Source organism: Cricetulus griseus (assembly GCF_003668045.3).
Source record: "Cricetulus griseus strain 17A/GY chromosome 1 unlocalized genomic scaffold, alternate assembly CriGri-PICRH-1.0 chr1_0, whole genome shotgun sequence".
Lineage (NCBI taxonomy): Eukaryota > Metazoa > Chordata > Mammalia > Rodentia > Cricetidae > Cricetulus > Cricetulus griseus.
In genome coordinates this window covers 43,846,299-44,134,656 of record NW_023276806.1, presented here as the reverse complement: position 1 = coordinate 44,134,656, position 288,358 = coordinate 43,846,299, and the positions used below count along the sequence as shown (strand labels likewise).

The 288,358-nt window shown below is 35.7% G+C and overlaps 1 protein-coding gene and 1 long non-coding RNA gene across 5 annotated transcripts; one reads left to right on the top strand and one right to left on the bottom strand.

The window, feature by feature from the left end:
* Positions 1-87,257: 87,257 nt before the first annotated feature.
* On the bottom strand, positions 87,258-92,151 carry LOC103164243. 2 transcript variants are annotated; one of them, XR_003481201.2, is made up of 2 exons: positions 91,683-92,151; positions 87,258-90,696 (listed from the first exon to the last, which is right to left on the bottom strand). It is a non-coding gene; the product is annotated as an uncharacterized LOC103164243 (long non-coding RNA). The 2 variants fall into 2 exon arrangements; XR_003481202.2 differs by having other exon boundaries at positions 87,258-89,499.
* A 16,643-nt stretch (positions 92,152-108,794) lies between these two features.
* On the top strand, positions 108,795-283,976 carry Col11a1 (collagen type XI alpha 1 chain). 3 transcript variants are annotated; one of them, XM_035451016.1, is made up of 67 exons: positions 108,795-108,897; positions 129,018-129,185; positions 133,976-134,189; positions 140,022-140,184; positions 159,063-159,188; positions 164,100-164,252; positions 164,439-164,531; positions 166,223-166,477; positions 167,068-167,130; positions 168,873-168,914; positions 169,595-169,657; positions 171,067-171,141; positions 172,150-172,233; positions 174,860-174,916; positions 178,035-178,088; positions 181,078-181,131; positions 181,239-181,292; positions 181,455-181,508; positions 182,564-182,617; positions 182,738-182,782; positions 183,944-183,997; positions 184,569-184,613; positions 185,004-185,057; positions 185,537-185,581; positions 191,057-191,110; positions 192,574-192,618; positions 192,971-193,024; positions 193,112-193,156; positions 200,032-200,085; positions 202,085-202,192; positions 204,759-204,812; positions 210,676-210,729; positions 210,858-210,902; positions 211,008-211,061; positions 211,204-211,248; positions 215,069-215,122; positions 220,083-220,136; positions 226,078-226,131; positions 227,187-227,294; positions 227,659-227,748; positions 227,969-228,022; positions 231,964-232,071; positions 237,503-237,610; positions 238,434-238,487; positions 240,152-240,205; positions 240,887-240,994; positions 242,446-242,499; positions 244,317-244,370; positions 245,668-245,721; positions 249,366-249,419; positions 250,013-250,120; positions 250,305-250,358; positions 250,950-251,003; positions 252,107-252,160; positions 260,833-260,886; positions 261,006-261,113; positions 261,587-261,640; positions 269,614-269,667; positions 270,772-270,879; positions 271,372-271,425; positions 271,526-271,561; positions 271,655-271,708; positions 273,193-273,442; positions 277,484-277,596; positions 278,596-278,664; positions 280,381-280,614; positions 282,517-283,976. In XM_035451016.1, exons 1-67 carry the CDS (start codon positions 108,795-108,797, stop codon positions 282,661-282,663), a joined length of 5,451 nt encoding a protein of 1,816 aa, XP_035306907.1. In that variant the 3' UTR covers positions 282,664-283,976. The 3 variants fall into 3 exon arrangements, with proteins under 3 accessions (XP_035306907.1, XP_027251357.1, XP_035306908.1); XM_027395556.2 differs by lacking the exon at positions 164,100-164,252 and adding an exon at positions 163,757-163,873; XM_035451017.1 differs by lacking the exon at positions 164,100-164,252.
* Positions 283,977-288,358: the final 4,382 nt, after the last annotated feature.

Below are 288,358 nucleotides of genomic sequence, written 5' to 3'. Positions count from 1 at the left end.
AAAGAAATTCTGCTTATGTTTCCACAGAAAATGTAAATCTATGGATTCCTTCCAGACTAATATGGATCGATCAAGCAAGAACCCCTGAAGCAGTGGCCCAACTGATCCTGCATCAAAACAGCTGAGATGATGCAGTCATAGATAACTGCAGCCAGGATTTCTGTGTTTTATCATGATCCCCATGGTATGGACGTCACTACCAACCAGCATGAAGCAGTTTGTAATGAACGACGCCCAAATTCCCAAATATTGTTTATAAATGTCTGTTTTCATTTAAATGGGGTTGGGTATAAATGTTAACAATCACAGTCAATCTATTTTTAAAGAAAAAAGGGAAATAGAATATAGAAATGAATACTTTGCATTGGTATGGATTTTCATTAATTGATATAAATTGAAGTTGAGTTAGGTGTAGATTAGAAGAAAGGACATATGATAGATAGGATTTTAGTTGGGGGTGGTTGGGAAAGAAGGGAAGGAGAAGGGAACTGGGATTGTTATGTAATTCAATCTTGTTTGTAATTCAAATATATAAAAACTAAAAAAATTCAAGGGTACAATTGGTAATAAACATGGATTTTCTTGTTTTTGTCCCACTCCCATCACAGGTAATATGAAGTTTGGTTTTAATAACAACTTGCCACAAATTAGAACCACTTGCATAGTAAACCCCAACTGAAGCTCTTTCATGATCACCTTAATTTATGTGAGAAGACACATCACAAGTGTGGGTGGCAACTTCTGGTAGTAGCCCAGAAAACAAAGAGCCTAGCAGAAGCAAACTTATTTGTCTTTTTCTTTTGTGGCATTAACTCTTGCCTGTATATGATTTAGCCTTTGCTGGCATAAGGCCCCATGCTTCATGGCTTCTGTCTTTGACTGAGGAGCATCAGCTCTTTAGAGGACCCTCCAGGTCCAGTGCACCAGATTGAGACAAATGAGTCTTCTACTAGGTTTTTAGCCATTCTCAGGTGTGAGACAGCTGTTGTTACTATTGTACATTAGCTGACTTAATAAAAATTTTAATATATGTGAAAAAATTAAGTTTAATTTTGTTATATGTATATTTCTTTTATTGTTTAGGTATTGTGTTTATACAGATCTTTTAAAATGTAATGCATAATTAAAGACAGATTGTATATAGTCAGGTATAATAGTCAAAACTTACAGTTAGGTTAGTTAGGTTTTCTAAATATACAGAGACATATTTGAGATGGATAGATATTCTTCAAACCTTTCAAAGACCAACAGAATATATGCCATTTTAAACGATTTAGGGTTTTTCATGACAGTGAGACAAAACTGCTCCTGGCACACCAATTACATCAGAAAGGAGGATGGGCATCCAAGAAACTCAATATGGAGTTTGCCTTCAACATGGCAAGATTAGCCATTTGGGCAAGAAACTGCTCTTGCCTGGACTGCTTGATAAACTGGACATGCAGGACCCACAGGAAAGTGACTGCTGAACTTGCAAAACAAGACATTCCTGAAGGGTTCATGCTTCATGGAGAAGTCTGCCACACTGTTGCCTAGAGGCTGAAGATGGATGCCTCAATGTTACAGAGGAACTTTGGGTGACTGTCTAGGTAGCAAGATGTCTCTGTCATATCCAGTGTTTATATATTTTCCTTCTGTGGTCTTTGATGGAGTTGAAGACAGATAGTTATGGCTATAGTTTTCTTTAGTTATTATAAAAGATAAGTTACATATAAGACCTTAGACTCAGAAAGATAGGATAGATAATAGAATATTTTCTTTAAATCTTGCTAAATGTTAATGGTAAAACCCTTCTTTTTATTTAGACAGAAAAGAGGAGATGATGGGGGAGGTACTTCTGTATATGTTTATGTTATTGGTTGTTGAATAAATTACTGTTGGCCAATACGGGAGCAAGTTAGGTGGGACTAGGAGTTGAGGAGGATTCTGGGAAATGTAGTAGAGACAGGAGTTGCCATGTGATGGCCAGGAAGACAGGACACATTCCATGGGCATCCTCAATAAGATAAGTTTATAAAATATATAGTTTAATAGTTATGGTTGATAATTAAGGCAGAGCTAGCAGATAAGAAATCCTAGTCATTGGCCATCAGCATTGTATCTAATATTATTCTCTCTGTGTTATTTGGGGGGTCCTAATGTTGCAGTGGACCAATATGAAAATTCACTAATGCCATTAGTTACTGTTCTTACTGCTGTTTTAAAAACATCTGATGAAACTATGGGAAGATGATTTCTTTCTACTTATAGTTCGAAAAGATACAGTTCATTATGACAAACAAGGCTTGATTGCAGATCTAGGGGCTACTGGTCATATGATTTCTGCAGTCAGGAAGCAGAAAGTCATGAATGCTTAATTTACATTCTTCCATTTATTGAATCTGGGACTCCAGTCTGTGGCATGATATTTCCACCTCAATTAATCTAATATAGGCAAACTTTTGCAAGTGTGCCCAGTGACTTGTTGGATAGATGTTTCTACATCCCATCAAGGTTATATTCTAGATTAATTATCACAACTAGTATCTGTACTATGAATATTGAAGGAAATACACCAACCAGCAATGGTCATTATCAGCTGGTGGGCAATGTTGTCTGTGTTGTTACCTTTGTTGTGTACCCATTAAAACAAGTAACAAACATCTATAGCAACTGAATGAAATTCCAGTCTAAATAAAGAAAACATTGACATTTGGGCAATTGTGTATGTAGCAAAATAACCTAATTGCAAAAATCTATAATTTTTTACCCACCTATTCTTCTATGTCATGTGGCTTTGTATGGATGTGGCCCACTGAATAGTAAAAGCATCTGGGAATTACTTATAGAGACTTGTGGGTCATATTTCTAATCCACTGATCTAAATTTATGTTTTAATTTTATCTTCTGGCATTCTATTGACCCATCAAAGTATCTGATAGTAACTGGTCAGATAATTCCTTGCATTTGTCTGGCTCAGATTGCAATGACTTTAAAGTAACTCATGAACCATCTTTTCTTATTTATTTCCTTTTATATTTAGATATTAATTACTACCCACAAATAAGCAAATTGTAAGTGCTCAGTAAATGTTTACTGATATATATTCATATATGTATATATATGATAAAAATGTAACAATAACATTAGACTGTAGAATACTATGAAAAATAAATTTTATTGCTATGTATTGAGATCAGTCATCAGAAAACAAAAAATATGATTTCAATTTCAGCAAACAATAATATAAATACACTGGAAATATACATAATAAATATATATATACAATAAATATGCAGAAAAAACCAAAGTATATTTTGTATAATAAGTTTAGCATTATTGAGGAAAACTGAAATTTAACATTCTAGTGTTAACTAAAGATACCCATTCTAACAGTTTTTTATCTAAGATGATCCTCCACACTCTAGCATAATCAGAGATTGGGGTGATTCTGCTGTGCAAGTTTAAATTCAAAGGCAATCTTGTTGAACAAAAGTGGTGGCCTGGCAATTGAAAGATTTATTAAGATTCTGTACAATGAGGATATCATAGTGTTGAAGAAACATTTCAATTTAGCAAAATATATAATCCATATAAATCATCTGACTAATGGTAGGGGTGACACTTCAAAGTAATAGCATATTTTTGTTTTAACTAAAAAAGGTACTAGGACAACTGGATATGGAATAAAAGGCATCTATCTACATCTCCTTTATAGCATCAGCTGCTGATGAACTGAGAAATATTATCTTCAAGATACTAGGATCATTTTTTTAAAAAAAATAAGATAATCATACCTAAGATATTAAGAAGGATTTTTTAAAATAATAGGAAATTGCACTCATCTAAGTAATGTTTATAATACAATCCCATGATATATTTCAATATGAAACTTATTTATGTCCAGCACAAAAAGTTTTTTCCTATTTGGCATTTTCAAATAGGCATATGAATGAATGTGTACATTCCAAGCGTGGTTTTCTAAATGGCTAATAAACATATTTAGTAAGCTTAGCTTCATAAGTATTTAAAGGTATGAATATTAAAATTACAGTGTGATAATTCTATACTCTCACCAGAAAGCTTAAAATACCAAAGACTGAGGTATTAAAAACTGGTAAAGATACAGCACTTTCTTTGTCAATACTCAAAATGTAAGTGAATACTATCACAGTGTAAAGACTTTACAATAAGACACAATATGGCACAACATCCTTTCACAAAACCTTACCAAAAAGCAAGAACAAAAATTTTGTCTTTAAGAGGATAAAGTATGACTTTGTGGTTACTAAAGCATAATCAATGTGAGAATACTGTCAATTAAAATTTACAATTGATTCAATTTGGAACATCTTCCTTCAGGAAAAAGGTATTCTATTTTTATAAATATTATTTTAAAAAGTCTAACTACACAACTAATACCAGTGAAAATCACAAAGTGAGTATTTATGACTATATTTTCCTGTTGTCTGGTATGTATTATTCTCTCCACTGAATATTATTAAGCAAGCATAATCATAGTTCTGTAATAAGAATCACTGGCCAGCAGAGAAAATGTCAGAAAAACATGCTAGTGAGTCTTTAAATCAAGCCTATTGAAGCCACTATATTTAAGAGATTAGTTAAACTGGTTTTTGGCAGTTCCCACATTATTGTGACCAAAGTTGAGCTTCTTTCCACGTCTGTCTGAACGTTTCAGAGGATCCGAGCCTTTACCCAGGCCTCAAAGAATTCCCACAAAGATCCAAGGAATGTGAGCTTCCAACTGAAAAACAAATCACAAAACCTTCTGCATGGGCGGGGGTTTGTCTTTCAGAAATTGCTACAGCATTCACTAGACAGAAAGACAGGCAGATCCATGATCCAATGTTAAGACCTGACTGAGCATCTGTGCTTGTGGAGCCTCTGTCAAATGGTCACTAGCTTGGGGAACCAGAATTCTCAGCATCTCTGAAACTAGGTGAACTTGTAGTATTGTTGGACAGTCTTTGGGGCCTCTGGTAGTGGATCAGTATTTATCCCTAGTGTACTAATGGACTTTGGGAGCCCATTCCACAAAGATGGATACTCTCTCAGCCTAGACACACGGGTTAGGGCCTAGGCCCTGCTCCAAATAAAGTGACACAGTTTGAAGATCCCTCGTGGGAGGCCTCACCCTCCCTGGGGACCAGAAAGGGGCTGGAATAGGGGTTGGTGTGGGGCAGGTGAAGAGGGGAGGGAGAGGGAACTGGGATTAACATGTAAAACAAGATTGTTTCCAATTTAAATTTTAAAAAGCAGAGAGTAATGCAAAAAAAAAATAATAAATGTAGAATTGCCAAACATGATAGGGCCCTCAATTTGTGGGTTACCAAAATATTGCAAAAGTTGAATAAAATCATGATGTACCAACCCCCAGTTCATGTCTTTACTCTATACATCTATACATGAAGGCTGGCAGATCATTGAATCTTTCAATACATAGAATCTTTTGACTTTTTTTTTTTTGGTTTTTCGAGACAGGGTTTCTCTGTGTGGCTTTGGAGCCTATCCTGGAACTCGCTCTGGAAACCAGGCTGGCCTCGAACTCACAGAGATCCATCTGCCTCTGCCTCCCAAGTGCTGGGATTAAAGGCGTGCACCACCAATGCCCAGCCTTGACTATTTTTCAAAAAGAATTTATAATGCTCTGATGTTGTCTTTCTTTCCTTCTTGTTTCCTCACCCTTTTTCTCCCTCCCTTTCCTAGAATATTTTATCTAATCCATTCTTACCTATTAATTATGAGATGAGTCATTACCATAACATTATTTAGCTTTCAAAGACTCAGTCTGATATTACTTATTGATACTTTGCTTTATAATTGGTGATAATAAACTAAATGGAAATAAGGTAGTATATTTATCATATACAAAAATAAAACAAACCATGAGAATTAAGTTTTGCTGATAGAATATTGTCATTAGTCATGAAAATAGAAAATTATTAAAATCTTTCAAAGATTCAAGATGCGTCTATATAGCTATGTTGTAGCTAATACTTTATATTTGCATAAAAAATTTAAAACTTCAAAAGATGAAGGTTGTGAGCTAAAACTACAGCTTTGTTTCTTTACCAAAGTTATGTCTGAGAACTATGTTAAATTTTAGCTAGTAATGTTTTGGCCCTGTTTGCATTCAAACCAATATAAAATATTACCTTATTTTGTCTTAGTAAATAGCTTGAGCTCTGTGAAATTTGATCCATGATTTAAGTAGTGGGAAAAGATAATACTGTAAAGGTAAAGTTGGAGCAGTGTTTTCTTTTTCTGTTTTTGTTACATTTATTCATTTGCTGGGAGGTTAAAGGACAATTTATAGCATTATCTGATTCTTTCCTGAAAGACCCCCGAAGAGGTACTTTCGTAGAAGGAAACCTGCACCCAGGAATCAGCGAGACCACGGACTTGGATGCAAAACCGCAAGAGTTTTATTAGAGACGCGGGTACCCGGGGCGACTTAGCTTCTGTGTGGCTAAGCGCCCCGAGCCAAGGGAAAGGGGTCCTTATATAGGGAAAAAGGCGCAAGCTAGAAGCAGGGATTCTATTGGATAATTCTAATGAGGCATTGTACAGAGCTATTCCCATTGGTCAATGTAAATGAGGTGCTATACAGGGTTATTCAAATGAGGCGAAGTACAGAGTCATTCAAATAAGGTGAAATACAGAGTCTTTCAAATGAGGCGAAATACAGAATCATTTCTATTGGATGGTTCAAATGAGACACAGAGCCATTCCAGATCAGCATATTCTCAAGGTCTGGTGTCTGGTACAACAGATTCAATTCCCTCCACGTCCGGATAGCTGACCTTGGGACGGAGGGTAGGGGTGTGGGGGCGGGGCCCCGGGCCGGCCTAACTGGTGCTCTCGCCCTCAGGCCAACGCATCTGGTGCTCGCCCTCGGGCCGGCCCACCTGGTGCTCGTTGCTCGGCCCCAGCCCCGAGGCGTGGTGCCAGGCGGGGCGGGCCGGGGGCGCGAGCCCTGCCGGGGTGAAGGCTTGGGAGGCCCCGGCAGCTCCGCGGCCCCCGTGTCCTTGGCCTTGGAGGCGGCTCCCCGCTCGCAGCTCCTGGACAAGCAGCACCGCTGCTCTCCCAGCTCAAGTTCCCCTTCCAGGCGCCGCCCGCGCTGCATTCTCCAGCCCCTGGCCGAACCCTGGCCCTGCCCTGCTCAGTCCCTGCCGCGCTGCCCTCAGTCAACTGCTCCTCCCACCTGCTCCAGAGAGAACACCCAGCACCGGCACAGGCGGGGAAGACAGAGGGGCAGGGGCCATGCAGAAGCATTCTGAGCGGGTCTTTCATTTCCTACCATTAAGTGGGTCCTGGGGATCAAACTCAAGTTATCATACTTAGTAAAAAATACCTTTACCTGCTGAGTCATCTCACCAGTCATATTTATGTGAGACAATATATTTGCCTATATTTAAATATATAATTATATGTATATTATACACACGAAGATAATTTATTAGATTAGCTTACAGGCTGTGCTCTGTTTAGTTCAACGATGGCAGTCTCACACTGGAGAGCCAAAAAAACAAAACAAAACGAAGCAAAAACAAACAAAAAACCCTAGTAGCTGCAGTAGAAAGCAAACCCTTCTTGCAGGTCCTTTCATCTGGGCTGCCAGCAGAAGGTGAAACCCGTGTTTACTGTTTAGATTGGATCTTCCCACTTCAAATAACCTGATCAAGAGAATCCCTCATAGCAGTGCTTAGAAGCTTGCCTTTTTGCTGATTCCATAGCCAGTCAAATCTATTACCAAGATTTACCATCACTCACTTTGATATTTAGTCCAGGCTATCCTAGAACTCATGGCAATCTGCCTTCTTCAACTTGTCAGCGCTTCGATAATAGGCCTGAGCCACTTCAACCCCCCCAAACCGTGAAAACACTCCCTAATAACTTGCTTCTTTGTTGTTACAAAACACCACAAATACCATTGCTACATAATTTTGGCCTGAAAATGAAAAAAAAAATGAATAAAAAGTCCTTGAAAATTCCAGAAGTCATGCACTGTAGTGCTCTCCAAGACAACATTCCATGTCCAAATCAATGTCCAGTTGTCATTTGTTATGTCTGACTTCCTTTCTCAGAACAATTGCTTACATTGAACACCTAATAATGGATAAATACAAACACATGAGTTGATTGTGCGGTTTCCCTTCTTCTAATGTCATTAACAACATGGAAGTAGTCATTCAGTTATTATGAACAAAACCAAAACAAATGTCTTATTTTTTTTCTAAAATGAAAGCTAAGGTTATCTGCTTTTATTAAATTTTCATGAGATATTTAGTCAGATGACATTTTCAGCCCATTTTTGGAATGTTAATTCCATATTTGCTTGTGTGGAATGCAAGATCAATAACATCCGTGAAAGCATAGGAAAACACTTTTCACTCACATGTTATTGTTAAAAGAGCAGCACATGTTACATTTAAGAAATTATAATCCAGCAAGCTGAGCCACTCCCACTTCTCCCTTCAATAATTTATTTATCAGTGGTCTTAATATTGGAGACCAATAAACGTTGATTTATTATGAAATGATAGTTAGTGATGTTTCCCGTAAAACTCTGGGTGTATTTCCTCACCATGCTGCCTTATCATCATCATCATCATCATCATCATCATCATCATCATCATCACCAACATCATCATTTTCCTTGTTATTATAGTGTGGGGATCTACTGTATTTTCCCCTCTGGAAGTGGAGTTGGTATTTTCAAACTGATAGATTAATGTTTGTGTTTTTTCAAAGTTCATCATTTAATAAGTTTTCAAAATATCTTTTATTTGGAACAGAAATCAAGTAGCAGCTAAAGGAAAAAGCATTGCATCAAGATGAACGGACCATGGTGTTCTGCTGCTTATTCGGCTACAGCTTATTTTTTGTGATCCAGTTGGAGGCTGTGGAGAGTGAGCTGTGGTAGACTCATTAAGGATTATAGCAATCCAACTTGGAAAATGGGATATAACTTCCTTGCCAGCTGGAGATGAAAGATACTTCTAGTTCTTATGACAATCAAATTTCAGAAACAGTAAACCAAACCAGAAATGGAGTTCTGGTAGACTACTTTGCCCCTGGAAACTAGTAGACAAAGTTTCCTTTTACTGGAGAGCCTACATTTTCTTGATAGTTTAGCAAATGATTTTCCCTTAACAAATGTTAATACATCACTTACTTTGCCCAGGTGAAGCTCAGTCCAGCTGATGTCCGTCCACATTTCTACACCCGCTTGGCCTGTTTGTTAGTAAGATCTTCCAATCAAATGAGGCTACATATTCTACAAAAATGCTTCCCGTCTAATTCTTACACAATGTATCCCAGGCTTTTACACTGCTTGCAGAATTTGCTTTTTATGGGATACCACATATTTTCTACCAGTAGTTACTCTTTTTCCTTTTTAGTATTGTTGAATTTTGTTTCATTTTCTATCACTTTATAGTTGAGTTCATGATTTCTGCTTTTAAAAATCTGTTCATTCATTTTCATTTTATGTGTATGTGTGACCATCTTCTTGTATGTATGTGCTCTCTGTGCATGTCTGGTGTCTGTGACGGTCAGAAGAGGACATCAGATATCCTAGAGGTTAGGGGCAGGCAGTTGTGAGCCACCATATGGGTGCTGGGACACAAACCAGGCTCTTCTACAAGAGCATTAAGTGTTCTTAAGCATTCACTGATCTCTCCATCCCCTTCCTCCTTTTTTTTATTTGAATTCCTTGCTCCAACATATTTTTCAACACTATGCATTCCTTGAATAACACTTGCATTCCTTCAAATTATGGAATGTATTATTTTCATATAACAATAGTATAAAACTATATATATGTATATATATCTTAACAAATTAGACTATAAATCACTTCATGTGTGTTGTTTGTGAGGAGAGGTTCATAGATAAATTCCCCTGTTTCCACTACTGTATTGATCACTTCTTATAACTATTTATTATTGTGTTTTGATAAAGTTAACTTTTCATGGGAAATTTCTAGATTGTTACTATTTAGGATGCACATATAAAATTCAAAAGATAACGAATAAATTTATCATGTTAACATTGCCAAAGCAGAGGTTGGCACAAAGCAAGTACGAGACATGAGTATGAGAAATAAAATAGATCAATGATTGTTTTCTGTGATTTCAATATATAATCAAATCAATCTTTTGATTTTGATTTATAAATTGTTTTAATTATAATCATGAATAATAGAAAAAGCATAGTATTTAACACATAGTAGGTATTCCATTATAAAAATGGTGAGTAATTTTAATGTATTTTTCTTTTTTTTTCTTTCTTTTTTTTTTTTGGTTTTTTTGAGACAGGTTTTCTCTGTGTAGCTTTGGAGCCTATCCTGGCACTCACTCTGGAGACCAGGTTGGCCTCGAACTCACAGAGATCTGCCTGCCTCTGCCTCCCTAGTGCTGGGATTAAAAGCATGTGCCATCAACGCCTGGCTTTAATGTATTTTTAATAACTACAACTGAAATTTTTTTCTGTTGAATGTACATTAACAGCTTCCTCATTAAATAGAAATTTCAGCTCATTATAGATAACAATGTTGTTTAATAAATATTTACAAGAAGTCACCTTATTTTTATTGCAGATAATTTATAATATCTTTTGATATCTCCTAACTATCCAATAATATCCATGCTCCTCTTTGCACTTTTACTTTCAAGGCATTTTACTTCATCAAAGTAATTCAGTGGCTACCATTATTAAGCCACACTCATTTTTAAGTTTTTGTTTATAGTGTTCATCAAGCAGAAGTTATGAACAAGCAAGTTGTGTTACCAAGGTTCAATCTTCTAGGATGTTTGGGATTATATGTGGTAGGGAAGGAGGCAACAGGATGCCCAAGAAGAACAGAATTGTGTGGCCAAAGGAATGGAACAACAGGTAAAAATGCTTCCACAAGTAAGAGGAACTGAGTACTGGAGGGGAAAAAACCCAACTCCCCAAAGTTGTCCTCTGAACTCCACTTTCACATCTTGGCAGGCACACAATCTCATACATTCCCCTGCTCTCTCTCCTTCTCCTCCTCTAGTTCTCTTCAAATGCACATATGTATACATGCCACGTATGTGCACGCACGTGCGTGCACACACACACACACACACACACACACACACACACACACACACTCACAAATTTATAGTCAGGAAAGAGAGAATAATATCTAACCACTAATCAGTATGTGAAGAATTTATGGTGTAAGGCCCTTTAATAATTTTATTTTACTGAAATTTCAAATGAAGAATTTCATTAGATATTCTTACAAGCAAATTTGTTTTATTTAGTGTGGGTAAAGATAAACAGCACAAAGTTATTTATTATAAATGTTTATTTCTGTTTGTGTGTGTTATACATTCACAGATGTACTAGGCATTGAACAAGAGACAACTACTGAAACCTTCCACTGACAGTTTTCTGCCTGAACTAGGTGGGCATAATTCCAACAACATGATACCACTAGATAGTTTTACTTCCTAAAATAAAAGCAGTAATCTTAAAAGACCTAAAATAGCTTTAATTTAATAAGGTATGTGTGTACTGGAAATAAATGAGTAGTTTGAATGTGGCCAAATACTTCCCTTAAAGTGCCAAACTTGAATGAGGAAAAATTCAACTTCAAAGCCAAATTAGTAGATCCTAGATTAAAGAAGGAATGTGGGCTCAGATTTATATCTTTGAAAAGGAATGACAATTCTCTGGAAGGAGAATTATAAGACTGACAGCTATGTGTTGTGTGGTTTGTAAGTTTAATGAGGAGGGGAGAGATCAGAGTGTTGCCATACAGCTGGAGGACAATTGAACTGAAACATCAGAGAAACACCCCAGAAGTTTCTGTCTTGAAAGACACTTACTCTGAACTAAGAAAACACACCATGAACTTCGAAGTCTGGATCAAATAAGAGATTTTTCCTGGCTTAAATGCAGCACCTTTATATGTTTTTGAACGTATGATGATTTTTTTAATGATTTTTTTTGTTTCCATTGTTTTCATTTTCGATTATCTTATTGTGTCAGCAAATTGCTCTCTTCTGAAAGGGTGTTCTCAATGTTCTCTGATTTGTGCTCATTGCTATGTGTATGAAGGATGAGGTGCCACTGGGAATATTATTAGTCTTTCAATAAAGGCAATGCAAAAACCATGGAAGTTTCTATAAGATGTCCACTTTCAGGCAAGACAAATTGTAGGTCAAGTTTTGTTGTTGGGTTTCTATAGCAATCCCTCCACTGGAAGTCTTGCCTGGTTATAGGATAGGACCAGTTCTGGGCTCTGTATCCTTCATTACTAGGAGTCTTAGCTAGGGCCACCCTCATAGATTCCCGAGAGCTTCCATTGTACTAGTTTTCTAGCTCTTCCCAGAGATGCTACCCTGATTCCTGTTGTCTCTTCCAGTACTTTCTCCTTTCATCCTCCCCCAAAGTGATCCCTCTTGTTCCCATCTCCAGCCCCTATCCAGAGACTCCCCATCTACCAGCAATGTCTATTCTATTTCCCCTTCACAGTGAGATTCATGTGTTCCCTTTCTTGGGCCTTCCTTGTTACTTAGCTTCTCTAGGTCTATAGATTGTAGTATGGTTATCCTTTACAGCTAATATCCACTTATGAGTGAGGACATACCATGTTTATCTTTCTGGGTCTAGGTTACCTCACTCGGAATGATCTTTCCTAGTTCCACCGATTTGCAAGCAAATTTCCTGATGTCATTATTTTTAACAGCTGAGTAATACTCTATTGTGTAAATGTACATTTTATTTATCCATTATTCAGTTGAGGGAAATCTAGGTTGTTTCCAGGATCTGGCTATTTCAAATCATGCTGCCATGAACATAGTTGAACAAGTGTCCTTATGATAGAATGTAGCATACTTTGGGTATATGCCTAAGAGTTGTATAGCTAGTTATTGAGGCAGATTGATTCCAAATTTTCTGAGAAACCACCATATTGATTTCCAAAGTGGCTGTATAAGTTTAAATTCCCACCAGCAATGGAGGAGTTTTCTCCTTGCTCAACATCCTTGACATCATGGGCTGTCACTTGTGTGTTTTTTTTTGGAATCTCATTCATTTTGATTTGCATCTCCCTGATGGCTAAGAATGTTGAGCGTTTCTTTAAGTTATTTTTAGCCACTTAGATTTCTCTGTTAAGAATTCTCTGTTTAGATCTGTACCCCATTTTTAAATTGGACTATTTGGGTTTTTGATATCTAGTTTATTGAGTACTTTATATACTTTAGATATTAGCTATCTGTCAGATCTGGGGTTGCTGAAGATCTTTTCCATTCTGTGAGCTGCCATTTTGTCCTTTTGATGGTATCGTTTGCCTTACAGAAATGTTTCAGTTTCATGAGGCACCATTCATTAATTGCAGATTTTAGTATCTGCTCAATTGGTGTTCTGCTCAAGAATCTGTCTCCTGGGTCAATTTGTTCAAGGCTATTCCCCATTTTCTTTTCTGTCAGATTCAGCATATCTGGTTTTATGTTAAGGTCTTTGATGCAGTTGGACTTGAGTTTTGTGCAGGATGATAGATATGGATATATTTGCATTCTTCTGCATGCTGACATCCAACTAGACAAGCACAATTTGGTGAAGGTGCTTTCTTTTCCATTGTGTATTTTTGGCTTCTTTGTCAAAAATCAAGTGTCCAAGTGTCTGATTCAATTCTATTGATCAGCCTATCTATTTTTATGCCAAAACCAGGTGGTTTGAATTACTATTGCTCTGTGGTACAGCTTGAAATCAGGGATGAAGAAAATGGAAGGTTTTTATTGTAAAGGATTTTTTCATCTATCCTGGGTTTTTTGTTTTTCCATATTAAGTGTTATTCTTTAAAGGTCTGTAAAGAATTGTGTTGGAACTTTAATGGGAATTGCATTGAATTTGTAGATTGATTTTGGAAAGTGGACATTTTTACTATGTTATTCCTAACAATTTATGAGCATAGAAGATCTTTTCACCTTCTGACCTATTCTCCAGTTTCTTTCTTCAAAGACTTGAAGTTCTTGTCATACATGTTTTTCACTTCTTGGTTAGATTTACCCCAAGATATTTTACATTATTTGTGGCTATTGTGAAGGTGTTGTTTCCCTGATTTCCTTCTCAGCGCATTTATCATTTGTATATAGAAGGGCTACTGATTTTTTTGAGTTAACTTTGAATCCATTAAATTTGCTGAAGGTGTTTAACAATGTGTGGGGGTAAAGCTATAGCGGAAATTGTGCAAGTATCCAACAAATGACTGGTGCAGCTTGAAACCAATATAATGAGAGAGAAGCCTCAGATTTCCCACCCTGTCTTTACACCTGTTGTAATAACTAAGGTACTTTCTTAAAGATTTAATTGATTAAATATCTCTGCTCTCTCTCTCTCTCTCTCTCTCTGTCTCTCTCTCTCTCTCTCTCTCTCTCTGTGTGTGTGTGTGTGTGTGTGTGTGTGTGTGTGTGTAAAGGTCATAAAAGGGCACTAGATATCCTGGACTAAGACCTTCTTGACATGAGTGCCTGGGACTGATCACTAATTTGGAGCAAGAGTAGCACATGCTCTTGACTGCTTAGTCACAACTCAAGCACCTAAAATATTTTCAATCATTATTGTCAACAAAATATGTCAACAAACATTAAGTACATTGCAGTAGACTTCCAAGAGTGAGAGGTATCATATATATATATATATATATATATATATATATATATAATATATATCTTTATAACATTGGTTTGAATTTCTGAGTAAATATTTGTTTCGTAAAATTTCTTAGAGAGAATTTAACAAATGCCTTTTACCCAGCGAGGTTACTAATGACAGAATGAAGAAATGATCCATTCAATTCAGATGTAATGAGCCACTACATTTAGTATCACTTCTATTGGAGTATGAGTAGGGATTATTACTGAAACACAGAAAGGAAAGTATGTTTTTGAAAAGCCTACTCGAGCTTGGGGAATGTGTCCCCAAAACTGAATATTTCAAGTTACCTATGTGTTGTGGAGGAAGCTTAAACAGTCAGAGTCTCCTCTTCTCAGGAGATTGTGACTTACACATTTTGTAGCTTTGGTAATTTAGATGAGGATTTTATTTACTTCATGAATGAAAACCCATTATATGAATGTCTGGAATTTTTAATAAAAACAAAACTCAAAAAACAGCAGTGATAGGCAACACACAGAGTTTTCAAGAGTAGGTCATTGGAGGGCTTAGGAATTGCATTTGAGAAGCAGGAAGAAATACTGTACTATCACTCTTCATTTAGTGTTTTAATAATGCCTTTTCAGAAACCCCAGAACAATGAACACTATACTGGGTAAAACCAGTTAAGGAAAATTATCCTTGCTTTAAAAAACAGAAAAGAAAAAAGGAAAAATCATCTATCTAAATATCTATAGTCTATGATTTTCTTCTGTTAGATATAAACAATGTAAAATATATAAACTTCATGTGGGTTTTATTATTATAAAACATGAATTATACTTTTGTATCAACCCATTTTATTACTGTGACAAAATTCTTTAAAAGCAACTGAGGTAATGCAGGGTTATTCTGGTTCATTTCTTATGGAGAGGAAAGTATGGCAGCAAGGCAAGAGGCAGCTGGACACATGCCAGCCACAATCAAGAAGCAGAGAGAGCTAAGGGCTGGTACTCAGCTTGCTTTCTCATTCTTTATTTCCTCCAAGACCCACGCCCATGGAATAATGTGGTTCACTTCTGTGGTGAGTATTCCATCCTCAGGTAAACCACTCTAGCAGCAACCTGCAGACAAGTCAAGAGGTGTGTTTTCAATGATTCCTGTCCAGTCAAGTGGACAGTAAAGATTACCCATCCTGTGTGTATTTGTGTATATGCATAATATATTGCATATTAACATTAAGTATTATAAATTTATAACAATTGCAGAATGAAAAGGAGACATGGTGATGCAAACATAAACAGCTGCATATCAGACACAATATCTCCTTGGTCTGAGAGAGTCACACACAAAACACTTTAGTTAGTGAAAACAAGAAGTGAAGATAAAGATCATGACATGTGACACTGGCATTTCAGTGTTAGAGTTCAATTCTGATTACGTTCAATCTGTCTGGGCGAAGAATACAGTCTGAATTAAATGTCTTGTACAAAATGTTTGTTCCTTCCTACAACTTCTCAATAGTCCATTCAGTGTTCTCTCAAACATAACCTTAAATTAAGACTGATAAGTAAAAGGATATTATACATTTGTTTTTATGTGGGGAATAGCTCTGAGTAAACTTTGGCCTTCTTTTTCACAAATCCAAACCAGTGATTCCATTCTGATTATCTGTTTAGTCTATAGCATATCTTTGGGGTAAGCATTTCAAGAACATGTACCAATTATTAGCAAGAAAACTGCTGCATTCATGAAATGTGGAGGCTTTAAGGAAATACTGGACCCCATCTGTTGTTAATGTAGCTAACGACAAAATGTTAGGGAAAATTTTTTCATTCATTTTACATCCCAGCTGCAGTTTCCTCTCTCTCCACCCCTCCAACTCTCTCCCACCCCTTCCTCTTTGCCCCACCATCCACGCCTCTGTTCAGAAAGGGGCAGGTTTCTCAGAACTTGAACAAAGCATGGCACGTTAAGTTGAGGCAGGACCAAACTCCTCCCCATGCATCAAGTCTGGCAACCCAGCATAAAAAATTCCAGCTCAAGAGCCAAGGACAGGCCCATATCCCATTGCCAGGAGCCCCACAAAAAGACCATGCCATATAATTGTCACACACTTGCTGAGGGCCTAGGTTAGTCCTATGCAGACTCCCTAGCTGACACTCCAGAGTCTGTGAGCTCCCATGAGCCCAAGACAGATGTCTCTGTGGGCTCCCCTATCATGACCTTGACAACCCCTTTCCACCTCCTCCACAGCTCATACAATCCCTCCTCCTCTTCAGCATGACTCTAGGAGCTCAGCCCAGTGCTTGGCTGTAGATCTCTTCATCTGCTTCCATCAGTTATTGGAGGAAGGCTCTCTGATGACAATTAGGGTAGTCACCAGTCTGATTACAAGAGATGGCCAGTTTAGGCACCCTCTCCAGTATTGCTAGGAATCTTAGCTGGGGTCTTCCTTGTGGATTCTTGGGAGTTTCCCTGGCACAAGGTTTCTCTTTAACCTCAAAATGCGCTCCCAACCCCGCCCTATCAAAACATCTCTTTCATTACCCCCCCTCCATCTGTCCTCAAGCCATGCCTCACCTGGTCCCTCATGTTTTTGTCTTGGACCCTAACCCCCAATTTATTCAAGAGATCTCTTTTACTTCCCCTTCCCAGGGAAATTCATGGCCCCCTCTTTTAGCCCTCTTGTTACCTAGCCTCACTCAGGTTATAAATTTTAGCCTGGTTATCTTTTACTTCACAGCTAACATCCACTTATAAATGAATACATACCATGTTTGTCTTTCTGAGTCTGGGTTACCTCACTCAGAATGATTTTTTTCTAGTCCCATTCCTTTGCCTGCAAATATCACAATGTCTGTGTTTTAACAGCTGAGTGATACTCCATTGTGTAAATGTACCACATTTTCTTTATCTATTTTTCAGATATTAGCCCACTGTCAGATGTGAGATTGTTGAAGATCTTTTCCCATTTTGTAGGCTGCCATTATGTCTTATTGACAGTGTCTTTTGCCTTACAGAGGCTTCTGAGTTTCGGGATGGTATTAATTATCGATATCAGTGTCTGTGCTCCTGGTTTCTATTCAGGAAGTTGTCACCTGTACCAGTGTGTTCAAGGCTATTTGCTAATAACAAATTTTTAAAAAGGATATTTTATTGTAATATTGGCAATAAATATTTTGAACAGATATGTCATCAAGTTTTCTATGCCTTTGCACTGGACACTTTCAAAAGATGCCCAAAAAATCCATCAACATTCTGACTCATGTAGCCTCCAGTACAAATGCCACAATGAATTTGTTGGTAAGACTGCAAATTTCTCTGACACAATGGATAGATTTTAGTGATATTGGGTAATCAGAACACAGGGTGGTTGCTCATAGTAGTGGAATTTTTCAGCACCCTCATATTTAGTAGTGTAAAATTAATTTTAATATTAAAAATTCAAGGAGATCTAGATTAAATCCATAGTGTCACTAATATCTTTGTCATTTTCCCATCTTTGTGTAACAGAAAAATCAAAAGACCTCAAAAATCTTGTTGATCTCTATAATCATTTTAGAACATATCATATTGTTTCTTGAAAAAATGGAAATATTTGAAACAGAAATAAAATGTTAAAGATTGATGGGGCAAGTACTTCTGTGTATGTTTATTTTATTGGTTGTTGAATAAAGCACTGTTCGGCCAATGAGTCAGCAAGTTAGATGAGACTAGGAATCAAAAAGGATTCTGGGAAATGTAGTAAAATCTTGTGATCCAGGCAGGAAGTGACATTTCAGGCAGACTCAGAATATAAGCAGGGACAAGTAGGAAGTCATTCTCTTCCTCTTCCTCCTGCTCTTTGCTCTGGAGCCATGTGATCCCGGAAAGACAAGACACATTCCGCCAGCGTCCTCCATAAGATAAGTCTTATGATATGGTTAATAATTAAGACTGAACTAGCAGATAAAAAATCCTAGTCATTGGCCAGCATCATTGTAAATAATATAAGACTCTATGTGTTATTATGGGTGCCCACATGGCAGCAGGGCTCAGGCCTATGGCTAAAAGATGTATCTTAACAAAAGATGGTTTCAAATTGATAATTAAAATGAGAGTCTCATTTAATTTGTAAAGAACTTCCCAAAGATTTGTGAAGAGCATAGAATTGTGGTTGACAGTATAAAGTTCAATCATGCAAGGCAGCTTAAATGGTTAGAATATATAGTGTATTCTAACATCAATACACATTCCCTATGAAGAAAATCCTAAAGACAATCACTAAAGAGTGTTCCCTGGCTTTAATTTTTGCTTATGAATGTCTTGGTCCTATCAGCTGACTTTGTGTCCTGGAGGCATCCTGTCAAGTGCTTCACTTTAATAAAAGACTCATGAGAGCAGAAAGCTTTCTTTACATTTTCATATCGTATTTGGGAGGCTCCCAGGGCCTCCCCTTGGTCCCCACATCTATAGTCTTCCTTATTCTTCACTGAAGCTGCATAACTACTCCAAAATAATGCTAGGAGTCCATTAACTCTTAACTGAACTATTTACAATCGGTTTAGTTTTTTTCCTTAGCAGGAAATTAGTTTTTAAAACTTCCTTAAAAAGCTAACATTGCAGGAAGAAATATTTCCTGGACTCTCCCTCAGCTTGCAGAGAAACCATTGATAAGGAGCTTACAGTGTTGCATGACCATGGCAGAGGGAAAAGCAAACAAGTTAAGATGTGCTAAGATATACATTCATTTCATGAGATCTGTTTATGTGTGTGCCTATGAGCATGTGAATGGATAAAAATAGACACACATACACACACACACACACACTCACACAAACACAAGTGCACGAAAGAGAGAGAGAGAGAGAGAGAGAGAGAGAGAGAGAGAGAGAGAGAGAGAGAGAAGGAGCCAGGGCCAAAAGAAAGCACAGGCTGATTAGAGAAACTACACAGTATTTCTTACATCAGGTGAGTTCAATGCAAGTACTATATACACTGGAGAAAGAGACAGAGACAGAAAGACAAAGATACAAAGATACACACACACACACACACACACACACACACATATATATATATATATGTATATATATATACATATATATATATATAACCTTGTGTGTCATTCACATTCCCAGACATCCAGCAAATCTCTTACCCATTCTAGCATACCCATATCAGCAAAGTCTTTAGTAGAAAAATCTCAAGTTGTCCTGAATGACTATCTGATGCCCATTTTCTTTAAACCGAGCATAGCAATCTATCCTTCAATAATTAATGGATGGTCATCTGACACTCAGACTTTGAAACCTCCTTCCAGAGCTCCTAAACTTGCCAAATAGTGGTTGGTAAAAATATGTGACAGTTTAATTGCTATATAATTATTTAATTCATTAAATTAGATATTTTGAGGGAGGGGGGATTTACCTTGATGCAGGTATATGAAAGATCCTGAGTTCAATTCCCAGCACCACATAATCCAAATATACAATAGTTATTATATATGAATATTAATATTGTCAATGTCACTAGTTAGTGTTGTTATATTATTATCTGTCTATATCTGTATCATCTGTATCTGTATTGAAGGACTGTTTTAAATTCATTAACATTATTTATATATATTTAAAAATTTAGGAATCATCTATAAATATGAATAAACCAGAAGACATGACATGTAACTATATAAAGTATTTGCATGACTTTAGAATAAAATTCAGTAAAATGATAATAATGTGTATTATGTAATTTTTCCCCATAATTCCTAGATAGTTTCCACTATGGGCATATATTAATACTAATTTTGAAACACTAAGGCTATTTATTATTAGTTATTAATTAATAATCACCTAAAATTATTTAATAAAGTTCATTTTAAAATTATTTGTTTTATCAAGTAAACATAGTTGTAAATGAGGAACCAGTCTGTAATTATACCTAAATTTTGACATAAATATCTATTAATGGCAAAACACTATCATTCACCTAACAGGAGTTTGTTAAATATCTACAAAATGCCAGAAACCATTTTAAGTGTTAAAAATTCACGAGTGAGAAATCAGACACTAGGGAAATGTCTGGAGATCTACAAAGATGACACCAGCTAACTATCTAAGCAACAGAGGAGAGGCTACCTTAAATGCCCTCCCCTGATAATGAGATTGATGACTGACTTATATGCCCATCTTATAGCCTTCATCCAGCAGCTGGTGGAAGTAGAAGCAGACATCTACAACTAATCACTTAACTGAACTGGAATCCAGTTGCAGACAAGGAGGAGTGATGAGCAAAGGGGTCCAGACCAGGCTGGTGAAACCCACAGAAACAGATGACCTGAACAAGGAGGGGGACTCTTGGTCCCCAGACTGATAGCTGGGAAACCAGCATGGGACTGATCCAGACCCCAGGAATGTGGGGAAATCTATGGGTCCTTCTGTAGTAGATTAGTACTTATCCCTAGCATAGGTGTGGACTTTGGGAGGCCATTCCACATAGAGGGATACTCCCTGAACCAAGACTCATGGGGGTGGGCATAGCCCCTATCCCAAAGGATATGATAGACTCTGATGACCCCCTATGGAAGGCCTCACCCTCCCTGGGGAGCAAAAAGGATATGTGATAGGTAGGGTTTTAGTTGGGGGGGGTAGTGGTAGGGGAGGATGGGAGGGAGAGGGAACTGGGATTGTCATGTAAAACAATCTTGTTTCTAATTCAAATAAAAAAAGCTGCAAAAAATTAAAAACATAGATTAAAAAATTCACCAGTGAATGAAATAATTTAAAACATCTGTCTTCCTAGGACCTAAATTTTGAAAGGTGGGACACTATAACAAGAATGTTATCGTATTTCATTTAAGAAAGGGTTTCTTCTATGCTAGGCTGGCCTTGGGGACTCTATGTAATGAATCAGCAAAGTTGGCCTTGAACTTCTGATTCTCCTGTCTCTATTTCAGTAGTGCTGAGATTACGGCATTAGCCATCTGGTTTTCTGAAAGGCTGGGGATCAAATCTAGCATTTCCTAAATGCTAGGCAAACATTCTACCTACTGTGCTGCATCCCCAATCCAACACCATATTTAGAGAATAAGGAACTGATACGCAGGTCTCTTTAGCAGTAGACAATGCCTGGATGGGAAAACAGAAACTAAAGTGAAAATCATATCACAGTTGAAACAAGGAAAAATAAGCTGGGGAACCAAATGTATAATGTGCCCTTTAAAACTATGGTGGTGTGGTAGCCATACTACATGCAGGAGATGTTTTCTAAAAAACAAATTAACCTTCTATGTCTGTTTTTATTTAATATGTTTATGGATAGAACATACATGAGTATAAATATGCCCATACTTAACAATTGCTTTTGTTGATTGGCTGCCATTGAGCTCCCTCAGCTCACAACACCACAGCTCAGACTTAAAGGAGGCCCCTCTGGCGCATGTGTTTTCTCAATAAGCTACATTATCACTTTGCTTGTGCTTAGGGTCACTGGAGGGCACCTTGGCACTGCACTTGGGTATCATTTTGCTGTATTTGTTGGCTTGCTTGCTCATTTCTCTGTGTGTATGCACATGCTACAGCACATGTGTGGAGACTAGAGAACGATTTACAGAATTTCATTCTCTCCTTTCTCTATATGGTCCCAGGGATAGAGTCCAGGTTGTCAGTCTTGACCGAAAGCACCTTTACCCATGTAACCTTCTCACTGGGCTTTCAGAAAATTTAATGAGGTGGTCAGGGGCTGTTCCAAATAAAAGTAACACTTGCCCTAAGGTGAAGATTAGAAATGCACACTTTCTGGAGGGAGATATTCCAGGGTAGAAAGAACTAAAATCCTGTGAATTAGTCATCTGATGTATGTTCCAGTACATCTGGAGTAATATAAGAAAGGTCCACATCAGGAGATAAACTAATAGAAATAAGATGAATCTGGTAAATTAGGATAAACAGGAATCTGGTAAAGTAATGTGTCTAGCTACTTTATGAAATTTGAGTTTTGCTATTGATTAGATGTTGAGGTCATGAGTAGAAAGATGTTGTGTTTTGAGCTGTTTAACAAAAGATCAATCTACTCACACATTGAGACTAGAGAGAAAAATTTTGGTGAACTTCACAAGAATAGCTAATGAAATACAGGGAAGTATGAATGGTGTGGAGGTCCATAGAAGTGGCTCCTTTCCTTCTTAACGTAAGTTCAGAGAATTTGAGCATATTATTGCCCCTTCAAAGTTACACTGCAAGATGTTTGGCCTAAGGTGTGGCTATTGTATGTCTTGCCTAGACAACAGGCTATCTGGCCTAGAGTGTAGCTAATAGATGTCTTATCTAAACAACAAGACATTTGTTTTAGGGTGTTTTACTTGATGATTTTTGTTTAAGGAGGTAATAACATCTGTTTGTTCCTTGTATCATGGTAAGGAAGTCTTTTGCCTTCTCCCCCTTTTGATTGATGTATAAACTTTGACCAATAAACTAGGGGATCATCATAGTGATTGCTGGACACACTCCCAACACTGTCTTCTGTTTCTTGTCTATTTCTTTCCTCATTACACACTCCTCCTTTCAAGCACAGACTGTATTAGTTGGCTGGACCAGATGGAATGGTGTGTTCCTGTCTACCTAATATCTCAGTATTTCATGTGCAGAAATAATTTCATAATCGTTATGATAAGATGTTGATATAAAGTATGCTGAGTTTAATATTGCTTACCAAACCTTCCTTACAAAAGCCATATGAAAGTTCTCTGTATCAATTATACTATGTGTGTTTTTATAATTTAATTTATTATATTTTTAAATTAATACCTTCTCGTGCATATCTGTGATTTCTGTTGGCATGTTTCTGGATATTATTGTGATTATTAATTGGAGAGAATTAAATTCTTGGTAATGTCTCCCCTCATTAGCTAAATGCTTTTCAATATGCTTTGTAGTTGACATTATAGTATTTAAAGATTCAGTGATTTTTTTCCTCTTTTAGGGTCTCTATCAAGCGGATACCCACAGCTAAACACTGAACTGAACAGGAATCCAGTTGCAGAGAAGGAGGAGTGATGAGCAAAGGGGTAAAGACCACACTAGTGAAACCCACAGAAACAGCTGACCTGAACAAGAGGGAGCCTGATAGCTGGGAAACCAGCATGGAACTGATACAGATCCCATAAATGTGGGTGTCAGTGAGGAGTACTCGGAAATATACAGGGCCTCTTATAGTAGATCAGCACTTATTCCTAGCATAGGAATGGACTTTGGGATTCACATAGAGGGATACTCCGTCAGCCTAGATGCACGGGGGAAGGCCTAGGCCCTATCCCAAAGGATATGACAGACTCTGAAAACACCCATGGAAGGCCTCACTCTCCCTGAGGAGCAGAAATGGTATTGGATAGGTAGGGTGTTTATGGGGGACAGGGGAGGAGGGGAGGGAGAGGGAATGGGGACTGACATGTAAAACAATCTTGTTTCTAATTTAAGTAAACAAATATAAAAAGATTCACTAATTTTATTGGTTAGCATATTTTTATTTTGTCTCTTTGTGTGATGTTTTTATACATATAGAATACTCAGTAGAACACCAGAAAACAGATGTTTTCAATGTCAGGATCTTCACTTCCAGTTGTTGGGGTATTATTAAATGTTGTTTCTTTTTCAGTTTGAGGGAAATATTTTTGCTATCCATACTCACTATCCTTTTAAATCTATGAGAGATTAATTGGCCTCATCTCCTCGTGGCTTTTGTTAAAGCATGCTCTGCTTTTCAATTTCTCTTCATAAATCTAGCAGACTCCAGTCTTTATCACCCTCACTACTTTTCTCTGAACTCGATCCAGTGTTTCTACATATTTCTAAGATGGTGACCTTCTAAATGAGTTCTGTAATCCAGGTGTGAGCTCACAGAGTCCTGAAGACAGAACCTGTCATTTCCATACTTTATGACTCAAGATTTAGCCAAGGAAGGGAACCTCTTTTTCTTCCAGCTAATGTTTAATGTTTACGTTGACCATGACTTTCACAGGTTCCCTCTTTTCTTTTCTCAGTAAATCCCCTGTGTCATGCTTGCCTTCTGTGCTCTCCAACACTGTTTGTAGGATGTCCACTAGCATGTTTTATCTCTATCACCAGTCCATTCTCTATTCTTTTCATAAACTAAGAAAAATATAGAAGGGAAAATAAAATGATAACAATATTCCAAAATTCCTAAGTGCTTACCATATTGTAGACATTTTTCTTGACAATTTATATTTTAATATCAATTTAGAGTGATGAAAGTATGATTATTATTTTATCTTATTCATGGAGATATTAACAGACTAACATTATTCACCTTATTTCCTCATAAATATTTTATGGGCTTTGAAAAATAAGCTTAACTGAAGAACGAGCTGTCTCACAAAGAATACAGCGTCGTTTGCTTGCTACTCATGGTGCAATGGTTTCCTTTTGCGATTAGGTCAAACTCTAAAATTCTTAACATCTTGTACATAATTCTGGAAGTACCCTGAGACAAGGACTCTGTGTTACAGTTATCCTCCTGAAATATAAAAGGAAGTAACGTCTGCTCTGATTTCCCACTCTTCTCTCTTGAATTTCTCTTTTCCTTACCTTTAAGCTCCAGCTAAATCCTGCTTCCTATGGTTTATCCACTAATGAAGTTTGTCTCCATTTAGGAACATTGTTATTTTGGCTGCCTACATATAAAGAATTTTATTCCTGCACTCTCTAAATCAGGTATCTGTCGATCTTGCTCCAGTTGTCAGGCTTTCAGAAAAACCTAGCAGTATACAGGAGCCTTTGTGTCACATTGAAATGTTGACTATGTTCATTTCTTTTTGACTCTGCTTTCAATGGCATCACCATATCTTAAAATTGATCATTGTGGGGTTATTTAAGTTACAGAAATAAGAAAATCCTTCTAATTGATATTAAATCATTCTTTTCTGCTAAGACCCTTTGGAAACACAGATGACAGAACTTTTCCAAAATCTGCTGGCCAAGATTAACTAATCATTACTATTTATCTAATATCATTCTAACACTGTAATTACTAATCGATGATTCTAACGTCCATTAATATATGTTCATTAGAACATGCAAATTTTATTTTTTGTGCTTCTTTCTGCACCCTTATTAGCCAGAACAAAGTGTCTGGCAATAAAAAGAGTATTGATTATAAAAGCAAATTGTCACCTTATCAAGAGAAATGAACATTCTCATGTAGGGTTTACAAAAGTTTAGTTGGTCCATCATTTGCCTGCTGTTGTTTATCAAGTGGATAATGTTAAAAAAACATTTATTCTTTCAAAAGCTGGCTCCACTGGTTTTCTATTTAGAATTACACAATATCGTAAACTAGAAAAATTTACTTCAAAACTCTCATTGCTTGCAGAAATTCTTTCCATGTGGTGATGAAGCTGGTATCCCCACTTATTTCTTGTTGTGTGTCAGAATTCCTTCCCTACAAATCTAAGGCCTCCTGCAATTTCTTGAAGTCACATTTCCAACATTCTCCCATATTTTATTAAGAAAGCACGCAGAGTACCTGGAGTGAGTTTACTGTCAACATAGCGCTTGCAGGTTCTGAGATGATTCCAGCAGTGGCATCCCTCTGGTTTTCAGGTTCAACTCGTTAGAAGCAGTCACAGGTCCTGTCCATTCCAATCGGGAGGGAATGACAACAGAAGACAATGATCAGGAAGGTGGAGGAAGGAGACATTCAGAACTGGAACTGTTATTGACGATTGATAAATTGATAAGAATGATGTTAATTTGGGAGGTAAATTTTTTTGAAGTTCATTATTGACTGTAACAGATTATGTAGCATGTGGATATATGCAACAGTCCTGCCTTAGCCTGGCTACAGGTCCTGAGCTGAGGCAGAGGCATCAGTGCAAAGAAATGAACTATCTGACTACCAGATGAGTTTCACACAAGTGGCCAGCTGGGAATAGCTCCAGCCATCTTTGTTTATTCATCAAAAACAAGCATGTTTTTCAATTCCTCTAATGTTAACCTCCAGCAAAAAAAAAAAAAGTCAAACATGTTTCCCCCCTCAACTTTTACATCCAAACATCTTTAAACTGAAAACATTATCATTTTGCTGATTTGGTCAAATATCGAGCCAAAGGCATTCTGTCTTTACAAAACTAAAAGATGATTGACATAGGGACACATTTTCAAGAACAACAACCTCTAAAACATATTACAGATATAGGGGTGATCTGCCTCTGATCCTGTAAGAACTGAATCAGAACAGCACCTGGGGGATGAAGTGACAGCTGGCATCCTCAGACAAGAAACCTGAGAACTATCAGCTCCAAAAGAATTTTAGGGAGAAATATTTGCAAAAAATGGGGTTTCCAGGAATGACTGAGCTGTCTATGCATGATTGATAAAATGACACTAAAACTACCAAGATAATCTTCAATATTACAAGAGAAATTAGAACATGCAGGCCTCTAGGTCCCTACAATATTCTGTGCTGTCCTGAAGTCCATGGGTCCTTGACAAGTGAGACTGTCCCTGTGGGTTATTGCCTCGTCTGGAGACCCATTGGACAAGAACTCATATATTGGTCTAAGACTAAGCTGCACAGCTCCCCAACAGCTATAGATTCAGAAAGAATTGTAAAAGCAACCCAACCCCTGAGTATGTTACAACAGCCTTTGGTGTGCTTAGTCATCATTCTACTGAAGAAAGACACAGACACACTTCACTTTTGCCTTGTGATTTTCATTGAATGGATAGAAGTATACACATTTAGTAGTTTTACACAAATCTTGGAGTTTTCAGTTTTATTTTTCAGTAAAAGGTGGACTTTCTGTTTTTATCATTTCACCTTTTTTGTAGCATTATCATTAGATTCAAGAATCTATTATAACATCCTTGCTTTCATGTAAGAGCTATAGAACTATGATCTCGAGACCAAAGGCACACTGTCTTGTTGGTCTTGCTTATGCTGGTTTTAAGGTAAAATTAAGAAATCCAAAGGTATGACCTTTGACAAGAGATGCCTATCCTGTTCATTCTAAATGTAAGTGATTTTTCTCAGAGTTCTGGTCCCCATGCTTATCCATATTAGATGATGAGAAGCATTTATTGCATGATTGATAAGATGTAGTATAAATGTGGATGCTTTGTACCATCCTTTATCTGTCAACTTTTCTTCTCACAAATACTGTTCACAAACCTAAGAACTGGAGGAAAAAATCAAAATAATGTAAAAAGCATGAAAGTAGTACTTCTTGAGTCTTTTAGAATTGACTGAGCAAGTCTCCTCTCTCTCTCTTTTTCCTTCTCTCTTGCTGTCACTCACTCTCACTCTCTCCTAATTTCTTTCTATCTCTATTTCCCTCTCTCCATCAAGGTATCATCACTTATTTAGGTCCAGGTAGCCTAGAAATCTCTATGTAGTCCACACTGCCTTCAAACAATCTTATACCTCAGCTTTGGCTAACAAGTATTTTATGCTTATTGAAATTACATATTCATATCTACTTTATTGCCCTAGAGAAATTGCAGAACATAGGTATTTATTAATGTTCTCTGTAGAACATACAGTAACATTATTCTAGGCACTGGGAATGTTGTTCAGCTTGTAGAGCGCCTAGCATGCATGGATTCTGGGGTTCAATACCCAGTACCTTGTAAATCAGGCATGGTAGTACATGGCTGTTATCTCAGCGCTTGAGGAAGAAAGGAAGGATCAAATGTTTAGTATCCTTCTCAGCTATATAGCAAGTTCAAATCCAGCCTTGCAAACAAGAGACCTTGTCTCAAAAATACACTTTAAAAGGCACCCCTTAGCCTTTATATTTCTCAAAAATAAATGTGCTATAAAAATCTTCATTCTGTGTCCCTGCCCCTAAGCCAAGTAAATATTTGCACCTTATCAGAACTGGCAAGGTCTGAAAGCAAGGAACTATTTTGCAGTGAATCCAACCGACAAAGAGAAAACAACCGTGATAATTCCTGCCACATATCAATAGAGTGAAAACAGTTTGTAATAAGAAATTTGAACTTGAATATAATAAGTTTTACATCAGCCTGCCAAACGCTGTTAACATTCGCCATGACTGCTAGGCATTTGTGAAATTTTCATTTGCTTGAGTAAGTTGATAACCATGTGGTAATGAGTCTGTCTGGTGATAAAACTGTGCTGGTCAGCAGCTTCAAGAGACCCTGCTTTCCATAGTTCAGTTGCCATGTGTGCTTCCCATGGTTGAATTAGAGAGCAATGCTTTGTTTGCTGTTCTTGTGTTTCTTTTTCTTCTCAAGCTGTACTTCATCAATTTTCATATCACTGTGAAGAAAGATGTTTTTCAGCAAGAACCTGGTTTAGGTTGGCATTCCATGTTTCTGACATGGTGCTGAGGCTTGTATTTAAATGTGGCTGACAGACTGTTCCATACTAACTTCTGTTTCACCATCAGTGTTCCTATTTGGCTGAATTTATGAGTTTCTAGCATGGACTGGATATCATGGAAAATGCCAGAACATGGATCATGGTCAAGGTTTTGTCTAAAGTTCTTTGCCTTACAGTGGATGATTTGCATAGCTTTTTTCCATAAATGAAGAACTGACTGTGGTGAGGATTACTGTTGCACTTCAAATAATTTCTTAAAGGAAATTACTTGAATGCAGATCTCTCTGAGTACAGGATTCAGTTATTATAAAATTTGCATCACAAGATGATTTTCTGCTCTGGGAAAAGAAGGCAATACTGAATTATAAGTAACAGTGCAGCTCTTCTGGGCACTGAGATTGTGCTAGTGCAATCTTCCCATGTTCTAGCTTGTTAAATTCAACTGCTTCTCCTAGTGAATTCTTATTCTAATCTCACAATAAAAATTGAGTATTTTGATTAAAGAAGGCTTTGTTGCTTTTCTTCCTTAGAAAGTTCATTAAATAACGTGATGCTATGAGGTGTTTTTCCCCCCAACAAATTAAACTATCTAGCCAGGTACTTGATTAAATCACTTGTCATCAATGCCCCTCTATTCTGAGCCTTTTTTTCCTCCATTCTCGTTCTCTCTTTTTTTTAATTCACCCCAGATACTTAACCAAATTCATTTTCCTTCATGTTAACAGCAATCTGTCCACCTCTGAATCCCACTCTGTTAGTACTGAAACCTCCTTTCAAAAAGTCAAATAGAAGAGTTCTGTTTAGGAAATCATTTGAAAAATGTCAGGAGCAGGGTTTTGCCTGTCTCCCTGGCTTTCTGAACGATGCCAGGTACCCTGAGTGTGGTTCCCTAAGTGGACCACAGATTCAAGTACTGAACTGTAGACCCTTGTTCAGCATCCCCCACTGAAAGTCAGAGTAAACAGTGGAGATCAAAATGGGCTTTCTGCACTCACATTTCAGCATGTTGAGCCACCACTATGGAATGTTTGGGATTCTATTAATACAGAGACTTTATAGCTTTGAAAGAAAGTATGCTTTCAGTACCAAAAGGGTAGCTGCTTTATTTTCAAGTGGTGAAAATGGCAGAGGAATTTGTTTTAAATTATAGTGAGTGAAAGAAGCATAAGTTTTGTCGTCAATAAGTAAAAGAGCATTTTATAAGCTTTAGTAGGAGAAAATATGCTTATATCTAACATTATAAGTGAGGAGGAAAGAAACACTAAAGTGCACAGAAAAAGATATTTGTGAATCCATATGAAATCTCTATGCTCTAAGCAAACCCAGCACTCATCATTCAGTGTGTCCTAAAGGCTTGAGGAGCAAATGTGACCCTTTCAATTTCATAAAATCATTCACTAAAAAAGAACAGTTGTGCTTTCTATAGTCCAACTTAAATCTGCAACTGTTCAAAAAACTTTTTTTCCATTTTTTATTTGAATTAGAAACAAGATCATTTTACATGTCAATCCCAGCCTCTCCCTCGCCTCCTCCCCTACCTATCACATACCCTTTCTGCTCCCCAGGGAGGGTGAGGCCTTCCATAGGGTGTCTTCAGAGTTTGTCATATCCTTTGAGATAGTGCCTAGGCCAACCCCCCCCCCCATGTGTCTTGGCTCAGGGAGTATCCCTCTATGTGGAATGGGCTCCCAAAGTCCACACCTATGCTAGGGATAAGTACTGATCTACTACAGAAGGCCCCATGATTTCTGAGGCCTCCCCACTGACACCCAGGTTTATGGGGTCTGGATCAGTCCCATGCTGATTTCCCATCTATCAGTCTGGGGACCAAGAGTCCCCCTCCTTCTTCAGGTCATCTGTTTCTGTGGGTTTCACCAGCCTGGTCTGGACCCCTTTGCTCATCACTTCTCCTTGTCTGCAACTGGATTCCAGTTCAGTTCAGTGATTAGCTGTGGGTGTCTACTTCTACTTCCACCAGCTGCTAGATGAAGGCTATAGGATGGCATATAAGTCAGTCATCAATCTCATTATCAGGGGAGGACATTAAAGGTAGCTTCTCCTCTGTTGCTTAGATTGTTATTTGGTGTCATCTTTGTAGATCTCTAGACATTCCCTAAGTGCCTGATTTCTCTTAACACATTCATCAACAAAGAGTGGTGGCCCTAGCTTGTATTTTTTCTTTTTAACTTTTCTTTATTTTTTTTTATTTTTAAGACAAGGACTTGTGTGACCCAGTGAGGCTTTGTATTTATTGTGTAGCTAAGGATGACTCAAAACTCCTGAACATCCTAGCTATACTCTATACCATTCCTGGCCTATTTCATATTGCAATATTCCATTTCAGGTATCCAGTTCTGGAATTTACAATCCCAAGATTACATTTTAGCTGTATAGCATTTACCATACTTAATATAGATTGTACCATATTATTCTGTTACTCTTGTTTTCCTCACCAGTCTCTCTGGCATCTAAATGGATGATCATTCCCTCCTCCCTTTGGTTTATAGGCTCATACAGAGCTATGTTTTGAATCTCATCTACTGAATCTCATCTACATTGGGCCCAAAGCAAGGATAACCCAGAATTACACACAAAAAGAATAGAGTCCAAGTCTTCACCTTATCCCTCTTTCACTGCACACAAACTAGCCACCCTTAAGTAGATGTGCGTTCTTAAACTTATAAATAGCAGATGATAAATTCAAGAATCATGATAGTGTAATCACCACTGTATTATGTGCAGTGTTCATAGACAAATGCTAGGCAAGAGAATTCAGAGAGACATGCCAAATTATTTGAAATTTCCCTTCAGAATTCATTGATTATGGTCAATTTAAGATAAATAATACAAGTTTAGAGGGTAAAGTACTTGATAGCAAAGGGCAAAGACCTGAATTTAGATGACTAGCACCTATGTAAAAGTCAGGTACTGTGTGTCAGTAACCCAGTACTGGCTAGACACTCTAGCCAAAACAGCAAGCCCCGGGTACAGAGAGAGACTGTATCAAATAATAGATGGATGGATATGGATAGATAGATAGAGATAGATAGATAGATAGATAGATAGATAGATAGATGATACATAAGGTAAAGAGCAATATAAAAGGTTAAAATCCACCTCTGATCTCCAAACATATATGCATAGCTGGTTTCACCTCTGTAAATACATAAATACAACACACACATGCAATTTAAAAACAATAATGTATTGGCAGATTAGAATAATGTTTAATTAAAATGGAATGAATGTATAAGTATTTTTTCAAACCCACTATTTAAGTTTTATAGTTCATTTGGACAATATTTTATAAAGTAGCATACTAAGAAATCTAGTTTAGAATACATTTTAAGGATGTAGCTTTATCATAATACACTGATGGTGTACTTATATTTATCCTACTTAGAGATGAAATGAGAGAAACACATAAGAGAATAGTTGGACCTTAATGCTGCACTTTTTCTAGATAATTCCCTTACAGTGACTCTCAATAGTTAACAGTTTTGTGACAGACTTTAGGTTTAGGTTCATTTATAATTTTTAACTTCACTTTTGCTATAGAAATAGTTACTTTATTAAGGTAAATAATTTAATTTTATTCCTTTTCTCTATAATAGCTTATGCACTCTATGAGAGTATAGAATAACTGCCCCTTTTTAGTTTAGAGCCCATCACAGACAAATGGGCTAATAGAGTAGAAATGAACTTATAAGCAGACTTCAGACTGGCACTGTGGTTTTGACAGAAAGCACAAAGAGCATCAGTAATGGAGCTGGCATTGATCTGGCAAGAGCTGAGAGGTAAAAGGACAGAGCTGCAAGCCATGGAAACTGACTTCAGTGGAGAAGTCTTGGAGTGCATGCCTTAACTTCTCAGGCTAAAACTTAATCCTTCTGCACCTGAGGCACAGAGAAGAGCTAAAACAAGTGAACCTGTCTATACCATTTCACTCCAGAAACCTAAATAGAGTAAAAAGAGTTTATGTGGCTGGAGAAATGAGTCAATACATAGTTGGAAATGTAGATGGAATCATTACACCAGACACTGAACTTTAAGCCCTCTTTCTTCTCTCAGGTGATGTCACAAACTATCAGTGCCCCAGATGTCACCTCATCTTATAGTACCTTTGCTATACCTTTTAGAGTCTTTGCTACTCTAGTATATGCTCAATTTTAGGAAAAAAAGTATTTGTAGAACAGGTAGTTATGATCCCACCATTCATTTATTTATTCTTTCTAAAAGCTCACTGTTCTTTCCACAGTAGAAGTGGCTTTAGACCTTCCTTTGCATGCTGTGCCCTGTTCGTTCATCTTAGCAATTAATTTTTGCTCACCATGCAGTTCAGCGTTTCTCTGTATTTAATGTGCTTCACTGACTCACTGTTACCACAACTTTTTAGCTTCATTTGACCTTTTCCTTTTCTCTTACAAGATTGATATTCTTTGTGATACTCCACCCAGATGAGGGTGGCCAACTGATCAGTGTCACCTGAATCCTCTGCCATATTAGAAGCAGATGGAAGGCATTAATTTGTCTTTGTCCATCACTTCTGCCTGCAGGGTTCATGGTATCTATCAGACATTCCAACGAGGCTGCCCAGATAGAAATGCAAGTTAATCTGGGCTGGAATGGCAAAGCTAGGAATCCTGTCTTAATATTAACCACAGAGTGAACATCCTGTTTCAGAGTCTTCTTTTTGAACAAGTGTGTGTGCTCACTCACATTAATTTCCTATTTCCTTTCCAACTGAAATAAAGTCGCTGATGTCAGAGACATCAGGGGCTCCCAGCTGGAGGAGTACAGAAGAAACTGAGCCACATTTCTTTCTCCATCATTTCTTTTTGGTGTGTCAAATCTTACATAATACGAGGAAGGTATTTGTGCATAAGTTCCATCTATCAGTCTCTGAACTCCACTCTTCATCAAATATAAGCTTTCATACAAATTAAAAGATGAGTGTGTAAACTTAGTATCCTTAACCATTGGTCATTACTTTAAAAATACCTAAGGGTCATAAATCCTTCCTAGGTTTACATTCTTGGTTGCAGAGACCCAGTTGGAATGTCTAGCCTCAGAAAGCCACATTTTGTTCAGTTATTTCTATCTCATATATTTAACCCACAAACCCAATACAGTTGAAAACAGCAGTGAGTCTGTTTCAAATTAAATGACACACTTGGGATCTTAAAAAGATTGTAGAAAATTTCAGAATCAGAATATACTCCCTAAAAGTGCAAAACGGGAAACAAGTATCACCTTGAACTTCCAGATATCATTAATATATACTTTTACAGAAGTTTATGAATATTGAAAAGTCTTTATTAAAAACATACTCAAAATGAATTTAAAATGAAATGGCATGTTTAATTTATAAAAACATTTGTGAATAGTAAAATACAGGAATTTCTTCTTATTTTTCTGAGAAGCAAATTCATTTTATACGTGATGGAACATGCAGTATGCATATATATATATATATATATATATGCATATATATATATATATATATATATATGCCCTTCTGCAAAATACAGTGGGAATTTAATTTATCCCATGGTATATGTTTGAGCTTACAGCAAAATATTCTGAAGAAAAAAAAAGAAGTAGGAAGTTAAAGAATCTGGTAATATAATTTCCTGTGATGTGCCAGTCAGTTCATTTTAAGAGAATTAAAATAGTGAAAGTTTAATTGGGCTTGATCCTCCCCAAGGAAAAACATCAGAGAGTTCTCCATGATTCAGAATAAAAGAATCAAAACCGAAGGTCATAGACTATACCAATCTTGATAATAGAGGGACAAGACTAGAACTGGAGATTTAGAGTCTCAGCGACCCAAAGAAAGTTAATAAAAGAACATCAGAAAAAACTGCTTTTTAACCTGTTAGCCATCTCCACGTGGTTCCTTGCATCACTTTAAAGAAAACGGTTGAGGATAGGGGCTGGCAGATCTCTGCAAGTTTCCTTCAGTTTGCACCCACATTGCTCTAGGAACTGAGCCAAGGGAACATGCATTTGTGTAATGGAATGTGGATTTTTCCTTTCCCACTCTGTGGCTTCTTTGTGTAGATGTTGGCCACCATTGCTCATAAGTGAAATATCACAAATGCAATACTATTAAAGATTTATAAATAAATCACATTTGTTTTGTCTCAACCAATGTATTACATGTCTAATGGGAAGACTCCCATTGGCTATTTGGAAATAATCCAAAGTCTTTGTTGCTCATGGAGGATCCTCTAAGTTTAGTTTCTAAATCTTTATTATTTTAAAAATGTATTCCAACCATTCAAGTATTTCCCCTTACAATGTATTTTCCACATCAGAAACTGGGATAGTTATTTTTGTTGGATCCTGTGTATTTAATATAGATGAATTATTTGAGTATATAAAAGAGGTTGAAGGGTAACTAAATCCATTGAATTGTACTTTTTTCTACATAAAACCCTCCTCTGATATGATTTCTGCATATTATAAACAGATACTACTGCATTATTCTCAAAGGCAGATATTTTAGGGATTTAGCAAAATGTCTAAAACCAACAATATTTTGGGAGCTAATTCTTGAATAACCACAAGAATAATTGTCCTTTCAGTGATTGAAATTGCTTGTCAGTGACAGCCTTTTCATCAGACATCAAAGTTTCAGGTATTTCTAAAATACATTCTAAGTGTCCTGCAATACATTTTTCTATATCATACTTTAGTACTCACAGAATGCCAGTAGCTGAGTTTAAAGAAATCCATAGATCTTTGCATTTACAGAGCCTAATAATAGTATTGCACATTGCCACCAAATTAATGTGAATTAATGTTTTATAATATTGCTTAAAATCATTTGGGAATTAATAAAAAACAACATGGTGAAACTAAATATATTGTCATAGGATTTTTCTTTTATCTCTGAAGAGAACTGAAATTGAACTTATACATTACACTGTCCAAAAGCCCTTTTGAAATATGCAGGCCCCATATTTTTCTTCTTTGCATGGTTCTAATAGAGCAACTGCTCCATGAGTGAGGCCTCCGTGAATGAGCCTCATTATTGCTGGTTGTGCTGTCTTGGGTTCTTTGCCTTTATTACAGGGTCAATTTTGGAAGCACAGCTTTATTCAAAGCTACTGACTAATTTGGTCTTTGGCCAACATACCAAGCATTCTTCCTGGGAGCTCACAGTGCTGAAAACAAGAGTCTTAAGAAGCCTGTTAGGTCATATAGGTACTCTGTACTCTGAATTCCTATTGTCCACATCTGGACCACACAGCTGAACAGTTATTTACTTACTTATCAACTATTCCATAAATGTATAGTTACTCATCATCTGTGGGTAGTGTTTTATTTTCTGTCCTGTGTCTGTCACATTTCCCAAATGCAATGTACACAGTGTGCTGGTGAGGACAGCTACCATTTTCTTTGTTATTGAGTCAATGCTTAATGTTCTCTTCTGCAATGTTCAGATAAAGAGTGCGTTTTTACCTTTCACTATTGTTTCTTCTTAGTAGTGTGGAGTGAGCCCAGGAACTTGTGCATGCTAGGGCAGTGACATACTACTGAACTCTATCCCAGCCCTCTTTTATTAATATACTACTTCTGAGAAACATGTCTAGAAGAATTGTTCAGGCTGGCCTTGGGTTTGTTCTGAAGCACAAGAAGAACTTGAATATGGGGTTTGCCAGCCTTAGCCTCCCCAGTAGCTGGAACTGTAGGCCTTCACCACCAGGCCTGGCTCACCATGACTTTTTGGCTCACCATGACTTTTGGCTCCAAAAATTGTAAAGAGATGTTGAGTCAGGTAAACTTCATACAAGCAAGCTGACAATTTCTGAAGAGCCATCAATTCTCAAGCAGAACTCACTTCTATATCTCTTTACAAGATTAGACTTGGTTTAAAAAGAGAAATTTTATGAGAACCATAAAAGTATATAATGTGCTAATATTCATGTGTTTTAAGGGTAGGATGAGGGAGGGAAGGAGGAGCTTGTTGAAGATCCTGTTTTGATCAATGACCACCACTTGCCAAACTTCTTGACATCCATAGGTGGCATTTGCCTTGCACTGTAATCAAACACCTACTTACCTTTAAATGTGTGAAATAAGCTGGGCATGGTGACATATGCCATTAATTGATGGGGGTTGTCCTTATGTATATATGTTTCTACTTTTGGTTAATGGATAAAACACTATATGACCAATGAGGCAGGAAGATAGGTGGGACTTGGAGACAAGGAGAATTCTGCAAAAGGTAGGCAGAGAGTTACCATGTGAGCCACCAAAGGAGTTAAAGGTCCAGGCCCTTCTCTGGTAAGATAAGATCACATAGACATACTTAGATCAATAGAAATGGGTTAATAATTAAGGCAGAACTAGCCAATAAGAAGTCCAAACCACCAGCCAACAGTTTTCTAACTAATATATCATCCATGTGTTCATTTGGGGTTGAAGTGGTTGTGGCACCAGGCTGGCAAGTTGGAAACTTTCATCCACACTTAATCCCAGCACTTGGGAGGCAGAGGCAGAGAAATCTTTTAGTTCAAGTCCAGCCTAGACTACAGAGCAAGTTCTAAGGCAGTCAGGGCTACACAGAGAACCCCTGGATGGTGTATTCATGGTATGGGAAGGTACTCTGCATACTGTCAAAGGAGAAATGTAAACAGCAACCCAACTACAGACCCTTAGAAATACAATGGTGCCTTGCTGGCAAAATACGCTAGTGCAATGGTGTCACAAAGCTTGTGGAAGTAACCAACCAATATCTGACTTGACTTAAGGCCCACTTCACAAGATGAAACCCATGCCCAAAGCCTGTTGGTTGTCTAAGAACCTGAGAATAGGTAGTCCAGAGATCCAGCAAAAAAAAACAAATACTGCTGTTCCACTAAAGGAATATAGTAAAACTATGACTCCTAATGACATTCTGCTATTTTCATGTTCAAACACCACCAGAGACCCTTCCTCCTGCAGTAGATAGGGACAAATACATAGACCCGCAACTGGACAATAAGCAGAGTGTGAGAGACCTTGGGACACTTAGCTCTAAATGGGATGTCTCCATAAGCTCTCTCCTTTCAGGACTTAGGGATCCCTGTGAAAGCAGAAACTGAAAGAATGTTAAGAGTTGGGTGGGGGGTGCGAGTAGAAGACACTAAGCAAATGAAACAGGAAAGATGCAAGGAGACTTGGGCAGCATGCACAAGGCCTCCATGGGTCTGCACCAGATGGGACTCTAGAGCTGAAAGGAGAACTGGACATATTCCCTCATCAGTAACCCATATGCTATCTCCACTTGATAACCACTTGCAATTGAATATTTAGTTTTATGGAAGGAAGTCCTCACTGTGCAAACAAACAACACTTAAGGGTAGGTAGGATGCCGAGTAGTAGATGGCCAACAAGAAATGAAGTCAAAAACATTTTTGGAGGATCCTTGTCGAATAGTGTTAAGTTAGGGACTTTTCCTTTCTTTTTCTAATTTTATCTTTTTTAGTTTTCAATCTTTTATGCCCTACAAGTTCTTTGTGTATATGTCGTGGCTTCCAGTTTTTTTGTTTTTATAGGATTACTGTGTATGTGAACAAGTAGGTCTCTGTGTCTACATATACCCTTTCTTGAGATCTTTCCTTTCTGTTTGTTTGGTCCTATTACAATGTTTCTGTTTTACCTTTTTATATTTTATTTTATCCCTTAGAAACCTGTTTGTTTTATAAGGGGATGGATCCACATGGTAAGCTAGGTGTGGAGGAACTGAGAGGATTAGAAGGACAGGACATATTATATTTAAAATCTATTTTTAATAAACGAAAAAAGAAGAGAATTACAATTACATGAGTCCTCATTTCTCTCACATAACCTGAAAAATAAGACACAGGTTCAAATTTAATATGGAAATTCTAGTAGCCATCACTATTTGTCTAATGGAAGCAATATTTATTTACCTGACAGTATAGTTAAGTGAAAATGTAAAGAAATAAGAAGAAATCATGAAAAGTGTGGACCCTAAGAAAAATGATTTTTAAAAATCTCTTTAGTTTTTCATGATAGAGTTTTTCTGCCTGGCTGCCCTGAAACTTCTTGTGTAGAAGTTTGGTCTTAAACTCACAGAGATCCTCCTGCCTCTGCCTACTAAGTGGTGGGATTAAAGGTGAGCACCATCACTACTTGGCTAAATGAGTGATATTCTTTAAAAGCTTCAAAAACTTTTAAATACTTTCTTATGCTGTCTTTATTTTAACCAACCAAGGAATTTTCACCAAAGAAATTTTTTAAAATTTTAAAACATTCTTTTAAGAAAGAATGTTTTCTGTATGGAGAGATACTATTTCAGCCCAGATACACAGAGGAGGGCCTAGGCCCTCTCCCAAATGTTGTGACAGACTTGGATGATCCCCCATGAAAGGCCTCACCATCCTTGGGGAGCAGGTGGAGGGTGGGTTGGGGGGTTGGTAGGAGGCATGGGAGGATGAGAAGGAGAGGGAAGGGGAGGGGAGATTGATATGTAAAATGATTGTTTCTAAATTTTTAAAAAAGGAAATGATAAAAAGAAAAATATCTGTGTGAAACAAGGATTTATATATTTTCACAATTAGAAAACATAATCTCAGGGTTCAATAAATACCATCTACTTTAATTCCAAAAAACAGAGCAGAGGCAGAGAAGATCATGAATCTGTATGAATCTCGCTGTTGGGCATTGCCTAGTACAGACTGTACCTCAAACTCCTTTCCACCCTTCTTCCCAGAACAAATAAGTCCTCAGCATCATGTATTACAGTACTTTTTTTTTAAAAAAATCACATTGAACTATATTAACAGCATGCAGATAAAGCAAAGAACTGAAACTGGGGTGTTCTGATTGCAGTATTTTTTTTCTTCTCTTCTTCATTCTTATACAGTTCAGGACACAACCTAGGAAATGGTGCCACCCACAGTGGACTAAATCTTTTTTTGTGTGTGACATTTTAAATTTAAATTAGAAACAAGCTTGTTTTACATGTCAACTCCAGTTTCTTCTCCCTCCATCCTCCCCTGCACCCCTCCCCACCAACCCCCTATCCCATACCTTTTCTGCTCCCCTGGCAGGGTGAGGCCTGCCATGGGGAATCTCCAAAGTCTGTCATATCATTTGGAACAGGACCTAGGCCCTTGCCCTTCTGTCTAGGCTGAGAGAGTATCCCTCTGTGTGGAATGGGCTCCCAAAGTCCATTCATGTACTAGGGATAAATATTGTTCCACTACCAGAGGCCCCATAGATTGCCCGGGCCTCCTAAATAACACCCACGTTCATGGGGTCTGGATCAGTCTTATGCTGGTTTTCCAGCTATCAGTCTGGGATCCAGGAGCTCCCTCTTGTTCAGTTAGGCTGTTTCTGTGGGTTTCTCCAGCTTGGTCTTAACCACTTTGCTCATCACTCCTCCCTCTCTGCAACTGGATTCTAGGAGTTTGGCTCAGTGTCTGCTTGTGCTTCCATCAGTTACTGGATGAAGTCTCTAGGATGACATAAAAGGTAGTCATCAATTTCCTTATCAGAGAAGGGCATTTAAGGTAGCCTCTCGACTATTGCTTAGATTGTTAGTTAGAGTCACCCTTGTAGATCTCTGGACATTTCCCTAGTGCCAGATCTCTCTTTAAACCTATAATGGCTCCCTCTATTATGGTATCTCTTTTCTTGCTCTCCTCTGCTCTTCCCCTGACTCAATCTTCCTGCTTCCTCATGTCCTCCACTCCAATATTCTTCCCTCTTTTTTTTCTCCTAATTCACTCTCCCCTCCCCCAAGCTCCCAATTAGATCAGGGGATCTGATTGCATCATTTTGAAGAACATCTCCCAAAAGAGTTGAAGAAGAAAGAAAGCATCTTGTTTTTATTTTGTTTAATCACATTTTACAATGGAGGAAACAGTAGGGAGACAGTTGAGAGTAATAACCACTTTTTGAGAAAATCAACCCTGTTTATAAAATTAAAACATCTCCCTCAATAACTGGTTCCAAATGAAGAATTTAGTATAAGGCAGACATTCAGGAGTCAGGACAGCACGGCAAGAACCTCTATATTACGATGCTCTTTCCAGGAAAATGCACTTCAAATTATTTAAGAAATACATTATAAGAATGTATGGCTTAAGATTTTAATGAATCTTATTTACTTATTTTAACATAAAATCTGAATAAACCTTGTACAAGTCACCCTATTTTTGTTTTTCATTTGTTTGGTTTTTGTTTTTCTTTTTAAACAATTTCTTACCAAACAGTAGAGATTGGATCAATCTCTTTTTGATTTTTGTCATTGTTTATTTTGATGTAGAACATGCTCTCACCAGCAGTGGATGACCTTGACTTATAGCTCCTCACCAATGCAGTCTTCCAAGTGCCAGGACTGGAGTCACGGAACTTTCTTACCTTCTTCTGACTGCTTTTTCTCAGTTTACTTCTAGTCTCTGGCTTTTCTTTTGACTTTTGTCTTTTTTTCCCCTTGGAGTGTTTGCCCTAATTCTGTTCTGCAGATTTTGTTTTAAAAGTTTCCTTGTTGAAGTAGAAAGTAGGGAAGCGATGTAAAGTTTATAATATAGCAAATTACAGTCAAAACTAAAAATCGGATTCCGCCGCCGCAGACTGACCTGGAACTAGGTGAGTGAGCTCCTGCCCGCTCCCGACCCCAGGCCAGAACACCCCACCACCCCCATCCCACCACCCCCGCCTGAGCCTGCCGGCTTGGGCCAGACACGCCCAGACAGGGAGGAGCCCCCTGCCCCACCAATCTGCTAGCACCCCATTCTTACATTCCGCCGCCGCAGACTGACCTGGAACTAGGTGAGTGAGCTCCTGCCCGCTCCCGACCCCAGACCAGAACACCCCACCACCCCCATCCCACCACCCCCGCCTGTGCCTGCCGGCTTGGGCCAGACAAGCCCAGGCAGGGAGGAGCTCCCTGTGCCCCAAATCTGGTAGCACCCCACTCTTCCATTCCGCCGAACGACCAAGAAACTAGGAACTAGCGAGGAGACCACCAGGAGCGTCGAGATCATCTAGAGTTGTGGACATCGAATTCCTAGCCCCCACACACCACTGGGCCACAAGAGGAGATAGAGAGAACCCACCCGCACCCACTAAAAGGATATGGGGAGAAGACAGAATAAGATTTCACTCAACAACACAAAGACCAACATGACACCACCAGAACCTAGGGACTCCACTCCGGCAAGAGCTGAAAAGCCCAACACAGAGCATGAAGATGAGATGGACCTCAAAAATTATCTCAGCAAGTTGATAGAGACCTTTAAAGAGGAAACAAGAAAATCCCTTAAAGAAATAGAAGAGAAAGCAAACAAAAAATTAAATGAATTGGAGGAAAAGACAAACCAAAAAATTCAAGAAATAAATAAATCTCTTAAAGAATCTAAAGAAAGCCAAGAAAAAACATCCAAGCAAGTGAAGGAAGCTCTTGAAATAGTTCAAAACATGAAAGCTGAAATACACACAATAAAGAAAACACAGAATGAGACCATGTTGGAAATGGAAAGGTTGGATAAACGATCAGGAACTAAAGATGTAAGTGTATCCAACAGGATTCAAGAGATGGAAGAGAGAATCTCAGCCACTGAAGACTCGCTAGAGGATATACATTCATCCACCAAAGAGAACCTCAAGTCCAACAAAACCCTAACACAAAATATCCAGGAAATATGGGACACCGTAAAAAGGCCAAACCTAAGAATAATAGGTGTAGAAGAAGGTGAAGAAATACTGCTCAAAGGTACAGAAAACATATTCAACAAAATCATAGAAGAAAACTTCCCCAACCTACAGAAGGATATGCCTATGAAAGTACAAGAAGCTTACAGGACACCAAACAGACTGGACCACAAAAAGAAGTCGCCCCGACACATAATAATCAAAACACCAAATCTACAGAATAAAGAGAAAATATTAAGAGCAGCAAAGGAAAAAGGCCAAGTAACATATAAAGGCAAACCAATCAGAATCACACCCGACTTCTCAATGGAAACTCTGAAAGCCAGAAGGTCTTGGATAGATACCCTACAAGCACTAAGGGAGCATGGATGTCAACCCAGACTACTGTACCCAGCAAAACTTTCAATCACTATAGATGGAGAAAACAAGATATTCCACGACAAAAACAGATTTAAACAATACATATCAACAAATCCAGCACTACAGAAGGCTCTGGAAGGAAAACTCCAACCCAACGAACATAACTACACTCACAAAAACACTGGCAGTAGTTAATCGAATTTCACCAAACACAAAAAGAAACAGAAGGGCAAAATCCACACGCAATGATACCACCAACAATAAATCCAAAACTAAGAAGAACCAATGAACAATGGACGTTAATATCCCTGAATGTCAATGGTCTTAACTTACCCATAAAAAGATATAGGCTAACAGAATGGATACGAAGACAGAATCCATCCTTCTGCTGTTTACAAGAAACACACCTCAAATTCAAAGACAGGCGATACCTCAGAGTAAAAGGATGGGAAAAGATTTTCCAATCAAATGGGCTCAAGAAACAAGCTGGGGTAGCAATACTAATATCTAACAAATTAGACTTTAAACTGAAAGCAATCAAAAGAGATAAAGAAGGGCATTTCATACTCATCACAGGAAAAGTCCATCAAGATGAAGTCTCAATCCTGAACATCTATGCCCCTAATACAAAAGCATCCACTTTTGTAAAAGAAACATTACTAAAGCTCAAACCACACATAAAACCACACACACTTATAGTAGGAGACTTCAACACCCCCCTTATACCACTGGACAGAACTACTAGACAGAAACTTAACAAAGAAACAAAGGATCTGAAAGAAGTTATGACACAACTGGGTTTAACAGATATCTATAGAACATTCCATCCAAACACAAAAGAATATACCTTCTTCTCAGCGCCACATGGAACCTTCTCAAAAATTGACCACATAGTTGGCAGCAAAGCAAACCTCCACAGGTACAAAAGTATTGAAATAACCCCCTGTATCTTATCAGACCACCATGCATTAAAGCTAGAATTCAACAGCAATACGAATTGCAGAAAACCTACATTTACGTGGAAAATGAATAACTCCCAATTGCACCATTCCTGGGTTGAGGAAGAAATAAAAAAAGAAATCAAAGACTTTCTAGAATTTAATGAGAATGTAGACACAACATACCCGAACTTATGGGACACCCTGAAAGCAGTGCTAAGAGGGAAGTTCATAGCACTAAGTGCTCACATGAAGAAACTGGAGGAAAGTCACATTAGAGAATTGACAGAACAACTGAAAGCTTTAGAGCAAGAGGAAGCAAACACACCAAGGAGGAGTAGACGCCAGGAAATAATCAACCTGAGAGCCGAAATCAACAAAGTAGAAACTAGGAAAACAGTACAAAGAATCAATGAAACAAAGAGTTGGTTCTTTGAGAAGATCAACAAGATAGACAAGCCTCTAGCCAAACTAACCAAAAGGCAGAGAGAGAGCATGCTAATTAACAAAATCAGAAATGAAAAGGGAGACATAACAACGGACACTGAGGAAATCCAGAGAATCTTTAGGTCATACTTTGAAAACCTGTATTCCACAAAATTGGAAAACCTAAAGGAAATGGACAACTTTCTGGATAAATATCACTTACCAAAATTAAATCAAGATCAGATAGACAGTTTAAATCGAACTATAACCCCTAATGAGATAGAAGCAGTAATCAAAAGCCTCCCAACCAAAAAAAGCCCAGGGCCAGATGGCTTCACTGCAGAATTCTACCAGAAATTCAAACAAGAGCTAATTCCAGTACTCCTCAAACTGTTCCACACAATAGAAGCAGATGGGATATTGCCAAACTCTTTCTATGAGGCTACAATCACTTTGATACCCAAGCCTCACAAAGATATGACTAAGAAAGAGAACTACAGACCGATATCCCTCATGAACATCGATGCTAAAATACTCAATAAAATATTGGCCAACCGAATACAAGAACATATCAGAAAAATCATCCACCATGATCAAGTAGGCTTTATCCCAGGGATGCAAGGATGGTTCAACATACGAAAATCCATCAATGTAATCCACTATATAAACAAACTGAAAAAGAAAAACCACATGATCATCTCACTAGATGCTGAAAAAGCCTTTGACAAAATCCAACATCCCTTCATGATAAAGATCTTGGAGAGAACAGGAATAACAGGAACATATCTAAACATGATCAAGGCAATATATACCAAACCAATAGCCAACATCAAAGTAAATGGAGAGAAACTCAAAGCGTTTCCTCTAAAATCAGGAACAAGACAAGGCTGTCCACTCTCTCCATATCTCTTCAATATTGTACTTGAAGTTCTGGCTATAGCAATAAGACAAGAAAAGGGGATCAAAGGGATACAAATTGGAAAGGATGAAGTAAAACTTTCACTATTTGCAGACGACATGATAGTCTACATTAGTGACCCGAAAAACTCTACCAGGGAACTCCTACGGCTGATAAACACCTTCAGCAAGGTAGCAGGATACAAAATTAACTCAAAAAAATCAGTAGCCCTACTATATACAGATGATAAATCCAATGAGAAAGAAATCAGGGAAACATCACCTTTCACAATATCCACAAGCAACATAAAATATCTTGGGGTAACACTAACCAAAAAAGTAAAAGATCTGTACAATAAGAACTTTGAGACTTTAAAAAAAGAAATTAAAGAAGATACCAGAAAATGGAAAGATCTCCCATGCTCATGGATAGGTAGAATTAACATAGTAAAAATGGCAATCCTGCCAAAAGCAATCTACAGATTCAATGCAATCCCCATCAAAATCCCAACACAGTTTTTCACAGACATTGAAAGAACAATACTCAACTTTATATGGAAAAATAAAAAGCCCAGGATAGCCAAAACAACTCTTTACAATAAAGGATCTTCTGGAGGCATCACCATCCCCGACTTCAAGCTCTACTATAGAGCCATAGTTCTGAAAACAGCTTGGTATTGGCACAAAAATAGACTGATAGACCAATGGAATCGAATTGAAAACCCTGATATCGACCCACGCACCTATGGATACCTTATTTTTGACAAAGGTGCTAAATCTATACAATGGAAAAAAGACAGCATCTTCAACAAATGGTGCTGGTACAATTGGATTCGGACATGCAGAAAATTACAGATAGATCCATACCTGTCACCATGCACAAAACTTAAGTGCAAATGGATCAAAGATCTCAGCATAAATCCAGTCACACTGAATCTTCTAGAAGAGAAAGTGGGAACTACCCTTGAACAAATTGGCACAGGAGACCACTTCCTGAACATTACGCCAGAAGCACAGACATTGAGGTCTGCAATTAATAAATGGGACCTCCTGAAACTGAGAAGCTTCTGCAAGGCAAAGGAAACAGTCAGTAGGATAAAACGACCACCCACAGAATGGGAAAAGATCTTCACCGATCCCACATCTGACAGAGGACTGATTTCCAAAATATATAAGGAGCTCAAGAAGCTAGCCACCAAAACACCAAACAACGAAATTAAAAAGTGGGGTGCAGAACTAAATAGGGAATTCTCAACAGAGGAATCTGAAATGGCTGAAAGACACTTAAAAAAGTGCTCAAAATCATTGGCCATCAGAGAAATGCAACTCAAAACAACTCTGAGATACCATCTCACGCCTGTCAGAATGGCTAAAATAAAAAACACCAATGACAATCTATGCTGGAGAGGATGTGGAGAAAAAGGAACACTCCTCCATTGCTGGTGGGAGTGCGATCTTGTAAGACCACTCTGGAAATCAGTATGGCGGTTGCTCAGAAAAATGGGAATCAGTGTACCTCAAGATCCAGCCATTCCTCTCTTGGGTATATACCCAAATAGGGCATGTACTTACAACAAGGACATATGTTCAACCATGTTCATAGCAGCATTGTTTGTAATAGCCAGAACCTGGAAACAACCTAGATGCCCCTCTATTGAAGAATGGATTGAGAAAATGTGGTACATTTATACAATGGAGTACTACTCAGCAGAAAAAAGCAATGGAATCTTGAAATTCGCAGGCAAATGGATGGAACTAGAGGAAACCATCCTGAGTGAGGTAACCCAGTCACAAAAAGACAAGCAAGGTATGTACTCACTGATATATGAATTTTAGACATAGAACAAAAGACTACCAGTATATAATGCTCTTCACCAAAGAAACTAGGAAACATGAAGGACTCTAAGGGTTAAATGGTCCCCAGGAATGGAAGTGGCATGAACTCCCGAACTAATTGGGGGCATGAGGGTGGGGGGGGAAGGAGCTGCTACAATAAGAGCAAGAGAAGAGGAGAAGAGGAGAGGAAATGGAGGGGCAGAAACATTGAGTTGGGGGAAGAATAGAGGAAAGAGAGCAAGATGAGAGATACGATATCAGAGGGAGCCACTGTAGGCCCGAGAAGGGATCAGGAACCAGGGAGATCTCCAGAGACCTACAAGGATGACACGATCTGACAATCCAGGCAATGGTGGAGAGGATAACCTAAAAACCCTCCCCCTAAAATGAGATTGATGACTTCTCTTTATGCCATCCTAGAGCCCTCACCCAGTGGCTGATGGAAACAGAGACAGACATCCACAGATATACAATGAGCCGAAATCGGGAATTTAGTTGAAGAGAGGGAGGAATGAAGAACGAAGGGGTCTGTACTAGGATGGAGAAACCCACAGGAACTGTTGGCCTGAACAAGGGAGAGCACATCGACCCCAGATGCTGTCCAGGAGGCCTGTACAAGACTGATCCAGACCCCAGAACATGGATGTCAATAAGGAGGCCTCTGCACTCCAGGGAGCCTCTGGTAGTGGATTAGTATTTTTCCCTGGTGCAAGAAGGGACTTTGAGAGCCCATCCCATATGAAGGGTTACACTCTGGCCCTGGACACATGGGGAAGGGCCCAGGATCAGCATAGGAAGACTTGGTGGACTTTGCTGAGCTCCCGTTGAGGGCCCTACCCTGCCTGGGGAGTAGTGGGTGGATGGGGTTGGGGGGATGGGCTGGGGGTGGGGGAGAAAGTTTGGGGGTGAGGAGAGGGAGAGGGAGAAGGGACTTGAAATAAGCTTGTTCCCTAACTAGAACTAATAAAATAAAATAAAATTAAAAAAAAAATACTAAAAATCGGGGAAAAATAAACATTTCAGCAGACTTGGTTCTTCTTGTTATTGGCTCACTAAATATTGATAGTAAATCATGCTTCTGTAATACATCCCTGCTCATCAAGTGTTTTGAGGTTCTTTATTATTATCACTATCAGATAAGAATATCACAACTAAAAGAATAACACAACTGAGTCCTTGGGGTTCCTTTATTATTATCACTATCAGATAAGAATACTACAACTGAAAGAGGTTTTGCAATTTATTAGACATTTTAAAATTCCTTTTATTAATTGTTCACCTATAAAGATAAGATTGTGTTATAAAGCTAATGATGTTAGGAAAGTTTCTTAAAAAAAACTATATCAAGTTGATGACAGCAGTCCATAAGTTCTTGGAATAATTGATTTCACTCTCTTGTCTAATTTTTATTTAAAAAAGCATTAATTATTCTTGTCTTTTTATGAAGCTGTTTCTAAAAAAAAAAATCAGTCTTATATTAGACTTATTCTGGCTCTTACAATCTTCCCATCCCTTCTTCGACAATTTCCTCTGTGCCATGGGTGGAGGAGCTATGCAGATGTAGCATTTGGGGCTGGCTGGGCTCCACATGATCCCTTGTTCTCTGCATTGTGTTCTGTTGTGGTTCTTTGTGATGATCTCTATTTGCTGTAAAGAGATGCTCTTTTGATGAGGGATAGATGTTACTTAGTGGGGTGTGAGTATAAGATTTAGAATATGGTAAGGAATTGAGCAGTTTTAGCAAGGTTTCGGCAACTGATTATTTTCTAAGGTCTATGACTTCATTAGCCTTAGGAAGATGAATAGGTTTCCAGTACAAAACAGGATGTACCTCATGCTGAGTAAATCCTTAAATCTAATTTAATAGCTGCTGTCACTGACATGTGAGTGCCACTTAGTAATTGTTGTGGTTAATAGGTGTTGAAACTGGTAGGGCAATATCAGTGGCCATATTAAGGTGGAAAGGGTACATTTTGCAAGGTCCAATATCTTCATCAAGAACTACAAGAGAAAAAAATTTAATTTCTCCAAGGCATAAACCTCCTTACTGGCTGTCTGATATAGTGGTCAGCCTTGAAACTGTATACACACAAACAAGAAAAATGGACTCAGCAGGTTGTGTGTGTGTGTGTGTGTGTGAGAGAGAGAGAGAGAGAGAGAGAGAGAGAGAGAGAGAGACAGAGACAGAGACAGAGAGACAGAGACAGAGAGACACATATAGGAATGTATATAATAATAATAATCAAAGAAAAAAGAGGCTAGCAACTTGAGGGAGATGGAGGGACATGGGGCAGATATGAGGGAGGGTAGCTTAGAAGGGCTGGTAGAGAGAAAGTGAGGTAATTCTATTTCACTTAAAATATTATAAAATATTTTGACATGATATATATCATGAAGCTATGATTGCTTCTTGGGTGATATACATGAGATATCAATTTCCAGAACTTAAAATATCAATTCATGTTTATGTGAAAGTATCTATTTATAATATATGCAAATAAATGTCTATCATGCATATGAACATCTCTCTAGCCTCCCTGTTTCAGACATCATCTTTCTACGTAATACACACAGGTCTAGAATTTGAAGCTTTGCTCAATGTATTGAATACAAGATTCTCCTGTCTCAGCCTTTCCAGTGTGGGCACTGTGTGCACCATCTTCTGCTACAAGATAAATTGTTATTAATCAGTTCATTCTTTCCTCAGGTTCTTTTTTCCAAAGATCCATGTGTCAATAGAAGTGAACTAATAAAGATATTCCTTCTCATTAAAGAATCAAACATTTTCCTCTGAGACTATTTACTTAGAATAACCAAAATTTATTAGTTTTGTATTAGTCATGGTTCTCAAGAGGAACGGAACCCACAAAATGAATATAAGCACACACACATACACATACACACACACACACACACACACACACACACACACACATATATATATATATTGGATTTATTTATTAGAATGACATATAGACTGTGGTATAGCGAGTCCAAAAATGATAGTCTATCAAGGGAAGTTTCAAGAATCCAGCAGTTATTCAGTCCACAAGGGCTAGATTTCTCAGCTGGTCCTCAATATTTGGCAGAATCCCAAAGAAATAGGCTCTAATGCTATGATCAGTGAGGCTGTATCTAGTAAAGTAAAACCTTTATTTTGCTGGGACAGTGGATGCTGGTCAGCTGGAGATGAAGAACAGCTGTGATTAAGACAAGGCAAGAGCCGGGTGTTGGTGGCGCCCTCCTTTAATCCCAGCACTAGGGAGGCAGAGGCAGATCTCTGTGAGTTCAAGGCCACCCTGGTCTCTTGAGCGAGTGCCAGGATAGGCTCCAAAGCTACACAGAGAAACCCTGTCTCGAAAAACAAAAACAAAAACAAAAAACAAAAAAAAAAAAAAAAAAGACAAGGCAAGAACACTGAAGTGAAATCTTCTGGGAAGTGTTTCCTCAGAGTTACCACATGCTGTGTTCAGAGGTGGTCAAGGTTGTACACTGTGCTGGAAGCTTGGAGATGCCTTTACCAAAGGATGACTGTTAGGAGCAGTGGAGTGGAGCTGGTTTGTGTTCAGAAAACAAGCTGTGAGTGCTGCAGAGGATGGGGTTGGAAAAGCCGGATATCCCTAGGCTTAGTATTGCTGAAGAGATTTTAAGACTGAAGGACATCACAATGCTGGAAAGGGCACACTGTGTGAAACCTTATCCTCTACAATAGGAAGATCAAGAAGACATTCCCTTCACTAATCCTATAAGATACAAAATGGTGAGAGGGCACCAGCACATCTGAGGAGATTTGTTGTTACCCTTTTCCTTGTGCTAGGCCTTAGGGTTGGATGGATGTGCCAGGCTCGGTTGGATGAATTAAATTCAGTGGATTTAATTGGGACCCAAAGTTTCAGGAGTCAGGTGGCAGCACAGAATTGCCAAAGGCAAGGTAGTTGTCATTAGCATAATGGGAAGTGTAGACAAAGCAAAGTCTCTACTGGCCTGACTTCTAATTGGTAGCACAGGAAAAATTATTTTTATGATGTCATGAGTTGCATGGCTTTTTGGTACCAGCTAAGCAAACTTGGTATTTCCAGGCATGGAATAGGTAAGAAGCCTATTGTATTTTTGTTTGATCTGTATAAGCAGAAAAAAATCTCAAACGAATAAAAGAAAAGCTACACTGATCATGGCAAAAGGAATCTGGGCCTGTGGACCAATTTCTAGAATTGAACCTTGAATTGAGGGACAACCAGTTTCCTTGGAGGAAGGGCCTTGATAAACTTCCATAGAGGTTTACCGTGAGCCTTTCTCCAGTCCTTAGCCAGAGGGACCTAGGGTCTTTTGCAAAGGTACTGTATACAACCAGAGGAAACAAGCAGACTCTGGAGAATACTGAATAGTGACTCTGAATTGACTTTGATTCCTGGAGACCTCAGAAACATTGTGACCCTAAGTTAAAGTAGAGGCTTATGGATGTCAGGTGATTAGTGCAATTTTGTTGAGTTCCAGCGGGTCCCTGAACTCATCCTGTGCTTATATCCCCAGTCCCAGAATTTATAACTGGAGTAGATATACTTAGAAGTTGGCAGAATTCTCACACTGGTTCCTTGAACTGTGGAGTGAAGGCTATTATATTTAGAAAGATTAAACAGAAACTTTAGATTGCCCTTGCCAAGGAAAATAGTGACTCAAAAGCAGTATCACATCCTGGAGGAAATGCAGAAATTCGTGTCATCATCAAGAACTTGAAAGATGCAGGGGTGGTTGTTCCCACCTCATGTTCCTTTAAATCTCCTATCTGGCCAGTGAAGAAGATGGATCATGCAGAAAAATAATTGACTAACTAAATCTCAATGAAAAAGTGACTCTGAATGTAGCTGCTTTGTCGGATGTGATCCTTACTTGAGCCTATCAGCACATGTCCTGATACATGGTATGTAGCTATTGATCTAGCAAATGCCTTTTTATGGTTCATGGCCATGAAGACCACCAGAAGCAATTTGCTTTCATTGGGCGAAGACTGTAGTATACCTGAAAATAGTTTCACCTTGAGAATATATTTACTCTCCAGGCCTATGTCATAACTTTTGTTAGATGGAATCTTGATTGCCTGTCTCTTCCACAAAATATTACACTGCTTCACTATGTTGAGCCTATGCTGATTGACCCAAGTTGAAAAGGAGGTAGCAAAACTTTGGAATTGCTGATAACACATATCTTTATCAAAAGATGGGAAAACATATCCAACTGGAATTCAGAGTCCTAACTCAGGAAAATTCTTAGGAGTTCAGTGGTGTGGGACATGCATAGATATTCCTTCAACAGCAAAGGATAAGTTATTGCACCTGGCCCCTCTCACCACTGAGAAAGAAGCCATCCAGTAATCAACACCCCTTCATGGTCTCTATACCAGCTCCTACCTCCAATACTGCCTTCCTTCGGTGATGAACGGTGACGTGAAATTGTAAAGCAAATGAGCCCTTTTCTTTACAAGTTGCTTGGTCATGGTGTTTTTATCACAGCAATAGTAACCCTGAATAGGACATTTATATTGTATTAGGTATTTTATAAAATAACATGCATGAATTTATACACTTAAATTTGTCAAGAGGACTGTGAGAAAAGCTTTTGTATGCAGACACTTTACAGCTAAGGAAGTTGACAACTACAGATATGGATTGGATTATCTGTGCCGAAGGCAAATAAATACCAGAAATGCAACTCAAATCTATATTTTTCTTTCTTTAAAATCTACATTCTCAAGATCTTCTGCACAAATTCAAGAATGTGCAACCTTAACTACCCTGTGGAGAAGCCTCTTGACAAGTGACCCTAATTTATTAGCTCTATTTGCCAACCTCCTTCATTGTTTGTTTTAAACCTTAAAATCATCCTGAGTTCTTGGTTTAGTTGTAATGAGAAAAAAAATAGAAAAAAAAACTATTTTGGTAACTTTTATGAACTATTCACTTGAAAACAAAATAAAGGCCCTGGGAGAAATCACACAGAAATAAAATCAACTACTGATGGTTTTACAATTGTCTAGACTTAAGGAATCTTTGTTTTCAGAGTCATTCACTGTATTTTTACATCTTAATTAAATTCATACTGTGAGATTTTTGAATATTAACTTTTCCAGACAAAGAGCATTCCTTTCCCCATCAAATACTGCAGACAGTCATCCTTTTGATTTAGAAGTGTAGCTTTTTGAATACATTCTGCCTTTTGAGGGAGATTGTGCATCAGGCACCTAGACTTTCCAGCCTTTCTGGAAAAATCTTAATTATCTTCTTATCTTTGTGTCAATGACCTCTGACATTACTAAAGCTTCTGAAAGGATACCAGCTTGAGTCTATAATATATTAACTTTTATGTCAAATATTATAATGGTTCAAAACACAAGAATGAACAGAAAATAACCAGGGGATAGCATTTTGCTGGCCAATACATTTTCTCCCCTGTTGTTTCTGGAAACAAATGTCATCTTAGAGAAATATTTATAAAAAACAAAGAAAAAAGAAATATTTATAATTATCTTTAATGGCCTCTGAATTTCATTATCTGTCTCCCATAATAACCATACTTTAGAACTAAAGACATTTCTGAGTAGCTCCCACTTTTTCTATGCCTGCAGGATGATGGCTGTATCACAGTCGTGGCTTCCCACTCATGTTTGTGAAAATAGAACATGAGTTATCCACTTTCATGTTTCATGGGAACTGATAGGTCTACTGTGTAAAATAAGACATTATTCTATACTGCGATTGTGGATTCAAACTGCAAATGTAGGTGGACAGATATGGAAAGGTTTTCACAGGTGAGCATTCCTTAATTACAAAGGAACTCACTTTTGGCTCTATTAAAGCTCATAATTTTTAATGTACTCAATAGTTCTGAAAATTAAATCTTATGGATCAAATAAAAAAATGCCAACATATAATTATCCTCTGTAAAACCATTGTAAACAATTCAAAATCTTCATGGTAAGTGATTTTATTTATTATTACAGTGCAAGTGTTCATGCAGACATCTGTGCAAGAACAAAGCACTGGGGTTCCTGTCAGTCTGTTCAATGCTTTCTCCAAAACTTGAACTTCAACTCATATTTCATGAATACTAAAGATATATGCAAACCTGGATAGGGTAGGGAATGCTTATTTTATGCATAGACTTGTGTGAACTATAAAACAACTAACACATAGTACATGCACATTTTCATATGGTGCCACTATTAAAGTCAATATTCCTCAAATGACATAATTATCTGAAATCCATCATTTGTTTCACAGTTAATATTCAACTGATTTCCAAATATATAGTGCAGATCTGATTTCTTTACAAGGGACTAAACCTCTGTTGATTATGAAACACATTATTTTAACCACTTGCTCACTATACTGCAAACATAATGGACATTGCCATTGCCATTTTTGCTAAGCTCTTCTAACCCTGGCCAGATTGTGCTCTCAGCCTCAGCTTCTGCATGTGTGCCTAGTTTTTTCACAGCTTGCTAAGCTGTGTTTGACTAATGTCCTTGGGAAGCTTGCTCTTTTCTGAAGGAAAACAGAAGAGGAGTGGACTTTTGAGAGAGGGGAGGTGGGGGACACTGGGAGGAGGATACCAGGAGTGGAGGAAGGGGAAACTGAGGTTGGGATGTATTGAAAACAAAAATTTTCAAAAAGGGAAAAATCTTAATCAAAAACTTACTGGAATATACTTGAACAGTAGAGAGGTAGCATGTATTTTTCACTCACTTCCTTGAATGGTAATACCTAATTTGTTAAAGTTATACTATTAACACTAGAAGATTATCATTACTACAATTCCAAGGGTTTATTCTAATTTCAGTACTTTTGTTCATTTGTTGTTATTTATTTATTTTGCATGTGTTGTGTATTGTATGTGTTCTGTAGGCACACATGTTAGAATATTGAGGCCAGCAGACAAGGTCCGGTGTCTTGCTCTGTCTCTCTGTCTCATTCTTTTGAAAAGGGTCTCTCAATGACTCAGGATCAGGATATCCATCATGGCCCAGCATCCTGGGTTCTGCCTCTACTCCCTAGTGCTCAGATTACAGACATATGTAGACATAACTGACTTCTTACCCAGATGTCAGGGATTTACACTTGGCTTCTCATGCTTGGATAACAAGCAGTCTTACCTACTGAACCATCTCTCCAGCCCCAGATTTCACTTCTTTTCTTTTAATATTTTTACTCTATTAAATTAAAATGCAATTACATCATTTCCTCTCTTTACTTGTTCCCCTCTAAACCATCCCACACTTCCACCCCTTGCTCTCTTAAATTCATGCTCTCTATTTCTTTAATTACTGTTACATATATGTGTGTACACTATTAAATATATAACCTGCCAACTCTATATAATGTTCCTTGTATGTATATGTTATCAGTGCTTATCACTTGATATTTGATAAATGACTTGTGTCTACTTTTCTATTCATTTATTTTAATGAGTAATAGTGTATGTGTAGTTCATTCTAAATTTATTAAATGTGTAGATTTGTGAAATCAACACAAAAATAAAAAAGAATGAATTACCACAAAAATTACTTCAAGCTGGCAAGTTGAAATTGCAGTCATCTTTCTGACAAACTTTTCTATTTCTCATCCTTACCAACAATCAATCATCTCTACAGTGTTATCAGTTCAAGAATACTGTGATAAATCATGTGGTATTAAGCTGTTGATACAGATATTTTTACTCAGGATAATTTCTTTAGTATCCTTCAGATTTTTATATTCATTATTTATTTGTTTGTAACATTGTGTAGAATTTCATGACGTGGATATACCACAATTTTAAATATATTTTGATTATTTGTCATATAAAGTTATTACAAATAAAACTGACAAGATTCTTTGTGTATATCTTGTGTGGCTACTTCCTGATTCTTTGTTTTCTCTGTAACGAGGTGGCTAGATTGAAGTTTTCATTAAAGATTTTGTGTGCCTGTGTTGACCTCACCACTCATCTTACTTCACCACTTATCCTGCCCAACTTTTCTTCTCCAGGTAACTAGATAAGTTCCAGCTTGATTTGTCCTGGTTCTCACAGTATCAGAAAGTGGATGGGAACTGCCAATAGAGAAGAACAATCATTAGTCCTATCCTGTTGTAAAGCCTGCAAATTACAACAGTGACTAGACTTGCAAGATATCCACAGTGGTGAAACAGTAGCCCTTGGGGGTAACCATCAACTTTCTCACCTGACATAACGCCACTCAACAGAAGGGACTTCATGCCTCGCACTGTGAAACTAGCCAACTATTGATGGCTGGAGAGGTTGTAGAATATGAGAGTAAAAAGAGATAAGACTGGGTAGTTTCTAGCTCTACAAGTAAATAATCATAGGTCCTTGGACAATAAAATTGATTTGAGACTAGGTCTAGTCCTCAAAACATCTTTTATTTGAACAACTAAAATGTATTCTTCAAAATTCTTCATTTGAATTATTAGTGAATACTTTGTTATATGAAGATGTTTTCTATCATATATCTTAAATCTGGAAAATATTCGTAGTATTTCAGATTTGTAGTGTCTTTGAATAGCAGTGACAGGAGGGCCTATTCCATTTCCCTAAACCAATGAAATTTCTGAATTTATTCTCCATATTTCTACTCACAGATCTGTGTAGATTACTCCTCACAAAGAGGGTTTTTTGAAGCAAATAGAGACTGTTATGGAGATTCACAACTGGTCAAAATGCAGGGAATAAGTGGTTTGGGGGTCACCAACCCCAACTTGTACATCTGCAATGTAACCCTTACACTCAAGGCTTAGGGGAAATTATCCAAGAGAGAGCAGAATGATTGTAAAGGCCAAATGTCCAGGGTGCCTGCTTTCAGATAGGGTACCTTTTACAAGAATCTTATTTTCTGATACACACTACAATGTTTTGTTCTTGGAAAGTATGAAAACATACAAATGGAATGAAACATGGCAATAAATATTTTCCCTTTATAAGAACTGTAGTGACTGCTGTACTTAGTGGTCTTTACCTATATTCTCAGCACTCAGGAGCCTGAGGCAGTAGGACGGCAAACTTGAGGTCAGCCTGAGTACATAGAAAGAACCCATATAAAACAAACAAAACTATTAATAATAGGGAATTTATTCTGTAAGAAATAATCTAGGAATTAGACAACAGGATATGCTGGAAATTATTTGTGTTTCCTCTGAAAATAAAAAGAGATGAGACTGGGTAGTCCCTAGCAATAAGATTGATTTTCTAGGTCTAGTCTTCAAAACATCTTTTTGATTGAAGTATAAAATTGTATTTCTCAAAATTATTCATTTGAATTATTAATGAATGCTTTGTTATATGAAAATGTTTTCCATCTTATTTCCTAAATCTGGAAAAATATGCAGAGTATTTCAAAGTTGTAGCTTCTTTGATTTTCTGATTACTGGGTCTCATTTTGATTTGTTGTGATGAGTCATGGCGATGGCACTTAAAAATGACATTTTATGATCTTTTAAATTGTGTACCCTGAAGCAATGTAGTAAGGCAGACCATAAGTAGCTGTAAACTTTCCAGCTCCTATGTGTTCCTATCCTTACCTGCTAATGTAGTGTTTGTATGCCCAAGTGAACTCAAGGAAAATGTTTTCCATATGCCATGAACACTATGCTGGAGACTTCCTGTATACTAGGAGAAAATCCTTAAGAGCACTGCAGTCGTCTTCATGCCACACTAGTTTTGCAGAACTTTTCTTCCCAGCCCTGTGTAGGAATGCTTTTTAACACTCCCCCAGTTTGGGTGGAGCTGTATGATGAGTGTCAACTAATGTTTTGCAAATGGAAGTGACACAGGGAGTCTGGTCTTAAGTGTTTATTTATGGAAACTCCCTTGGTTTCAGTTAATCACACCTTTTAATATAGTCATTTCCCTCTCCACCTGTGTCACAGTCAACAGATGTGATGGAAAGTCCAGACAACCCATGACAAACATATAACCTAAATAAAAAAGAACCCTTCTGTTTAAAAGCTATGAGGCTTGTCACAGCAGTGTAACCAAGACTAGTATTATCTATCTAACTTTAAAGATGAAAATAACTTCTATAGGTGGTAAGGGGAACAAGTGAGACATAGACTTGTGTCTGCTGCCAAATATGAGTCTCTCCTTTCAATGTGTGCTTGATATCATTTTCATCAACTCTTGGACATTCATGGATAAATTTTAGAGACTATGAAAATAAATAAGAAATATATGAAGAAAAAAATAACAAATAGCATTCTGTTGTACTTAAAGATCATGTTCAGTTGTCATCAGAGAAGCTTCCTCCTGAAGTAGATGGGAAAAATAGAGACTCACAGCCAGAAAATGTGCAGAGAGTGAGAGACACTGGGACATGTGACTCTATAAAGGATGTAAAGGATGTTTTCATCAAATCCCTCCTTTCATGGCTCAGGGAAGTATGAAGAAGAGGAGTTGGAAATAATGCAAGGTCTTCTAGAAACAACGGGAATGACAAACATATGAAGTACAGAGACTGTGGCAGCATGGACAGGGTCTGCACATGCCTAAGCTAGATGGGATCATAGTACTGAAAGGGGAAGTGGACACAAGCTTCCATCCCTAACCTAGAAGCTATCTCTATTTGATAACACCTGGAGAAGGAAATATTAACTTTTCTTCAATGGAGTCTCACTGGCTTTAAAGACAACATTCAAAGGCAGAACCTACGCTGAGCAGTAGATGGCAAATACTAAAAGAACTCTGGTATTTGGGGATTTTTTTTTGTTGTTTTACATTATGGGTTCTGATTTTGTGTATTTATGGGATTTCTGTGTGTGTGTGTGTGTGTGTGTGTGTGTGTGTCTGTGTCTATATGTATTTCTCTTGCTTTCACTTAGTCTTTTTTTCTGTTTGTTTGCTTGTTTTGTCCTACTCATATTTGTTTGTTTCATTTATTCATTTATTCATTAGATGACTGTGTGTTTTCTGAGATAGGGAATGGATTTGGATGGTAAGGAGGTGAGGAAGGGGAGGAGGGAGAAGAGAAGGTTGAGAAGGTGAGAAGGAAGGTGGGTTGAGGGGGGACCTGGGAAGACTTTGAGGAAGGAAACCACAATGAGAATATATTGCATGAAAATCTATTTTCAGTTAATAAAGGAAAATAATCAGATGTTTGATATTCCTAAAAAAACAAAGGTTATTTCTCAAAAACTACATTAAAATATATAATTTATTTGAGGCTTATGCTCTGTGAGGTTCTGCATAAGAAGTGCATCAGGAATTATGCAGAATAGCATTTCATGGTTTTGATGTTGCATAACTCCCAGCTGCAGCCCATATGAAGGAGTCACACAGACAATAGCAAACACACAGAGAGAACTCTGCAGAAATATTTGAAGTTTGCCACTTGAACAAACACAAACATTTTCTATGACTTAAAATATATAATAAGCCTTACTATCAAGAGTTTAGTTACAATGCACAATTCCAACTTTTTGCTTAAACTAATATTTTCTTTAAGGAGAGATATTTTATTATTCTTTTGATTCATTTTCTACTAAAATCAGAAGTTAGAGGGAAAGTGGACATTCTTTGTAGGGCATTAGTCAACTTAGTTACCACACAGATTTTATTCATTTCACATTAGTGATGCTGCTTTGAATAAATTAAGGTCCAGTTCTCACTTTATCTTGCAAAATATGAAAATGGAAACTTGAACATATTTTCACAGATCTCGAAGAGACCCATTGATGACTCAAATTTATGTACTTGCTTAGTGTTTTACTATACATGAGTCTTTGTGTTTCACTAGGTTTTAGTTGTAAAGATAGATTGATTTTACATTCTCTAGTGCCAAAATCCACTAACAACATCTCAAAACACAGAGTCAAAGGCCCACAATAATGTAATGGGGAAAATGGGTTAATGACAAAATACCTTCTTCACAAGCCTGAAGACCTGAGTTGGAATCCACAGACTCAATGTGAACATATTGCACACATCTGTAATTCTGGTGCTCCTACAACAAGATGGGTATTGAAGACAGGAGAATCACTAGGAAATCAGAACCAGTTAGTCAGGTGTATGAGTGTTAATGAAATCCTGTCTCAGAGAAGGACCAACATTTGAGGTATCCACCAACATCCATGTGTGCTCTGGAATGGATGGACACACCTCTCCTACACTTTAATTATACATTATATTTCTGTAAACTTTAAGACAAAGGGGCTACCATGCCCTAAAAGAAGATATGTAATTATAGTTTCTGTTCTGCCAGGTCCCAAAGCCATTTAGCCCCAAATAAACACATAGAAACTTATATTAAATATTAATCTGTTGGCCGATGGCTTAGGCTTCTTATTGGCTAGGTCTGTCTTAATTACTAACCAATTTCTATTAATCTATGTACTGCCACAAGATTGTGGCTTACCCACAATCTGGCATGTTACTCCTTCGGCAGCATGGAGTCTCTCCAGAAGCCTCTCTCTGACTTCCTCTCCCAGCCTTCTGATCTAGTAGCCCCACCTCTCCTACCTGCCTAGCTATTGACCAATCAGCGTTTTATTCATCAGGCAATAAGAGAGACATATATACAGACTGACATCCCCCATCAGAGATATGTACGAAACATACACACAAAAGGAATTGGTAATCAGAACACTTAGAATATTTATAAATAAATATTGTCAAACATCAAGAACTGTTAAGATGGATGAGGAAAATATAAACAGTGTTTACAGGAGGGGAGAAAGATGCTGTTGCACATAAACGAGACTTTGAAAAAAGCCACAATGGGCTTTATTTAATATTTAGAAACACACAAAAAATGAAACATTAACTAATATTTACTATTCACAAAGATGTAGATAATAATTGATGGGCATAGTTACCTGGTTTGTGGCATTTCCTTAGCAATCCCATTTGAAAAAATGATAATCCATTATAGTGTGGATTTGAGCATATAAATATCTTCTATCCAAACACATTCAGTTCCAAATATGTACTAGCAATATATTAAAGGGTACATATAAAATATTGATAGAATTGTTTGTAACACCACAAAACTAGTAATAAAAATATCCAAATATCTGTTGTCATGAGAATGGATAAGTACAATATACTGTTTTATACATTGTGATACAGAATAGTAGTGAAATAAACCTCACCTGAGTTTGTCAACACAGCCAGACCCCATAAATATAAAATACTGTAGAATATTGCAGAGTACTGTAGAAAATCACAGTAGAATACATTTGTACATTATATAAATGAAATTAAATTCTAAGTACACTGAGTGAGGTATTATTGTGGAGCAACCATATGTTAACCAGAGACCAACTGAGGAAAGAGTCGATGTACTTCAGAACACTTTTCTAGTAAGGGACCAGATCTGGGAAACTTCTGAGCCAGCTCATGGTGTAGATTTCAACTCAACTATTTCTATATGAAATAACAAATGATACATAGCACAGAAGGAAATGTCATCCTTTATTTCCTTTCATTTATTTTATTTTATTTTTACTCATTTATTAAGCAAATATCACATACTGTGAGTTCACTTGCTAGTTAAAACTATACTATTTCTGCTTGTATCCCTTTTCTAGTGCTGTTGTTACTGAGCACAAACTGAATAGCTCCTGAAATTATTGTAATTTAGGTGGTAGAGCTAAAAGCCAAACGCAGAAGCTAATCCTCTCACAGTTGAGATAAAACGTCTAAAAGTATATTATCTTGGCCAGTTTAGAGCAGAGAGAAAGTAAGTTTGTATCTTCATCAAGGATCACAGAATTCAACAATGTAACACTGATAATTTGTTTTATAATTTACCTTAAAAATCTTGGTAATCTACAATTTCAATTACATCTGTAGTTGTTCCAGAGTGAGAAACTAAATTTTCAAGTATGTTGTTAAATTTTAGCATTTAATCAATATGAATTATCAATTGAAATCAATCAAAGTATGTTTTATATGGTAAACAGTGACTTTTCTTACATGTCTGCCATTGGCATTGAACTGTCTGTCTGTCTGTCTCTCACTGTGTCTCTCTCAAGTGTGTATGTGTGTGTAAATGTACATACATGTTTAACTTACTTGATTTGTTAGTCCTTTCCAATGATTACTAGAATGTAAGCAATATATATTTTAAAAATGGCCTTCCTTGGTCTCTCCTAATGTCACCAAGCTTGTGTGGCTGACAACATGTGTTCACATTCCTTTTGAATAAACTATTCCAAAAGGTCTTTAGTTAGGATACAGTCTCCTTCATACAACCATTGCAATTATCCATAATACACAATGAAGAAAGAACTACATGGCTTACATTCTTTTGATTCTTGTGATTCCAATAGGGGAAATATCTTTTAGGTACAATGATAGCACATCACAGTCTTCTAATATGCATGAATTTAATGAAGGGATTTTAGCATGAAAGAAAAGGGAGTTATATAGTAAGGTTTAAATAAGTCTATATTTTAGGAAGCACACAATAGGGAAATAAAATACAGTTTTGTTTATGATAGATCTATTTCTAATTTTGATACAGCTATACCTCTTCTGGACATATACCCAAAGGAGTATATGTTACTACAGACACACATGTTCAACTATGTTCATGGCTGCATTTTTCATAATAGCTAACACTTAGAAATAGCCTAGATATCATCAACTTCTGAGTGACTAATGAAAATGTGATACTTGCACACAACGTAGTTTTATTTCATTTGACTCTAAAAAGTGAAATTATAAAATTTGCAGGTAAATGATTGAAACTGGAAAACATTATACTGAGTGTTATAACCTGATCCACAAGACAAACCTTACATATTCTCACTGATATATATGATTCTGGTGTGGATATTTACATTTGTGCATTTAGTTTGGAAATCAGGAACAGAAAGAAAGTCATTTGGGGGATAAGACAAGACAAATCTTAAGTTAAGGGAGTAGCAGAACATAGGAAATATGATGTGGAAAGAAGAAATAATGAGGAGGTAGATTTAAGTGGAAGAAGAATGGGAGAAAAAGGAAAAGAAAGGGCTGGGAAGAGGGATTTTACAATAATGATGTTTGAGGAAACCATGTTAAATTTCCTACACAAGTATCACAGTCAAACATACATTTATTCATTCAAACATATGGTCCTCCCAGCAGTGGAAGGTGGCCAAATAAAAATTATAGGGTCATGTTTGAACAACTCTCTTTGAGTTATTTGTCTGAGTATCCCAGAAGCACCCCAAACAATATAGGTTATTGACATTGTTCTTAAAGATAGGATGATGTTGCTGAAGACACCACATATTTTGGTCACAGGACATGGATAAATCAAGTTAGTTATGACCAAGAAGTGTCATTTCTGCTGGATAGTTTTCATAGCATAGAAGGTGCTATGTAGGCATCTAGGGAAGAAAAGTCATCAACCATCATACTCTGCTGTGAAGAGATCCAGTAATGACCATCCTGGAAAGATGTGCCCCATCAATGCAATAGCGGCACAAAAGTTATAGATGTAATCAGCTACTTTGCTTGGATTTAAGGCAACCTCCACAAGAGAAAATGGGCAATACATGTCTGATGCTACAAATTAGGCCAAGAACTGAGGCTGGAGATCTTGTAGGCCTCAGGAGTAAACATACTGCTATTATTTTGCTAAAGATGCATACTATCAAACTGCCCTCTGAATTTGAATTTCTCTACCCATAGATTAGTGCAGCTCTCAGACCACATAAGAGAATTTCCATTGTGCCTGGGATCATGGTTAATGCAGAAACTCAAAAACTGACCAAAATACATAAACTAAGAGATTGAGTAGAGCTCTGCAATAAGTAGGACATCTGAATCTCACTCTCTCTACAAATTCTGTGACTATTGTGGAATAGAAAGATTATAAAAGACAGAGGTCTGAGAATACTGGGGAAACATGTTTCCTGGAGATGACAGAACCACTGCATGCATGAATTCACAACATCTATGGTTGCCTGCATTAAGATCATGACAGTTGGCATTTATGCATGGACTGGGGGGAGGGATTCCCAATCATTAACACCCAGTTGAGGAGCTGTGGACACCTGACTGCTGCAAAATGAGGAAAAGCCAGCTTTCTTTAGGGGTGTGGTCCCTGGTAAGCCAGCAATGCTCCATTGTGTGTCTCCACACCCATGGGCATATGGGCAGCACAAATTGAACTAAGTATGTTATTAGATGGAATAAAAGACACAAAATTGGGCGTTGGGTAGGGGAGGACCTAAGAGGAATTGGGAAGAAGAATGTGGGGTGGGTGTGAGCAAAACACATTATAGGCATTTATCAAATCCTCAAAGAATAAAACTATTATGTTTAAAAACAAAGCATAGAAGCAAAGAGATCTTTCACTTAATTTTTGCAATTTTCATAATTTAAGTATATGTAAGAGTTCCATTGACTTCAAGCATTTGTTTTCTACAGATAGATTATGTTCTTCTCATGAAAGTGAAATAATTACTTCATTAAAAGAAACTTATTTGCTACTGTCTCAAGCAGGCCAGTACAAAGTGTTTGGAAGTAAAATATTTGATGGTTTTAATCACATACCACTTTTTTCTGCAACAAAAAGATTTTCCTATGTAAAATCAAGCTAAAAAGAATAAGAATGGACTTTTTATGTGTCGTTGCTGATTACGCACATACTAGTCAAGTACTATTATTTCTTAGACACACAGTTGAGTCTTCTTTATCTTTAAGACTTGGAAACTGTTTGGGATTTTTTTATATTTGTGTATGTGAAATATGGACTTTTGGGAATTGACCCCAAGACTGGACACATGACTTAAGTTTCATTTATATTTACTTGCTTCTGCAGGTAATTTTGTCCAATTATTTTAGTGTACTGACTTGAATTTTTATTGCTTCCCACCACTGGAGATCAGAAGCACAATGTTACATTGGACAGTAATTACTCCTCAAAAGAGTGTTGGGTTTTAGAGAATTTCTAATTTGGTATTTTCAGATTAGAGATGCTGGGCCCACACTTATGAATTAGTGAATGTCATGCAGCCTTTATCCCCTGGCACATGTATTTAATTTTTGTCTATATTATATGAGGATTGTTTTATTCTTAGGCAATGCTTATTTTTGCTTGCTAGATTCTGATGGGCTGTACCTCCTTGGTCCATTTTTGGTCCAATGCAGAGCATAGGAATGCCTATTCATTAAAGCTTTCAATGGATCTATCTCATTGAAGAACATATTAAGATCATTCCCTATTTTTTTGTCAAATTAAGTCATGTGGACAAGTCAGACAACCTAGTGAAGAATCATATCTCCCTAAAGCTGCATGGTCCATCTGAGCAGGAACAATTCTTTCTTACAGTGAGAATGGATGAACGGGATATAGTAGCATCTATCACACCAACTCAACCCAAGCATTTAAAATGACATTTGTCCAATAAATGTATACTGAATGAATGTTGCTAAAAATGATCAAAACAAGGAAATGAATGAGCTAAATTTAGGAAACAACTCAAAAACTGTTGATCTAGCAAAATTATATCAAAAATAGGATGTTCATTCATCTTAGAATACTTGAAAGCTTTGTGGTGAACTCTGAGGACAGCAGTAACATTTAGGGAACCCCACATCCAAATCTTCCATGCATGGGCAGTTTTTCCTGATAGTGTTCCTACTGGAGAAATATTTCTAGTATAGCTTTTCGAAACTCTCTTTCTAGAGTTGCCCTTCCTCCATGTTATCAAGGAAGACATACTTCCTACTCATTAAGAATCTTCCCAGTTACTATGTTCAGCTTCTCCAGGACACCCAACAAAGATGTAGTTGCCAGTCAGAGCAAAGCAAGGATTGTTTCATGAGGACAAGAATATCATTCTCTTCGACTTTGATGAAGTTCCATTTCTGTCTCACTTTCTCTCTTACCTACTAATTTTAGGATTAGAGGGGGTTTAGCATATGCATGCATATATTGGTTTATGCATTTTCACTGAAATAATATATACATGAGAGAATTAGAATAAATAACTTCTGATATTTCTAACAGAAAATAAAACTGATTTTGTTCAATGATTTGACAATGAGGACTGACAGACTGTGAATTGGATGATATTGTAGAAGTGTGCTATGTATTGAATGAGGTAAATATATTACTCCAGGATTATAGGAATATACAATATGTGTGTTCTTTGTTGCTATTTAAAAGGATTTTATATTAAAACTCAACAGACAGGGCATATTTTTTTGTATTTTCTTAACAAGGTATGCAAGCAAAGCTATTTCACCTTAAAGGTGGAATGGAGGATAATGAGCTATCACTGTGAAACTGGAAAACACTGATGATGTCTTCTCTGTAATGATGGTACAAAAGACTGACCCTCGATACTACTAACAAAAGGCTACGTCTTCCTAACAAACCTCTAAGGTCTCCACACACAAAGACAAACTTCTTGCTTTTGCAATTGATACCTTTCAAAGGTTTATTTTGATGAGCTGTTATAAGAGCTGGTGATCCAGTTACTGCAAAATAATCACAGGAAATGCAGTGTAATGATAAGGGTCTCAACAGACATAATAGCTATTGTTTTTTCACCTAAATTATGTAGTCACAAGTCCTTCATAAAGTTTTCATTCACACATGCCAAACCACAATTACCAAGCTGGAGGGGCTTGTGTTGAGGGTGTAATGTCAATTATTTCAGGCCTATAGTGAGTGTACAGTTGGGCTCAGCATCAGTTGCTTTTTTTTTTTTTTAATCAGGAAATGAGGCTGTGTGATTTTACACAACTAACTTTGAAAGTAGCCAGGCTACTCATACAATGCCTGCAGTGCATAGAAACAGAAAGCACTCATTTATCTCCATCAGACTAACTATGCCAAGCATTTTAATTTATATTCTTCTATGAAGCATCGACCAGTAGGATTACTTTATTTTGATTTTGAGCCTATATAAATTGAAATTGCTTGGTGACTTCTATAAGATCATTCTTGTGGATTCCTGAGAACTTCCCTAGCACCAGGTTTCTCCCTAACCCCATCATGGCTTTCTCTATCAAGATATCTCTTTCATTGCTCTCCCTCTCCATCCCTCCCCAAACTCAAACACCCTGACTCCTTGTGTTCTTATCCCCCAGCTAAGACCCCTAGCAATAGCGGAGAGGGTGCCTGAAGTGGCCTTCTCCTGTAATCAGATTGGTGACTACCTTAGTTGTCATCATTGAACCTTCATCTAGTAACTTATGGAAGCAGATACAGAGATCCACAGCAAAGTTCTAGAAGTCCAGATGAAAAGAGGGAGGAGGGATTGTATGAGCAAGGGTCAAGATCATGATGGGAGGTCTTGGGTGCTCAAGGACTCTAGACCAGCACCTGGGGAGCCTGCATGGAACCAAACTAGAACCTCTGCATGTGAGTGACAGTTGTGTGGCTTGGTCTGTTTGAGGGGGATGAGCTAGCTTTGTGAAGCTCATTCCCTATGGTGGGATGCCTTACTCAACCTTGATGCAAGGACAGAGGGGCTCATCCCTGCCTCAACTTGATGTGCTAGGCTTTGTTGACTTCCCATGGGAGGCCTTATCCTTTCTGAGTAGTGGATGGGGGGATGGGGTGAGGGTGAGGTGGGAGGGGAAGATGAGGAAACTGTGGTTAATATGTAAAATGAATGAGAAATTTAAAATAATATAATTGTTCTTGTATACATACAATTTAAGAAAAAATGGTATATTAAACTGTGGTTGCTAGGCTAAATTGTATTTATAATAGTTTTCATTAAGTGTGAAATTACAAATACTAATTTCATACTTCTCATAGTTACTCTTTTTGTATTGTGTCATATTTTATACAGAAAATTTCTAAACAAATCAATATTTTATAGTCCAACAGCATTTGATTAATATTATTACAGTCCCTTGCACTGTGATCAATGTGTGAATTAAATAAAGCAAAATTCATGGCTTTTGAAAACTGTGCAGTCCAGAAAAACTTTGTGAGATTTTTTTTTTCTAGGAGAGTGAGGCAGCCAGTATCTCTAGCAAGACAGCAAACTATTCAGGTTTGGAACACAGTAACCAAATCTAGTCTCCATGAAAAAAAAAAGAAAAAGAAAAATGGTGTTGGAATGAAAGCCAAAACAATATGTAGTAAAAAATGGATCATTTATCCTAGCAAATACCTATCTGTGCAATGGAGGGTCAAGGGAATTGTGGTGGCACAAGTAAGCTAAACAATGCATCATGCTAACATCAAGAAGTTGGACAAAATCAGAAGATAAATTTAGATTCTTCCTGTCAGTAAAGATGGTGTGTCTAATATTGCCTCATGTGTGGCCTGGCTTGGTCTATTAACTGTAGTGTGAGCCAATAGGATTAACTGAAGTTGTGCTTAAAGATAAAACAAAGCAATGTAACTAGCATTGTATATATTGAACTTCATATGTACTAATAATTTGCTAGGTAATTAACCCTTTTTCAGATGTTGAGACTATATCTGTAAATAAAATAGTTTAACTGAATTATGTATACATATTAATAAACACAACTCTTAAATTTATCTTCACAGGTCCTTTCTTTTGGGGTGGGGGAAGGGGGAGTGGAGAAATTTCAGCTGGAAATTCATACTAAAGTTTTTGTTTGAATATAAATTGTTCTTAAATAAATAGTTCTGTCCATACTTTATTTTTATTTATTGTGAACTTTGGAAAATAAGTGTGATTGCCCTTGAAAAGACCCAAAGTATGTAAAACTTGGGGTTTGGTGTTTTTATTATTACTTGAAGGGGTTTTTTAAACTTCAATTTTCATAAGGTATTTTTCACTGGATAGACATTGGTATGCTCTCATATCACACTACTTCAATTAAAATTTCATATAATTGATCTAAGAATCATTTTTTAATGTAGGAGTTTTTGTAAAGAGATGGTCTGGGACCTCAACCCAGAAATGTGAGAAGTGATATTTATAAACTAAATACTAGCAAAGTAGAGACATCACTGGATTGGCTGTAGCTAGGGATTTGTCCTACTTGGGCATGCCTTTATGAGTTGGCTGCTTCTGATTGGCTGATGCTCAGCTACCTTTTTTATTTGATTGAAACATAGCTCTGTGTTGAATAAATCCTTATGAGTCTTCTCTCTACCCATGCTTTATCTTCCATCATCTATTACATACCATATATATCAGCCCCCTATTTTTAAGTGTATTTTTCTGCTAGATAATGTTTGAAACTCGGAGACAATTCATTGTGTAGATGCTCAAAAAGCAGAGATAATCCCTTTTACTTATTTAATAAGACAACAGGACAGGACAAATCAGAGTGTGGGAGCATAGGCTTCTCTTTTGATGGAAAATCTGTCACTGAACAACTGCATCTTACCATGATACTAAAGATCTAGAAAATGAAATTGAAAACTGAAAGTTTCCGAGGAAAAGACATGATCATAGTATTTATAAGAGCCTGAAAGAAAAACATGAGAAAAAGACAATGCTGGATAGACTTTCTTTACTTTACTTCAAGGTGATAAGCGTATGTTCTCTGCTGCCTGCTACACAACTTCATGGAGTTCTGGGGACTGGGTGTCTCAGGAAAAATTCAGAACATATTAAAGAAGAGTGAAAGTCTCCTGGAGGTGAGTTTTTTCAGAACATCCCATTAGTTTTGTGGCAAAGATTACCATCACCCCACATCCAGGGCTCTGTTTGCCTGCAGTCAATTCCTGTGGTTCCCATAGCTGGCAGGCAATCACTAGAAGGAAGAAAGATAGATGTTGGGTGACACTAACCCATATTCAGCAACAGTAGCTTCACATGCTTGAAATCATGTTGTTGTTGTTTTCAGTTTGATTTTTATTGTCTGTTTGGGATACACACTTGCCACTCTCATTGTGAAGCGTGTTCCTTAATATATCACACTGCTTACATACTTCACCATTCTGGTGATTGCCATCCAGCTGGTTTTCACAGTAAACACATTAGGAAAGTCACAGATTCAGAGAGTTCTCTTCTTTTCTCTCTTCTCCTGTCATTTTTCTCTTCTCCTATCTTTTCTTCTTGCCTCCTCATTATGCAGCCCAGGCTAGCCTCAACCTCACAGTGATCCCTCTCTCCCTTTCTCCTCCTGTGGTCTAAACATTGTAGGTATATTCCACTGGGGTTTTGTTCATCTTAAGGGTTTCATTTGCTTGATGGGAGATACATATTATCTAGGGCTTAATATTTCACCTTGACTTTGAGCTAATGTATTGACTATTCTAATTGCCATAGTTGCTGACCAAAGATATGAAGCTAATGTGTCACAAAGAAAAGGAAATTGGTTTGTCACAGTACTAACAATAGCTGGAAATCATCATTGTCTTGTGTTAGTTCTCAAGTCTGAGTTCCCACAGAGCAACATGGTCCATGAATTTTGAGAAACCAGGCTAGAAGAAACATTTATGTTGAAACTGACTTAATCAATGATTTTTTTGTGCTTAATTTTTTTCAAACAATATATTCAAACAATATATTCAAACAAAAACAATATATATATATTCCGATTATGGTTTCCCCTCCCCACATCCTTCTCACTTCTTCCCCCACTCTCTAGAAAATAAACAAACGGGCAAAGAACAAAAACCACAAGAAACACAAAAGAACAAAAGCCACAAAAAAAACCACAAAGAAAAAAAACCACAAGAAACATACAAATAACAACAAATCAAAAACAATAGTATATAAGCAAAAAAGAAATAGTAAAATTTTTCCTTTGCAAGAGGATTCAATTGGAGATAACTCTTTGCTGTAGATGGGAGCTCATGTCTACTCCCCCCTGTCAGCACAGGGACACTGTCTTGAACCTGTGTAGGCCCTGTGGATGATGCCACTATCTCTATGAGTTCACACTTGTGTCAGTTCTGTTGTGTATGGAAGACATTGCTTCTTTGGTGGCCTCCATTCCCTTTGGTTTTTACAACCTTTCTGCCTCCTCCTCTTCAGCAGCTCCCTGAGCCCAGAGGTGGGGAAGTTTGATGAAGACATCTCAGTTAAGACTGAGTATTCCAAAAATCTCTCCATGTCTACACGTTGTTAAAAGAATAGTCTCATGTTTTCTTTTTTAAACAAACAAAAAAAAAAAAAAACATTGCCAAATGCAGTCTCTTGGATTTGCTTCTGTCCTTGGGTGAAAAGTTGGCCTTATTCAGGCTTTGCACATTCTTCTGCCAGAAAAACTTTTGTAGAGAAGCTTGACAATATTTGCAAATAGGAGAAAGGCTCATAGAGTCTAAATATGTCTTACAGGATTGATATTTGTTAACAGTTCTTCCCAGAGATAACCTATGCCTTGGGATTCTAAGACCTATTGCATTATTTGGTATAAAAGTCTTATTTTCTGGCTTCCTCTCTGTAGAACTGGGTTTTATTTTCTTCCAATCTTCTAAGTCAAGTAACACTTTCCATCTATTTTATGATATCTAGATCTTATTGACATGACCAGTGCATGGTTCTTTCTTGATCCTCTCTTTTAGTCTTTCTTGGCTTCTGTCACTATACTTCCCTGGCTCTCACTGAAATCAATACCCAAGGTAACACACAGCTTACTGACAAGGATTCTGATAAGCATTGTGTTTCTGGATGTTGCAAGCGTTTTATGGGGTCTTTTTTTGTTTGTTTTGCTAATTGTTTTACATTAGTAGTTTGAAAATACAAACTGAAAATAAGTGGTTCTATAACATTTGATCACCTTATGTAATCTTTTCTCCTCAAGCAATTGCAATGAAGACCTCAAGACACAAACACATATTCACTAATTCCTTAAAATAAAGTCCATTATTAAATCTTTGGGATACATTTAATGTCATATGATGTCACATTACTTCTTTGTCTAATTTGTTCTGCCATTGGGCCTGTTTTCGTCATAAGTGAGACCAATGTTTTGTAAACATTGAATAAAGCATTATATGCACTCAGATTATCTGAATATATCCCAAACTCAAAGAAGTGATTATTAAAAAGAAAATGGTGAATGTACTTACAAATTTCTTAAAATCGTGACATTTCTATAAGAGTTACCAAATTGTGGTTTTTAAATTCTATAACATCTAATTACTTTTTAAAGAGTGCTGTCTAATTTTCTCTTAGACACCTTTAAAAGCAAATAACCAGGACTAAGCCCAGGGCTCTCTCTTCTAGTGCATTACACTAATGGCAAGCTTTTGAAACATATTAGGAATTCCATTTTAACAAATGTCACTGTGATATCCAGTTCTTGAAAAATAACCATACCCATCTTCCAAAATACATGAGGAAGTGGTCTGACTATCAAATTTTATTTTCACTATCTGGATACAGCAGTATGTATTCACTGAATATTTCTGTCTCTCCAACACATTCAGAAATCCCTGATTATGCAGTGACACTTTCAGTGTTGACCACTACTTTTATGGAAAACATGAGCTCTAAACATAACTGGAGAAGAGCAATTGTTACTAACATCATATCCTTTGAATCACTAGTTTGCTGGGTATCTTTAAGACCAGGGATTCACTACAAGTAGTGAGAGTGGCTCACAGGAACTGGCTGTTCAGTCCTAAATCTGGATCTTAGCATGGGAAAACTGACAATTTCTGTAAATCAAAACCTGAAAGTTGAAGTGATCTGATATCTATCACCTTAGCTTAGATTATGATAAACTGTGTTTACTTTAGCTTATTTCTCTTTCCCCCGCTTTTACTGAAAGTACTTTTTTTCTCATATTTTTCTTTATTACAGTTCACCCTCCTTTTGCTCCTCCCATATCCTTCTGCTTCCCACCTACCCTCTCTTCATCATCCTCCCCCTTTCTCTCTCATTAGAAAATAGACTTGTATGGGATGATAATGAAACAAGAGTATTAAAATAAACCACACTGCCAGGTGGTGATGAGGTACACACCCTTAATCCCAGCACTCAGGAGGCTGAATCTGGCAGATCTGAGTTTGAGGTCAGTCAGGTCTGCAGTGTGAGTTCCAGGATAGCCAGGACTACACAGAGAAATTCTGTCTTGAAAACAAAACAAAACACAGGTTAAACAAAAATAGCATATCAGAATTGGGCAACACAAACAGGGAAAAGAGGCCAAGAGAAGGAGCAAGAAACAAACAACTGCTTCTTTTTTTCTAAAATGTTAAAAATATTTTTATTTAGAAACAATCTTATTTTATATATCAATTCCCCCATTCTCTCTCCATCCCGTCCTCCCATGCCCCCACCAACACCCTCAACCCACCCCAACCACTCTCTAAGGATAGTGGAGACCTCCATGGAGGAACATCAAAGTCTGCCACATCATTTATGGGAGGGCTAGGCCCTCCTTTGTGTATCTGAGCAGAAATCGTATCCCTCCAAAGGGAATGGGTAACTAAAGTCCTTTTGTACACTAAGGATAAATAAATACTGGTTCCACTGTTAGAGGTCCCATAGACTGCCCAGGACTCCTAACTGGCACCTACATGCAGAGGGCTTGGTTTGGTCCAATGCTGGTCCCCCAGATTTACAACTGGGGTCCCTGTGCTCTCACTAGGTAGGTCAGCTGTTTCTGTAGGTTTTTCCAGCATGGTCTCGACTCCTTTGCTTATCCCTTCCCTTCTCTACAACTGGATTCCAGGAGTATGGCTCGGTGCTTAGCTGTGGGTGCCTGCTTCTGCTTCCATTAGCTACTGGATGAAAGTTCTAGGATGACAATTAAAGTAGTCATCAATCTCATTATAGGGGAAGGATATCAAAGGCAGCTTCTCAACAACTGCCTAGTTTCTTAGTTGGGGTCATCTTTGTGGATCTCTGATCATTTCCCTAGTGGCAGATTTCTCTTTAAACCTATACTGGCTCCCTCTATTAAGGTATATCTTTTCTTGCTCTCCTCTATGCTCCCCTGACTCAGTATTCCTGATCCCTCTTGTTCTCCTTCCCCCTCCTCTTCTTCCCTTCTCTTTTTCCTACCTCCCTCCCCACCATGCTCCTGATTTGCTAAGGAGTTCTTGGCCCTTACCCTTACTTCTGGGACTATGTGTTTCTCTTTTAGGGTCCTCCTTGTTTCCTAGTTTCTCTGGTGGTGTGAATTGTAGACTGGTAATCCTCTGCTCTATATATCATATCTGTACATACCATTCTCGTCATTCTGTGACTGGGTTACTACACTCAGCATGGTTTCTTCGGGTCCCATCCATTTGATTGCGAATTTCAGATTTCATTGTTTAATTTTCATTGTTGTTGTTGTTTTTGTTTTCCTGTTGAGTAATATCCCATTGTCTAAATGTACCACATTTTCTCCATCGTTTCTTCAGTTGAGGGGCATTAGGTTACTTCCATGTTCTGTCTATTACAAACAACACTGCTATGAATATACTTGAACAGATGTCCTTGTTGTATGAATGTGTGTCTTTTGGGTATATGCCCAAGAATGGAATTGCTGGATCTTGAGGAATACTGATTCCCATTTTCCTGAGAAACTGCCATACTGATTTCCAAAGAGGCCGCACAAGTTTGCACTCCCACCAGCAATGGAGGAGTGTATCCCTTTCTCCACATCCTCTCCAGCATACATTGTCATTGGTGTTTTTTATTTTAGCCATTCTGTAAGGTGCAAGATTGTATCTCAGAGTTGTTTTGATTTGCATTTCCCTAATGGCTAAGGATGTTGACCACTTTCTTATGTGTTTTTCAGCCATTTTAGATTCCTCTATTGAGAATTCTCTATTTAGATAATATACCCCAATTTTTAATTGGATTGTTTGGTGTTTTGGTGACTAGCTTCTTGAGTTCATTGCATATTTTAGAAACCAGTCCTCTGTCAGATGTGTGATTGGTGAAGATCTTTTCTCATTCTGTGGGCTGTTATTTTGTTTTGTTGACTTGTCCTTTGCCTTACAGAAGCTTCTCAGTTTCAGGAGGTCCCATTTATTAATTTTCTATCTCAGTGTCTGTGCTACTAGTGTTATGTTCAGGAAGGGGTCTCCTGTACCAATTTGTTTGAGGGTACCACCTACTTTCTCTTCTAAGAGGTTCAGTGTGGGTGGATTTATGTTAAGGTCTTTGATTCAATTTGACTTAAGTTTTGAACATGGTGATAGATAAGAATCTATTTTCAGTAATCTACTTGTCAGCATCCAGTTAGGCCAACACCATTTGTTGAAGACACTTTCTTTTTTCCATTTTGTAATGTTAGCTTCTTTGTCAAAAATCAGGTGTATGGGTTAATATCTGGATCTTCAATTCAATTCCATTGGTCTACATGTCTATTTTTGTGCCAATACCAAGCTGTTTTCAGGACTATAGCTCTATTACAAAGCTTGAAGTCAGGGATGTTGAAGCCTCCAGAAGTTCCTTTCTTGTACAGGATTGTTTTGGCTATCCTGGGTCTTTTGTTTTTCTATATAAAGTTTAGTATTGTTCTTTCAAGGTCTGTGAAGAATTGTGCTGGTATTTTGATGAGGATTGCATTAAATCTGTAGATTGCCTTTGGCAAGATTGTCACTTTTACTATGTTGATCCTACCTGAAAGGTTTAGGCATTATGCTGGCCTGCCTCTATTACCTGTCAGAATCTGCTCAGGCAGTTCCCGGGTCAGCCCAGGGTTCCGTGGGAACTAAGTCTGCACAAAGGTGCAAAGGACCCCTTTAAAAGACAGATCCCCATCCATTTACTCTCTCTCTCTCTCTCTCTCTCTCTCTCTCTCTCTCTCTCTCTCTCTCTCTCTCACACACACACACACACACACACACACACACACACACACACACAACCAAATGCAAAAGAAGAAGGAAAACATGATACTATTACTAGCAAGACTAGAGAGTAGCAAAAACTCTCATTTGTCACAAGTAGAAATACAAAGTGATATAGGCAGACATTTTGGCATTTTTCAAAGATAAAGTTAGTCTTTAAATAGCTTGCAAAAATTATGTTCTCCTAGAATTATTTGAACTTCTAAATACACAAAGAATTTGCCCCCAAATATTTAATCAGGCTTTATCTACACTTTCAAGTCATGAAAGCAACAAAGTATGATATGTTCATCCCAATTTCAAACAAAGGAAATGATATCAATGATAAATATCAATGTAGCTTAAAAATAAAGAACAGTATAACTAGGAAGCATATTTGTAATGAGGCAAAACACCAATTAATATGCATTATATTCCTACAAAGATTTATGTAGTTGAAGCTAATTTATACTGTTAGATTTCAGGAATGCCAATTGCCTAAATACCATGAAAGGATCTCAGAAAGAGAAAATAGTGTTTTTTCTAATTTTTTTAATTTTAGTGAAATACAAATGTATACTTTCCAAAAATTCTTTGAGGTTTAAACCTATATATATATATATATATATATATATATATATATATATTCTCCACTTTACAAATTATAGATCAAAATGCTTTTTAAACACATCCATATTATTTAGCAAATACAAAATGTGCAATTTTATAAATATGCTTTTGGTACCATGCCAGTAAAAGAATTAAAAGATGATTGCTGTTCATTTTTTTTTCTGAAAAAAAAATGACTGAAGCCCTATAACAAGGTTACAAAACTCTGCCACTCACTCTCTATTTTCCTGCCATATCACTAAAAGTCTATTCAGAAAAACTCTTCTTACTCAATACGACATCTGGATTTCAACAAAATATAACCAGACATATTAACTAAAGATTTTATAGAAATGGAAATGCTGAGTTTCTCTATAAGCTCTGAAATGCAGATTAAACGAGAGAAAAGACAGTCCAGGTTTCCAGTAGCCCCATTCAAGGGCACCCACCCATGGCACAGTAACCTTAATTCTGCCAAGGCTCATTTCTATTTCCCATCAGTTCTCACTCATGCCATTAGTAATGACTGAGTAGTGTTGAAGGTGGTGGAGAGAAAGTACTTTAGTGAAAGGTCTATGTTTTATTGTACAATCATTTGATCCTATCACTTTGGGTCTTTGTTAAAATGAAATACCATTTTGGGGGGTATATTATGGCAAATCTTTTGTGACATGGTGGCTCTGAAATGTAGATTAAAGGAGAAAGAAGGTAGTCCAGGGTCCCAGTAACTCCATTCAAGGGTATGCCACATAGGAACCTAAATTCTGCCAAGAATCACTTCTATTTGACACCAGCTCCCACTTGTGCTAACATGCTGTGGACTAGCACTTTAATATAGAATTCTTGAGAGACACTTAAGTTTGAAAGATTTTGAAGAAAGAAATTAAACTAATATAAATAAAATACCCGTGGAGACAAAATATCCAGAATGGCAAGGCTCTTGTAAAGCTGAACAAACTGCAATATCATAACAAGTAGATTTGTGAAAGAAATGAAAAATAAGAGGCCATTACAACCCAAAGTGTACTTAAATATAATTCCTATCACTTTTTCATACACTCCTCTATTGTTGGAGGGAGTGCAAACTTGTATATCCACTTTGGAAATGAGTATGGTGGCTTCTCAGGAAAATGGAAATCAGTCTAAATCAAGATCTAGCAATTCCACTCTTAGGTATATACCCAAATGATACACATTCATACCACAAGGACATCTGTTCAACTATGTTCATAGAAGCATTATTTGTAATAGCCAGAACCTGGAAGCAACCTAGATGCCCCTCAACCAAAGAATGGATAGAGAAAATGTGGTACACAATGGAGCACTAGTCAGTGGGAAAACAACAACAACAACATTGGAATCTTGAAATTATCAGGCAAATGGATGGCATTAGAAGAAACCATCTTCAGTGAGGTATTCCAGACACAGAAAGACAAATATGGTATGTACTCACTCATATATGTGTATTAGACATAGAGTAAAGTGTTACCAGCCTACAATTCACACCTCTAGAGAAGCTGGGAAACAAGGAGGACCCTGAGAGAGACATACATGTTCCCCGGGAGAAGGGGAAAGGACAAAATCTCCTGACCAAATTGGGAGCACAGGGGATTGGGGATGGAGATAAGAGAAAGAGCAGGGGAGAAAGGCAAAGGATAGCATGAGGGATCAGGAAGATTGATTTGGGGGAAGAATAGAGAAGGAGAACAAGAGGGAGTCAGTATAGGTTTAAAGAGAAATCCCGCACTAGGGAAATGTCTGGGGAGCCACAAGGATGACCCCATGTGAGAATTTAAACAATAGTGGAGAGGTTAATTTAAATGCCCTTCCCCTATAATGAGATTGAATAACATTGTTGTTGAGTATACCCTTTCCTCCATGAAAGATGAGTGGGGAGAGTAAAATCCTAAATTAGCTTAGAAACATTTAATAGTTATAGTATGTACCATCAAAATATTAAGCTAATGGAGACCTAAAGAACTGAAAAGCCAAAAGCCTCAATGTTAGTGAATTTTTCATTCAAATATGGGAAAATAGTGATCCCCAACATTGGTTGAAAGACAAAATTAACTCTCTTTTTGCCTTTATTGTGTGAACAGGCCTGAGATCCAGTGTCAGCAAGACAAAGAGGAGAGCACATTTTGTGAAATGAATGATGATGAAGGATGATTCCAATGAATGAAAGCAGGACTCTGTTGTGGCATCAAGGAGAATGTTTCTCAGACAATCACACACTTGTGCACTCGGTCTCTCATTGGAGGTTTCTATTTGGAGGCTGTAAAATATTTGATATGGGGGACCTAGCTTAAAGAGGTGGGTCCCCTCACGGGAGCTTTGGAGCTTAAAAAGATTACTATAGATCTAGGCTAGATTATTCCTGGTTTGAGGTCATGATATAACCAGGTGGTTCACACTTCTACAGATATGGTTTAAACTCTCCACGGTGATGCATTGAAATCCCCAGAAAATGTGATCCAAAATAAATACTTTATCTTAAGGTATTTCTGTCAAGTATTTCTTTTTACAGTAAAAGAAATCATAATACAGGTTCAGAAGAGCATAATGTGAAGGCTATAAAGAAGAGAAGGCATTAGCATCATGCAAGAAAATGCCTGATGCTGGTGCTTCAGGGATGCAGACATGGAAAAAGAACAGCTAGCACAGAAATAGGAAGCACAGGTTGTCAAATTGCTGGAAGATTTTGGATGGAACATTGTCAGTGTTCCTTTGACATAAGCTACAGTGGCAGGACATCCAATAATCTAAGGAAGGATGTTTTTAAAGCTTTCTTTATGCAGTGTTTGATCATGTGACTGTAAAACAACAGATGTATATATGTCTGAGATATTAATGAAACTTTTATTGACAAAAATGTCACACTTGGTTGACTTCTATACTTCGTTCCTTCAGTCATAATGTTTTTCAAAGTGAGATTATGACCACAATCTCCGTATGTTGCAGAAGTCTTACATTACTTTTAAAACCTATTTTATTTAAGTGTAGTCTGTTTGTTGTTTGTGTTGATATTTGTAACTTGAAGTTACCAATTCTAACATAAAACCTTAATGATTTTTCTCAGAATTATTTTTCATCCTCTATATACTTTTCTTTTTTCATGTTGATGTAATTATTTTTAAGGTTTTTATTCATTTCACAAACTAACCGCAGTTCTGCCTTCCTCCCCTCCTCTTGCTCCCTTCCTCCTCCTCCCAATGCACTTCCATCCACTCCTCAGAAAGGGTGAGGCCTCCCATAGTGAGTCAACAAAGTCTGACACATTCAGTTAAGGCTGGACCAGGCCCTCCCTCCTGCAGCAAGGCTGAGCAAGGCATCCCACCATAGAGAATGGGTTCCAAAAACTCAGTTAATGTACCGGGGATTGATCCTGGCCCCATTTCCAGGGGCATCTTAAACAAAACAGTTTACACAACTGTTGCCCACATACAGAGATCCTCGTTTGGTCCCATGCAGGAGGCCCACCTATTGGCCTAGAGTCCTTCAGCTCCCAAGACCTCAGATCAGCTGTCTCTGTGGGTTTCCCCACCATGGTCTTGACCTTCCTTGTTCATATAATTCTGTTTCCCCCTCCCTCTTTGAATGGATTCCTGGAATTCTACTTAGTCTGTGGATCTCTGCATCTGTTTCCATCAGTTACTGGATGAAGGTTCTATGATGACAATTACAGTAGTCACCAAATTGAATACGGGGAAGGCCAGTTCAGGAATCCTCTCCACTGTTTCGAGGAGTCTTAACTGGGGTCATCCTTGTGGATTTCTGGCAATTTTCCTAGTACCAGGTTTCTCTCTAACCCCCTCTACAAAGATATTTCTTTCATTGCTCTCCCTCTCAGTCCCTCATCCAACTTTACATTACATCCCCTCATGTTCCTATTCCCCATGCCCTACTCTTTACAACCCTTCCAGTTTACCCAGGAGATCTCATCCATTTCCCCTTCCCAGGGCATTCCATGAATCCCTCTTAGGGTCTCCTTAGTTGCCTCGCTTCTCTGGAGCTGTGGGTTTTAGTCTGGTTATCCTTTGCTTTACATCTAGTATCTACTTATGAGTGAAGACATAGTGTATTTGTCTTTCTGGGTCTGAGTACCTCACCATGGATGATTTTTTCCTAGTTCTAGTTCTTTTCTTAACTGTCTTCAAGTAGATGTAAAATGCATTGTACTTAGTTATCTTACTTCCAAAATAAGCCCATGCGTTCTTTTGTTGTAAGGAGACCATTATATTCCATTTGTATACTATGCCTTTGCCATGATATTTTGTGTTAGAATAAGGCCCAGGTATGGAGTCATGTGAGGAGAATTATGAATGCTTGCCAGAACACTCCAAGGAAACAAGAGTCTTGTGACCCCAGTTTCTTCAAAACCAGATTGTTCTTGGGATTTATTTTTGTGTTCCTCCCAGGTGTAGTGAATAGGAGCTTATTTCAAATCACTCAATATTGCTTGCTATTGTTATTCAATTAAGTGTTGGGACTCTCCTTTATTTGCTTCTACATAAAAACTTGTCTTGGTCATGTACACCTTGTCCTTGAACTAATGAGAACTTTACTCATGTGACCTTTCTTAATCCCAAGAGTATAAATTGTGTGAATCCATGAATAAAGTACACTCTTGCATGAGACATTGTTCTACTTCATTTATCAGCTTTTAATTTTCTCTCCCAGGTCCCACTGCTTCTAGAGTGGTGACTTTTGAATAAATGATAAATGATAAGTAGAGAATGAGAGTTCTGTATGCAAGACTCACTTCTGGAAATTGACTGTTTTACATGCATAATACTGTGATGGTCATTCGGCTAAATAACGAGGTTTGAGACAAATACAATCTCAGGACTCAAAGAACTGATGTGGATATGGAAACAATACCTATTACTGCATTGTTTCACTGAAAGTTCAGAATTCATTACTTAGAGAAAGGACATATGGAATCCTCAAAGCCAACTCACTCTGAGTACACCAGTGGAATAATTTCAGACATTTTGTAGCGAAGGACCAAAATTCACTTCAATTCTGTACCTCAAGATCCAGCCATTCCTCTCTTGGGTATATACCCAAATAGGGCATGTACTTACAACAAGGACATATGTTCAACCATGTTCATAGCAGCATTGTTTGTAATAGCCAGAACCTGGAAACAACCTAGATGCCCCTCTATTGAAGAATGGATTGAGAAAATGTGGTACATTTATACAATGGAGTACTACTCAGCAGAAAAAAGCAATGGAATCTTGAAATTCGCAGGCAAATGGATGGAACTAGAGGAAACCATCCTGAGTGAGGTAACCCAGTCACAAAAAGACAAGCAAGGTATGTACTCACTGATATATGAATTTTAGACATAGAACAAAAGACTACCAGTATATAATGCTCTTCACCAAAGAAACTAGGAAACATGAAGGACTCTAAGGGTTAAATGGTCCCCAGGAATGGAAGTGGCATGAACTCCCGAACTAATTGGGGGCATGAGGGTGGGGGGGGAGGAGCTGCTACAATAAGAGCAAGAGAAGAGGAGAAGAGGAGAGGAAATGGAGGGGCAGAAACATTGAGTTGGGGGAAGAATAGAGGAAAGAGAGCAAGATGAGAGATACGATATCAGAGGGAGCCACTGTAGGCCCGAGAAGGGATCAGGAACCAGGGAGATCTCCAGAGACCTACAAGGATGACACGATCTGACAATCCAGGCAATGGTGGAGAGGATAACCTAAAAACCCTCCCCCTAAAATGAGATTGATGACTTCTCTTTATGCCATCCTAGAGCCCTCACCCAGTGACTGATGGAAACAGAGACAGACATCCACAGATATAAATTGAGCCGAAATCGGGAATTTAGTTGAAGAGAGGGAGGAATGAAGAACGAAGGGGTCTGTACTAGGATGGAGAAACCCACAGGAACTGTTGGCCTGAACAAGGGAGAGCACATCGACCCCAGATGCTGTCCAGGAGGCCTGAACAAGACTGATCCAGACCCCAGAACATGGATGTCAATAAGGAGGCCTCTGCACTCCAGGGAGCCTCTGGTAGTGGATTAGTATTTTTCCCTGGTGCAAGAAGGGACTTTGAGAGCCCATCCCATATGAAGGGTTACACTCTGGCCCTGGACACATGGGGAAGGGCCCAGGATCAGCATAGGAAGACTTGGTGGACTTTGCTGAGCTCCCGTTGAGGGCCCTACCCTGCCTGGGGAGTAGTGGGTGGATGGGGTTGGGGGGGTGGGCTGGGGGTGGGGGAGAAAGTTTGGGGGTGAGGGGAGGGAGAGGGAGAAGGGACTTGAAATAAGCTTGTTCCCTAACTAGAACTAATAAAATAAAATAAAATTTAAAGAAAAAATTCACTTCAATTCTCATGTTCCTGCTGTGTGTTTAAACAGTTTATTTTAGGATTATGAAAGGAACTGATAAACTATTACAAATACATTCCTTTTTGGCTCAAGGTTGCCACAAGAGTTTCAGTTATTTATACCAAAGTAAACTTTAGAATGCAAGGAGATATGGACTGGATATGGAATGATGGGCATAATTGCAATGACTTTTGATATTGCACATGGTAGTTGTATGTGAACAAAGTGAGAAAAATTAGGGAAATAAGACACTGTAATGATTGTATCATCAAAGGCTGGATGGGGGGGTACATTTGTAAGAAAACGTTAGTTTCAGTTGTACAGGTGATAAAATCCATAGTACTTTTGCAAAATGCAGAAGTCACTCACTACAGCCAGATTTCAGGTAGACAAATAAGTCTACAAATGTCCAAGTAGCTGTTCTGAACTGCAGGCTTGCCCGAGGTTAAGCCAGAAATAGAATTCAAGAAATTAAGATAAATCCCCTTCTCTAACCACTAGCACCACTCCCTTCCTACAGTGAATTTAGTGTGAAATAGTTTCTAGGTTTCTGTTCATGCTTGTAGGCAACTGAAGTAGGATGGAAAAATTAAAAACAGACTCTTCACTACAAATGCATTCTTTCTTCCATTTAAGGACCTTGAACCTAAAAAAGAAATAATTTCAATGATTTCACGGAAATTAGAATCCCAGCGTATAGTTTTATTCTAAAAGATCTCTTTAAAAACACATTGCAGCTCCTAAAAATAAGCTGAGAGACTTTACCTGAAGGGGACCATACAGCTTTCCATTCTCAGAAACAGCATCCCTTCAAAAGAGACTTTAATAGTTTATTTCTTCAAACAAACCTTGACAGCCGAAGATCATTAAAAAGATGAAACTACCCTTTCTCCCTAAACTACATTAGACTATTAATTTGCTGCATGTCTTAATTTTTCCAGGGTAAAAGTAAATTAGTACTTTTTCCATGCAGAGAATTCAGAGGGGAAAGGATCTTGGAGTCTAGAGACTCAGTAATTCATGAAAGAGCCTCTTTTTCCCTCTTCCATTTCCTGTTTTCCAGCTCCTTCCACTAGCACCATGCAAGTGCAGAGTAGCACAGAACTTCAACACAAATAGCTGAAAGTGACATTAATTATTGTATTTATTTACTTTGTGTTTTTTTTTTTTTTTTTTGTATCCTTGGGCGGCTGGCCTGGAGACAGAAGAGTTTGGCTGGCTGTCCTGCCTTGCAGATGTGTTACGTTTAATTTTTTTCTCTGACACAGATGATAACTTAATGACACGAATTTACATTGGACAGGAGAGTTGACTCCTGGAGCATTAATTGGAAATATTGTCTGACTCAGTGCCGCACATTCAAGGCAAACTTTTTGTGGCCATGTATTTATCACATTGTAAAATGTAGATGGAGACAAGTGATTAAATGAACATTTTTAAATGTCAGTACTGTGCCATTTACTATACCACTGGAATTCATTTTGTTGTTCAGAAAGTCTGAAACTGCAAAGTGTTTTCCATGTGATGTGATAACTATCTTCTTCAAACTTGTATCATAGTATCTTAAATATGTATATACTAAGTAGGATCACTAATTAGTAGTACATTGTAATGAAATGTCTTTTCCAAACAATGAAGTCTTTTCCAACTAAATGCTTTTATTAAAATGATTTTGCATGGAGTGAAGCTGTGGTTGAAATAAGGCATATGAAACTGAGGAGTCATGAATAGAAGTATTCAGAACATCATGAGCCTGGTGAAGGGTGGTTTTAGGGTACCTCTGGCCTTCCCAGAGTTCACGCCTAGACTAATTTACTTTGGTATTTCAAACCTCACATTCTTTTCCTCACCTCAGACTCCTAGCCCTCAAGACTTTGAATTCTTCTTTAATAAATTTCAGTTTTTCATGTCTCTTTGAAATACAAAGTTTCCAGAAATAGAATATTAGTACCAAGTAGGAAGTTAGTTTGGTTTCATCATCAGAATTCCCCCTTATATTTCAGTTTGTCCCATAATAACTGATCTTTAAAGCAAGGAGATCAAATTTTCAGACTGGAATGGAATTTTCCATATTCCTTACCTGTTTAGGCTTTAGTTTTTGGTAAACATTATACTTTGTTAGTTGTAAGAATTATGTAAATGTAAATAAACATTTAATTCTGAGATTAAATACCTTTCAATTGTAATTTTTAAACTAATTTTGATATTATCTTTATGACATTTTGACAAATATTTTCTCAATGTGGTCAAAGATATTTGAAAAATGGGATGTCAAGAAAATATGAACATGTTAGTGGTCGGGCTTTTCTTCCCCTTTAAAAAATGTTCTAGGAGGCAAAACAAGATATTTCAAACTATCAGTTTTCTGTGAACAGTTGTTTAATGTTTGAGTGAATAATAAATCAGCAAACATTTTTTCCAACTTTTAGAAGCAGACACTTTGAGAATATACCTCTGGCTGCTGTTGGAGACAGAAGTTTCACACAGAATTGTGGAGTTGAAAGGACTATTGCAAATTTTGAAAATTTAATTAACTTAGTTTTTGAATGAATATTAGATTAGTTACTGATCTTGGACAAATTCACTTCTATAGAAGCATATATTGGTGAACTTGAATTGGATTTCCTACTTCTTTAATGTCATGTTCACATAATTTCTACCATGAGAAAATGTTTCCTTTTCATATTTTATATTCTTGGAAAAATTATAGATTTAAACCCCCATACACACACTTTTGTACACAATTTAGGATGTGAGAAGCTAAAGAAATTACTTCCTTTTTAAAAACTATATTTCCAGTGACTACATATGAATAAAAATATAGTTTCAATTGCTTCATATTTTTCCATGACTGTAAACCACTATTTCCCCAATGCTTTCAGTCCAAAATTTATGTTTAAAGTTGCCAAGGCAAATGTGAAAGAGAGAACAATTTTCTTATTTCTATTAATTAAATTTGGTTTTAGACAATTTATCACAGATGTACAAGCATTCTTACCCCAATCTGTCTATTAACCTTTTGACAATTCTCCAGTTCTTTTCTGAAGCTATCGAAATTAAACCACACCCACATTGATTTTTCTTTAAGAAAGGGAATTTACCTACATCAATGAAATTATGAAGTTGCTTGCCTGAATATTTCTGATTAGACTATGGATATAGCCTGTTAAGTGAAGATGGGTAGAGAGTCATGGAACATTTATAACAGCAGCTACTAATTTGAGTTAATGCCACTCCCCATTTTAAGCATTGAAAGTAGCTAAACTCATAACACTATGTTGAAAGTACTTGCAGTTCATTAGCTTGAATTTTCCCATACTTTATCAAATTACTTTCAGATATATACTTACTAAACTAATGTTTACTGATATCTAGTAAATAAATCCTTTTGATCTGTCACTTTACTACTTTTATATAAAACTATTTTTATATCTCCTTGTTTGTTTGTTTGTTTTGAGACAGGGTTTATTTGTGTAGCCCTGGCTGTCCTTGAACTCAGTCTGTAGACCAACCTAGCCTCAAACTCATTGACTCTGCCTCCAGCGTGCTTGGATTCAAGGTGTATACCACCACTGCCCATTAAAACTTTTTGTAATAGAATTTTCTAGGTTTGTAGCCTACTAAAAGGGGACAGTTCATTATTAACATTGATACAAATCATTCCTTGGGTGGCTTGAACAGTCTATGGGGCCTCTGGCAGTGGAACAGTATTATTCCTAATGCAAAAATGGGCTTTGGGAGCCCATTCCCTATGAAGGGACACTCTCTCAGCCTAGATACAAGGGGGAGGGCCTAGGCCCTGCTGCAAATGATGTAACAGACTTTGATGATCCCCCATGAGAGGCCTCAGCCTCTCTAAGAAATGGATGGGGGTAAGATGGAGGAGATGGTGGTGGGAATAGAAGGACAGGAGGGAGGGGGAACTGGGATTGATATTAAAATAAGATTCTTTTTAATTTAAATAAAATTAATTAAAAATCATTCTATAAGCCACTTAATCCTTAAAAGATTTTTTTTTGTATAAAATAGTATTGAATCTGCTTGAAATCACAGCTTTTGTTATTGTTTATAGGTAGAAATTAGAGGGGATACAGTGTAGCCCATCAGTATAATAAGGGATTCAATACCAATGGATACACATTACAAAGTTAGAGAAAAATAATGGATAGTAAGACTGACTAATCATCCTAATAATAGTCTAGCAGGAATATCATAGAGAATATTAGTAAAAATGACAGTTCAGACAGAAACTCTCTATAAAAATTTAGGACAAAGGAGGTACTTACTAACTTTTATTCACAAACACTTAGAAGCCAGAAATGGTAATGAATACTTACAACCCCCCTGGTCAGGTCTTAGGATTAGGTGTTCAAAGACACCCTTTGCTACTCAGTGAATTCTATACCAGTTTTGGGTTCATGTATAATCAACTCATCCCTAAAGAACATTGTGAATCAATAGGATAAATACTTTAGAAAAACAAAACAACTGGACAGTGGTTGTAAAGAAGCAATTTTACAAGTGAAAATTCACAAAATAAGTATATAAAGTTTTAATGTTTGTCAATTTATTACCAATTAACATTCATAAATTAAAACAATAAAGAATTACTCTCTCAACAGTAATAAACAGCATCCTCTTACATTATTAATGTAGAACCTACTTTTTTCACATCTTGGAAGTCTTAGCAAAATAAAAGTGTTTAATGATCTTACTCTTAGATCTATGAGTTTAAGTTTTACAAGTATGTTTCAGTTACATTACATTTGAAAGGAAAAGTAAAAAACAACACATTGTGAAATCCATTCTTATACATGGAAATAGAATAATATATAATTATTGAAATATTGAAGAAAAATTATAGAATGAAAAAAGCTATGTTAAAAAAACTAGTACAAAGTAGATATGAGTAAATTGCACAGCATCTTTCAACATTTATTTCAAAGTATCTTAGAGTTCAGTGTATAACAGCATAGAAACAGGATTCTAACAACCACATTAAAAAGTTAACAGGTAATATGGAATTACAGATCGTTTTTATCTAATAGCTTTCTCTTGTGTATTTTCTATGATAAGTAAATATGCTTTAATCACTTGAAATGTTATTTCAGAAAAAGCAACAGGATAAAAGCAAAGGCAGTGAAGGAATAAAAGCATCAGGAGTTGACTGGATTCTGATAAGCCTGTGGAGGAGGCTGTTGGGAAGGAATTTATTTTCTTGGTCACAGAGCAATGAAGGCTCTGAGTGTTTCCCACTGGAGGAAAAGTTACTTCATTGTGTGACTTGATCACAGGAAGAACAATTATCATTGCTTAAGAAAGAAACGGTTAGTTAGAAAAGGCTCCATAGCCTTCCTGTTATTGAAGTAAACCATTAAAGCTTATGGGAATTAGAAATGTTTCAACTTTAAACACACATTCAGAAGTTTTACCTTTACTTAAGTAAATTATGGCATAAAATGAGTCTCATATTCAGACGCCTATGTTGAAAAAAAAATGAGCACCTTTCTCAACATAGATGTTCAGTTACCACCTTCTGACTAAACTGTATTTTTTGTTTCTTTGTAATCCTTGAAATACCTTCCAGGGGAAAACTAGCAATCCAAACCCTCTTTCCACTGTGCACTTTTCTAAGCACACCAACACTTGGCATAGCTATTTCTTGAATAATATTAGTCCCAAGTCCAGCTATGTGTCTGCATTATAGTTCTAAAATGTAACATCTATAGAAAGTCAGTCATCACTTCTGCAGACAATGGTGTTTATTAACCCTATGATTTTGGATTGTGTGTTGGTCCTGTAATTGGTGAAGACATAATTGGGGGAAGAAAGAAACAAAGAAATAAATCCTAGTTGCATGTATTATATATTAAATATTACATATTAAATAAATTAATATAGTTATAAGCCAAGCTACTATGTGCTTGGATGCTAACAAAAACTTGTAGATAGCAAGAATTGATCTCTCCATCCCATAAGAGAGGGACCACTAACTGCTTCAGTTTGTCTTTTAAACTTCCACAGTAGCTACAAAAACCTTGGGCTGGTAGCATCTGACTAGGTTAGAGTGTAAGTCATTCTTATTTATTTCTAAAAAAAAGTGGGTGTTTATTTTAATCTCCTACAAAATGCTATAATTAAAAAATTCATAAAACACACACATATGTTTAAAATTATAAAAGTTGTCTTTTTGAAGGCTGAAAGAGATGTATAATATGTAAATATTAATGGGCTAAGAAACTTTCTGTTTTTTTCAGTTTGGACTTTGCAGGTTCAATGCTGTGTGTTTAGATATGTAATATCTGTATATAAAGAGAAGATAGAAGAGAGAAAGCTATTTTCTTCTGATCTAGACATTGAAGTGGTTTGTTTATTCTAAACATGTAAAATAATTATAGTCTGTCTAATTCACAGTTGTCACCTTAAAACATTTAATTTTTGTACTAAAGAGAATTTCATCTTGACATACATGACTCATGAAATATTGAAATACTCTGAAAAATTAAATTCATAGGTATAAAATAACAATGAAATATTAAAAATTTGTTTGTGAAGATTTTGAGCTTGTTCACTAGTTCCAGAAATAGTTCTTCACTTATTATAAGTTCTTTCTTCATAGACTGGCTATCCAATCTTAAAAACACATAAACCCATACTTAGTGGTTCTTCTTGCAAAATTCAATCCAGGTAATCATTCTGACAACTGAAGAGCCTTTGCTCTTTGGAAAGGAAAACTGGAAGGAAACTGAGTTGGGGTTGAATTCTCAACACTGAAAAAACAGCACACATGCACATCCAATTTTGACAAAATATCAAGAAATGATGACATTTTGATCAGAGTATCAACTGCAACACATATTGGCATTATTTTCCATCAGGGACTAGTCTGCTGAATCATTTAAAAGTTGTCTTCATTTATTTCTTTATCAAAATATCTCACATTTTTTTTGTTTTACCAATTTGATGCTAATTGAAAATATAGAAAGATTCATGGAGAGAGATATTCTATATGGATTCATCTTTATAATATATGTCTCATGCATTTCCTACCTAAATCTCAAGGTAGTTTGCATTTATGACTGCTGATTAACTTTCTGAGTGGTTTGGAAGCTTTGCTGTCTTCCAATGAGTAATAATAATCTGTATTCCACCACCAAACTCTCCATTTTCTGCTTGGAGAAGAATTTTAGTTGTTGGTATAATTTGAATGAAAACCTTTAAATTTAATTTTTAAAAATATACATTTATATTTTTTAAATTTTATGATATCTGTGATTAAACACCTTCATTTTTTGCAACATTCATTGTATTTTATTAGTGGCTTGACAGGCATTGTTTACAAAGAAGTGTTTTGCTTAATATCCTGGCTGTTTCACTGAAGGACTTGAGTCCTCAGTGCAATACTAAATATTCATATTTTTCACTTAAAAATTTTGTAGATTTAATAAGCATAGTCCTTCATTTGTATTTGGATACTTAAGTTTGTACAATTTTAAAATACTTTAAGAGTATGGCTACAACATTGGATCCCTCAACTCTGAATGAGACAACATTAATAGTAGAATGATTTTAAGCATTTAAAAGAGAGAAATTTTAATTCATAAAAACCAATGAATACACTTTTGGTCTTTGAAGCACAGAAGGCCCTGCAGAAATTAGCAGCTACTCCTGGTGTCATCTCTAATGCCAGGGATAGCCAGGCCCTGGAGAAAAATACCTGGCTTTTCCCTATAATCTATCCTCTAAGTGCAGCCAAGGCCTGCCATTCATGATCTATGCAGGCCAGAATCAAGTTGACTGCAGAGTCTGGGAAAGGGTTGCTTGCAGAGGTCATTTAGCTTGTGTAACCAAGACTAGACAAGGAAACAGATCCTAGCTAGGATAAGCAGGACAGAGCCAGCACAAACATAAAGCACCAACTTTGAAAAGAACAAAACAATCTTTTTCTTCCAAAGAACCAAAAGTACCTAAAAAAGAAAAGAGAAGCACTAGTAATAATAAATGAGTCCTAGATGGACCAAGTGTGGTGATTTCTTTGGTTAACAAAATATTAAGAAGAAATTAGGAAGAGGAAGGAATTCCTCTTGCCTAGGGAATGTCTTCTGCTGTTTTATACTACTTTAGCTGGTAGACACCCACTCTGTTCTATTTTTCTTACTATCTCTGTGGATGTTACCACTAACAACTCTTTTTATGTTTTTTGATCACAATATCAGTAAACACCAAGAAATTCCCTGTCCACAGGTGAGAAAAACTAGGTGAGTTTTTAAAAACCAAGGAAAACTTTGACATTTCAGAAATATGTATTAAAAAGTTAATGAAATCAATTATGTTTCAGGATGAACATATGCTAATAAAAACTTACATAAAAATCTAACATGTCACCGGGCATTGGTGGTGCACGCCTTTAATCCCAGCACTCGGGAGGCAGAGGCAGGCAGATCTCTGTGAGTTTGAGGCCAGCCTGGTCTCCAGAAGGAGTGCCAGGATAGGCTCCAAAGCTACACAGAGAAACCCTGTCTCAAAAAAAAAAAAATAAAACAAACAAACAAAAATCTAACTTGTCTGCTTGGATTTTTAAAGAGTTCATTTTCCAAAAAAAAGCCTGTTCATACATAATCACTTTATAAATTTACTGTAGTCTCCATCAAACATAAGTAATATAATCTGATGATGTTGAAGAATTAAAAATAACAAAATAAGAGACACTTGTTTTATTCAGGAATTATGAGAAATGCTCATTTCACATGATATGGCACAGTAATTTTTGCTCATTCATTCACAAGGAGCACTTCACCATGCAATACTATGTCATATCTCATCAAAAAACTGGAGTTTTTTTTTTAAATGTAGTTCCCAATATAATGAAGAGAATAGAAAATAAATGAGAAAATAACCGAGCAATATCATTACAGTTTATTATATATTCTGAAAGCAAGTTGTAGAACCTTACCATAGCAAAATTGATCGGAAAATTTCTTTTTGAGTAATGTTGAACAAGATGAGAATTGGAAATTAGTTTTGTGCATACACTCAAGAATTCTAGCTGTATGACCGAAGACTTTCATTTTGTAATTTGTCATGTTCTTCATCTGGAAAATATGAATGCTATAGAATTTATTTCACAGAATTGTCAGAAAAAATTAGTATCGATGTGGAGATACTGAAAATATCACCACAAACACATTACATGTTCAACAAATATTGACCCATCTTCCAAAAACAAATTTTCTGAACTACACAAAAATCAGTTATAACCAGAAGTTTTGGTAAAAGAAATAATGACTACTGTTAAAATGAATCTTTCCACCAAAAGCCACCCGAGCCCTACCACCATGTGGGCGCTTTCTGCCAGCCACCTGAGTTCTGCCTGCCAAGTTAGGGCCCCAAATAATATACAGAGACTTATATTAGGTACAAATGCTGCTTGGCCAAAGACTAGGATTTCTCATCTGTTAGCTCAGTCTTAATTATCATAAATCTATATGTTTTATAAGACTTATCTTATAGAGGATGCCTTCCGCTGGCGCCCTCTCTTGCCCAAGGATCACATGGCAACTCCAGAGCAGAGACCAGGAGGAAGAGAAAAGGGGCCCACTTCCTTCTTACCCTTGTTTATGAATCTCCTTGCTGTGTCACTTCCTGCGTGGATCACCACTTCTTTACTACATTTCCCAGAATCCTCCTTGACTCCTAGTCCTGCCTAACTTGCTGCCTCATTGGCCAACAGTACTTTATTTATCAACCAGTAAGACAAACACATACACAGAAGTACTTTCCCCCATCAGACTACTAATAACATTTACATGCAATTTCTTCTTATTATCCATTCAAAAATGTAGTATATACAGAAGATCAGATTTGCAGAATTATAGTTGTGGGTGAGAAATGAAAAGTATCTTTTATTTTAGGGACATGGCCTATGGGAGGTTGCCTGTGCTCTATAGAAATGAGAGTAATTGAACTTAGTGGGTTATAGAAATAATAAAAGAGGGCATGTCAAAATAATTAACATTTTAATTGCAAAAGCATCAGAATAATGAATGACTACGTCTTGAATCTTAAGGAACTTATATTTCAATTGTTATTAATCCATAATGATCTGATGGTCTTTGATGACCCCCTCCCCCATGGAGGGCCTCACTATCCTTGGGTAATGGGTGGGGGGGGTTAGTTGTGGGGCTTGGTAGGAAGCATTCAAGGATGGGAAGGCAAGGAAATGGGAGGATTGATATGTAAAATAAGATTATTTTTAAAATAAAAAATTATAAAACAAAACCCCTTAAAAACAAAAAATCAAAACAAGCAACCAAAAAATAAATCTATAATTAAAACAAAACCCAGAAATGAATGGGTGGATGCTATAAAAACTAGCAACATTTTTCTCAGTGGTTTATTGGCCAATTTACAGAATTGAGCAATTCCCTTATTTTTATATGAATTGATTGAGGACAAGGCCATGTAACCAGGAATAAGGACTATATATCACTACATAGGGAAAAGGGATATCTAGTAATAATGGTAAGATAGGGATATCCTGGCTACAAAGGTCATGGCTTCCTTTGTTATCTTTAAGAGAAGGATATAAAGAACTGAGAGAGTGTGTATACATCCCTAGCCTTGGTCTACTTTCCCATGGACATTAGCCATAGTCATTCATTTTGTCGCTGAGTGTTTAACTGTAATGAATATACCATATCCTTATCACAACCCTTATATATGTTTTCTACACTGAAGTATATCAGGTACTGTAATAGGATCAACTAAGCTGCATAGTTCAAGACTGCAGACATAAGATAATTTAAAACAAAACATTATTTCAGTATGAAGTGAGGGTGAATACTGTGCTATTATTAAAGACAAAAACTTGCAATTGGGTTTAAGAGAAGTAAGCACATTCACTCACTGTTCTAGCTGCTACTCCAGATAAAATGTTTTTGTTACTTTGGCATTGGTATATGGGTTGTAGCTATTGATCTCATGAACCATTTCTGTCCATCCTATTGGGAAGACAGTTAAGAACACTACACATTCATTCATAAAGGAGTATGATTTCAGGATTAAGTTTCTATCTTAATAAAAGGAGGATTCTATGTTATCTGGACATTATATATAAAATTATACTGGCTAACAATATTGATGTCATATTAAATTGAATAACTGTAGAGATAACTATAGTGAAGGTATAGACAAAGCATATATGTATATGATGTGCAAGATAAAAAATAGAAATGTAAAAATTGAGAGACTGCTTATCAGTATCTTACAGGATGCCAGCTATCTTAAATCTTTAAAAGATGTCTTAAAATCTTTTATTGTAAAAAACATTTTTCATTACATTACGGATGATATTTAACATGATGTATATTCCATACTAAGACTACTGACCTAGGTTCTATAATAAATTGAGGATCTGCTATCTGGAAGTTCTGACAATAGTAAGGTATCATTAGGGCCACAAATCTCTTGTGAGAATTTTTATGAAATATACACCTCAAAGAATCTGGACCTATTGGAATAGGAATGCGGTTTAAATCTATCTTGAGGCTAAAGCTGGCATCTGTAATTAGCTGCCCTGGACGAACACAATGAGCTTAACAACAGCACTCAGGAGACTGTGAGTGGGCCCCCAACTGAAGTTTACAAGGACTAATGCAGATAAAATTACTGCCACTCATGATGTCCAACCAATGCTGACTGGTAGTATAATATCTTTCTGAAACATCCAACACCCTTCTTGTGACAAACTAACGACATTCTATATCTCCTTACCCTTCACACTGCCAGCAATTCATCTTGCTCCTCCATAGGTATGACTTTGTCTTGATACTTAGATGGCTTCCACCTATGCTTGCTCTACCAGATCAGTTGGATCACAATAAATCTGAAAAAAATAAACTATAGTAGGAATAAAATATTTAGCAATAAGAGTATGGTATAGAATCTTTTGCTCTATCACATAACGTATGAAAAACTTTTGGTTGAACATAGTGATAGAATAATTTTCTTAAAGGTAACAATTTGGAATTGATGTGTGACGAATAATGAATATATAATATAGAACTACATACATTAATATATTATATTAACATATTATATGATATAATATTAGTATATATGTAATATAGTAATTATTACATGTTTAACTGCATACATACAATATGTTATTACACAAAATGCTACATAATTGTTTAATATTGGTAACATTAAAGTTTACACAAAGATTAACAAGTGACAAAAATCAAATTTGTATATTCAAATTTTTTCAAAATTTTAATATGTAAATTATTCATAATAACCTTACTGTATTCTTCTATTTTAACAAAGCTATACAACTGTCCCATTTATGCAGAGTGCATAGGTCAGTCCCATGCAGGCTCACGGGTTGTCAGTTCAGTCTCTGTGGGCCCCTATTAGCCCAGGTTAGTTGCTTCTGTGAGGTTTATTGTGGTGTCCTTGGCCCCTCTGGCTCCTACAATTCTTTCCCCGCCTCTTCCGCAGGATTCCTCGAACTCTGCACAGCCTAGCGTTTGGCTATGAGTCTGCATGTTTTTCCAACAGTTGCTGGATGATTCCTCTGTGGTGGCAATTGGGTTAGACATTGATCTGGTTACAAGAGATGGCTGGTTCAGGTTATGTATCCACTATTGCTAGAGTTTTAGCTGTGGTAATCCTTATAGATCTCTGGGAGAGTCTGTTGTGCCAGATTTTTACCTGACCCGGAAACACACCCCCCTTTCCAGTAGTCTCTTTCAGTACTCTCCTCTGTCCTCCCAGCAACCTGATTGATTGCTCATGCTCCCATCCCCCCCCCCTGCCCTCAGTCCACTCAGGAATCTCTTCTATTTCCCCTTCCTGGAGAGATCTCTTTCCCTGCACTCCACCATGGACCCTCCTTGTTACCTAGTATCTTTCTGGGTCAGTGGATTGTAGCATAGTTATCCTTTATTTTAAAGTTAATATCTCCTTATGAGTGAGTACATACTGTTAGTATTTAAGCATCTGTACTGACCTGCCCTTGGAGTTCTGGCAGGATATGTCCTCAGCTGCAGCCACTAAGAGTACCACCTGTGCACATTCACTGCATTCCCTTTTAAAAGGGCTCTGCCCACCTCTCATTTTTCCCTCTCTCCCTCTCCCTCTCCCTCTCCCTCTCCCTCTCCCTCTCCCTCTCCCTCTCCCTCCCTCTCCCTCTCCCTCTCCCTCTCCCTCTCCCTCTCCCTCCCCCTCCCCCTCCCCCTGTTCCTGTCCCTGTCCCTGTCTCTGTCTCTGTCTCTGTCTCTCCTCTGCCCATCTCTCTGTTCCCCTTCCCCCACCTCTCTTTTCTCTTCTATTGCTCCTGTCCCCAGAGGCAGGTCTCCCCGCTCCCCTCCTCCTCCCCCTCCCCCCTTTTCCCATTCCCTTTCCTCCAATGAAAAACCTCTAGTGAGCTCTGTTGCATGATGTCTTTCTCTCTCATTCTGCTTTTTAAATTACAACACATACCATGTTTATCTTTCTGCGTCTGGGTACCTCACTCAGGATGATATTATCTTCCTACATTTTGTCTTGCTTAGATGGGAGTTCTGTTCCTTGGTTTCTCTTTCCTCTCTGGTTTTCTTGCTCAAATGGCCAAGGGTTCTGGTGACTAGCATATCTACAGGTTCATTAGGATGTCTCCTCCCTGGTTTTGGGAGCTATGGGGAATGACCTGGCCTCTGGAAAAGCTGGGTCTTATTCTGAAGATGTTGACCAGGATGTGGAGCCCAGGGGTGGGGGTGAAGTCTGCAGTTGTTGGACAGGCTTAAGGGTTTTAGTGGTTGGTGGGTGATGTCTCCTCTGGGTCAATAGGATGACTCTGACCTCCATTAAAGCTTTCAGGGCTGTGGACCCTAGTGTGGAGCCAAGGGGAGGGGATCAACAAGTCCATTCTCAATTTGTATTGTTTTATGTGTGTCTGTGGTGTAGGCACATGTATACAAATCCATTTGTCAAATTATTAATTTAAAAATTATTATTATTAATAAATGTGAGGCACACATATGTCACAATACATGACAGAGTCAGCAGACAATTTTGTAAAGCAGAGTTTTCTCCTTCTGTCTTTATATGGATTCTGGGGATTGAACTGGAGTCATTAGGCTTGTTCTTCAGGCACCTATACCTATTAAGTCTTCTTGCTGGTCCTACTAATTTATTATTAATACTTTTGATTATGTTTTAAAGTTTGGTTCTACTGAAAGGCTTTCAAATTGATTTCATAGGGTTCTTTCTTCATATGACCAATTTTTATTGTTTTTGTTTTTCAAAATGACTGTTTAATATGTCTAATATTTGTGTAAATAGTGCAAATATGAGTTATGTGTGGGTATATTTGGTTAATGTCAATGGTGGATCTATTTTTTTAGAAAAACACATGATGGAGCACAATAATAAAGTCAGATTTATTCTTTCCTACCTCTGAAAGCGAAGAATCTGCTGTCAGTCCACAGGTCGCAGAAGTGTTAATAACTTTGTCATGTTTTTCAGTTATAATTATGTCATCCAAGTGAAATATTAAAACTGTATACTTTCATTCACTTTAAAAGTAAGAGGAGACTTCATCTGAGGCCTAATGGAAAACCTACAAGCAGGAGAATGGCGTCTGGCTTGTGTCACGTTTCTATCTATTCTACCTCTACCCTACCTACTAGTTGTTGCTTAGCTCTCTGGCTTTAAGGATAGAAATGAGGAAGAGAAAAGAGGCAGAAAATGTTTTACATAATTTAAAGCCTTCAATTTTGCCTGAGTGCTTAGGAGTTGGATGATTATAATTGGCATTTGAAAGTGGGATATTGTGTAACATACCTAGATGACCTGACATTGACTTTAGTACTCAAGCTGAGACAGAAGGACAGCTAGACCATTATGAAACTTGGAACAATAGTAAGGAAACTGCTGTGGGAAGCTAGAGAAAGGACTCCTCATGCTGTGATGTGGAAAACAGAAAGCATCATGCACAAGGAGACACAATATAGGTAAATCCACATTGTCCTTTACTCTCATATTTCAGTAACACATATGACATTAGAAGTGTGAATGCCAGGCTGCCGCCCCCACTCACAACAACCAAACTGTCAGTAAACATTAAGTAGGTGTCCTACAATTAAACTCAGTTCTGGCACAAACTTAATATCAGACTCTATGGGCTGAGAGCATGGTTCCTCAGAACTCAGCTTTTCCATTTCGTATATCAATTACAAACTGCATTTTATGAGCAATCCTTTTTACTAATTGACTATTCATCATGGGTTCCCTCAACTTCTTTGAGTTCAATAAATTTTCCTGAGTGGCTCCTATAATGTAATTTATGTCTACTCATGTATGATAAATGATATTATAATAGATAACTATGAACAAGAGAGTACTAGTAGTTGGTTTTCCTTCCTTCTTTCTTTATTTTTGTGCTGTCTTGACAAAAGCTGCAGTGTTTTGGAAGACAGAACCTCAGCTGAAGAATTGCCTCCATGAGATGGGCCTTCGGACAAATCATTCGGACATTTTCTAGACTAATGATTGAAGGAGGATAGCCGGGCCCACCGTGAATCGTAGCATATCTGGGCAGGTAGTCTTTGAATGTATAAAAACTCACACTGAGCAAATCATGAGAACAAGTCATCAAGCAATATTCCACCATAGCCTCTGCTTCAGTTCTTGCCTCCAGTTTCCTGCTTTGAGTTCCTGCTCCGACTTCCGTCAATGACAGATTTTGATGAGGCAAATGTAAGAAAAATAAACATTTTCATCTTTAGTTGCTTTTTATCAATGATTTAACCCAGTAACAGAAAGCAAACTAAGACAAATGTCTATGACAATATATATGGGAATGGCTGTGGAGCTGCTGTCTTCTGACTCAGTTTGCATTCCTGAAAAGATAATAAATGACATTAGAAACATAAAAGAATGTGGCCAATTATTATGTACACATCAATTTGTGTCAAGAAGCAATTATCTCTGTACCTAAAACATCATACTGGAAACCAATGAAATTCTAAGACATGTTTTATTTCATAGAACCTCTTGTTCTGCTTAGTGGGTTTTTTGCTGTTATTATTAATTTGAGATAAACTGGGTCACCTGAGACAGGAAACCTCAATTGAGAGCATGCCTCTATCAGTTTCCCTTGTAGGTAAGTCTGCATTTTCTTGATTGATGACTTTTGTAAGAGGGCCATGCCCATTGTGGGCGGTGCCATCCCCGAGCAAGTATAAGAATGGTAGATAATTGGAAAAAGCAAACCAATAAATATATTCCTCCAAAATTTCTCCTTTAGTTCCTGCCTCCAGGTTCCTGCCCTGACTTCCTTTATTTCTGATTGTGTCCCACAAGCCAAATAAAGACTTTACTCCTCTAAATCAGTTTTGGTCTGTGTTTTAGCACAACTGAGAAACCTAAGGACACTTTTCAACTAAACAACAAGATTTATAGGCACATCATCTTAAAAAGTAGAACTGTTCATTTAGTTAAACGTCTGCCTGAGAAAACCTGTCCATATGGCTACTGAACTTTGTATAAAATTCATGAAAATATGTTTTTTCACTTTTGAGACAGTGAGTTGTTAGGGAGGCATGGGTGGCCTCAAACTTATGAAGATCTAGCTTTAGTCCCCAAATTCTGAGATCATAGGTATGTTCCATAACATCCTGCTTTCCACAATATTTTGGAACATATTCTCAGAAAATATGCCATTAGTGGATCTAACAAACACAAATACAGGTCAAAATGAAAAGAGGCCATTAAAATGGTAGCAACTGAGCTGTAAATAAACACAATTCTTATGGAAGAAGCGCATTCAGAGGGATTGTACCCATAATCCTAGAAGCTGTACCCAGAGCTACAGATAGAAAAAATATCATCTAAATTCCACTGGATAGCATCATTGGATGAAAAGGAAAATTATTTCTTGCTTCTAGGGGAAAACAGTGTGGCTCAACTTTCTTTACTCCTATGAAGTAATGATTTTCTATTTGAATGGAAGTGTCTTGTAGAGAACAGATAGCTTGTCTTTTGAGTCCATACTTTTCTGAATGAACAGGAGGAGGTCATGCATTTCAAGCCCTAAAGCCCCATACACACACACACACACACACACACACACACACACACACACACACACACACACACACTTTTCTCCAATAGATGGCACAATTGAATGAGGTTTGAAAGGAAGGACTCAATGGAAAAGTTTGCACAGGAAATCAGGAGGATTGTTGTACTAATTAACTTCCAAAGAGGGCTATTGCTGATTCCTCCCACAATAGCATACATGCTTTACTCTTTTCCTCCCAGTGATCCAGGACTTGTCTTATTATTGATTTTGAGTTGAAGAATGCAACAAGTGAAATTGCACCACATGTAAGGCTGCCTCTAAGATACCTAAAGCTTTCAAATATATCTTCTTGTAGCCCTAAACTAACACTCAGGATGCCTGACTAGCTGACTATAGAAGGGTTCCAGTCAGAGTTCAGGATTTCTAACCACTTCAGCTCAGGCACTAGATAGGAATAAATCCATCTTTTTATTTCAGCTCTAGCCTAGTCCCTTTTCCTGGTGCTGTGTGAGTGGCCCAAGCTAATTTTTCAGTCCCCTCATGGCAGTCCAACAGAACCCAATAGACTTTTAGAATCGTGAGAATTTGTTTACATTGGTGAAGCCCTTAATTATAAGTTGGTTGGTTTTGCTTCTTAGATGATTGAGATAGGATGCTAACAGTGGTTCAGTTATACTTGGGGGACACTGGAATTCTCTCATCTGTAATTGCTTTACACAAGGAGTCATACTTATCCAGTAGACTGCTAATGCACACCCTACTTAGCTTTTATATTTTTAAATGCATTCTCAGACAACTTTGTCAGATACATCCTTCCAACAGAAATCCCCAAAGTTCATTTGTAGACAAAGTATTTAACAAACTAAGTATTTTTCCTTAAAGTGGGGGGTGAGATTCTTAGAAAAAAATGCCATGAAGCAGTGTAGGGAGAGCGTTATTTCCTAAGTGCCTTCTGGGCTTCTCTTTCAGCCCTTTTGCCAATGTCTCTTTCCTGATCCCACATGCTCTCTTCTCATCTATTTCTTCCACCATGCCTAGCATTTTCCCTGGAGAGGTGCAATTTTCTCTCATGCTGATTGCTTTTCTTGAAAAATACCCTTTTATCTTTGTCTTAACCACTGAGATTTTGAGAAATACAATCCACTCCCAATTCAAGACACATGAGAATGTCTTAGTAATACATCTGGAATTTGTATCAAAGATACCCATATGTTAATACTATATAGAGTAAGGACTAAGAGGTATTCCTTGTGAATGTCCCTTAGAATACTAAGCTCAAGTATGGTAGAAAATGAATCAGGTTAAAAAAATCTTTTCTATTTTGCAGTTCCAGACTAAACAAAACACACATCTATATATTCATTCCAACTCCCATGTATCCAGTGCCAAAATTTTGAATTAATTTTCTTTATATTTGAACTTTCTAAAAAACTGTCTTTAAATAGGTATATGAATGTGTGCTTATATAATTAAAATATTTCTGACTACCAGATCATTAAATTTCACCTCTTATATTTCAAATAAAATTCTATTTAGGACCACACTAGTAAATAACCATAGATCTTGTAAATTTGCTTCCAATGGTGAATTCATATAGAAAATAATTGTTTCCTGTAGTTAATTAACTCATTATTGAAATTTTCCTCCCTTGAATATAAGTAAAGTTGTAGGATTTAAGCCAATTCAAACATTTATGGGGCTGCTCTCTGTGTATACAGCATACTGCTTATATATCTCATGTCACTGTTTGATGTGTTTCTTTAAACATATTGTGTGAAAACAGATAAACATACTTTTTGTAACTTAGATGCTTAGAATCCTTTGATACTTTCTTCTTTCCATTCTTATCCATGTATTAAAAATTTCACAGAAATCCAGTTTCAATGTGTTGAGTGCAAATAACAATGAGGAATATGGATAATGTAAGTGGCAGTGAATGTTGGTTATGTTCATGTAATCATATACACAGATTACACAGAATCCTTATGTCTATGAGGAGTTTATTGGCATTTGAAGGGATCTCTATGGGTAGAACTGATATCTATGATTTTATTTATTATTTATTTTGACTCTGAAATATTAAGTATTCCAGTAAGCTTTTACCAATGCAATGTCAAAATGTCTTCATTGTTTTCATTTGAAAAATTACTGTTTTATAGGTGGATAGCTAAGCTGTGCTCTTCCTTCTAGGTTGGTAAGATCCCCATAGCACATAGCTAGCTGTAATACTCTTGTCCTAATCCAAGCCTCTGTTAAAGCAAGGCAGTGATTTTTATAAAAAGATGCAATTCTCTTGAATGACAGTGAAAAAAATCAAACCAGTTCCTTTGTGTGCTTTGAAGTACCTTCAAAAAAAACAATTATTTAAATGTCAGTAAAACCTTAGGACAAAATATGAGAAATAGAAACCAAGATACTGAATATAAAATGAGGGCTTCTGCTCTCAGAATTTGCAATATGTAAGAAAATCATTTTCCCTGGCAATGTCCATTCTATTGCCTCTTCACAGTGAGATTCATGTACCCCATGGCGAGCCCTCCTTGAACCTTGCCAGTTGCCTGGGGAAGGGAGCTAGAAGGGGTAATGGAAATGGGAAAAGTAGGATCAGGTGTGGGGAGCACGGAGGGAGAGAGTACTGGGAAAGACAATTGGAATCTGGGGGCATCTCTGTAATGACTAGAAACCTAGAGAAATGGAAACTGAAGAATTTAGAGGGTGACTCTAGCTAAGACTCTTACCAGTGCGGGGAATAAGGAACCTGAACCAGCCATCTCCGAACCAGGCAAGACTTCCAGTGGAGGGAATTTGACACCACCCCAGCCATATAGATCTAAAGTTTGTCTGACCTAAAAGATGTGGTAGGGTAAAGATGGAGCAGAAATTGTGGCTGTGACCAACTAACAACTGGTCCAGCTGAAGACTCATACCCTGAGAGGTTGCTTACTCTCCCCTGAGAGCTAGGCCCCAGAGGCCAGAAACTCCAGAGATCTAGGAGCTCAGAGAATCCAATGGAAGAGGGGAAGGAAGAATAGTAGGAGCCAGAGGGGTAAAGAAAACCACAAGAAAACCCACTGAACCAGGTAACCTGGGCTCATAGGAGCTCACAGAGACTGAACTGACAACCAGGGAGCCTGCATGGGACTGACCTAGACCTTCTGCATATATGTTACAGTTGTGTAGCTTGTTCCTCTTGTGGGACTCCTAATAGTGACAACAGGGGCTTTCTCTGTTTCAGTTGCTTGATTTGGGTACCCATTCCTCCTAGATTGCCTCATCCAGCCTTATTAGAATAGGGGGAGCCTAGTTATACTATAACTTGATATAACTTGGCTGGGTGAAACCCATGGGAGGTCTGCCTATATCTAAAGATAAACAGGGGAGGAAGAGTTTTGTGAAATATTAGCACATCAAATCTTCCTTAGAATATATTACATCAGAGCTAACATCAGTGCTTCTTTTAATTTTATACACTCATATGAAATAAGTTTATAACCGTGTGAGTGAAAACACAAGATAGGTTCTCAGAAAAAAAGCCCTCCCTTCTCATTGATTTTCTTTAAAACATGGTGGGATTTTTATTTAGTGAAATGTACACAAGATATAATGGTTGACTGATTGATGTGTTGGTTTATTGGTTGATTGTGTTTAGATGCCTGTCTGAATGTGGGCATGTACCTGCTGGGGTGCATGTGGGGAGAACAGAGGGCAACTTACAGAAGTCAATTCTATGCTTCTACTAAGTGGGTACTGAGCATCAAACTCAGGTTGTCAGACTTGATAGCAGTCACCTACTGTTGTACCTCACTGGTCTCAAGATGTAAATGTTCAGTTGGACTCACACACAACACTGAATCTTTAAATTGTTGTGACATTATTTCTCCCTTATCATAAGATTCATAGTACAGAAATCTCACTTATGTTTAATATCTAACCTGTAAGATATAATATATTCTAAAATATAATATAGTCTCTGAATGCATCTTTTAAAAAGAAAGAGTTAATAATGAGAACAGAATTGTGCAAATTCTAATGGATTTCACATAGCCCATCTATTTCTGTATTCCTAATTTGAACTTTGATTGTCCCAGATCTTAACCTTAAAAATGAAACCACATAAGTTGCCACATTCTTACCTCATGAAGATGTTATGAAGCCTAAGTAAAATATTAAGGATTTTAAATAAAAGTAACATTCTTATAATAATATATGCATTCTACTTTTGATAAAGGAAATCTTTCAGAGTAAATGTAACTTTGCCAACATTTATGTCCATATGAGGTTCCCAGTCTTTGCAGATTAGATTGTAAAAACTTTTGAAATAGTATCAATTGTTTGTCCAACATTTGAATGTGCAATAATTTGACAATACTGGAACTGGTGGAGAATACAATATTGTGAGGACTATTAAGCACTGAGGAGCTGTAAAACAAATTAACTTGAAGTTATTCGATACAGATGTTTTAAGAATGAGACTGATTTCCATTTTTAACCATATTTACCTGTCCTAAATTCCTATGTGGCTTCTGTTGGGAAACATATAAGAAGGACACATATACATATTCATATTCATGGAATATGATTCACAAACATTCAGATCTCCTGAAGCTGGAGTTACAGATGGTTGTGACCACCTCATAATGCTGTTGGGAACTGAACTTGGGTCCTCTGGAATAGCAGCAAGAGCTCTTAACTGTTGAACTATCTCTTTGCCTCACTAAATGGTTTTAAGTAATAAAACTATTAAGGAGCAGCATAAATGTACACAACCACACCATTCTCATTCTTGGAGTTCACTTATCTTTGTTTTTAATGTTAGGCCCTTTCAGAGAGGGTGGGCCTGTGTTTTCTCTCAATTGGTTCATTCAGTGTTCCAAAAGTAGAAAATGTTTATCTGAAAATACTGGTGGGAATTGACCTAAATTTGAATTCTTCTAAAAGTTTTGTGAATTATTTCATAGTAAAATTACAAACACAACACTCAGTTGTCAATGTGAGCTCTTGTGGATGTGGTTATGTTATGGAAGTAAACATGTCTGGCCCCTCTCGGTTCCCAATTTCTACAAGACAACGGCCCATCTGTGAGGTAAGAAGAACTAACTGCACTTTTAAAGAGACTAATTTCTCCCACTCATGTAATAGGAAAACTATAAAGTGAATGTCAAACTGTTTTTTTCAGTCTTTCCTCCAAATAATTGACCTGAAGTTCAGAAAAGAACACGAAAGGCAAACCATGAGATTTTTGTAAAAGAAAGACTTCATTAAAAACACTTTTATTAAATATTTCTGGCCACTTCATGTCTTCTCTTAGTCATTAGTATGTCAAAACATGGTAAAACCAAGGAATTGTTTTGGTTTGGTTATGTATATATGCATGTACGCATCTATCTATTCATCTGTTGAAGCTAGAAGGTTGAGATGTAGTTCTGGAATATGGTCTTTAGTAGCACATGCAATGTTATGGTTCTGTCCCCACCACTGCAGGAAGGAAAAGATTAAAGCATGAACATGGAAAAGAGAAGAATGAATGCCAAATATTTTAGAACATATGATTTTTGTAACATGTACTTCTTTACCTTAATTCTGCTTATAGTAATTTAAGAGATCATTGACCAGCTCTTTCTATCTCTGATCCTGTGACAGTGTTTGTATTCAGGACACTGAGCTTGGATAATGTGTCTTTAGTGTCTATGTTGTTACTGAGGTCTCAGTACATGAAATATTGGCTCTGAAACCTGGGCCCCCTGAACCCTAGAGATTTATGATGATATTAAGGAGTAGCTTTAGGCTTTCCCCTATAGCTGTTAAAGTTTCACGAACTCTAAAGTTTGTCTAGAACATTCCATCTCTTTATCTGACATCCCAATCCATAATTTAAAAAATGCTGTTTTAGTTCTTTTGTATGGCAATATGGACAAATGGTTAATTTAAAATATTGTTACAAAGAAAAGGATTGTTCTTTATCTGGCTTTACATGGTTGTTATGAGACTAGAAATCAAAGTTGAAAACATGCCTTCAACGTTGGTTTTCATGTGACAAAATGGAAATGTATTACAAACTATGCTTCAAACCTAATAACTTGCATCAATGAAACTGTCACATTTTATTACATTCTGAATCTATGTATAAACAATTAGTAATGGCAGGCTGAAAGGTCACCCAGGAAATAACTACTGGAACTTCCCCAGCATGAAGCTGCAGGCAACTTGGACCAATGGCTCTCTTTGGTTTTTCCCCTTTTCCTGCTTTTATCCATTCTTTCATTGAGTTCTTCTGAAAGTCCATGGACAGGTTTCTGGGAGACTCAACATCTGGCAGTCAGCTACAGGCTAGAGAGGTTAGACATAATTATACCTCACTGTGACTCCAGTATGTTCCTTCCAGAGGCATAAATTCAGACCTAGGTTATGCCTAGTTGGGCAAGGGCCAGAGGAATTCAGACCACAGAGCACAGATGCATAAGACAGCAATAACTCTATTCACTCGAGATATTTTGCCTGAAAGAACCCTTTTTACAAGCTGTGAGGTCTGACTGAGATGTGAGCAGAAGGCTGTGGTTGAATCATTCTCACCTAGAACAGTACCACACCATGGAGCTCTCAGTACACTAGAGAATGAGGGGAAACAAGTTAGAACACTAGACAAGCTCTGTAACTGGCCAGCTCACAGGTAAGTATTCCTAAACAAATATGTATTCATTTCACTGTTTTATGTTTAAGTGAAAACCTAGAAAATAATTTTTATACACAAAGAGAATTGGGCAGAAAAGGCAAGTTTAAAAAGGCTTGGAAACTATAAATACAGAGACAATTTTCCAACTGAGATGAGGCTGAATTATATTTCCAATGCAAGGTTCTTAATTTGTAGCTAGGCATTCCAGGATCAAATACAATATGTTAGTAAATTGTTTTAGTAAAATAAACAAACAAACTGCAGTTCTAATATGAAGAGCTAGTTGGCACTTTTCTTATAAGTGGTATCCCAAACATTCTCTGACCTCATTAGAAGAATTCTCTCTCTCTCTCTCTCTCTCTCTCTCTCTCTCTCTCTCTCTCTCCCTCCCTCCCCCCTCTCTCTCCCAAACTGTGTCCATGATTAGGAAATTATTCTCTGGTGCATATATATATATACATATTATATGTATATATTATGTATATATATATATATAATTTGTAGTTGCATTTAATATATTCTACTCCCTATTTTTATCAATTCTAGCTAGTTTACCAATATGAAACCATATGAAAATTTTTATCTCATCCAATTAGTCATATTTTAAGGGATCATTTATAAAAGACCCCGTGGTTTTGAAGATCGGTGGCAAATAAAGAAATGAAAGTGCATGCCTGGTAAGCTTAATTGAAGACCCTTGAGCATTGATAGGACTTAAATACTGACAGTAGGCCCGAGCTTCTAGTATCTGTATCAATAGAAAAAAACAAAACAAACAAAAAACAGAAATAATGATGGCATTCGTTCATTCATTCAAAACATCTCTATTGAGTGACTAGTACATGCTGGTGTCTTTCCTCTTTCTACTTCAGTCCACTGTTGGACTTGTCGCTCATTGCTGAGAGAAATATTTCAGAAACTGCTAAAAGCAGACAGGAATGGTCAAGAGGATGGAATAACTGAGCAGGAAATCTAATATTTAGGGTTAAGAGGACGGTACTAAGAAGAAGAGACTTCCTCAGAAACAAGTCCCTCCTCTTAGGCTTTCCCTGTGAGGTGATCGTGTTTTTGGCCCTAAGGCCAGGCCCAGTATAGAAAGAAACTGAGGGGTCTGCCAGTTGGAGAATTCTGCCCATAGCTTTCCCTCCTCTGCCTCTTTCATTCAAGTTCAGGGCTGAATTTGCTGGAAAAGCCAATGACTGATATCTTAGCTTCAGCTGCCATGCTCTCTCCCTCTCCCATTCCCTCACAGTGCAACTCTACTCTGGAAGAGGCTAGCCACTCTGTGAGTCTTTAGCAGACTATGCACTTCTGAGAAGCCTTCCACTTTTCAGCTCCTCAATCAGAATTTACCTACAAGATGAGGATTGTGATCTTTAGGGTCCATCCACAACACTTTCTTGCCTTCCTTAGTCTCTTGTTTAATATAATAATAAAAAATACCTTTGGGACCAGGCAGCATAGAGCCCACTGATTCCACGCCTGCCTTAGGAAGCAAGGTTTTTGCAGAGGGATAAGGTTACGGCTGCCAGCCCAGGACTCAAGCAGTGAAGCCAGTGAAACGTGGGATTTCTCCCCTCCTCCCCCTCCCGCCTTCTAGGGACCAGGGGCTCCCAGACCGGTGCAAGTAGAGTATCTTTATTGAATACAGAAGCTCCTCGAACACTCCGTGTGCTCCGTGGCTTCTCAGCAATTCTTTTCATTCCCAAAGTGCAGTAGCCAAGCACCGGTCTCGCCTAACTCCCTCCCATTTCTTTTCGGGGATTTGGGGAGGGAGGGAGGGGGTGGAGGAGAGGCAAGATGGGGTAGGGGGTGGCCGGTGGGCTGGGCCTGCATAAGTCTGGATCCTACTGCAAGAGACTGGGGCGGGCTTGGGGCTGCGGGGAGGCTTGTGATTGGGTGTGACCTTCAGTCGGCTTGTCAGTTTCGCGGGCACACGGGGGGCGGGGGAGTGGGCGGAGGAGGGGGGCTGCCTGCGCCTCTTGTCCGGCCCACCGACAGCATGAATTCTTTAGGGGTGCTCAGTGCTTTGAGTTCCTTTCTTGAAGCCTCTCATCTGCCCTCAGTCTGAAGGTAGGGCTAGGTGTAGGACGGATCTCAGGGTCCCAGTCTGCGGGGCCAGAGAGAGAGGAGGGGGCGAGAGACAGGAAGGAAGCAAACCATCAAATTAAAAAAAAAAAAAAAATAGAGCCCTTTGACTTTTTTTTGTTTCACCCCCTCTCCCTTCCGGATGGCTGTGTAGCAAACGTAGGCGACACCTTGGAAGGGACGAAGTTGGTCTGCAGTGGCAATTCTTGGGTTCACAGTTCTGAGCTTGGAGCTTGGAGATGGAGCCCTGGTCCAGGTGGAAAATGAAACGATGGGTCTGGAATCTCACCATCTCAACCATCGCCTTGACTTTCCTCTTCCAAGCCAGAGAGGTCAGAGGAGGTAAGGAGGAAAAAAAAAAAAAAAAAATGTTTGGTGAGGTGGGACATTGCCACCGACTTTCTTCTTCTTGTGCCCTTCCCCCTTGTCTTCGCCCTACTTCTTTTAAATAAAATCCAGATTGTAGCTGCTACCAGGTTAGGAGTGGAAACTGGAGAGACAGCGAGATGGATGTAGGCGGGACAGTAATGCGAGAGGAGGTAGGTGGCAGGATTAAAAGATCTGTCAGGCACACAGCAGTCTGAAAAAGCCCTGCAACCCTTTCCACTTACTTTGCAAAAAGGGAAAAAAAATATAACTTTGAACGCGAAGGCAGTCGTACAAAGCTTTTGTTTCAAGAACAGTCTTTGCTCAGAGTACTCTGCCCTTTGAGCAACTCTTTGGGTTTCCCCAGGTTCTAATGGGGATATCTTTTGAAGGGTGAACTGAGGAGAAAATATAGAGAAAGGGTATAAAGTGAACTGTGATAAACTTCTTTGTCTGCAAGGAAGTGAGAAACGGGCTGTTTTTACTTTGGGGGATATAAGAGAAACCAGGGGGATAAATTTAGAAGATTGAGAGCACTTTGTGTGTGGCATTTTGAAATGCTTCTCAGTGGAATAATCTTCACAGATGATAAGTGAAGTTCAGGGCAGCGCGCGTGTCTGTGCGTGGGGGGGGGCACTTTCCCCTGATGTTTAGCCCCCTCCTCCTCTCCATGACCCCCCTCACCTTCACTAGTCCCTGGTGCCCACAAATAGCTTCTTGCAGGTTGGGCATGCAAATGTCTTGGAGGGTGATGAAAGTCTTCAAGCAAATAGGGTGGGGGGCAGACGAAAAGGGATTGGGAGGAAGAGGAGGGGGCCTGGGATGGGAGGAGGGAGGTAAGGAAAAGTTCCTACGTGGCACCACCAAATATTGAATGGCCAGACCTGTGTAGCTCACTGTAGCCCTGTCAGTACCGGAGGAGGGAGAGCGACTTCACTCCTCCCACCACTTCCTCCCTCCCTTGCCCCCGCCCTTTCCCTAAAAGGCATCTGGCTGCAGCGGTCCCTTAGGTGCTGTAGACTCGGCTGGCAGGAGAAAGCCTTTGGAGTTGGGGAGCCAGAGCAATTCACAGTAGAAAGCAAGCTTTGTCAGGACTGAGGGAGAAGCTGGGGAATAGGGAGGAGAGGAGAGGAGAACAGGAAAAAAAAAAAAAAAAAAAGAAGCCAACTCTGAATTTAGAAGAAACCTGAGCCTGGCCATCGGTCTTGTTCCCCAGATTCGAGAGCTCTCTAAAGAGAGTTAGCTCTTCAGGAGGCCCAGCCCTAACCTTGGCTCAGATGCTTGGGAACTTTATGCTGCCCGGGAATAGGCAGCTTCTCATTCAGCCTGTGACGAGCACTGGTGGCCCTACGGTCACAGTGGAACGCCGTTCTAATTTTTCAGTAATTTAGGTTACTTAGGTTGATTCATTTCAAGTTCTTCAAGGACAAACATAAGCATCCTTGAAAGTAGACTACCTCAAAAAGTTTGCTTGGTACTTTGTTGCCTGTTGGGTTGACAACAGTTCTGCCCTCTGCTGGTTTTCTTTAGTATTCAAAAATCAAGCATCAGCCCTAGCAAGGAAGAATAGATTGCTACTTTATCTCAGCTTGTCATATACAAGTGTAGATACGAATATACTAGTGACAGTTATGTAAAAGTACAGAATCTGAGGCACTCTGCAATAATTACCAGTATTATGGGTTACCTGAATGCATTATCCTCCTGAAGATATTTATTTTTCTTTTCTTGTTGGGATTTCCAGTCAGTCAAATTTCTATGCTTTTAGGTCACAATTATATATTTTCACTATTGATTATAGATCATAAAAACACCTTTAGAAAGTATCTCAGGACCACACTACATACGCTTCAGGAAGTGATGTGTCCGTGTTGTATAAAAAATGAGAGAAACAGTGAAGCATAGAGCAGATGTTATTCCTGATGAAATATTTTGAAAATATTATATGCCGTTAGATAGTTACATGGAAAGATTTTAGTATTTATCTCTATGAAGTTGCTAGGTCCTTGTTACTTAGTGGAAAGCTACTTACTTACTAATCCAGTCTTGTTGACATTCATTCTTTAAACCTATTAAAATTCAAAATAAATAATAGGAAATAAATGCTTAAAAGAGAAACATCATTAGAGCCCCAATCACTGCAGAAGGGGAAAGTGAACTCTTTCTCCAGCCCTAAAGCCAGCATTTAGAATTGTAGCTGGAAGACTGAGTGAAATTTATCATCATATTCTAGGTGGAGGTGTTATTCTAGTATCATCCTTACTTAACAGATTTCCCAAAGGTATGTGTGTATGCTTCAGTTGCTAAATCAGAAGATAATTTAAAATGAGCTGATAGTCATATAAAATCAGAACACTAAAATAATATTCACAAGGAAGTTTTGGTGCTTTTTGGAAGTGGATTGATTAATGAAATTGATTTCACATAGCAGTTTACTTTGAAAATCTAAAGTAATTTTCAAGTCTTCAACATAGTGTCTCTACTATGACACTACATGCACACATACACACTTTTATTTAGTGGGTATCCATTGGTATTAGCTTTTTCAATGTTTGATATATTTGCTGTTTCATCTCAGGACATCATGGATTTTATATGTGTATAAATTGTATGTCCATAACTTACTGTAAAAAGGACCTGAGATTTATTTGAAATTTATAGTGACTGTGCTATGCCTATGTTGAAATACACTCCATATTGTGTGAGTTTTAAATCACAGTCAAAAAGAGCTGGCTATAACTGAATTATATGACTGTAAAATGTCTAGATGAACTTAAAAAAAAAAAACTAATTGTAATGGCCTTTTGCCTTGGGCTTTTCAGCCAAATGTGTCCTGTAGACTGTTGGTGTTTTCTAAGAGGGATTTTAATGGCTGGCCAGAACTGGGTAGTGAATACTGCAGAACAGCTGGTTTGAGTGCCCGGGATCAGCAGGTGAAATGGTGCTGGCTCCCAGAGTGTGTGCTAGTTCAACCTGTGAGGAGCTCACACTTGTTTCTCTAGTTGTTTACTTAGAATAAGTTAAACTATCAGTTATTCTATTGCTAATAAGTGCAGTATTTGGTATGATAATTAATATTGTGTATTTTCATAAAATAAAAGAGCTCATGAATAAAACCTCTTTTGCACAGATTATACATCAAGGATTCGTTGGGGGTGGTGCATATTTATTTAGTCAACAAGGACTCTTTCATCTTATGCTTATTTGTTTTGTTATCATAATGTGGAATTTATATCAGTTAGAAACAATTTTATTAAATAGACAAATGAAAATTGTATGTCCAAAGACAGCATCATTGCTTACTCTTTAATTTTTTGAACTGTGACTAAAATAAAAGGTCAACATTTTAAAAATTATCCTTAAAACACAGCAAAGTAAACAATGCTTTTTGTATTGGGTAGGTTGAATTTATTTTCTAATTATTTTTGGAGATTGATTTTACTCCTGTTAATTTCTTGAGGCTTTAGTAGTATAAAAATAATTTAAGAATATTTATAACAGGTCAACTCATTTAAAAGAGTTAAAAGTGCTCATAAATTTCTCTCTTGAGAATTCTAAAATTAGAATCTACAGTAATTGCTAATTCATCCAACTTTTTCATTTTAGTAAAGTTGAAACAGGCACAAAATGGTGTTATTTAAATAATCCCTATAAAACTTTAAGTATAGTAAAAGGTTTTCTCAGTGTATAAGATGAAGTTCTAGAATATTGTTATGAACCATCTTTAATGTAAATCTCAGATTGATGGAATGACCAAGTTTATGTGATACGTTGGAGTTTTAATTAGCATGAGGACACTTTATATGATATTTTAAAGAAAAGTTAAAGGGTATGCATTTTAAAGTTTTAATTTTTTAAGTTTGGAGAAAGGCCATGTCTCATCATTTGATCCTGAATGTATTGCTAATACACTCTGTGAAGTTGATTTCAGATCACTTAGATTGGAGTAGAAAGAGTAACTCTAAAATAAATATTGTGTACAATAATTGCTGGTTGAGGACAAAGTATTTATTAATAGTATTGGAAGTAATATCAACAGAAGTCGCAATTTAAAAATTTAAATAACCCAAAGAAATTACATGTATACATATGTATATGTGTTAGATATATTATGAATATAAATGTATATCAAATGAGGAAATGCCATATTTGTTCTTTCTATACCAATTCTGATCATATATGTATCAAATGCATTCATAGGTCAGAATCATTATGTTTTACTTCATATTCTTTTTCTAAATAGACAGTTTATTTTTAAAAAATAAGGAGCTATAGTAGTTCAAATTCAAATTCAAATTTTTATTTTCCATTGATAAAATTGAAATGACGTTTAAATTGGGAATAAGTTTGCAGTTAATTAAGGAAAGGTTCAGTCTGAATGGGTGGCCATGATGTCTGTTTCTAGTGTCACATGAATAATTGTTGGGAAGTAGGGAAGAAACTTTCAATTTTGTATTGAAATATTAATTTCTAGAAATACTACCTTCAAGAGCTAGTATGTCTTTTGAAGTAAGAGCCATTCATTTTTTTTCAGGAATCAGTGTTCTTAGGGGCCTGAGGCTGCTTGTATGGATTCACCATGAGTTCTCTTAATAATGTTTAACAGTGCATAAGTATATGGGGGCTATAAATAATCAGTCATATCCATCACTATAAATAATTTTGAATGATTTATTTTTAGGTACTTCAAAGGCAGATTTTTATCATATCCAAAGTATGCTCTTCTACCACTCACCCATGGAGAAGTAATTAAGGGCAGTTGGTGTAAGCATTAAGAAATCAGGCTGAGGGTTGGTCTGCAGTTTTATTCCTTTACGCCCCTCATTTAATAATGGGGATATGTGACCTAGGCTGAAGTGGTGAGAGGAAACATCTTCCTTCCTTCCTTCCCTCCCTCCTTACTTCCTCCCTGCCTCCTCCCTTTCTCTCTCTCTCTTCTCTCTCTCTCTCTCTCTCTCTCTCTCTCTCTCTCTCTCTCTCTCTCTCCTCTCTCTCTCTCTCTCTCTCTCTCTCTCTCTCTCTCTCTCTCTCTCTCTCTCTCTCTCTCTCTCAACCATAGCAATTTTATTCCCAGTGAAGAAGAGGACTACAGGACATTATAAATGTCACAACCTCCCACCTTCCTTAAATTCTGTTACTTCTGTTCTTTTAAGTGCAGCTTTCAGGTTGCTCTCAGTATACTGTCTAAATGAGACTCTTATCATTTTTCTTGCAATTTAATTAAAATTTATGGCTTTTCATTTAATTTTAAACTATGTCTAGAATATGTAAATGTGTCTAGTACATTCATTTCTCCTTTCAAAACTATAATATGATTAATTTGTACAGGTAAGAGATTTCTTGTTAAAATTCTCCTCTAATTTTCAGTTGTGTCAGGACAGCATGAATAATGCTAGCTTGCGGAGAAGATGAAAAAACAATTTTAAAGTGATTTAGAGAGTAATATCTATCGATCAGTTGCAGTCTCTGGCCTACTACTGACTTGGCTAATGGTTCTTTAGACGTTGGCTGATCACCAGGCCTACTGTTATCTGGTAAAACAAACTCTTTGCTTGCTGCGTGTGGAATTAGAGACAGTGCTATTAGTTTAGCAGAAAGAACTCAGAGAAAAGAAAGGTTATCGTATTTCAGAGTAAGAGACCAGCTTAAATACAACTTGACAAATGAGAACTAAAACAAACCTGTGTAAAAGTGCTCTAGCACAATCAACTTTTGCAATCCCTTCAAAACTCTCTCTCTCTCCCTCTCTCTTTTTTTCTTAAAAAGCATTTCTTTCTTATTTTAACCAAATTTAATTGCTCTTGAATGGCCTGGGACTGTTCAGCAAATGAAGGTCCCTATTCACAGAACCTGAGCTCATAGAATATCAGTAGATGCTTCCTTCCTCTTTCTCCCTGGTAAACTGACATCCGGGCTTAAGGGAACGAATCCTGGACAGCATGCACTGGTTGGCTTAGCTTCCTCACTGTGATTTCACATTCAAATCCCTGAAAGGATGACTTCCAGAAAGAGTGGCAGTTGGAGTCTTTGACAAGGCTAATAGGGACTCTACTGCATTTTCATACTTGATGGTCTTACCTATGCAGGAAACAACTAAAGTGGTGTTGGCCATTTCTCCTTAGACTGGAGTCTAACAGATGGACACAACCTACTGCTTGTTGTCATAAATCCTTTGAAATGTGGATGGTTCTTTATTTTCATTGAGAACTAAAGTTACTGTCTAAAATGACTTAGTGCTATGGAGTAGCCGTGTATGTTGTCCAGCCTATGATAAATCTCTTCTCATCCTTCCAGTCCGCCCCCATTGAGCCTGCATTTGTATCATGGTAAGGCTCTTGTCTTTATTCTCCTTATTTGGGATCTGTTTCTCTAAATTATTTGTTTTCTTCTTGCCCATCTCAGATACACTCATACTTTATATCTCAAGTAACTCAAAATCATAGTCCCATAAAACTTTATGTCACATTTTTCTGGCCTATATAATAGTGAGTATAAATACCAAGTACTTTCTTGTTATATACCAGGCTCTGTTGTATATACTTTGTTCAGAATATATCTTCATTGTTATCTATTTTCCAGGAATAAACTGACATAAAAGACCTAGTTTACCTGTGAGAGAACTGAAAAAAAGAAAACAATTGCCTTGTCTGATATCTCATAGGAAATTGTAGATCTAAGCATCAAACAGTCTTGTGTCAGAGTACTAGCCTTGGTTCTGCCTACTTCATCAGATATTTTAATATTATGGATATATTAATCTTAGAATTATAGTGCACTGAAGCCTAATATTAATATGTATATCCTGTAGTTTCACTCAGCACATAAATTGTCAACTGTGTGAATGCCCTGAGTGTCTATAAAGGGTTTTTGCAAAGCACACTCTTACAATTGAAGTTGCTCCTCAGGATACATTTAAGTTTAATGATAAAAGCTGTACTCTTATTTTTTGGACAAGCAAAGCCACAAAAGTGTTGGGAAACTTGAAAAGGTGTTACTCGAAGCTAGCTGTTACTAATTTAATGAATGGTACCTGTAAGATTAACGATCTGATTATTTGCTTAACTAACAACGACAGCAATTGTTACTTATCCTAATAAGAAGCAACAAACATCACATCAGTTTCTGGGAATTGATAGTTGTGTACTAGCTTATTATCTCCAGTGTACAAATATCTGCCAAGATTATTCAAAAGACTCTTTGAATGTAATCAATGTGAAGAGTGTAGCAAAAGACAGAGAGCTAACAAAAACAAAACACTATCATGATTTTGAAGTTCCTCATGTGTCACTTTTCTTCCAGAAGTTGGGTGGATAATAACTGATATAGTTTATTTGTGTTCCTGTTGTCTTACCATGTTGTAGATAAAATGTGTAGGATAGTATTCACAATCTAGTTTGTAGTTATCTTCTTCCATCATACAGAAGAGTGGAACAAGATAAAAAAATTTAACTTAGTCATGCAAAGTGAAAATTTGAGGACCTTCTCCCTTAATGATGTCAGCAGCATCCTCCTCCTCTTCCTCTTTCTTATCTCTCTCCCCTCTCTCTTCTCTCTCTTTTCCCTCCCTCCCTTCCTCCCTTCCTTCCTCCCTCCCTTCTTTCTTTCTTTTTTTCGAGACAGGGTTTTTCGAGACAGGGTTTCTCTGTGTAGCTTTAGAGCCTATCCTGGCACTCACTCTGTAGACCATGCTGGCCTCAAACTCACAGAGATCCACCTGCCTCTGCCTCCTGAGTGCTGGGATTAAAGGCACATGCCATCAATGCCCAGCTTTGAATATATTTCTAATGGAGTTTACCATTAGTGGTTTACAGTGTTCTGCAGATTGTTTTATGTACAACCCAACCTAAAATTGCTTTGTGCTAGAAAACAAACATATTATCAAACATGAAAGTAACCAGTTTGTATAACAAGAAAGTAAAAGTCCAAAGGAATGTAATTATTGCTAGCTGCAAACTATTTCTATAATATTCCATTGACAAAGTGCAGTGGATCATCAAATTTGAATTGATCTGATTAACTGATAATAAGAAAACACCTTCTAATCCTGTTTTCTAGAGCATAGAATGCATTCAATGTCAATGAATGTTGCTTTCTCAACATTGGGTTCAAGTGGTAAGGTAGATAATAATGCTTTAGTTTTTAAAATCAGCATCTATTAAAAATGTCCATAACAGTTATCCATTCTCAAATTGATTCTTCATGTTTTTTACCATACTGCTTTCATTTCAGTTCATGTAAGCATTTATGGTATGAGAACACTGAGCATTCAGTCTACTGAGCAACTTCAAGTATTAAAAGCTTTTTTCATTTCTTTGTATCACCACTATGTGCAGATGCTAGATGGACAGTGGAGGGCAGTTTGCCAGTATGTGCTACCAAGGTGTATGTGTGTAACTACAAGAGTGAGAGTGAAGTCCTAAATATACTTCATCAATTTATTTGCTTAACAAGTACATGTTAAATCACTGCTTATGCTAGGCTGGGCTCTAAGCTGACTCATTTGATCACAAATATAACAAGTGTGGCTTCCTTACTTGGAATATGCTCAGGCCAGTAGCAGACAAAACAACAGAATCTGGTCTTAAAGAATTAATGGTCTACTTAAGAAGGTAGTAATTAACCAATAGACACATGAGCAAATATGTAGCAACAGTAATGATAAATGGTACGAACAACATGCACATAGATGTAGTAAAACAGAACATAGAAACAGAAAAACTAAGGAGAGTCACCCATGAAATAATAGTTGAGCACTGAATAGCCAAGTGTATTCATTCTGAGAAATGACAAGAAAGCCCGAGACACAAAAAGCAACTGACACTAGGGAGTACTTAAAAGAAAACACTCAAAAAAGGCAGTGTGGACAGAAGATGAAATGCGGGTATAATGTGAGAGTGTGGAGGCCACATGATCTTATGGATATATTTTCCTGTGCAGTATGGAATCATGTGACTGAAAAGAAGCCTTGTACTTCAGCTAATTTTTCAGGACCAGTGTATCAGTACATGGGAGAAGAGCCCAGGTGGTTGCCACCATGGGTCCTCAGACATTCACATTATGGGGCCTCATTGTTTTCTGTAGAATAGCCAGACTGCTAAAACGCCACCTTGGGTTTCTCAACAGTAATAGTCTACTTTGAAATAGTCTACAACATATAACTGACTGTGTTCATGGTGGATCTGGTTGTGAACCTAGCTTTTAACTGCTGAGCCATCTCTCCAGCCCTTCATGATAGGTCTGTAAACATATGAATTAATAATCCTATTTTATAAGAGAATGCTTGAAATAAATGTGCCTTCACATCTAAAATATCCCTTTGTGAGATAAATAAGCATCTTAAATTCCTAAATCTTGTGTGATTTTTCTGCAATCACTCAAATTATAGTGCATTTTGGAGCACAGAATTGCAATGTGATTTTTTTTTTCAAAATGTCTGAAACTTTGCACCTCTAAAACAACTTTGGCTTAAAGAACAAAATATTTATTACAAACCTTTGTTAGATTTTCTTCTAGCTTATCTCTTTTCTTAATTACAAGTTTGTAAATGTGAATGCCTATTCATCTGTAGTGCCTTTAAGTTAGTTCACTGTTCATATTCTCTAAAGTGAATTTACTTTCTTCCTAAACTTGTTTTTTTCAGTTTTCTCAGTCTCAGGTTGTGGCAATAAAGTTAGTTGTAATGTTCAAACACAAAACAAACTCTCAGAATCTGCTTTGAGTTTTGATTCCTTTCTCCCATACACCACAGGCAGCCCTTCACCTACTATGGTTTGTACTGTCCTCACAGGATGTTCAGAATCTGACCCAGTAATTCATCTTTCAGCCCCAGATTGCACCATCTCACACCTGCAGGAATGCAAATGCTTCTTTAAGACCATGTGGCTAGGCTTCAGCGCCCCCAAAGATTTTATCAATGCAGAAGTCTCAGTAGTAAACAAAACAAAACAAAACAAAACAAAAAAAACCAGTTGAATGTGAAATCTTTATTTCACATTAGTTTTCTATGAAATTTAAACTTCGGGGTAGGGATAGTCACAACAATTTTTGATCCTTTCAGTTGTCTCCAGTTAACCTACAAATGGTGTTCGTCATCATTTGCAATAAAATTCAGTTTCCATGGAGATCTGCATAGACTTTCACAGCATTCTTACATCTTTGACCTCGCCTCTTACAGATTTCCTATTCTCTTAGCAGGAGGCTTTGTTTCCTCTCATTTCTCCACAATTCTGAGTTGCTTCTTGCATTAGGTTCTTTGTACTCACTCCCTTTGCTTCTAATCCAATTAAGCAAAAACAATCAGGACTGGGTGCTTTCTCTGACTTTTCAGAATTTTCTCAAATATCATTTACCCAACTCTTTCTTAATTGATGTCAAAATTCATGCCACAGAAAACTTTCATGAAACCTTTTCCTATGAATTTATTTTTCTACTATGAGTCTGAAACCTGTCACATATAACAAATGAAGTACTAATATTTAAAGACAGAGAAGTTATTTTCTGTTACATAAAAGTATTTTCTGTTACATAAAAGTATTCTTGATAGGATTAAATCCGAGATTTTCTGTTTTATGCAATTATCTTCATCCTTAGAGCCCATAATTAGAATAATAAATAATGACTAATGGAATATAGATATATTTTATTTTGTTGAGATTTATTTTGTTTTTTTCTTTCTTTTTTTTTTCAGTAGGTTTACTTCAGTATATGTCACGGTGTAGTTTTTCTTGACATTTCAATAGCAAGGTTTGTTGTGAAATAAATTAAAAACACATTTTCAAAAAATTGTAAGATGCCATATTCATATTTGATCATTTGTTTTCCATTTTCTGAAAACTTGTCAAAATAAGATTGTATTTTTAATAATGGAATTAATTACAAAATTCAGAAAACTCCAGGTAACTGACTTAATTATTTTTTCCATGTCATTCTCAACTTGGTGTGCTTCACTGTTTGAGTATTATATACTCATATTTTCTGAGAATGGCTATTAAAATCTGTAGCCTTGAGATCTGACATTTATTTTATTTGTATTAATTGTGAGTGTAAGTAAATATACAAGCATAGTGTGTTAATTGTGATATATTAAACTTGATTATAGAACTGTTTGTGGGAGACTGCATTTGAAATGATATTATTGTCCTATTCCCATGCCCAAGAATAATTAATACAAACTGAGCAATTGTAATGTTTCTAAATGTATGTTACAATATACTATTGTTTATAAGTATATTGTCTTGACAAGCTCTTCAAGATGATGTTGAAAGTCAGAACAACAGAAATTGGAGTAATAAATTATTGGGAGCATTGATATGGGTGCTGGGAACCAAACTTAATTCTCTTCAAGAGCAGCAGGTGCTCTTAACCTCTGAGCATCTCTCAGCCCTCTTGTCCTCTTTTTGTGACAAGATCTCATTCTGTAACCCAGCTTGGCTGGAATTAATTACATAATTTAGACTCTCCTCAAATGTGAGGCAGTCTCTGTCTTACCTTATTTGGTGCTAGGATTATAGGCATGAACAGTCATGCTTACACCAATTTATGTGCAATAAAAAGTAAACATACTAATATTATCAGTATTTTACCTTCATGTTGTGCTGTAGGGTTGTTGAATAGGAAAGTATAGGTCCAAGAGGGGTCAGAGACACCATGAGAATACAGCCAACAGAATCAACTCACCAGTACTCATGGGTCTTGCAGAAATCAGGGAACCAGTGCCAGTCTGACTTAGGTCCCCTTCATATATATTATGGCTGAGTGGCTTGGTGATCTTATAGGATTTCTAACAGTGGGATCGGGGACTATGTATGACTCTTTTGCCTGATTGTGGGACCCTTTTCTTCTTACTGGGTTATCTCTTCCAGCTTTGATGTGATGGTATGTGCCTGGTCTTCTAGCTTGCTATGCCCTGTTTGGCTGATGTCTCTGGGAGGCCTGTTCTTTTTTGAGTGGAGGCAGAAGAGGGTAGGTGTAGAGGAAAGGTGAAAGGGGAGAGACTGGGGAGAGAGGAGGAAGGGGAAACTGGTTTGGATAATAGTATAGAAGAAAAGTATTAGAAAAATAAAAGTATAGGTCCTGTACTCATAGGTGCGTTAGCTATTTATAGCAAAACCAAGGAAAAAAAAACAAACCAGATAAAAAACCCAAATGTTATATATTTGGGAATAGCACGACATACTTTTGTGTTTCTTTTTTTATAGTTTAAATTTAATTTTCTTTTGAGAATTTTATACCTGAGTACTATACTTGTACATTTCTACCCCTTCCTCCTCCATCTCACCTCTAACTCCTCCTATATCTCTTAAACTTCCCCACATACTCATGATCTCATTATGTTTAAATATATACATATATATAGTACATAAATATTTTATTAACATATAAAACTATTGCACATGCACACGTGTTAGGAATGGATTTTCTCCTTCTTTCAGCAGCCATTAATTGCCTGTAGCTCTTCATCTAAGGGTAAGGACTTGTGTAGTTTTTCCCCTCCATGTTGGCATATCAACTGGTTTTGTTCTGCAGGTCCTATTTAGGTGATTGTATTTTCAAGATTTCTTGTGAGAAGCTACCCTGTCTGTACAGAAACACTCCATCAGCCCACAGCCTTCTCCTCTAGCTCTAGCAATCTTTCTTCCCTCTCTTATGAAGTGTTCTCTGAGCCTTAGGTGTAAGGGCTTTGATGTAGACTCATCAGCTTGAGATGGGATGCTCAGCTGTTTTCAGCATTTTGATCAATTGTGGATTTCTCTTATTTTTTACTTTTGTTATTTTTTTCAAACAATGTATTTCAGTCATATACTTTTTCTTTCCCTAGTTCCTCCTACATCTTGCCCATCTCCTTACTCATTTAACTTCATGTTTTCTCTCCCTCTCTCTTTCTCAAGAATTCTAGGAAACCAACAATAACAACAAAAATCAAAGCAAAAACATTAAAAGTATAGAATTATTAGTAAGACCAAAAAATACCACACACACACACACACACACACACACACACACACACACACACACACACACACACACACAAAGGAAGTTTTGTGTTGGCTAATTACTTTTGAATGTGATTGATATACTCAGTGACATGCCATTGGAGAAAACGGATTTTCTCTATCCCAGCAGGTATCAGTTATCAGTTGCAAATATATTCTTGGTTAAGGGTAAGACTTTGTGTCTATTTCCCCTTCTTGGCAGTGGGATATTGTTTGGTTTGAAACTTATAGACACTGTTGCAACCTCTATGAGTTCATATATGTATTAGTCCTGTTATGTCTGGAAGACACTGTTTCTTTGAAGTCATTCATCACCTATGACTCTTTAATCTTTCTACCTCCTCGTCTGCAAAGATACCCAAGCCTTGAGGGAAGTCATTTCATTTGGGGCTGAGAGCTCCAAACTCTCTTGCTCTCTGAACATTGTCCATTTGTGGGAGCCTGTGTTTTCCCCTAGACTCAGGACCTATCCAGTCTCAGGTTCTTGTCCACTTTAGCAACCTTGGATATGGGTTGAACCCATGGAGGGAGTCTTACATTCTATCAAAACATGGTTAGTTATTCCAATAACATTTGTGCTGCCAGTGTACCAGTATATCCTTTGTGCAGGTTGCTGATATAAATTACAGAGTTTGTAGCTGGGTGATAGTAATCATATTGGCCTTCTCTGGAAAATATTCTTACAAAGAACCTTCCATCACCATGAACTCTACTCAGTAGGAGTGGAGGTTTTAGGCAGGCACCAGCATGACTTTTCCGTGTTCTATGATATAAGTAAGTGTTTTCTTCAGCAGTAGGGCTATACTATCAGGTTTTGGAGAATAACCAGTAGCCTTGGTAATATCCTGTGATTTGGGAGGAAATGTTTATGGGAAACTTTGACTAATTATTTAACAAGATGTAATCCATTCCTGGCACTGGAGGTTTTACTTGGTGCCATAAGATGTATAATTGTGACTTTATAGCCTCCATTTTATAGTGACTCCATTTAAATTCATGTATGCATATATAATTTTGAAAGCTTCTATAGTAGTAGATTTTCATATGATTGTTCAAATGAGGTTTAGTGTTAGTTGTCCCTCCTCATATTCTCTCCATTACTCTGTCTTCTCATCCCCCTCCCAATGTTGTCCTCCTATACTCTATTTCTTTTTCCTTGGAAGAACTCCTCCTCCGCCCTCATCCCTTTTTAGCTACCTAAGCTCTGTGGTTATTTGGATATAAACACACATGTGAGAAAATTAAAAGCTAACATTTACATGTAAATAAAACATGCAGTATTTGTCTAATTGAGTCTCGGCTACCTCACTCAGGATGACTGTTCCTAGTTTTGAAGTAGTGGATTTGTATATGGGCTTCATTTGTTGCAAAAGAAGCTTCTTTGATGAGGTGTGTAATCTACATTTATCTGTGTGTCTATGACCTCATCAGGCATGGGTAGTTAATCAGTTTCTAAGCACCAGGCATGGGTTCCCATTTATGGAGCAGGCATTAAGTCTAATTACTCAGCTATTGGCTACCCCCAAGATTAAATAAGTGCCACTGTTGTACTAAAGGGAATTTTGATGGGCTGGTCATTGTTGTGGGCATAGGCTTTATAGCTGGGTGGTGCTGCTGACTGATTTTTTTCCCATAGCAGCTTGCATACCACCTAGTCTTCAAGGCTTTCAGGTCAGTTACATGGTAACTCCTCCAGTCCTGTATACGAAGTGTGTGTTGTCTTCTGCAGTAGAGTTCTATCTTCAAGTTCTGGGAGGCAACCAGGGGCATAATTTTTATAGAGGATATGTGGTCCATATCTAGAGATATAAAGCCATTTATTATTCTATTCTACTGCAGAAAGTATTTCCTAATGTAGGCAGTAAATGCAGGTAACAGGAATCAGCTTAATTATGACTTAGAGAAGCATGGATTGTACTTAATGGAGTTGGTAGACATGTTCAGCAAATTGGGAATTTTTTAGAAAGTTATCATTACAGAAGTGATTTTTGCTGAGTATTTATATGTTTCGGCCACTTTTCTCAGGGATTAAAATTCGTTATCATGTTAAATTCTCAAAAATGAAGTTAAGTTGGATAAAGTAATTTGGGAGGATTTAAGTGGCTTACACAAAGTCATTAACTGCTGGGATTGTAGAAATCACTTCATGAAGAGAGCACTTGCTATACAGCATGCAGGACCTGAGTTCAGATCCTCAGAACTCATGTACATGCTGGGTGTGGTGGGGTGAATTTTTAACTCCAGCACTAGGTAAGGGTGTATAGAGATGGATGGATCCTAGGAGCTCAACTGCCAGGCAGCTCAGCTCTGAATCAGCGAGTTCTGGGTTTAGGGAGAGTCCTTGTCTGCAAAAAGAAAGAGAGTGTTAGAGAAAGTCATGTCATGTTAACCTATGTCACACAAGCACAGGCATGCACATTAACATACACATGTGTGCATCTAGAAAGATAATAGTTTCTGAGCTTGAGTTAGAACTTCAACAGTTTTAGCTAGAGAAATATAGTTGGCAGATTACTTTTGTTAAGGAATCTTATGAGTTTTGAAAAACTGTCAGAATATTGGTAGTCAGTAAATTATAACATATTTATATGTTATGGTTCCCATCATGGATCAATACTATATCTCATAGTATTAGAATTATAGTTTTTTAAATTGTTTTTTATTACACTTTGCCTACTTGGTGTGTGGGGGTCAAGAAAGGAGAGGAATGGCAGAAAATTTAAGTGGTGTGCATGGGGAAATAATTCTGTGACTTAATCCATGTCTAAATGCATGCAATACAAAGTCACAAAGAGATAATTAAACAAACACAAACTATGTGTTACCTAGGGGAGCATGAGGCACTACAATAGTGTCATATAGACTACTAAAAGGAGTAAGGTTTCCTGAATGATTCTGTGTTCTAGGATTAGATGAAGATGTGTAGTAAATCTAAATTTACCAGATCTCATTACTGGCTGTGCATTGGATTAAAAAAAAATTAGTTTTGGTATGTCTAAGGTGTAGAAGAAAGATATTAGTAAGATTTTGTTCAGAAAATATAGGTCAATTGAGTGTTTGGAATGTCTGAGGCCCTAAATCCAATCCTAAGTTGGGGGGGGGAGGGAGAGACTGAGACACAGAGACAGAGAGAGCACAAAAAGTACAGATACTTTGATTTTATGATCTGTATAGACCTTGCTGAAGCCATGGAGAACTGACAGTAGTGTGTAAAAAGAGCTGTGGGTAACAGATAAATGAATGAGTGTAGATGTTTCTAAGACTTCCCAGGTAGACACTGAGTATAAGTTGCATACAGTAATTCTCAAGTCTAACAAGGTCTTTAGCCATTTAAAATGTAAAACCATATTATGTCAGGTACCATATAAAAATCCATGTAGGAAGGCAGTGTTGGTCATTAGAATTGTGTTCTAAGACAGTTCTTCAAGGCTTCAACAAATCCAGCTGGCAAACAGGTCTTTGAGATCAAGATTTTTAATTATTGTCATTTTCTTTTGTTTTTGAAACTGTGGCACACAGAGTGTGATAGTTTTCTGTGTTCATAACACATACACTAAATGGCAGAGGTAGAACTCAGAAGTAGTCATAATTTCCAACACTATATCACATAGGCTTCAGCAGCATATAGAGAAGTTTGGGGAAGAAATACCAAAGGAACAGCACAATCAAAGTATTGAGAGACGTTAGATAGATGATCAATATGGATGCTGCAGGTAACAGAAATACAGGATCAAAAACATGGGAACAAACTGCTGAAATGATGGGGATGTCCAAGAGGCCAACGAAACACACAGAAAGTCCATTGAGATCTTTACAAGTCTTGTTTCTTGATGAGAAAGTACATGGAACTTAGATAACGACATTTCAATACACTGTCTCTTGTAATTTGCTCATTTGGTCAGCATTTTATATACTCCCCTCTATGTGTGTGTTTATATGTTGGGTACAGACTCATTTATGCGTGAGTGTGTGAGTGTGGTACACATCTCTGTGTATAAATCTATTATCTTCTAATTTGGGAATACAAACCAAAGAGTAGGCAAATAACTGTGAATGGTGCAATGCCAGGATAAGCACACAAGACTAAGATTCAGGAGAGAAATAATGCTTTTTAAATTTACCATCTTGGTTATCTCCTCCCTCCCACTCAGACAAAGTGGTGTTAATTGTTTCAGATAGTGGATAAGGATATGTAAAGCCCCAAAGTAGACAAAAGTATGTACTATTTTTTTCTTTAGTCTCAACTAGTATTTCTACAGCACTGACAGGTGGTATTTCTGGGTGGAATTTCTGGGTATTTCTGGGTATTCCAACATCAGAATGGACATGCACTGGGTTTGGTGGGGTGGGGGCTGGAACTAAGAGGAAAATTCGGTATGACTAGATCATCAAGATTTTCTCTGCAAGGAATGTGGAATGTGGATGCCATCTGGAAGTCAGTGGGGTTCACTGAAGGAATTCAAGCAGCAGAGTAGCTTGAACCATGGAATTTAGGAAGCTCAATCAAGCAGTGGAATGCAAATGGATGGGGAAAACATGGAAGCCCTTTAAATGGCGTTCACAGTAATAATCAGGCTCTTGTGTCCTGTATCCCTGTTTGATAAGCCTATAGTATACATGAGAAGAAGGGGCAAAATTTACTGAACTGAATTACTGAATTATATGTGCCAGAAAATGCTTAATGATGGAGGCATGAAAGAAATAAAATACTAAGAACATCTAAGAGTAACTTCGAATATTAGAGATTGAATGTTTAAGATATACGTAATTATACATAATAAGTGATTTTTTTTGAGACAGGGCTTCTCTGTAGCTACGGAGCCTGTTCTGGAACTAGCTCTTGTAGACCAGGCTGGTCTCAAACTCTATTGATGCCTGTTATCATGGAATTGCAGCCTTCTAGGCTCTGTTCACGTCTGTTCTGAAGTCTTGCTCAACTTTGAGCAAGAAGAAAAATAAAATAAGCAGATAATGTGCCCTGGTTTTCAGTCACATTCTCTTTCAGAGTAATTTCTATCCTACAAAGTAAATTGCATTTAATCTAAAGTAAATATCAACATCAGGAATCAATTAGCTGTCTTACAATAATTTCAGACTATTTTAAGTATGTTTTAAGTTTTCTTTTGTAGTTTTCATCTGTGGGTTATTACAGCAAGAATGGGGGTGGAAAAAAACAGGCTTGAGATTTACACAGACCCTGAGAGTATCTGTAGCTTAATATTTGATGCTCAGTTCTCTCCTCTGCATATCAGGAAAAGACACAAAATTTGTGAAGGTTTGTGCCTTTAAGGAAATAGTCTGGTTACAAACCACATATAGGGTCTTTGTACATGACACTTAGTATAAATATTATTTTCCTAGTTTTATCACTTGAAAAAATAGGACAGCAAGAATTGATTAAAAACAACCTTTTGTAGCAGGACTAGTGAAAACAAAGTTTTTCAAATACTAGTCAAATTTTGAAATAAATATTCAAAGACTGAACTAAAAAAGGCCTCTGTATTTGATCACTTCATCCTCTCTTATTTCTACAAAGATATTTTTCTTTCCAATAATCACACTGTATGCTACATTAAATAGTGTATGGATTTTCATTTGTCAGCTACATGACATAGGTGCACATGGATTTGTTATTAGAGCAAATTATATTCATGACACCATGTAAGGCCGGGTCGATAAAACTCTACCTATGTCTGTTGGCAGATGTCCAAGTCAGTCCTTCTTGAGTTAATAAACTCAGGGAATGTTCTTGTACATCTAGTTCACAACTCTCATTCAGTTGTTCCTTCATACATTCTGTGACAAATTGACTGATAATTGTAAGTAAATATTTATTGAAATGGTAATTCTTGAATAGCCAGATGCTGGTTAGTCTGTCCTTGGAGAAAAGATGTAATGATGCTATCTCCCTGTTTCTAGAATCAATCCCAATTTCTTTCTGACTAAGTCCTGACATAAACAACATTCTAAGAGGTGCAGTATAGTGGTAGTGGCTGTTAAGAGCTCACTATTGCAGTCCTTTGTATTAGCTAGAGCTTTTAGTCATAAGTGAACAAGGTAACATTTTTTTGTACACTCCTACAAGTTAGACATGACTTCTTACCTAGTTATTGAAACATTTTATTGCTGGCTCCATTAGAATCTCAGTATTTTAAGGACTATGTCTCAGGCATGCTGAAATACAAATTGGCCAGCACATGAACTACTTGGAACATTTTTGTTTATTTTTGAATACAGAAAGGAGTTAATATATCATAAGCATATTGGCATTATGGGTTTCAATATTCATTTGCAAACAAGTACTATTCCACTTGATTCATGTATTTTCTCAGTGGATTAAATTAATTGTTTGGACTAGGGATTTTGAAAGTCCAAAGCTACCAAATATATCTTTTTTTTTTTTCTGGTTTATGCTATGTAGTGAACCATCAGTGTTTTGAAGGTTATCCATGTTGTCATGGGGTCAGCATATCCAGCACCACAAAGATCTAGTCAGGTGATTTCCTCTATCAGAGCTTCACTACTTTTAATAACTAAATATAATATATATCACATACTGTTCATTCACTCACCATTTATAGGAGACACACTTTGTTTTAGACTTATTGCTATAATGAATAATACTATAGTGAACTCACTTTGAATTCTTTGGATATATAACTATTGGGGTTCTGAAGTTATATGCTACTTTTTTGTTTTGAGATCATTCATGATATTACTTTCCTAAAATCCCTAGAATAAAGAGTTAAGATGCATGTTAGGGAGCATTTGGTACCAATAGATTCAGGAAGAGAAGAGGTATCATTGACTTCATTTGTGTAACCACCAATGAATCAATTAGTTCCAGTGGATGGTTCAACCCAGTGGTCATACACTTGGCCCTAGTGAAACAAATCAGGTCACAAAATCTGAGAAAGGCACTAAAAAGGACAAAGAAATTTTGGTAGAATTAAATTTTAAGAGAAGGGATGGGGAGAGAGCAATCAGAATGCATTATATTATATATGGATAGAATTGTTATATAACAAATTTAATAATTAAATACTGAAACTAAAAAGTATTGTTATTTAAATTATTCAATTATTTTCACTTATTTTTTTTCAGCTGCTCCAGTTGATATACTAAAAGCACTAGATTTTCACAATTCTCCAGTGGGGATATCTAAAACAACAGGATTTTGTACAAACAGAAAGAATTCTAAAGATTCAGATATTGCTTACAGAGTTACAGAGGAAGCACAAATCAGTGCCCCAACGAAACAGCTATTTCCAGGTATGTTCATTTTATCTTTGCTCCTGTTGCTACTACTACTTCTATTCTTTTTTAGCTTACTTCTCTTAACGTTTAATTCTCCATAGTGTCTATTCTTTCATTATCTGAAGAACTCATATCTGACTTCATGCATCAATTTTTAAATTATGCAGAAAACATGATAAAGGAATTCAATATTATAAATAAAATATCATTTTCATGGAAGGATATATACTCTTTACCCTCTTCCTTTTCTCCTTCCTTCCTTCCTCCCTCCCTCCCTCCCTCCCTGCCTCCCTCTCTCTCTCTCTCTCTCTCTCTCTCTCTCTCTCTCTCTTTCTTTCTTTCTTTCTTTCATGGTGTGTGTGTGTGTGTGTGTGTGTGTGTGTGTCTTTCTGCTATAAGCAGTGTGCCAGATAGGGCCTCACTGTGTAGTAGAGGCCTGCTTTCAAATGACCAAATAGTGATCTTTCTGTCTTAGCCTCTTGTGGAATCACCATACCCTGTTTTAAAGTATTTTGAAAACACATTTATCTTGGGCAGTTATTAAAATTTCCATTATATTTTCTGATTTTTATTAGGTTTTGGTGACAAAAGCAAAATATTGACATAAAATACAGTAATGAAAAATTGACTGCACTTAAAAGTTAAAGGTTAAAAGTTCTTAAAATATTAAGTCCATACTATATTTTGAAATTCACTTTAAATTAAAAAAAAATCATAGTAACATTACTTTCACCTTTTCATTTAACTATGTATCTTCTATATCTAGGAGGAAAACAATAATTTTGAATAGAAAATAAAACGAATGCAAACTAATGGAACTCGTCTAGAAATACTAAATATGATACATTTTATAATATTTTTATAATTGACTCATTATCTCAAGATCATGGTAGTTAATTTAATTAATTTAGTGTTTGAGCATTTCTTCATGGAGAGTGACCATTATGTATGCTTGTGGAATCTTCTTCTACTCCAGTTAACAGAAATTATGTGTATGAATGTTTTACTCCAGTTAGCACTTGTGTTCTGGCCTATGGTTTTAACAATAACTATTTCAGTAAGAGACTCCTATGATAGGCATCTCCTATACATTCCTTCTTGGACAGGAGAATGTCCTGAAAATTATTCATTTATAGTAATTAAAGATAATAATGATAATCTCACCATTATAAATAGTAAATCAGAGAAAATTATTTTAAAAGCAGTGCATTTTCTGATGAACACAGTTGGAGGACTGGACACTTCAGCAGTCATCATTGCAAGGAAGGAGTTATATCAGGAAGAGAGAGTAATATATTGTTGCTGAATGAAAATGTATGTCCTCCAAAGCTCCAGGATGAGACAAAATTGGAAGATCTGAAAATGTGCACTTTTAAATTAAATAAAACATTTGTTTTTCAAATTCTCATTGCCACCTTTGGAATACCTGATATAAATATAAATATCCTGCTGAAAAACATGTATATTGACTTACATAGTCAAAACCACTAAAGAGGATATTTAAGTTCAATTAATAGATGAGGAGTTGGATAGATGAAGAATTTTACCTAAGTAGCAATGCCTAACCATCTAAGGCACTAGACCAATATGATGTATTTAAATATAATGGTAGTTATAGTATAGAGTATCACTGAATCATCACCACCACAGAGAATTTTGGAAGATACATTCTGCTTGGAAAAATATTGAACAAAATTTTGAATTCTTAAGGTCATTGTTATTATGCCATTTTACATATTATTTATTAATGAAAGCAACATCTATTGATATTAAACCTATTCTAAGAGTTGTGGCTGAACCTTATGATAATCATGGTAATTATTATAGACACATTCTTCTAGATAAATGTACATATCAAACATTGGACACTGACACTTTTAACAACAGTCATTAAGCATGTCTAAAATCTGTGTTTATATTTCAAAATATGGATTTTTAAAGATGTTAAATTTTACATTTGATGTGCTCACTATGTGTTGATGACTGTTTCATGTATTTAATGTAGTATAGACTCAGTACTATATTAACAAGATAGAGTTTTCAGAACTTAGATGCACAATTTCAATGGCTTTTTAAAATTTCACAAAATCCCCTTACTATTATATGAGTACAATTGTTTCTGATATCTTACCTTTCCTGAATGTCTCTACATAGACTTATTCACTTTTTTGGTTAAGATGTACAAAGTATTTTTCCCCAGATCATAATGTTTTGATGTCTTATTTTTTTCACTATGAGATCATGGAAAATTTGAGTTTATTTACCTTGGGCCCTATTCAGTAATAGACTGAATTACCTGATTATATATTTCAATAGCATAGCAAAAATAAAACTTGTTGTTAAGTGATGTGCTTTATAGTTTTTCCATTTTACTTTTATGATTTATCCCCTAGTGGTTTTCATAAAACTATGAAATTAAAGCCAAATAAAACTAAAATTTCCTGCTATGTTTAAATCAAGTTAGAAAACAGAGATGTACTTTGAGGTGAAGTTCTTGAGCAGTACATATGAGATCCTGGGTTTAATCATCATACTAAGTAAAAATTCCAGTTGAACAATATACATTTGTATAGGCACATGAATGATTCATTTCAACTGGTTAGAAATGATGATTTGATCGCTTGAGAAATTGAAAACAAATACTTTTTATTGTGGAATTTTGTTTAGTTTAAAAATATGAGACAGCATTATTAGCCAACATTAGTTAACATTGGTCAACATTAGTTAACACCAACAAATATTAGTCAACATTATTTGACTCCTTTTTGGTGGCATGCTACTTAATTTCTATAGCAACTCTAGAGTTAAGTCTACATTATTAGCTCAGTTAAAGGACATTATATAATATTTTAAGAACATATGACAAAAATATCTTGTGGCCAATGTATCTGACAACACCCAGGATAATGACATTTTATTTGTGTGCATGTCTAAATTCATTTATATGAGTGTGTGTGTGTGTGTGTGTGCGCGCGCACGCGCACGAGCGTATACATGCATGTGTGTGTATGTGACAGAGGACAATTTAGAAGTGTTGTTTCTCTTTTTCCACCATGTGGTCCTGGGTATTGAACTCAGGTCATCAGGTGTGGCAGCAAGTCCCTTACCTATGAAGCCATCTTACTAGCCCAATACCCCAACATTTTAACTAAGATACTATATTACCAATTTATGTGTATATGTGCAATGTAAAAATATATATCCACACTACCTGTCAGTGTTCCCCTTTGAATAAATTTGTAAGATTTCTCTATCAGGAAACATCTTTCTTTCATTGCTATTTGTAGCAGATTCATAAAGTTCCATTTTGAATGATATTTATTGAACCATCTTCAGTCATTTAAGTCTATTTGAAAGAAACATTTATGCTATAATAAATCATGCTTTGATGAGATGCAAACAGTATCCTTGCAAATAAGCATCTTCTCTTCATGAACAGAAAAAGAACTATATATCTCTGTCATCTTTGAATGTATGATAGTCCTACTCACAGTGCCTTTTAAAAAATCATTTCATATTACAACCTGTAATTGTATTAAAAATCAATGAATTTAATATGAAAGCTCTTGGTATTGGCTCAGACATAATCCATAACAAAATACCTATTTTGTAATGGATAATATTTTAACTGAAGTAATAAATTTCTTCTAAATGATGTTGTAATATATATTATGTATTACATACAATCAAATACATAATATATGTATATACATGTGAATAGTGCTTATATATCATACTTATTGTTACTTTGAAAAATAAAACCTACCACATAGTGTGTAATGTGTCCATAATACTACAAACAGTCCAAGTATAAGAGACACATATTAAGGCAATCCTCAAATTGATGTATTCAACATATGTTTAGTAAGCACTTGTGTAGCTCAGGCAGTAGGCTAGGTACTTGAGATAAGATCATGGAAAAAGAAAACAAAAATGATATTATTCCTTCATTGCTTAGCAGTTCTGATTTTCAGTGGCATGCTTCTCAATGGTGAAACTGAATTGTGTGATAAAAAAATCTCCTAGGTGTTTGCATAGATGATGAAACTAATGCCTTTATATTATCTTATTACAGTGTCTTTTTACAAAGAGCATGTATGGGAAAGTGAGGTCAAGGCTTAGAAATACAAAGCTTATATCAAAAGTGGTGGCTGAATAAATGTTTGAGGATTGTTTTCCAGGGCTGGAGAGATGCCTCTGCTGTTTAGAGCCCTTACTGCTCTTGCAGTGGTATGGAGTTTACTTCCCAGCACCCTTGCCAGGTGGTGGCCCACAATGAATGAAGCTCCAGTTCCAGATAATCTGATGTCTGTCATGCATCCAGGCACACAGTTACACATAATTAAAATATAAAAATAGGGACCAGAAAGGGACTCAATGGCTAAGAGTGAACACTGTTCTAGAGGATCAGAGTTCTATTCCTAGTGTCTACACTGGGCAGTTCACAGTCACCAGCACTCACAGACAATTCCTTCTTTGCTTGAAAAAATTAAAAGCACATCTTAAACGATAATTAAAATTTTTAGAGGAGTTCTCTGCTACATTTGAAATTGTACTTTTAGCATGATCTTTCTGACTATGGACTCCATTTCTCATAATCTTTATTCTTTAAATAAATGGCTTTGACATTAACTCGAATGAATATACAGAGAAAACTTGATAGTCATATGGTCCCCTTCACAACCACACTATTAGTTTAACTGTTTCCTGTTTATTTATCTGAGTCATATAAAATGTTCAGGTAAAAGTGTGACCTAGGAACAATTTAGAAATCTGGACTTCCTAACTCATTTTTGTCTTTTCAGGTGGAACTTTTCCTGTAGATTTTTCAATACTATTTACAATAAAACCCAAAAAAGGAACCCAAGCTTTCCTTTTATCAATATATAATGAACACGGTATTCAGCAACTTGGTGTTGAGGTTGGGAGATCACCTGTCTTTCTGTTTGAAGACCACAATGGGAAACCCAGCCCTGAAGACTATCCCCTGTTCTCAACAGTTAACATCGCTGATGGGAAGTAAGTCACACAGTGAGAGAGTGTTAGCTATGCTGAAACTTTTCATTAATCATTCAACTGTCTTTCTGATGCTATTGATAGAAAACACCCCAAAAGACCACCACAAAATCCCCAATATTTGTGTAGTCTACTTCATAGTCTGTACAGGTAAAGACAAAAAATAAAAAAAAAGAAAAAAAGAAAACCTGTGTGGATGAGAGAGAAAAGCAGTGCAGTGATGACAACAGGAAATTAAAAAATGTTGCAACCTTAACAACAGAGATGAGGGCTATAGGATGGCATGTAAGTTAGTCATCAAACTGATTATCCATCAACGGGTTGAAGTAGAAGCAGACACCCATGGCTAAACACTGAAATGAACTGGAATCCAGTTGCAGAGAAGGAGGAGTGATGAGCAAAGGGGCCCACACCAGGCTGGTGAAACCCACAGAAACAGCTGACCTGAACAAGGGAAAGCTCTTGGTCCCCAGACTGCTAGCTGGGAAATCAGCCTGGGACTGATCCAGACCTCATGAATGTGGTGTCAGTGAGAAGGCATCGGAAATCTATGTGACCTCTTAGTATATCAGTACTTATCCCTAGCATAGGAAGGGACACTGGAATCCTATTCCAAAAAAAGGTTATATTCACTCATCTTAGACACATGGGAGAGGGCCTAGGCCCTATCCCAAAGGATATGACAGACCCTTCAGAGCCCCTATGGATGGCTTCACCCTCCCTGGGGAGCAGAAAGGGTATGGGATAGGTAGTGTGTTAGTTGGGTGCGGCAGGGGAGGAGGGAAGGGAGAGGAAACTGGAATTGACATGTAAAACAATCTTGTTTCTAATTCAAATAAAAATGGAGGGAAAAAAAAGAACAGAGATGAGGGAAGACCAGTGGTTCTGATGGTTCAGTGGATGGAGGCACTTGCAGCCAAGCCTGTCCACTTAGGTTTAATCCCTGGGAATGACATAGTGGAAAGAAAGAACACATATCATCAGGCTCATTCCTGGATAAGACTGACTCTCCCTATTTTAGCAGCGGCTAATTGCCTGTAGCTCTTCCTGTAGGGCTTGGACCTTGTGAGAATTCTCCCATGCACACTGGCATGTCAACTGGCATTGCCACTGTTCAGGTTTCATTTAGGTGACTGGATTGGTAAGATTTCATGTGCACAATTCCTTCTCATATATAGAAGACTCTATCTTATAGCAAATGTTCAGGTTCTGGTTCTTACATTCCTGCCTATTCTTATGTGATGTTCCCTGATCCTTAAGTATAGGGCTCATACTATTATCAACTGGGGATGATCATGCACAGTGAGTTGTATAGGAGATATTTTTAATGCATCATATTGCTGAAATATTTTTAATCTATGTTGTCTTAAGTTTTAAAACATTCTTATGTTATATATTATACCAAATCTCAGTTCCCTCTCCCTCCCATCCTCTCATTTCCGCCATCAAACCCCCATCTCACCCCGCTCCCATCCACTCCTCAGGGAAGGTGAGGCCTTTCATGGGGGAATCATCGAAGTCTGTCATATCATTTGGGGCAGGACCCAGGCCCTCCCCGGTGTATCTAGGCTAAGAGTGTATCCTTCCATGGGGGAATAGGCTCCCGAAGCCCATTTGTACACTAGGGATAAATACTGGTTCCACTGCCAGAGGCCCCATAGATTGCCCAAGCCCCCAACTGATACTCACATTCAAGGAGTCTGGTTTGGTCTTATGCTAATTCCCCAGTTGTCAGTCTTGGGTAGGTGAAACCCCCCTTGCTCAGGTCATCTATGCTGTCTTTTAAACTAGAAAAAATCTTAGTGTATCCTTGATCTAAATTCATAGCAATAGTTTTAAGTTTGACCAATTCTTCTTTTTTTTTTATTAGTTCAAATTAGGAACAAGCTTGCTTCCTGTGTCAATCCCTTCTCCCTCTCCCTGCCCTCCCTGCCAATTCCCCACCAGCCTCACACCCCATTCCCCCTCTGCTCCCCAGGGAGGGTAGTGCCCTCCATGGGGGCTCCCCAAAGTCCACCACATCATGCTGGGCTGGGCCTAGGCTCTCCCCCATGTGTCCAGGCCAAGAGAACATCCCTTCACGAGGGATGGGCTCTCAAAGTCCCTTCTTACACCAGGGAAAAATTGCCAAGGCCTCCTCATTGACATCCACATTCAGGCATCTGGGTCAGTCCTGTGCTGGCCTCCCAGACAGTAATCTGGGGTCCATGTGCTCCCCCTTGTTCAGGCCAGCTGTTTCTGTGGGTTTCACCAGCCTGGTCCCAACCCCTTTGATCTTCATTCCTTCTTCTCTGCAACTGGGTTCCAGAGTTCAGTTCAGTGTATAGCTGTGGGGATTTTGACCAATTCTTAAAATAAAAAAGGAAGACTCAGTAAACAATCTTGAAACAATTATGAAATAGATAAGAAGTTGTATGTATGCATTCTATAGTGGTAAAGTACTATTTGATAATATGATGAGTAAATCAATAGGTAGAAATAGTCATTAATTTTTCTTTTTCTTTTATTTATTTATTTATTTTTCTCTCATATAATGCATCCCAACTGCAACCTCCCCTCCATCTCCCTCCTACCTCCCCTCTCACCTAGAACCACTGCTCCTCAGTTTTCCTTCAGAACAGAGCAGCCTTTCAGTGGTATCAACCGAATTCAACATAACAAGATGTAAAAAGACTAGGTATATACCCTCATATCAAGGCTGGGCTAGGCAACCCAGTAGGAGAAAATAGGTCCCAGGGGGGAGGAAAAAAGAGTCAGAGGCATGGCCACTACCATTATTAGGAGTCCTTGACCTCCTTGGCTCCTACAATCCTTCCTCCCTCTTTTACGCAGAGCTCCCATAGCTCCTCTAGTGCTGAGCTGTTGGTCTCTGAATCAGCTCCGATCAGCTGCTGGAGGAAGCCTCCATGATTATTGGCCTGCTAGGCACCGATCTTATGAGCATTATGAGTATAGCAGAATATCATTAGGAATAATTTCATTAACATTTTTTGGTCAGTCCTGTTTGGTTCTACTCTAGGTGTCTAGGTGTCTAGGTGTCAGGAATTTATTAGCGGATGCTTACTATGCACAAGTTCTATGGTCTTTTCTTGGGACTATTAAAATGTGACAGCTTTATTAAGATCCAATGACATAACAAGAGTTGGATGCAAAAATTATTGGCATTTGAATACACTTTAGTTTGTTAAGAATAATCATGGAGTTCATCATAACTGACTAATCAATCCATATGTATTTATATACTGTCTATTACTTTGCTGGTAGTTACCAAGGTACAGGTGTTGAAGCCATGAACATTGCAGGAAAAGCCCCTCCACTCTTGTCCTTGTTTATGTGAATATTGTTAGTATTTTGTAGATCAATGAAACATAAACTTAAATGCAAAGTACTGGTAATAATGTCTGTGAATAAAACCACATAAAAGCAAAGGAAAAAATGCACTAAGTAGTAGTATTTCATACTTGGCAGTATGTTATGAAGAGGCTGTTATGAAGAAAGTACAGGAAGTAAGGCCCTGTTTGCATGAGAATGTGGAAGGAAGAGTGTTTCTATGGTGTGATTGCATGGAGCAGTAATGAGACCAGATTGTGATCAGCAACTGGATATCAGAAAGCAAACTTGCAGGAGGTGGAGGTGAGAGCCCCAGGAAGGCTTCTATGAGAGAGACAAGAATAGAAATGAACAGCTCTGTGAATATTTGCTGGACTTCTTTAATTCAAAGATTTAATTTGATGTCTTTTAATTTAATTTAATTTAATTTATTCATGTGTATGGTTTGCATTTCTCTCTCTCTGTGTGTGTGTGAGAGAGAGAGAGAGAGACAGAGAGAGAGAGAGAGACAGAGAGACAGAGAGAGACAGACACAGAGAGAGAGACAGAGAGAGAGAGAGAGAGAGAGAGAGAGAGAGAGAGAGAGGGAGAGACAGAGAGAATACGTGTATCTTTGTACATGTTGATGCATGGCATGGTGCATGTCTGTGTGCGGTAGTGGGGGTGCACTTGAAGGTATGTGTATGTGGAGGCCATAGGACACCCAGGACAACCTTTAGGGTGTTAGTCCTCAGGAACTGTTCTCCCTGTCTCCCCCCCCCCCTTTTATTGAGAGGGAGTCTCTCACTAGTGTAGAACTTTAGCTTGAGGATTAGGCTAGAATGGCTAGTAATAAAACAACAGATGACCACCTGTCTCTACCATCCTGGCACTGGGTTTAGAAATGCATGTTGCCAGGTCCCTGTTCTCATGGGTGCTGGGGATTGGACTCACATCTTAATTATGCAGCCCCTTCATTCATGTTTTGATGCTTGCTAGGGTCACAAAGTCATGAAAAGTACAGAGCAGTTAGTAGTATAAGCTAGAGAGGTGATGGCTTCTACTAAGCCGAGAATCACCAGCTTTTGTTTCATCATAAAAATTCATGATGTTTTATTGTCAATATAGATATCATGAAAGAAAAGGAGCAATTAAGGATTCAAAACTGAGCTAATATTGTACTATGTAAGTTATTATTATTTAAAATGCTATATCTATCTAACGCTTTGGTTTTTGTCATCTCATTAACACAGCTTAAAATAAGTAAAAAAATTGATTTTAGAGTTCAGATCAGATTTTAGCAACTAAAGTTATTTTTATTTTCTGCTAATGAAAAGAACATCACTGAAGACTAGGAGTGGTTTAACTTAGCACACAGGCTTCTTGGCATAAACTTTGTGTAAATTTTACTCTCAGTGTATGCAGTTACTCCAAGGTTCCTTGTATAATCCTTTACTCTACTCAAGGCTTCACTAGTTGAGGGTGCTAGTGGAAATACCAAACACAAAGCCTATATGGAAATGTACTTGGTCGTCACCAGTAGTCATGCCAAATATCATGAAACAGACATTTGGGAATACTCATGCAAGTTTCTGGGTATTTTATTTTATGGATCTACTCCTAGACACTTCTGGAATATTAATCTAGCACTTTTCATTTGGAAGAAAATATAAACCACAGTGGCTTAAAGAATCCAAGCGAATTTCTCTTAGTGGTTTCTGTTAGCACCAGACATTGTTAATAAAACCCTTTTTAGGCTGCAGGGAGAGCATGCATTCTTCCAAGGACTGGCCACATTCCCCCTTCTAAGCCTGTCATCACCACCCTGAATTAGCTGGGGCAGTAGCTATAGAGTGAACTGAGCCTCCCACTCCACACATGCGCTGACTCTGCTTTCTTTCAGTGTTTCTTCTTCTTGCCAGACCTGGAATAAAGAAGAGATATTGTGTCTCAGTTTTGGATCCTGCCCACAGTGGTGATCTATAACTGTCTTGAAATTAAAGTGGAAAAAGAACATGAAAACACTTGAAATAAATGGAGATCAGGACAGAGTAGCACATTGTGTTTTACAATTAGGACATTCAGCTGCTCCAGATGGAGCAGCCATTCAGTCAAGAGACAAACCCTTTCACAGTCACTCTCAGGGGATCGCCAGAGCAGAAGTTTTCTTCATGGTATTCCACTTTGGAAGAAAGAATTTGCACGGAGAGAAACCCAAATCCATCTCAATCTCTGTCAGATGTGCTCATCAGAAAACACAAAGTGAAGCAGAGGGTGGGCATGCCCTTATCAGCACAGGTGCCTGATGCATTCCTGTATCTTAGGAACCTGTGCCCTTTGAGTAGTTGGTGCTGTCCTGGGTAAGCAGGAAGTTGTCACTAGCTAGACCACCGAGGCATAAGTGTGCCTCTGTTTTTTGTACCGTTTCAGTTCACTGTTGCCATTTAAAACTCACGTTCTAATGAGTCTGTTTATTTTGGAGACAGAGCCTCAGCAGCTTACTCAAGAATTGGTTCCATTTTACAGGTGGCATCGGGTCGCAATCAGTGTGGAGAAGAAAACTGTGACAATGATTGTTGATTGTAAGAAGAAAATCACAAAACCTCTCGATAGAAGCGAGAGATCAATAGTCGATACCAATGGAATCATGGTGTTTGGAACAAGAATTTTAGAAACAGATGTTTTTCAGGTAAAAATCAATCAAGTTTATTTAAGATGAGTTTTGTTAGGTCAACTAGGCTAATAAAACTATCTATTGTTACGTTGTAAAACAGTTTAAAGCTCTAAAGGGTGACCTACTTTCTCCCTCTGTGAGTGGAGTGGTGATGTTTTCTATTGTTGGGCCAGTGGAGCATTAGACAAAGGTGACTACAGGGCTAGGGAAGCTTTGCAGAGATTGGTTGATTTGAAACAAGTGTCCAGTTCTCCTGGCAAGGGCAGTTCATTTCACTCTGAAATTTTATTCTCAGTACTTTAGCTTAGAGAAAATAACTTCTTAAATTCCCATTCTAGGAGATTAATTCAGAGAAATATCCCACGCATATATTCTGCCTATCTTCTTTTTGAGTGTTTTCTAATAGAGATCATGTTGATAAAGAAGAACTTTAAATTTTAGAATCTATTTTTAAAAAACGAAGTTCAAGTCATGATGGAAGCTTGTCCAATTGTATTTTGCTAATTATCACTATGAGACTTTCTTTTAATCTGTCAGTCATTGTATCTGGTAACTTATATTTTGGTTTTCAGTCCTTTTATTGTGTAAATAGAACTGAGGCCTGACTCTACTAGGGGGTACACAATGAGGCATTATTAACACAAATTCCTGACACAGTATTTGGAATATAACTACATAAAGCTGTATAATATGATTTATGTATTTTATTTATACATGTCCATCTATTAATATGCACATATGTATACAAATTTAGATAATATATGTTTTTAAAAAGTAAAAGATTGCAAACACAGAGTCTCAGTTAGACCACTGCATATGCATTTATATGAACCATCTAGATCACAGTATTAAACACAGTGAACACCACAATATTGTCAGGTTCTATATTTGGGATACTATTCATTAATGACTTTTTCCAATTACTGTGCACTTAGCTATTTGACTCTTTATAAAATTTTCAAATCTTTTACATCATGATGAATGAATTGCCGAAATATATAATGAGAATAAGCTCTCTGTACATTATTATGTATTAATTGAATATGCAAGGATAACTATTGACCTATTGTATGTGTGGATATCATAGAAAAGTATTATAACTTCTATTCTCTATTCTCAGAAACTTACCTCAAAAGTTCATTAACAGTTTTATAGGATAGTTTTCTAGTTTTGTTAATAAGGATATAAAAGAACATGAGTAGATTTCTTTATTTCTTCTCTTCTGCCCTTCCCTTTCTCTGCCTCACTTCCAATGTCTGATTTTTATTACATAACATTTAAATTCTGAAGTAACCAGAGGAACAGGTAGTTGCTATGAGACTATGTCTCCAGGGAATGTCAGAAGCTACACCCATCAAGTCTCACCAACATAATTCCCTAAACACGATCTTTCCCATAGTTCCTGAATACTCTCTTCTTTTTTGTGTGTTTCTTCATTGTTTCTGTGGTGTAGTGAATCACACTTTGAGTCTCATACATGCTACTCTACAAATCCTCTACCACTGTACCACACTCCAAGGTTTTCTCTTTTCATTCATTCATTCATTCATTCATTCATTCATTCATTCATTTCTTTTTTTTCCTCTTTGCTCCTTAGTGTGGGTAGTTTCCATTATCAGTGTTTGAACTGAGATTCTCTCCCCTGCTGTGTCTGTGTAATTGATATAAAGTTACACTTCATTTCTGTTAGTTTTATTGATCTGTAACACGTTTTATTGTGATTATTTCATACCTGTGTTTCATTAGCCCTATGTGTTTGCATAAGGTTTGCTTTCTTATATTAAAACCTTAAACATAGTAATTAGAGATATAAAGAATCCTGTTAAGTTAATTCTGACCTTGCTATACTGATTCTAGTTCTGATGCTATTTGTTCTCATAAATGTGTGTCTTGCCTAACAATAAGTCTTGAAAGTGTGCTATTGAAAGGAATACATGATAGGCTGAGTAAAATCATGTGTGGGTAAGTGTCAGGAAGACAAAGCATTTGTAGTTGTATTAATGTGAGTCTTGTGAGGAGTCTGCGCTTATGGAAGGTCAGTTTTGTCAGTGATTCTCAGTTCTGTTCCCCGAGGTGTGTAGAAAGACTTGGGTGATCTGGAATTATGCATTTTCCACCTTCTACATAGAAGGCCAAAATGTGGTCGGCAGTTCTGAATATTCAGTGTATTTAAAACCTATTCTTCCAAACTCTCTTTACTAAATACGTCCCAGAATTGTCTGTTTGGTTGTTACGAGATATCTTATAGAACCTCTTAAATAAAACTCAAGGAAATGTACCTTTCCCACCCACAACTGAGTTCCAGTGGAGTGTTTAACTCCTGTGTGTTGGGGGCGGGTAGTTCATAGAATTTTGTCTGTTCCATAAGAAAGCTGGGTGCAGTAGTTTTAATTCCTCTTTATTATTTACTAAACTGATATTAATTGTGATACATGATGCAGTTTTGGAGATAGTTTAAAATTTGTGGTATTAAAATAGAAATTTAGGTGATTCTTCTCTTCAGTTTTCTTACTGCATATTCCGTTTGCAATCTGTAACCGTTTCCCTTGTTCTTCTATCCACGGACTCAGAATTTCTTCCATGATTTTAGCTACAGCATTTCCTTTCTTTATTCAGATATTGTATTCTATACCTGGGGCAAAAATCAGAATTAAAAAAAGAAGAATGAAATAAAAAAGAAACTCCCTGACCAGACAAGGCATCACCAGTGGATAGGGGTGATTCTCTTCCATGGTGCCTACTTTTTCAGAGGTCAGAAAATGTTGCTATCATCACCAGCCAGTTGATGTGTACTTGTACTGCCACAGTATTAATGGCAATACTAATGATGATATCTGAAGGTTTAATTCCTTATGATAAAAACAGACACTATGGAAGCTGCATCATCATATTTAGTCTTCATCTCATCCTCTAGACCTCTAAAATTAGGATAAGTTTATTATCTTACAATTCATTTCTAAAACAATGTTGTGCTGAGTTCTCTGTGAAATGTCTGTGATTACAAAATACAAATGTAAACTGTCACTGCTGTATTCACCAACAACTTTTCAAAATCTTTATCTGTTCCATAAATGTTGAGAACATGTTTCATAGAATATAAATCTTAGAAGGGTGCAAGTGAATGATGTTAACAATTTCAGCTATTTCACTTGAGAAATTAAAGCTAATGTTAAAGGCTTCATTCAGTATCTAAGAAGTACAATGACTAGTGAGGGAACAAAGTTATGGTGAACAACCAAGTATTGTAATTTGAAAGAATCAAAGCTTTTATCTCAGTATTCCAAACTGATACGTTATTTCATAGTGGAATCAGAGAAATGTACTTAACTGAGGGCCATTTGCAGTATTTTGAGAGAGATGCCTTTCCCAACTTAAGGTAAAACATAGCTCTAGCCAATAGAGATGGATACTTGAGGTTGCAATGAACTGAAATAAATAAGTCCTTGTCTTCCAGTAAGTTTTACACCCTCCCACATGTCTAATGAAATCTATAAAGTTTTTACCTTAGTGCAGAGACCAATGTGTTTACCATTCTCTCTTTTTTCCCATAACTGGTAGGTTTCCCATGTGCAGAATAGTGGATTTCCTATGTACAGAATAGTGGATGGCCCACTATTCTGTACATAGGGGCAGTACTAATTGAATTTAGTTGGTTATCAAAACAAACAAACAAAATCAAAATAAAAACTATAAGAAACATAAATTTGAAAGATGTGGAGGTGGGATTATAGAGGAGGGGCATGGAGGAAGTTTTTGGGAGGCAGATATCATTACATTTCATATATGTCTGTGAAATTCTGAAAAATATGGCAAAATACAGGCATTAACATTTTAGCCAATCTATTCTTTCATTGTTCTTACTCAAGCGACTTTACCAAAATTTATGGTTCCACTGAGTCTAGCATATCACTTCTCTAGTTTTAGAAGAGGTACTTCCAATTCATCAGTTGCAAATAATAGTGAATTATGTAATTTACAAAATATAACTTTTGCTGTGGTCCCCATGTATATGTAAATTTAAATAAATTATTTTTCTTATCTGTCTTTGAGTGCTAATTCCTAGCTCCCAGACAGAGATATCACAAAAGCTGTTAGTAGTAGAGCAGTGGTTTTTACTTTGTGGGTCATGACCTATTTGAGGGTTGACTAGTGGTCACCTAAGATGTCAGAAAGTATAGATATTTACATTATGGTTCATAGACATAGCCTGTAAAATGAGGAGGGAAATTTGTATTACTGAAAATTTGAAGATTAAATGATTTAACATTTGTAAAGTCACATCCATGTGAGCAGAAGATTCAGTGGGAATTGACTTAATTCCAAAAATTGTTGTTGACTTTTGGATTTTAGTGGAAATGTAGTTAACATAGTAGCTTCATCCAAAGTGATAATTTATGGTTTTAAAGAACTTTCCAACACCTGAAAACAAAAACAAGTGTTAATATCCACTGGGACTTCATTCTTTACACTCCTGAAGCACTATAGATTACATACAGAAAAAAAGAAGAGGCACTTCCTAGTGATTTATGGTTGTTTGCTTTATTTTTGCATGAAAGCATTTGGATAACTACATTTTATAATATTCCTATAATATTCCTCTGGCTCTGAAAAAAATCATCAAAATTCTTATCTAAAACATTTGTGATTCATGTTTTGTGTAATATACTGTAAGACAAAATTATTTGTTCTATAAGTGTAAGAAATGCATAATTGCAAGAGGAACAGAAGCTGCATTTGGCAAGTGATAATTTGATTAATTTAGTAGTTACACTAAAAGACAAAATTGAACATTGTAACACAAGTTCAATAGAAATTTGTCTTAAAAATCCCTTCACCCCACCCAGAAAACCTAAGGATCCTGCAGCTTTTCTGATAGAAGGACTCAGTGTGTTCATAGATAATTTTAAATTTCCTAATGTTGAAAAATAAATGGTACTCACTCTTCTAAATGTGGATAAAAGCTTTTGTATAGAAATAGCTAAATGTATATACACAACAGTGTCTTATAGCTGTTTTTATAAAATAGTTTTATTCCTTTTGTGTGATTGTGTGGATATGCTTAAGAGTGTGTGTGTGTGTGTGTGTGTGTGTGTGTGTGTGTGTGTGTGTGTGTGTGTGTGTTATGCTCACCTATGCATGAAGGTGAAAGGCAGGCATCAGTTGTCTTCTTCAGCTTCCTTATGTTTTAGTTTTTGATACAGACTCCTACACTGAACTTGTTGTGTACTGACTTGCCTAGACTTTCTGGCCAGCCATGCAGAGAGACCCTTCTCTCTCCAGTTCTTCAGTACTAAGTTGACAAGGCACATGTCTCCATGTTAGGCTGTTCTTCATTTGTTTGTTGTTTTTAAGAGGAATTGAATTTAGATCCTCATGCTTATACATCAAGCACATTATCAACTGAATAGCTTCTCTTTGGTCCCACACTCTTGTTATCTACTAGTTTAGCTTGTCAGATTTTGTTTAGAATTGGTGTGATAAATTCTTTAGTAAGTTGAGATGCTAAACATTACTATTTCTCTTCTGAGTTTCTATTTTAGGAGAAACTTAAGTTCTGCTCCTGGCTATATGTACACAACTTTGGTTTTACCAAGTCTCTAGAGTTTTCCCCTGTCATGACTAGAAGGATCATCTGGTTTTGGATTTTCAGTGTGTAATTACATTCCTGAGTTCTGGAGACTGAGTTCATATGACATGTGTGGTGAAGAACAACACACAAAAATGCACTACATTAGTTACAACCAACCTACAGGGAGCATGTGGGCACTCGCTCAATCTGTTCTTTGAGATGCAACTGTACTTCATTAGAAGGCTGTTGGGTATCTGATTCACTATCTGAATGTATAGGATCATGTCTGCTTCAGTGAAATTTAATTACCAGATGGGGCACACATTTTAATCTAAGGACTTTCTTGACTTCTTATTAAAATTTCATATTCCGTATGCATTTTTGATGGTGATTTTTTATAGATAAAAATGAAGTATTTGATGTAGAGCTAGATTTCAGGACTCTATACAGTTACAAAGCACCACCATACCCACAATACGCTTTGTCCTAAGAGGAACTCAATAACCTCCAGACATCGTGTATATTAAAACATCGAATTTGTATATCTCTCCTTTTACAAGTTTGTCTCTGTATAGCTTACCTTTGAAAGCAGCGGTATTTCTTCCCTTGTCATTTCAAATGTTAAGAACTAGTATTCTCCAGCATTTTGTTTACCTTTAAAAATGGTTGGAGAATTTCATTCCATGCATATAATGTGCTTCTATTAAGTTCACATCCCATTCCCTCTGTTCCATCATCTTTTCTATGTTCTTTCACTACCATTTCCTCCTGACTTTATGTCCTCTGCTGTTTTTAAAACCCACTAGTCCACTTTGTGCTGTCTCTGTGTGTGTGCACATAAGTGCCAGACCATCTACTATGGGCAGCCTCTCAGGTGCTACATACATGTGGAAAACTGACTCACCCTCACTCAGAAGCCATCAGTTACCAGTATATCTTTTGTTAGAGTGGAACTTCAGGAGCCTCTCTGTCATCCATGTTGGCAGTTTGACTGGCTTGATCTTGTGCATGTAGTGACTGTCTCTATGAGTTCAGGTGAACAGCGGGGCAATCATGTCCACCATTAATTGTTTCACTATGGTTACCTACCTCTGTTATAATACTTGAAGCTTGAGGAGAAGCGGTGTTATGTAGCTGTCCAGTAGAACTTGGCATTTGTGCTGCTTGTTCTTTGTCAACTTGACAAAAGCTAAAGATCCTTGAGAAGAGGCACCATCAATTGATGGAGTGTCTCCATCAGACTGATCTATGGGATATTTTCTTGATTGTTGATAGATGGAGGAGGCCTCAAACCAGTAGGGTTGTCACCACTGCTGAACAGGTTGTCTTAAGTGTATGAAAATGTTGGCTGGAAACAAGCAAGTCAGTAGCACCCCTCATGTTTTCTACTTTAACTACGGCCTTCAGGTTCCTGCTTGTGTTCAGATGGGCTGTGTCATGGAAGTGAAGTGTAATCTAAATCACACTTTTTTTACACTGATGATTTGTGCCACAGTGTTTATTTTGATAAACAGGACAAAAATATAGGCCAGCACTTTAGAGGACTGAAAAGGAACTTATTACTTTAGGTTTCTGACACTGCTGCTGAGTAACTATGTGGTGTTTACAGGCATGAATTCTCTGGAATGCTAGCTAAAAGCAACGGGCTTTAACTCTCTTTTTATGGTTTATAAACTACATTTCCAACTCTTAAAAACCTTTAAAAGGATTATCCTGGACAAAATTGTGTTTCATCATCTCTTCAACCCTTTATTTTCTGGTAAACACAACATTAATGTGAATGTATCTCTAGCTCAAAGGAGTATACAAGGGATGTAATTAATCTCATTATTGTTGAGCTACTTTTAGAATGTGATAGTTAAAGGCATAGTCTAGTTCACTTCTTTCTATAAATGGCTGTCTATAGTTCCCACATGAGTGAAAAGTATGCCATCAAAACCACTGAAGTCTTCTTGTCTATTGGTTTTCCTCTGTTCAGGCCTCTGTGTAATGGCTCCCCACTTCCTAGTCTTTCTTCCTTGAAAGCAGCTCCTGGGTGAAAGATGGAATGGGAGAATGGCTGATGTCACTTCTTTGTTTATAATATCCCAGGGACTTTGCTTTTGATTCGAGTATACACTTCATTCACATGTCTGCAGGTTGCATCTCATCCTCTGCAATTCTCTCCAGCATCATCAGTGATTTCTTTCCCCCTTGCTCCTTCTAGGCCACTGTGTGTCCCTTTCCTCAAACATGCTACTTACAACACAGTTTCCACCATGCTTCCTACAGTCTCTATGTTTGAAGGGTTCTGGCTTAGTTCCCTTCTTCCCCCTGTTAGTTCATTCTTGGTGTTCTTTAGTCAGTCATTTTTTTCCCTTATTGAACTAGTTATGCAACTGTCTGTCTTTCTGATATATCACCTTTTTCTTTGTTGTTGTAATTTTTTGCAGTTGTTTCTGGCATTCTACAATTTTCTTTTTTTCCTTTATGCTTCTAGAATACAAATTTTGTGAGGGGAGAAGCTTTCTGTAGTATTAAAATGTATATAGTTATGTTTGCCAAACATATTATTTCATTGGTAAAATTTAAAAGCCTAATATATTCTCCAGAGCTTATTAATTTCACAAACATAGATGACTTGTGGCTTCAAGAAAGCAGTGGATAAGGTATGCTATCTTTTAATTAAACATTATATTCATTTTACGTGTTCACTGGGTGAAATGGGTCCACATTAGTACTTATACTTAAAAATTAACTCTTTTACCACTGGGTGTATAGAAAGTATAAGATAAATGTGTGTTTTTGGGAAAGAGTTTCTCTAGTATCATATGTTTTCTGTAATGCTTAGTAAATGTTTATGGAATTAGAAATACATTTAAACAATGTAGGTCACAGATCATTTTCATAAAATTGGTTTCTCTAGCAGGCTTTGATGCACTATCAGGGCTGTGGGGGCTGTAGTTTTGACAATGACTATGTGGTTTCTCTCATTCTTTCCTTTGAATTGTGGTTCTGATGCAATCTCTGGTGTATATTTCAATCACACTAAAACTCTAAGCATTTTGGCCCCTTTCCTTCAACCCACAAAATACTTGAGAAAGTATCACTAATTTTATGGAATGTTTGAGAGCAAAACACTGTGATGAGACTTACTTCATCAAATCCAGAAGTCTCAGTAGGTGGGAAGCAAAGCTCAACTGATGTGACTTTCCTAGTCAGTCTATAAGAGATTTAACCCCATGTAGGAGTTAGTGTCCACCTTCACCTGGGTATGCAATTAGAAACTCTACCAAGACCCACTTGGTTTCTACAAAATTTAAGTGTGAATATATAATTGGGGATGAGGGGAGCATCTATCAGAGAGAGTGTAACATTGTGCTATATCACTGCCTTCATTCACTGTAGCGACTGCCAGACAGTTCAGCTGCAGAGATTTTTTTTTTCAATTCCATGTTTGTTTTTCTTTCCCTTTTCCTGGCATGCTTGGGTCATGGATAATCACTTTAAGATTCATGAAGCTGATTTGCAAAGTGCAAACTGCAAAGGTGAGGGCTCTGCTGAGAACCATTACCTTCTTGGGGACTAAAGAGAAAGGAAATTGAAGTACACAGATAGGTTAATAGTACAAGGCTTGCCTTACAGCAGTGAAACACCCAAGATACCCCACACAAAGAGAAAAGCCTTATGAAGCTCAGGTTTGAAAGTTCAGAGTCCAGGGAAGGGTCCCCTATGTCTGATCTCTGGAGAGGATGGTGGATGACAACATATCCTGGCAAGAATGCACATAGCCATTCAAGACTAATGTCTCCAACCAAAGCAGAGGAAAGGAAAATGATCCTGGTCCTACCATCTTTCTTGAAGGAATGTCAATAATGAGCTGTGTGTTACCACCAGTAGTGCCAGATGAACATTTAATGTCAAGCTTGTTAAATGAAATTTCAGTATTGAAAGCATAATATCCCATCGCTTAATTAGCAATATTCTTTTAATAATCAAAATGAATTCACTTCCATAAGTCCCAAGTCCCTAAGTCTCTCAACTCTTCCAGCATTGCTAAAAACTCAAAACCAAAATTGTATCTGAGACACAGGAAAATAGTCAGTGGTAAGCCACTGTAAAAGTAAAATATCAAGTTAAGTGCTTCTAAGACCTGGTGCTGGGACCTGTATGGGCTAAATTTCCCTCCCTGTTCCAGAAAGGAGTAGATGGAAGAAATTGGCCCAAGGCAAGACTAGACATTAGCAGGATAATTGCTACACCCCTATGTTTCCTCCATTACACATTGCTCACACTGGGGCAAATGGTGTGCACCCAAGGGCTTGAGGAGCCCCACCCGTATTGCTGTGCTGAGTTCAGTCACAGGATCTGGGCTGGTATCAGATGTTGTTCCCAGCTTTCCTCAGCAGCCATTGCAAGCTGCTCAAGCCTCTGATGTGACTTCAACTTTATGTCCACTCAGAGAGCTCTTCTATGCACTATGCTCCATCAGGAATTCCCTGAGGAGATTCCATCTTTGCAGAATACTACCGTATTCCAAGGCTTAAAGAAAGAGAAAAGAATCTCAGTAGAATCTTCCATTACTCCAACTCTTGCTTTTTCACCTGAAAAACTAGATTGTATGCTATATATGCTAAGGCTTGGCACCATGTGGGCCCAGCTATAACCGTAATAGTGGACTTAGCTGCTCACTGTGCAGCAGAAGGGCTCTGAAATAAATTAGTTCCTCTAGGCCCTAAATGTGCTATAATGGGTGTGGGAGCCTTGAAGATATTTGGGGTTCCTTCCATTGCTAATGGTTAACATCCCCAGTATATTCTTTGGCAACAGGCTGTTCAGCCACACCCATATTCCAGTGAGCATTCTTTGCTCTCTTACTTTGTCCAGGCTGCAGTGTTTCCCAACAATTTTGTCTTGCCTCCTTTTGTCACTCTGCATGTGATTTAAACTGGCCAGTTGTCCCCATGCTACTATCTGGATATTTGCTGTGTCCAATAAACAAGTGGGTTATTTCTAAATTGAGCCTTCTTAGAGCACATCTACAATACCCAGCGGATTTCTCATTTTCACCTGACATCTAACCAGTAGACCTTCACTGTACACATCTATTGTGTATATATGCCACATTTTCATTACCCATTCATCCACTGAGGAGAACCGATGGTTCTATAGCTTGATTGTGGCAAGTAGTGACAAAGAACATGAGTGTGTAGGTACCTCTACTGTGCACTGATTTAAGTACATTTTCATATGTTCCCCAAGTAGTAGGTATAGCAAGGCCAAATAATCCTCCTTTTATATTTTGAGGAAAATCCATGGAGACTTTCCGTTATGACTGATAGCACTTCCAATTACTGTGTATAAAGATTCGTCCCCTGACACACATTTGTCTCCCTGGTGATTTTTACCATGGTGAATTTTACTTAAGTTTTGATTTACATTGTCCTTATGACTAAGGATGTTGAGGATTTCTTCATGTCTTTATTGGTCATTTATATTTTTGAGATCCATCTGTTCAGTTCACTTGGTTGGGTTACTTATTCTTTGGGTGTATATGTCTTGAATCTTTGTATGTATTGAATATTGATATCTGTTTGATGAAAGTTGACATAGATTTTCTCCCATTCTGTAGGCTGTCTCTTCACTGTTTTTTGTTGTATTTGCTGCACAGAAAGTGTTTAGCTTGATAAAACCTTACTTATAAAATCTTAGAATTAAGTTTTGAGTTCTTTGAGGCCTATTTTGGAAGCAGCTGCATAGTTGATATTTTAAAATACTGCCTCTAGTACTTTCAGAGCTTCAGGTCTTTTTGTTTTTGTTTTTGTTTTTGTTTTTTTTTTTTCAAGACAGGGTTTTTCTGTGTAGCTTTGGAGACTCTTCTGGCACTTGCTCTGGAGACCAGGCTGGCCTCGAACTCACAGAGATCTGCCTGCCTCTGCTGAGTGCTGGGGTTAAAGGCATGCATCGCCAATGCCCAGCTGAGGTTCAGGTCTTATATGATTATCAATTGATTCTAATTGATTATTTTCTACGGTGAGGCATAGGCCTCTACTTTGTTATTCTACACCTGGGTAGCCAGTTTTCTGAGCATCATATGTTGAACAAACTGTCCTTTCAACTCCTCAATGTTCAGTGAATCTAAACACTCCTTGTCATATTTAGACAAATCATTATAATGACTTCACTAGTTTGTAGCAACTTTTGTATTAGATGATCTTCAGTATTTAAATAAAATTACTGAGGCAGCTACCTTAAGGAAAAGTTTATGTAGCTCATTACTTGGAAATTTCAGTTCCTACAATAAGTGGTCATCACTGGTTTGGTGTTTGAGGAAGAGAGCAGATGAGCCCACATCATGCTGAAATTCTGTGTTTGAGGTTTGAGAAGTGACAAATGGAACAAAGAATGAAAAATATTCAGCGTCCCAAATCCACTTTGAATGTCTGCCTACTCCATGACCAAAGAATAACAACTTGTCTCTACCTTCTAAAATTCTACCACTTCCTAAGAGCACCCCCTCAGCTCTGTAGGGACAGAGTCTTAGCACAGGGTCTTTGGATAACAAACAATCTATTACAAGTTTCAGTGAGAAATGGAGGCCTGCCTGAGTACTTCTCAACAGTGATATTAATAGTAATGGCAAGGAGACTCCAAAATAGGCATGGAGGTGAGGAGCATTCCTGCCTTCCCAGCCCTTTGTGGTCATTTCTGTTTTCTATACCTGTAAGAGTCTAGTCTAAAATATTTTTGACCATAGTAGAAAGAAGTAGTAACTATGATTTTGTGAGTCAGAAGACAATAAATATTTTTATGTTAAAAGGAAACCTGATCATTTCCCAATAGTCTCATCTATGTGTTATACTGCTGCAAAATCCCTCTGATTTTGCCATATAAAACTCCTTTCTTTATTTCTCCCGGATTTCTATCTTCTTTATAGATAGAAGCATAAAGCAATAAACAAATGGATTTCTTGTAATTATTTTGGTTCTTAGTAATCTCAAGAACAAACATCAGTCCTAACCATTAATCTTCTTTCTTGTTCCTTTCACTTGTCTCCAAAGAGTCAGTATGATAGCCTTCAGCAGCACTTACTGAATAAATGGACTCAAGATCTATCTGTATACAGTCAAAATGAGAAATCTGGAATTTTCCTGTAAAATCTTTGCATGACTTACTTTAAAATTATTGGAAAAAGTATTTTTCTTTTGATATATATGTACTATCTATCTGTGGTTATACATAAAAGAACAAAAGGTTTTTTTTTTATTTTTCAGGGTAAATTCCTGAGATTTCAAAGACAGTAATACAGCTTTCTGTTGCCAACTGTTAAAATAATAGCTTCACCCTCCCAAATACTTCATTGCACTAGAAAATTCTGGCTTTCAAGTTTGAACATGCCTCCCATATTTGGCTACTCAGTAGTGGTTATACATACAGACTTCAAATCCTGAGATATAAAGAAATTTGATGATTTGAAACTTGATAACCACTTTTATTTTTAAATAAAGTAAAAGGTTTATAAATTCATGTATATGTGGTTATGTACACATGCATTTGATAAATTTTCTTAGACCAATTTCATAAAATGGCTAATTTTGATTTAATGAAATTTTCAGTTTTATTTAGGAACTGTATCAGTCATTTTTTATAGAAAAGAGTACATAAAGATAAAGATAAGGAAATAATTTTAAACCAGCTTTTTTTAAAAACTTAGAATAGCATCATTTTATGTAGATTATAATAACAAGATATAGCATTTATATATGCTTATGTAAGCTATTCTTGTTTACTTTATTTGCATCATTTTATCATAAATATAAGGACATGTAAGACGATGAAGAAAATGATGATGCTAAAAAATGACATATTTAATCACTCCCTAGTTATGTTTGCCTACTTTCCCCATGTCTCTCAGGACTTGACCTTCATAGGTTCTCTCTGTTCTCTCCCTGCTGTCAAGAGCTAAAATTTGAACCATTTATCTGAGCCTGGATTTCCATTGTTTATTCTGTGAGGTTCACAGCTGTGTGGCATAGACAGTGGGTGGTCAGACTTGGGGTTGAAGTCAACCAAACACTGAGTGGTCTCACACAGATGGCAGCTGGACTTGAAACCAGACTCTTAATACTTAATACTTACATACATTAGACAGATTTTATATGAAAATTCTTACAATAAACATGATTCTTTATTTGTACACTGAATCCCAATTTAAAAATACTACACAGAGTATTGTGTAAGCCCTTTCTAAACAGAAAATAGAAATAAACCATCATCATTGAAATTTATTAAATAACGATGTGTGTGTGTGTGTGTGAGAGAGAGAGAGAGAGAGAGAGAGAGAGAGAGAGAGAGAGAGAGAGAGACATCAAAACAAAACAGTAAGAGACTGTTAATGTATGCATTCATTTTTGGTCTGGAGGAAGCTTTCAAGAGTACATATACAACTGACAGTGATGAAAGTTTTGGTGAGATTCTTTGACAACACTAAGTGCCATTCATTGGCTCACAAAGCTTTGATTTGGTTTTCTTTTTTTTTTGAAGGTAAACTATTTCTTTATATTGATTACATTAGTTTTTGACTAAATATATGTATATATATGCACCAATGTATACACACACATTTACATAAATACATACATAAAACATACACATATTTCTATAAGATGTATAAATATATAGCTATATTTATGCTTTTTACTCTCTGTACTGTTGGTTTGATGCCTGCATAAACAAAAAAATTCTTCACCAACCAATGGTTCTTCAACTTAATGCTATTTAGAGTCAACAAGGTCACCAAGAATCCTTCATGATTTAAATGCCATTCTGGAAATTCTGAGGTATCCATTCTCAGAGAATGATGAGTTACTGCGTCCTTATTCTGTCCAGTTTGGTAAAAACATTGTTAGATAAGCACACCCATAATCAATCTAAATTACCACAAATGTAACATATATGTATAATGTATATCATATATATGTCATAATACATGTTTATATGTTACTATTATGATATGTAATACATCATGTAATATATTACTATATATATAACTATATATATGTATGTATATATTACAGTGAGTTTTAAGACCATCATTTTCATTATCAAAACTAACCATCAAGGCTCTGTGAGATTTTAATCACAGTGATGAGGTTGCAAGCATACCCGCTTACACATGTGCCCACATATGGAGAGCCCTAGTGAAAGAGACTTGACCTTAGAGCCAATTGTGTATAGAGGGGAGACATTTTCTTTTTTTCCCAAGAGATTATTTTTTTTATTAGTTTAAATTAGAAACAAGCTTACTTCACATGTCAATCCCTTCTCCCTCTCCCTCCCCTCACCACCCAACTCCCCATGAGCCCCCCACCTCATCCCCCCTCTGCTCCCCAGGGAGGGTAAGGCTCTCCATGTGGATTCCCCAAACTCAGTCATATCATCCTGGGCAAGGTCTAGGCCCTCCCCCATTTGGTTTTCTTATAGTCACTTTGCTGTTTTCCAGTAAGTCGCTACAGTCTATATGAAAATACTCTATCGTATAGAGCTAGTTGACACAGCTGTGAATTACATGGTAATTCTATGCTCTCTACCTCAGTCTTAGCTCTTACAGCATTAGAGAAGGAAGATGTCTTTTTCATGCCTCTAACGTTACAGTAGTACAGGTGCCAGTTTTGCTTTGTAATTTCACCCCTTTCTATCTCTGGAAAATGTTACAGCATCAAAAATAATATTTACACCCTGCTACACCTGTTATGATACTCAGATTCACTTATAGACTGTCTCACAACACAACATATGATTAATACAAAACACTGGGAAATACTTTCTGGGAAAATCATACTATTGGATTTTTACAGAAATTTCCAATTTTTTCCTATACTATATTTTATGGCAGACCATGAAATGCTATGGGAATTTATAGTGGAAACATTAGCAACACTCAATTAAAGAAGTAAAGTCCCATAAATAGTATAGTAAGTGGTTGGACAAAACATTATGCCTCTCAAAAATCTATTTAAAAATAGAATTCATATTGAGACATTACATTTTCTATGTTTCAGCAATTAAATATGAAACTTGATAATTCATAATCCTGGAATGGATGTTAGGTAGGATGTCTCAATTCGTTCATTTGAATTCAATTAAAGGGACTCACAAGCCCAGATAATTGGGGATGGGAATTTCGAATTAAAGGCCCTAATTAAAACCATTGGTGATATTATTCCTCGATGTACTTGTTGTGGCCAGGGTTGCCAATTACTGTTTTATGGGCAACAGAATAAAGAACTGTGCATTCAATGTTCTCCTTTCTTTTTTCTTGGTGAATCTTCATCTCTAACAGTCCAGATGTGGCTACTGTGTGCTTGATTGATGAGTTTTGGCTTATCAAATGCTGTCAACATATTTTAGGTACTTGCATGCATTTAATTAAGCCTGCCAAAAATCAGTAGTCAATGACATAATTCATCTACATATTCACAAAATATTGCAAAATCACACAGAACAATGTTTATTAGGTCAACTTCATATATTGTTCCATGATATATGCAAGTAAATATTGGAAAAATTAATAATAGTATGATAATTAAAAGTCCCACCATATTTTTACTTGGATATTAACTGAACTTACTGCATTTCATGTTTAGTAAAAAATAAGTTAGTTTTTTTCCCTCCTTATGTGGGTGCTACCTGCTGTTAAGGGGATGAACTAATGAGTTTAATAACAAAATGAAGTTACTTGAGGTTCCCTGTTTTGAAGTTCCTGGAATAAATGCAGTTTCTTGAATAAATGTAACAGACTCAGAATTCATCTTCCTTCCCTCTGGTTACAGAGAAGAACTGTGTGTAAATCCATTAAAGACCTCAAAAAGGTCCTCTTAGCTCACATATTGCTGACTCTAAGCCTGTGCAGCAAGCTTGAAGACTTAATTTAGTAGGTGTGCTCTAACATTCAGAAAGCCTTCTGAGAACATTGAAGGTTCTAATCAGTTACCATGACAAGTGTCAAATCCTTGTTCATCACCATAAAATGGAACAGATATTTCTATGTCCAAAATAAAGACAAAAATACAGTGTTACAAGCAAGCAGTAACTACTACAAAAACCCAATAGGCCCTGACACAGTTATTATCTAAGATGTTCAACTTTAAATTACAAGTAAGTCTACAGAAAATTATGAAATAAATTAATAGCAGTACACATATACATGTATATTTACATATATATAAATATTTATGAAAACAAATAGTATAAATTTCTCTTGACCTTTCAGAACAAATATATTAAATCAGCATTTGGAATGCTGCACACTAGTCCATCTTCAAGCACATATTTCTATATCATATATTTTTATTAATTTTAGAGAGTTTCATAAATATATTTTGGTTATATTCACCCCTACTACTCCCTTACATATTATATATATATATATATATATATGTAGATATTTTACATATATATGTTGTGCACATAGTTCTTTTCAGATGGTAATATGTATAAACTGTGTGCAATATCAGGAGTTATATATTTTAATAGAATATATAATCAGTTAAGTATATTTAAAAATCCTAAAAATCACTAGACAAAAATTGCTATTATTAGATCAGTGAGTGGCTGCCAAGCTTCATGACTTGAGAGTTAAATCCCCAGGACCCAAATCATGGAAGTGTCCCAAGATACTGCCTGTGTGCATCCATTCTTGCACACACAGTAACCAACCAAATCAATAAATAATACAAGAAATGAAATTTTGTTATCAAAATGACAGAAAATAGCTAATGCTAAGAGGATGTGGAGAACATTTAGTTTACTATTGGTGAGAATGTGAATCAGCATAAGTCATTTTGGAAAATGTTCTGGCAGGTTTAAAATGAATTAACGATAGAAATACTGTGAGATACAGAAATCCCAGTATTCACTGTATTTCCAGAAACTACAGTATTCACTGTAAAGGAAGTTTGTAGACTGAGCAATAATGAAGTTAAGTTTATGTCTTGTTGTCTGTGACAGTTACTTCTCTCAATGTTATGGCAAAGTACTTGGCAGGAGGGAATTAAGAGAAGAATTTATCTCAGTTCACACATTGATGGCACAGTCGTCCACAGTTGGGAAGCACAGCAGCAGGAGCTTCAGACAATTGGTCTGTTGTGTTCATACATAAGAAGAGGAGACCCTTGAGTTCTGATGCTCAGAGAGAATTCTCCTTTTGATTCAGTCCAAGGCCCCACCTCTATGGTGACTCATCCCAACTTAATTAATCAATAGAGACTTCCTGGAAGATGTTGCTAGAGGTTTTTTCCCTAGGTGATTATAGGTCTAGACATATTGACAATCAAATTTAACCCTTCAGTATCTATAATGCTGTCTTCAATATTTTATATGTAATACTTTCTCAATAAGCATATGTTGATGGCTAAAGGATGTTTTATAATGATGTCATAAGTAATTTCCTGGTTCTTACTTTTCAACACATTTATATTTAGTGTTCATAATTTCATCCAATTTTAGGTAACTATAGTTGATAAAATTTCAATAAGATGATATAATTTTGAAATTACTGAAAGTTGAGTCAGGTTGTAGAGTCAGGTTATGTTTTCAAACGTAAAAGGAATTCAATCTTACAGTGTTTTGTCAGCATAAACAACTTCTGGACATAGTTATATTTCTAAGATTGCTATAGTAATCACATACCAGTTCATATCACAGTTTCTTGATGAATTAAATGTGTTTCCCTATTATATTGCTTCTAAAATTACCGAAATGAAAAAAAATTTAGATAATCTTGCTATTATTTTGAAAATTTCTCTTTCTATAAATATATAGATTTTTATATAAATGGTTTTAAAATGTTTGCCAAAATATTATATTTTCCTCACCAACAATGTACCAAATCTGTGCTTTTTATGTATAATATTTTTTTTCTGCTCTGTTGTGCGTCTTCATGGGTGGGCATTTTCTTTTTCTGAACATGATTCTACTGAGAAGTTGCCTTCTAGATTTGTCTAACAATAACATTTCAGTGTAAACTAATCAACATTTTAGCCATGGAAGCACATTTTTGTTTTCCACGCATTTCATTTGTCTTTTAATATGCATATTCAATTGTGAATTCTGTAAAGCTAAATATTAAAAGGTAGATTAATATACAGTAGATTTTTTACAGCAGAATGTAAGGCAGAACAGTGCAATTATCTCTCAATCCTATAAGACTCATCTTTATAATGATACACATTTAAGTAATTTCTCTTCTTTGTACATTTAAAGGTAGGGTACTCTGACCTTACAAACATGATGAAGACTTGTTTGTTTGCCTGTGCTGACTATCTCTGTGTCTGACTCTTTTCAGGGTGATATTCAGCAGTTCTTGATCACTGGTGACCCCAAGGCAGCATATGACTACTGTGACCATTACAGTCCAGACTGTGACTCAACATCCAAGGCTGCTCAAGCTCAGGAGCCACAGATAGATGAGGTGAGGATACAGGACACAGGGGGCTTCAGGTGGCTGTCACCTCCATTTAAGGCATACTTACTGAGTTTTAGTTAAACTATACTTTTAATGACGAGTCTGAATATTTTGAGGAAAAATTTATGCAAAGGTAATTTTCCCTTTGTTGTGATTAATTACTTAGTGCTCTATTTCAGCTCTTTGCGCTTTAACTTTTCTCATAGGAAAGTAGAGAAATAAAACATATTTTGTGCTTTAATTTGTATTGAAAGTATTGATTTTGCTTTAATATAATGTAGAACATTTTTGAGATGACATAATTAAATTTCCTGCCTTTGTTTCTCCTCCCAAGCTCTCCCATATACCCCCTTTTGTTCAAATATATATACAACCTGATTACTCCCTAATGTGTTACTTGTGTGAATATGTTTTCAGGTCTACACGTTGGTACTGAATTCCAATTGGTGTGTTATTTTCTGAGAAGACTATCTTTTCACATTTATTTTCTGAAAACTAAGAGATTCAAATTGTGAAAGCAGATTTGCATTTTGAGAACAAAATTCTATTTTAAACATAACTCAAGTAGTATGTATGTTATTTTTAAAAACTACATGATTAGGTACAAACTTTGAATTTTAACTACTCAGAATAAATGGACATTTGATTACTTTTATTGTCAAAATGAATACAAAATATGTTAGTTTTTATAATTCAAAGTTGCAATGGTTTGTAATATATTCCTGTGAATTCTGTTGTCCTAATCTTTCCCACAATTTAACGTTAGTATATTTTTTAAGGCAGAGTAAAGTCCTACGAAGCCAGTGAAAGAGCTAAGAAAAATTGCTTGGATGTTTCTTTTGTACAATTTTCAAGTGCCTTATTCTTTTATTTCCTTATGACTTATTAAATATATTTTTGGTGGTTTTGATGGAGAAAACCATCAGGTTAGGTTCACATTTCTATAGCTGTTAGGTCAAAAGTATGTCACTAGTTCTGTGTTCAAAACTAATGGTATTTATTTGGCATTTTCCATTTTATAAGGCAAATAAAATCTGTTTCTTATAGCAAAAAAGTGACTCCACTTAGTGGAAGAAGAGAAGTAGGTGTTCTGTGGATAATGATTGGAAGTGATTATCAGCTTTTAGTGTGTCACAAAAAGATTTACTTTAAGTTTTTTAGGAAGAATTGACTCTTACTTCCCCTAATTTGTTACATTTTTAACTGAATGTAATGAACATTCTATATGAGTTCTAAAACTTAAAAATTTATGCAGTTTTTATAATAATTTTGAATGTTAGTCATTACATATGTCATTATATTCTGAATATGTATTTTCCTAGTTAGTTTCAGGTAGTCTGCCTTAATGATATCAAAGAAATATTATCTTCTCAAGTTTAAACATAAAGTGTAATGTGGAACATAGGTCAAACGTTGTTTAATATTCCATTATTTTTTTTTAATTTACAGAGGCAAGCTAACTCAAATATTTTATGTTTTCTAACTTTTTTTTGTTAGTATCTTTTGTCAATGACAGTTCTCATCAAGGCACAGGCTTTTATGATTGCAGTTTTCTTGTTTTCTCTAAACAAAAATGTAAGGAAAGAAAAATTTCATAAAACTCATCTGTAAGCCAGTTCCAAATTTCCCCTGGAGTACTCATGGAGTCAAGTTTAATTTATCGGCCACACCATACTTTTGTTTCTGTTTTCATTTGTTTTTCTTTTCTCCTCTCATACAATATACCCCTATTATAGTTTCCCAGCCCTCTACTCCTTCCCACTTCACCACCCCTCTGGATCCATCCCCCTCTACCTCTCATTAGAAAGGAATAGGTCTCTAAGAGATAACAATCAAACATAACAAAATAAAATATAGTAAGATGAAGCTAAACTGAAGTTGAACACCTCAACCCAACAAGAGGAAGAGAGTTCCAAGAGCAGTCATTGTGTGAGAGATCCACTTGTTCTCACAGTCAAGAGTCTCAGAAAAACTCCAAGGTATAAACCACAATATATACACAGAGGACCTCATATCTACACATGTAGCCATGTGCTTGCTGCATCTGCAGTTTGCAGAAATACCCAGGAGTAGAGAAAACTGTGAAGATTGGAAGACATTTCTTCTACCAGAAGAAACATGACATAAAATTGATTACTTTGATAAACATTGATAAACATTGACCAATGCATCTCCAAATCCCAGAGCTTAGCCTAAACGAGTTCATTGGTCACATTTAAAACTGGCTTTTTATTGTTTTACTGACAATTCTTTTAGTAGTTTCTAATGTATAGTTTGATTACATTAAAAACTGTGAACAGTAAAATAATCTGCAAATATTTCTTGTTTTGTATATTTTATTTCAAGCCAGCCACGAGTACTTATACATATTTAATATTTCTTATTGCCACATGAGTGATGGTAGCGACAGAAATATTACTCTTTGGTGCATCGTTCTTACTTAATACTTAAAGTCTGACATGGTGGTTGCATGCCTGTAACCTAGCACTTGCATTGTAGAGGCAGGAACATCAAGAGTTCAAGGCCGTATTTGGGTGCACAGCAAGATTGAGGTCAGATTTGTCAAGAGGAGTCTCTCTCTCTCTCTCTCTCTCTCTCTCTCTCTCTCTCTCTGCATATACATATTATATGAAGTACATATATATGTATATATAATCCTATATAAAGTATATATAAATATACATGGAAAGTCTGTTATATAGAAAGTATATACATATATGGAAAATATATATATATCATATATTTATGTATATAAAGAGTATGTGGACTTCAATATATATTTATTTCAATATGTACATAAATATATACTTTACATATATGCTTTATATAGACATTCCATATATATATATATATATATATATATATACTTTCTGTATGTACATAGACTTTCCATATATGTATAGATATTTATATGTATGGAGAGAAAATTTCCTAGTAGTTGTAGATATTGTATTTAACTTATGCATTTAGAAATGGTATTTTAATGTGTTGTCTGTACATACCATTGTATTTACCAAATTGTAAATAATCTCTACTAATTTTTATCAAGTCGGTATTTTGATTCTCATCATACACTAAAGGTATTTTTGTGTTCATATTTCATTATTGCCTTTGGCTACATCATTTAGAAGCTTTCACAGAGGCTGAGGAAAAGGCACTAAATACCAGGTGTGCAGACTCGCTGCAGGATCAGTTTAGACATGCCTCATAGTCTGCCTGTGATACTGCATTCGTTTGCATTGCTATATATACTGGAGCTTAGGAGAGGGTACCGTGATCACAATTTTCCAAATAGTCTATAGTCACTAGTTACTTTCCTGGCAGATTAGAAAGAAGTCACTGAGAGTCAGGATATGCTAGCAGAGGAGCAAGTTTTAACAATTACAATACCTAGGGAATTTGATAGAAGTTGCCCTGTATTTTTGTAGGTATATATTTGGGGATTTAGACCCCAAGAGTTTAGCTCTTGATAAATACTTCAGTAGTTCTTGTGTTCATTTAGATTTTAATTTAGAGCAGCACTTCTCATCCTGTAGGTTATTACCCCTTTATCGGTCAAGTGACCCTTTCACAAGGGTTTCCTTAGACCATTGGAAAACACCGATATTTACATTATGATTCTCGACAGTAGCAAAGTCACAGTTATAAAATAGTAACAAAATAATTTTTATGGTTTGGGATCACAACATCATGAGGAAATATGGGAAAGGGTCGCAGCATTAGGGAAGTTGAGAACCACTGGTTTAAAGAAAATGAGAGGTTAGGAGTAAATCCTAAGTCGATATTTTCCAAATACAGTCATACATATTTCATGTATTTTTCCATTTCCCCATGATAGATGTGAATATCTTCTCATATTTTCATGAGACTGCTCTTCATGTTTTTCTTTTTTGTTATTGTTGTTATATTTGGTTTTCGGGGGGGGTGGTTTCAAGACAAGATTTCTTTGAAGCTTTGGAGCCTGACTTGGAACTAGTTCTGTAGACCAGGCTGACTTCTAACTCAGAGATCCACCTGCCTCTGCCTCCTGAATACTGGGATTAAAGGCATGTGCCACCACCGCCTGGCTATGTTTTTATTTTTCATCATATTATTTATTGAAAAAACATTCTTATTGAAACGCTCACCTTTCTAAATCTAATTTTGTGATTGAAGCTGGTGCCTGTTTTGTGCTTCTCCACTTAGCTGCAGCCCCAGAAAAATTACTATTTTTATAGGGAAACATTTCACAGAAGATATTTTACAAATAAAAACTAAAGTGGTTATTTAACAAGTCTGTCCAAAACTATAAATCTTATCTTCAAATTAATATTTAATGTTTAATACAAGTTTTGAATCATTATTCAAAACTTTTGTTATTCGCACAGTGCTAACCGCTTGTTCTGTTCTTAGAATGCTTGCTGGATAACTATGATGTTATTAGCTTCTATGTATAATAGAATAATATTCTTGTTTAATCCCAGATCTCACTTAACATTTACTTTGAGTAAAGGTTAAGCAGATGATCTCCACTCTGTTAATAATAATACTTGCAACTAACCAAATTGCCCCATATTTTTTCCTTTGTGACATAGTATGCACCTGAGGATATAATCGAGTATGACTATGAGTATGGGGAAACAGACTATAAAGAGATTGAGAGTATAACAGAGATACCCACTGTCATTGAAGAAACAGTAGCCCAAACAGAGGTAAACCCAACTGTGTGTTGTATGTGGTGTCCCACTCTTTGTCATTCCTCAGACTCACCCCACACCTGTCATTCACTTCTGTGAATAAATAATGGATTTTATTTGACAGAGGCTGCCCTGAGGACTGCTGGCTGTTTTTACCTTTGCACTTCTTCCCCTTTGTCCATGCTCTTTGGTTTCTTTCTCATTGCATGTTTTCCATTCCATCTTTCATGACATTTTACAGAAAAAGAAATCCAATTACACAAAGAAGAAGAGGACTTTGGCCACTCACTCAAAGAAAAAATCTAAAAAGCTCACATCCCCCAAACCTGAAAAATACGCATCCAAGAAGAAGAAACGTTACCAAGCTACAGCCAAAGCCAAACTAGGGGTCCAGGTAGCCAGAAAAAGCAATCAAGATCTGTCCTAGATGAGATGGAAGATCTCTGATGAGTCTTAGTCTTAACCTAATTAGACCAATTCCAATTTGGCTAACACTCTAACTCACTTATATCATGGTTTTCACCTACTTGAGGTTACTTTACAAATTTCCTAACCCTCTTTCTTCTCAATTTATCACCAGGCAAATATTGTGGATGATTTTCAGGACTACAACTATGGAACAATGGAAACTTACCAGACAGAGTCTCCTAGGCGCTTATCAGGATCAAATGAGGTAATCCACTTAAGCAGCAATGATCACGGTGTGGCTTTCTAAATATGTAATGTATTTTGATGGATTTCCTTGGAGAAGCATCCCAGCCCTTGAAACTTTTGCGTTATCATTCTTAGAGAAATGGATTCACTGGTTCATCATTACAAAACACCCTACATTTACAGTGGATGCCATTTCAAGATTTGCATGACACTGTAATTCATGAAAATTCTATAATCATCAAACTGAATTGGCTGCTACCATTTTCTTTATTGCTCCTACAATTGAGCAACCTTTGTAATGTTTTACAAAGAGTATTCACAGCATGATCCTTCCAGGAGAAGAATCCTCTGATGTGAGAATTGTATCAACAACTGATACAATTTGCATTTATTGCATGGGAATAACCATCATTCATTTTGATGCCAGCCAGCATTTTAGCAAATGTGGTCTTAGATTTAATAGTTACTTACATTTTAAACTTTCTTTACAATATTAAAGCTAATTAGGATTAAAATAATATTGTTTAAGCATTCACTGGGTTTCCATGAAAGTGTTACAATGTAGGTAGGTCTAAATAGGCCCTTTTAAATTTCATATTGTATACAAAACATGACATTTTATGCTCATAAAATAACAATCAGCAAAAAATTCAGTTTAGTATTGTTAAATATTTTGCTGCCATTATTTATATTATTATCATCAGTTAAATGAGTACTAGGTAAGTGTAAGTAATTTCATTATTTGAAACACATTTGGCCCGAAAGAATATAATTGTAATACAACACTCTTTATAGTATAAGCATTTAGGGTATGTAAATAGATTTTAACTTCATCTAGACTCACTCAGTCTTGTCTTATGAGATGTTACAACAGCTCAATATGTTGACTTTCTAATCTAAATTCTATTCTATGGTCTATTACTTGAGTGCTAAGAACATAATTGCATCATAGGTGAGATGAAACTTCTTTGCAGAAGCATGTATCCCATATTTAAGAGTAATATTTTATAATTGTTGGACTTTTTTATACCAACTACAGTAATATAACAGTAATGCATAATTTTCTATATTACTCATTATACAGTCCATATTTCTCTACTCTCTGTATTCAGTTTGTCTTTGAGAACAAACTTTAAATGTAGCTCAAAAGGTGACAAGGAAAATTGTTTAATTTTTAACTTGATTACAATCATAAGGCATGATAACGGCACTTCCTTATGTGAACAACATTCTGAATAGGTAATGAAAATATAGTTTTAAGATATTGGTACTAATATTTAACTGAGAGAATAGCTAATTACAAGACTTACTTTTGTAACATATTTTACTGTATTATTCAATATGATGTGAAAACTAAGTAAATATTCAGCTATCTGCTTAATATACTTGTTCAGATCTTATGCTCGAAATAATGTCTGACTAAGGAACAAGTTTTCTTAAGTGTCAGTAAATACACATGTTGCCTTCATGTAAATATTTGCAGTTGATGGGGAAAGGTGCTTTGAAAGAAATATTTTTTTGCACATATAAATGTATGTACAAGTATATTTCTTTCAGTGGTATTGAGCAGCCTTTTCCCAGGCTCTGGTCTTGCTTGATTAGTAAGCTCTCTTCCTGTCACATGCCATTAAGCTGTAGTTACAGATGCTTGCCTTGCTTTGCTAACAGTAAACTTCATGTTCTCCAATTCCCTGCAACTTAAATGAATAGCCAAATCCAGTTGAAGAAGGTTTTACTGAAGAATATCTAACTGGAGAGGATTATGATGTCCAGAGAAACATTTCTGAGGATATTCTATATGGAAACAAAGGAGTAGACGGCAGGGACTCTGATCTGCCAGTAGATGGAGATTTAGGCGAATATGATTTTTATGAATACAAGGAATATGAAGAAAGGACAACAATCTCCCCTAATGAAGAATTTGGCCCAGGTGTTCCAGCAGAAACTGATTTCACAGAAACAAGCGTAAGTCAGTATGATTGATGCGCTGTGCCCTGCACGTGTCTTACCTGGGATGCTTCTGTGTTCATTCTGATGTGTTTTCAGGTTTAAAATGCATTTGCATTCTTATATCATTTGTGGGTACTGACCAAGCCTAGACAAATATGATAGATTCTTCTAGTGGGTACTGTCAGCGATTGTGTCTTGGATTCTCACTGCAGTCTTTGTTTTAACGTACTATAAACTGAATTGTACCCAAATTTCTCATCATTGATAAATTTATATAGCTTTGTCATTATTTTTCTGACTACTAACTCTAATTTTTTAATTTAGACTATTTTCTACACTTGATTTGATGACATTTTTTATGTCTTCGAGCACTTTTGAGTCTACAAATGCATTTAACTTTCTATAATGCAAATTTCAAGAAGCAACATTTTGTTCTTAAACAGTATTCATGTGTATTTGGCAGTATTGAAATCTTTAATGTTTTTTTAATGATCACATATTAAAATGTTGCTTTAAATATATCTAGATGGTTTGTGTCAGAAAATTGAAAAACTGCCTCATCTATTGAAATGTATTTTGACCACTTTTAATTTTTCACTCAATAGATAAATGGCCATGGCACATATGGAGAGAAAGGTCAGAAGGGGGAACCAGCTGTGGTTGAACCTGTAAGTGTGATTAATATGTTTTAAAGATTGCTACAACTGTTTATAAATCATCACCTTAAATCATTTTGAATGTCCTTGCATTTTCAATAAAAATGATGCTATTTCTCATTTAACACAAATAGGTGATCAGGCGATGACTTTAAACAGATTTTCAGTAAAATAAGAAAATTACCTATTTCTGGGGTTTTGGAATTTGAAAATGGCTGACAGGTTTTCCCGTCCAATTCTCTTATTTTGCAAATCTGAGTTTGCATATCTTTCCCCCTTGTTTCAAATATTTAGTGGTTGTAATATAATGAGTTCAGCTCTTTTAACATCAGTCTATGATTTTACTATATAATTTATATGAGTACTTTTATAGAAATGTATTATTTGCCATATGTTGTGATTGGTTTTGTTATTTTAATTTTTTGAGGGGCCTGCCATTCACCTCACAAGTAAATCACACACAGAGGCTTATTCTTAGTTATAACTGAGTGCCTTGCCTTAGCTTGGTTTGTTGCTAGCCAGGTTTTCTTATCTTTGAATTTTCCCATCTATCTTTTCCCTCTCAGCTGTTATCTCTCTTATTTCTGTGTATCTTACTTCCTTTCTTACTCTATGGCTTGCTGTGTGCCAGCCCCTGATGGCCCCCTATCCTTGTTCTCTCCTGCTTCTCTCTTCCTTTCTCCTATTTATCCTCTCTGCCTGCCAGCCACACCTATCCTGCCTCCTGCTGCACTATTGTCCATTCAGCTCCTCATCAGGTGTTTTAGACAGGCACAGTAACACAGCTTCACAGAGTTAAACAAATGCAGCATAAACAAAAGTCACACACCTGAAAATAATATTCTACCAAAATAATAATCAGGCATATATATTTTTTGCATCTGACCCAAATTATATCATACAGTAATAAAACACACTGAATAGGCATGGAATTGAGAGAGAGAGGGAGATTTGTGGAGAGTGAGGTGGACAGCAGTGTTTAAGGAGGGTACTGGTAAGTGTGGTCAGTGTGTATGATGTTATGTGTGAAATTACAAGACCAGAATATTCTCTAAAATCATTATGTTTACTTGCATTTTTATGTGGAGTTTTGTGTATATCACCCCAGATTATTGCTCTGTCTATTTGTATTAGTTCTATAAGTTCTTAAGATATTGTTAAGGGGTACATATTTTCTAGAACCAATTTTAAAAGCCACAATTTTCATTAGCCACTGACTTAGGAAAAGCAATGCATGAGAAATGGGAGTTGGATGTTGTTTAAATGTTCACTTCGGATACATATTATTCTTTCAGGAGCCATAGAGAAATATAGTTTTCTGGAATTAAAGTGTATAGTTACCATTTCCTTTCATTGTTTCATACATCAATGCATCTGTTAAATAGCAAATATTTATCAAGCTCCTGTTTTTATATTTGATATTTTTGTTGTTTTTTATTGTTTTGTTAGAATATCTCAAAATGCTAGGGAAGAGGTTGATTAGGTATCTCTGCTGTACTCTCCACAGAAGTACTTAGAATATTCTTTCTCTGACATCCTATTTCTCCTTCCTAACATTATTTGTCTGAATAATCATCTCAGTTTAAATTAGTCCATAGGTTCTCTAATGTCAATAATTATATCTTCTGTCACTTTAGATGATTTCATTTTCCCATACAAACATTTTTTAGTGGTTTATATACTAGGAACTTAGAATTTAGTTTAAAATTATAAAGTGGAAAGGCTAAAGCTTACATGGATATTTTTGCTTATAGGGGATGCTTGTTGAAGGACCACCTGGGCCAGCAGGACCAGCAGTACGTAAACTTGATTTTTAAAATTATTGAATGTAGGATTCCCATTATGTAGTTGAATTGTTTGTATTTTAGCCTGACTTGATTTATAGAGGAAAACTGTCAAGTTTAGGAGCTGGTAGACTACCTATACATCAATTGTCTATAAAATGATACTATTGACAGGACTGAAAATAAATTTTGAATTTTTCTTTCTTTATACATTTTCTTTGTGCACATGTTTGTGCCTTGTGAGATATGAAATTTTTGTCATATAAATGTATGACATTGATGGATTTAAGTGATGGCAAAAACAAAATGTTAAAATGCTGACAAGCTAAATGCTTTCTTGTTCAACTTTGCAAGCACATTTTTGAGGTCTGGTCTTATGAATAGCCATTTCTTCAGGAGGAGTTGGGGAGCAGCTTCCACAACAGCAACTTTCATAAACATGCTGTCTTCCTGTTTCCCTTGGCAATTGCCTCCACTCTGAGCACAGCCACATAGAGGAGTAGTTGTGCTGGATACAGAACTGTTTCCTATATGTTGTGTTTACACAGGAAGCTAAATAGGGCAGTTGTTTGGGAGTCAAGGGTATATTTATAACATATAAATGAAGCACCCTTTGAATTTTAGGCGAATTCCTTTACTTGAATACTAATGAGGCAGGAAGTTGCTTCTGATCCTGGTTTGTTTCTCTGCAGGGTCTTATGGGTCCTCCAGGTCAACAAGGCCCTTCTGGGCCCCCCGGTGACCCTGGTGATAGGGTAAGTACAGAAGGGATGTCACATTAAACTGCACAGCACTTGGACTTAAATATAGTTTATTCCTCAACTTAACATGTTACCTTCTTCTCTTGGTGGAGAGGAAGTGAGAATTCTACAAACTGGAGGTGGTGAAGCAATTTACTTAACTTTTCAGACATGTTTAGATGGAGATAAAAAATTTATTAAGAATTTGTAAAGAGTTTATCTGTAACATGATTAGTAAGCCAATTTTGCTGTCAAGTCCCATTTGCACAGGAACACTTAGAGTAGACTCGGTTTTTCAAATTTGATTCAAGATATTTGTTCTTGATATTCCCGTCGATACCCTGTTTTTGAAACCTCATCTGTATAATTTCAGATATTTAATTTGATAGAAATGCTTTTTATTTTTTAATATGTATGTGATTGATGTGTGCATTTATGTATCTGTATCCACATGCTTGTGGGCACATATATATATGCACATGTGTGTCAGCTTGTGTATAGGACTGGCAGATGTTGATGCCAGATGTATTTCTCAATCTCTCTCTATCTTATGTTCTGAAATAGTTTCTCTAATTGAACCCAGAGCTTGCTAGCCAGCTTGACCAAGGGATTCCCTGTCTCTATTTCTTCCAGAATTCTAGAATTACAGGCTAGTAACTCACGTGCCAGTTAGGCATTTGTGTGGGAACTGAATATTTGAACTCAAATCCTCAGATAATAATTTGACTGTATAAAAGTAAGTTTTCTTCTACTGAAAACTTACGCACATATATTTCACAAATATTTATGATCTACCCACACATGAATATATATATATATATGTATATATATACATATATATATTTATATGTTTGATACTAAATGATCCTGTAAAGATATGTTATAAACTAGTGAATTTTAAACACAATTTTAAGACAAATCAATAATGAAAAAACTTAATGTTAATCTTATCATGTTAGCTTTAGTTATTATGCTAATAAAGTATCTATTTTGAAGATAATACTCAATTTAATATAGCTGGAAAATACACTGAAAATATCTATTTATGTATTGCATAGTTACTGCCTAAATGTCTATTAAGTAATACTTAACCAAATTTTGTCTAATTAATTCTGTTTTTAATTGTTGGAACTGAATACTTTTTCTTCACACTGATACACCTCCAGAATCTGTAAGAAGGCTTCATATGCAATTGTAAGCTGTAAATCAACTTTGAACATAATTGGCATTATACATTGATCATTCACTAGTAACCATGCATTACTTGAGTTCTTTGCAACTAGTACAATGAGATCCGATACTGTCTATGTCTATTTGAATAAAGGAGATTCACTAATTCAGAACGGACAATTCCAAGTTCAGCAATTTCAGACTCCCTGCCATAATATATTGCACTAATTGCTTTTGTTTATTTCCTTTCCCAGGGCCCCCCAGGACGTCCTGGCTTACCAGGGGCTGATGGTCTACCTGGTCCTCCTGGAACCATGTTGATGTTACCAGTACGTTATAGAAAGTGTTTTATTAAGTTATTTTCATTATTGTAATACATTTTTTCATTATATAATATAACTTAAAAAATACTGTAGTTGAATCATTGAATAGAAACATTTCTGAAAGATGGGGATGCAGGAAGTCAAGGGCCCTTGAAAGTAGGTGGAGTTTAATGAGCAGAACTCTGGTAGATAAATATCTATCTCTATGCAAAACCAGTTTCAATTTCTGATTATTCTTCATTTGGTGGAATTTACATAATCTTTCTAATCATGTGGGCAATCCTGGATTATGGATTTACAATAGGTTATTTAACACATTAGTATACAATTTCCCCTAATATTGACTATCACTGAAGCTTTTTGAAGAAGCTAAGTCCTTAATTGTCATCATTACTCAAAAATTATTTATCTTAATACTGAGTCTCCTGTAAAATTAATTATTATTTGCCACACAGCTATGGAAAATGTTTTTATTGGATTTAGTGCAATAAAATTAAAGGAAATAATAATACTCAACATTTTAAGTTAAAAATTAAGGCAGATCTTAATTTTATGGAGTAATAATAGCAAGAAGATGCTTATGGTAGATGAGAGAGACATTTATATTTCTTTTGTCTTCTTGGAGACTCCAAAAGTTTTGGTCACCAGAACAGAACTGTATCTCCAAATTTTACTGAATTTCATGTACTTGAAATTCTTATGGATGAATTGTTAGAGCAGATATTTTGCCATAGACTAAATAAGAAATGATATTTTAAAAAGAGTATCCGGTGTAAAATTTGAAATTGGCAAGTGGTGTATAATTGCTTTGGAAATGACAGAATGTACGATACAGAACTGTGGATGAGGTAGAGGAAGAATTGCACTCTCGCACACATATGTGTTTATATGTCTCAATATGAAGTGACTTTGGTAAATGTCAGCCTTTTAATTAACTTTTAATCTAATGGTTAAAGGACCTAATTCCATAAATTTGTCAAAGGCCAATTCTGAGCTTGCCTTATCCATCCCTAGTTCCGCTATGGGGGTGACAGTTCCAAAGGACCAGTGGTCTCTGCACAGGAAGCTCAAGCTCAGGCGATACTTCAGCAGGCTCGGGTAAGAAAAGATTAACACGTGCTCACATGACTTGATTCTGTATCAAATTGCGGTGTGTAGGTCTGCAGAAAAGTGTTTCTAAACATCACGTGGAATTTAAATGAAAAATTCTAAAAGTATATTAATCCTTCCCGTAGTGATGCTTGCTAATTTAATATTGAATAAAAGACCCTGTATTGCTACATGTAATTCTGACAATATCCCACCAGGACATAAAAAGATCCTGTTTTTAACATAATATCTAGTATTCCTTCTCTTTAACATCCTAATTTTTCTCTGCTAAGATGTGAACGAATGATTACAGCAATAACCACGAGAGCACAGTATGAAAGAAGTATATTCATGAACCCAATAATTCTTTTTTAAAATTAGTTTTGTGGCAGTTAGGTTTTAAATAGAAAAATTCAGACAATAAACAAGGAAGCAAATAGAAGTTATATAGTGTCTTCGCCAACATGCTTCTAGTTATTATCAAGGAAGAAAGTAAGTGTAGGATATTGGATTGTTATGGATATGGTAACTTATTTGTATCATGTCTAAGGGAACTTTTTATTTACCACCATAACTTATATATGTGTAAAATACTGAATATGTAGGTGAAACTATTAATTTGTTTTCAATATTTATGCCCTAAAGACTTATTATTCATCTGAAAAGATTATTATTTGATGATTTGCTGCTTTGATTTTTGTCTGGCTTATTTTCGTGCAGGTTTTTAGCACTCTGTCACATTCATTCTCAGTTCATGTTCTGTCATGTTCAGAAATCACTGCCTCATTGTGTTCATCCACTTTTTCTGTCTCTCACGATCTTCCTGCCTCTTCTGCTCTGGTCCCCGAGATGTGGTATAGATGTCCCATTTACAGCTGAACCCTCTTCAATCCCTCATTCTCTGCACACTGTCCAGTCATGGGTCTCTGTGTTAATCACAAGCTGCAAAAAAGAAGCTCCTTGAATGAGGATTCACTAATGATCACTGATATCCTCACTGCAGTATAATGATGTGTTTATAGTCAGTTTATATGATTAGTCCTCTGTTTTAATTTTTTTATTTAAATAAAAACAATCTTGTTTCATATACCAATCCCAGTTTTCTCTCCCTCCTGTCCTCCTACTCCCCCCATCATCTCCCCACCTCCTCAGAGGTTGAGGGCTCCCATGGGGGAATCATCAAAGTCTGTCACATCATTTGGGGGAGGACTGAGGCCCTCTCCCATATATCTAGGCTGAGAGAGTATCCCTCTGTAGGGAATAGGCTCCAAAAGGTCAGTTCATGCACTGCAGATAAACACTTGTTCTGTTGCCAGTGGTCCCATACACTGCCCAAGACTCCCAACTGACACTCACATTCAGGGGGTCTAGTCAGGCTTATACAGGTTCCCCAGCTGTCAGTATGGAGTCCATGAGCTCCCACTTGCTCAGGAAAGCTGATCTGTGGGTTTCCCCAGCATGGTCTTGACCCCTTTGCTCATCTCTCCACCCTCTCAACAACTGTACTCCAGGAGTTTGGCTCAGTGCTTCTTAGCTATGAATCTCTGCTTTTGCTACCATCAGCTAATGGATGAAGGCTCTATGATGGCATTTAAGGTAGTTATCAATCTCCTTATAGGGGAAGAACATTTAAGGTAGCCTCTCCACTATTGCTTAGATTCTTAGTTGGGGGTCATCCTTATGGATTCCTTGGAATTTCCCTACTGCAAGGTTTCTCAGGATTAGTCCTCTTAACCTGTTTAAAAAGCAGGCAGCAAAATTTTTTAATTGCAATTTTCCAGATTTAATCTAAAAATTAAGAAATATGTTGTCCAAATTCTCATGGTGACTTGGTGGTGGAATTTTGGAGATCTTACTGATTATGTTTCATGCACTATTATTTTATGATTTTTCACATTTTCCATTACAAGATATTTTTTTGGAAATGCACATTCATATTTCACTCATTCATATCCAAAATAGTACACTAAACTAATTTAACATCTATCAAGTATTTTTCTCTGCTCTGTATTCCAGCTTTCCGAATATCCTAATTTAACATTTCTGTTTCTGAGTCTAACAAAAATGCATCCTTGCAGTCTGTCTTCTCTGTATATGATAAATACATGCATTATGTAGTACTAAGTAGACGAGTCATTAAAATATTTATTACCATAAAACTTTCTGTCCAATTCTGCATGTTACTAGCTCACTTTAGTCATCTTGCCTTTCCTAAAACATTACTAGAAAATTTTAAGTGAAAATATGACTAATTGTTCACCTCAATAAATATCTTCAACAAAGAGTATGCCTGCACAATGAAGATAAAGAATGCTCTAAGTTTTGTGAGTGTGCTTCCTAGTAAAAATTACTAGACATTCTATTATTTTCCCTGAAATGTATTTTGGTGTCTTTTTTAACTGGTTAAAATTTGGCAGGATAGTGTATAAAACCATATAACACTTTGAAACATGACTGATAATTACACAGGATATTCTATCCACTTGCATTTCACCATTGAGTATACTTTTCCTAGCATGTAGCTATTATACCTTTGTTAGCTGTGTACTACATAAGGATATCATGTCCAAATAACTCTTGTGTTACCATATACTATAGGCAAGTGTTTCTGAACTTGATGTATTTTATCTTTTAGATTGCTCTGAGAGGCCCACCTGGCCCAATGGGTTTAACTGGAAGACCAGGTCCTGTGGTAGGTTACATAAAATATGTGTTAAAAATTTCCTATTAATATGCCTTCCCACATCACATCATCTTCCAGACTGTTTGTACCTAAGGCTAGCAAACCTATTATGCATGACTGATATTGACTCATTTTGAAAGAGTTTTCAGTTTAATTTTAATAATTATAATCAGAAGGTTTTATGAAAACTCTCATCAAATTAGAGAGATTAAAACATATAGTAAAGTCAGTCACATATCTGTTAATCAAACTATATTTAGAAATATGTGCATTCTATTTAATTATTAAAATGTAATTTTACATTAAATCCTGGAAAATTATTTATTAGATTTTTCACTAAAGTGCATTTGAAATCTTTGATAATTATTGTGCAAATTTTTATACTTCATTTTTATTGAAAATAATTTTTCGCTACAATATATTTGATTACAGTTTCTCTTCCTTAACTGTTTTTGAATTTTTTTCATTTTATTTTTTTCATTATTTACGACAATTTTCTCAATTTAAATAGATTTTGTTCATATTCCCCTTCCGTCAGCTGGAAAGAAAGAAATTAAAGTATCTTTTTGCAGATGAAAATCTAGAAAACATAAGTGATACTAAAAACCCCATTAGAAAATTTCTATAGCTAGTAAACACTTTCAAAAAGTATCTGGATGGAAAATTAAACTTGTGCAAAACAGCAGCTCTCCTATATACAAATGACAAATGAACAGAGAAAGAAATAAAGGAAACAATACCTTTCACAATAGCCTCAAATAATATAAAATATATTGAGGCAACTAACCAAGGAAGTGAAAGATGTGTATGTCATTATCTTCAAGTCTTTGAAGAAAGATATTGAAGAAGGTATCAGAAGATAGAAAGATCTCCAATGCTTTATGGGTTGGAAGGATTAACATAGCAAAAATGCCATCAAAACAGACATACTGATCAATAGACACAAATTGAAGATTCAGACATAAATCCACACATCTGTGGACACCGTTTTTTTTTTTTATAAAGATACTAGAAATTCACCCAGAAAATAAAGACAACATAGCATATTCAGTATTAAGTATTGTAATTACAATTACATTATAATATCCATCGAGAATATTACTATACTAGTTAGATTTATTAATAACTTTTATGCATACCTTGTTACAATCCATCCTGATGATTCAAGCCTGCAACTCCAGGTATTTAAGAGGCCATAGTAAGTAGATTGTATGCTCATTTTTTCCTGGGGTTATAGAACAAGGCATGACCAGTTTCAGCTATGTAGGAAGATGCTGTCTCAAAATGAAAGAGTAGAGGAACCTGGAGAGATAGTTCAATGGTTAACTGTTTTTCAAGAATTTCTCAGCTTTTTTTTCTCAGAGCATGTAGGGTTGCAGCAATAGCTCTAGCTTCAGGAGATCTAAATACTACTTCTGACTTCTGGTGCACCTGCTTAGACAAGTACATAAGCACACACAGACATACATGTATAAAGAAAAGTAAAGTGAATATTTCAAACATTGAAAGCATTGATAAGAGCTGCATATAGTGGTCAGACCTTTTGCTTGTCCAGTGTATATGAGGCCCTGTGTCCAATCCCTGTATTATAAAGACTATAAATAAACTAATATATATATATATATATATATATATATATATATATATTACAATCAAAATGAAAGTGCTGTTGTTTTCCGTGATTTTATAATTCCTTTAACTAAGTCTTAGAATTGCATGCTACATATATTTTGATATATACTCCTGTGTTAAATGTTATGGTTACATATTCAATATAAGTTCACTTATATACACTATTGAGCAGATTATCAAATGTTCATTTATTCTTATTTTTAATTCTGCCTTTTAAAACACAAGAAATAAGAAATACAGTAAGCCACTTAACAAATAAATTTTATTGGCATATTAGTGATTCAAATGTATATTCACATCAGGGAAATATAATATTTTACAAAATTTTGAGATAGAAGGGAAGGTAGAAACAACATTCCTGTTCATGATCTTTCCCATCAATTGTGTGATATTTTTGGTTATGTGTAAGAGAATGTAACTACAGTCTTTTGATAAGTAATGCATATATACAGAGGATATAATGAGGTCAATTAATTGAAAATAAATTGACCAATCTATAATTGTATTCAGTTTAATGACTAGTAATAAAATTCAATACAGCATCCTCAATTTTTTAAAGGAAATCAGTTACAAGAGTTCTTTATTAGAAGCTTGGAAGTGATCTCTATAATTTAAAAAATTTTAAAAATGCATTTGACTTGACTGCTCAGCTTTTCTGGGAGGTAGAATAGGAGTTACTTTACCATGAAGCCACCAGGGGGCCCTGGAATGCTGCTTTCAGATTTTGCAATTTTTGCTGTTTGTTGTAACTCAGTTTAGAAGAGTGTATAGTGATCTAAATAAATCAGAAAACACGAGGTAAGCTATTACAGCTATATTAATTTTTTTGCATTCCAAAGCTTTCAGAGAGTATGGATGGCCTAGTATGTTTTCTTAAATTCCACAACTCCTCTATAAAGCAATTTATTTTTTCCCCTCCAGTTAATCTACCAGGTCTTCATTGTACTGTTTAAATTATATGAACATTTGTAACCTTTATTTGCTATAATGATTCATTTTTATGGGGAATAATCAAAACAATACAGGGGAAATATGTTGACATTAATTCACAAAATTATAATGAAAGCAACAGCATCTTTCTCAAAACAGTTTAAGTCTATAAAAGAAATGATTTTGTAAATTCCTTATTGTGTGAATGAACTCAGTATTCATTCGCCTGACTCTGTGACCATACACTGCCAGTTAGAGGGTTACTCACTCCTTGTTTATCAGGCGATGTTTGTTACGGTAAAATCTTTAAAGACAATTTCAGCATGATTTAAAAGTTGGCTTCTGTTCATCTGCGAGTGGAATATGGTGCTTTATGAGCAGTCTCTACATTGGCTTGTACTTGCTATGGCTGGAGGAGGCACACCAGCACAGGACTTCAACAGGCCATTACAGTAGTAAGAGCGAGCTAATTAAGGAAACGTTGATTTATTTTGGTTGAAAGTAGTAAATTAAAGAGTTTAGGTGACATAAATTAATTAGTTTTCTGTCTCACTCTTCTCTTCAGGGGGGTCCTGGTTCAGCTGGAGCCAAAGGTGAGAGTGGGGATCCAGGTCCCCAGGTAAGAAACAATAATTTGTTTTCTTCCCTTATTTTTCATTGTCTATATTTATGTAGTAGAGCAGTTGAAATGTTAAGTGTAAAAAACGCATTTATGTTACCTTTAAGCCCAACGCATGGTTTTAATTGAAAAAAAAAAAAAAACCCCAAGTAGATGGTGGCTTTCTGTTAGTTTGCTAATTAAAGGACTTTAAATTGTGGACTTACCTGATTTGAAATTAGATGGCCCTTCTATGGTGCTGTTGGCTAGAGAAGCAGTTGCAGCTGTGTTAGAAGGTTCTCTCCTCCATTCTGGAGCCTATGATTCTACAGACAGTAAACTTAGCATATTGTCTCATGAAGATCGCTTAATTCTCCATGTAAGCTAATGTTAGACCTTTGTGTATTAGATTGTAAGAAGATACGGATGTAGAGCCATTATATTGACAGGGTATTTATGGTAGAAACAGGAAAGCAAAAACAATGTTATTTCCAAATAGATTCATTTTTTAAAAATAAAAATAGTGCATGATAAAATGAGGAATATAAATTTACCCTGACTTGAGGAGTTCTCATTTCTTTATCCTCTCATTGTTTTCCTTTTTTCGTGTTTATGTAATCATACTTTATTCCTAATATTGTATTTCTATGTCATTTCTATGCATGTATATATTTTGGTGAGATTCACCCTCCATTACCTTCTCTTTCGTCTTTCTAAATAACAGCATTTTCTTAACTAGAATTAGATTTATTTAAAAATGAGAAGGTAAATAGAATCATAGTCTACTATGTACTTTTGTAACTATATTTAAGATAAAAATACTATATAAATCTAAACAATTTTCTTTTAAAATGTTTTATAATGTTTTGTTTTTTTTAAGAATGTCAAATGTGGTATTTCAATCATATTTACTCCCACCTGCTTTTCCTAATATGTCTCATGCCTACCCCCAACCTCCTACATCCCTAGCCTGGTGTCCTCTTTTTATTAATTTATTTCTCTTGAATAAACCATTTACTAGCTTGTGGTGCTTATACACTTATAGGTGTGGAGCCATTCACTGGAATATGGTTGAGCTACAAGGAGCTATACTTTTAAAGAGAACTGACTCTACCTTCCCACAAAGTCCACAATTAAGAGTATTGGTCACTCCATTCTAGAATGTTGAATGATTGATCATGTGCAGGCAACCAAGCTGCCATGGATTTATGAGTGCAACATTCCTATCATGTTCAAAAGACACCAAACAATTTAATATTGCCCCTTTGCACTTAGAACTTTGTTTAACCCACAAGTACCTGGTAACCACTAGTCTATTCTTTATCATGGGTTTTTTCTATTTTCCAGAAAAAATTAAATAAAATTATACCTTATACTCTTTTATTACTTGCTCTTTTGATACAAGAAAAGGTATTCAGGTTCATGATACTTGAGTCCATCAATACTACATTGATTTTCTTGTTGATAAATAATGCATTGTATAGACACTACAACTTCTTGTGACAAAACACAAAGAAAATTGATAACGATATTTAACTAGCTCAAGATGTGTTAGCCTTGTTTTGAATGTTTAGTTTACATTTCTGCAAAGGCATACGCCACCACCGCCATGGCATCTCTGATTTCAAGACCAACCTGGTCTACTGAGTGAATTCCAAGACAGCCAAGGCTACACAGAGAAACCCTTTCTCCAAAATCAAAAAAAAAAAAAAAAAAAAGGTCAAAAAGCAAGCAAGCAAACAAACAAAAAACATTGCTATGAATGGATGGAAAACACTGAGTTGTTCACTGGGAATTTCAGGAAAATATTAAAATACATTACATAAAAATCTTGGAAGTTTATTGTTTCATAAAATTTTGAGGCAAAATGTGTACTTATCTCTGTTTACAGAATTATGAATCTGAAGTATGAATCTGAAAGCATGCTATGGCAGTGTTTTAGGACATACTGTCTGTATGGATTCTCTAAATCCAAAGAGTTAGATGATTCATAGAAGCACATTCTTCATTAAAGACTATCCTTATTGCACAGCTGGTTACAAGGCTCAGCAGTTAAAAGTATTGCTTTCAGAAGTCCCAGCTTTGATTCCCAGCACCCACATGCCTGCTTACAACCACCTGTATCTTCAGTTCTAGAACACCTGATGCCCTCTGCTGAAGTGTGTAGACCCATGCATATACATGGTGGAAGTCTGAAGGCAGGCTCAGGCATATGCATGATGCACTTACATAGACCCAGGCATCTGCTCATAAAATAAAATTAATTAAGAAAGCAAAACCTAGCACCAATTGTGTTGGTATTCACGCTCTTTCCTTTCTAGCTAGATTCATGATAGACTCCACTCCATCAGTTTTGTTTTTTAAGCTATACTCTTTGACTTCCAGCTATTAGCCAGTCTCATCCTTCCATTCCCAGTTAGAAATGATGCTCTCTGATTTTGGAGATGGTTGGAGAGTGATGCACCCGGTACTGTGCAAAGTTACACAAGGATATACTTGAAACAGATATTATTGAAAACCTTAATGGATATTAGTATCATAGAAGAGTTCACTGTGCCTTAAAGATGATTAAATCCAATGTGATCAGTGGATTGAGAGATGAATCATCTAAGAGAGTACATTGAAATAATGAAAAGAAAGGTGATTGGAAAAGGCCTGGAATGGGATCAAAATGACTGTGTTGTTGGAGTTCAGTGACTGCTATGTAGAAACCATTTTTCTGAGAACTAAATGAGTAATCGATCATAAAGGCTTACAAGTATATCACTACATTTCTTTTGTTTGAATTTATTCACATCAACATAAAACATTATGCATTATAGTCACATAGTTTTTTTAATATGAAAAGCCACTTAAGAAAATTACTTTTCTGACCTGCTTTGTCAGAATTTTTAAAATGAAAAAAGATTTTCTTGTGTTTTTATAATTACAGAATAGAGAGTGTATCTGTTTCTAAAACCAACTATTTTGAATGTACTGATCAAAATTTCTGTATTGTGATTCCCTAAAGGGCCCTCGAGGTGTGCAAGGTCCACCTGGTCCAACAGGAAAACCTGGAAAGAGGGTATGGCTATTTTTCCTTGTGTATTTTGAGTTGTAACTTTAGCCATCATTCTTCGTACTTACTGTTAGTAGACTTCCTTTGCTTAACCTTGCTTTGGGCATTTTCAGGGCCGTCCAGGTGCGGATGGAGGACGAGGGATGCCAGGAGAACCTGGATCTAAGGTCAGGACTTTGTAACACTGTATTCAGATTGTGTATGCCACATTATCCTTGATGATATCAGGTTTTAATATAAAATTTATTGATATGAAGTGAGCTCGACATTAAGATTAGAGTCCTGAATCATAATAAAACTATGATGGTAATTTGTTTGCAATTTTACAGGGAGACAGAGGATTTGATGGACTTCCAGGTCTTCCAGGTGACAAAGGTCATAGGGTAAGATATAGTTATTGCTTTTCATCCCAGGAGTAATAATAATCTTAGGAACTTAGGGATAGTATTGGTATACTTTTGGAAATCAAGAGAAATCATAGCACAAACATTGGTTACTCCATTTGGTAAATTTTTATATCTAATGGATATTGACAAATATAGATACATCTTTGTAGGTGGTACCAATATGTTTTTTCACTATTTATAGGCATTCAAATAGAGGTAGAATGTCTATGCTCATAGATCACATTCATAGAACAGTTAGAGAATTTAAATGAGAATTTTATTTTTTGAGCATTGTCACATATTTTACATCTTGTTGTGGAAATAACTCAGATGAGGACATCTTCAGACATCCTGGCAACATTGTTTCTTTGTGATGCACAATTCAATGCAAGAACTCATTAATTGTAAGGCTAAAGTATGTTCTTTTTTTAGTGGGAAATTGGGGAGACAGGTATTTTATTTTATTTTATTTTATTTTATTTTATAAGATTTGTTATTTGTATCTTTCTTCACCAGAATGAAGAACAAACCTAGGACTGTATTTAGGTAAATTGGAGGATGAAAAGAAAATTTAATCATATAGTCACCTAACAAAATAACTGACATATGCCTAACACATGCTAAGATGCAATGCAATTGTGTTTTATGAAAGAAATCCAAAATCCCTTTAAATCTTTATCAGTTGTGCTGATTTAATATGAGATATTCCAAAAAAAGTCTTTAACAACAAAGTGCACCCATTTTTAGGACAATCATTAAACAAAATCATTTTTTCTGAATAATTCACTTTAATAACTTCCTGAAAATATTTTACCAATGTTTTCTTTCAATCACTTTTATTAAAACTTGATAAACATTTTTCTAGCATATTGACTTATAAAGCTGCTTAGAGTTTAAAATTTTACCTATCTGGACACTATTCTAAGAAAGGTAAAAGCAATGTAAGTTTTCCTGGGCCAGTGTCTTTTTTTACCAGGTTGTGTTGACCATCTTATGTAATTGTAAAGAATCACCTTCTTTCTACATTTATCCTGTTTATGTTTATTCCTTAGGGAGAAAGAGGCCCACAAGGTCCCCCTGGCCTTCCTGGTGATGATGGAATGAGGGTATAATAACATTTTACTCCTTTTAGAGTAAAATTATTTTACAATTACAACACAAATGACAAAGTCCTTCTGAAGTGATACCTCTCTAATAGTACTCCTTTCCCTTTTGTGAATTCCAAGGGAGAAGATGGGGAGATCGGGCCCAGGGGTCTTCCAGGTGAAGCTGTAAGCAATTATTTTTTTTTTATTTTTAAGTACCAGTGTCTTCTTTGAGAAGTAGCGACTGCTGTTTCTTATTTGGGCAAAGCTAACCTGAGTAACATCGCATTTTACACAAATTAGCCAAGTAATTTTCCAATTAATTTTCATATTAAAAAGTGAAGTGTACAGTTCTGCCCTTTTGTTGTAAAGAAAAACTTTGTAACTTGAAAAATGGAACTGTGGAATGTAACATCTTGCAGGTCAAAAACATTAATTTTTAGTTTTTATTGCAGATAAAAACATTTTTTATCTTCAAATACTACCAGTACTTCAGAATTCACTTTTCTTGTGTGTAAATTAACCTTGTCAGAAGCAAGACATTCAGATGTCATGTACTAGACATGAAGATTATATGAATTTTCTCAAATGAATGTTGATAATAAGCAAGTTCAGCTGTGGAGACGTACTCAAAGCCAGACAGGAAAAAACAAAACACTTGAAATCCTTTCCTAACTTCTGCCTTCTGTTGCCACTATGAAGTCTGCCAGCGCAACTCTAGTCAAGTACATAGATAGAGTAATTATTACACTGACTTTCTAAAGCTGGAAAAGAACATTGAGCAGAAGAGGAGAGAAAGATAATTTGAATGTAAATGTTAGTAATTTAGAATTCCTTTATCTAGAAAATGATTTTATAATCTGAAAAGATAGATACCCAGCTGTTTGCTTGTAATTGAATGTTCTCCCAAGATGGAATTTATATAAAAGTAAAATGAGTGATATTCGGGGTTTTTCTGTTTGTTCAATATGTGTGATCACAACAGCAAAATTGAATGTGGCAATCAAAGTGAAAATGACATAAAAGTATCTCATTAAAAGCATTCCTAGGCTTCAAAGCTACACAGAGAAACCCTGTCTCCGAAAAAAAAAATAAATAAAAGCATTCATAGGGATGCATCTATAAATATATTGGTTTAAGAAGGTTTCTGTACTGACCACTGTTATCTACTTTGCCTTTGTGTCTGTATAAACATTCAATATTTATATTGCATAAGATGCTACTTGAATATCTATGTTCAATGTACTGAGAAATGAATAAATATTTTCTATTAAAATTTCAGTGAAAGAGGCCTCTTTTGAGGGCATTTCTTATGCAAGGTTTCTCTTTTGCTTTTATTCCTTCTAGGGTCCACGAGGCTTGCTGGGACCACGGGGAACTCCAGGACCTCCTGGGCAGCCTGTACGTATTTTTGGGAGTATAACACAGAACCTAGTTAACTAACTGTCTTGCTAACTGTGGCTAAATGTCTTAACTAACTGTGAATGCTGTCTGTCAGAGTAACTGATCACTCTTTCCATAATTGCTCTTTCCTTCTGTTTCCATAGGTCTTACAATTTTCATGCTTAATCCCTAGCACACAATAGAAGATGGTATTAGGTTATCTTCAAGGTGGAAATGTATGGGAGGGTACAGACCTTCCCTAATTTTTGTTAAATCCTAAGTCCCATTTCTGATTATTCTTTTTTCATTTTTGGTTTTGTTTTGTTTTTGTTATTTTGTTGAGACAGGGTTTCTCTGTATTGTTTTGGAGCCTGTCCTGGAACTCGCTCTGTAGACCAGGCTGGCCTTGAACTCAACAGAGATCCACCTGCCTCTGCCTTTAGAGTGCTGCGATTAAAGGTGTGCGCCACCAAAACCCAGCTTCTGATTATTCTTAAAAGAATCATAAATGACCATAGGCTACTGGCTTTTCTTTATCTTTTCCATTTTAATATCTAGAATTTGAAACCTATTTTGTTCTTCATTGAAGGGTATCGCAGGTATAGATGGCCCACAAGGACCTAAAGGAAACATGGTATGTACTTAAGATCTATAAATTCATGTCCATAGACATTTGTCTGTTAAATTAAAAAAATAATGAGCAGGGAAGAAGAGGAAGGATGCAGAGGTCATGAGGGAGCAGAAAGTTTGAGTCATGTGTAGATTAGAAGAAAGGATATGTGATAGGTAGGGTTTTAGTTGGGGGGGTGGGAGGAAGGGAGGGCGAAGGGAACTGGGATTGCCATATAATTCAATCTTGTTTCTAATTCAAATAAAATAAATGATAAAAAAATCTTACACATTGCTAAACACATTTTCCAGACTTCTTGAGTGACAACTGATTTGGAGATAATTTTCAACAATTAGAATAAATAACTCCTATAATGCAAAGATCTTATTAATTACTTTATTTCTTCCTATACAGGGTCCTCAAGGGGAGCCTGGACCTCCTGGTCAGCAAGGGAATCCAGGACCTCAGGTAACTCTAATCCATCATTTTTCCTGGGAGACAATGGGTTAAGATGGTATGTTTTTAAATAAAATACATAGTGTTTCAAATTGTTCTTTGTAGAACCAAATATGTTTAAAATGGGAAGGTACAGAGTATTTCCTTTTTTAATATGTTCAAGAATAAAAAAAAGAAAAGACTCATTCAGCCTTCACAGGATTCCATAGAGAAAATTCACACCTCTGGAGGTTATGGTTAGAATCACATTACAAGCTGTTGGAAAAAGGAACTTATATAAAACTCCTCACAGTGCTCCAAAACTCTGTGTGTAGTACAAGAGGGAGTGTTGTGTGTGTGTGTGTGTGTGTGTGTGTGTGTGTGTGTGTGTGTGTGTGTGTGTGTATAAGAGAGGGGGGTTAGGTTCAATTCATGTGCTTTAGATTTTATCTGTTGTGAAGATGAGTCCTTGTGAAATAATTCCTTACATAAAATAAATTCTTTTATTCTAGGGTCTTCCTGGTCCACAAGGCCCTATTGGCCCTCCTGGCGAAAAGGTGAGTAAGTTCTTATTTTATTTTCATAATCTCTGGTAAGTTAGTTTGTACCTGCCGCCCTCAGCAGGCATTAAGTCTGCTCTTCTGGATGTCTCTGTACATGGTTTTATCAAAGTAATGTAGTAACTTGAAGTAGAACCATTACATAAAAGTTGGATAGAATTCATTTAAATACCATTAAGATATAAATGAAAAAAAGAGGTATTTACTTAGATTGTGGTGATTTCAGAAACTGAAATGAGTGTTGGTTTTGGTTCATCTTTTTTTTTTCATTATTTAAAAAATGTAATTTGACTCAAAGTCTGTAAACTTTGAACTTCTATAGTGTTAGAATTAAGCATTTACAATGGAAGTCTTGAGACTTCACATTAAATTTTATATTTTCAGTATTCAATATATTTCATGTACTTATTGATCACCAAAAGCATCCATGACAATTATAACTAGAAAACAGTTAATATAATCTTTATATCTGGCTAATTATGGTACATAATATTTTGATTTACCTCAAGATTTTTAAATAAAAAGGTATAAAATATATTTAAAAATTTTTTTTATGTGTAGGAATGATTTTCTTTCATAAATGTCTGTACACCTCATGTGTGCAGTGCCTGTGGAGGCCATCCGTGGTTATAGATCCTCTGGAACTGCTGTTATAGATGGTTGCGAGCTGCCAAGTGGGTGCTTGGAATTGAAACCGGGTCATTTGGAAGACCAGTCAGTGCTCTTCACTACTCTCTAGTCCATAAAATATATTGATATTTTCAACTGTTATTAGGCTTGCTTTCAACAAAACTTGTTTCACGACCTTCTTAAAGGGAAATTGAAACTTTCCATTGGCCCATTTCTATTGTGTAAATGACAGGTGCTGTTCTTGTTACTAGTTCAGGTCTGGATCACAGCAAGAATAAGTGGTACTTAAAAGGATGACTTTCCCTGGTTTCCCTTGTAGATCCCAAATGAAGTATTTCTTGTCCACTAGTTTACAGTACAACCATAAGCTGGCTCTTTGTAGTGGTTCTTTTTTTCTTATTGTTGTGAATTTTAGTGAAGAAAACTGGTTCTTCGGAGAAAATCAGTACATTTACAGATATATAATTTATCAATTACAAAATTCACTTGTATACCCTAATACGAGACAGTGGATTTTTAGTAAATTTTCTGAGTTGTGCAAACATGTAACTTTTAGTATTTATACCACCCTAGAAAAACTTTCTGGGTTTACTAACCATCCTCTTTTCCACATTACAATACTAATCAACAGCTTGTTTGCTTTCTGAATGTCCACATTTTTTTCTTCTGAATATTTCATACTAATGAAATGTTGATGTTTTAACACATAAATTGCATCATTGGACTAAGTATATGGCCTTAGTGCTTATCATGTTTATAGTGCTTTTATAATTAATGCATGTCAGAGCATATATTTATATTTTGATCTTTTTTTGACAATTAGTATCACATTCAGAATTTTGTTTATTTATTCATCAGTTGATGATCATTTGGGTTGTTTATACATTTTAGCCATTCCCCTCAAATAGTGGTGTCATGAATATTTTCAGGCAAATGTTTACATAGACATGGTTTATTTATTTATTGCATACTTAAAAATCCTAGGTCATATAGTAAGCATATATATAATATTTTTAGAAGTTTCTAAACTATCAAGTGATTGAACCATTCATTTTTATTTCCTTCATAGAAACATTGAAATACTAGTTCTTCCACATCCTCATTAATATGTGTCACTCTTGTTTTTCACCATTTTCCTTGTGGTTCCAAGTTCTTTTCATCTTGTTCATAATTAGCATTTCTTGTACTTTGCACCTTTTGTTTTTGATAGCGTATTGGTCATTTCCACAAATCTCTGTTTTCTTTATTTTTCCCTTTCTTTCTTCTTTTATTTATTTTTATTTTGTTTGTTTTTGTATTGTTTTTAGACAGGGTTTCTGTGTGTAGTCCTGGCTTTCCTGGAACTCACTTTGTAGACTGGGCCAGCCTCAAACTCACGAAGAAGACCTGACTGCCTCTCACTCCTGAGTGATGGGGTTAAAGTCACGTGCCACTACTACCAGGCTTCCTTTTTTCTTTTTTTCTTTGTGGAAGAAGCTCACCATGTTACTCTGTCTGACCTGAAACTCTGTGTAGTGCAGGTTGACTTATAACTCACTGGGACCTGCCTGCCTCTGCCTCCTGAGTGTTAGCATTAAAGGTGTGCACTACCATATTTGAGCAATTCACAACTTGCCTCCTTAAGGGATGATTGAAGTGCATTATTTATGTGGATGGATGTAAGTGCAGTATAGGGGTGGTTCTGAAACACAGTATGAAATTTAGGTATGTTCTGCAGAGTATTTCTTAAGCCATTTATGTAGGCAAATGGTATATCATTGAGTAGCACAGCCTTCTCCTTCTTCGGTCTTTATTTTCAATCAGCGACTTTTCGACTAGATCACTCTCGTCTTTTATCTAGCACTTCACTAGCATCCCATGTTCATTGTAAATTACATTGAAATATGTTCCTATTACATTTCCAACAGGACCTTATTATGCACTCTTTATATTGTTAAGAGGAATTTTCTCCTTGGGAAAATGGGTGTATTTGAATTCTTGTTGCTGAGCCAGAAGTAAAATGTATGGTTTGGCTCATTGCAGCTATTGTTCACATTGTACTCCAGCATTTTCTCTGTTCTGAGCATATCTGCCCTGTAAATTGCAAGACAATCGTGTCCCATCAAAAAGATAAGACACTCAAAAAGATAGATATATCAAGATTACACATATGATATGTTCTTAATATCTTGTCTATATCAGGTAGTAAATATTTTATTTACTTGTTATCTTCTATTATTCTAAAACACTTGTTACTTCAGTCTTGGTGGATTATAACTATTTCATGTGTAATTTAGCATTCAGATATTGGCGTTAGATGTTTTAATTTCTAAGAACTTTCATATGAAGTTATTATAATTTATGTTTTATTCTGTTTCTAATAAAGGTTACTAGTGGTTTACAGTGATAAACTACCTCTGTTATTTATGTGACATTTTTGACAAGTAGGACATTTCCTGTGATTTAATTTGTGAGTTCAGAGTTCATATTACTCGCATGTTAATTGATTTACAGAAAACAAGTGATGTGTCTTTATGAGGTCAGTGAGAAATACCAAGACACAAAGTAAATGTCTGTTAAAGACAGTGACTTTGAAGACTTGAATGTGTATCTAGATGCATACAGACTATGAGTCTGTCAGTCACATAATAACAGATGTTAATGTTTCTTGGGACTCACTGAGACCAAGTGGATAATGCATATAAATGGCTTAACACAGTGCACAGAAGCACTTCGTAAATTTTAACTTTTATTAAAATATGAAACATATGACATTCATTCATCTTTATTCCCACCTCACCAGGGAAAGCATAGGGAGTTTAAAAATGCAAATAAAACATTCTGTTGTCATGAAACTTCCATTCAAAGGGAGATGGATTGAATTCTATTTCATTAAACAATAATCTTATTTTGTGAGAGTTTTAATATTTCTTGTTTCTCCTCAAATATATATCAGTGGCAAAGGGTCACATAACATTGCTTGCCAAGTCAGTGGCACAACTGCTGGTAACAATAATTAATGGACTCATTCTACATTGGTGTACTGAATTTGTTTGACAAAATTAGACTAGTGTCTTAAAATAAAGAATAATTTAAGTGACAGGCAAAATATTGCAATTAAATATTTAGTGTTTTATGCTAATAACTGTGGTATGCAATAGGACTGCAGATGGGTGGAAAGAATTGAAATTGTAAGCCTTTCCAAAAGGAAGCAAGTGATTTAGGGGATAAAAGCCATTTCTCAAAAAGCGATTTTCCTGCTCTTTCTTCCACATGATTTAGTTGGTGCTTTCCCACAAAGCTCTATAGGTCCAGTCCACATAGATACAATGCTGATAAGTACCCTCTAATAACAGAAATATTGTAAACCATATTTGAGACTGAGATGCACTGGTGACGTCCCTCTCCTCTATCTACTATTTTCATATCTTTGCTAGTGAAATGAACTGCCTTGGAATTGATATATTTAATGTTCCCATAAGAAGAATGCCTAATATTCTCCCAAGAAATGGTATAATTGGAGTATTTGTCTTTTTTTTTTTTGAGACAGGGTTTCTCTGTGTAGCTTTGGAGGCTGTCCTGGAACTCACTTTGTAGACCAGGCTAACCTCAAACTCACAGAGATCCGCCTGTCTCTGACTCCCGAGTGCTGGGATTAAAGGTGTGAGCCACCACCACACAGCTACAGTATTTATCTTTACTGTGTTCTGAAAATTAACAATGATGGGTGACACAGAATTAGAAATACTTAGTAAAGAAAAGACTATAGTGACCCACTGAGCAGTTACGTTTTAGTTTTTTTGTTAGATGTCTGTTAGTTTATGCACCTCTTACATCAACATAGATGTACATGTCTTCAGGTCCGAAAAACTGACACAGGAACTTACATTTACTAGAACAGTTTAACAATCTAATATACCACCACTAAACTCCAAACTGTATCCATGTCTATTAACAACAGCACAGTCTAAGAAACATCATTAGGCAGCCAGCTACATCATGATATGAGCAACATCCAGCACATGTGCACATCTAGTGACACAGGTCAGTGACCTGGTGCTTGTCAGAATCAAGAGATGTAAATAGGACATGTATGGGCCAACAAAATGAGAACAGTGTTTTGTAGTAAACTTATTCTTCACTGAGTAGAACATTTGGACTCTAATAAAAACATATAGTATGGTGAATATTGTAATTATTATTGTATTCATTCATCACCATAATCAAGAGTCATATAATATATATAGTTATGTATGTAATACCCTTATAAAAATGCACAATGCATTTCTGTGCATCACTACAAACACCCTGGCAATAAGTTGTTTTCTCTGATATTAAGAGGACAGCATCAGGAATTTTTCATCTCTATTTTAATCCTAAGGGGCCTCAATTATATGTGGTCTGTTATTTACCAAAGCCTTCAATTTGGCTTATGGCTGCGTCTTTTGATAGGTATTAATGTGATATGATGTTGTCAAGGGGATTACCCAAAGTTGTACTTACTAGTGTTGGGAGTGAATGCATTTCTCAACTTTGCTATTTGCATTTTTGTTCTGTTATCATCTGTTTATTGTATCATTTAAAAACTAATTTGTCAGTTTTAATAGTGGAATATTTAGAACAGCTAAGCTGACTAAACATAGCATATTTCATATCCTCTGACATCTCTTAAGTTCAGTTTTCATTTGTTTTTTTGTAGTATGTTTCCATTATCAAGTTTTTATAACATTTTTCTGCTTGTCTTACATATAGAAGCCACTGTCTCAAGTTCACTCTGTTATTAGTGCCATACTGATACCCACAGTATTGAGCCTTTCATGATTTCCTCTCTTTTAAATCAAATTCTCTCCTCTTTTTGATTAGGGACCACAAGGAAAGCCAGGACTTGCTGGGCTTCCAGGTGCTGATGGGCCTCCGGTAAGTCAATACTGTCTCTCTCCTAACTGACATTTCCATAAGCAGTCTTAAAAAATAAATTTTACATGATTCCTAGAAATGTTTACATGTAGGTAGTAATCAGAGTGCATTGATTCAGTAATTAAGCCTTGATTTTTTTTTACAATACAATATAATTTCCTTAAGTCACTTTTGTTGAGAACTCTTCAATAAATGCACAGTAGCCTCTAGATAAAGTTATCCACACACTGCACACCAGAACCTGCCAGAATCCTTCCTTCCTCATTCCACATGTTCTTCTCTGACATCTGTTTGATGCTACTTTGATTTTCAGTGACTGTTGTGTTGAAGAAATAGACACTAAATGTAGTGGATGAGCTCATCTAAAACATGAGCTCATCTGTTTTTATTTCCCTCTCAGAGTCTGTCAGTCTTAGGATTTTTATTGCCGTGATGAAACAGCAAGGCCAAAAGTAATCTGTGGAGGAAAGGGTTTATTTACTTCCAGGTAACATCACTGAGGGAAATCAGGGTGGGAACTCAAGCAGGGAAGGAACATAAGGAGGAAAGAATGCAGAGGTCATGAAGGTATGCTGAATATGTCTTGCTCCTCTTGGCTTGCTTAGCCTGCATTCTTACAGCGCTCAGGACCATTTGTCCAGGCTTGGCACCACACACAATGGGCTGGGCTCTCCAATCACCAATGAAGAAAATGCCCCTACAGGACAATTTACAGACAAGCCTGGTTGGGCCAGTTTCTCATTTCAGATGTCCTTTTCCCAAAGGAGTCTAGTTTATGTAAGATGACATAAAAGTAGATAGCATATGAGCCAGGGTAAGGTGCTCAGAATCCATTACTTTTTTCAGGTAATATCCACGAACATTCTTCAGGCTTTAGGGTGCTCCTCATCTTCTAGAAATATAGGAAGATCTGTGTATATATAGAAATATAGAAAGATCTCTCACACAATATAATTTCTACCTTCATTTTAAAATTATTATTGATGTTATCTCTTCAAATTTCTTATTTAAATTTGTTGCAAGCAAGATACAAAATTTCTTGTGTTATTTCTTCCTGCCACAATAGAATCTATTTGTGGTACAGCTATATATTTATATTTCTGTAATCTCAATAACATAATAAACTGATTACTGCCTTTGATCTTTCTACGTATTTCCATCACATGCTCTTTTTGCCTTTTGAGGATGCAAACATCCATCATCTTTTTATTTCCATACTGAATATACATTAGATATAACTTGCTCTGTGTAAGAGTGTGAGACTGAATTGTTAATAGCATGATGTATTTCTCTAACAACCATTACTGAAAGTCATGAAACTTATACAATTTTTCAATAATTGTTTTTTAAAAAATGAAGTATACAATCTCAAGTTTTTTTAAAAAAATGGGGAAGAATTTAACAAAATTAACAGTTACCATTAATGTCACATGTTCACCAGTGTGTATGTTTGCTCCATATAGGGTCACCCTGGAAAAGAAGGCCAGTCTGGAGAAAAGGGGGCCCTGGTAGGTACAAAGTGTCTGTCTAAAGAGCATATCAATTATAAGGTCTTGTCAATTATAAGTGCTTTTGGTATAACCAGGAAGCTAACCTACGTTAGCTAATTTTGATTTATGAAATAGACTGTATCACCATTTTTGTATAAGTAATCCTCACACAGGTAGATCTTTATGCTAAATATTTAGCATATATGGAATAAATTTTGATGAACACTAGTAAGAATTACTGAGTATCTGTACATTACTTATGTAAATATTAAACTTTTACCTACTACTTCCTAAAACCATTATTTGAAGTATATGAATGAGCAGTATTGCCAATGTACCATCCATTTTAATCACAATGGATCTTTTCCAGGGTCCTCCTGGTCCACAGGGGCCTATTGGCTATCCTGGTCCCCGTGGAGTAAAGGTAAATGCTAATTTTTTTGTACATTATTTCACTTCAAGGTGAAGTGTTATTGTCTCTTAATGTTAATGTTTTCATTTTGTTCCATAGGGCGCAGATGGTGTCAGAGGTCTCAAGGGATCTAAAGGTGAAAAGGTAAAATATGATTTTAATTTCTAAGCATCCAGTGTATAAAATTAAAGTGTACTCAGTATTTATTTTTCTCCTTGAAATACATACAGCAGTTACTTATGAGCCAGACATTGCAAGTGTAAGTTTATTCCAGAACCCTTAAAGAGAGTCTGGTATAGTAGGGGGTGAGCTAAATTGTAGCCGATGCAAAAGAATGCCGAGTTAGCCCAAAAGCCCTTTTAATTACATTTGTTTAACTTGAGTAAACCACAAATTCTTCTGTTGGTATGGGTTGGTTATGACATAAGGACATTTTCTAGTTATATTAAACCAGGGTTCATTCATTTCATCTCTTATAAAATCTCTGATTCTCATAAACTGAAAGTAATAGAAAATATAAGATTTTGTTTTGTTACTGTGAACAAGGAGCTTTCATACATGATGATGCATGGAAGTAATATTTGGGAGGAAATAAAATTAAAACCAAGCAGAGGTAGATAAATGTAGGTGCCTCAGGCTATGTAAGGTTATGATCTCTTAATAGGGCTTTAAGAGATTACTTGTCTTTTCCTAAATAACAATGCATTTGGATTTGTTTTGATAAATATTTAACATATTTGGACATTCCTAAATCCTTCAAAGATAAGTTTTCAGTGTGAAGGAGCTACTTCTGACAATCAGGATTAGGATAATTCATACTTAAATTACATGGTGTTTTCAAACACTAAGTACAGACACAAGACCTTTTCATTAGTACTTTTGATGAGGTGAGTGAAGCTACTTATAGTAATACTACATTGGTTTAGTGATTTTTTTGAATCATAATATTAGGAGAGATCATTGAATATATTTGGGATTAGTTGGTGTTGATAAATAAACATAAATTTATTATCACTACTAAAATTTTTTTGTACATAAAATTTGCTTGGGAGATAATAAAGGTGTACAAGATATTGTTATTTGTATTCTTGAAAAAAATGTGATGCACTTTCAACTAAGCTAGCTACTTTGATGACAGTCCTAATTCATCTTGATCATCATGGCTTTCTGTTGTGACAGGAGAGTGCTGTGATATCTGACAGTGCTGAACTTAAAATATCTGCATTGTATCTTGTCTGTGCTTTGACATATATTCATGCTCATATAAACATCTATATACCAATTCAATTTGCATATTGGAATCAGCACCCACCAAAGGCTTTTAAGTGGGCGAAGGTGGGTAAAGAACAGTGTTTAATTGAGGAAGCATTTGGTAAATTTCTGGAGGGAGAATCAGTTGAAAAATGAGAAATAAATTAGAGATGATTACAAGAAAATGAGAAATCATCTATACAAATAAATGTAGCACACTTCTACATTGAAACACCAAGTGATTATTGGTTACTTAGAGTTGTGTTTACTTTCAGAAGAAACAATGCACCAAAAGAAAACAAATTAAAATTTTGCATTGAATCAAAGTTATGTATTCTGACTCTAGTGTCATCTAGCATAAATGTATAAATAGGAAGCTTACATTTTTGAAGCTTTGCTTTTAAATCTAATTCTTTAAATGCTCTGCCTTTATTTCTAACTAATATAAAAAAACAGTGTATTATTATATAGCTCACTTCTGAAAATTCTAGGTAAATGAATGGAAGTTTTTAAAATAGAATTATTCTTGTTATACTATGTTGCAATAAATTTAATAAACATTTCTCTTTTTAAAATATGAAAATAATAGATTAAGAAGAGACAGAAAGGTTGTTAAAGAACAGTGTTGCTCAATGGTAGAACCTTTCCTAGAATGTACAAGTAAGGAGGTCAAACCCCAAAGACTCAAACACCCAAAAGAAAATAAAAAAATTCTTATTACTCTACAATGGTATTTATGGATATCTAATGGTGAAAGAGGAATTTAGCACACTGAGATTAAGATCCACTTTGGTTTTGAATTCATATCATCCTCTAAACCTTCTACTATAGCACCAAATAAACCAAACCACGTGTAGTTTTGTTCTACAGCTCTAGCCAAATTCTGCACCATATTTTTGTTCTTCTAAAATTTATTAATTTTAGCACTTAAAATCTAATGACGTGACATGCCGTTTGCTTAGTAATGGTAATCAATGATATACCTAAAGAAATTTGGTCTTACATTTTTTAATGATTAAGGAATCTTTGAGAACTGACAAAGATAGCCTTCCATGTATTGATTTCAAAGAATTCAATAAATGAGTAAATAAATAAATTCAAATGAAACAAAATAAAACTAACCAACTAACTAGGATTGTTTGAAACACTCCCCAATACTTTTACTGATTCTTAGACACAACACACAGCTTTCTTTAAACTAAACTTGGCAACTGTGTAATTACCTTTGTCTCAGGGGAGAAAGTAATGACAGTAATGAATAGGCAGTGAATGACCATTTCAGCTCTTCAGCCTCTCCCTTAGCTCTAGTGGCTTTGAGCACACAGAACAGCCTGCTCTTTAAAAGGGCCCTTTGCCACTAGGATCTTGAAAACAGCATTGTTTACTCCTGAGGAAAAAAGTCTACAAACCCTTAATTTAGATGTGTCTCAGTTCTGTGTCACTGTTTCCAGGCTTAGGTCTTTGTTCTTCCCTGCATCAAAATAATTGATGCAACAATTCAAGGTCCTCAAATTTTTATAATAACTAAGTATTCCCTTTCTTTAAAAGCTAAATAATACTTCATTACATATATCAGCTATTTCTACATGCCTATTAGTACATCAATGAATACTTTGATTGCTGCTATATTTTTGCTTATTATTCTGCATCCAATTGTCACATACATACTCAGACCTAAAATTTTCACTTTACTTTATAATTTTGTAGTCCATCTACTTTCCATTCTCACTGACAGCACACAGAACTCACAGTTTCTCTGCACTCATCAACACATATATCCTTTCCTTGTGTTGAACAGCAGTCATCCCAGCAGCTTCATTTGCATTTTCATAATGATCAGTGATATTGCACATTGATGCTGCACGTTCTTTAATGTACTTAGGGCTCCTTTCTATTTGTTGTCTCATATTTTGTGAGTTGCCTCTTTATTCTGCCCCTAATGACTTTTGATGAACGTAAGAAATATTAAACAAATATTCAAGGATGAGAAGTTTTATTTGCAGGCGTGATGCCAGCAGTTTCAGTCAGTCATGGTGGGGGAAACTGTGGCATATAGGACTCCATCTGTGCAGTGGAGACACAGCAAGAACTCAAGGCTGTTTAAGATGCTCAAATGCTGCCTTAGGGAACTCCTTCTGCTGGAGTGGCCACAGCTTCTGAACTGTCATAGCCTTCAAAATGGTGTTAGCAGAAAAGAACAAGCTTCAACACATGAACATGGGGCTCAGATTTCATGTAGCCATAATAGTTTAAGCTTTGACATTTTCTGAACCTTTACCTAATTAACAAATCACCAACTGAAAAATGGACATTTTCCCATTTGTTCACTTAGTGCTTATTGAGCATCATGGATTTTAAGGTGTCAAATAGGTTATGCACCAGGTATTCAAAGGCTAATCAGGAATGCTTATTGGTTATACCATTTATTGAAAACAATGTCCTGTTGTGATTAAGTGCAAACTGGCTTATTTTTGTCATAACGAATATATATTTGGTGGCACACGGGAAACAGAGGTTAATTTTATGAGGAAAAATTTTAACCAAGGAAAATTTATGAATTATCAGAAGAGTCTTGAGTTAAAAGTATCTCTTGGTTAAGAAAAGAGAATGAGACACGAAGGACAATGACAATGTAGCTCAAACCCCAGTTTTCTGGAAGTCAGTCCCAGGATTTGGATGAGGATGGAGGAGCAATTCAAGAAAAAAAAAGCATGGGAAATGATTAAGGATAAAATTATGGAATAGGCTGGGTCTAATTTACCTTCACCATTTTGAGCCTAAAAGTGGTGTGATCATTTTTTGTTTGCTTTAGTGAAAATATATAACAACAATGAAATATATACAGATACCTATGTAATAACAATTAGTGAAAGAAAAGGCCTAGAATTTGAAAGACATCAAGGAGGGATATCTAGGAGTGTTTGGAAGAGGAAAGGCAAAGGACAAGTGGTGTAATTATAGTATAATCTCAAAATAAAGGAAAGGAGTAGGAATGTGGATTTATATGTCTATCTTCAATTCTATTCACTGATTAGTGACTCTACTTTTTATGTCAGTATTATGCTGTTTCAGAAATTTGATCTAGAAATCTATAGTATAGTTTTACATCTAAGATAGTGATACCTTCAGCTGTTTATAATTCCTTAGTATTGCTTTGGCTATCTTGGATATTTTTATAGCCATATGAATGGTAAGATTTTTTCAATCACTGTGAAGAATTGCTTTGGGATCATTTTTTTGATACTATACAATCCTTACAACATTTCTCCATTTTTCCTCCTCCCAAAACTCCCAGGCACCTGTCCTTGTTCTCTATCAAATCAGGGCCTCTTGTGTCATTACTTGCATATATGTTGGTGGGAGTTTCATTGAATGAGTTGTTTTTGAAACACAGAACAACCTCATGATACTAAACTTGCCACTTCATGAGTACATACTAAAATCTTTCCTATTAATTAATGTATTTCACTGTCAATATTATTATAAATTCTGTTGTCACTTCTGTTCCAAATATACCCATTATTCATTTACATTTATCTTTAGTATATCTTTCTTCAATATATAAAAGCTTTTCCTCCAAGCATTTAGTAGGAACTATACAACCTCTTGGGGGAAAAAAACTTTTTGAAAGGGAATTTCCCATACAAGCAGTGTGTTTACAGCATATTGACCTCCCCCATTCTTTCCCTTCTAAGTATTTTTATTGTCCTCATCAAATGATGATCTCTTCTATTATTAGTTTTACACATACATATACAAACAACGCCCTTATGTATATATTTAAACATAGCCTGATGACTCCATGGGTTTAGGGCTGACAGCTTAAGAGCTCATAGCACATCAGGGACTCTTTCCCAGGAGAAGAATGATCTCTCTTAGTACCCATTAAATGCCTATAACTCTTCATTTCAGGGTGAAGCCTAGTGAAAATTCCCCTATCCATGTTGGCTGGTCAATTGTTGTTGTCTCTGCATAGGTCATGTTTATACTACCATGTGGTCAAAAGTTCATACAATCAGAATATTTTTTGAAACCTTAGAAAGATTTATGAAACTTGGAGAACTGTTTTATTTTTCTTTCTTGGGGAAGCTTTTATTGCAAAACTATGTATCAGAATTGAATTCTTATCCTTAAAATAGTTGAGTATTTTAATACTTATTTTGATTAATTTCATGTCTTTTATCTTAATGATGTATTGTGATAGGAATTTATTTACATTATAAAAGGCACAGATTATAGTATACTCTTCATTAGATGTTTAATTTCATAAATAGTGGAAATGCTAATGTGATAGATATAATGTTGTGTGATTAATTTTTGAGGTTTAAAGGCAATTTTTATAAATGTATATACCTTTATATCTATTCATATAAAAACAATTAATAAAAAAGAGGCCAACAATTTGAAAGAGACCAAAGAGGGGTATTTGGAAGGGTTTGGAGGGAAGGGATGGGTGGAGGAAATGATGTAATTATAGTATCATCTCAAAAATAAAAGAAATATTTAAAAAAGCATACATAACATTTCCTGTGGGGTGGGTTCTGTGTCTGAGAGGTGTTGGGAGAGAGGATAAAGATCATCAAAATTCACTGTACAAAATTCTCAAGGAACTAATAACTGTGTTATATTCTGTCTTCATCTATTGTTGGTACCAGAAAAAATCCTCAAAATGTTTTACATTTCTTTGAACACAATAAATGTCCATTTAAAGTGTATTGAAACATAAATCATTTTTTCTTTGAAATTCAAAAAGCATTAAGACCCTCCTGAATCTTTCTAGTTTCAGGATGAGTACATAAAAATATTTCCACAGTCAAATTGTCTTATTCCCTGTGTTGAAGGATGCACAATTTTTAGTGTCATCTCTCTTAGCAAGTTATGGAAAATTGATAGTCTCTCCTGTAAGGTGTATTATAAATTTTCTACTTCCTCACCAGATAACAGTTTAAACAATAATTTGAGACAAAATATATTTATTGATTGCAAATTACATAAAATCATGAAAGTTCTCTTTCTTTAATATTTCTATTATTTTAAACAACTTTTCAAAATAAATTATAGATTAATCATATTCTTCCCCTTCTCCAAATCCTTCCAGATCCTCTCGCCCTCCTTACTCACCTAACTTTAAGTTTAATCTAAACAAACAAATCCCCTCAAAAACCAAGGAAACAAAACAGTACCCAAAAGAAAACAACAACAACAAAAAAACTGACAATAAAGCCCCATACCAAACAGTAACTGATAACCACACACACAAAAAAAATATGCAGTCCGTTATATGGTAGTCAACTACTTCTGCACATAAGGACCAAAGCCTGCCCTGGTGTGGTTGATAAGCCCAGTGTCATTCCATTGGAGAAAGCTCAAAAATCATGAAAATTCCAACGTAAAAATGTGTCTCTTTGGATAAAAATATTTTGTTAAGTTCTTTAGTTTATGTTAGTGATAATTATTTAAATACTTTTTCTTTGTTTAAATATTGAAAATAAATGCTATTATTAATAAATGATTCTTCCTCCAAGGAGTAGAGAGATAGTAATGAATATATTTGTGAAAATTCTCTAACTTATAGGCAATCCCTATGGATGGATGATAAAATTCTGGGGATACAGGAATAGGTCCAGGATGGAACAGAGAGCTTGGGGTTTCATGACTGGAATTTTTTTCCTCAGGAGATTTTCTTCTAATTATTAATATTTATTTTACATAGACTTATTTTTTAGTAATTAAAAATGATTGATTAAAATCTTCTTTATTCATGATAGGGTGAAGATGGCTTTCCAGGGTTCAAAGGTGACATGGGGCTTAAAGGTGACAGAGTGAGTAAAAAGATTTACACAATTATATAAATTTGAAAACACTGAATGTTTTTTACTTCAGCTTGATATTGCTGTGATAAAACACAATGGTCAAAAGCAATTTAAGGGTAGAAGGATTTATTTTCCTTACACTTACAGGTAGCATTGTATCATTAAGAAAGGTTAGAACTAAGGGAAGAATTCAAGCAGGAGAGGATCCTGGAGGTAGGAGCTGATACAGAGTCCGTGAGGACGTGCAGCTTCCTGGCTTGTCCTCCTTGCTAGCTCAGTTTACTTCTTACAGTACCCAGGACTATCATCCCAAGATGGCCCAAACATTCCTCCACCATCTTCAATCAAGAAACTGCATCACAGTCTTACCTTCAGACCAATCTTGTGGGGCATTTTCTCAATTGAGCTTCCTCTCTCCATAGAGACCCTAGCTTGTATTAAGTCGACATAAACATTAGCTATCACCATTTACAAATATATTTTTCTCAGCAAGCAAAGGTTAAATAAAATATTATCAAATACATCTCATTTCAATTGTTATATGATTATAATGACAGTGGGGATAGTATAGTGCCAGTGTTTTTCTAATTGTTGTGTTAAACTTTATAGGAGACACCCAAATGTATGAAAATACTTCTTGGATTAAGTTCTAATAATGCCATCTTGTTAAAGCCATAGTTTTAATGAAGCATGAATTTAATACATCTGGCTCCCAAAGGTGCTAGCTTTGTGTTAGATGCTAGATGTCATTACTGTACTATGCACTAAGTATATTTACAATTGTTTGCTTCATGCTTGCTTTTGCTTTTGCCTTTTTTTTTTTTTTTTTTTTTTGAGACAGGAACACGCTATGTAGCCCTCAATAGCCTTGATCTCACTATTTAGCCCAGCCTGTGTTAAAACTCACAAAGACCACTTGCCTCTGCCTTCTGGATGTTGAGATTAAAGGCATGCACCAATCAGCATGCCTGGCATATTTGTACTTTTAAGATAAACTATACTTCATAGATTTCAGGAGGATGTGTGCATGACATGCTTTTTTTTTTTTTTCTTTTTTCCTTTTTTTTTTTTGTAGTGGTGAGGATGTAATTATGGACTTTCACAGTGCTAGACAGGCATTCTGCTATACAGCCACACAGTCAAATACAAGTTTGATTGTCTCATCTCAACAGTGGGCTTATTAAGATATCACCTCAACAGCATCTACATATAACCAAGCACTGTTGTTTATGGCAGCTTCAGAATAGTATGGTCAAATTACTAGAAGAAAGGAATGCAGTTTTATTTTAAATTTTGTGTGGACTATGGTGATTGAAAGTTATATTATACAACTTACATGCATTTTAATTTTTATGGTTTACTGAACTACAAAGTGTAAAAATTGAATATTTACATCTGGCAATGATAGATTTTAAAGTGGATCAACTCACCTAGAGTAAATTAAATACTTTATTTCATAACTGTTATAAACACCTCATCTATCTAATCAAAGAAGCAGACCTTAGAGTGGTTCTGCCCTGTATTTCATGTGAAGGCTGTCAGGATGGGAGACAGTTCATTTGAAATTCAGCTTTTAATTTGCTCAAGATCAAAAAAATTCCAAAGGAAGACTTGTAAATGATAGTTGCCAAAGCTTCTTTCTAATCTTTATTCTTCATTCTCTCCCATATGCATTCTTTGTGTCTCTGTCTCTCTGTGTATCTCCCTTTGTGTCTCTGTCTCTTTCTGTCTCCTTCCATTGCACATATAATGTTAGCAGTATGGGAGTGCATATGGTATGATCAAGCTTCCACAAGTTTTTAAATATTAGGCCACATTCAAGTATTTATTCAAGAATGAAATGCTTGTTGACATCAAATATTTCAACTCTTTTCTCATAAGAAAGCAATCAAGCTAAATACAAGGCAACAATCCAAGAGCCAAAAAACCCGATTTTCTCTAGTTGACTAGAACATCCCTCTCCAAATCTGGAAGTGTTTTAAATGAACAATATTACTTTTTATTTCAGGGAGAAGTGGGACAAGTTGGCCCAAGAGGAGAAGATGGCCCTGAGGGCCCCAAAGGCCGTGCAGGCCCAACTGGAGACCCAGGACCCTCTGGTCAAGCAGGGGAGAAGGTTAGTGGGCTTTCATCTAGCAGAATGTGCAGGGCAGGGTGCCTCTGTGTCACTTTTAAACACAAAGTTCTTGTATTCAGTGTGCAGTACTCTTACAGCAATGAGAGAACACTCAGTTCTGAGATGGCTACATTTGTTCTTTTCCTCCCATGGGCTAAATCAGAAGCAGCCATTCCTAAAGCTTGCCTACAGTTGATGCTGAGTATAAATGTCCTGAGTTTAAAGCAAACAGTGGATGGTGGCTTACTTATTGTATCAGATCAAACCAAACCATATTTGTCCAAAAACAAAGCTGGTCTTTTCTTTTTATGTATAAATGTATTTCCACAGGATACTATTTAAAGTATATACAGTCAGGCTACTTTTCAAGAGATTTGAGTTTAAACTGATATTAAGAAAGTGTTTCCAGGTAAATACAATATTCATTGGTTTGAAAGAACCTGGGCCATATGTGCTATGTCAAAATATTTCCAATATCATTCTTTTAAATGTAGTAAACAACACTAATTTTGCCTCATGGACAATCTAGCTATTCAGGAAACTTTATATTTAGTATGAGCTTAAATTACTATGATTTAGGAGTCTACTGGGGATTAACACCACGGCCTTAAACATGCCAGGCAGATGCTGTGTTTATCCAGTCTATGAACTTAATTGATGGAGGGAAAATGAGAAACATTAAATGATAAGCATTATTTTATATGTATACTAAAGCAAAGTAGAAATTGCTGCTCCATCCTGTTGATTGAATTCTTATGAATTCTCTTCTTTATCTGAGCATTTTTCTCCAGCAAGAACATTGCTTGTCTGGAAAATAAAGAAATTATGTTCTTGATTAGAAAATTGTAACATTTCCACGAGCACAATTCATGTTTTGTCTCAGAAGAACGTTTGGTTGCAACTGTGTAGGCATTGTGGAGAGATGAATGAAAGTTTCTCCCATCTAGAATCACTGCTGTGCCAATTTTACAGGGCTCATGCTTTAGAAACCATTGCCTTTGCTGCACAGATGAGCACCATAGCATTTAGAGAGTAGGGCAAGAGATGATGGGCAGCCAAGGCATCAAGGCTGTAGATGCTCTGATTGCTGTTCACTGCCAGTTGGTCAAGGTTCTCTGATAACCTCCCTCCCTTCTCAGCTATGCTGTTGTGTACAATGGTCCCAGAAAGTATTCTAAAGCACTGCCCTATGCCTCTCCACATGTAACATCTCATTATTAGATGCCTGTTTATTGATATTTGTATCATCATCATCATCATCATCATCATCATTTAAAAGAATACAAGTTTTCTCTCTGCATTTATTATAAAATGATTCTAAAATATAAGGGTATATAGTCTCATATAGCAATTAAAATAGAATACAGGTAGCGTGGTGATCATTAGAGATTTTCATTCACCTTGAAATCAGTGGCATAAAAACAAGAAATAAGCTGTTGTAGCATAATATATCCAAAGGGATGTCATTAAATGCAGCTTCTTAGGGCTTGTTAGCATATTCTCCATCTGAGAATTGCTTGTCTGTGCAGTGTCAGTTTTAACTCTTATAATTCTTCATTTCAGTCTATAAAGACAAGGTCATAAACCGTTCTTTCTCATCTGGCTTTTTCCAGAAGAACTTTTATTTTTGTTTTTATTTAATATTGCACATGTGAATTTATGCCTGAATTGGCTCCTATTATTTTTGAAATGTACATTATCAATAATGATACTTTTTATGTACTGAAATTTTAAAATTTAATGTAAAAATTATATGGTACTTATTTAGACTTTTGTTATAAAAAGTGATGTCCAGAATTCCACAAAGAATTTAGTCGTCACTTATTTAGTTTCTTACTTGTGCTATTTTTTCTTTATTGCAAAAAGAAATATTTGTAGACTAATTCATTAGAAAACCTTCTTAAGCCACATTATTTGTTATACAGTTTTGGAACTGATTGTAATTTAACTTTTGTTTTTAAATATTTAACTTTGAGGGATAACTTCATTGGACAGGAACAAAATAGTTACATGTTGAAGCACTGAATTCCAGGAGTAACACTTCATGTAAATTATTATCACTTGTTATAGTTCTCAACATATTTTAAATTTATTAAACTAGATTTAACCAATATTTATACAAATGAACTTTTTCATTTATAAATTTAACTAGGGTATTGGAATACAATTACTTAGATTTTAGTTAATGAGAAAAAGTTACATAACCCAATAACTTATTTTACTGTTAGAATGTGACAAATAAAGAGCGGTAAATTCTGAATGTATTCCAAACTATGTTAACTAAATTGTTCTCATGTTTAATTAAAAAGTTTATTTTCTTTAGTTATGCTTTCTTTAGTTATGTTTTCTGGTCCTCTATTCCATCATGAATGGGTGAAAATAGTCTTCTCCTAAGTTACTATGTCCTTAAAGAAGATGCTATCTTTTGCACAATGCTAGTTTTCAGGTATCACTAAAGCATGGAAGACTTTTATTATTACAGGTATTTCAACAGTTTGTTCAAGTATCCAGAAAATTCTCCCTAATGCAAAGCTTATATTTATCTTTGTGTTTTTCATAATTTTAGGGGAAACTTGGGGTTCCAGGATTGCCGGGATATCCAGGAAGACAAGGTCCTAAGGTAAAATAATTTGAACATTATAGTCTTGTCTTTGTGATACACAGTTAAACTAATAACCTATCCTTAGAGACTTAGTTTTTGAGATGGAGAAAAGAGAGAATAAAATATCATTTCCCTCTAATCAATACTTATCACCAAATAAATAATACTCTTGCATGTATAATACTGCACACACACACACACACACACACACACACAGCTGGAGTGGAGTTGAGGTGTTTCAGAGAGCCTATGATTGTGTGATGTCCTTTAGAATAACTGGGTTATTGTGAAAGAAAGGTTTAGTTTTATAGTTATAGTTTAATTATATAGTTGGAAGATTGTTTTAGTGGTCTCATCAGGCTTTATTCAAATATTTGTGCATAGATAATTCACACATACTTAACAGAAATAAGAAGGGAAAAATCTGGGAAAAAAAAGAAGGAAAGTGATCCAATGTAATTTAAATAAAATGTATAACAACAAATGTTAAATAAAAATATGGCTAGAGAGTGAGCTTAACAATTAAGAACACTGGTATTGTTGCATTGGAAAGAGGTTATATTATTAGAAACTATGGTTCCTCTCCATCTCCTGTAACTTCAGTTCCAAGCGAACTTATTCCCTCTAGTTGGAAGATATTTGAGAGAGGAAAACTAAAATATTTTTAGTTAAATAGTAGATATCATGTGGAAGATAATATATTTTTATTTTATTCCTATTATCCTTGTGATTTGACCTATTTTTCTTTTGTATCAATTTATGTCCTCCTGTGTGTGTGTGTGCACATGTGTGTATACATCTACACAATGAGTGCTCACATCCCAAAGGACAGATATGGAGGATAGGGAACAATTTTCAGGGATCAGTTTCTTCCTTCCACCATATGGTTTCAGGGATCAAACTGTGGTCCTCTCTTTTGGTGGAATGTACCATTAGCCAAAGAGACATTTTGCTTGCTCTATTCCATCATTTTAACAATTCTGACTTTTATTTACATCAGTGCTCATTTCCCCAGAGTTTCATAACAAGTCTCTAAAATTTGTTTGATATCAAACAATAGAAACTTTCACTGACACATTTCTCAAGGCCAGGGGTCTGTGGTCAAGGTGCTGTTAGAACCATTTCCCCTCCAAAACTTCTAGGAGCCCATCTGTCCTGGCTGCTTGTGACTTACACTACCCAAGAGATTCCTTAGCTGGTGGCTGAACTCTTACACCCCTTCGGTTTTCACATGGTCTCTTTTTGTTCATCCCTTCCCATCTGTGTCTTATAGTACACTTGCCTTTGGATTTCAGAAAAACCTATATAAACCTGAATCCTTTCAAAAAAATTTTTTTTAAAAAAATTATTAGTTCTAGTTAGGGAACAAGCTTGTTTCACATGTAAGTGAAATTCTTAATGTATTTACCTCTTACTATTTTTCAGTCAAAGAAAGTAACACTACAGGTTTCAGAGATTCTGACATGAGTTCGTCTTTTGGGTGCACAGTGTAATCACCTATACTGCTCAAGTTTCAGTCTGTGATATTTGAAATATTTACAAATATTTTAATTATGAAAGATTTATGATTGCCTAATTATTTTGAAACAAACTTTGCTTCAGTTTATAAAAACTGTCATTGGGTAGCCTTGATATTTTCACTAATTATATTGATAGCTATATTAATTAATTTGTAAATGTTAATTAACAATTTGGGTGGTTATTCTTTTTTCTTTAAAGACAGGGCTTGCTATACAGTGCATTCTGGCCTAGAACTCTCAGTCCACTTGCTTCAAACCCAGTATGTGTAGATGAAAGTTTCTGTCCCGCCTGCTCCTGCAGCCATTAAGCCCCAAATAAACACACTGAGGCATATATTAATTGTAAACCTTTTGGCCAATTGCTGGAAGTTTATTACTAACAAACTCTTACAACTTAAATTAACCCATAATTCTTATCTATGTTTATTCACATGGCTTGGTATCTTTTCTCAGTAAAGCATTCTCATCTTGCTTCCTCTGCATCTGCCTGGAGACTGCTTCTTGGCCTTTCGTCTTCCCAGAATTCTCCTAGTTTGGTCGTCCTGCCTATACTTCCTGCCTGGTTACTGGCCAGTCATCATTTTATGAAACCAATCTGAGTGACAAATACTTACAGTGATCAAGAATATTATTCCACATCAAGGGTGCCTGAATTACAGCCATACACCACCATACTTAGTTCATTTGTTAAATATATCTACATGAGATGCATTTTTGCATTAGTCTGTTTTCTTGTATTTCCTATTTTAACCATTAAGCATAGCTAGTATAAGAGATAAAGGAAATTCTAGTTATATTACAACCTCAAGCATTTGCTAATATGCTTCATAGATAACTTGGGCTGACAAAACTGTCCTTTCCCAACATGTGGACTGAATACCACGGTTTTCACTCATTTTCATGTACTGGGTATGTTAATCTTGCTGTGTTTTTTTTTTAGTGTCTCCAAAAAGCTGTTTATTTCCTTATGTAACAATATATATTTTTAAAATTGTACAAGTGTCATTTAAATGTTTTTTTAGATTAAAAATTCTGATTAGTTGTCTTTTACATTTTCTATCTTATAAGTAATACACTGCTGAAGCTTCCATTTACAATCTTTTCAAATGTTAGGAATTTATAACAATTATGTCTGTAGTGATCCATTTATTGTACAACCCCAAACCATAAACTATCTCTATTTTATGTTGTGAATTCTTAATCTGTTTACTAAGATGTATAGAAATCATGATGTACTTTCATTTTGATTTAAAAATGATAGGGAACACTCATAATAATATTTGAATGAGCAAAACTGTATCTTGCAAGTTTATATGAAATTATGATGTATTCCATTTTGCTGGCATCAATTTTCTGATCAGTTCTCTCTGAAATCTTATTATTAAAATGCAAGAGTTAGCAAAAGGAAAGTGTTCCTTACACAACGAGATGATGCTTTTCTTTATCCTTTAACATTAATGTCTGGACTTGTGGCATCCATATTTAATATCACTTTTCTTTATAACTCCAATTATTTTGCTGTAATAGAAACATTTGGCTTCCACTTTTAAAATATTAAGTGATGCTTACAAAATCAAAGAGAGCCTTAAGTGTTTTTTCTATATAGAAGCTAAGACATTATAATATGCAGTATTTCATGAAAATTTAATTTGGCTGCTAAATCTAAGTAGTTGAAGACATATAGTTAAACACTCATTTATTCAATGTCTTAGGAGAGAAATAAGCCAGGCAGAAAAGATACCAAATGTTATAAAAAATAACAGTTGTCTCACAACATAAGATCTAGCACAAAGTAGAATACTTTTATAATTAAACATTACACAAAAATAGTTTGCAAGTTTTTATTTATTGATAGAATAATTTCAGTACTCACTTTGATCTTGTCATCTTTTGCCATTTTAAAGGTAGTATTTACTTTTAACATGCCTTGTGTATTTTGTTTATAAAACCTTACATGAAATACTGGTCGACTGATCATTTTTCCTGTTTTGTTCCCACATACTAATGCTAAAAAATAATTTAAAACAACAAATCTTAATATTAAGAATTTTTCAATAGTGTATTTTAAAATAGGGTAGTTATCTATTCTGATCAGAGCAGACATACTTGTTTGTGTAACACATGCCATTTAGATACCAGATTGTACTGACACTTTGAATTCAGAGTCACATAGCAGCTAAAAGATATGACTTCCTCAGACTCTGAAGACACAGAAAGCAAAGGTTCAGAATCCTTTAAGGTTGTAATATGCAATTTTCTTCTCCACTTTAAACATATATCATTGGTTCTCAAGCGAATCATAAGCTACCTCTCTAGTCAACACAAAATATATTGAAAATCAAATCATACAAACAATATTGCATGTTCTTTGGATCATCATTTGACCCTGTGGTGAAATGGGAGACCACAAAATTTTCTTGACTAGCTTGCTTTGTAAATACGAAATATTTGCTACATTCAAATGGCACCGGGCTTGCAACTTTCTGGATGCTGGTTTACAGGTGACTGTTCTTATTGTCCAACTTCCAACTTTTCTCCATTATTAAGTATGTGTCAATTGGAGAGTCCAGAGCTATGGTTTCTAGATCCCTATCTGAGAGATTTTCAGTATCAGTAATTCTGGAGTGCTACTCACAATTTGCATTTTTAAAAGCATTGCACTTTATTTTGATATGTACTGATTATTTATCACTTGGGGCATTGCTCTGGGGAACAATTATATGCAAAGAAGTTGATTTCAAAACATAAAGACAAAAACTCAAACAATGTTGTTGCTATATACCCCTTAATGCATGAAGATGTGTATAGAATTTAAGAGTGCTCCTCTCTCAGCAAGGCATTTTATACATTATTGAATTTCAACCATACAATGGTTTAAATAAGAAATATAGATTTTCAAAAAATATATAGATTTCTTTTTTTGGAAACTCATTCCACTCCATTTTTATAGAAATATTTAGAGAATTGTGAGAAAAAGATTTGAAATTCTATCTTATCTATTTCTTTACTTAATAGAATCATAAAGCTGGTTGGATAGTGGTCAAAGAAATGTCTGAGAAGATGAAAGACTGGGCATATGCCCAAGATGAAATGGGGGGTCGTTATTTTGGGAGTTAAGTTGTATTTCATAACTAAAATATATCCATTGATATTAAGTGCACTCTGGGCTTTTTACATTTTTAAGCAATCATTGTTTATTACCCATGTTTCTATATTGGTGAGCCCTGAATTTATTTTTTTCAATGTCTTATAAATTTCAATGTATTAAGATATATTAATAGTAGTCCATTGCCCCTCTTTTGCAACAGAAAAATGGACTCAAAGTGGACAAGATATACCTTCGGTTTGTTTGCATGGTAGTTCGGAGGCATAAGATGTGAATTAAGGTCTTTGGGATTCCAAACACAGGGATTTATGTCTTTTTCAACAACAGAGTTAGAAAAATGTAAAGGAAGCTTTTCAGGGTATTGATATACAGTTTAAAAATAAAAGTTTCTAGAGACCCACAGACAAACATTAGGCTGAATTTGGGGATTCGTAAGGAAGAAGTAGAAGAAAGATTGTAGGAGCCAGAGAAGTCCAGGACACCTAAAGAATTAGCTAAGCAGGACTCACAGAGACTGAAGGGAGCCTGCACAGATCTGAGCTAGGTCCTCTGCATTTTTGTTGTGATTGCATAGCTTAGTGTTATTGTAGGACTCCTAACAATGGGAGGGGGGTTGTCTCGGACTCTTATTTTCTGATTTTGAGACCCTTTTTCTCCTACTGGGTTGCCCTGTCCAGTCTTGATATGAGTGTGCATGCCTAATCTTGCCACTAGCTATGCTGTGTTTGCCTGATAACCTTGAGAGGTCTGCTCTTTTCTGAGGGAAACAGAGGAGGAGTAGATCTGGGGAAGAGGGTAAGGCATAATAAAATTTAAAACTTGTTTTAATTTGTAACTGCCCTTTATAAAAATATGATTTTTTTCTTTAGAGTTTGAGTGACTGTATGGACTATCAAAGTTTATTTCTCATAAAATATCCGTTAACTTCTATTTAATAATAATAACTATGTTGAATACTGTATTATTTTAAATTTTAAATTTAAATACTAAAATAGCTTTTATCAATTCATGCTTCCAGGATTTCAGACATCACTGTAAGTTCACTTTCAAATGCAAGAAGAGATCTTGTGGAATGACTTAACAACAATTATCTTTAAAGATTGTATATTTTTATTATGAGCTTCCGAAGCAAACACACACATTTTATTTAATACTACCTTTTCTGACCAAATCAATGTTTTCCAAAATAATTGGAACTTGTGGCATGTAAATTGAAAAATACCATATTCATTGTTGATTATTTTTATTCTTTCAGGGCTCCACTGGATTTCCTGGATTTCCAGGTGCCAACGGGGAGAAAGGTGCCCGGGTATGGAGCATAAGTATATTGTCCAGAGATGGCTAGTGAACATATCCCTACATGAGCCCCTGTTTCTCACCCCCATTTACTATGACATATTTACCACACATTGAAACTCTGTGAACTGTCTTTGTCAGGGAGTTGCTGGCAAACCAGGCCCCCGCGGTCAACGTGGTCCAACGGTAGGTACTTTGTTTTACTATAGTGATTTCCATTGTGTTATTAGTTTTTCACATTTGTTTTTGAATTTGCTTTACACTAGGTAAATTTTCTCTTCCCTTATGCAGGGTCCTCGAGGTTCCAGAGGTGCCAGAGGTCCTACAGGGAAACCTGGGCCAAAGGTATCATCCAACTTTACTATGATTTATGTTGCAAATCCTTGTTGATGAAAGCAATGATGTGAGGAAGAATGAAATTTGACTTTCTTTTCACTCTCTTTTCTTTTTTTCTTTTTTTTTCTTTTTTTTTTTTTTTTGTTTCCAGGGTACTTCAGGCGGTGATGGCCCTCCTGGCCCTCCAGGTGAAAGAGTACGTATCACACAGCTGAATAATACACAATGAAAATCAATACTTTTGTAAGCATTTAAATTCTGAAAAAGGGTGACTAAAGACACTGTACATATCCATATACAGATTCCAGTCTGAGTTAAGAAATTCTTACTTTTTAGAATTTCTTTCCTCTGCTAAGTTAAAAGCTTGCTAGGTGAGGTACAAATAATATTATAGAAATGAGAGAAATGGTGTGTATAATTGCCCTGAGTTGTAACACTTATTCCAACCAAAATACAGTTTTTATTTGAAACATACTCCGATCACTATGCTTTCTCTTGTTTTCTATATTGGTACTCAGTTTGTCAATGGACCTGACAGTAACATTATGTTGGTAAAATGCAAGTACCAGAAGCCATTAAATCACAATCAATATGCATCCAAGGCAAGATAAAACATCTATTCCAGTAAATAAAAAACTATTTAGTAAATTGATTTTCAATTGATATAAAATAAAGCCAGATACAGATGAGCAACCAAGACCTTTGTTTGGCTGTTTTGGCAAGAGGCACCAAGCATTATTGGAAAGCAATGGTCTTGAAATAATTTTAAATTTTGTTTCTCATCCAATGGAATTATAATCAGCTTTAGTTTTCTATGATGATTCCAGTTATTTTTAAATTATGCTTCTGTCATTTTGTAGATCATTTGTGTGTAAGATATGTAAGTGTGTGTGTGTGTGTGTGTGTGTGTGTGTGTGTGTGTGTGTGTGTGTGTGTATTCAGACTAGAGCACCACTGTGTGTTAATGAAGCCACATGTGTGGAGGTCAGAGTACAACCTCTACTATGGGTTCTTGTTTTCTACTACTTTTTTTTGAGATGTGCTCTTTTTATTGTATTTATGCTCTGTGTGACAGGCTATTTGGCCTAGGTGATTCCAAGGATTCATCTCTCTGTGCCTTCCATCTACTCATGGGAACAGTGAGATTACATATGCAGACTTATGGGTTCCTTTTTAAATAAGGTTTCTGAGTTTCAAATGTAGGTCTTTGTGCTTGAGCCATCTCTTCAGCCCATATTTTTTTGTATATTTTTATTTGAAACTTTCAAGTTGATGTTTCACAAAGGGAACACAGAAACACTTGTGATAGATAACTGGAAACTGAGCATGAAAGTTTGAGAGATGGTTCAGCCTTAAAGGCTAGGCTCACAACCAAAAATGTAAGAGAGTTTGAATTCCTGAATAAAATGTGCAGTGAAATTTAGTTTCTATTTATAAAAATATAGGAGTAGGATTAGAAGAAAAGAATAAGCATTTAATTAAAGTTTCTTTATCGCCTGATTAATATTTAACTAAATTACTACATTTTTTCTCTAGATGAACTATTCATAAATTAAGTCCATTCATTTTGTACATTTTGAATTCATAAATAACATATATATTTGATATATTTTATAGTTCAAGTAATGTTCATAAAAAGATATAGTGGATTTAAATGGTTGAATCATTAAATGAATAGGACAATTTAGCAAACCATCGAACAGCTAAATTTTATCATGAGTTTTATCATGCTTTAAAGCACCTATGAGAGTCCATCTTGATTTATAAGATAGCATGATTAAACAATCAGAGTCCTTGGGGAAAGACATCAAGAGGGAGACTGTACATTCTGAATATCAGAATGAAGCATGTTTTGTTTGTTTGCTTTGCTTTTCTTTTTTCTGTTTTTATCCTAGAATGGCTCATTTCCAATAAAGTCATCCAACTATCCATTTTCTACATAGGAGGAAATATTTATTGCTCTTGTTTGTGGTAAATGGCATACATATCCATATTATCTCCCCATTTACTGGCAGAGATTCTAAATGTTATTCATGCTTTTACTTTATTACATTTTACTTTAGTTTTTAATTAGCATGTAAAGTATCAGACGTCTTTATGACATTTCAAAACATAGTTTGTTTTTGTTGACCTCACCATCTTTATCCACATCTCCCTATTCCTCCCATGTTCCTTTCCACACAGAGTAGCATTTTCTTTGTCTCTTTGTGTGTGTCACAAGCATCGTGCAACACATTCTTCAACTCCTCTTTTTCACCTGATATGTCCCCAAGTGGCCATGAATTATTAATTCTTCAATGTTTGGCAATTTCATAACAGTTTTCAAAGTACATGAATACACTAAAGTTTCCTTTTTATTTTAAGATAGATTCTGGCAAGAGCAAAGGGTCGTATTTATTTGTCATGTAGCATTGGATTAGAATGGTAATAAAATTTTTTCTTATGAAGCCAAAGCTGATAATGTAAAAAGTAAAGAATCTTGAAGACCCACTTCAGTAAGCTAATTTTTTTTGGCTTTGGAAACAGTAAATTTAATATTTGTTTTATTATATAGGACATTTCATATGTATTTGTCATATTCTATATGTCTTCATTTCGTAGATGTAATTATGTTCTTGTCAAGTATGGGCTAAACTTTTGCTGATTCATTTTTTGATACCAAAACAATCAGTATGACTGGATGTACTTTATGCATTTAAAGATATGTAAATAAGAACATGAATAATATAACTAATTATGTATAAAGATAGGAATGGTATTATAAATGCACATTGGGGTAGAATGTTAATAAGAATAATTATGAAGTAAAGTTCATCTTGTCTACAAAAGAGTCTAATGCAGAGAGCAGAGCTGGCAAATGACAGAATTATTGCCACAGCTTATTTGATAAGGATAAAGCTATGTGATGCTTTAGCAATGATCTCATATGCTCCTGTTAGCTGTATATTACTAGTGACATAACACTCTCAGAGTCTATTGTGGCTTTCATTTTGGAGGTCTATTGAACCTATTTTAATGTCTTCCTCCAAAATGTTTCCAGCCAATACTGAAGGTGTGAATATTGTGAAACCTCTCAATAGAGATGGATATGCTGTTTTATATTTAATGATTTTAATTAATAAAATTTGTCCTTAGACAAGTTCATATCGATACACAAGGTACTAACTACTGTTACGTTAACTCTTTCTGCCAAAAGCCCCTGAGCCCCACCGCCACGTGTGAGCTTTACACTAGCTGCCTGCCCGAGTTAGGCCCAAATAAATTCACAGAAACTTGTATTAGGTTTAAAGCTGCTTGGCCAATGACTAGAATTCCTCATCTGTTAGCTCAGTCTTAATTATCATAAATCTATACATTTTATATTGGTAATTTCCCACTAGAGATCACTCTCCCACCATTCTCTTCCCTTCTCCCTCTTAGCACCTTTCATCACCCCCATTCTCCCCACAGGCCTCTCTCTCAATTTCATGTCTATGTTTTATTTTGTAACTCACTGACATTAACTAGGGTATCTGTGTGACCCTTGGTTTAGAGCTGTCTGTTTTAGCCCAGTGGCTCATCCAAGGGTGCAATGTAAAGACAGCCCATCCCAATCTCCCAGATTCTATCAATAGGCAATAGTTTAGTAGTAAATGATAGAATCACCCCATGAGCCCAACCACCTTTCAGGACTGATGGTTGACAAGGCCAGGGATGTGTGTTTATTAGTAATTGATGTGTTTGTGATGAGTCTACTTCCTGTCCTCTCTAATATTACCTGAGCCATTGAGGGGTGTATAAATGTCTTGTTTGGGACTTTATTAGCATTTTATATGAGCTCTAAATATTCACAGTGATTTTGAGGTAAGAGCATTGATGTGCACTTTCACATGGTTAAAAATTATTTGGCTCCTAGTTGACTAAGATAGGAGAAATTTGTTTTTCCAGTGTTTTGTCTGAAGAAACAAACTGAAAAGTCTCAAGATATATTATTAAAACTTTATTGTTCAATGTTCTCCACTGCTTTTTATTCTCAGGGCCCTCAAGGACCTCAGGGTCCAGTTGGATTCCCTGGACCAAAAGGACCCCCTGTGAGTGTAACACATTCTCTTTTGCTTTATTTGATAATATTTTTATTGCTTGACAGTCGTAATTTACACTTTTACACTTTCTCTTTTTTTTAAAGTTTATTTTCTTTTACACCCTGACTGTAGTTCCCCTCTGTCCCTTTTTCCAGTTCTCACCCCCTTCAACCTCCCTCACCGCCTGATCCACTTTTCTTCTGTTTCTGTTCAGAATGGGGTAGGCCTCCATGGGTATCAACAAAGCATGGCATATCCATTTGTGGTTAGACTAAGCTCCTCCCCTTATATTAAGCTGGACAAGGCAACCCAGTGTGAGTAGAAACGTTACCCCCAAAGAGCCAAACATTAGGGACAGTCCTTGCTCCCACTGTTTGGACTCCCACCAGTAAATCAAGCTATACAACTGTCACATATATGTAGAGGGCTTAGCTCAGTCACACGCAGGCTCTCTAGTTGTATTGTTGGTTCAGACTCTGAGAGTTCCTATGAGCCCAGATTAGTTGTTTCATGTGATGTCCTTGCTTTCAAATGTAAATATTTTATGAAACCCTCATAAAATAAAATTTGATTTAAATATTACAGAATACATTTTCATGTATGATTTTGGAACATAGTTTAAATGTCTCTTGTTAAGCAATATCTTAAATAAAAACTAGACTAGTTTAATTGTTATTTCTCAGTCATTTTTACAATCAGTATAGTTTATGAAATTGAAAGTAATTGCTAAATAGGACATACAAGATATGCTTGAATTTTCTTGTTATCTTCTGAAATCAAGTGGAATCTTCCATGCCTCTTCAGGGATCACTTCCTAAACCCCTTCCAACATTCTGATGCTTCAAAATCACATAAAATTTATTTATTTATTTATTTATTTATTTATTTATTGTCACTCTTTTATTTCTATAAAATTTTGCTTTTGAATTTCTCACTGTGTATCCCTGCATGTCCTGAACATACTATATAGACCCAGCTGTCCTCTAATTCAAAACTATCTGTTTACTGAATGCTAAGATTAAAGTCATGTGCTACCATGCCTGGCTGCAGTAGATCCTTAGAACGTTTTATAAAATCTTCTTAGTCCAGCACTACGTTGGATGTTATCCTTATTAATCCCCACAAAGTTACTGAAAATACTTTTTTAAACCTTAAATTCTTAAGGAAATGTCAGGTAGGATAAGTTCACTTGTTTTCTGTCTGTCTCTGACTCTGTCTCTGTCTCTCTCTCGCTCTCTCTCTCCCTGTGAGTTATAATGAATTTACACACTTGTTTGGTGCAGAAGCTCTAAAATATACTCTGTCCCCAGCAGTAGCAACACTTGGGGCGTTGTTCAAGATGTAATCTACTTAATAAAGCCTCCAGAGAAAGATCCCAGCCATGGTTTAACAGACCTTCCACACTGTCTGAACAATGCTAATGTTTTGAACTGTTACTGTAATCTAGGCTAAACAGTCATCCTTAGATTTTTATCATTTACATAAGTTGTTCTGATAAATTACTCAGCTTGAAATACCAGCATGAATGAAATGTTGAATACAAGCGCCTTATCTGAAGATTTGCAGTAATTTTTTATGGTGTTTAGAGTGTTCTAAAACTAAACAATTCTGTTTGTCACTTTAAACATATCAAGAAACATTTCATCTGTCCTCATAGGTGAAGAACAGGTCAGGTAGCTGACATGAAAATAGAACATTACTTCGGTCTCTATGTAAATTTTTTTACATACTATCTATATGTTGTTTAAATGAAAACAGTAAACTTCTATGTAAAGTTTCATATCCAAGTGAAATCATAATTTCTAAATTGATACATGCATTTATTTATGATAATTTCCATAAGTGTTTTTGATATCATGTATTTCCATCATTTTCCCAAATTAGTACAACGAAGTACACAATATTTTCATAACTTTTTACTCCTTTTCAATGTTACAAACTGCTTCCTTGTGTAATATAATCTTGTTGAACAAATTTATTGGACTCATTTTATTCAGATCTTTACAGCATTCTCTTTCATGTGTTTTTCAGTAAGCTTTGGATAATTGATCATGCACTCATGTCTTTTACTATGAGGCATTGGAGACAGTAATGATCTACAATTGAGAAGAGAACCTTTGAGAGTTGATTTGAGAAATGTCACTTTAAGGAAAATTATTATCTACTATTTTCTGATAAATAAAATTAGTAAAGCTTGAAATAAAACTATCTTCCATTTTCCTGACATTATTTGGCAAAAAGAAGACTGTATTTTTTGTGACAGATATATAGTATTGAAATTCAGAGATAGAAATAATTTTCTCCAATTGATTATTACAACTTGCATTAAAATATTATGCAAACACACACATACATTGGCCTTGGATTGTTTCATTTGTAATCCGTAGATCTCATGTCAATTTTAGACTGTTGTTTGCTGCTTTTTGAGGTTTGTGTTTGCATGGTCATTCCCTCCTTCCCCCCTTCCCTCCCTCTCTCCCTCCCTTCTTTTTCTTTCTATCTTTTCTATCTTTTCTTTCTTTCTTTCTTTCTTTCTTTCTTTCTTTCTTTCTTTCTTTCTGTCTGTCTGTCTGTATACATGTATGTATATATTTCTATATGTGGTCTCCACACTCTAATGGAGTCTCTCCCGCATTCCCGGCTTTCCCTCATGTCTCTGTCCCCCAAATATCAGAATTCCAGTCTAAGAATCAACCAAACATAGCTGTATAGTGTCAATGTTACATATTTTAGTGCTGTATAGTTATATAATTTAAGAACAAATATTAAAATTTATAGCATGACTATCATGAGGAAATTCTCAGGGTCATTTAGAAAGAAGCAAACATCTCTAAGCATTTGCTTGTCTCATCACAGAAGCCCATAGTGAATATGTGAGTTTTTGTGGAGATGACTTTGCCTCTTCATTCATCTTCCAACCCTGTTGAGGGAGCTGCCTCCTTTGATGAATAAAATAATTACTTTAAAATTAGTGTTTGAACCTGCTGGGAAATTCGTTGGCTTTGTTTTATTGATTAGTAATGTGGATTAAAAACAGTTAATCCAGACTAGTTACATAATTCTGAAATTTAAACTTAAGGAAAGCCTGATGCTGTTGCTTTTGGCCCATTAACTCTATTCCTCAGATTGTCTAGGAACTCCATTAAAAGTCAGGACGTGTTCATTCCAATTTAGCATCTTTTAGATCTACGATCATCATTTCAAAGGATGATCATTTTAGTAACTGCAGTATAATTTGTGCTAGTAAGGAGCAGGATGCTTATTGCTTACACCATGGGTTTGTTAGAAACATTTGTAGGTCTTGCATTGATCACTATGCACATATTTGATGGCATTTCAGTGTCCTAAAGGAAGAAGCCAGGTACATGTGTAATCCTTCATCTAACATCCTATTAGTCTGAAAACTTTATAATGGCTTCAGACTTGTAACATGTTTGCTCCATCTCTGTTAAAACAGTAGCAGTATAGGAAGCTTTGTTTGCTGGTTTGCAAAGGTGTGTATAGACCAGTTTACCAGCAATTAACTCTGTGTATCTTTGTCTCTCTAGGCTTTGGGTAAAGCTGCATATTTCATTACTATACACCTAATGGCTCATGCAAAGATAATTGGCATATGGTTTTAAATAAAATAAGTTATTTTACAGCATGCTTTGGATATTTTATCAATAACTCCTAATGTTGCCTTTGTGGGGGAGGATGACAGTGGAATCACAACAATGATCTTGGACAAAAAGAAAATAAAAACATTCAGGTAGCCTTATTTATTTGAACTGTTGTAATCATAATTTTTAAATAAAGCCTGATAATTCACACAGCATCCTGTGTGTTGAAATGGATGGATCAGATAGAAGACATGGTGCAGGACATTGCCAGAAGCAGTCAGGAAGCATGCCAGCGACCCTAGAAATCTCATCAACATGAAAGATACTCACGGAAGTCTTCTTGTTTGAATCAAAGACTTTCGTTCAACCTGGATCCATATTAGCATATATAAAAATAGACTCTTGAAATCAACATTATTTAAATAATTACCAGTAGTGAGGGTTGATGTTCCTGTCATAAAAATACCTTGATTAAAATGTCTATCCATCTTCATTTCTTTAGAATAGAAGGTTTGTATAAACCTATTAAATATGCTTTGAAAAATGAACTGGTGTTGAATAGCTTCTTAGAAGTGTAAATTATAAGACTGTTGAAAGAACTAGTCAATCTCAGTTAAGTTTTTAGAATATGGAAACCTTAGACAGTTGCTTTTGATAAATACTTAATTGCTTCATTTATTTCTTCAGACATGGAAAACAGCCCCCTTGCAGAAAGCAGTAATGTAGTAAAGATTTCCCTACTATTTCATAAGTATTTTGCTTCTTGGAGAACATGTCAGGAAACTTAAAGAAACAACTGTTCTTGATGACTTCTAAAATGGAACTGTTTTTCCATTTGCTTGAAGCAGTTTTACAGATTAGCATTTCTTTCTCATTTTTTGTCAGAAATTCGATGACCGCTAGAGGGCACTCGCTTTCTCTTTTACCCACATTTTATTTCCTTGGAATTGAGTTGCGAAGGATCTATCTCTAAAGTAGGAAACAGGGAAAGCACATTTTGTTTTCAAGCACTGAAAAACTAATGTTTTGTTAAAGTAAAACTATGAGCTTATGCTTATATATTTGAAAATACAAAGGCATTTGAAAAAAATTCATTGAAATACCTAGTGCCCTGAATAGTTTTACAGATTTCCCATTGTCTCTGTTTTTCATTAAGGAGTCAATTCACAAACAAGTATACATAAAATCAGCCAAATATCACCTTTTATAAAAATAAAATCATTAAAATGAAATGTGCTATGGAATGCAAGATGGTGTTTTCCACAATACCCTTGAGCTATAACATCATGTGAGAAGTATTTATGACATGGTATTATAATGTTTTTTTGTTTGTTTTTGTTGTTTTGTTTTGTTTTGTTTTATCCCAGGGCCCCGCTGGGAAGGACGGACTACCAGGACACCCTGGGCAGCGTGGAGAGACTGTAAGTGACTAGTTTTTTCTTTTTATTTTTTATTTTTTATTTTTTATAATGAAATTTGCTCTCAGACAACACAATTCACAAAGAAAACCTGTGTTATTTTTAACAGTGAAATTACTGGTTTAAAACTAGTGGAGTGAATTTCTTTCTTTCTTTCTTTCTTTTTTTTTGCTGTACTGTGGCATGATCAAATTTATTTAATTTGTAGTATCTCACTCAGTCTTATTTTATTCTACTTATGCCCACTGTAATTAACTTTTTCCTTTTCATTTTTTCTTTCTTTTTTCCTTTTATTGAAGAAAAATTATTTGCTCATACAATATATCTTAGAGTTTCCCATCCCTTTATTCCTCTCAGTTCCTTCCTACCCCCTCCTCTCCAGGATCCGTTCCCTTTCTGTTTCTCACTAGTAAAGAACCAGCTACTTAAAGACCACAACCAAACACTATAAAATAAAACATGATAAGATAAAGCAAGAACTATCACATTGACGTTTGACACAGCAACCTAACAGAAGTAAGAGAGTCCCAAGAGCAGGACAGGAGTCAGAGACCCACCCATTATCACAGCTGGAGTCCCATAAAAATACTAAGCTAGTAGCTATAACACATACCCACAGGACCTGGTGCAGACCCATGATGGCCCTGTGCTTGCTATAAGCTCATATGTGCTTTCCTTAGCTGAGTCATGCATGGGCCCTTGTCCTCCTGGTGTCCTCCAGCCCCTCTGGCTCTTACAATATCTGTAGCCTTCCCTGAGTATTGAGATGAGGGATTTGGTAGAGATCTCCCATTTTAGATTCTCTTTTTACGCGATGTATGGCTGTGGGTCTCTGCATCTGTTCCCATATGCTGCCATTGAGCCTTTTATTAAAATATTTTAGCAAATGCATAAATAGACACAAGTGTTAGCCTTTTCAGGTTCACCTGAAAAAATAAGATGCTTGTTAACATGATTCTTCTTGTTACAACCAGCCTTTTAAGAATGATCTGAGAGAGATGATGTCATAGCTGGGATACTCTCTACAATATGCCACCTAGAGTCATCCCCTACAGACTGTTTATAGCTACACCTCACCTAACCACTCAGTGCTCATTGATGTCAGGAAATTATGTTATTAGAAGCCACATACATAAACTAATATTCTAACAGTCTTAGGGGATGAGATATTTTCTGAAATGGCATCTGGAAGGAAACAATTGACTTGACAGTAAACTTTATGTCTAATAGGAAATGTAGGTTGAAAATTGTAACTTGATTTTTAAAATGTCAGTGGGAAATACTACCATAACCTGATTGAACAGCTCACCCTATGTTGGAATTCATGGGTGAGGGAAATGAAGCTCCCCTGGTGTGCTGTTGTGTTTGTTTATTTGCTTATTTTGCTTCTCTTAAGCTCCACATCTGTCTAACTCAGTGGGTTGTTATTTTAATCAGAAATCCTCACTGCTGGCCATGATTCCTTGGAGTCAATCATTGGATCTCACAGTTAGTTAATTTTATTCACTTTTCTTGAGGAAACCAGGACATAAACTACCTTTGACAATTTTATTGAAAACCCCATTTACTGCATGCATTCTGCTAGCATTAACACATTGAGAATTGCATGGCAATACCTCATCACACATGCTGAACTGTTTATAAATTTTCTGCAATGGGAAAAGCAATCCATCAGTAGTAATGTGATTCCTGTCTTGCTCACCATTTTACAATTCTTGGCTTATCAAATATTAATTTTAGCTGAAATTTTCAGTGTAAATTTTCCAAAAGCAAATCAAGAAATACATAGTGGGACCAAAAAATCAAATTTACTCTTGGAATGGTATATCCAGAGGAAGAACAATAATCTTTAAAAATAACTTACACTCAAATCTGCAAAGACATTCTCATTCAAATCGTTTGCAACCCACATTTGTATCAAAGTTCTGGCAATCCAGAGAATAATCCCAGCATACTTCTAATGTGTCTTTTGAAGAATCAATAATGAGAGAATTAATAATTAAGAGTTTCCTCATTTCTAAATTTAATCAAAAGTGGGAGATTGAAGATGATGAAAATATGTTGTATGGAATTCTCTAAAGAATTAATTTTAAATATACTTTCTGGCAAAGAACCCATATCATAAAACATTAAAATGTAAAACAAGAGGAAAAGTAATTTGTTAGCTAGAGCTTCTGGGAAGTGTCTATCTAGTAGTTTCTCATAGATGGACAGTTAGTTTTTGAAAACTGTGTTATGATTTCTACAGTTAAGAGAACAGTTAACAACCCTATAGATAGAAATTAACTGTTTTCTGTTATGATAAATCTTTCTGCCAAAAGCCACCAAGCCCCACCGCCACGTTTACGCTTTACGCAAGCTGCCCACCCGAGTTAGGCCCAAATGAATACACAGAAACTTGTATTAGGTTCAATGCTGCTTGGCCAATGACTAGGATTCCTCATCTGTTAGCTCAGTCTTAATTATCATACATCTATATATGTTATTAGACTTATCTTATTGGACGCCTTGTTGGCGTCCCTCCTGGTCGGTGGATCATATCCTGCTGCTGGAGCAGGAGCAGAGGGGAAAAGAAGGCCCTTCCTGTTTCTCCTTCGCTTAAATATGAGTCTCCTTGCTATGTCACTTCCTGCCTGGATCAGCAGGTCTCTACTACATTTCGCAGAATCCTCTTTGACTCCTAGTCCCGTCTACTTGCTGTCTCATTGGCCAAACAGTATTTTATTTAACAATCAGTAAGATAAACATATACAGTACATCCCCATCAGTTTTCTTTCAACTTTTTTTCTGTGTTGACTAGAATTCAAAGATTCCCTTTAAAAGATCACAAAATTATTGTGGATATACTTTGTAATATATGTGTTTCCTTATTTCAAAGAAGAAATGATTTACTTACATTTGAAACTCATCTCCAGTCAAAATTCTTCAGAATAAATTTTGATGTCTTATTTTGAAGCCTTTTTGTTGTTGTTGGGGTGAGTGTCCAATAAAAACTAAACTATTAATGGTTTTTATATCTTGAAAATATACAAATTCATGTGAGGGCTGTAGGGAAAGCTGTAGCCAGCCCCTAAGAAGGCTACAGAGGGCCACTGTAGAATCCAGTATTAACCATAAAATGAATTAAGTTCATTTTGACATCACAATGGAAACTATATTTTGTTGGGCATTGCAACAAATTCTCCAATCACTCTTTAATGTATGAAGTTAATTTCTGTTCCCATAGACTTAAGTACTACCTTAATGTAAAATATTCCAAAATTAAAACAAATGCAGTTTTATAGTGTGGCATGCTGAAGTAAGAAAATTCCACTCTGGGTTATAATAATTTTCTTTATTTTATTTATATAATTCTGATGTCAAATCCATTAGATATTTACACTTGCTCTGGATATTTTGTATGGGCAGGCATATGGACAGTACTATCTTCCAGCTCTCTCCAAAACCATCATTTATACTATTGAGCTAGCAGCCATGTGGCTCATTGTATGCAAGTTTTCAGTTCTCTACTTTTTTCTTCAGTGGAGCATTGACTTTAATCAGGTCATTGTAATAAGTTGATAATCGATTAATTCTGTGTACTATCCATGTTCCTGCAGTTATTAAGACAAAGCCTTCATAAAATGTTATGTGTTTTAAAGGCCAGAATTGCATATTTTCCCTCCAAATCAAACTTAATTGATCAGAAAGCAATGCTGGCCTCAGGAATGTGTAAATTCAAACAGGTGTTTATGGCTGTTTAAGAGCGAGAGATGCAAGATCAGTGTATTTCAAACCTATGACCACTTTCAAAACAAAGTCACACTGTAGTAGCTGCCTAAACTGTGGAATGTTTTTACTGATGTGGGTTGATACATGTAGAGAATCTCATTGAATAGATTAGATGGATTGAGGTGATGGTTCTGGGTAATGTGCACAAGTGAGTGAACCTGATATATATAATGTCAGAAGTTATCAAGGACGAATTGGCTATAGCTTGAATGTCTACTGGCGAAGTCGACAGAAGGTTGCATGTTAAATACTTTCTCACATGATGCAATGCACTTTATGTGAGATTGAAAGAACCCTAGGAAATGAAGGGGTTTTGTGTTCTTTTGTTTTTTTCTTTTTTCTTTTTTTTTCAATTTTTTTTATTTGAATTAGAAACAGAATTGTTTTACATGACAATCCCAGTTCCCTTCTCCCTCCTGTCCTCCCCTACCCCTTCTCAACTAAAACCCTATCTATCACATATCCTTTCTGCTCCCCCTGGATGGTGAGGCCTTCCATAGGGTGTCATCAGAGTCTATTGTATCCTTTGGGATAGGGTCTAGGCCCACCCCCGTGTGTCTTGGCTCAGGGAGTATTCCTATGTGTGGAATGGACTCCCAAAGTCCACACCTATGCTAGGGATAAGTACTGAACTTCTACAGGTGGTCGCGTAGATTTCTGAGGTTTCCTCACAGAAACCCACCCATGTTTCTTGGGTCTGGATCAGTCCCATGCTGGTATCCCAGCTATCAGTCTGCGGAGCCAAAAAAAAAAAAAAAAAAAAAAAAACCAACAACAACAACAACAACAACAAAACAATACCAATACTCCTCAATACCACTACTTGTTTTTTTGTGATGTTGTTTTTGGTTTTTTGAGACAGGGTTTCTCTGTGGCTTTGGAGGCTGTTCTAGAACTAGCTCTTGTAGACCAGGCTGGTCTCGAACTCACACAGATCCACCTGCCTCTGCATGCATACATTTACAAATGCACATATATTATATGAATATTCATGCATATGGTGTACATACGTGTAGATGTGTATTTATTTGTGAGTGTACATACCATGTAGTCTGAGCATAGATTTTCAAACTCACCAGTTGATTCAATGTTAAAATTATAAAATAAGAAATAAATTCTAATTTTCTTTAGAACATCTTCATCTTGACCATTGAAGAGTATTGCACAAGTAGAAGTCTAGTGGTCTTAAACTTAAAAATAGGAGAAATGTACTTTCTTTCCCTGTGATATGAACTGCAGTAAGAAAAATTCAGACTTTTTTACTTTTCCTATAATTTATAAATCATACTCATTTATAAGTTGTGATACAAACATAGAAAGACCAGTTTCTCTTTGTTTCCTGCTTTTCTTGTTCATACTGTTTCCATATTTTACTGATTAAAAATAGTGTAAGCACTTCATGGTTTTATTGTTTTTTGGGGGCGGAAGACTTTTCTCTCCAGATTTTTGTATTTATTTTTCCAACATTTAATGTATATTATATGACTTGAGAAAGAAATCTATAATAATAAAATCACATAAAAAGGCAATCCATGAGTATGGGAAAATGTTCCAGAATATATTTCCAAAGCCTGATTCAGTGAGCCCTCACTGATCATATCAACCAGATTATGTTTATTGATCACATTATTTGCAAAATGTGTTTGTGTTCTCTTGGGTCCTAAGGAACAATATTGATAAAGCTGATATGGTTATTAATCATGAAAAGTATTATCTTTAGAAATATATTTTATATTTTGTTTCATGAGATTGCTATGCGTTTATGTATAGAGAATTAGTTAATGATCTTAAAGGATATAGAAATTCTTCATATATCACCCATAAATATTGCTTGGCTAAAATTCTATATGTTGTTGGATGAGGGAGAACAGTGACAAGAACACTGTTTTTATTCCATATCCATTATAACCCAGTGTTTTTTTTTAAATAATACTCCCACTGTAATGCGAAAAATTAAATATTTAGAAATGCATAAAGAATCAATATAATATCTTACATATGAATAGAATATTTTAGAAATTTATAATCCATACAGTATCTCATTACATTTGAAAAGAACAATTTTTAGAGAAAATTAAACTTTCATTTAACATGTTTTTTAATTATCTTGCAGAATTTTAATTTTTGCTTTATCCTGCTTATAGCTTTTATAGATTGTACTTTACTTTCTTAGGGATTTCAAGGCAAGACCGGTCCCCCTGGGCCAGGAGGTGTGGTTGGACCTCAGGTATGTCTCCACTCATTATGTAGCTGAGAATGGCTTTGTGGAAAAACTATCTGCACATGTTTAGCTTATTTAACAATAAGTTAAAGAGTTTCCATAATTACAGACAAAGGAACTTAAACCTGTAAATGTACGCAAAAAGTAGGGACACATGCTCTTTAGCCATGTCCAGAGCTTAAAAATGTGTTGTATTTTTAGTAAAATGCAGGGGCCGTCATCTCACAAGCAATTGCAGTAATGTGTTTCACTTTAAGAGTCTCAGCTGCTAGAATTGTTCTCAGTATATGTTTTAACTAAAATCATTTATTTTGCTGTGGCAGCGGAGAGCAACTGGTCGCCATTCCCTCTCTACACTGAAAGCTTAACATGCTACAGCTTTTCAAACAGCAGCTTCGGGGGGACACACAAAGAACTTGGCATTTCCCCTCAGCATTTGCTGTACCTTCAGGCAGCTGGCTTTTGACTACAGCTTCAGGTGCAAACTGTAGGACTGAACTCCGGGACCCCTTAGCTTCATTCCTTAGACTTTGTCAAATGAATATGAATTAATTATTTTATGGGATTTCCCAGAACAGTGAAATAAAAAACAAACAAACAAAAAACTGCTTCGTTTGTTTTGGGTCCAAGGGACTTTGATTGTATTATCAATCAGTGACTTCTTGAGTATGCACCAGAGTGATATCAGTGTCTCTATATTGTGAAGCTGATTAGACGCCTTGTATAAAAAGGAGAATAAGGCAAAACTGTCATTTAAAGTACAGAGTTTTAAAGAGCAGCTGGGCTATCTTCCTTCTCAAATAGTTCTATTACTGGACAAAGAAATTATTCTTGCATACTTCATACAGTTCCCTGGCACTTCTGGCCACTCTCGCCAAGACTACAGTGAGCTTCTCAAACACTTTCCAGGTACACTACTTTCATTAAGTTCTAGGAAGTATTTTGTTGAACAATATAAAAATAAAAATAATCTCGTGAAGGAGAGTAATCTTTGAGTTCTCTTTGTATTTATTTGGAAAAATGATAGGACACTTTAATATGGCTTTGCTTGTTTTATTTAGGGACCAACTGGGGAGACTGGTCCAATAGGTGAACGTGGGCATCCTGGACCTCCTGGTCCTCCTGGTGAGCAAGGACTTCCTGGTGCTGCAGGAAAAGAAGGTGCAAAGGTACAAGGTCAAGGACATTTGCTTACACAAAGCTTCCGTGTACTCTTCTTCAACTACAAGCGTATTTTACACGTTTTCATACCACTCAATGTCAGAACAATTTGCCATGGAGCTATTTAGTGTAAGGTTATTGCATCTCAAGATATTACTGAATAATAACACAAGAATCATTTCACTGATCATAATACCACCAGTTTGCATATACCCTTACATCTGGTTATCATTATTTCATTTTAATATGTATGAACTCCTAATGAATTAAATGATGTTCAAAGTCTCCTTACATATTTTCTTTAATTAAGGGTGCTAGATACAAACTGTGTAGAAATTACATTTTGCTAATAGTATGTATTTTATCTCTCAGGGTGACCCAGGCCCTCAAGGTATCTCAGGGAAAAGTGGACCAGCAGGAATACGTGGTTTCCCAGGTGAAAGAGGTCTTCCTGGAGCCCAGGTATACCCAACATACATGTCAAGCACGTGGATGAATTTTTTGCTCAGTCATGAGGGAATAAGGAGTGATATAATAATCTTTGCATTTCGTTATCTATATATGTATATACCTGCTTTGTTGGTTTCAGAAAACACTTCCGGCCATCTCCATTTTGTCAGATGTTGCCTATTTATAGTCAATTTTTATGTGTTCAGTTGCTTTTCTTCTTCACTTTTATCAGGGTGCACCTGGACTGAAAGGAGGAGAAGGTCCCCAAGGCCCACAGGGTCCAGTTGTAAGTATGATGATAGCTCTTCTCTCATTAATCTCATGCTGTGATCCCACGGAGTGTGCAATAGAAAAATAAACATGTGTCAATCAAAGCACTCAATGCTTGGATTCTGCTAATTGCAAGCACTAATGAGTGCAGAAGCACCAGAATTTAGGAGGCTGGAAGGATTTGTTCTGGCAGGAGATAAAGAACTGTCTTACCTGTTACTATTCTTAATGAAATAAATTGGAATTTTAAGCAAAATAATGTTATGAACAGGAAAAGCCTGGAAAGGCAGTTTGAATTTGTTTTCTAAGTCAATGTTTCATTTAGTAATTAGTCATAAAATGAACTTCAATTACGTATGTATTATATTGTCTGAATTAAGTACTTGATGAGACTTGAATTTTCAGTTATATAAAAGTATCAAATAAAAATTAAAAATATCATTTCCTGTGCTAATAGTGATTGTCACTCAACTATGTAACATAATGAAATAATTGGCAATGAATAAGCATCAGAGTTCGGATTCACATTTATTCCTGAAGATATGTGTAAGCTCTGCAGAGAAACAGAGTAAGGCTCCTCCTGATTTTTATGCCACCTTTGTTCTCTGCAATGCTCTGAAGTATCACTACAATTTATACATTGTGCAGAATGTATAAATAAAACCTTCTTCTAAAACTGAGCTGAAACTCAAAAAAAAAAAAAAAAAGCTAGAGAGTGCCTTACCAGTGGTTCAATTGTGACTGAAGGATTAGAAAGTTTTATTTGTTCAAAGCTGGTCTGAGAGTATTTATGATTCCCATCTTTGCTATACATCATTTGTTTAATCAATAGGTACCATCAGAGATTTTCAGTTTACATTTATTTGTGGATTAAATAAAATCATTGCTGAGCCTTCCATTATTACAGATATCTCGGCTTATGGAATTTCTGTAATAACAAGTAAGAAAAGGGACTTGCTCTTATACTTTTGACTTTGATCATGTATTTTAATGCTGATGAAATCTGACAAGATCATGAGAAGTATTCTAACTACAGAACAGTAATATATTTTGTTATTAATTTTCATGCAGCCTCCAAAAACAAGATGATAATCTGAAATTTAATCTTGGAAATGCTTTAAGGCAGAAAGTAAAATAGTTTGCTTTTTAATAATAACATATAATATATACATACTCTGAACAGTTTCTTAGATTCAAAACAGCATTCCATCTCTGCTTAAGACACATTAAAGTGGCTATATAAAATATTTAGTTTAATTTTAAATATTAAGAATACTTTACTTTCAACCAACACTTTGTTACAAAATAAAAGCCATGTATCACACATCAATCATAATACACCAATTAGTGTGATACATACATCTTTAGATTCCATGGCCACAACTTATAGGGAAAATAAATATTCAATTAATGTTCTGAAATTTTCTATTGACTACACTTGAATGACTCAGGTTTTAACAAATGCACATCATCTATACATTATGTCATTATTTTTATAACCATGTATGTTTTTATATATGTATATGTTTTGTGTGCATTGATATATATATAAAGAGAGAGACAGACAGAGAGACAGAGATAAAGATACACTATATGCACATGCATATATCTGTATGTATATATGTATATATATATATGCATTTTAGAAAATACTAAGTGCAATTATTTTGCAGTTGTGTTTTCATATTTATGATTTGTGACAGTTGATTATTAAACAGGTAATATTCATACAGTTCCTCATTGGCTATTTTGACACATGCCAAACATTTTCTGTGATTTTTCATATAATTCTAGCTCATAAATCCAGCTAAAATTTTGACAGAATTCTTCAAAATTTTTTCCCTTAAGTTTGATACCCCCACAGCTATAAAAACATAAATCAAATGCTTCATTTAGTCGTAAAATAACTAAGAGGAAAAAATATGACATTTTCATGCTAATTTTTCCTTCCATAACATCAATTTGAATCTTGAATCTTTCAATTTATTTAATAAATATAAATAAAATACATGATTGAGAAGTACTCTGTTACAGAAAAATTTTGACAAATTAATATGAAGAAATTTAAGGAACAAATTTATCTATCATCTGAATTCAATGAATACATTAGGGAAATTTAGTGGGATTGTATTCAAAGAATTCCCAGGGGGTAGCCATTGAGAATTGAAGTCCACAGAGAGGAGAAGCAGTAGTAGGCTTCTTACAGAGAGTGCTGAGGGAGATCCAAGGTTAGAGTCCCCCATTTTAAAACATGATATCACTGGAATTTCTTTGGAACCAAACTGAAAATTAAAAAAAATGACAGAGTAGTAAATTATGAGATTATGTTAATACACATTGTTGATAGCCATATTATTGTTCATCTTATCAGTATAATTAATTCCTTAACTAATGAAAATATAAATTAGAACAATTTTAATAAAATGTATTTGCTTAATATTATGATTGCCAGTATATGGTAATTATTATGTCAGCAAATCACTACTGGAATAATCAACTATGAGGTGTTTTCTTTAGTTGGTTGTTTTTTACTCTTTTGGCTCTTTGGGGAGCCCTGCCTCCCAGATCACAAATAAACTTATTGTTACTGATGAATGCCCTGTCGGCCTTAGCTTGAATTGTTTCTAGCCAACTTCCCTTAACATAAATGATTCCATCTACCTTTTGCCTCTGGGATTTTATCTTTCTCTAGTTCTGTATACCTTCTTTACTTCTTACTCCATGGCTTGCTGTGTAGCTGGATGGAGGTTCCCAGGAGTCCTCCTCCTTTTTTCCTAGATCTCCTCTTCCCAGGTTTCTTCTATTTAGACTCTCTGCCTGACAGCCCCACCTATCCTTTACTGCCAATCTATTAGTCGTTCAGCTCTTTATTAGACCAATCAGTTTTAAACAGGTAACACAGATTCACAAAATTAAATAAATGCAACATAAAAGAGTGCAACACATCTTTGTATCATTAAACAAATATTCCAAGCATAAACAAATGTAACATATCTTAAAATAATATTCTAGGACAATTTTGAAATATTACTTATATGTGTGTGTATACTAAAAATCATATATCTTTTATCCATCTGTATCATAAAGTAGCATGGTAATTTGTAGCTTCATGATCCATTTCTGATTCTAACCCAAAGACCGGAGAGTACTGGATGTTGTCACTAGATTGTACTTGAGCTGTGCATAATTTAATATATCCATTTTTCACATTTCCTACACTTAATGTTTTCTTAAATTTAACCTCAGATAAATTTAAACATAGTCTCTTCAAGATTATGTTTTAAATATTTAGGGTATATTTTATAGCAAATTAGTTAATGGATATAAGTTGTCTTTTTCTAAAGTCAGTTGTGCAAAGCTTATTAGATGTGAGTTGTCTCATACTGTTAATGAGGTCAGTGGTCATTAGAGGACCAAGATAAGTTTACAGGTTCTGAACAAAGTTCTAAGTCTTCACTAACAGCATACTTTACTGTATAATGCATATTTGGGAACCTGTGAGCTCAACTTTTGGACTTAGAAAAAAAAGAATATCTAGCAACTTTGAAGTGAAGCCCAGAAAGCACTTCAAGCAGTAAAGAGGGTAGGGAGGGTATACATTTATCCTTTGTGGATACAAGAATAAAATTATGCAAGGTTCAGTACCAGATACATATTTATATAGCTTTGTGTACAGTTGTGAAAACAGATTTTCAAAGCTACCATCTCAGAAGCTCAAACTGTAGGGTATCTTTCATTTCATCATATTTTCTTAATGTTAATATCTGCACTTGATACTAGAATTAGCATTTCATCCCACAAGTGATGGGTATAACTACATCTTGAGACATTAAAATTCTTTCAAATTTAGCTTCAAAAATTATTAGTGGATTATGTTTTCATTGTTAAATAAGTGTTTCGTATGACAGTATCTGTTTTCACTATTAATGACAAGACATCCTGTTTCCCATGTTCTAGGGCTCTCCGGGAGAACGAGGCTCTGCAGGCACAGCAGGGCCAATTGGCTTGCCAGGCCGTCCAGGTCCCCAGGGCCCTCCCGGTCCAGCTGGAGAAAAAGGTGCTCCTGTAAGTAATGTTGAAAGAAAAATATGTGACACCGACAACCTGCACACATGATTACTTTTTATTCGAGAATATTGTTCTTCATACTTCACTGCTTTCTCTGTGCATATGTGCCTGGCATGTGAAGACAGCTCCTTGTATTCTTACAATAGAGAAACTTGGAAATTTAATTAAACAAGATGGTGTTTTCTCACAAGTCATGAAGCCCTGATATCTGTGAGGGAGTGGAATGTTATTAAAGCAAAAGGCTTCTAAATTTTGCTCATTTAAAAAGTAAAATGGGAGTTTTGATTAAACTTTATATACCTCACTGTTTAGACTAGAAAAATGTTGAACTTTTTACATCTTTCAGAACACCACTTCCATCTCAGGTGGTTCCATGGGTCATAGATATATCTCAGAGGACACACTTGAGGTTCTCATGTAATTTGAGTTTTGCTCGATGAGTGAAATAGGAAATGTGATTATTTCATGTCATATTTATTCCATTTAAAATTTTTGTATCTCAAAGATTGTGGAGTTTATTCTGTTTATTGGGTTTGTCTCATTTGTTTCTGCTTTTGATTCAATCATATAGAATTTTATAAAGCATCCTCTCAGATGAATGCATAAACTAATTAAATCATATAGACAAGAAGTGCTATGATGCTCATAAAATATAACAATACTTTTTCTGTAATGTGTGAGACACACAATTGAGTTTGAACTTGTAATTCAAACATCACTGTTCTTTAATTACTATATTCAGCGCTAGTAATGGAATTATACTCATTGTCAATATATTTTTTCTTTCATTACCCTGTTCTGATATTCAAGTCCTGTGATAGAATACGATAGTCCTTTTCAGTACTGTGATAGAATATTACACTGGATAATTCAGAATGAATAGTTATATCCTGATTCATGCATGGTGCAGAAGCTGAGAAATCTGAAATGAAGGGTCTTCATCTTAGGAAGCCCTCATGTTCTTCATCTTAGGACCAGCAAAGTCTAAGAGTGGGCAAAACCCTTTTATAACTAATTATTCCTGTGACAATTAACCCAACCCATTTCTAATGCCATAATTTCTCTTTGCTCTCATGCTATGATTATCTCTCATTAGGCCCAACCTTCTAATCTTAGGGGAATATGTTCAGACCCTGGTAGTCTTACTGATTTCTTTATAATTTAATCAGAAAGTTAGAATGAGTCCTTGACACTATTGAATATAAGTTTTGCTTTGCAGCAAAACCATATTGCCTATTTTTCTGAGAATTTTTCTGAAGCAGTATACTTTGAACTATACTCTTCATTGCTAAGAGATAGGGGGAAATGGGTTCATTGTGTTTGACTCCAATCAATTAAAAATATAGGTCATACATAACTTGTGCAATAAAGATTGAATACATATTAAAGGAACTTTGTTGCTTTTCACTCAAATTGAAAATGTAAGTTCTATGGTGATAATGTATTCAATCCTATGATTTAAAATGAATACATATTTCAGTTTATAAAGAAAATACTGATTCAAATACCAAAGTCAAAAAGCACTGTCAATTACTTTAAAATTTAATTTAGAGAGACTGATAATAATTATTTAAGAATCAGACTAAGGCCCTACAGCTTTTGAAAGTTGGTGATATCGTGGCTAGTGGGACCACGAAATCCTTGCTCAACTAGGCTTTCTTAGTTTTTCACACCTAGAGGTGCAAATTATTATATTATTGTACTTTTTGTTCATCAAATAGTTATTGAGAAAAACTAACTGGTAGATACTGGATTAAGTAGCATTTGAAGAGAGATGTCAGTTTATATACATTAGCAGAAAGAAGGTCCAGTAGTATTGGGTTAAACTACCCACAGATATTCATTCAAAAGTCGTGTGAAACTTCAAGGGAATGTTGGCCAAATTTTCACTAAAACATTCTCTGTTTTCTGAATTCCAAATATATTTTTTTACCTTAGTTGATATGTTAAACAGTTACCAAAAATACAGGTTTACATGAAGTAAAAGACATGCTAGATCACATGGAAGTCAATATTGTAAATACATTTCACCTAAGACCCAGCATCTTTCTCTTAGGATTGTATTTTTATTTCCCCTTTTCTTTTTTTTTCCTCCATTTTTTATTTAAATTAGAAACAAGATTGTTTTGCATGTCAATCCCAGTTCCCTTTCCTTCCCCTCCTCCCCTGCCCCTCACTAACACCCTACCTATCCCATACCCTTTGTGCTCCCCAGGGAGGGTGAGCCCTTGGGGGGGATCTTTCAGAGTCTGTCATATCCTTTGGGATAGGGCCTAGGCTGAGGAAGTATCCCTCTATGAGGGATGGGCTCCCAAAGTCCATTCCTATAGTAGGGATAAGTACTGATCTACTACAAGAGGCCCCATACATTTCCAAGGCCTCCTCACTGACACCCACGTTCATGGGGTCTGGATCAGTCCTATGCTGGTTTCCCAGCTATCAGTCTGGGGGCCATGAGCTCCCCCTTGTTCAGGTCAGCTGTTTTGGTGGGTTTCACCAGTCTAAGACCCAGCATCTTAAAAAGAAAGGAAAATAAAAAACAAAATTCAAAACTGTACAGAATTTGTGTTCACAATAATTACAACCTAAACATGGTCTCCAAATTATCAGTCAAGTTAGGAACTCTTGGAGGTAGGATTGGAAAGGGTAGATAAACCTTTTTGACTTATCATTTGGCAATGAATATTTTATGTGCATGATTCTTAAAGAAAACTATGATTTGTGTAGATGACTGTCACCTCCTTGGATTATAGACAATTTCCGTTAATTACATCTATTTTGGTAGTGCACTTGTAGTAATGTGAGGCGAAGAAATGCTGGTCTGAAAAAAAGTGAGGTCAATGCTATAACTGTGAACTAGACAGTGGGAGTCAAGAATCTCAAGGAAAATCAGTTTTGAATTTTTTTTAAATGCAAGCATGTGTTTTTATGATTTTAGAGTGGTGAGGGGCAGACTGTAAACCTGTGGTGCCCTTCAAAATAATAGGCTTAGGACCAAAGCATTCTATTCTCGTGTGATGTAGTGCTAAGAGCAGCAGAGATCCATAATCAAGCTATAGAAAATCATTTTGGAGATGAGTTATGACAGACTCCATCAAAAGTTGAGAAAATAGACACAGTGATAATCAGTTTATGTGTGGATGCTTAGATCTATGAGCACACACACAGAGCAAGAGACAACTGAGCATGGAGCTCAAAGAACGCAGTTGCTAAGGTACTAATGGGATTGGATGCAATCCCTCTCGTTATTAGTAAACCATGAATATATTTGTTTATTTTCCAATAAAAATGAAATAAATGAGAAGTGAAGATTGAGAACTGAAAATGTTGAAGTTGCAAAGGCTGCTGACTTCTCAGAACTCAGTTGCTAGCTCAGCTCTCTCATTTATTTAGTTCATGATTATGGCTAAGTTCTTAACTTCAGAGCCTATTTTCCAATATCTGAAAAATAAGATAGTTGTAGGAGCTTGAGGAACATGTGCTGTCACAGTTCTAAAACATAATATAGAGTTGGAATGTTTTCAATAAATAACCATCACCTCACAATAGTCATCATCACGGGGAACCGGAACAGTGATAAAAATAGAAGAAACAATGACCAGAAAATAATGCACGTACGTGAGATTTTGAGTAAGGAAGGATGCATTCTAGGAGTTGTGAGAAAAGTATAAACATAGCAAAAAAAAAAACAATAACAAAAGTTACATTTTTAGCGGAGATATTTTATTCCTTTTACCATTAGATATCATTGGGTCCCAGTAGGACTAGATCAAGATAGTATGTTAGTTTCTTTTCCTATTTGTGTGATACAATACTCTGACCCAAGCAACTGCTAGTAGAAGGAGTTTATTTTGACTCACAGTTCAAGGTATCTACAATCATAGTGGGGAAATTGAGACAGCAACATCTTGAAGTAGCTGATCACTTTGCACGTCTAATAAAAGTAGAGAGCAAAGGACGAAGGTGTGCTTCCTGCTTAGTTAACCATTCTCCACTTAAAACAATCTAGAATGCACCAGCATAGGAATGGTGTCAACCACGGTGGGCAATTCTTTCCAACCCAATTAACATAATCAAGACAATCTCCAACAGACATGCCCAGAGCCTTGACCTAGATAATTCTAACTTCTGTCAAGCTGACAGCTAACACTAAGAATCATAGTGAAGCAAGCGCTCACTCTGAAGAATGATAAGCAAATACATTCACCTAATGATATTGGTTATATGATGCCACCGACTCTTTTGTTGTAATGGAGAAATGATGTGGGAGGAAGAAAAAGACATGAGCGTCTAAAATCAGCAAGTTATTTCAGTAGCTCAGAGAAATGCTACTAATATTTGACAAGATGTTTCAATAAAGAGGAAGAAAACTGGGAATGCTTTTAGGAAGTAAATTTGATGATGACCAGGATGTATCCTCCTGGTAAATGGATTTCCTAGCAGTCATGTGGCCCTGAATTTGATACTTAGAACTAAAAAAAAAATATTGCTTTAAGAGTTAGAGACAAAACACATAAACATACATCAACATAAAGGGTCAAGAGACTGTGAGGTAACAGGTGTCAGAAGGATGAGACGATCACTTGTAGCTTCACAGGTAATGCAACAGGAGAAAAACCACTGCGTATAAGCAAGGACATTGTCTCCATTAAAACCAGTGTAAACTCTAGCATGGGAATTACATTATTTTAAAACCTGAAAGCTAGCAATATTTTTTTTTATAGCAGCAGAAGTTGTTTTCATCAGCAATGCTCTATCTTTCATTATGGATAAATTCACAAGTAGAAAAAGGTGCCAGCGAGGCACAAACAAAACCAGAGAAAAAGAGAAAGCCAACACACATGATCTTTGGCACCAAGAAAAGCAGACATGAGTTAAAATAATCGAAGCTTGTAGAATCCACAAAATCCCTGTGAAAATGGGAGAAACCCACTTCATATAAGGCATATGAAAAGTTTATGCATGTTTAAGTTCTGCTGAATGGCTAGCTCATTAACTCTGGGAAGACAAAGCATAGCCTCAGAGAGACAGCACCAACCTGGTTTGCCAAGATTTGTTTGGTAAAATTATTTTTTAAAGTATTTATTTTGTCAGTTGTGTCTAATAAATTTTATGGAGTATGGCTAGAAACTGATAAATTATTAAAAGTGACGTAAGTTTTCCTGGTATTATTAATTACCCACAGAGTGCACCCCGTTGTTTCTGTTTGTTGTTCACAGCTTGCAATTTGTTTCCAAGAAAAATTAAACTATTTCTTTTCTAAATATAAGAACTGGAATATGTAGAAGTGGGGTTGTTATTTTATGTATGTAGTATGTATGTATGTATGTATGTACGTACGTATGTATGTATGTATCATTTTTAACACAATGTATAGCATTTACTGGATTCCTTCAGCATTTAATGACATGTTGTATTTTGGATGCAGGGAGAGAAGGGTCCTCAAGGCCCTGCAGGTAGAGATGGAATCCAAGGCCCTGTGGGTCTCCCTGGGCCTGCTGGGCCTGCTGGCTCTCCTGGTGAGGATGGAGACAAGGTTGGTGTCATTGTTTCTGTTAGTGTGGCATACAAAAGCTTATGAAGTGCTTTCTCAGGAACTATGTCTCTAGTCAAAGATTAAGCCCAAAGTGGAAATTTTGTGATTTTTGTCTTTTTCAAATTTTGATACCTCTTATGTAACCCAAAGTATTCTATGCCTTCAAAAGTTAAGAAATATACCTTTCATAAAGCAGCATACAGAATAGAAACATAAAATATAAGAGAACATTGGTTTCATATTTTTAAAAACTATCTTCCTTAAATAGTAGTTTAGTCCTGAGGAGTTGTGCCATAAGACTTATGAATAAGCTGCAGTAGCACTGGTAAAAGGATTGGTAGTCCTTTTTTAGCAACATATAAATAATAAATGCTCTGATGTTTTCTTTTGTACAAAATTGGTGATTTTCTTATTTCAACTTAGTTTTAACTTCTTTTATAATACGTAGAAATTTTGAGAAACACTGTATTATAAACTTACTTCTTGGTAAACTGGGAGAAAAGAAAAACTACCCTTTGATTACATGTACTTATATGTATGTAAATCAATGTACTTCCGTTGTCATTCATGGTGGTGGTATACAGGACAAAATAAGGTTTTTTAAGGTTTTATTTGTAGTTGTAGTTCTATGTCAATGTTGACTTCATCTTCCTATGTATTGGTCAATTATAGAAAGCCAGAGGCAAAGAGAACTTTTATATTGAGATCATGGTTTTGAATACCATCATGTAATTACATTAGTTGTAAAAAATGTGGTGATAATGATGAAATTTCAGGAATGATAATTTGGAAATAAGCTTTAACATGTATCTTTCAAACACAGGGTGAAATTGGAGAACCAGGCCAAAAGGGCAGCAAAGGTGACAAAGGCGAAAATGTGAGTTCCTTACAACTTGGTGAGGGAGCATCATCCTTTTAATCCATTTGCATGGGTATTCTTCCATAGTAACATTTAGCTCCAGCAGGTTTTTGTCAAGGTAGCTGTTATACTGTGAATTTAAATGGAAATACTTGAAATGTGCATTGTTGATTTATATGAAAAGTAAACAAAAGAACTATCACCCTAATAAAAATTTGTAGTATAAGGGCTTGGGGAGATGCCTTCGCTCAGAAAGCAAGGACACTTGTTGCTTTAGTATGTGAATCGATCTTGAGATCCCAGAACGCATGTGCAATGCAGGAGTGACTGTAAGTCATTCTAGGTCATGGTTCTGTGGGAGATCATTACTCAATCGAATAAATCAAACAGTGATAGAACAGCTCACCCAGACACCTTACTATGTCCTTCACCTATATTTCTGTACATAGAACACACATATATGCATGCACAAAATAAATCAAATGCAAGCATATTATATATATGCCCAAGCACACTACAAAGGTTCCAATTGTTTTATATTTACTGGGTATTGTCCCTTGTAGACAGCCTGTCTTTGCAAAACTGAATTTTATTTCATTTGGCAGTGACAAATATTGGTTGAATGCCAGAATCACACAGATATGGAGGAGGAAAAGATGTAATTTTTGACATCTTACACTTCAGAATCACAATCATCAAAGCATGTCAGGGCAGGAACTTAAGCAGGGATGTGGAAGAGGGAACTGATGCGTAGGCTATGGAAAGTGCTGCTTACTGGTTTCCTCCTTATGGCTTGCTCAGCCTGCTTTCTTACATCATTCAGTAGTAGTGGCCCAGCACAACTCCTCTCATGGGCTGAAACCTCTGACATCAATCATCAATCAAGAAAATGTCCTCCAGGCTAGCACAAAGTTCAGTCTTGTGGGGCACTTGATCAAGTGAGGTTTCCTCTTTTTAATGACTCTTGCTTTGTGGAAAATTGGTAAAAGACTAAAAACAACAGATTCCATTTATGCAAAGCATTATCAGTTAATGCAAGATAGAAGGTTGTGTCTATGTGTGGACGACCCATTACCTGTTCAAACCTATTGTTCAAAATAGTTTCAGACACTTGAATATGAAACACATGTGTGTGCATGGAAAACTTGATTTTCATATATTAATATGAAAATATTCTATGTACAACAGTGTAGAAGCCCATTGATTATTAGAAGATGGCATAGATATGTTTCATGTGCTTCTAATATATATATATATATACATATATATAATATATATATATAATCATTAGAGAAATAAAATTTTAAGATCATTTTAAAATGTAAGCCTTGAATTGATAGAGATTATCGGGAAAATCTATTCATATATATAATACATATATGTATTTATATATTCAGAGGTGAACATTTTCATATTTGTTAATAAATATCAATTTTATCTTGTAGGGAATAAAATAAATGATGGTTGTTTTAGTAATTACAAAGTCATCTAAACAATATCTCTGTATTTCCAAAGGAGTGTAAAGGTGCCTAAAGTTCAGCCAAAGATCAGCCAAAGTTTATCTTGATCAGCCATTGTTTATCTTTGCCAGCCTTGGTCAGCCATTGTCTTTTGTTTTTTGTAACATTACTGATGCTTTAGAAGATTTGATTTTAAGATTTCTGATTTGTTTGTCACTCCAGGGCCCTCCTGGTCCCCCAGGTCTTCAAGGACCTGTTGGTGCCCCTGGGATTGCTGTAAGTATTAATATCTCTTTGTTCCACAAATTTAGGTACTCTTAATTCCCTGATAAAATTAATGATTGTATGTCAATCCTATATCTAGTTGACACTATGTGCTACTATGTTTATTTGTGTTCTAAACAGTGAATCGCACTTATGTGATCTATTATAACTAGCCACTTTTAGAAAACATGGCTTCCCATGGGGAGTCAAGGAAGTCTGAGGAATGGATGGGGGATTGGATGAGAGGAAGGTGGGAGGGAGGAAGAGAGGAGGGATTGGGAAGTGGGATTGGTATGTAAAATGAGAATGATTGTTTTAAAATAAAAAGATTTAAAAATTTAAAATGAAAAATAATATAAATGATGTTAAATTTAAAGATTAAAAAAAAAAGTGACACAGTTCAGATAAGTTTAAATAAGAACAGGTTTGACATCACTTAATATTTGATAATATTTGAGCACTATATTTTCTCCTGGACCATTTTTACCTTATTTGATGAGATGATCCAATCAAAATCAACTAAACTCCAGAAACTAAGAATGCTTGTGAATCAAACAGTGGCATGTTTGGAGAAGACCAGGAAAATTGAATCTACTTTGTAATTATTTGGTAGATTATAAAAATGCCTGCCATTTTATAAGAATGTGTCATAATATTTTCTTTAATACTGATCTGTACCTTGCTGTTTTCAAGGGAGGAGATGGTGAGGCAGGTCCCAGAGGACAGCAGGGAATGTTTGGACAAAAAGGTGATGAGGGGGCACGAGGTTTCCCAGGACCTCCTGGACCCATAGGTCTTCAGGTACGAAGCTTATGCATGATTTTCCTGAACTACTCACTATTGGTTTCCAGGGCAGAAAACAAAGCAATATTCCTGTTTTCTATGAAAAATTAAATGCTATGTGTACTGCATGTGGAGGTTAGGGATGTGTGTGTGTGTGTGTGTGTGTGTGTGTGTGTGTGTGTGTGCACGTGCGCACGCACACATGGTTTATTGGGAAGTACTCACGCTATGGAACCAGTCCTGTTCAGCCAGGTGGGAGAGGGAAAAGAGAGCCAAATTCATGCATCCCTCATATTTAAAGCTTGCTATGTCACTCTGACCACCACACGTGGGCGTGGTCAGCATCACCTGTGCCAGCCCCTAAGTGGGCGTGGACAGCATCACCTGTGCCAACCTCCAAGCGGGAGTGGTCAGCATTTCCCCTTAAATTTAGACTTGGAGTTTGTTTTTATGTATAAAAAACATTCATATGGTTGTTAATGTATTATGTATATTAAATATGGTTACATATAATTTAAAATTTGTAACAAGTGTAGATTCTTGACCCAAATACCCATACAGCCTAACCTGGCTCAGCCTGAGTTTTCCCTAACATTGGGTTTCTATTGTCCACTTACAGTGTGGTTAATACAAAAGACAGAATTTAGTGAAAACAAAAGGATGTGATCAATATATTAAGTTTCATGACTTCCACAATTTTAAGATTCAGGAATGAGTTAACCGACTATGAATAAGAATATATGTGTAACTTTGGAAATATATATTTTTAAACAGTTTTGCCAAACAGTTTCTTGACTGGGACAATATAAACATAAAAATGTAAAATACAAATTAAAAGTCCATACTTGAGTAAAAGAAATAGAAAGGGGGCTTGCTGTTTGTATGATAAAATTTTATGTGTTTATTGAATTATCTATTTTAGAAAACTCAACTTAAAATATTATGTAAAACATGGTTTTTAATTATGAATATAATCAGATTTTGTAACGTTGGAAACAGTTGACTAGAAGTATTTTAATATACTTGTTTCTGAATATTAGTTTCTACATGTTTAATTAAATTTATAATTAATTATTGGTGGTGTAAATCAGCAACTTTTTTGTCTTTGCGTTGAGTGTATGTATGTGTGAGCACATACCATCATGTTTCATTGTGTTATAGTGCATTTATGGGTAACTTCAGGTTTGGTTCTCCCTTCTACTGTTTGAGACTTTGTGTCTTAATGTTTCCTGCTGTGTTACCACTGCCTAATATGCCAGAGAGCTACAAAGCCTTCTGTCTTTGCCTTCCATCACTCTGGGCAAACACTGGGATTACAGATAAGAGCTACTGTGTCTAATGTAGCATAGGCTCTGAGTCTCCTAACCCAAATCCTTGTGTTTGTGTAGAAAGCATTTTACCATCTTAACCATTTCTGGACCTTTCAAATATATACATGGATGACTTTCTTTTAAATTGTATTTTCTCAGGGGTTGCCAGGGCCACCAGGCGAAAAGGGTGAAAATGGAGATGTTGGACCCATGGTAGGTTGTGTTTTCCAGAGATTCAATGGTATTGTGCATGTCAACACTACTCACATGTTAATTACAACTCATTGATGTTAACAAAACAATGGTGAAATTGTGCTGCTCTAAATTCTGTTTCCTATTCAAGTATCATCGGTAATACACATATTTATCTTTTATCTTCATCCACTTCAGAATAATGTTATGTGCATATATGACATTCAGTGATTCAAATATTTAATGTGATCCAGTGCCACAATGGTGTCTTGTGAATCTTTTGCTTTGAGCTTGGGTGTGAAACAAATAAAGAATATATAGCACTCATATAGTATTTCTATAATTAATAACTATGGAAGAAGAATAAAAAATTTTTGTACTGGGAAACAACTTCTAAGTTTGGTAAGGAATGCATTATTAATTCAAGTAGTGTAACAAATTCTTTTTATTTATCAATTAGGACTTTTTTTTTTACTTTAAGAACTAAACCTAAACTTTCAAATATATTTGATAAGGAAGTATTTTCTCAAAGTATTTGAAACTTGTATTTGATGACTATATGTATTAATTGCTTTTTCTATCATTGTTGACAATTGTAATTTATTTCAAAATACTTATTTTAGTACTTTTTACTTGAATAAAATTGTTTAGACTATATACTCTGATCATGCTTTACCTCCCCCCCACCTCTTCCCTACCTGCCTACTCCATGGCCTTTCTTTAAAAAAAAATCAATAATAAAAACAAAAAAACCCAAGAAACATAAAATCCCACAAAAACAGAAAGCAAAATATACAAGGAAAAAGACAAACAGGACCAAAATAAATCTATAAAAATACCATTGAATTTGTTTTGTATTGATCACCTACACCTGGACAGGTTCTACTCATATTTTGAAGTTTAATAATTGTAAGTTACATTTCATTCACTTTAAGACCAACATCTACATTTATTACATACTTTGAAATTATTCTTATCACTAGAAAATCTAACTGTGAGGAACAAACACTATACATGGCTGACTAGGTCATACTCTGAAGCAGCAGGTGACACACTATAGTCCATTTTTCTAGATCTAGTGGTGTGTTTCCATGAGATGCTGAAACATTCATTCTGCTTGATAGGTCAGATTAGAAAAAGCATCAATTGTGGCATTAGGTTAAACTGAGATTTAAAAAAATACTAATGACTAGGTATTAACTACATCTATTCTCTTTATTTCATATTATATAATCTTATTTTGTTTCTTTTATTTGAACTACCTTAGTTGCAACCTAAAAGTAAGGGATATTGTCCAAAAATGTTTTAACAATTGTATCCTGGGATAATTTTAACGTATAGCCAGGACATAGAAGCTTCACTGTAGGGAGGCAACTAAAGTTATTTCCAGTTTTATAATGTCAAACCTGAGAATTCATACACTCAATCATTTTCACACAAAGTAAAGACAATATTTTTTTACTTGATTTCCTAATTCTGAAACTAGTCTAGTTTTGGTTTTCTTTTTGTTGTTGTTCCAGTGGTATGATTATTTTATGCTGTGATATATTCTTCCATAATATGACATTGTCTATATTGTGAATAATTTGTAGCAGCAATAGGAGTCCTGCGTTGCTTTTCTGTTCTTTTGTCTTTTTTCTGAAGTGTTAATTTCCTATCAGTGAGGAAAGGGGCATTCGTTGGTTGATGTGATACTGTCTTCATCCTGCATATTGGTAACCCTCCTGCCTTCTCTGCCTGTGATCTCACAGCTACTAGCCTTTTACTCATCCTAAAATATGAATGTGTTAACTGTATTTCTGTATGATCTTGGCAAACTTTTCTTTTGTCTTTTCTAGGGTCCACCAGGTCCTCCTGGCCCACGAGGCCCTCAAGGTCCCAATGGAGCTGATGTAAGAACTGTGAAGTGTATGCTAGTTAATTCCAAATGACATTCTGTGCCAGCATTCTATTCTGGCAGATGTTTTGTGAGATACAATGGAGATAATCACATCAAGGTTTATCAATGGAAATGGATAAGAACCCAATGGTCATCTACTCATGCCACTTCATAATAGAAAGAAAGAAATGGCCTTTCTCCTGAAAATGTAAAATGGACACCTAGTTCACACTTAATGTATATTTATTGGTGAAACTATAATTTGAATCATTATAAGCCATATTGTTCAGAATATTATACTTACATAGTAAGTATACTTACTTACTTACTTACTTACATAGTAAGTATACTTACATAGTAGCTGATAAGTGATAAATGTTCTGGAAATGGTTATTGAATTCTTCAGTTTAGGCTTTCTCTCTGGCAATTCTGTAAGAGTTGGGTAATTGCCTTTGGATGTACTAGTCTAGGTGTGTACTTTACACATGTGTTACATATATCCACATAGAGGTTTTATGGCACTCACGCATTTCCAGCCTATAAATCATTTGGAGAAATATGTGCATTTGTGCACCCTTTCTCACTGAGAGCAAACAATTCCTTCTCAGTTATTCAAAGACATTCCCCTTAGAAACCGGTCCAGCATTCTCATGGAATGTTATAGAATGTGGAAATGTAATAATGCATCCATGCTACTGTTATCTTCCATACATTTCTAGGCCTGTGTGATCGAATTCTGACTTCATGTTTTGCAAATGAGGCTGCCTGCTTTCCACATTCTTTTTGGTAGAAATTATTTTCTCTCATGCCTGCCCTTAATTTTATTAGGTCAGAACTGATAAAAGATATCAGCAGCTGGTAAACTAGAAAAGGTGTGGGGCTTTCAGTCTCCCAAAGAAATCTGATGCCTAGCAGTTTCTAAGGGGTTTGATTTTCCAATGCAGTAGGCCATTCTTAAGTTCAGTTGCAACAGGTGTACAGTATACAATCATATCGTAAATATGCCCTGATTTTTTCATGGGCAGAGACATTGGAATTTTGTGTCCATTACCAAATATGTGACAAAATCTGGGAAGTCTCTTTGCCTTATGCTCCAAATCCTGGGAAAGTTGGAAGCTGATGAAATATATTATTTGCTGTTAGTAAATATAACAACTGAAGAAGCTGATAAAGTCATTACTTTTTGTTTCACTCCTCAATTTTACTCCGTATTCCTGTATATGATGTTCTCTTTTGAAAACTGTATGCACATGTATGTGAGCTAAACATTCTATTAAAAGTGTAACTCTGTTTCTTTTTCTACATCCCAGGGACCACAAGGACCCCCAGGCTCTATTGGTTCTGTTGGAGGTGTGGGAGAAAAGGTGAGCGCACACTGGCTAAAACAGCCATAAATAAAGAGCTTTGATAATTGTGGGGCGCATTTTACATGCTTCTAACATGTTTGGTGCATATATTCACAAATCCAGTATTATTTATTCTAGAGCCGACACAGGTAGAAATCAAATGCTGATGGGTGTTTTGTATTGACACCTGTGGCGATGAATGCTGCACGCAGATTATTTCCTGTTTCAGTGCAGAGTAGGAGTCATCGTGATCTGCCTTCGTGAACAGGGAAGGCTGAGGCTTAGTTAATTACAGTGATTTGGTGAATGTTTCTTCATTAGAAACTGACAATGCCCAGCTCCACTTCAGCGTCTGAATGTCTGAGGAGACTACAGTGCCTTTCATTAGTGACACTTGGTACTCAAAGCAGAGGAAACTCTGTCTTACAACTGAGCCAGGGACGAAAGGAGTCTTTCATATCCGAAAACAATTAATCACTGATTGTTGTCACCTTCTCATTACTAAGCCTTCAGCCCATCTCTGGCACTTTTCAAAGCTCTTGGCATGTGCCATAACATCTGTGCTCAGAACAGCTCCTTTCCCTGGTAAACGTTATTTCATCTTAAAAATCTAGTCTTCTTTTTTTGTTTTTTTTTTTGAAAAAAATCTCAAAATGATTCTTTGATTTCTTATTTATGTATTCAACCTCATATCTTAGTAGACTTTTAAAGAAAATTATCATTGACATTTACTTAGATTAAGAAAATGATTTTCTAGTTTTCAAGAACAAAAAAAAACCCAATTCATACCTTAAAATATTATACGGGGAAAATGTAAAATTTCACATCTGCTCTACCAAAAGCATAACTGTAGTGGTTGTATCCCAACCTTGAAACATGATTCTTTTCCTTGCTTTGAATTCTTTTTTTTTCTAAATTGTATTTCGATTAGAAACCATCTTATTTTACATATCAGTCTCAGTTCCCTCTTACTCCCTTCCTCCCATCACCTCACCGACCCCCACCCCATGGCATTCCTCATCCACTCCCCAGGGAAGGTGAGGCCTTCCATGAGGGATCATCAAAGTCTGTCAAGTCATTTGGGGCATGACACATTTTATTTTATAATTAATTCATTTATTTTCATTAAAAGAGCTAACCCTCCAAACCTAGTGTAATGAGATTAGACTATGTTAAATTGATGTTTACTTCTGCCTCTCATTCTGACTGTTGTATTTATAATTAACTGCATATGACTCACTGTTCAAATAGCTCATTAATTACTAAATTAGAAACAAATTACACTTTCTAGTTCTTAGCAGATAAAGAATGCAGTTTGTTTAACAATTGTTTATAGGAGGTTTGCTTATAATCTTAAATAAGTGAAATCTTTATGTTGAGAAAGACAGTTTTTAAAAGAAAAAATCTGATTGAGTTTAATTGTCCTAACATAAAAAGCATAAGACAATACCAGTATTCAAGACACCACTGTCTTGAAAAAATCCCAGCAGCTTTACTCCCTCTGCATTCTTTCTTGGGAACATGTAGTCTGGTGATGATGTTGCCCAGAGAGTTAGGAGTAGTTGATAATTGCAATAGGCATTTCATGTGCTTTACATATGTCCTGAAGATCGCAAATACCAAGCATATAGTCGTAAGTACTTTAGTTTTCTAAAACCTTGTCTTCTATGAATTTATACTTTGTCTTCCATGAAAGATACTAACATTTGCCAATATTGGGGAAGTCTCACACATTGTCATGTAGGTTATAGGTCAAATGATAACAATTTGCCAATTTTTAGTCTTATAATGTTCAATAAGGCTGGGGATTTGACTGTTAGTTTTTAATTTAATTTGAATCTACTCATTTAAAGTTTATTTAGATTTAAACTTACTTTTCTGTGTGCTAGGATCTGCATAGAGTTGACTTTTTTATTCTATGGGTATCTAAATTGAAACTTATTACTTGATAACATTTTTCCTTTAAAATTTTCCTTATGGACACTTGTCATATGTGTTTGTTTTTAATGTGCATGAAGGTAATTTTACTATTCTAAAAGCAAGTGAATATTGATAGATTATTCTCAGAGATTTTGTAGAAGTCTTCGCCCTTACATGTTACTGTCTAAACACATTTCTTGACTACCATTAATTTCTTCATTTTAGAAAATTTGAAATAATCTTTTCAGAATATCAGTCCCTTTATATTTAACAAAAATGGAAAGAGATGAGCAAAATATATTGATGTTAACTTAAAAATATATAGTTTTCTTTCTAGTTCCAAATTTCTACAATGATACCACAGGATAATATGGCACATAAGAAAACATTTTGTGTTCAATGTTTCCAGGACTTTTGATTAATATTGCATATATTCCATGTATTAAACAGTTAGTATGGACATTTTACAGTTTATTTGAATTACAAAGTACGTGTTTCATTTCAAATATGTGAATGGCATCCCCCAAAATTCCTGATAGATCATTTTATCACATTATAATAGTTGAATGAGTCCTTTCTTCATACATAACATAAATGCAGTTATTTTACTTGTAATAACTGTCCAAAATATAGGAAATATTTGCCATTTATCTTGAGGAAGACAAAATTTATATGCAATCCCACATCTAAGAAATTCTTGGAAAGTACTTGGTGATGTCACAGCTTTACAAAGAATTCAAACTATATGTGAATCTCAGAAGACTAAGAAAATTAATCCATCAGTTTCTACCCTGGAATGATGTTTGTACTTACTATGGAAATTTTCAAACCAACTTGGAATCACTAGTATGTGCCACTTTAGAATGCTGATGATCATTGTTGTTGGAGTGGCTAGAAGAGGGCTGAGGGGAACGTGTTTGTCTGTGTCTGTTTCTGTGTGTCTGTGTCTGTGTGTCTGTGTCTGTGTCTGTGTGCGTGTGCTGCATCCCTTCACTTCAGTAGTCACTGGAATAAGACACTATATTTTTATGCATTTCTAAGAAGGAGACACTAACAGTAGACTCCATAGCTAAATCCCAGGAAAGAGTTCTTTGTACATAAACATTACAATTTTGATACCCTTCATGATACATTTGTTTAAATATGGATTGCTGCTTCCTTAGACTTTTTTTTTACTTGTCAGGTGACTTGGCAAATATCCAGCTGGATAAAATGAGAACATAAAAGCCATTAAATTTAGAATATTTAAAAACTCAAATACAAGACTTTTTATTAAGTACATCCTATATCTAACCCTGATCTCTACTAAACTATAGGATTATCAATATTGTGCCAAGATTTATACTGATATATTTTATTAACAAGATACATGTTTATAGTTAGTACCAAAAAAAACTTTCTTTTTAAAATCTATAATCCTTCTTATAATATGAATTTTGATGCCATACAAATGTAAATTGTTAGAAAATGTTCTGATTTTTGTCATAGCTTTGTGGTAACTTGGGTTGATTTGCTGGATTTAGTCCATCAAAACTGAGTCAGCATTTAATCTGTTTCTTCATTTGAGTTATTGAGATCATTAATCCAAATTCTCTTTCTTCTTATTAGATTTTTTTTATGTACTTTAAGCAATACAGTAAGGCAGAGGCTGACCTAAATTAAGATGGCCATAGTAAAGGGATTATTACAGATGGAAAACACCGTATCTCTGTTCTTACCTTCATATGATACTTTCTTTGTAGGGTGAACCTGGAGAAGCTGGGAACCCCGGGCCCCCGGGTGAAGCTGGCTCAGGTGTAAGTTCTATAGTAGTAAAGCCATTTTTCGGCTTCATTAGAAACTTAAGAATTCTTTTTAGAGTGTTTGAATATTGAATTTGAATCCCAAGAGTATTTGTTTTTACTCTTCTTTTCCAACTTATTTAATGTGACCATGACTACAAAACCACTGTTTAACAAATGACAATACTCAGTGGGTTTTTGTTATTATTATCTAGGTTTTAAAAAAATCACATTTGTAGGAGTTAAATCATTAAGATTATAAGGTGTTCACTATATACATTGTGTTTGGTGAAACTGTCCATAATATAAACAAAGCAACTATTTCCTTGCTGCTTTAAATAAACGTTTGTTAATTAAAATTGATTACTCAACATAAATTATACTGCCAGTGAAAAAAACTACACTCCCTTTACAATCTACAAATATTTTGACGATCTAGCTTGCAGGGTCCTTGACTATTGGTATTTAATTAATTCAATTTGTATTCTTTTAGGAATTTTGCAAAATACAGACTATAAATAGTGGAAATTGTCCATCGCACTATATTGATGTTATGATGTTGAAACAGTACTTACAAGGTGACTATTTCTTTCGATTGTGTTCTTTAGGGTCCCAAAGGAGAGAGAGGAGAGAAAGGAGAAGCTGGGCCCCCTGGTGCTGCTGGTCCTGCTGGTGCTAAAGGGCCACCAGGTGATGATGGCCCCAAGGGGAATCCGGTGAGTTTTCCTCTTTAAAGTGAAATTTGTGTCATATTCACTTCTTAGCACTACTTTTGTTATTATAATTTAAAATATTCTTTTCATATTGCATCTTTTGTAAAGCTACAAGAAAAATTTGTATATGTATATATGTACACACATACACACACATACTTAATTTCCTTTTATAACATCTTTCTAGGGACCTGTTGGTTTTCCTGGAGATCCCGGTCCACCTGGGGAACCTGGCCCTGCAGTAAGTATCACGGAGAAATAAAAGGATGCTTTGGTGGGGGCTGTTCCCTCAGAATTTAGAAAAATTCTTTTCTAAATGGACTTCTAAAGACAGAAAGCCACATGAAACAAACAGAAATCACACTGACCATAAACCTAACTGGTGACTATTACACCTCTGTTACATGACTGCCCTCTTCATTCGAACAATTATTGAAACTTTCCTGTATTACCCAAATTATCTAAGTAGCAGCCATACTTTTATTACAAAGTTCAAGTCTGTATTTCTTAATGCCAATCATTATTTAAATCCTACTTTGAATTGCATTATGTCTGCTTCTGGTGAGCAGAAGCACTTATCTTATACATCAAGTGAGACTCCTACTTTATATCAGAAGACTACTTTACACTCAGGTATAATAACCATTTCCCAAGTATTTCTGAAAAGAGCAAGAGGCACCACTAACCAAAAAATAAGTGTTGTAACTTTATTTGTTCATCTGATTACAGCTTATTTCAACACTATACCAAGATAGTATGTGTAAGTTTTGTACCTTTATAATAATAAAATATAACAAGAAATATCTGGGTTAATTTTGAATGTCAATTATAGGGGCAAGATGGTGTCGGAGGTGACAAGGGTGAAGATGGAGATCCAGGGCAACCGGTAGGCAAGAATCCTTACTATTTTTCCTCATCTGTAGCCCCATTCATTTTTTTAAAGGCAATTCAAAATTATCATTCTTTCACAATTAAAACTACTGTGTATATTGTGTATCCATTTCTCAAAATTGTGTCATATGTATAGGAGCTTGTCTTTTTTTTTTTCTTGTTTTCTTTTATGTATTCTCCTCTCATACAGTTCATCCCAAGCACACCTTCTCCACCCACTGCTCCTTCTAGCATCCTCCAACACCCTCTCCCCCAGACGAATCCTCTCCTTCCCCACCACCCCAAGAAAAGAGCAGGCCATTCAGAAGCGTCAACTGAATACAGCACAAGACACAATAAGGCCACCCACAAACCCTGAAATCTAGGCTGGGTGAGGCAACCCTGTAGGAGAAAAAGGATCCCGAATTGAGCAAAAGAGTCAGAGACTCAGGGACAACCAAACTTCCACTTGTTTATAAAAAATAATACATTTTAAATATAGTGAGTATAAAAATAAGAATATCAGACTAGTAGCTTGTTGTAGGTCATAAGGTATTTCAGCCAAGCAACTAAATGAAGTTATAGTGTAAACATTTTAATATTATGTTTGTAATGACACAGAAGTATTTTGGCCACGTGGGTTACTTAGGAAAGGAGAAAATACAGAAGACATTAGCTTAAATAGGTTTGAAGACAGATGAATCTCCTACAAGGGTCTGTCTCTTAAGTATTGGAAGTCTAAGGTATACATCCTCACATAATTGTTTACACAGTGGAATAAAAAGCATAAGCATTGTATCAGAAGTTTAGAGGTAGTAAGTTAATATGTTCACATTTGTAAGCTATGATACGTGTATATGCCAGGATTTCCACAAGGGAAATTTGAAGAACTTTCATATACCCATGAAGAAGTTTACCAAATGAGTTTACCAGCTCACTCTGGGGATATGTAGAAGCAATTCAGGTCTCCTAATGGGGGCTGAGGTTTTCAGGAAAGATAGATGTGCATAAATGAGAAAAGAATTAGTTCATATTGGGAGAAATTATGTTGGCTATGAAAAATACCCAGCTTATTAAACAGTGCATTTTACATTTATTTATAACTATCTTCATTTATAGGGTCCTCCTGGTCCATCCGGTGAGGCTGGCCCACCAGGTCCTCCTGGAAAAAGAGTAAGTTTTTTTTCCATTCTTTATTTGAATTGTTCCCTGTGTGTTTATGTTGTTATTATTCATGCAAGCTCTAGGCTGCATCTGAGGCTGAAAAATAACCACTTTCTTCAGTATGTCAAAATCATCACTATCTCAGATTACATTTTAAATATTTTACTGTCACAGTTTGAATGAATCAAACGGCTCCTCCACTGAGAGTTACCGGCTTTTCTGAACAAATGTTAACTGCTGTTAAGCAGTACCAGTTCCAACCCCTGGTATTCTCCATGGAGGTGAAATGTTCAAAACTTAGTGTATACATTTTGAAAGTGTGACTCCATATCAGTAGATTGAGAGCAAGCATCTATTTATATAGTAGATGGCCTTATGTTGTCAAATTTCAGGGATGGGGAAAGATGATTTTTAATGAAGCAGAGTTTTCATAAAGGATATAGCAGAAAATTAGTAGCTTTGGTCACACTGGTTGTCTCTGTGAAGGTGAGATGTCTCAGCAGGTAAAAGTGCTTACCAGCAAGCTTGCTGTACTGTGTTCAGTTCCTTGGGTCCACATGACAAAATGAGAGAACTGACTCCTGCAAGTTTTCCTTTGGCTTTGACCTCCATACACGTTCTTGTGTAAACATAATGACCAACACAAAATAAATAGATGTAAAATATTACAAAAACCAAAATAATGACTACAGTAGAATCAGATAGATTTAAAGATTTTGGTTTAATTAGAAATAATAATTTCAGGTATTAATGGATAAAAATTTAGTATTTTAACGCATATCTGTGATATGCATTGGCACAACAGATTAATGACCTTTCGTGCTCCTGAACTTCTTCTGAGGATTTTGCCTCTGAAATGTTCATGGACTGTATATCAGGTTATTGTAAACTATAGTCATTCCACAACAATTGTCAGTTTGATTAAAAACTGAAGTTTTTATCTCTAACTCTGTTTTCTTACCTGTTATCTAGTAATATTTTATCCTGCTCCCTCCACTCTTCTTAGTAAAAATTATCCTATAAGCAGTTTAGCCTTTATGCATAAGTGAGAATAAGAGCTGTTTGCCTTCTATTGACCATATCTACCTTATTTCACATGGCGTAATGTCCTCCAATTCCATTCAATTTCTCACAAATGACAGGATTTCACCTTTCTGCATGGCTGACTAATAACCCGTTAGATACAATCGCCACATTTTCTGTAGACATTAATCTGTCTGTTGATTCCATATCTTAGTCATAAGTGGTGCTATAAGGATCATAAAGAGTGCAGGGAGCATTTGGTAGGCAGATGTAATTCCCTTTGGAAATATAATTAGTAAGTGAATATTAGAACATATGCTAGATCTAGGCTTACCATTTTTGAGGAGTCTCCACACTGTTTTCCACATAGATACACTATCTGAAAATCCTGCAACAATGTATGACTTTTCCTTTTGCTGTATCTTTGCAGGCTTTGATGTTTTCATAATAGCCATTCTAACTTGAGTATATGACCACATTATGTCTTTGTTGTACATTTACCTCATGGGCATCTTGAAAGTATCTGTGATCCATTTTCGTTTCTTTTGACCAATGTCCACTCAGACCATTAGCCCATTTTTAATCCAAGCCCTCATTTGGTAGTTGTTACTACTGCTGTGTCCTGTTCCTTTTATGTTTTGTACTTTAATCCTTTGTCAAATAGTTGGCAGATGTTACTTTCCTTCTTATGTCCTGTGTATATACCCTATTGATTGTTTTATTTGCTGTATGGAAGCCTTTTTATTTGATATTATGCCATTTGTCTACTTCTATTTTCCTGTGTAGTGGCAACCATCCAAAATTTGTTTACTCAGATTTCTCTAAGTGTTCCTGCTATGCTTTCTTCAAGTACTTCCATATGTTAGGTTTTATTTTATGGTCTGTAATCTAGCCTGAGATGATTTTTGTAAGAAATAATATTTATGAATCAATACTCAATATTCTTTCTAGCACTGTTTAGCAAATAGAGGCTATTCTTTCTAAAATGCCTTATTTTGACCCCTTGTTTAGCATTGGTTATCTGTGGATATCTGGTTTCTTTCTGAGATCTCTAATACATTCCATTGGTCTGCCTTTTTTTTTTTTAAGCCATACTGTTTTAGTTACTGTGACACTGTAGGGTGACTTGAAATTAGTTCTGTGTTTTATGATCAACATTTATTGGCTGTTGGGAGGTTTTTAGTGCTTTTACATGTATTGTAGGATTGATTGTAGTTCTATAAAGAACATTATTAGCATCATGATAGGTTTTCATCAGTAGAGTGGATTTTTCACTTCAGATTTTCTTTGTTGCAATTTTCACCTTTTTCTATCATTGATTGTCATGTCTATCAAGTTTGTTAGTGTATGTCAATAATACTACATTTTTTATTTTTAATCTTCTCCTTTGCTGGATTATATGTTCAATTGTCCTTCTGTGATGGAGTCTTTAGGAGAATGAGTTAGGTTTCTTCCTGATAATCTAGGGATAGTTTCTGGATAAGTGGTCTTAATTCTTTAAAATTTTGGAAGAATTCAACAAAAATTCATTGATTTTCTACATAGAAGACTTTTGCTGCAAGATTTTTTATTAGTCATGGAACCTTATTTCTTGAATATTATTCTATCCAAATATTCTTATCTTTACCACTAATTTTTAATGCTTTACTGTTTTTGTAGTGAATGTCTCCTTGTACCACCCTTATATCTTTTTTTCATATTTTCTATACTGTTAATAAACATACTGTAGTGAATATCAAAATTATTCTCTCAAATGACTTATTCTTCCATGGTCCAGTCACGCAATAATTAAAATCACTTTTCATTTTTACAGTTATCTTATTCTTATAAACTTCTTTTCTGTGTTCGATATTCTCCAATTGAGCCTTTGTATCTCAAAAGTAGAATATGAATTGATTTTTTAAAAGCATTCCCTTTTCAAACTTTAGGTACTATAAATAAATTAAATTGTCAGTTGTATTATCTCAGATCATTTGGATGAATTGTAGTGTATAATTTCTTTACAAATGAGTTGAAATCGTTGTTGAGAAAATCAGAAATCTTTTGCTTTTCTTTAAACCTCAAATGATGAAATATATAACGTGATGGGTAATAGGGTAATAAAATCAAATTCAAATTTCTAGACCAGCTTAACTTCTTCCCACCTGCATAACTTTGTTCAGTTTACTTATCCTATGTTTCTCAAGGTTACCTGACCGCTATGGTTGGGTAAATGAAAAGTTACATAATATGCAAACACTGTATCCATATAGCCATTCTTTACTATTAGTCATGGTCTTATTCATTAAATAATTACTTTGTACTGATATATTATATGTTACATGGAATCTGTGATGACTACATCAAGCTTACAAAACTATACATATTCATTTTGGTGTATCAAATCACACTGAAGTCAGCACTACTGAGCATTAAAATATTCAGGTTTTCCTCCTTTGAAATGTGAACTCATATCTAACCTGAGTTCTGCCATTGTGCTGAATTCCTTTCTATATTAAGTTAAATAAACCAACCCACTAAACTGACAAACGGATTGACAAAATAATCCACTTTTGTCCATCAAAGTAAGATCTATTTTAGTGGCATGAGAAGCTATTCCAGCGTCTAAAGCTTTAATAATGAGTTTACCTTAAAATTAGAAATTAAAGCTTGATCTTCTAAACTAAAAACTGCCAAACTAATTGATTTATTCAAGAGTTCAATCTCTACTTAATCAGAAAGATTAGATTAACTTCAGAAAATATGGGGAGAGGAAAGAATATGATCAAAATACAGTGTGTGAATTTTTTAAATTTTAAAATGTTAAAAAAAGAAAAAGTTTATTTTCTTACAGCTTTTCTAACTTGTAAACCTAGAAACTGGGAATCTTAATATTGTAGTGGCACCATAAAATAATGTAGAATTTTATTTTATTAGAATCAGATATGTAGATATCCATCATTTGGCCACAAAATAATATAGTATGAGATTGTTAACTTCTTAAGTCAAAGTTTTATCCTTATAAAATAAGCATAATATCTAATTTCTTGTGCTAGGTAAGATTATATCATATTCATTTAAAGCACTAAGCAATTAATCTATAGGAACTTCATAGAAAACTTTGTCTTGCTTAATTTTATATTCTGGCTTTGCCATTTGTAGTTTAATTAATATTTGAACTCACTGAGTAACACATACAAAAAGTGTTCATACTAGTAATATAATTCATGATTTATACTGTTGAAATTCATAATTTATATTAGGTATTTTAAGCATAACTTTGTATAACAAATATTGTTAGGTAATTTTTCATGAACTGTTTTGCAAAAAATGAAATAATTAAATTCAACTATATTTAGTGTTTTTGATTAAATATGTTTAACAAACAACATGTGTTTGGGAGCATGTGATAAGTAAAACTGTGACTACACAGAGAGCTAATTATGAAAGAAGCTTGTAAAAACTTAAATGTAGTATGACATCACTCTGTTGATACACTGTACCAACAGTGGATTCCATAAACTGAAGCTGAATTGAGAATGCTATCTCCATATACCTTTGTGTTCCAGTCAACCAGCAGGACTGTCTGGTGCAACAGTTATTTTAACTTTGCCTCTGTGAATGTAGGAAGAACATACTTGGTAGACATGAAAAATGAAAGGTCCAGCAAGTGGGAAAAAAAAAAACAGAACTTACACATGATAACACTTCAGGAATGAGTTTTATTGGAGAAAGAGACTGGGGACCATTTTGGGCCTTGTCATGGGAAAGTACTGGAAAAGGAATAGAACAAAGTGATACAAACTTCCATTGAAACCTGTAGAGGGGCTTCCTTAGCAAGGATAGTTTAAAATAAGGGTAGGAAAAAAAGCTGACAAGCAAGATGATTAGGTGTGGGAGGAACCTTAGGGCAAAGCCTGCAGAGAAATTTCCCAAATTGAATGACTTTTATTCTAGAAGTGACTCTCACTAGAACACTCTTACCAAGGAGATGTAAATAGCATGTTTAGGGCTCCAACTACAAGGTAAATATTTGGCTTTTAGGGATTCTAGGAGGTGGCAGGAAGTTACATACTGTGTGATTTAGTCTGAGATAGCCTACATCTAAAGAATGAGTGGAGGATCTGAACATTAAGACCACAGCAAGTGACTTCTTAATTCTCTGTCCCAAAGAGAGATAGGTGCTGGGCTGGAGTGGAGGGGTTGGCCTGAGATTTTCAGGCTAAGAGTTACGACCTCTTTGAATGGCCATCATCCTCAGACACATGACCAATGATTTAACAACAGTGTAACACAATAACTGTAATAATTTTTCAGCAAGCTTCTGAGGTAGTTCAATACCTTACAACTTACTCTCTTTAACCCACCTAGAATGTTCCCTCAGCTGAGAGTTGCTGGACAGGCATGCTGCAACTGACCTCAGGTGTTCTAGAAGAGCAGCAGCACTCTTAACTACTGAGCTATTTCCCCAACCACTTTAATATTATTTTTGAACTATGTGTTTCAGAGGGCATGCATAATCTGCAGTGGCTCCCAATTTAAATTGGGACTTTGCTCACATAATGACTTTGAGAAGTATCATTTACTGATGAACAGAAATGTTAATTGGATATATAATTTATTTTAGCATTACCATATGTTATCTACACACACACACACACACACACACACACACACACACACACACACACACACACTGTAAGTAACCCCCCCAAAAAAAACTCATTAGTTTGGTCTGGAAAAATACCTCAGCAGTTAAAAGTACATACTGAACCTATAGGGTACCTGAGTTGGATAATATTTAAATTATAATTCTGTATATAATATATATGAAATATATGAGTATATATTTAAAATATAAAAAAAATCTTTAAACTCAATAGTCCCACTGTTTGAACTTTGGTGGAATCACACTTCAGGTTATTGTTGTGGCTCTATAGAAGCTCTTCACTTTTCCACAAAGAACAAGACCTTGCAACAATCAGTTTTAGAAATATTTGAGTTAAAGGCCAGGGATTGAACACTCACTGTATAGATAAATTGTGCACTGAAAACCCATGGCACTTTGATACAAGGTACACAACTTTCCAGTGATTTGAGAAAGTGTACTTTTTAATCAAATATTACAAATTCAAGACCTAAGGTACATGTGCTACAGTATTATAACTTAATTTTCCCACTCAATCAATAGCTATTAGAATGATGTTTCTAAGTATAACTGTCACACACAATGTTCTAATCAATATTCTATTAGTCTTACCTATTTGTGAGATTCAAGCAGAAAAATTACTAACATCTGCTAGTAATTTCAACTTCCATTATAAAATATTACAGCAAATTAGTTATTGGTTTATGTTCCTTTTGCCTTCATTGCAGGCAAACAAAAGATAAAATATATGATCCTTTCAGTAAAATCTATATGATGCACGCTGAAGACTGTACATTAAATTTAGCATGGTTAATTTTATTAATATTTTAATAGTCAGGACTCCTCTTAATCTATGATTTTTTTCTTCTTCCTTGATTTGCAAGCTCCGCTGCATTTGCATACACCCGTGTACACTCACATTGTGCATGGATCTGAGCAAACAGCCTCCCTGAATCACCAGTGGGTCTCTGACGAATGGCATTCACATCAATCCTGTGGTGTTGTGCTTGCACAATAATGATAAGAACGTAAAGTGTTTATCACAGAAAACCTCTTATCTACCAACACTGTAAGATTCAGATCTGACATAAAATTCCCTGGAAAGGCTTTCTTCCCCCTAAAATGGATCAAATACACATTTTACACATTGACCTCATCTTTATACATTTTTGTATACTGTTTTTATTAGCCTATATGACTGTCTTTGTAAGAAATTTTGTATACTCCTTGTGGTTTTGATTTTATTTTGAAGTTATTTTCATCATACATAGCATAGTTTGCATCATAAGTAATATGTATACATTTGAGAATTGAGTGACAGAATGAACAACTTATATGACCATATTGTTAGCTATTAATAGTAGAAAAAAATTAGGTGATTTCTGTTTCTCATGAGTAGGAAAATGTAGTAATGGTGTGTTTTAGGGATAAACTTAACTAGTTTCTTTTATGCAAACATGAGAAACAACTAAAACCAGATTTCCCATATGACTTGAGTTCATCTGTTTGTGTTGTCATTACCAAACAGAATGACTGCATGACTACTAGAAAAAATGCATTTAGTTTGTAGTTGTGCAGGCTGGTTAGTTCACCATTAACAGTCTGTATTGAGGAAAAAACTTCTTACCACATTACTAATGGCTTTTAGGAGCAAACAATGGAGGTATCATGAGGAAAAGATTAAAGCAGTAAAGGGAAAGGAGAACTCCAAAAGGAGGGAAAAGGAAAGAAGGCACAAGAGGAAGAGAGAGAGGGAACTGTTACTCCAGTAAATTTTATTATTGCTCTTTTCTAAATTATTGTGTTTGCCGTGGTAAATGGCTCAGCTCCTTACTGCTTACCCTCGAAATGTGCTTTTGACCAATGAGAGGTAATTCTTGTAATTTTTTTATTGCTTCTAGCCTCCTGTAAAAGAGTTTTTATGCTAGAGGAGAAGAAGCTAGGAGAAACTAGAAAAAGACAGGAGAATTAGAATAGAGACAGAATAGTAAAGAGACATGACGAAAAACACACATGTGAGAGAGTTTGTTCACCCTTATATACCTAAGTTCCTTTTGCTTCTCTATAGCATCCGATCTGAACTTAAAGAGAGCCTTGGGACTGGACCCCAAAGGCCCTTTATATGAATGATATCTAAGGTGTACTTAGATTGAGCCACCTCTGAAATATTACTAAAGATAAAGATGCAAATAATGTTTGATATATTCAAGAAACAGAATAATTCAGAATAACAAGCTGCCTCTAGCATTTATACTCACACTAAGTATTCTTTTATCAGCATTGTTTTTTGTTGTTTGTTTGTTTGTTTGTTTGTTTTCTGAGAGTTGGTTTCACTCTGCAGCCCTTGATAGCCTGGAACTCATTAAGTAGACCAGGCTGCCCTCAGACTCACAGTAATCTACCTACCACGGCTTCCAAGTGTTGGATTTATTTTTTTCCTCCATTATTTAATTTAAATTAGAAATAAGATTGTTTTACATGCCAATCCCAGTTCCTTCTCCCTCCTCTCCTCCCCTGCCCCCCACTAACATCCTACCTATCCCATACCATTTTTGCTCCCCAAGGAGAGTGAGGTCTTCCATGCGGGGAGGGGTCTACAAAGTCTGTCGTATCCTTTGGGATAGGGCCTAGGCCCTCTCCAGTGTGTCTAGGCTGAGGGAGTATCCCTCTATGTGAAATGGGCTCTCAAAGTCCATTCCTATGCTAGGGATAAGTACTGATCTCAAGTGTTGGATTTAAATTCATGCACTACTACATCAAGTTTTCTGTCAGCATTTTTGAGAAGCTTCCTTTGTACTGTTTTTGATGTTATGTAATGATCTTGGCTTTCTTAGTTGGTGGTTTATTTTAAATGATCTAAATGGCGTTTTTTACATGAAATTAGTGTTCAGTTTAGTATTGTGTTTTAAATAGAAAACTAATATAAAACCATACTTTAGCAGTCTATCAGCAGTTCCTGCATTCACATAGAGTGCCTCAGAACTGTTTCTTTTAAGGTAGTTCATCTCTAAATACAGCTTTATCTTTACAGGGTCCTCCTGGGGCTCCAGGTTCAGAAGGAAGGCAAGGTGAAAAAGGTGCTAAGGTAAGACGTGAAGAGACATGTGAGGCCATTCACGAATTGAAAGACATGTGTCTTAACACATCAAGTGATAGCTGTGCTTTTATGATTATGAAAATAAAACATGTTTTATTTTCAAACAGGGAGAAGCTGGTGCTGAAGGACCTCCTGGGAAAACTGGCCCTGTTGGACCTCAGGGTCCTTCTGGAAAGCCTGGTCCAGAAGGTCTTCGAGGAATCCCTGGTCCTGTGGTAAGCATCTGTGCTAAGAGGGACTGTTATGAAAAGAACTTAAATTTCAGTATCTTTAAATATAAATGTTCCTATGGTTGCTGCTTCATAACTTATGCTTTATGGAAATCCAGTATTTCTATAGAAGTTACTAAGTGGCAGATTAAATAACTTAACAATATATTTAAAAATATTTAAGTATCTCATTTCTGTTATAATTTTGTGGTAAAGTTCTAGTTACTAACACAGAAGAAAACTAAGTTCTAATGTCATGGTGATGAAAGGTTTCATACATATATCTCTTCATATGTCTGTGGATATTTTTATATAAGTATATGTAGATGTATACATGAGTGTATGTACATACACAGGTACAGAGAATTTAAAAAAAAACTGCATTTGTATGTTTTGTGGTGATACAATTTATAGTTGCCAATCTAAAAATAATAGGAATTGTCTTGTTAGCAAACAAAGTTTCATTTTGTTTTATGTAGGGAGAACAAGGACTCCCCGGTGCTGCTGGACAAGATGGACCCCCTGGTCCTCTGGTGAGTAACATTTGTCATTATTTGTAGAGAATTACCATAATAAGCTTGTTTGTAAGCTAGAATTTTTGAGTGGTACCTTATGAACAGGTTTGTGCTTTTCAAGAAAGAATATTACATGTTCAAGGAGAAAAATAATCCTGATAATAGCATATAAAGTATACCACTTGGCTCAGAGAATATTCCTTCCTTATACCCTTTAGAAGGAAAAATATCTTTTCTACTCAGAGGAAAATGCTACTTATGGTGTAACCAGTTTTTTTCTCAATGCAGATGGTTTCCCAAGGTACATGTGATTAAACTTTATTTCTGGGCTTTCACTTAGGGAGAAATGTCAGCACCAAAAGTGGTAGCTGCTCAAATAGATGGTTTTCTTTTTGAGATAAATAGGTTCAGAAACAGGACATTATCCTGAGCTTTTAAAAAGCATGTGACTTTTTATGCTGAAGTTGAACAATGAATTCCACACACAAACAGATTGATTGGTCAGTGCAATGAAGCATGGGCTTGACCAACATTCTTAGAGTCCAAAGTATTTCTTGATTCAAAATGGACATGAAGTAAGAATGAAAACATGTCCTTTAAAATAATTGTTTAATTTACAAATTGACTCAATTTGTAGAAGTTTTTGATGTTGATTTTTATATAATTATGTCTGAAGTATTAATCAAAAAAGTAAACAATACTCATACCAATAAGGGAGTATGATACAGTTTATTTTAAACAATCAAATACTTTCTTGAAGTAACTGGAACTTTTTTGTGTCGCCCTTATCCTGAACATAGTTTTTACTTAGTATATATACATATTCAGCAAACATCAGAACTAGAACTGCATTCTAATTATTCGGACTTATTCAGCTATTCATTTTGTTGAGGAAACTTCTCGTAATAAAATAGCCATGACAAAATTCACTAAGTGTTAAAATCATTTGAAACTTGCCCTGGACAACTTAGATTGCTTACTCAATAAATGGATAGATGTTTTCAAATCCTTAGTTGACTTGATACAGGAGATTACTAGTTATCTACTCTATACATAATCTCATTTCATAGAAACTGAGCCCTGGGTGAAGCTGGATTAGCTCCAGGTCTTCATGGCTATTCTCCTGTGATGTGGAAAAGTCGTAACTGCAGACTCAGAGTCTGATAGCAAAATGCCTTCCCTAAATATCACCTTAAAATTCAACTGGGTTCTTTTTTTTCCCTTGTACTGTTAGATTCTCCAATAAGCATTTTGACCTTTCAGCAAATGAAATAGAAGCTCCTTGCTGCAGATTTCCTTCAGCTAATGTTAAAAATAAAACCATCAGACACACTAGCTGATTAAAGTCTGCAAAATTTCTATTTCTAATGCTTAAGCAAATGTGAGTTTACAGTATGAGAAGGATGAACAATTCAAATCATTTTTGGAAAATTGCAATGGTAAGCATTAGGAGGGCCCAACACACTCATGCTCATCCCTGGCTGCTGCTTTCATTTAGGAATATTGTGATGTGACACCATGTAGTGAAGGCATCTGCAGAATACCGTGTATAATGAATGAGCTTTTCTACTTAGCTAAGAAAGATTTATTGTAGAAGTAACATGTTTTAATCAGAGTGAGAGGTGTTATTATTGATACAGGTTAAATTAGTTCACTTTCAAGACAAATACATTGTTTAAAAATAAATTATCAATCTTATGTGATTGTGGGATAACATTAGGATGCCAGCTCCGTCACTAACCTCTATGTTTTCAAAGAGAGAATACTAAGGGCATATGACCCTATCCCATAAAATGATATACAGTTTAATTAAAGTTAATAGAGATGGTATTTTCCTCTTGATTGGTTCTTATGTTTATAAAGTGAGCTCCATGTAAAGCACATACACAACTAATGGATAGAAATATCACTGACCAAAGAATTGTCAAATGAAGGAGATAGTTGTAAATATTTAGAAATAACCAGTGTTGTTGTACTTTTATTGAATGTGGCTAAATGGTACCTAAATTCACATTTATGTAGAGCCAATACTCTGGATTAGAAATTGCTGACAAGGCCAGGTGGTGGTGACACACTCTAATCCCAGCACTCTGGCAGATCTCTTTGGGTTTGAGGTTTGAGGCCAGCCTGGTCTACTGGGTGGTTCCTGGACTGGCTCCAAAGCTACACAGAGAAACCTGTTTTAAAAAAAAAAAAGTTGCTGACAAGGCAAGTGGGATTATTCTTAGAGCAGCTAGAATGTAACTTGTAAGTCCTGTGTCAGGCAAGCAGAGGATGTCATTCCCAGGTCTCCTGGGTGTTTGCTTCCAGTAACTAAGAAAGTAGAGAGTCTTAAGTGAGGATAAATGTGGGAGGTGAAACTAAAATATTTGAAAGTTCAGATAAGTTTACATTGGACTTAAAAACTAATGCACTTGAAATTTATCTGAGGCCGGACGTTGGTGGCGCACACCTTTAATCTCAGCACTTGGTAGGCAGAGGCTGGCGGATCTCTGTGAGTTCGAGGCCAGCCTGGTCTCCAGAGCGAGCGCCAGGATAGGCTCCAAAGCTAGACAGAGAAACCCTGTCTCGAAAAACAAAAACAAAACAAAAAATTATCTGAATAATTCTTTATTCATATTATGTTTTCCTCCTAATTATAAATACATTCACACATCCAAGCTATTCAGATAGATCTCCACAGCTATCTCACTATAAAGTCTTTTTTCTGCTTCTAGAAGTTGCCCTTAACTTCCTTTATAGAAATGTTTGACCATAGATCCTATCAGAACATTCTTGTTTTCTTAAAAAGAAAGTGTTTTTTAAACAGTTTGTAATAAGTAACCTCTTTATATAGTCTAGGTTGGCCATAATTTCTCTATGTAGAGCTATCTTTGATTTGAGATCTTGCCTCAGATCCCAGGTACTATATTAAAGAGTGACTTAGCGGGGCATTGGTGGCGCATGCCTTTAATCCCAGCACTGGGGAGGCAGAGGCTGGAGGATCTCTGTGAGTTGGAGGCCAGCCTGGTCTCCAGAGCGAGTGCCAGGATAGGCTCCAAAGCTACACAGAGAAACCATGTCTAAAAAAAAAAAAAAAAAAAAAAAAAAAAAAAAAAAAAAAAAGACTCATGCTCAGCTATAAAAGTAAGCTTCTATGGTAATATGTAACTTAACTCTTTTCATATCCTCCCTTTATATCTATATCTATCATCTATATCTGTGTAGTATCAACACACACACACACACACACACACACACACACACACACACACACTTACTCCATAGAATTCAAAACAAATACATAGCACATATGAATCTAACAGAAAACTGAAAAGACAATGATAAGACTGTGTGCTTTGTAAGTAGAATTACTCTGTAAGCAATCAAGAAGTCTTAAATGGGTGTGTCTCAAAAAACAAAGAATATTAAATAAATTCAGATGTTCACTAGAACATCAAGGTAACATTGTTGAATAATTTAAAAAGCATGCATTTGATGTCTGCAAGCATATCTAATGCTGTAGTGGTTTAAAAAGTTTGTTTCATATTCTTTTATATTAAGCACCTACTAATTGCAAGGATGCTGGAAGAGTAAGTTTTTTGTCAATTTTAATATCATAGTTGTCTTCTTTTAAGAAAATGATAAATACCAGACAGCATCAAAATTTAAACATACAACTCTAAATAAAAGGAAGATGGGTTACTGAATTATAGTTTAAAATTTTTATTTGATGCTCCACATAAACTCTGTTACAGAGTTGTAATATGTGACAATATATAGTGATTAAATGTGTAAATGTTAGGATATTTGCTTTTTTGCAAATTTCAGCACTCCTTCTTAGTATTATCTTCTGAGTTGTGTTTGAGGTGTACAGTTTTCTTATAACCCGATGCTTTACAGTTCTGAGTTGTAGGTCAAGGCAGATATTTCGCAGGGTATAACAGTTCAGGGATGAGTTTTCCCTTGTGCATTTTGGGCATTTATAAATGCATGGATGGGGTATTTCTTTTCTTTTTATTGGTTATGAATTATGTATTCCCTTAAGGGCTTTCTATTTACAATATCTTTAATAAGAAATACTAAGTACAAACACTTGGAATCATATTTTTATATGGAGAGTTGAAGTTTTTAATCTCTTCAATACAAAAAGAGATTTATAACTGTTTTCACTGTCATGACATCACTAATGTCTGTTTCTAGTCACTGAAAACATAAGACTAATTTGTATTAGCAGTATCATATCTAGCATGGTCTATAATTTTTTAGGATCTTATCAATTTATAATAATGTCATTTACCTGTGAACACCTTTATGAACAATATTTATAGAAGATACTTAAAAATAGATTAAACACTCGAACAATATCTAGTACATTTCTTCTTACTCCTGAGCAATTAGAATTTCTAACATTTCCCCTTACAGTTATTATGGAGTAAGAAAGTTGTGGTAAGATTTGCACTGTGCTTTGGTATATTTCAGGCAGATTTTAAGCAAGATTTCTCTTTTCATTTTGTTAACATTAACATAGTGTTATTATTAAATATTGTGAATAATCTCAGGGGTGGAAGGTATTTGATTTGAACATGTGTGGATGCCCATTGAGTGTGTATGTCAGTTTTCCTTCTGACAGAAGAATTTCTATAAACTGTCTCATCTATCTGATAGACTGAGTGCAAAATGAGTAAAGAAGAAATATGGGGGCTGGAGAGATGGCTCAGTGGTTAAGAGCACTGCCTGCTCTTCCAAAGATGCTGAGTTCAATTCCCAGCAACCACATGGTGGCTCACAACCATCTGTAGTGAAATCTGGTGCCCTCTTCTGGATTGTAGACATATATGCAGACAGAACATTGTGTACATAATAAATAAATAAATCTTTAAAATAAAGAAAGAAATATGGCCCCTTTTCATATTTTCCATACATAGATAATGTGCTAATTTCTGATTGGCATGTGTCAGATTCAACCAGGATTCTTAGTGGTTTCTGCTACTTATACAAATGTGTGGCACTTTACTGCAATTATTTTTGTTAGAACTTCTTAGTCATGCTTTCGCACCTCTTTGTTCTAACACTGAGTGTGATACCTATGCCAATGATGCCATCAGATCAGTATGTTATTATTTGATGACTTCTCTTATCCATATATATTATTCACGTGCTGCTGGAGATTCATGTAAAGCCATTTGAAAAGTGTGCTATACTATTTTTGCTGGTTCTTTTTGATTAGCCAATGCTAATCACACACACACACACACACACACACACACACACACACACACACACACACACACACACACGAGTATGAGAAAATTAGTAAGATATAGGTGGTAGGAAACAAAATAACAGATAATTTGCTGTAAATGAGGAGGGAGGGAGATCAATACTGGATGAGAGAGAAGAAAAAGCAACACCAAAGAAACCTCAAGGAATCAAATAAATGATCTTTTCCTTCAATCCCTCTGTTTGCTCAAGAGTTTCATTTTCAATGGTTCAGAAAGTACACAGACTTTTTTTTTAATACCTCAATGTGTTCCTAACAAATTCTGGATTTTAAGTTTGAAAAAACCATGTTAGCTTATAAAAGTTTATCCCTTGGTCATCCATTTGAACATCTCTGTGATTAAGCTGTTAGGTGCTAGCATCATGTCACACTTTACTTGAAATATTTGATGGAGGCATGTTTTAGCTTTGTACTATGAAATGTTCAATTTGTATGAGATAAATTAGTATGGAAGAAGTACATTTCTTTATATTTCAGTTTATGTTTCCAGATAAAGCTTTTAATTTAGAGATTATGCTTAACATGTATTTTGGGAAGAATAGTTAAGAAAAGCTAATAGTATCCACTGTTATAACAGTTTCAAAAGTTGAAGAATTATGAGGGGTTTCTCCAATAAATGACTAGTAACAAACTCCAATTACTTAACTGATGATGTAAACCTTACATTTCATGTGTGTTCTTTTCTATGTAATGGAAGAAGAAAATAATGTTGGGTGAAATCTATAAACTCTAGGTCAAGTCTTTGTATTTTCCTGTCAGTTTGTAAGCTCATGTCTGCTTCTTTGTTAATAAAAGCAATTGTATTACATTGGCCATTTCTAAAGCTTGGGATAATCTATTGCTAATCTGAAGCATGCAGATTCTCTTGACTTTGCCATCTAGAAGCATAATTGATATGTTGGTCCTGTGACTTTCAACCCCAGGGCATCCACTTGATCTTTCTAGAGTCCTTAGTTTGCAAACATTTTAATCACAATAAACTTTTAAGGCAAAGAAAAGGGCCTTTAATCCCAGGACTTGGAAGGCAGAGGTGGATCTCTGTGAGTTTGGAGGCCAGCCTGGTCTACAGAGCTAATGCCAAAATAGACTCCAAAGCTAATCAGAGAAACCCTGTCTTGAAAAACCAAAAAAAAAAAAAAAAAAAAAAAAAAAAAAAGCAAAGAAAAAGTATCAAATCAAGTATCATGTATTCTAAAATATGGCTGCAGTCAAAGCACTGTATTACAATTTGCTAAAACCATTTCTGGCTCATGAGGATTTTCAATTAAGATTTGAGAAGGTTTAAGCGTTTCTTTTAACTCCTCAGTTCTGTTCAGTAAATTCTTATAATGGATGTTGTTTTCACTCATTCCCCTGTCTTCTGTGTAGGAGCCTTTCCTGTCTTTAAATTTTTGGAATCTAATTCAGTGCACTTCCTTTGAGATTCACCTTCAATGTTTGCTAAATTGCCTTGTCATTCTCTGATACATATTGCCTTACCTTGCTAAGTAACACTACCTTCTCCTTGGTTATCGTCACCACTCTGAGAAGTTCAATTTGACAGGCTGAAAGAATGTTGGGCTTTCAACCTGATTACTGGATTTGAATTCCATGTCAATTCTTATAACATAATTGACTGTTTCTAACAAGTTAACAGACACAGAAACTACTTTTTTTTATTGTTGCTGTGAATATTGAAGATGTAGGATTAAATTACATTGGCATCATTGAGCATTTAATGTATATGTCCTTCCAAAGATCACAGTTAAATCAGTTTATTTTCAAGAGAGTATAAACAGAAGTTGAAATAAGAATTCAGAGACTTAGTCAAAGCCTCTTAGGGTTTCAAACTGATACCCAGAAGTCATCTTTCACTTCTCTATAGGTTAGATACTATTCTAAGTCATCCCAATATACTTGTTATTGAAACACAACAACATAATATTTATCTGACTCTTTCTGTGTTTTCAAATATCATTTGATTATTAAAATCTTGAGAATTATGTTTTAATTTTACTGAAAATATTATAACCTTTGAAATTAGTGTTTACATTAGAAATACTGATGGACTTCATGTATAATTTGTAAATCCATTCTGCTTCAATTTTTATTACTAATAATTTATGCTGTCTTGCAGATGAAAATACATATAAATTGTATCTTATTTCAAATTTCACATACATTTATTTAATCAAAACTATCAGTAATACGATTACTCATTAACTGCATGATATTTAAAGGCCATGAATTTCTCTATAATCCTGACAAATTCGATAACACCAATTATGATTAACCTGGACTGAACTCTGTATTCAAAAGAAACAAACCTGCTCTGTAACTCAAATATGAATTTTTGGTCCACAGTCTTTTTTTGGACATTGTGACACAGTACTTGCCTGAAGCAACTTGGAAAAAGAAGGATTTGTTTTGGCTCTAAGGTGCAAGGCAGGAAAGACGTAGTGACTGGGACCAGCTACTGTCCCGAATGCAGGAGCCTAAGACAATGTGCTCATGTAAGGAAGGCTGCACAGAAAGCAGAGAAGAGGTCCTACCCTGGCAGCCTATAGCCCTCCTGCCCATCCCTACAGCTGTGTGTCAGCCACTAGGCCTAGAGCCCAGAGCTCTATATCCTTCCAGAAGAACAAAACCAAAGGGAAACAGAATCAAACACAGGGTATTGTGGGAGACATTTCACATTAGAAACATAATACTCATTATCAGTACATTTATTTGTTTTCTTTTTATCCAGGGACCTCCTGGTTTACCTGGTCTCAAAGGTGACCCTGGCTCCAAGGGTGAAAAGGTAAGAGTAAAATATGTCATTACGATTTTATAACAGTAATAGCAGAAATGATAACTTTCTCAAAGTCACTTAAATGGCATTTTCAAACTCTACCCCTGTCATTCTGATTATGGATAAAGATAACAATTCTTAGATTCTCAAATGTATTTAGAAGAAAAGTGTGCAGATAGTGAAAAAAAAATACTCCAGCATGGGAGTATTTAATTTTTAAAATTTAAATTAAAAAAATCTTATTTTACATACCAATCTCAGTCCCCTTTCCCTCCTGTCCTAGGTACTCCCCGTCCCCCCTCCACCCCACCCTGTATTTAGGCTGAGAGAGTATCCCTCCATAGGGAATGAGCTCCAAAAACCTAGTTTGTACGATAGGGATGATTACTGGGTTCACTGCCAGTGACCCCAAAGACTGCCCAAGCCTCCCAACTGACAGCCACATTCAGGAGGCCTAGTTTGGTCTGATGTATGTTCCCCAGCTGTTTTTTCTTAATGATTGCTTTTAGATACTGTATGGAGAGAGAATGTGGTAATTCGAAATAACTCCCCAATAGCAGTGACCATTTTTATCTTTTTAAACAGGAAAGTAAAAGTTTTAAACTAGGATTGTTTTTCAAGTAATCCCAGAATTTATATTGTATTTCACCACATAAGGAAAATGAACCATTTGCATAATGGAATTAGTAGGATTTGAATGGTTTTATATCTCTAGAACTCTTTAAAGACGAAACAGCCCCCAAAGATTAGGAAACATTACATATTAAAGGAGATGCTTACTAAAGTAATGAGTTCTTTGGTTTTTATGTTACCAATACTCCATTCGAACATTATTTTTTTTAATTTTATCACAAATGAAGCACTAATGATGATGATTATTATTTTTAGAAAGCTCTTTCATCTGCTCTGCCTGTAAACAATAAATGGTCCACTGTATTAGATGGAGGTTCTAAACTTTAAATTTCATACAGAAATGTTGTGAAAAAATCCCTACATTCCTTTGATAGTATATTTCATAAAAATTTAATATTAAAATATTTTATGACTAGAATTTAATCATGGCTATAACTTATATATTATGTAACTAAAGTTTGTTTTCTTTGTTTGCTATAGGGACATCCTGGATTAATTGGATTGATTGGCCCTCCAGGAGAACAAGGGGAGAAAGGTGACAGAGGACTCCCTGGGACTCAAGGTTCTCCAGGAGCCAAAGGGGATGGGGTGAGTACCATGCAGATGGCTCTCCCACTTCCTTATATCAGCACAAATGCAGCTGTGCAATCACACGTGTTTTCCTCATGATCCTCGGAGTGCTTTAGATCATCCTTGCTCTAGTCTGATTTAACCCATGCTGTTTTTAAATATTTTCATAAATTAAAAATAGGATTCAAGTTAAAATAATAAAAAGGGACAATGCTGTAGACACTTGTACAAACTGTTCTTGAATCCACATCTTATGCAGACCTTATTTTGAAAACTACAGGGATGCCAGAATGTACGTCCATGTAGTCTTCATGATAGAAACATAATGTGAATGCCCTATATTGCAGTGAATGGCAAAAAGCTTGAATTGACACAAAAAAGTCTCTCTTATTCATAATAAAAAACTCTCAGATATTTTTAAATTTTCAGAGCTTCGCAATAGATGTGGCAAAACATGAAAATGAAGTGAACCAAGAACCTAATTAAGGGTGATACTGTTTCTCCCTCTAGGGCATCCCAGGTCCTGCTGGTCCCATAGGCCCTCCTGGTCCTCCTGGATTACCAGTAAGTTGAAGAGAAAAGAAACATGAGGTAAAATGAGAAGCATGTCAGTGCAACCTGTAGTCCACACTTTTACCTGCGTTTTTGTGTTTGTGTTTTCTAGGGTCCTGCTGGCCCGAAGGGTAACAAAGGATCTTCTGTGAGTGCTTCTCTCATGTTCATATTAATGCTTCAGTGAAGCCTGAGGAATTTCTCCCTCACTTCATAAATTTTCCTGTTTTCTTTCTCACAGGGACCTACTGGCCAGAAGGGTGACAGTGGTCTGCCAGGGCCTCCTGGGCCTCCAGTAAGTGTTTGTTATTAAGAAAAATACTCCATTAGTAGGCATATGGATGCAGGCAATTGTTTCTCTGGGCTTAACATGACAAAGAGAAAAGCACATTCTGTTCAAAACATTGATTTTGTAGGAAAATGAAGCTAGGCCCCTTAGGTAATCAATCTACATGTCAAGATTCATGTTTAAATTGATGGCACTCCTTAAATATAAAGATTTCTTAATTGTATACTATAATAAACATCAATTTTTCAGGAAAACCATGCACACTTTGGTCACATGTAATAAGACTCACAGAATATATGCCCACAGAAATATATTTATAACTGACTCCAGAAGTAAAGATGAAAACTCACATATCCCAGGGTGTTTGTCCTACTGCATATATTGGCAGCAGTAGATGAAACAATAATAACTAAGCAACTGCTATTTATTGGCAATGACATTTTCCAAAGTGTTAGTATTAAAGTGTAGACCTCTGTATAAGAAATAGTATTCTGTTTTCTGGAATTTTGTTAGTTTGCTTTTACCTCAACTGTCTCCAACTGCATGTCTATTGATTTAGCCAGACCACAGAGCCAAAGATGAGCAGAGAGCCACTGTGGAGGCTGGGAATCCTAAGAGTCACTGACTTGGTTTCCTCGAGGAAGCTATGGGGGAAGAAATTATGTTCAACTTCTAAGTTTATACATGACATCCTTGTCCTGGTCCCTCAACCTTGCCTAGATCTGTGTTTCTGTAGCAATATTTCTTTTTATCATAAGAACACCAGTCATAATGCACTAGGCCACCCCCAGTGACTTCATCTTATTTAATCATATCTTTAACCATCCCAGTTATAAGAAAGATTTCATTCTGAATTATTGTGCTGAAGATCAGAAATACTCTGTGTACATATACATGGGGCACGATTTAACCAGTGACGATGTACATTAACTGTTGGCGTGGTTCTACTCTCACAAATGGATAGTTCAAGTTGATTTAATTCCTGAGTAATATAGGATAATGTAAGTCTATACATATTTGAATATGATAGTGAGCAGATTTTTTAAGCCTTCAGAAACTAAGTTATTATTGAATAAAATGGACAAAATCAGGATAACCTAAGAGCTTTGTAACAGTGTTCAGTTCCCCAGAAATTCTAATATCTAGCTGTGGATATGATATATAAGTCAAGACTAATTTAATAAATGGCAGTATAATATGTCAACAGAATTCTAAACTATGATAGTTTACAGATAATGTAGCAGCAATGATATGATTTGTATACCTACCTCAATATCTGTACTGTGTTCTTTTAAAAAACTATATATAATATATAATATATATTATAATAATAGATATGCATAGAATAATGTTTTTATATATATCATATATCACTTTAGCTACTGATAGCTAAGCCAAATATTTCCTCAAAAGAATATAGTAAGTAGTAAGTAAATTCACAGAATGTTTTGTTTTCTGAAATAATCATGTTCTTATCAATTCCCTTCTAGGGTCCTCCTGGAGAAGTCATCCAGCCATTACCGATTTTGTCACCTAAAAAGACAAGAAGACATACTGAAAGCATTCAGTCTGATGCAGGGGATAATATTATTGATTATGCAGATGGAATGGAAGAAATATTTGGTTCCCTGAATTCTCTGAAACAAGACATTGAACATATGAAGTTTCCAATGGGTACACAGAGCAATCCAGCCCGAACATGCAAAGACCTGCAGCTTAGCCACCCTGACTTCCCAGATGGTATGTCAATAACGACTAAGTGAATGCCCTGAGCAACTGAGCCATTGAAATGCCTTGTCAGTTCATTTGTTTTTGTTAATATAAGTAATATAGTCTCTACATACAGCTAAAGCAAGTAACTATTACTTTTAGCCTTGTAGATGGAAAAAACAACTTTACACAGCTTGCAATCCAAGAAGTGCTTTGGAAAATTCTCTGCAAAATCATGTTTCATTAAATTTTGACAGGATTATTACTGGATACTCATCATTAGCACATAAATATTTGGCCATGTAAATACCTCACAGCATAGTATTATATTATATGTGCACAAACATGCATGCCACAGCATTTATTCCTAATTTACTGGCTTAATGTTGATGACTAATTTTATATTAAAATGATTGCATTAATTTTAATTAATACAGATATGTTAATATGACTTAGTACATTAATCTGAATAATATGTATGAAAATTAAGTAGCTCAACAGTGGAATATTTGATCCATACAATATTTAGAAATCACAATGACTTGTGGCAAAATCTAGGTTTCAGAGCTGGAGAGCACTGACAACACTGGATGCTCTTGCAAAGGCCCTGGGCTCAGTTCTCAATATCCACATGGTAGCTTGCAGTCTACTGTAACTCCAGTCCCAGATAATTCTTGGAACTTCTGCCCTCCATAGGCATCAGCATGCACAAATTGTACATACATGCATACATACATACATACATATATACATACATACAAAACAATCATAGACAGAAAATAAAACTAAATCTCTTTTTAATAAGTATTTTCCTTTAATGTACCAGAATAACTACAACCAGCTCACTTCATTCCTTACTATGCCTACAACCGAAATGTCTTGTATCTTTACTTTCTGAGGAATTAACAATTTCGGGTTTGATAAATAGTTGGTAAAGACATCTAATTATTAAATTATCGAGTGGTAAACACTTAGCCAATTCCCAGTCTTCCACTTTATTCTGAGGTATGCACATTCCTCTTTCATTACCAGGAAATTATTGTTTTGCATGATTGATTTTAGTTAATATTAAAATTCATGTATATGTAACTCAGTACTTCTAGAAAAGTCAAATATAATTCACAAGTAGCACTATAAAAGAAAACCATCACAAAACCTTATTATCTTAAGCATAGTCCATTAACACTACAACACAGTAATTGGGTCCTATATAAATGGTATCCATAGTTTTTAAATCAGTATTTATTTCAAAGGATACATTTAGTTCAGTTACTTTATAAGATATTTTTGCTGTTAGCCGGCATCATATAAGCAAAAAAAAAAAAAATGGTGTAATTTAGCTTAACATATGCTAGAAAATTACTCTCCCTATTCTGAGGTTTAAAATCACTGACAATCAATAGGTACCTGTTGGGTTCATGGGACACTGAAATGAATATAAATGAATATGACTATGCTATGCAAGTCATACACTTCAGAACTCAATAAATGATTTAATCATGCGAAACTAATCACCAGGTATAAAGATAAGAACCTGTGCTGAATTATGAACCACTTATGATGTGGAAGCAGAACTAAAATGAAAAATACTGTAAAGTCCAGGAATGGCATGCACATTGTGGGCTATACTTTCCACTAATCTCTATATAGTAACCCACTTAACTAATACTGTAGAGCACATTAAATAATATTGTCTTTATTTGTTGCATATTTGTGAGCATTACTGAGCAGTGGTTCTACCTACAGGTATTCATAGTTAAATACAAAACTAATGGCCCGGAGAGGATCCTCTAACTGTATAGTTAGGAAAACACAAGATAGTATATTATGATATTTGTTATGAAAATAATATGAATGTTTATAGTAAAAAGATGGGTCTACTTGGATTAAAATAATGCTAATAATTTTGAAAATTTTATTTCCTCTGAAACCACAAAGAGCTCATCAGTCATGCTAAGAATCAAAAGATTATTCCAGGAAAAGAGTGGCAAAGATCTGCAGAATTATGATGAAGCAGGGCCTCATGTTTTTGTAAAACCAAAAAATAGCTCACTGACACTAAGCAGTGGTGAGCAGCCTGCTAAGTTATTTGTAGCAAATTAGAGGAACACAAACAATGTCAATGGAAGCTGGTTAAGGAACTAATAGGTTATTCTAGAGAGAAAATGATGATGCCAAAATCTACAGATAAAATAGTCTTAACTGAGTAATGTATAAATTAGAGACAAACGGAACATAGTATCTATGGGATATGGAACTACTTTGGCATCCTAATGTTTCTATTTTTTTTATGTACTTGAGTATTTTGCACGTACATGAGTGTGTGTGTGTGTGTGTGTGTGTGTGTGTGTGTGTGTGTGTGTGTGTGTGTGTGTGTGCGTGTGTTATACATATTGCATCTGTGCACCACACACATACCTGGTGCCACAGAGGACAGAAGAGGGCAATGCATTCCCTGGGACTGGAGTAACAGAAAGTTGTGCACCTTCTATGGGTGCTGGGAAATAAATCAAGATCATCTGGAAGATCAGTCAGTGCTCTTAACTGCTGAGCTCTCTCCAGCCCTGCTACCCAACCATTTTACTGAACAAATGTGTCTTGAGAATTCATCTATTAGTATATAATTATGAAGGATATTCAAGGACACTGTTAAAGAAGGAAAGAATTGATACAAATTGAAAAAATTGATACAAATTTGTTTTTTATAGGATTCAAAATTATATAATCCTAAAAGTATACAAAATGTCAAATATAGTGTGAGTGCTGAAATCATGGATTGTGTTTGTTTACTTGTATGGTTTTCCTAAGAATCTCAGCTTGTTTCATGTGTAAATATATGAATGATATAGTGAGAAAAAATGTGAATATTTTTGTTACTTAAGGTATCAAGTTACATGAGATATATAAAATAGAAGTCATTAAAATTTAAAGAATATATGATATATTAGATAATATAAAATTAGATGATACTGTATGTTTTAATGTCTCAGCCCTAAGTAATTAATATGAGCTTTTTAAGTTTTAAATGTGACTAGAGAGTTTCTCAGTGAGTAAAATTGTTGCATAAGCTTGAAGATGGTAGTTTTGAACTCCAGCTCTCCCATGAAAGCTGGTTATGGACATTCACATCTGTAATCCTAATTTTGTAGGAGAGGAGTGAAAAGGAACTCAGGAGGTCACTAGCCAGCCAGTCTGGCTGAAAGGATGTCTCAAAACAAGAGAGGGATATAGAAGAAAACACACAACCATTTATCCTTGTTCTCCACACACATGCACATACATGATCAGGTGCAAATACACACCCGTTACAAACATTTACCCCCCTACATACACAAAATTTAACTTCATAATCAGTGGATATCTATAATTCAAATCAATATTTGAACAGAAGTAACAACCTAAGAATGGTTACCACATATCTAATTTATCTTCTAATATCCCTGAGTAAAAATATGTCATTTAGTTAAACAATACTGTTATGTTACTCTCGTTATTTACCATCTGCACTCATGGAACACCAAATAATTGTCATTAACATAATCGAGTTTGATCTACATTTCAATATGACTTCAATAGCAGAAATCAGTTCGTTATAAGGATACTGTTCAAAGAGAAATGATAATTTACTATAAGAGGTTTTGCAATAAAATAATGTTAACCCCCCCATGCAATGTAAATCAATCACCTTCTTTTGTTACACATAAAATATGTTAATTTCAACACTGACATTACTAAAATGTGATGATACATGTGTAATCTGGGCTCAAGTGCACCTGATTCCAAATTAAATGAAGTGTCATTCATTGGATGAATAAACATAATATTCATAGTTGAAACGGTTACATTTAAACTGAACTCTAAGCATGACAGGAATGCTAGGAACTAAAATGATTATTCCAGAATGATTGTTTAGGCTCTTCACAAAAATTTGAAGCAAAAAAAAGACATAAAATAACTCTTCCCAAATATACATTGATATATGGCAAAAACAAAGCATGACATTTCATATCAAATGCATTTCATGTTGATACTGTGGCTTTATATATGAGATATTATTGTTTTAACTTCCAGGTGAATATTGGATTGATCCTAACCAAGGTTGTTCTGGAGATTCCTTCAAAGTGTACTGTAATTTCACAGCTGGTGGTGAGACGTGCATCTATCCAGACAAAAAATCTGAGGGAGTAAGTACCAGTCTGTTTGGTGGTGGATGTTGACAGTTCCTGCCATGTTTTTGCAATATTGAGCTAAACAGGAAAATTATACTGTCGTATTTTCATTTATCTGCTTTTCTTACAGGGTAATTAGAACATTTCATTTGCATAAACATGAATAAAGCACCAAACTGATGCACACAGTTTACAGACACTTCTTTCCTTTATTTTTTTTTTTTTTACCCAGATGTATTCTTTAAGCACCTGGTTGCTCTCACAAATTCTATGGCTTTCCATGACACAGCACAGCTGACTCTCAGATCTTAGAGTGTGTATGGGAGTCTCTGGCCAATAGAACTTGCAGCTGCATATTATGCTCGAAGTGCAAAATTTTGTAAAATATTAATCTCCTCTTTAATGCCAACTTTACATGTATTTTGAATATTTGGTCTCACTGAAGAAATTCCTTGATTTTAGCTCACGGTATTTGGACACTGGCAATGTATCTCTGAAGATACATCAGTATGAAGAAGTGCATTGAACTGATATAATTATATTTTTCTGATTTTTTTATAAGTAGGACAAGATTTATTTTTTCAGTTGATAAATCTCATTTTTCTTAGCAAAAGGGTGGGGAGCAGGGGATGGAAACTACTTCAGAAAAGTAGCTAATTTGAAAACATTTGATGGTTCAGGCTTTTCTCTTGGAGAAGACATATAAGAGGTCTTACTTACACAAGACATAAAAATCACTTACATAATTTCTGTTTCCTAATAGCCTGTAACATTATTTTTGAGTTAGTCTCTTCCTTGTCTCCATTTTTAGCCAGAAAATGTATCAGGAAGCAAATGACTCAGTCTTCATACCATGAAAGTCACAGGATCTAGCTTGAAGTTTGCTCAGATCTCACTTTGTATAAAGTGCAGCCCATGGGATGTGGAACACTTTTTTGCCCTTAATATGATTAAAAATTTCCAATATATATGTGAGCAATGCTATTCATCCTTTTTCCCATTCTTTCACAACAGGTAAGAATTTCATCATGGCCAAAGGAGAAACCAGGAAGCTGGTACAGTGAATTTAAGAGAGGAAAACTGGTATGTTGTTTCTACCACATGCAACAAAAGCTCTAACTGCTTAGTAGAATCTCCAATTATGCGTCCTCAGAAATTTAATGGCATAGCACAAATGATGCTAAGCAGCACAGTTTCTGATTTGCCACTGTGTGAGAGTTTAGACACCAATAGTATCTTAAAGCCTAAAGATTGGAGTCAAAATAACCAAAAATTTTTCTGAAAAAGAAATAAGTGTGGTCAAATAAAAAAAATCAGTTTAACATCATACACTATTTTATTCTAAAAGTAGCAAGAATCAAAACACAGCACCTATTTAATATCTCATACTCCACCTATTTCAATTTCTGTCTGCTTGAAACCCAATTATTCTTTGTTCCTCATTTCCTTAAGAACTTATGGAATTTCAGATTTTTTTCCCTCGTGTATAATTTCAAGTATAAACTAAACCAATTGACCATTCATTTATATGAAACCCATTTTTACTTTAGTATTTTTATATGATAACAAATTCAACTTAATAATTTGCCAAAGAAAATGTAGGATTAAAGCCCTAATAAAATTATATTAAAAGCTGCTAAAATATGAATTTTTAATTAATTAGGAATTTCTCACTATTCCTGGTATTTAATTACTTAATATTTTAAATGGTAGTGACTTATACATTTAGTCTCCTTACCTACATACACACCCATCCACATTAAGTAATGACTTGTAATGTAGTTCCACCTGACTTAAACTTTTCTAGTTGCTCATCAAGTTACATGGTAAATATCTATTGTTCATTTTCATCTCTATGAGGTACACTATACCTATTTAGAATGTGTGTATTAATTTTATTTAACTTTTTTTTACTTTGTGTAAAGCACAACTCAAGTATATTCTCAACCTCATAAGAATCACCATTCTAATTTGTCAATTGGTAAGGTTAAGTAACTGAATTTTGAAAGAGAAATAGATTTGCATGGTCTCAATCTACTGTCTGAATGGCTTTTAAATTTGGACTATATACTTTATGAGAGCACAGATATTTCAATCATGCCAAATAAAATAATTGATAAAGACATTACACAACAATAACTTGCAGCTAAGAATATCATCCTTATGTAATAACAAAGTTATTGATGCAAATATTGACTGAAATTTTCTGTGGCACCATGTTTGATGATGTTGATTTAAAAAAAGGTATATGTTATCTGAAAATGGACAAATTGACATCTATGCTAAGAAACAAAAGCATCATAGAAGACTATGGTCCCTGGGACATGGTTATGGTTTCAAGTAAAGTAGATGTATTACAAAATTTCTGAAACTCAAACAGTATAAAAACCAACATTAACTTCACACCAAGATTTCTCGATTTCTCTTGTTTTACTATCTTACTAACTAAGAGATGCATAACGACACTGAAGTATCTACTGGAGACAGAACATTTGTTTTCTTATAGTACTTACTGATTAGAAAACGAAAATGAAAAAATTAGAATTTGTCATAATTATAAGCTGTATTGTAGTAACTGAGGTTTGGGGGTGAGGGAGTCACAATGTTCTTAGCCAAGCCCCTAACTCTGGTTCAAATCTCATTTCTTCATAAAGTGTTAATATTCCATTGAGTTAATATTCATAAATTAACTTCATAAAGTGTTAATATTCCACTGGCAGCAACATTCAAGGCCAGTGGTTAATGCTTTATATCAAGAAAGAAGAGTCCCCATGATCTTTTTCATTGTTTTCTTCCCAGCTTTCATATTTAGATGTGGAAGGCAATTCCATTAATATGGTGCAAATGACATTCCTGAGACTCTTGACTGCTTCTGCCCGACAAAATTTCACCTACCATTGCCATCAGTCAACTGCATGGTTTGACATGTCATCTGCAAGTTATGACAAAGCACTTAGGTTTCTGGGATCTAATGATGAGGAGATGTCCTATGAGAACAACCCACACATCAAGGCATTGTATGACGGCTGTGCGGTGAGTCCAGTCTCAATCTGCCTTCATTCCTGGGTGTGCTTGAGAGGCAGTGCGGATAGCCTCAGTGTGGTCCAAAGCCAGATGTCTCACTGCAAATGGATATCAATTAGCATTAATATTTAGTGCACATCAGTGACATATTAAGATAAAGCATTTTAGAAACCACTAAGGAACACAACCAACACAACACACACACACAAACACACTAATACTCTTAAATATATACCTAAACATCTCATTTTGAGGATGAAATAGAAGATAATATTAGAACATGTGTTATTGTGTCTACACCCAGTGTTTGAGAATATTACCAAGTCACTCAGATAAAAAATTAAAAACACCATAATAGTTCCCTAAATCCCTGATTTTAAAATGACAGAGGACCTGTCATTATGTCATTTAAAGAACAGATGATTTTTATGCCTCTTCTTTGGAAAGATCAACATACTAGCTTTAGAGCTACTATTTTTTTGCCCCCTCTGGAAAGAAAAACAAGACTGATCCAGTCCCCTGAACATGGATGTCAATAAGGAGGCCCCTGCACTCCAGGGAGCCTCTGGTGGTGGATTAATATTTTTCCCTGGTGAAAGAAGGGACTTTGAGAGCCCATCCCATGTGAAGGGTTCCATTCTGGCCCTGGACACATGCAGAAGGGCCCAGGACCAGCACAGGAAGATTTGGTGGACTTTGCAGAGCCCCCGTTGAGGGCCCTACCCTGCCTGGGGAGTGGTGGGTGGATGGGGTGGGGGAGGAAGGATGGGGTAAGGGGAGGGAGAGGGAGAAGGGACTTTCATGACAAACAAGCTTCTTCCCTAACTAGAACTAATAAATAAATTTATAAAAATTTAAAATATGGGAATTCCATATCCTAGCTAATGCTTCAGCTTAGTGTTAATGACTAGAGACTTCTAAATTGCAAGCAACCAAATTTGTGATTTTACCAAAATGAGTGTGGTCCAAGAGGAACAAAGTAGAGAAAATAAGTGAGTAAGGCAGAGGCTACGAAAAAAATCCCCAGGGTTTCCACTGTTTATAGAATTAAAATGCAGTACTAGAAATGTTCTGACTATTGTTTTATTGATTTGTTGATTTATTGATTTTGTTGATTTGTTGATTTATTGATTTGTTACCACTCTAGTTGATGGTGTGAACCTTGGAGAATGAAGCATAAAAATGAGGCAAACTAAAGGGTCATACAATGGCCAACTTTATTTGGAGCATGAGACAATTTATATTGGATTAAGCAAGGTCAAATGAGCAAGTTCACATGAGTTCAACCTGTAAAGAAACTCAACGACAGGATATACTTGGAAATATTTTTGAATAATTTTGGACATGTGCAGTAAGCTGCACTGTACATTCTAAGGCAAACCCAGTCTAATGTACTACACCTGGGAAATGGCATGAACACACATTCCAAGAACAAACGCATGATTGGGAGGAACAGATGTCACAAGACTCTTGTCTTGTTTTCTTGGAGTTTTCTCACAAGCCCTCAGAATTATCCTCATACAGCTCCATCCTTGGACCATGTAGTGACACACTTTATTCTGATTTCTCATAAAATTATTTAATTATGTTTTGCACCTGTATATCTAAAGTAGTAAGGTTTTCTTATTTAATATTGAATAGAAGCATTGCATATTAAATTCTGTGTTTTTAACCCAGATCCGTTTTAACCATGAATAATTGAGTAATTGAAATAATATAGCAAGTATAATTGTCAGCAAAGTTTAAGACTTCATGTGACATCTGTGGTAACAAATGAATTCTTACAGATTTCTCAATGGCCTCTTGTCTCTCACTTTCTTAGCTCAGATTAGATAGTTAACAAAGAGAATAACATGAATTTTAATAATATTAACAGATGACATAACTTTAATTTTCTGCTTAATTTTACAGTCCAGAAAAGGCTATGAAAAGACTGTGATTGAGATCAATACCCCGAAAATTGACCAGGTACCCATCATTGATGTAATGATCAATGATTTTGGTGATCAGAATCAGAAGTTTGGATTTGAAGTCGGTTCAGTTTGCTTTCTTGGCTGAGATTTGGATGAAGAGTGTGAAACCAACAGAAAATACTTGTAACCAACCCAATTCATGCCACATGCAAGTTTTGAATAAGGACAGTAGGAAACATGTGTTTAGGAGTCACTGATGCCTGCTGGAGGCACAGTGAGAAGGAAGAAGTTTGATAGTAGTAACAATGTAAGATAGTGTGGCTGAGATGGCAACAGGGCTGATTCTTGATCGAAACCATCATCTCTCCTTTCCTATTTGGATTTCTTTGGTGCTGTAGAAAAAAAGAAGAAAAGAGAAAACTATATATTCATAAAAAATTCATGGTGCTCATTCCCATCCATCAAAGATATAGTGAAAGTGTTTAATAAATTGTAATTATTTTATGTACAGTTCTACACTGTCATTCATGTGTCCATTTCCAAAACTTGCACGTGACTGAATCCCACCTAGCTCTAACTTCATGGCCATTGTGGAACTGTGGTGACAATAAATAATAGTGTTACAAAGACTGAAGCTGTAATTTCTGATGACTCTAATTCCCTTTCTTTGATTAATAATAAAATGCCTTTGTATATGTTGATGTTGAAGAGTTCAGTTATTTGATGTCACTAACAAATTACACAGAGGGCCAAACCCAGACATTCAGGAGCACACACCACATTAGCTCTTATTTGCTGAATGTAACTTGTTTAATTTCAGCCAAAAAAATCACGTGTTTTAATGCTTAATTCAGTGCTATACCTCAAATATTTTCTTCTCAGAACCCAGATTTCACAGGATACTTGTATATATGGAAACGAGAAAGTTTATATTTTTGGACAGGAACATATGTATGAAAAACTATTTTAACATCCACCCAGTAAATAACTTTATGTTCAATTATTTCTCTACTTCATCTTCTCTCATCTCCAGTATGCTTAAAGCCAACTAATACTAAACTAGGCAAATGTTTGCAGATCTGTGCAATGTTAGAATTTTGAACAATGAACTTTTTGGGTCTGATATAAGTGGAATAGTAATAACAATCCCAAATATTATTTTATTTGCCCAAAAAATACAGCTCCTTCCTTTCTAAGATAATTATATTCAAAGTTTGACCAGCCTAGTAGCTAAATACATATGGGTGGGCTGCTTTGAAAGGCATATTTATTCAAACTAGTCAAGCCCCTCCTTTTCCCACTAAGGTATTGTCTTTCACATAGCTTGAATTAGCAGTAAAACTTTAAAAATCACCAACTGAACTTTGTATCTATTTTAAATAATATATGTAAGACTTGAAAATAAATGTTTTATTATAATTTCTTTTATGAAGTGTTAAATTAATTGATACCAGATTCCTCTGGAACATTTATTAACTGATAATTTATCAAAAAGAACATAATCTGTAATATTGACATTTAAAAGTGAACATTTGTAATTCAGAATTTCGTTATTTCTGAAACCAAGTTTGTAAATGACCTTTGGAGGAGGGAGATATGAATTTTATCAATAAATCAAGTCTTGTCTACCTGGATTGGTCATTTTCTTTCTTAAACAGGTTGCAAATCACTCTCTTCTATAGAAAGGCTTTTGATTGTCATACTTGACCATCCAGATGAGATTTCTCTAACACTTGCATGTCACTCCTCAAAGAAAAGTTCTCAAATACATAATTTAGTAAGCAATGCGTGGCAATACTATATTGCCAAGAAAATAAGTTATATTTAGTATTTCAAAAAGATTTTCACAAGCCAATGTTTTACAAAGTCTCAAATGTGTTCAAGATTTCAGAACTGAAAATATTTTCCAAGCATTTAAAAGAATTAAAATCACAATAAAATAATATTTGTTTATTAAGAAAGGCTTCATACATCAGATAGCTTCTGAGTCAATGTATATCAATGAGATATTATGTTGCGTATCAACTCATGTCAAAATAGTTGTCTTTTTAAATGAAATAAATTTGACACCTAAGAGAATGAATGCAGAAATAACTATTCTTTTCTCATATGGATGTTTTGTCTACAGGACAACAGGATATATTTTCTCTTCCCTATGATTGAGTTATCTGGAAATAAATAACATTCCAGTATGCAAATCACATTTACCAGATGAAATTTGAATAAGTGTAAGCTATTGGAATAGAAAATGCAGATGACCATTTTCATCTTTCAGGAAGAATGGGTCACAGCCTAGCACAGGACTTTGAGCACAATTCTCTATCAGAAGTTAAATCATAAGCCCAAAATAAAGTGACAAGGGATTATTTGCAATGAATCAACATATTTCATCAAAATTTGTTTTATCATATAATTTAGAAAAATGATTATTAATTAACTCTTAGATATACTTCAATGATACCTGAGTTATCTATACACCACACATTTACACACATACAAACACACCATACACATTTAACAAATACACACACACCACATCTCTTTAAGAATTTCTCACAGGAAAACTATATAATTGATAGAAGACATTTCTCCAGTATATACATTAAAAACAATGTGTTCCACTTCTTACCTTGTTTTGGTATTAGAATCTGTTAGGGTTGTCTTTAAAACTTGAGTGTACTCCAGTAAAATTTATTCATATGTGAACATAGAATTTGCCAGAATTTTTCACCCAAGAGATTCTGCTTTTATACATTTTGAATATTCTTTCTCTATAGCTTGAGGAATCACAAAACCACCATGGTAAAACCATGACCTTCTAGTCACTAGACCTTCTAGTCATGCTGACATGGTTGCTGATGAGATTATTGAGAAAAGATGAAAGCATCAATATATGTATAATTTATAGAATGTTTTATAATTGCATACATCTCTGTGAAATTATTATACAAATGTCAAATGAGTAACTCATAACTGAACACCTTCCCAGTGATGAACACCTTCCCATCTTCTTCTATACCAAATGAAAGGATGTCAAATAAGAATTCAAAGGTAGTTTTCTAAACTGACTACATGGTAAAAATGTCATATAAACCAACAATTTTTTTCAGGAACCTTATATGTTTTTAAATAAAGCAGTTATGGAGAATGGTCTTAAAATTTAGGGTTTTTTTTTCCTTTAATTTCACAGTCTTCTGAATTCAGGATAATTTCACGGTATTAACTAAACATCTATGCCATGTTATCTAAACAGTAGTAGCTGCTGTAGATTTCCTGCTGTTACTATTATCACTGCAGTATCAGTTTCTGACATGTAGCCTAGAATACTCACACATGATACACACAGTCTGGAAATTCTATAAATATTTTCTTGTTTGAAGTGAATCCTTTTACATAGACCCAAACTAGCAAAGTCTCACCTGTCAGATAAGAAACAACGTACAACACCATCAAATGTGTCACAGGCCATGTTAATATGCAGCAAGTCCAAACTCAGAAGAAAAACCTCCTCACATCACTCTTCCTTGTACCAGGATGGTTTTCTTTCCAGAAGGATGAGTTTAATAGGTTCAGAGCTCTCTCAACTTCTATACTTGGCTCATTCAAACTTCTGGCACTGGCTGTAAGATTAGCCATAGCTTAATGCACTTTCAGCCCAGAGAGCCATGAAGATTTCAAGGTGATTTACTGTGAAGGAAATGCCAGGAAAAAAAAAATGTCCCGCATACAACATTACTAGTTCAGTAATTACCACCTACCAACCCCTGTAGAATCCTCAGTTATTGCTTTTCTAAGTCCAGCTGTCAATAATGAGGATATTTGATCAGGACAAAACAAAACAGAGTGGCAGAAAAGAGTTACAGAAACATGGTTAACTTTTCTCTTTGACAACCACAAATTGCAGTCATATCTGGAATGGTTTTTCACTATAATGAGGACTTATTTAATAGCATCCTTTCAGTGGCAGGTCTGCCTGCAGGACTGTTGACAAGAAAGCAGACAAAATACACAACCCTATTTACAAATTACCTTTCTATGTGTATAATTAAAGAGGTAGACATTGTTTCTACCCATAAGAAAAAGATTTCTTTTTTTATAAAATGATAAGTAAAACATGTCCTTATACCTCTTCTGTCCACTGGCATTCAATCACACACTGTGAGCAGACAGTAATCACTAAATTCACTAGTATTTAAAGCTTCTCTTCTAAACAGAATATTTGCATGTTTTCCTCCAGAAGGGAATAGTTCTAGAGTACAAAAAATATATATATCTGAAAAGAAAAATAATTCTTTGACCAAACCTATGTGTGTTTAACCTTAAATTTAGTGGAACAAAGATATACAGTGGGAAAAGTTAGTTATAGAAATCACCAAACAGCTTTGTGCAAAAATGAGTAACTGGACCCTTAAAAATCCAAGCTTGGGTACCTCATCTACTTCAGGAAAATAACAAAAATATATTTTAATTTTTAAAATAATAACAAATCTCATATCTTTGTGTATGTATAAACATTTTACCTCAAAGCATGATTAGCTCAAAAGCATATCCAATACAAGTTTAAAAAAAATAAAATTGCAACTGGAAAGAGGCTAAGCAATTCAGGGATTTTTCTATCCATACAGAGGACTTGAGTTTGGTTACCAACACCCAATAACTCACAATAACCTGTAACTCCAGATCCATGGAATAGATCCTTGGGCTATTTCTAGGCTCCCTGGGCACCTACACATACAGACATATGCAAACACACATTAATAAAAATAAAAATAAATAAACAACAGTTTTGATATTGACCTTGAAAGAATTGTTCTTTTTAAAGAATGGTTTATCTGCAGTGTGATAAAGCTGTAGAAATAAATTTTATCAGTTGTAATGATGAGATTCCTGACACATTTGAGACAGAAGTTCTAAAATTCTAGAAATATCATATTTCATAGGTGATTTGCATATGCTGAAGATAAATGCTGCCTTTCGTGCCAAATTGTGGTTTGGTGTCTCAATTATGACTTGTCTTTGAGAATAAGCCACAACAATATCCACTCATGTCTTCGAATTAGTTCTCTTTACAAAAAAATCTTCATCTGTACAACACAAGAAGAGATGAATCATCAAATAAACATAAAATGTTACAGAAAGATCTTCAAGCTAATTCTAGGTAACTTCATTCAAGCTTGGCATCTGGAACAAGCTCAGTGGAAGGCAATGCGAATCCTCGCCAGCTAGTATGTAAGCTTCTCAGCAAATCCTCAGTGATGCAAATCTCTCAGAATCATACACATTGTTATCAGAAACATTAGTGTTGCTGAAGTCTCTGAGTTGTCTTTAAGTAGCACATCTGTTCAACAAAAGAAATGACTTCTTGAGATGTGTGTGTATTTGGAGAGTCAGAACACCCAGTCAATTGAAGAAATAAAACTGTGTTTATACTTCATCATTTTCTTTGCACTCACTCATTTATACATTAAAGTCCTTGTTGTATTGAATTCTTTGTCTGAGAGGAGCCGTATGTAATAGTTTCAGGAAGTTTGGGGAATGGAGAACATTAAATTAGCAATGAATGCCTTTCACTGACAAACATATAGGTCTTATTATTAGCCTTCATATATAAAAAACCTAAATTAAAACACTAAATTGAAAAATAATTATCATGGAGTTTTTTGTCTATATTTTCGTTGTTTTCTGTATTCAGCTAGATTCCTTCTGATTGTTTTCTGTGCATTTATCATATCCTGGAGAACACTTATCAAGTGACTGGATGTATTTTGACAAACCTTCAGGACTTAAAAATGGCTTCTGGAAGATGCTCACTTGAACTGCACAAGGGATAAATTCATATC

Coding starts and splice junctions, on each gene's coding strand:
- Col11a1 (XM_035451016.1), top strand. CDS start 108,795: ATGGAGCCCTGGTCCAGGTGGAAAATGAAACGATGGGTCTGGAATCTC. Junction 244,371..245,667: donor AAGGTCCCAATGGAGCTGAT/GTAAGAACTGTG, acceptor TCTACATCCCAG/GGACCACAAGGACCCCCAGG. Junction 271,709..273,192: donor CAGGGCCTCCTGGGCCTCCA/GTAAGTGTTTGT, acceptor ATTCCCTTCTAG/GGTCCTCCTGGAGAAGTCAT.